At 44.5% G+C, this 288358-nt stretch overlaps 5 protein-coding genes and 1 long non-coding RNA gene across 7 annotated transcripts; 4 read left to right on the top strand and 2 right to left on the bottom strand.

Annotated features, from left to right (window-relative positions):
* Positions 1 to 33190: 33190 nt before the first annotated feature.
* On the bottom strand, positions 33191 to 43903 carry LOC120989298 (olfactory receptor 11L1-like). The gene is made up of 2 exons (XM_040417303.1): positions 43895 to 43903; positions 33191 to 34126 (listed from the first exon to the last, which is right to left on the bottom strand). Exons 1-2 carry the CDS (start codon positions 43901 to 43903, stop codon positions 33191 to 33193), a joined length of 945 nt encoding a protein of 314 aa, XP_040273237.1.
* A 26872-nt stretch (positions 43904 to 70775) lies between these two features.
* LOC120986637 (olfactory receptor 11L1-like) lies at positions 70776 to 71892 on the top strand. Its single transcript, XM_040415303.1, has one exon. It carries the CDS (start codon positions 70884 to 70886, stop codon positions 71826 to 71828), a length of 945 nt encoding a protein of 314 aa, XP_040271237.1. The 5' UTR covers positions 70776 to 70883; the 3' UTR covers positions 71829 to 71892.
* Positions 71893 to 75927: 4035 nt separating this feature from the next.
* LOC120986636 (NXPE family member 3-like) lies at positions 75928 to 173769 on the bottom strand. Of its 2 annotated transcripts, XM_040415301.1 has the most exons (6): positions 173450 to 173769; positions 103304 to 103795; positions 100612 to 100832; positions 96220 to 96293; positions 85396 to 85599; positions 75928 to 76918 (listed from the first exon to the last, which is right to left on the bottom strand). In XM_040415301.1, exons 1-6 carry the CDS (start codon positions 173516 to 173518, stop codon positions 76386 to 76388), a joined length of 1593 nt encoding a protein of 530 aa, XP_040271235.1. In that variant the 5' UTR covers positions 173519 to 173769; the 3' UTR covers positions 75928 to 76385. The 2 variants fall into 2 exon arrangements, with proteins under 2 accessions (XP_040271235.1, XP_040271236.1); XM_040415302.1 differs by lacking the exon at positions 85396 to 85599.
* Positions 173770 to 185404: 11635 nt separating this feature from the next.
* Positions 185405 to 213422, top strand: LOC120986635. The gene is made up of 3 exons (XR_005775714.1): positions 185405 to 185416; positions 202464 to 202577; positions 213413 to 213422. It is a non-coding gene; the product is annotated as an uncharacterized LOC120986635 (long non-coding RNA).
* A 36293-nt stretch (positions 213423 to 249715) lies between these two features.
* LOC120989289 (olfactory receptor 11A1-like) lies at positions 249716 to 250657 on the top strand. Its single transcript, XM_040417293.1, has one exon. It carries the CDS (start codon positions 249725 to 249727, stop codon positions 250655 to 250657), a length of 933 nt encoding a protein of 310 aa, XP_040273227.1. The 5' UTR covers positions 249716 to 249724.
* A 10723-nt stretch (positions 250658 to 261380) lies between these two features.
* LOC120989280 (olfactory receptor 1009-like) lies at positions 261381 to 262322 on the top strand. The gene has a single exon (XM_040417281.1). The coding sequence runs from the start codon at positions 261390 to 261392 to the stop codon at positions 262320 to 262322; it is 933 nt and encodes a 310-aa protein (XP_040273215.1). The 5' UTR covers positions 261381 to 261389.
* The last annotated feature ends 26036 nt before the right edge of the window (positions 262323 to 288358 follow it).

Below are 288358 nucleotides of genomic sequence, written 5' to 3'. Positions count from 1 at the left end.
CCAATGTTGGAGGGAGCTCACAGGTAAGAGAAACCTCTGCCGTCTGTCGGAACTTTTACTCCCGATTTTCTTGTTGCGGTCAGGTGAAACCCGTAGTTAGTGGTATGGATCACCTGTTAGCAGTTGGATTTTCTGCACGAGGTCCCGCTTGTTTGGATCTGGATGAGATGTCCCAGCTTTTCGGGTAAAAGTTTCAGACCGGCTATATTTCGTAAGGCGGCTCAGAGTTGTTCCTTGATAGTCAATGCGGTGCACTCGCATAGAGTATATACTTGGGGGGTCAGACCAGACGCGTTTCGGGGTTAGAGTATCCCCTTCCTCAGTGGCTTATCCGACCTCCCCAAAAGACCCTTCTTTTATGCTCAGCAAAGGAGCAAAAACCCGGTTCGGATTCTGGTTCCGGAAGTCCTGTGAAAGTCGTTATCCAATCAAGAAATATTTCCATTATGACTATGATATAGCGGATTTTCTTATTCTATTTCTTTGAAGTTGGTGTGTGTCCACATATATAAACTCATAATATCTTGTGGGATTGTTATGCTAAGTAAATAATAACTTTATATGTCATTGCGATTCCCCTGCGCTTTATAAAACGCCCGAACAATAGCATATTAACTGTTATATAGCATATAAACCCATATTTATAAAAAGCCAAAAATTTCAAATTCTGCATTTAAACCATCAGGTATCATAGTCTCCATCTCAAAGATTCTCTGTGTTTCTAATCTTGACATTTTGCTGATGTGATTCCCTTTTCTCCAGCTTTTTGGTACTTTATCTATGGCTGCAAATTTTAAATTAGATGGGTCACTATTATGGGCAATTTTAAAATGTTTAGAGAGTGAGTGAGTTTCTACGCCCTTTTTAATATTTGATATGTGTTCAGAAAGGCGTTTTTTAAGGGTTCTTTTAGTCCTGCCTATATATTGGCGTTTACATGGACATTCTATCATATAAATAACATTTTCTGTACTACAGGTTAAAAATTCCTTTATAGTATGTTTATGTCCATTTGTGGTTGCAATTACTTCTTTGGTTTGTTTTGTAAATGATGTTGATTTGCAATTGCCACATTGGCCACACCTGAAAAAACCCTTAAGATCCATCCATTTTTGTATTGATGGGGTATTTTTTTGTTGTTCATCCTCCTTGACTGTTGGCAGGTGGCAACTGTTAAATAAAATATAACTATTTTGCGTTGAGGGCTTAATGAATGTACACGTTTTGAGTACATTTTCGTCTACATAAATTTTCAAATCTAAAAATTCTAAAATTTCTTTACTATTAATTCCCGAAAATTTAAGATTGAGATCATTATGGTTAATATCATCTAAAAACTGATTAAGTGATTCGGGGCCTGATTGCCAGATAAAAAACACATCATCGATGTATCTCTGCCAGAGCACCAGGTCCGTCCCCAGTCTAGGGGCCACAACTTGTTCTTCCCAATCAGCCATAAATAAATTGGCATAACTGGGGGCGAACCTGGTGCCCATGGCAGTACCCCGAATCTGCAAATAAAAAGATCCATTGAAATAAAAATAGTTGTGTTTTAAAATAAAATCAATACCCTCAATTAAGAAATCTATCTGTTTCTCTGTTAATCTACCTTCCGTTATAAGTTGTTTTTTTATTGCTTTTTTGCCTTGTTCGTGGTCTATGACCGTATACAAGGATTGGACATCTAGAGAACCCATTATCCAGTGTTTTTCAAATTGCATATTTTCTATTTTATGTATAATTTGTGTTGTATCTTTGACATATGAAGGTGTATTTTTCACTCTAGTTTGAAGTAAAATGTCAATATACATTGAAAGATTTGCTGTTAGTGATTCAATCCCTGAAATAATGGGGCGTCCTGGTGGATTTGATTTGTCCTTATGTATTTTCGGAATGCAATAAAACGCCGGTATTCGTGAGTATTTGTTTAAGATGAAGTCATGTTCTTCATTATTTAAAATTCCACTATCCATCCCTTTCCTACAAAACTTCCCTAAATTTATATAAAATTGATCAGTTGGGTCATTTTTTAAAAGTTGATATGTACCAGTATCCGCCAATTGGCGTAAGCATTCCGCATTATATTTTTCAATGTCTTGAATCACTATGGAACCTCCTTTGTCCGCTGGCCGGACAATGATGTTATTCTCCTTTTGTAAATGTTTGAGTGCAATAATTTCTTTTTGTGTCAGATTATTGCGTTTGTATTTTGAATTACTTTTTATCTTTTTTACATCGTTCATCACACATTCTTTAAATGTAATTAGTTCTTGACTAAGCTCATTTCGTGGATACTTTTTTGATTTATTTTTCAAAGAAGTGTGTATAATTGAATCATTATTTATAGAGGGAGTAATTTCTCGATTCATTGGTTTTTTTAGGAAATATTTTTTTAAACATAATTTCCTTATGAATTTTTCCACTCCAATAAAAGTTTCAAATTTGTTGAGTGGTTTTGTTGGAGCGAATTTTAGACCTTTGTTGAGAAGCTGTTTCTGTGTATCTGATAGGGTTACTGAGCTTAAGTTAATGATGGCATCGTTTGTGATTATGGGTGATGTCTGTAGTGATGGTGTCTTTTTTCTCCTTGTTCCTCTTCGTGTCTTCCCCTTTCTGTGTCGTAATGTCTCACCCTGTGTGTGTGATTGTGATTGTGATATTCGTCCTGTGAATTGTGTCTCCTCGTGTTTGGGGTCTTGTGTGTCTGTGACGTGTTCTGGGTTTTGTTTCTCAAATTGCATTGGTGATCTATATGCGTGTTTTTCTGTGAAATTTGTGCACTCGGTGGAGGTGATCTTTGTCTTATACGTGAACGGTGATGTGGGGGAGTGCGATCTAAAAAATGATTTGTTTCTTCTAACATTTCAAATCTATTATACGTGGGTATATTAAAGTGTTCATTTCTTATTGATTCTTGTTCAATCGTGTCTGTTTCTTTTACAGTGTTACTAGTTGCTCTTGTCATTAATATGTGCTCATCATAACCTTCCCTATTAGCCGCCTTACGAAATATAGCCGGTCTGAAACTTTTACCCGAAAAGCTGGGACTTCTCATCCAGATCCAAACAAGCGGGACCTCGTGCAGAAAATCCAACTGCTAACAGGTGATCCATACTACTAACTACGGGTTTCACCTGACCGCAACAAGAAAATCGGGAGTAAAAGTTCCGACAGACGGCAGAGGTTTCTCTTACCTGTGAGATCCCTCCAACATTGGTAAGAGTGTTCCTTTACTAACTATTGCCTATTGCTGGATTCCTTTTTTGACTGAAAGCGGGACGCCGCTGAGTCAGTGACGGAGCAAAGTACCATTGCATTTGACTACTGCAAATTTACTGTACAGCATCACTTTTCTACTCCAAATTGGCTACTAATATTAGTGGGACTTGACTATATCTGGACTTCTTTAGGACAATTTTTATATCATCTGGTGTTCATATATTTTATACTTTATATTTTATTTGTCACCCAACAAGCACTATTAACACTGCGTTTTATTGCTAATTTATCGCTATATTTCCGTATATATTTATATCTTATCCATTCAGAATTTCTGTCTATATTGGGTCTGAGATGAGGCTGTTGGGTCACAATACCAATATTGAGTGACCAATTCAGCAGCACCTCGGCCACAGAATACACAGAATATTTGCCTTGAATATTGCTTTGTCTAGAGGTAACGTTTTTAATCATTAAATTATATGTTGTACATCCCCCTATTGGATTCATATTTTATATTTCAGTACCAATAAACATTAGCTACTAAATATCTTAGGTGTGCCCAGTCATCTTTTCTATATTTCTGTCCTCTTTAGCAGCGGGGTGACGCTGCAAGACTGTGAGCACCCTGGTTGGTGTATCAACCATCCTGTGCATCCAACTAATATATTACAATTGAATTCTATTTTTGTCACCCTAGTGGATAGCACGGTTGGCTGATCCACCATGGATATTTGGGATCATATGGAGACCAAGAGACAAAAAGTGGACAATTTCCTTTTTGATAGTGTCAATACAGATACTGTCAACTCTGAAATATGTATCACTAATACCTTTAGAGAATTAGAAACATTATTAATCCGCCAGTTAAAACAACGGTGGGAAATTAAGACATTAAGAAGATGCATTGAAATTGATAAAATCCCTAAAGGATTATTGATCTCTAAAAACCCTGCACAAGATTTGCGTAGTGTTGAATTTGACAAAGAATGGGAGGATTTACTCCATGAACAGTCGGTCGCATGTACAAAGTTAATTATTAAAAGACGTACAGAGATACTAGAGGACACTACTAAACGTATCTCTGACCTAAAACTAATAATAGACAAATTTACTAGGAATGAGGAAATTAGTTTAATTCAGACTAACATATGTAAAAATTTAGACAGAATAGAACAGGAAATAATAGAGAAAAAAGTAAAAAAATTGAACTTTAAGAGAAGAGGGAGAATCGATAGGGAAATTACTAATAGGGAAGGTTATGATGAGCACATATTAATGACAAGAGCAACTAGTAACACTGTAAAAGAAACAGACACGATTGAACAAGAATCAATAAGAAATGAACACTTTAATATACCCACGTATAATAGATTTGAAATGTTAGAAGAAACAAATCATTTTTTAGATCGCACTCCCCACATCACCGTTCACGTATAAGACAAATATCACCACCACCGAGGGCACAAATTACACAGAAAAACACGCATATAGATCACCAATACAATTTGAGAAACAAAACCCAGAACACGTCACAGACACACAAGACCCCAAACACGAGGAGACACAATTCACAGGACGAATATCACAATCACAATCACACACACAGGGTGAGACATTACGACACAGAAAGGGGAAGACACGAAGAGGAACAAGGAGAAAAAAGACACCATCACTACAGACATCACCCATAATCACAAACGATGCCATCATTAACTTAAGCTCAGTAACCCTATCAGATACACAGAAACAGCTTTTCAACAAAGGTCTAAAATTCGCTCAAACAAAACCACTCAACAAATTTGAAACTTTTATTGGAGTGGAAAAATTCATAAGGAAATTATGTTTAAAAAAATATTTCCTAAAAAACCCAATGAATCGAGAAATTACTCCCTCTATAAATAATGATTCAATTATACACACTTCTTTGAAAAATAAATCAAAAAAGTATCCACGAAATGAGCTTAGTCAAGAACTAATTACATTTAAAGAATGTGTGATGAACGATGTAAAAAAGATAAAAAGTAATTCAAAATACAAACGCAATAATCTGACACAAAAAGAAATTATTGCACTCAAACATTTACAAAAGGAGAATAACATCATTGTCCGGCCAGCGGACAAAGGAGGTTCCATAGTGATTCAAGACATTGAAAAATATAATGCGGAATGCTTACGCCAATTGGCGGATACTGGTACATATCAACTTTTAAAAAATGACCCAACTGATCAATTTTATATAAATTTAGGGAAGTTTTGTAGGAAAGGGATAGATAGTGGAATTTTAAATAATGAAGAACATGACTTCATCTTAAACAAATACCCACGAATACCAGCGTTTTATTGCATTCCGAAAATACATAAGGACAAATCAAATCCACCAGGACGCCCCATTATTTCAGGGATTGAATCACTAACAGCAAATCTTTCAATGTATATTGACATTTTACTTCAAACTAGAGTGAAAAATACACCTTCATATGTCAAAGATACAACACAAATTATACATAAAATAGAAAATATGCAATTTGAAAAACACTGGATAATGGGTTCTCTAGATGTCCAATCCTTGTATACGGTCATAGACCACGAACAAGGCAAAAAAGCAATAAAAAAACAACTTATAACGGAAGGTAGATTAACAGAGAAACAGATAGATTTCTTAATTGAGGGTATTGATTTTATTTTAAAACACAACTATTTTTATTTCAATGGATCTTTTTATTTGCAGATTCGGGGTACTGCCATGGGCACCAGGTTCGCCCCCAGTTATGCCAATTTATTCATGGCTGATTGGGAAGAACAAGTTGTGGCCCCTAGACTGGGGACGGACCTGGTGCTCTGGCAGAGATACATCGATGATGTGTTTTTTATCTGGCAATCAGGCCCCGAATCACTTAATCAGTTTTTAGATGATATTAACCATAATGATCTCAATCTTAAATTTTCGGGAATTAATAGTAAAGAAATTTTAGAATTTTTAGATTTGAAAATTTATGTAGACGAAAATGTACTCAAAACGTGTACATTCATTAAGCCCTCAACGCGAAATAGTTATATTTTATTTAACAGTTGCCACCTGCCAACAGTCAAGGAGGATGAACAACAAAAAAATACCCCATCAATACAAAAATGGATGGATCTTAAGGGTTTTTTCAGGTGTGGCCAATGTGGCAATTGCAAATCAACATCATTTACAAAACAAACCAAAGAAGTAATTGCAACCACAAATGGACATAAACATACTATAAAGGAATTTTTAACCTGTAGTACAGAAAATGTTATTTATATGATAGAATGTCCATGTAAACGCCAATATATAGGCAGGACAAAAAGAACCCTTAAAAAACGCCTTTCTGAACACATATCAAATATTAAAAAGGGCGTAGAAACTCACTCACTCTCTAAACATTTTAAAATTGCCCATAATAGTGACCCATCTAATTTAAAATTTGCAGCCATAGATAAAGTACCAAAAAGCTGGAGAAAAGGGAATCACATCAGCAAAATGTCAAAATTAGAAACACAGAGAATCTTTGAGATGGAGACTATGATACCTGATGGTTTAAATGCAGAATATGAAATTTTTGGCTTTTTGACCGCAACAAGAAAATCGGGAGTAAAAGTTCCGACAGACGGCAGAGGTTTCTCTTACCTGTGAGATCCCTCCAACATTGGTAAGAGTATTCATTTACTAACTATTGCCTATTGCAGGATTCCTTTTCTGACTGAAAGCGGGACGCCGCTGAGTCAGTGACGGAGCAAAGTACCATTGCATTTGACTACCGCAAATTTACTGTACAGCATCACTTTTCTACTCCAAATTGGCTACTAATATTAGTGGGACTTGACTATATCTGGATTTCTTTAGGACAATTTTTATATCATCTGGTGTTCATATATTTTATACTTTATATTTTATTTGTCACCCAACAAGCACTATTAACACTGCGTTTTATTGCTAATTTATCGCTATATTTCCGTATATATTTATATCTTATCCATTCAGAATTTCTGTCTATATTGGGTCTGAGATGAGGCTGTTGGGTCACAATACCAATATTGAGTGACCAATTCAGCAGCACCTCGGCCACAGAATACACAGAATATTTGCCTTGAATATTGCTTTGTCTAGAGGTAACATTTTTAATCATTAAATTATATGTTGTACATCCCCCTATTGGATTCATATTTTATATTTCAGTACCAATAAACATTAGCTACTAAATATCTTAGGTGTGCCCAGTCATCTTTTCTATATTTGGGTCATAAAAGGCCAAGATGGTAAATGTATCACAGACCTGCACACCAAAGATACAGATCGTAACAGTTTACTTAGATATGAGAGTAATCATCCACCAGCTACCAAAAGGTACTTACCCTACTCACAGTTCCAAAGGGTGAACAGAATTGTCAGTAACCCCTCCACCCGTAGAACCCGTCTTGAAGAGATGACTAATAAATTCAGGCAAAGAGGATATCCAGAATTGTTACTACAACAACAAAGAAATAAACGTGAGACAACATCAGTACATAATGCAAAAATACCACAAAAAAGACTCCCCCTAGTTTTACAATATCATCCCTGGATTAACCGTGTAAGGGCCATTATCAATAAACATTGGAATGTAATGACCAGGTCCTATCCGCAGATCCCAGAGTTTCAAAGCCCCCCAATGCTATGCTATAAACGGGCTGGCAACTTAAGAGATAAAATCATTAGAGCGGATATAGGTATCAACTGAAAGGGCCCCTGACAAATGGTATTGTCAACAGTCAGGAAAGGCACCTTTTCTTGCTTAAGCTGCATCCATTGTTCCAGCATAATAAAAGGCCCCTACATCTAACATCCACTCACTGGGGAACAAATCCCAATAAAGGGGCATTTCACCTGCAATAGTACTTTCATTGTACTGTATATTTGTTGAAGTGTCCATGCGGCCACTGCTACATAGGTGAGACTACGATGCACATGAAAGACTGCTTCGCAAAGCACAAATCAACAATTCGCAATGAAAACTTGCTATTGCCATTCCACTACACACAATGTGTCTCAACTTCGCTTTCAAATCATTGAAGAAGTATTGCCACCTAGAAGGGGAGGTAATAGAGTTGAGCTGTTACTTAAACGTGAGGCTTACTGGATCCACCGTTTACAAACGATAACACCCAAAGGGTTAAATCGAGAATATGCGGTTACCAGCTTTTTGTAATGTCTCATATTTAATACAAGAGTATTATTGTTCCATATATTTATCTTCGTTGCCTGATTTATGTAACTTATATTCTGCAATATGTTTCCGCAGTGTAATTGATTTACTTACCGCGATCATCGAGGAAGCGGGGGGATCGCACCTACTAATTGTATCTTTGCATGAGATTAGCCATGGTGTTTGTAAACCATTTCAGTTACCTTGCCAACATGATGTCATAGTCACATGACTTGAATGCTTTTATCATGTGATCGAGGGCGGGCCCTTTAAATACATGCCCATGTACATTTTCATGTATCTTGCTGCTCAATTGTGTTTGACAAAGGCACTTGCATGTGCCGAAACGCGCGTCCACTTTTTCATGAGTGGCGAATAAAGAAATTACTATTGCATCGCAAGGAGTGCCGGTCCTGTTTCTTATTGAAGTACCTGGGGTGACGCCCACTGACCGTGCACCCGTACCTTCACGCAGTGCCGCCTGATTATCTACAACAAGACACTGGGTGGTAAGGTGACATAGTGTGGAGGTGACAGCAGTATCAGGAGAACACAGAGTGGCAAGGTGACATAGTGTGGAGGTGGCATCAGCATCAGGAGACCACAGAGTGAAGCGGTGACAGAGTGGGGAGGTGGCAGCAGCATCAGGAGACCACAGAGTTGCAAGGGGACATAGTGAGGAGGTTGCAGCAGTATCAGGAGACCACAGAGTGACCCGGTGACAGAGTGGGGAAGTGGGTGGCAATACGAGTACCAGCTGAAGATGGTGGGCGAAAAAAAAGGAGCACTTGGCATCAGAGTTGTGACATCAGGCGGGTGGCAGCCTCACAATAGTAGCTGAGGCAGGTAGCCAGAAGAAACCGGTCAATTTTGTCAAAGTGTTGGTGTGGAACCATGGATGATCTAGTCTGAAGCATCAGGCATTAGTGAGTAGAAATCCTGGCTGATCCACGCCTGATTCATCTTGACAAAGTTCAGTCTCTGCACATTTTGGGTGGACAGACAAGTTCTTCTTGGGGTAACTATGGCCCCTGCCACACTAAACACCTGCTCTGATGCCACACTACTGCCCGAGCAGGACCACTTTTCCAGGGAGAACTCTGCTAGTTGCGGCCACAAATCCAGTTTAGTGTCCCAGTAGTCTAGCGGATCTTCAATGTGGGGTGGCATTGTACTGTCCAAGTATGCCACGACCTGCTGGTTCAGGTCCTGCTTCAGGTCTAGCTTCTGCTGCTGGTGAGTAGTTTCATAACTCGGCGGGTGAAGAAAGCTTGTCATCAGCCACTCTAGACTCAAGTTGCTGTTGATGGAGCTGGAAGTGCTCCTACCTCCCCACCCTGCTACAGCAGCCATGGCAGAGGAATGTGAACGCAGAGGGCCCCACCGGTCATACCTGCAATAGGATGGACGATGGCGCAGATAGGCAGCGGTCAACTTACTTCATAGGATTTCTCTACAGTAGTTCAGTTTGTCCTCCCATTCAGCGGGTGTAAAAAAGGCCCCCCATTTTGGACCGGTAGCGAGAGTCCAACAAGGTGGAGAGCCAGAAGCATCCCTCTGCCGAATGGTGACAAAATGTTTGTCACTACGCAAGCAAGTGAGCATGCATCGGGCCATTTGTGCAAGTGACTCGGAGGGACTCCCTGCCTCTATTTCCACTGCATACTGCCACGGTGTGTCTGGGTCCTCTGCCTCGTCTTCCTCATCGCCCTGCCTCTGGCTGCTCCTCCTCTCCTGTCATCTGTGTAAAAAAAACACCCATTTTGCTACAAATTGCTTGTGCTCCAATTTCCTCCTCCTCCAGTTCAGCCCCCACAGGGATCATGTGGCCATAAGATGTAGGCGCCATGTCTCCAGTCCCCTGACCAGCCAGATTTACCAGCATCTGTTCCAGGACATGAAGCAGTGGAATGACATTGTTCATCCCTTAGTCTTGGCGACTGACAAATGACGTGGCCTCCTCAAAGGGCCTGAGCAAACGGCAGGTGTTACGCATGAGCTGCCACTGGCTGACATCTAAGTTACACAGGGGAGTACTCCTGTCCGCTTGGATCATAAAGACATTTTTTATGGACTTTCTCTGTTTGTACAGTCGGTCCAACATATGGAGGGTGGAATTACAACGTGTAGAAACGTTGCATATCAGCCTATGTTGGGGGCTTCTGTTCTGCCACTGCAGCTCAAGGAGGGTGTGCTTTGCGCTGTACGAGTGGCTGGAGTGCATGCAAAGTTTCCTGGCCATTTTTAGGATGTCTTGCAGATGGGTGGAAGACTTCAGGGACCGCTTGACAATCAGATTGAACATGTGTGCCATGTAAGGCGTATAGCTCAGCCCTCCTTGAAGCAGCGCTGACATCATGTTATTCCCATTGTTGGTCACCATGGTTTCAATTTTCAGTTGTCGAGGAGAAAGCCAGGATTCGATTTCTTGATGAAGAACAGTTCCTCCCCTGTGTGACTCCTTTCAACCCAGGCAAACGAGGTGCAGAACAACGTGACACCGCCGTGCCCTGCAAATGTGGTATGCTGGAGGAGCACTGTGAATTGTCCCTGCTGTGGAGGCTGAGGACACGGTGGAGGATGAGGAGGCAGAGGCGGACATTGTGCAGGACTAATGGCGTGAGAACGTGGATGCGGAAGTGGCGTCACCTGGCCAAGTTGCTGGTGTGGCTGGGCTGTAAAGGACATGTATTGTCCCTGACCGTAGTTACAGCTCCACACGTCGGCGCTGCCGTGCACTTTGGCGGACACCGACAGGCTTAAAGATTGGCCCTTCTGTTCTACATGTGTGTGCAGGGCTGGTACTGCCTTTTTGGCAAAGAAATAATGGCTTGGGACTCTCCACCTCGGCTCGGCACAAGCCATTAGTTCTCTGAAAGGTGCAGAGTCCACCACTTGGAAAGGGAGGGACTGCAGCACCAGCACATTCATCTTCTGTGCCATTGGATAAGTGCACGCATTTTGTTGTCCCTTGGCAATCCCTTCAGTGATCGATTGCTGACAGAATGACTGACGAGGAGTAGGGGGAGGAGGATCAGGAGCATCAGGACCAGAAGATGATGGAAAGGACAGAGCTTCCTTTCGGCTGAGGTGGTGGAGCCTTGACTGCATGAAATTGAGTGTGTGCTACTGGGTAATGCAGTGGTGGCTGCGGCAGGCTGGAATACCACATCGGAGCCACAGTTCTCCCAGGCCACTTTATGGTGACACTGCATGTGTTGACGCAGGGCTGTGGTGCCAACATTGGCATCCTGGCCACGCTTCACCTTCTGCCCACAAATTCAGCAAATAGCCATGTTCACCTCCTTCGGCGGCCTAACAAAAATTTTCTACACCGTCGAATATGGCATTTTCCTTCTAAAACTCTGCACTGACAACCTGCTACCGCTGCCTCCGTGAACCCCTGCACCGCTAGTTTCTGGGTAGGTAGGCTCCTGCAAAGCGGGTGGTCTTACCCCGGGCACATTTGGCTCCCGACCTCCCACTGCTGCCACCCTGCTGACTCACAGCCACGCTACCACCCTGCTGGCTCAGCGACTGCCTGACACGCAAGCTGCCACCCTCTTATCCTGATGAAGATAATGAAGCTCTTCTTCACCCGGCTCCCAAGTGTGATCGGCTACATCATCATAATCCACTACTGTCTGCACATCACTGATGTCCCCCTCAACAGTCTCAGGGCCAGGAGCCTGACCGCTCACAACACCTGCTCCCACGCGACTCATCATCACTACTTGCCTGCCTACAGGAGAAAGCGGCGAATGTCTCCTCCAGATCTTGGCTGGGCAGTAGCTGCTGACTGTACTCTAGTTGCTCGTCCTCGCTGAAAAGTGGAGCTGATTCTACAGCATATAAAGCTTCTCACGCTGAGGGAACTGAAAATGACAGAGGAAGGCTGAACGCTAGATGACACCAGGAGCTCAGGCCTCTCGCTGCGACTTCTGCTGCTACCCCCCTTCCCCCTTCTTCTGCTGCCTGCGACAGAAACATTTTTCCCACTGCCCGTTCCCTTAAAAGGGCCTGTCACCTCTCTGTACTGTATATTAAAATAATTAAATTAAAATAATACCCCCCAAAAAAAGCTGTAGTACAATATAACTTCACTGCAAAATGGCAATTAAGATGTATTCTTTTTCCTATTACTACACGCCAAAAAAAGAAATATAACAATCACAATTCACCGCAGAACGGCTAATAGGATGTACGTATATTTCCTTTTAATACACCACGTTAATGGCTGTAGTATAATATAACTTCACCGCTGAACGGCAATTTACCGGTAGATATATATTTCTTTCTTAGTTTTTTTCCTATTAATACACCCCCCAAAAAAGTAAAACAATGTAAAATCAACGCAGAACGGCAAATGGGATGTACATATCTTTTCTATTAATACATCCCGTAAATGGCTGTAGTACAATGGAATTTCACCACTGAATGGCAATTATGACATATATTTTTTTCCTTTTTTTTTCTCCCATTAATACACCCCCCAAAAAAAGTATAAAAATATAAAACCAATGCAGAACAGCTAATAGGACCTACCTATCTTTCCTATTAATACACCCCGTAAATGGCTATAGTACAATGTAATTTCACCACTGAACGGCAATTATGAAATATATTTTTTCCTTTTTTTCCTATTAATACACCCCCCAAAAAAAAGTAAACCAATATAAAATCAATGCAGAAAGGCTAATAGGACGTACGTATCTTTCCTATTAATACACCCCGTAAGTGGTTGTATGACACAGAACTTGGATCCCCAATTAGTGCAGCAAGGTGTTATAGTAATCGCTCCTATTACCCCGGCTGTACACTCTTCTATTGCACCCTGTACTCCTTTTATAGTGTAGGTGATGCCTCCCTATCCTTTCCTTACAGCTTGAATAATCTTTGCCTGAACTTGTAAATCAATGTTTCAGCACAATAAAGTATTTCCTAGCACTGTCCCTAGCACCTGCTGATGTCTCTCCCTGCACTAAGCAAATTGGAAAATTGCAGAATCCAAGATGGCTGAAGCTATTTATAGGGCTGTGACATCACAGGGGCTGGCTGGCTGCTGATTGGCTGCATGCATGACATTGTGGGTGATACCTCATTCCCAGAGTTCTTTGCTCCATGTCCTCACACGTGCAGCAGCCATTTTAGGAAAAAATGTGATTCGTTACCATGAAGCGTGAGGAAATTCGACTTTGGTGCGAATCACATTTTTCCTGAAATTCGGATCGAATTCCACTTCGTCAACTTTGATTCGCTCATATCTACCCAGTGTCATCTAGCGGTCGTGTCTTGACCAGCAACCCAGCAGTGCCTGAATGGTTGACTCAGTCTTTTTCTTTGTCGCAAGTGACATTAGACACCCCCAGCCAAGAGTCGGTGGGTTCCTCTGACTCAACGCTTAGCTGGCATGGCCCGGAAGCAGGCCTGTGCCCCCACCTGTCCTGAACCTGCCTCTGTCATTTTCAGTTCTCTCAGCCTGAGAAGCTTTATATGCTGTAGGCTCAGCTCTACTTTTCAGCGAGGACAAGCAGTCAGCAGCTACTGCCCAGCCAAGATCTGGAGGAGAGATTTACCGCTTCGTCCGGTAGGTGGACAAGTAGTGATGATGAGAGTCACAAGGGAGCTGGTGTTGAGAGTGGTCAGGTTCCTGGTCCTCAGACCGTTGAGGGGGATATAAGTGACGTGCAGTCAGTAGCAGATGATGATGTAGCCGATCGCACTTGGGAGCCTGGTAAAGAAGGGGTTTCCTCATCATCAGGAGAAGAGGATGGCAGCTTGCGCTTAAGGCAGCAGCTGAGAAAGCAGGGTGGTAGCGTGGCCGTGAGTCAGCAGTGCGAGGTCGGAAGCCAAACGTGCCCGGCATCTGCTTCGCAGGAGCCTACCTGCCCAGAAAGTAGCAGTGCAGGGGTTCACGGAGGAAGCGGTAGAAGGCAGTCAGAGTGTTGGGGGGAAAATGCCATAATCGGCAGTGTGGCAGTTTTTCATCAGGCTGCCGGAGGAGGTGAACATGGCCATTTATGGAATCTGTGGGCAGAAGGTGAAGCATGGGCAGGGTGCCAATGTTGGCACCACAGTCCTGCGCCAACACATGCAGCGTCACCATAAAGTGGCCTGGGAGAACTGTGGCTCCGTTTTGGAATTCCAGCCTGCCGCAGCAACCACTGCATCACCCAGTAGCACGCACCCAATTTCATGCAGTCAAGGCTCCACCACCTCAGCCGAAAGGAAGCTGTCTGTCCTTCCCATTATCTACAGGTCCGGATGTTCTTGCTCATCCTCCTCCTATTCCCTGTCAGTCATTTTGTCAGCAATTTATTATCGAAGAGTTTGCAAAAAGACAGCAGTATGTGTGAACTCATCCAACAGCGCAGAAGCTTAATGTGCTCCTGGCCAAGTTGCTGGTACTGCAGTCCCTTCCTTTCCAAGCGGTGGACTCTGCACCTTTCAGAGAACTGATGGCTTCTGCCGAGCCAAGTTGGAGAGTCCCAAGCCGTCATTTCTTTGCAAAAAAGGCAGTAGCAGCCCTTCACAAGTATCTTGAACAGAAAGTGGCCCAGTCCTTGAGCCTGTCGATGTCTGCTAAAGTTTATGTCAGTGCGGATGTGTGGAGCTGTAACTACAGTCAAGGACAATATATGTCCTTTATGGCCCACTGGGTAAATGTGTTTCCTGCTCAGCCAAACCAGCAACTTGGCTAGGTGATGCCACTGCAGCCTCTACTTTCTCAAGCTGTGGAACCTGCAACAATGTCCGCCTCTGCCTCCTCATCCTCTATCGTGTCCTCAGCCTCCACTGCAGGGACAATTCAGAGTGCTCCTCCAGCATACCACATTACCACATGTGCAGGGCACCGCAGAGTCACACTGTTATGCACATAGTTTGCCTGGGCGAACGGAATCACACAGGGGATGAACTGCTCCACGTCTTACAACAAGAAATCGAATCCTGGCTTTCTCCTTGACAACTCAAAATTGGAACCATGGTCAACGGCAATGGGAAGAACATAGTGTCAGCACTGCGTCAAGGAGGGCTGAGCCATGCGACTTGCATGGCGCACGTGTTTAATCTGATTCTAAAGAGGTTCCTGAAGAATTCTACCCATCTGCAAGACATCCTGAAAATGGCCAGGAAACTGTGCATGCACTTCAGTCACTCTTACACTGCAAAGCACACCCTCCTTGAGCTGCAACGGCAGAATGGCATCCCCCAACATAGGCTGATATGCTACGTTTCCACCTGTTGGAACCCCACCCTCCGTATGTTAGACCGACTATGTGAACAGAGAAATGCCATAAACGATTTCTTGATGATAAACGTGGACAGAGGTACTCCCTTGTATGTTATCCAGTTGCAGCTCATGCGTGACACCTGCCGTTTGCTCGGGCCCTCTGAGGAGGCCACTGATAGAGATGTGGACTACATTCTTTGAATTCAGCTAAGAAAGCTCCCACATACTTTAGCTCTCAGACAACACTTATCTTCTCCAGAGCACAAAAGTTCCATCCTACCGAAGAGAATCCTTTCTACGTCATATATGCTTTTCTGTTGTTAGTACAGACTCCATTACAAGATGGCCGCTATAGCTAGATATTTACATACCAGAGTTAGTAAAACAATGCACAATGCCAAGTCTTTTCTCTTTTCTTATTTTCATATTTCAGCCAATGTAACAATGCCACATGCCTCAGGTGGGATGCCTCTCTGATGTCTATTTAAACTGCAGTACTTCCTGTAATAAACAAGAATTTGCTTTGACCCCAGTGTGTGTGTCATAGTTATTTTCTTCCATGCACGTAAAACCCTTGGGTTACTATTAATTTGGAGCAGTAGAGAAAATTTTATCAGCCCTGATTGAGGGCATCTTTATCACCACTTTATTTGTCAGTCGTCAGGACTACGGGATGAACAGCGTCATTGTACTGCTTCATGTCCTGGAACAAATGCTCCTAAATCTGGCTGGCCACTGGACAGGAGACGTGGCGGCTACATCTCACGGCCACATGAGCCCTGTGGGGGCTGAACTGGAGGAGGAGGACATTCGCACGCAAGCAATGTCTAGAGAAATGGGTGTTTTTTCTGCACAGGTGACAGGAGCGGAGGAGCAGGAGCAGCTGGAGGAGCTACAGGGTGATGAGAAAGATGAGGCAGATGACCCAGACACACCGTGGCAGTATGCAGTGGAGATGGAGGCAGGGAGTCCCTCCGAGTCACTTTCACAAATTGCACGATGCATGCCCAGTTGCTTGCGTAGTAACAGCCGAATTGTCTGCATTCAGCTTTGGGATGACTACGGGCTCTCCACCATGTTAGACCCTCACTACCGGTCCAAAATGGGGGCCTTTTTTCAACCCACTGAGAGGGAGAACAAACTGAACTACTATCTAAACATCCTATGTAGTCAGTTGGCCGCTGCCTATGTGCGCCATCTCCCATCCTCAGGTCTGACCGGGGGGGATTCTGCGCTCTCGTTCCACGGCCATGGCTGCTGGGGAAGGGGGGGACAGGAGCAGTATGAGCTCCATCAGCAGCAACTTAGGTCTAGAGTCTCTGATGAGCAGTTTTCTTCACCCACCTAGTAAGGAAGCTACTTACCAGCAGCAGCAACTGGACATGGAGTAGAACCTGAACCAGCAGGTGGTGGCATTTTTGGACTGCACCCTGCAACCCCACATCAAAGATCCGCTGGACTACTAGGCAGCCAAACTTGATTTGTGGCTGCAACTGGCCGAGTTTGCCCTGGACAAGCTTTCCTGTCTGGCCATTAGTGTGGCATCAGAGCGGGTGCTTAGGAACACTTGCCTTTCCACCCAAAATGTGGAGAAACTGACCTTTGTGAATATGAATCAGGCATGGATCAGCAAGGATTTCCACACACCAGTGCCTGATGCATCAGACTAGATCATCCATGGTTCCACACCTAAACTTTGTCAAAAGATACCTGTTTCTTCTGACTACCTGCTTCAGCTACTATTCTGATGCTGCCACCCACCTGATGCCAAACATCTGCTGCCAGGTGATCCTGCTGCCAGGTTATCCTACTGCCACCCAACATCTTGTCCTGGTACTGGCTAGGCTTTTGCCCCCCACCTCCCCACTCTTGTCACTGGGCCACTGTGGTCTCCTCATGCTGCTGCCACCTCACCACTCTGTGATCTCCTCATGCCGCTGCCACCTCAACACTCTGTCACTGGGCCACTTTGTGGTCTCCTCTTACTGGTGCCAATTTTACCACTCTGTCACTGGGCCACTTCGTGGTCTCCCCATGCTGCTACTACCTCAACACTCTGTGGTCTCCTTATGCTGCTGCCACCTCACCATTCTGTGGTCTTCTCATGCTTCTGCCACATCACCACTCTGTCTCTGGGCCACTCTGTTGATTTTTCATGATGTTACCACCCTCCCCACTCTATGTCGGGGCTGCAATTTTCCCTTTTTGCCTTGTTAACATCACCATTTACTTTACCCTTTTTCAGATCTGTCAGAAGGATGGAAAAATGAGACACACAACTGATCCTATCGTTGGAGCAGCCGTAAGGCCTGTCCCTATTTTGCATCAGGATATGTTCATGATTTGGTAGCCAAAAGCAGGAGTGGGCACAAAATGTAGAAGACATGAACTAAATTGAAAGCAGCGAACTTCCCAGCCTGGGATCCCTTCCTCTGGCTGAGATCAGGGAACTTGTTTCTTTCTATTTAGAGGCCTGAGCCAGTACAAGGGTTTCAGGCCAATTACTAGTATATTCCAAATACTGCCCTGCAGGTGGCAGCACTGCATTGGAATATAATGAATTCTATATTTAATAATAGATAGATATCCATTACAGAATATAAATGGTAATCTTTTTTTTTTTACATCAGAGCTTTTTTTAGTTTACTTTTTTTTATAAATAAATAATAAATAATAAACTAAGATAATAAATACAAACCGGATTCCCAAAAAGTTGGGACACTAAACAAATTGTGAATAAAAACTGAATGCAATGATGTGGAGATGGCAAATGTCAATATTTTATTTGTAATAGAACGCAGATGACAGATTAAACGTTTAATCCGAGTAAATGTATCATTTTAAAGGAAAAATACGTTGATTCCAATTTTCACGGTGTCAACAAATCCCCAAAAAGTTGGGACAAGTAGCAATAAGAGGCTGGAAAAAGTAAATTTGAGCATAACGAAGAGCTGGAAGACCAATTAACACTAATTAGGTCAATTGGCAACATGATTGTATATAAAAAGAGCTTCTGAGAGTGGCAGTGTCTCTCAGAAGCCAAGATGGGTAGAGGATCACCAATTCCCACAATGTTGCGCAGAAAGATAGTGGAGCAATATCAGAAAGGTGTTACCCAGCAAAAAATTGCAAAGACTTTTGCATCTATCATCATCAACTGTGCATAACATCATCCGAAGATTCAGAGAATCTGGAACAATCTCTGTGTGTAAGGGTCAAGGCCGTAAAACCATACTGGATGCCCGTGATCTCCGGGCCCTTAAACGACACTGCACCACAAACAGGAATGCTACTGTAAAAGAAATCACAGAATGGGCTCAGGAATACTTCCAGAAACCATTGTCAGTGAACACAATCCACCGTGCCATCCGCCGTTGCCAGCTGAAACTCTACAGTGCAAAGAAGAAGCCATTTCTAAGCAAGATCCACAAGCTCAGGCGTTTTCACTGGGCCAGGGATCATATAAAATGGAGTGTGGCAAAATGGAAGACTGTTCTGTGGTCAGACAACTTGACACCATGAAATTCTGATTCAACATATTTTTCCCTTAAAATGGTACATTTTCTCAGTTTAAACTTTTGCTCCGTGATTTATGTTCTATTCTGAATAAAATATTAGAAGTTGGCACCTCCACATCATTGCATTCAGTTTTTATTCACGATTTGTAGTGTCCCAACTTTTTTGGAATCCGGTTTGTAAATAATACACTAAGATTGTGTGCTTTCGATCCATAATATTCTATCGATGTCTGCCATTGATCAAGATATCTTTTTTGTGTCCCCCCTTCGATTAGTGTTGAGCGAACCCAAACTCTACGATTTTGGGCACCCGGACCCAAACCCGAACTTTGCCAGAAAAGTTTGGGTTCGAGTTCGGTGTTTGGGCATTTATTAAAACTTGTTAAAAGACTGCAGGGCAGCCAATCAACAATCTTTTTTTATTTATTTATTTATTTATTTTATTTTTTTATTGATTTTTCAATAAAGAACATAGGGTAACAGGGTACCAAGGTAGAGGCACGCAGGCCATGTCATTTTACAGTTGGATACATCGTGAAAACCATTCAAATGTATACAGTATACGCTGAACAAATTGAGGATGGGTAGACATAAGGTAAGATAATTTTGAAAAGCATCCGGGACTACAGGTGATAAAGGAATGAGGTGTGGTGACAGTAGATAATCATTTCGCTGCTGGTCTAGCTGAGTAGTAGGAAAGGATACTAGTAGACGCGAGAGTAAGGAGCACACCTTTATTCAATATGGAAATAATGACCCATGGGGGCCGGTATGTAAGACCTTAGCGGAATAGTGGGGCTGGACTGTTGTTATCCACTAACTGACTCATAGGACCTGGGGGTTGAGGATGTCATTACTTTGGGGGGTTCTATAGCTTGATTTTTTGATGAATGTGATGTGTGTGCGATTTTCCCATGAGGATAGTTCCTCGAACCTATGTATTTGATTAACTTTTTGTAGCCATTGCTCTATAGAAGGGGTTTGAGTTTGCCTCCAATATCTGGGAAGTACGAGGCGAGCGGCTATCAGCAGCTGCAGGAAGATGAAGGGTGTGTGTGTATGTTCCTTATCCTGATTGAGGCATAGTAGAGCCAGTTGAGGAGATGGCTGAAAAGAAGTGTGACATATTTTGTTTGCCAGAGAGAAGATCTCAGACCACCATTTGTTTATAAGGGGGCATGTCCACCATATGTGGAGAAAGGTCCCTTTCTCCCGCAGGCACCTCCAGCATGTGTCCAAAGCAGTTTGAGAGAAAAGTGCATATTTATCTGGCGTGTTGTACCATCTGGTAAGAATTTTGTATCCATTCTCCTGGATTCGGACACAGCGGGAGGCCCTGTGAGGGTGTTCTAGGAGCTTATGAAGAGATGTAAAGGGGATGGTGATGTGCAGGTCTAATTCCCATTGTTTTATAAAAGCAGGTCTAGCTAGCATGGGTGGTGAGTGAAGCCTGCTATAGATTTGAGATATCCTCGGGGTTGTGGAAAGGGAAATCACAGATTCGAACCACACTAGGGGACGCTGGAGGTCACCCCCTTGGATGTGTTGGTTTATACAGGGAGTGCAGAATTATTAGGCAAGTTGTATTTTTGAGGATTAATTTTATTATTGAACAACAACCATGTTCTCAATGAACCCAAAAAACTCATTAATATCAAAGCTGAATATTTTTGGAAGTAGTTTTTAGTTTGTTTTTAGTTTTAGCTATTTTAGGGGGATATCTGTGTGTGCAGGTGACTATTACTGTGCATAATTATTAGGCAACTTAACAAAAAACAAATATATACCCATTTCAATTATTTATTTTTACCAGTGAAACCAATATAACATCTCAACATTCACAAATATACATTTCTGACATTCAAAAACAAAACAAAAACAAATCAGTGACCAATATAGCCACCTTTCTTTGCAAGGACACTCAAAAGCCTGCCATCCATGGATTCTGGAAGTGTTTTGATCTGTTCACCATCAACATTGCGTGCAGCAGCAACCACAGCCTCCCAGACACTGTTCAGAGAGGTGTACTGTTTTCCCTCCTTGTAAATCTCACATTTGATGATGGACCACAGGTTCTCAATGGGGTTCAGATCAGGTGAACAAGGAGGCCATGTCATTAGATTTTCTTCTTTTATACCCTTTCTTGCCAGCCACGCTGTGGAGTACTTGGACGCGTGTGATGGAGCATTGTCCTGCATGAAAATCATGTTTTTCTTGAAGGATGCAGACTTCTTCCTGTACCACTGCTTGAAGAAGGTGTCTTCCAGAAACTGGCAGAAGGACTGGGAGTTGAGCTTGACTCCATCCTCAACCCGAAAAGGCCCCACAAGCTCATCTTTGATGATACCAGCCCAAACCAGTACTCCACCTCCACCTTGCTGGCGTCTGAGTCGGACTGGAGCTCTCTGCCCTTTAAAAATCCAGCCACGGGCCGATCCATCTGGCCCATCAAGACTCACTCTCATTTCATCAGTCCATAAAACCTTAGAAAAATCAGTCTTGAGATATTTCTTGGCCCAGTCTTGACGTTTCAGCTTGTGTGTCTTGTTCAGTGGTGGTCATCTTTCAGCCTTTCTTACCTTGGCCATGTCTCTGAGTATTGCACACCTTGGGCTTTTGGGCACTCCAGTGATGTTGCAGCTCTGAAATATGGCCAAACTGGTGGCAAGTGGCATCTTGGCAGCTGCACGCTTGACTTTTCTCAGTTCATGGGCAGTTATTTTGCGCCTTGGTTTTTCCACACGCTTCTTGCGACCCTGTTGACTATTTTGAATGAAATGCTTGATTGTTCGATGATCACGCTTCAGAAGCTTTGCAATTTTAAGAGTGCTGCTTCCCTCTGCAAGATATCTCACTATTTTTGACTTTTCTGAGCCTGTCAAGTCCTTCTTTTGACCCATTTTGCCAAAGGAAAGGAAGTTGCCTAATAATTATGCACACCTGATATAGGGTGTTGATGTCATTAGACCACACCCCTTCTCATTACAGAGATGCACATCACCTAATATGCTTAATTGGTAGTAGGCTTTCGAGCCTATACAGCTTGGAGTACGACAACATGCATAAAGAGGATGATGTGGTCAAAATACTCATTTGCCTAATAATTCTGTACAGGGTGTATAAGCTCTGAGGTATAAGACTGTGTATAGATCACATGGGCGAAGGCCCAATAAGGCGTTTATGGTGTCAAGATCTAGTACGTTTCCAGTGTGGTTCGTCAGTGATAATATCCCTAATGATGAGGAATTTAGGTCTTGCGAAGTAGCCGTTCTCAGGGCCAGGGGGGCCGTGTCGATAACGTCTTTTACCGATAGGAGTGGGGAGGGAAAAGGGATGGCACAGTGAGAGGTAGACAGCCATTTCTATGCTCCTAGAGTTGCTTTGATAATTGGATAGTGAGATAATGGTTCAGTTAGAACGTTTTGGCGCCCTAGAAGGAGTGCTCTAACTGGTTTATTTAGTATGTCAAGTTCCATTTCTACTGCAGTAGAGTGTGAAGCGGGGCATAACCAGGCTACTGCTCGGGAGAGGAGAATGGCCTTACCATAAAGTTCTGGATTTGGGAGGCCTATACCCCCGTCTTGCCTAGGTTTGGTAAGAAGGGAGAGTGCAAGTCTGGCTTTTTTCCCATTCCATATAAAGGACCAAATTTTTTTTTTAATTGAGGCATAGTAATGTTTGGGTATGGGAATCGGCAACACCTGTTGTAGGTAAGTAAGACGTGGGATGATTAGGGAAGAGAGCAGGTTTTTCCGGCCAAACCATGACATTGTGGGGTTGGAAAGGGTAAGGTTATCTATAGTTTTGAAAATGGAAGATTTGAGTGGAATGTAGTTAAGGGAAAAAAGGTCTTTTATTTTGGGGCTAATTTTAACACCCAGGTAGGTAATGGTGGGAGAGGACCAATTAAAAAGCGAGTTCTCCATTAGACGTCGTTTAGTGATGAGGGGGATGCCTGAACACAAGACCAGAGATTTATTAGCATTAATCTTGAAGTCTGAGACAGAACTGTAAAGGTTGAGATGGGATTGGATGCAGGGTAGGGAGACTGACGGGTTTATTGTCATCAATGGGACATCATCTGCAAATGCTGCAATTTTCTGCTCATTGCCTCCCAAATATAGACCCTCAATTTTCCTGTCCGATCTTATAATGGATAAGAGCGGTTCTAGTGCTAGAGTGAATAAAAGTGGGGACAGGGGGCAGCCCTGTCTCGTCCCATTCTGTATAGAAAATGGGGAGGATAGGATCCCATTGACCCTAACCATAGCTGTCGCCTGATCACACATGGCAAAAGTAGCTTGTACAAAGGGACCAAGGAGGCCAAATCTGAGCAGGACATTTTTCAGATACATCCAATTGACTGTATCGAATGCTTTCTCAGCATCAGTGTTGAGGAGAAGCAAAGGGGTCGAGGAGTGACTAGCGTGACAAAGCGCATTAATCACTCTAGAAGTGTTATCTTTGCCCTCCCTATTGCAGACAAAACCCACCTGGTCCCTGTGCACAAGATGATGAAGGAGAATAGCTAGTCTGTTAGCTAACATTTTAGCTAGGATTTTGAGGTCTATTTTTAGGAGGGATATGGGCCTATAATTGAAGCACTGTTTTGGGTCTTTCCCTTCTTTAGGGATGAGTGTAATGTGGGCCGCTGTCATGTCTCTGGACAGAGGCACACCTTTAAGTGCTAGGTTGCAGACCTCAAGGAGGTGGGGTAGGAGGATTTTATGGAAAGTTTTGTAGTATGAGACTGGGAGGCCGTCCGGCCCTAGACTTTTCCCTTTCGGCATTTGGCTCAAGGCTTTATCGAGTTTGGTTAAAGTGAAGGGAGATTCTAGTTTAAGTTTTTGGTCCGGGGAGATGGAGGGAATATTAGAAGAGTCGAGAAAAGTTGAGATAATGGAAGCCCGATGGTCTGGAGATATGTTGGAAGGGAGGTTATAAAGATTTTCGTAAAAGGAGCGGAACTGAGCAGCGATCTGGGGAGCAGAAAAGACCGACTTGCCTACAGGTGATGTAAGTTGATTAATATGATTTGCGGCTCTTCTTCCTTTTATCCTACTCATGAGGAATTTGGTGGCTTTATCTCCATGGGCAAAGTATTTGTGTTGGGAATTCATGTAATATTTAGCCGCTTTAGCCTGTAGGAGGATTTTAAGTTCTGCTCTATGTCTCGACAACTCTTGTAGATGGAGATCTGTGTGGCTCTTTTTATGATGTGATTCTAGCCTTTGAATATTTTTGAGGGCTTCGTCTATTGCTTTTTCCCTAAGTTTTTTCTGATATGAGCCAATGTTGATAAATTGGCCCCTGATGAAGGGTTTGTGTGCATCCCATAGGGTGTTTGCGGAGAGGTCAGGGCATTTATTTAAGGAGAAGTATTCTTTAATGTGTTTGGAAATCAACAAGCTTTTAAGCTGTAGGCACTTAGAAACCATCACAGCCATGCCTACTAATGGCATGGCTGTGATTGGCCAGTGCATCATGTGACCCATCCTCTATAAAAGCTGGATCACGTGTTGCACCACCCATCAGCTCTGAGTATTGCAGGGACAGGAAGCAGGCAGCTGAAGTGAGGGAGAGTGTTGGGAATCTGGCCATTTGTTTTGTGGGTGACCTACAGTATAATGATTTTTTGAGGGGGCAATACACCAGCTTTGCACCCCTTACACAGAAATATAATAATTAATCTGGCTGTTAATTCTGTGGGTGGCCTATAGTGATTGTTTTGTGGGTGCATTCCACTATCTTTGTACCCCTGACACAAAAATATAATAGTTAATCTGTCTGTTAGTTCAGAGGGTGACATATTCCCATTATTGTTTTGAGGTACACCTGCACTGCATACCTGACAGGGAAATAAATACAGTTAATCTGTCTGTTAGTTCGGTGGGTGAACTAAAAGAATGAGGAGAGCATAAAATAAGGGATGTGGCCCTGGTCGTGGTGCTGCTGGTGTTGGTGGAGCTCCTGTTTCAGAGAGAGGACGTGGTCGATCTGTGCCAGCTACACGCCCAAATGAAACACCTTCCTCAGGTGCATGTAGGCGACAGAGAGTTCAGCGTTAATTTTGTAGGCCTGAATACCGGTGTAGGAATGGTGAGGTCAGAACAAATAGAGGCGGTAGTAGTTTGGGTTGCTGACAGTGCCTCCAGTTCCTTCACATTGTCTCTCACCCAGTCTCCTGCTGAAAGCGCAGAGTTAGCACCTGCAGCTGATGTCCATCAGTCTTTCACCTCACCCCCTTGTAAATCAGCCAAGCAGTCTGAGCCCCAAGTCATGCAGCAGTCTCTTATGCTTTTTGATGATTCTGCTGGCAGGGTTTCCATGGGCCGTCCACATAGCACTGCCCCAAAAGTGGAAGAGATTGAGTGCACCGATGCCCAACCACTTATGTTTCAGGATAAGTACATGGTAGGACCACCGCAGCACGTCTCTGATGATGATAACGAAACACAGGTGCCAACTTCTGCAGCTTTGTGCAGTGTGCAGACGGGCAAGAAGGGCAGGGGTGAGGAGTGGATAGAAGATGATGTAGAGGATGATGAGGTCCTAGACCCCACATGAAATCAAGGTCATGCGAGTGACGTGTTCAGTTCGGAGGAAGAGGTGGTGGTCACACAGCACCAGCCGCACAGCAAAAAAGGGAGAAGGGTGCAAAAACAGAGTGGCCGTCCCCTAGCCAGTATGCCTTCTACTGCCCACTGAACCCAGGGACTGAGCACACCAAAGCCAGCTCCAAGGAGTTCCCTGGCGTGGCAGTTCTTCAGACAATGTGCTGACGACAAGACACAAGTGGTTTGCATGCTGTGCAATCAGATCCTGAAGCGAGGCATAAATGTTCTAAACCTGAGCACCACCTGCATAACCAGGCATCTAAGTGCAAAGCACGAGCTCCAGTGGAGTAGACACCTCAAAAACCACGAAAGATCTCAGGCTCCTCCTGTTCCCTCTTCTGCTACAGTCTCGGTCTCTTCCTCCCCTTGTGGAGTGACAGTGGCACCTGCCTCCCCGGAAACAGAGGATGTGGCAGCAATAACACCACCTCCATCGCCATAACCAAGCATCTCCACACTGTCCCATGGAAGCGTTCAGCTGTCTTTCTCACAAACACTGGAGAGAAAGAAGAAGTACCCCCCTACCCACCCGCGATTGCTGGCCCTGAATGTCAGCATTTCAAAAGTCCAGACCTTTGAAATGCTGTCATTCCATCTGGTGGAGACAAAGGGCCAGATTTATCATTAGCTCAGGTCAGAATAATGGAGTGAAAAAGTCCCAAAAAAGTCCCAAACGCTAAAACTGCGCACAAATTTGCGACTTTTTTCTGCTCTACACTATGCTCGCCAGTTTTCTGAAAGTGGGCGTGTTTTCTTATGTAAATGAATCTCTAGACAGATTTACTATTGGGACTATTTAAAAAAGTCGCAAAAAAGTCGCAAAAAAGTCCCAATTTCACTCCAGTGAGGACCATGCTTATCTTATGAGACTTTTTAATAGAACATGCGACTTTTTCATAAAAACGTGCGACTTTTTCGTAAAGATGTGCGACTTTTGTAAAGCTGCTTACTGACGGATAAACTGCTACCGTCAAACCACATTTATTACAGTCTTAAAGGGCCGATCATAAATCTGACTTGGCTAAAACTGACTTTAGCCATATGTGAAAGTGGAGTGAGCTGGCAGAGTAATGATAAATCTGGCCCATAGACTTTTAAAAACCTTATGGCGGTGGCTGTCCCACAGTATGTAGTTCCCAGCCGCCACTACTTTTGCAGGCGAGCCATTCCTGCCCTGCACAACCAAGTGGCGGACAAAATTAAGTGTGCACTGTGCAACGCCATCTGTGGTAAGGTCCACATAACCACCGATACGTGGACCAGTAAGCACGGACAGGGACGTTATATCTCCCTAACTGCACACTGGGTAAATACAATGGCGGCTGGGCCTGAGGCAGATAGCAGTTTGACGCATGTCCTTCCGCCATTGAGGATTGCAGGACGTTTCTCTTTGCCTACCATTGTCTCCTCCTCCTACTCCGCTTCCTCCTCTACCACCTCCTAATCCGGTCAGCGTAACACCTTCACCACCAACTTCAGCACAGTCAGGGGGAAACAACAGCAGGCTGTTTTGAAACTTATCTGTTTGGGGGGAAAAAAACACACCGTGCAGGAGCTGTGGACGGGCATGGAACAACAGACCGAGGAGTGGTTGGTGCCACTGAGCCTCAAGCCCCGCCTGGTAGTGTGCAATAACGGGCAAAATCTTGTAGCAGCTCTGGGACTAGCCAGTTTGACGCACATCCCTTGCTTGGCGCATGTGCTGAATTTTGTGGTGCAGAGGTTCCTTAAAAATTATCCCGATATGTCAGAGCTGCTGCAGAAAGTTCAGGCCATCTGTGCGCGCTTTTGGCCTGCTGCTGCTCGCCTGTCTCCACTGCAGCATAACTTCGGCCTTTCCGCTCACCACCTTCGTATGCGTCCTGCTCACAAGGTGGAATTCCACCTTGCAGATGCTGGAGAGACTGTTGGAGCAGCAGCAGGCGAGAGTGGAGTTTCAGCTGCAGCACGCACGGGTGAGTCGCTCTGCGGAACAGCACCACTTCACCACCAACGAGTGGTGCCTCCATGCATAAAAATGTGTTTTTCTAACTTGACTAAACTCGAGATTCTTTTCATGAAGGCACAGAGAGTAGGGGCCTCCGGGTCTTTCCACAGAGATGCTATTAGTTTTCTAACGTGGTATAACTACTTTGCTATTGTCATTTTATCACCATCCTGCAGCGGTAGGTTGTCCACATATCCCAACACACATGTTAAGGGATTCTGTGGTTTAGAGACCTGGTAAACTTTTCATTCATCAATGCGGACTAAAAGACCAACGGCTTTGGACAGCTCCAAAAAAACTTGTAGTAAATCTGCCTGGGTTCCCACACATCTTGCACATTGAGGCATGTCACGTACCCCAATTTTGTGTAAAAAATATGGGGTACGGTACACTCTATGGAGTAAAAACTGTTGAGATACACGGTGTGCAGGACTGATGGTCAGATATTTAGTTTGTTGTAACACCCATTCCCAAACATCGAGAGATATCTCCCCAACATCCTTTATCCATGAGTTCCTGACTTCCTGTAGACACGAGACTTGTTTCTTCATTAAATGTCTGAACACCGCAGAGATCAGTTTTCAATAAGTCATATACTGTATAACACATTTAGTTGGGAGAATAGATCTAAGTTTATTCTGGGCCTGCAAGACATGCCTAACCTGAAGGTAGTAATAAAATGTGGTGCGGGGTATCTGTAACTCCTCCTGTAACTGGGTGAATCATTTAAGAACCCCATCCCTACATGGCTACCCAGTACAATGCCATGTGAGTGCCAAGTATCAAGTTGTGATAGTTTATACACCTCTGGCATCCTGGCGCACAATATATAATGCCCTCTATTCCCAGCTCCTGTTTGCCCCTATCCCAAACTCATCAACTGAACATCAACTGAAAAATTGGCCTCCCTATTCCCGCCTGTTGAAATGCATCTGTCTCAACTGTTAGAAAAATGGGACCGTAGCCTACCACCTTCTGGATAATATTGGCATTAGAATCTACAGAATTGGATAAGCCCCACCCAGCAAAATGTTGCATATGGGAGGCTAGAAAATATAGCCACATATTAGGCAGTGCTAGACCTCCCTCCCCGATTGATAGTTGCAGTTTTTCTAGCTTAATTCTAGGTGGGCCAGCCTTCCATATTAATGATTGAAACAATCTATTTATCTTTTGGTAGATGTGACCTGGGACCCAAACTGGGGAGTTATATAAAAAATATAACATTTGTAGCATAAGTATCATTTTAATAAGGTTAGTCCTAACCATGATTGACAGTGGAAGTTTATTCCATGCAGTGATTTTAGCTTGCCATCTGTCAAGGAGAGGTTGTATATTTAAAGGGACATATTCTTTAGGCTTCATGGATACCACTACTCCTAAATACTTAGGGGGTATGGGTAGAATGAAAACATTGCCCCATCCAAGCCCTATTAATCAGATGAATGGTAGCAGATGTAAGATGTGTTTCTTGTAAAGCGATTATAGTCATCCAGCTATATAAGTGGCAATCTAATAATTGCATTTTATAGTTACCTGAGGTGACTTAAAATGTTTTTAAAAATACAAGAAAAATAAAAATAAATTATAAAAATTTAAATCACCCTCATTTTGCTAGATTAAAAAATTAATAAAAAATGAAACATCATGGGCATTGCCATGTTTGAAAATGCCTGCACCAATAAAATATAGATATTTATCCAACATGGTAAATGGAGCGGGGGAAAAATTAAAATGGCCGATCCATCATTTTTTCATCACTTCACCTCCCCAAAAATTGAATAAAAGGTTATTAAAAAGTCATACACAATAAAGATTCACTTTTCTTTATTCATTTAATGTTAAAGTTAACAAAGATTTAAGAAGGCACGTTTGTGTATATGTTTATTTTATTTTACTGCAATTTATTCTAATACATGCATCATCAATTATATTTGAAATGTAGATTGTGTTCCCACCTCATGTGATATGAAGTAATATTACGTGTGAAACATTCAATTTTCTGTATTTTATATTGAAATTTCTTTAAAAATTCTAATAAAAAATTATTTTGTTCTAAAAAGTCCAAAATGATATTATTAAAAATTTAAGATCGTCCTACAAAAAAAATGAGCCATCATATAGCTATAGCTATAAAGCCTGTATCATATGGGGCCTATTTTGATATGCTCATGATTTTGTGGCCAAAAGTGGGTACAAAACACAGAAGACATGCAAATATTCCATTCACGTGTCATCTCTGTTTTGGATCCACTCCTGTTTTTTTTTTTTTTGGGGGGGGGCCTTAACAATACTGATTAATTATTTACTTAATGCTGACCGAGTGAAGGCGGATGCTCAAAAGACAGGATCCGTTTTTTGGAGGTTGACGGATCAGAAGAAGGGCAAAATAATCTGTGACGTCAACACAAACTTACTGCTGACACCCACTCCCCTCTGTGGAAGGGGCTCAACTTGTTTCAATGTTCAACAGAACAGGTTCTGTAGACATCTACATATGTGGAATCAACTGACAGTGTAAAATCTTGCATGGTTCTTCATACCTGGCACTAACATTGACCTGTAAGGCTAAGTTCACACTTCAGTCATTTGGTCAGTTTTGGCCCCATGACTGCCCAAATAAGTGAAGTGTGAAGTGATTCTAAGAGCGACGCCTGTCATCTGCATGTCATACGGACTCACAGTATTGTTTTACTACCATAGCAGACTCCCTATACATGTTACTGCAAGGCACAGTGTTCTACACCCCTATACAGGGTCTCTGCAGCCAGGAAATAGCTGTTTTTTTAACTCGATTTGTCACAAATAAATTTGGATCAAATCTTTTTGGGAAATTTGGCGAACCAACCGAATCAAATTTTTGAGAAATTCGCTCATCTCTAGTGAAGTGTTTGAATCAGCAGCATGTATGGAATTGAAATCCTCAATAGCTCAGGAAATACCCAAAGAACTTAAAGGATCAGTATCCCGAAGCATTTTAATTCTACTGCCAGGTGAACTCTCTAGGGAAGCACATGAAAATGTTAGAGTGCCGGTATTTTGTCAGACCTCATTTGAGATCTCATTTGTGCTATAGGGGAATAATCTAATAAAAGAGTGATGCAAATATGAAATCTTTCCTACATTAGGAGTTATGAAGAAAGAAATAAAATAATTTTGTTTTGTTGTGGAGAGCTCATCAAAGATCCATTAGATAGAGCCCGTGTAAATAACTGTACATCACAAGTTGCCAAGTGGGAGAGAAATGTTCTACCTAAGGAACCGTCCATATACGGATCCTTCATGGATGCAAATGAATATGATCAGTACACAAACTCCTCCAGCCTTGTCAGATAGTTTATTTTTAAGTAGGGCTTCCCCTGGTTAAGCAAGTAAACATTAGTCAAGAAATATTGACAATCTAAAAAGAACACATGAAGGAACAAAAACCCCTACTAGAATAGAGAAGTAACAATCAGTAGGCTAAATGATTTAAGAAAGAATATACCCCCCTTAGAGTAACCTAGTCAAACACTTGTGGGTGCCTAGAACAGAAGTATTCTAGTACCCCCTCACCATCCACCCACACAGACCTAAAAGGTAAACCAGGGTGAGCCATAAATCCTCAAGAAAATAAGTAAAAACACATGCATTATAAAATAATCACTTAGCTTTAAAGGCAGCACACCCACATATATACACTATTGAACCCTTTCTGAAGTCGAGTCTTTACAGATGGTGCCCACTCGCAAATTCATAGGGCGGCCTAACTGCCTGTTTCTGCCGTTTTAAACCGTATAGCTCTGGGGGTAATATCTGAGATCAGCGATAATGTCGATTGCAGACATTTAACCCCTCATGTAAATGTGAACACCGCATCTGAGAGAGCTAAAATTGAAAGCAGCAAACTTCCCTGCCCGGGACGCCTTCCTCTGGCTGAAATCAGGGAAAGCATTTCTTAATATTTATAGGCCTGAGCCAGTACAAGTGTCCCAGGCCAATTACTAGTATATTCCAGTGCTGCCCTGCAGGTGGCAGCACCACATTAGAACATACTGAATCCTATATTTTGTAATGGATAGATATCCATTACAGACTATAAGAGGCAATCTAAGTCACCTAGGGTGACTTAAAACGTTTTAAAAAATATAAGAAAAATGTAAAAAAAAAATCAAAAATTTGATATCACCCTCCTTTCCCTGGATTAAAAATAAATAAACAATAAAAATGGGCATTGCCATTTCTGAAAATGCCTGCACCAATAAAATATAGAAATATTTATCCAACATGGCGAACGGAAGAGAAAAAAATTTAGATGGGAGCGTGCAATTGGCATGCTGAGTGCAGGAATGTCTACCAGAGCTGTTGCCCGTGCAATGAATGTTATTTTTTCTCTACCATAAGCCGTCTCTAAAGGCGTTTCAGAGAATTTGGCAGTACATCTAACCGGCCTCACAACCGCAGACCATGTGTAACCACACCAGCCCAGGACCTCCACATCCAGCATGTTCACCTCCATGATCATCTGAGACCAGCCACCCGGACAGCTGCAGCAACAATCGGTATGCATAACCAAAGAATTTCTGCACAAACTGTCAGAAACTGTCTCAGGGAAGCTCATCTGTATGCTCGTCATCCTCATCGCCGTCTGGACCTGACTGCAGTTCGTCGTCGTAACCAACTTGAGTGGGCAAGTGCTCACATTGGATGGCCTCTGGCACGTTGGAGAGGCGTTCTGTTCACAGATGAGTCCCAGTTTTTACTGTTCAGGACAGATGGCAGACAGCGTTTGCTGATGTCATTGTTGTGGATGGATTGGCCCATGGTGGCGGTGGGGTTATGGTATGGGCAGGCGTATATTATGGATAACAAACACAGGTGCATTTAATTGATAACATTTTGAATGCACAGAGATACCGTGACGAGGTCCTGAGGCCCATTGTTGTGCCATTCATCCACGACCATCACCTCATGTTGCAGCATGATAATGCACGGCCCCATATTGCAAGGATCTGTACACAATTCCTGGATGCTGAAAACATCTCAGTTCTTGTATGGCCAGCATACTCACCGGACATGCCACCCATTGAGCATGTTTGGGATGCTCTGGATTTGCGTATACGACAGCGTGTTCCAGTTCCTGCCAATATTCTGAAACTTCGCACAGAATATGGTGATGAAAAGATGGTAAAGGAGATCATGAGGATCATCTAGATGGAGAGAAGGAGCGGCTTAATTAGGGAGTGCCATCAAGGGGAGATCAAAGGTTCAAAAAAACTGGCAAGTCCTCTCACTTTTTAAAGTGACAGATTTTCCATCTTTGCGAGCATGCAGCTGAAATGGGTTACTCCATATGGAATGTTCTTTGCGTATGTTATTTTATGGAATCTCATATATTGAGATATGGTAAATATATAAAGTTATATAAGTCACCGGTGATTTTTATATAGGTCATTAACTACTTTTTCAACTACATTCTGTAAATCTTTGTTTCGAAAACTATATACAATAGGATTCATTAATGGCGTCACCACAGTGTACAGCAAGGACAGGAATTTTGTAACTTTCCAAGACTGATTTCTGTTTGGAACCAAGTAAACACAAAGAAGCGTCCCATAGTACATGGACACCACAACCAGGTGGGAGCTACAGGTGGAGAAGGCCTTCTGCCTCCCAGTGATTGATGGGATCTGCAAAATGGTGAAAATAATATAGACATATGAAATAATGATGATGAAGAAAGGGATGACTACCAACAGAGCACTCAAGATTGTAACTTCTATCTCAACCACAGTGATATCCGAGCATGACAGCTCAAGTATGGGATCAAGATCGCAGAAAAAGTGATCAATTCGATTCGGCCCACAAAAGTTGAGCCTGGTTATTGTTAGAGTGTGGATTAATACTACAAAAGCACTCAGCATCCAAGTCACAACAACCATTCTCAGACAGAATCGGTGATTTACGATATATACGTAGTGCAGAGGTTGGCAGATGGCCATATATCTATCGTAAGACATGACAGTCAGAAGGAGACAATCGGTGGTCTCCGAGACGTCAAAGAAGTAGAATTGAACGATGCAGTCCATAAAAGATATCACATTATCCTTAACCACAACCGCATGGAGAATGTTAGGAAGGATATCAGTCGCCAGGATGATGTCTGATAATGAGAGCTGTGTGAGGAAGAAGTACATGGGAGTGTGGAGGTTCCTGCTGTAAGACACCAGCACAATGATCAAAAGGTTCCCAAATACTGTCACACAATACACCACGAAGAAAAGGAAGAAGACTATGAATGTTACTCTATGGGTGTCCTGAAACCCCAAGATATGGATCATTGTTATGGTGGTCAGATTCATCTTCTGCGGAATAAGAAACAAAAAAGATAAGTTGATATGGTGCAATGTGTCTCTTTCAGAGTCCTTAAAGGAGGTTGTGCAAGAATGAGGGGTGGGGTTGGTAAATCCCCCACTTGGCCAGGCCTGTAAAGGGAAGCTTAGTTACCTGCTTGCTGGCACTGGCTCCCCAGATTCCCTTATGTCAGGACAAATGGTCACATGATGCAAGAGGATCTGTTCTCTGCTAGAGCCAGTGATTGGTTTTGGCAATTTCAGACCAGATGTTTTCAGTGAGGGAATCCAGTGGATTATTGCAGGCCTGGAGGAGAAGGAGGGGGCAATCAGCCTCGGAAAGCAGGTAAGTTTCCCTTTACAAGTCTGGCCAAATGAGGAGTTTGCCACTTTAAAGTACCATGATAATGGCTCATGCAAACAGCAGTATATATATATCCTTCTGCCTTCTACAGAACCATAATAGGGGTCCCATGACTTGAACTGTACCTCTGCATGCTTTCAATCTGATGGTGACATGATCCATTGGACTCTGTATGTACATACAGTACAGACCAAAAGTTTGGACACACCTTCTCATTCACACAAGAGTTTTCTTTATTTTCATGACTATGAAAATTGTAGATTTACACTGAAGGCATCAAAACTATGAATTAACACATGTGGAATTATATACATAACAAACAAGTGTGAAACAACTGAAAATATGTCATATTCTAGGTTCTTCAAAGTAGCCACCTTTTGCTTTGATTACTGCTTTGCACACTCTTGGCATTCTCTTGATAAGCTTCAAAAGGTAGTCCCCTGAAATGGTTTTCACTTCACAGGTGTGCCCTGTCAGGTTTAATAAGTGGGATTTCTTGCCTTATAAATGGGGTTGGGACCATCAGTTGCGTTGAGGAGAAGTCAGGTGGATACACAGCTGATAGTCCTACTGAATAGACTGTTAGAATTTGTATTATGGCAAGAAAAAAGCAGCTAAGTAAAGAAAAACGAGTGGCCATCATTACTTTAAGAAATGAAGGTCAGTCAGTCAGCCGAAAAATTGGTAAAACTTTGAAAGTAAGGGTTATTTGACCATGAAGGAGAGTGATGGGGTGCTGCGCCAGTTGACCTGGCCTCCACAGTCACCGGACCTGAACCCAATCGAGATGGTTTGGGGTGGGCTGGACCACAGTGTGAAGGCAAAAGGGCCAACAAGTTCTAAGCATCTCTGGGAACTCCTTCAAGACTGTTGGAAGACAATTTCAGGGGACTACCTCTTGAAGCTCATCAAGAGAATGCCAAGAGTGTGCAAAGCAGTAATCAAAGAAAAAGGTGGCTACTTTGAAGAACCTAGAATATGACATTTTCAGTTGTTTCACACTTGTTTGTTATGTATATAATTCCACATGTGTTAATTCATAGTTTTGATGCCTTCATAGTCATGAAAATAAAGAAAACTCTTTGAATGAGAAGGTGTGTCCAAACTTTTGGTCTGTACTGTAGGTAGAAGGAATCATTGCATCTAGGAGAAATATTAGATGCCTTCGTTCTTCATACTAGGTGAGCTGTATGGACTCCATGAATCATACAGGCTCAGTGTTGGTGTGCATAAGGCTTTATGTAGAGTTGTAAGCTACTTGTGTAAGGTCTCATGCACACAGCACCAGGGCCATAGCTGTAGGGAATGCAGAGATACTAGTCACATCTACAGTAAGTCAGAGAGGACAAAAAGACCAACATAAAAGAACACCAGGGTATATGGCAAATGGTTCATGGTAAATAGGGGTCTACTTTATATGTTTTTCACTGGGCTACAAGTTAGAGTATGTTCACATTATATTGTATGTATATTAATGTATACATTAGGAAATCTCCTAGAGTATATGAGTAACATACTCATAAGCCTCATTCATCCGACACAATTTACGCATCAGGTAAAAGGTTGCCCATTTGGCTTTCGGTAGAGTGTAATATATTTGCATACTTTCCTTTTTTTTCTGCTGGATTATTGACTAGCTTATTCCATGCAGTGGTATCCTGCAAGAAAATATGTACACTTTTTTTAACAGGGCTAGCCTATGGCAACTGATGCCAGGGTTAGGAATCCTCCCAAAATGTACTTCTGATGCACACCCTTAAACCTCTGCACTGCACAACTTTACTAAAGTTGCCTTAGCCAGTCTCTGTACCACTGTGCAATGCCTAGGAAGGCTCCATGGAGGTATCTCCATAACGTGACGTCCAATGGACTAGCATGCCCAAATCTTCATTTCAAAAAGTTCTCCCTTATACCCTACCTTCAACTATCTATAACCATGAAGAAAAGGTGGACGTATCCCGCCCCTCTCCTAAAGTCACTATTTCTACCACAAGTGAAATATACTGGAAATGTACCTGATTTTTAAAATATGAAGAACTTGATACTAATGCGGCCTGAAACAAATTCCTTACTGCATCTTTCTGAGATTTTTGATGATTGCATTCTCTGAATCCCGAATATCCCATGGAGGAATAAACTCAATGGAAAAAAAATAAAACGCAAATAAAAACCATTCCTCACCTTTATGTGATGAGAACAGTGAGCTTGTTAGAAATGAAATTGTTTTGTAAATAAATCATTTTTATGAAGAATTTCCGGCCTGGCTGATATTCTATGAGACGCTGCACAATGCAGCTCCCTATTTATACATCCAGGGAACACCTGGGGATTTGTATGGAGCAATGGGAAGCTCACGGGGGAATGCTATATGGTTGATGAATAAAACATTAAAAACATGATATGAAGTAATGCGAAAAACATGATTGTATGAAAAATGAAAGCATATCAAATCACAGAAGAAACCAATGTGTAAATCTATCAATAAATCACTGGGTCCACAGTCCTAGAATGGAAGAGTGCTGCCCCATGTTCGGGGTTTTTTATGCAGTTTTTAAGCCACAACCAGGAGTGGATTAAAAAAAAAAAATTAAGTATTTTTCTCTCCTCTTATAAATCACAGATGATATTGGCTTCTAAAACTGCATAAAAAAAACCTGAATGTGTGGCCATACCTGCAAGGCATGAAATTAATAATAATAATTAGGATTAATCGAATTGAGCTTCGGATCATAGATTCATTGATCCGTTAAAAAAAAATATTTGGAGGTCATTTATCAAGCTTAAATATGCCTAAATTAGGAGCAGATTACAGCACATTTGTTGCTCACAATCTGAGACTTCTCCCCGCTCACGCCAGGTCTAAATAAGTGGGCATGATCGAGAAGGGGACATGCCGGCAGGCCCGTCTAATTCACTATTTTCTATGCCTGTTTGAGGTGTAGAAAAAGTACTAAATGTAAGACTGCTAGGAAGGCCGGCGCCTTTTCATAACTTCGGTGATCCACCGCCAGCTATAGGGCTTTATTAAGACCGGCAACTAAAACGCCAGTTATAATAAATGACCCTCTTTTTTTTGTAATACTGTTTCCATACAGCATTAGAAAGCAGGTGCTGTGTGTAGGAAAATGTTGTCTCAGCCGAAGTTGCACGAGACTTCGGTAAATTAATTCGGTATTCCTATATGTGTATTTAAAAAGCCCACTCCGGTGTTAGCAAGTTCATCGGTACCGAAGCCGACTTTGGATTTCGATTTCAAAATGTTTTTAAATACACATCTAGGAATTTACTGAAGTCAAGGCAAAGTTTTCCTACACATAGCACATATATTTTAATGCTGTACACGGAAACAGTATTAGAAGTGATCTGATCGATTTGCTTAATAATAATAATATTATTAATTTATCCCCAGGACTGTGACGAGGGGACATCCTCTGCGTCTGGAGGAAAGAAGGTTTGTACACAAACATAGAAGAGGATTCTTTACGGTAAGAGCAGTGAGACTATGGAACTCTCTGCCTGAGGAGGTGGTGATGGTGAGTGCAATAAATGAATTCAAGAGGGGCCTGGATGTATTTCTGGAGTGTAATAATATTACAGGCTATAGCTACTAGAGAGGGGTCGTTGATCCAGGGAGTTATTCTCATTGCCTGATTGAGGAAGAAATTATTTTGTTTCCCCTAAAGTGGGGAAAATTGGCTTCTACCTCACAGTTTTTTATTTTATTTGCATGATAACCCTGAGTGTGTGGTGGTATCTCTCTTAGTATTGTTTATCTGGATTACATCCACTCACTGATGCAACCCAACCAATTTATTTTTTACGTTACCCCACTGGGTTCTTGCACCACCTTTGATGTGCACCAATACCTTCTCATATGACGCAAATGTGGCTTCAACCATTTTGTCACAAGTGACGACACCAAGAGAATTCCTACATATCCCATCACAGGAGCTAAAGCTTGGCGAATATGAAAAGACTTCTAAAAAATGATTTGCACATGAGCTACATAGTGCAACCTTAGCTGAATATCACAAACTAAACCGCTGTCTCAGAAGCAACCTCGGACCCACTCTATTTCATGATGATCCTGATTATTGCAACAAGTTCCAGAACATATTGAACAAATGTTCTCTTGATCTGTATTTGAAAACCTTATATTTCTCAAATTTTGGATCTATCCCAAAATGGCTGTTTTTTTTAAATAATAGAATAGAACACCAGTATCTAACGTGTGTATCTCACACTGACAGATGCAGCAAAGGCTGCAATTTTTTTTTTTTGCCCAAAATGGGTGTTTTTTTAACCACCTCAGCCCCCAGTGCTTAAACACCCTGAAAGACCAGGCCACTTTTTACACTTCTGACCTACACTACTTTCACCGTTTATTGCTCGGTCATGCAACTTACCACCCAAATGAATTTTACCTCCTTTTCTTCTCACTAATAGAGCTTTCATTTGGTGGTATTTCATTGCTGCTGACATTTTTACTTTTTTTGTTATTAATCGAAATTTAACGATTTTTTTGCAAAAAAATGACATTTTTCACTTTCAGTTGTAAAATTTTGCAAAAAAAACGAGATCCATATAGAAATTTTGCTCTAAATTTATAGTTCTACATGTCTTTGATAAAAAAAAAATGTTTGGGTAAAAAAAAAATGGTTTGGGTAAAAGTTATAGCGTTTACAAACTATGGTACAAAAATGTGAATTTCCGCTTTTTGAAGCAGCTCTGACTTTCTGAGCACCTGTCATGTTTCCTGAGGTTCTGCAATGCCCAGACAGTACAAACACCCCACAAATGACCCCATTTCGGAAAGTACACACCCTAAGGTATTCGCTGATGGGCATAGTGAGTTCATAGAACTTTTTATTTTTTGTCACAAGTTAGCGGAAAATGATGATTTTTTTTTTTTTTTTTTTTTTCTTACAAAGTCTCATATTCCACTAACTTGTGACAAAAAATAAAAACTTCTATGAACTCACTATGCCCATAACGAAATACCTTGGGGTCTCTTCTTTCCAAAATGGGGTCACTTGTGGGGTAGTTATACTGCCCTGGCATTCTAGGGGCCCAAATGTGTGGTAAGGAGTTTGAAATCAAATTCTGAAAAAAATGACTTGTCAAATCCGAAAGGTGCTCTTTGGAATATGGGCCCCTTTGCCCACCTAGGCTGCAAAAAAGTGTCACACATCTGGTATCTCCGTACTCAGGAGAAGGTGGGGAATGTGTTTTGGGGTGTCATTTTATATATACCCATGCTGGGTGAGAGAAATATCTTGGCAAAAGACAACTTTTCCCATTTTTTTATACAAAGTTGGCATTTCACCAAGATATTTATCTCACCCAGCATGGGTATATATAAAATGACACCCCAAAACACATTCCCCACCTTCTCCTGAGTACGGAGATACCAGATGTGTGACACTTTTTTGCAGCCTAGGTGGGCAAAGGGGCCCATATTCCAAAGAGCACCTTTCGGATTTGACAGGTCATTTTTTTCAGAATTTGATTTCAAACTCCTTACCACACATTTGGGCCCCTAGAATGACAGGGCAGTATAACTACCCCACAAGTGACCCCATTTTGGAAAGAAGACACCCCAAGGTATTCCGTGAGGGGCATGGCGAGTTCCTAGAATTTTTTATTTTTTGTCACAAGTTAGTGGAAAATTATGATTTTTTTTTTTTTTTTTTTTTTCATACAAAGTCTCATATTCCACTAACTTGTGACAAAAAATAAAAACTTCCATGAACTCACTATGCCCATCAGCGAATACCTTGGGGTCTCTTCTTTCCAAAATGGGGTCACTTGTGGGGTAGTTATACTGCCCTGGCATTCTAGGGGCCCAAATGTGTGGTAAGGAGTTTGAAATCAAATTCAGTAAAAAATGACCTATGAAATCCAAAAGGTGCTCTTTGGAATGTGGGCCCCTTTGCCCACCTAGGCTGCAAAAAAGTGTCACACATCTGGTATCCCCGTACTCAGGAGAAGTTGAGGAATGTGTTTTGGGGTGTCTTTTTACATATACCCATGCTGGGTGAGATAAATATCTTGGTCAAATGCCAACTTTGTATAAAAAAATGGGAAAAGTTGTCTTTTGCCAAGATATTTCTCTCACCCAGCATGGGTATATGTAAAATGACACCCCAAAACACATTCCCCACCTTCTCCTGAGTACGGAGATACCAGATGTGTGACACTTTTTTGCAGCCTAGGTGGGCAAAGGGGCCCATATTCCAAAGAGCACCTTTCGGATTTGACAGGTCATTTTTTTCAGAATTTGATTTCAAACTCCTTACCACACATTTGGGCCCCTAGAATGCCAGGGCAGTATAACTACCCCACAAGTGACCCCATTTTGGAAAGAAGACACCCCAAGGTATTCGCTGATGGGCATAGTGAGTTCATGGAAATTTTTATTTTTTGTCACAAGTTAGTGGAATATGAGACTTTGTATGAAAAAAAAAAAAAAAAAAAAAATCATCATTTTCCACTAACTTGTGACAAAAAATAAAAAATTCTAGGAACTTGCCATGCCCCTCACGGAATACCTTGGGGTGTCTTCTTTCCAAAATGGGGTCACTTGTGGGGTAGTTATACTGCCCTGGCATTCTAGGGGCCCAAATGTGTGGTAAGGAGTTTGAAATCAAATTCTGAAAAAAATGACCTGTCAAATCCGAAAGGTGCTCTTTGGAATATGGGCCCCTTTGCCCACCTAGGCTGCAAAAAAGTGTCACACATCTGGTATCTCCGTACTCAGGAGAAGGTGGGGAATGTGTTTTGGGGTGTCATTTTACATATACCCATGCTGGGTGAGAGAAATATCTTGGCAAAAGACAACTTTTCCCATTTTTTTATACAAAGTTGGCATTTGACCAAGATATTTATCTCACCCAGCATGGGTATATGTAAAAAGACACCCCAAAACACATTCCTCAACTTCTCCTGAGTACGGGGATACCAGATGTGTGACACTTTTTTGCAGCCTAGGTGGGCAAAGGGGCCCACATTCCAAAGAGCACCTTTTGGATTTCATAGGTCATTTTTTACTGAATTTGATTTCAAACTCCTTACCACACATTTGGGCCCCTAGAATGCCAGGGCAGTATAACTACCCCACAAGTGACCCCATTTTGGAAAGAAGAGACCCCAAGGTATTCGCTGATAGGCATAGTGAGTTCATGGAAATTTTTATTTTTTTGTCACAAGTTAGTGGAATATGAGACTTTGTATGAAAAAAAAAAAAAAAAAAAAAAATCATCATTTTCCACTAACTTGTGACAAAAAATAAAAAATTCTAGGAACTTGCCATGCCCCTCACGGAATACCTTGGGGTGTCTTCTTTCCAAAATGGGGTCACTTGTGGGGTAGTTATACTGCCCTGGCATTTTCCAGGGGCCCTAATGTCTGGTAAGTAGGTAAATGACCTGTGAAATCCGAAAGGTGCTCTTTGGAATGTGGGCCCCTTTGCCCACCTAGGCTGCAAAAAAGTGTCACACATCTGGTATCTCCGTACTCAGGAGAAGGTGGGGAATGTGTTTTGGGGTGTCTTTTTACATATACCCATGCTGGGTGAGAGAAATATCTTGGCAAAAGACAACTTTTCCCATTTTTTTTATACAAAGTTGGCATTTGACCAAGATATTTATCTCACCCAGCATGGGTATATGTAAAATGACACCCCAAAACATATTCCCCAACTTCTGCTGAATACGGAGATACCACATGTGTGACACTTTTTTGCAGCCTAGGTGGGCAAAGGTGCCCAAATTCCTTTTAGGAGGGCATTTTTAGACATTTGGATACCAGACTTCTTCTCACGCTTTGGGGCCCCTAAAATGCCAGGGCAGTATAAATACCCCACATGTGACCCCATTTTGGAAAGAAGACACCCCAAGGTATTCAATGAGGGGCATGGCGAGTTCATTGAAAAAAAAAAAATTTGGCACAAGTTAGCGGAAATTGATTTTTTTGATTTTGTTCTCACAAAGTCTCCCTTTCCGCTAACTTGGGACAAAAATTTCAATCTTTCATGGACTCAATATGCCCCTCAGCGAATACCTTGGGGTGTCTTCTTTCCAAAATGGTGTTATTTGTGGGGTGTTTGTACTGCCCTGGCATTTGAGGGTCTCCGCAATCATTACATGTATGCCCAGCATTAGGAGTTTCTGCTATTCTCCTTATATTGAGCATACGGGTAATGAGATTTTTTTTTTCCGTTCAGCCTCTGGGCTGAAAGAAAAAAATGAATGGCACAGATTTCTTCATTCGCATCGATCAATGTGGATGAAAAAATCTCTGCCAAAAAAAGAAAAAGGAGGGGAAAGGCGTCTGCCAGGACATAGGAGCTCCGCCCAACATCCATACCCACTTCAGCTCGTATGCCCTGGCAAACCAGATTTCTCCATTCACATCAATCGATGTGGATGAATAAATCATTGCCGGGATTTTTTTTTTTATATATACAAAGTGTTTGCCAAAGTATATGAACACCGCCACCTCCTCAGCTCATATGCCTCGGCAAACGTATCTTTTACTGCAGAGGAGAAATCTCGTCTTGCAGCGCCGCATACACCGACTTGCGTGTAATCTGACAGCAGCGCAATGCTTCTGTCCGAATGCACATCAGTGCTGCAGCTAGTCGATCGGTTGGTCCACCTGAAAGGTAAAAAAAACAAAACAAAAAAGAAAAAACCAGGCCGCAAAGCAATAACTTTATTAACTGTTGAACAGAACATAGAAACTTTTTTTAAACTTTTTTAACTGAACATTTAACTTTTTTACTTACCGGTATTTTTTTTTTTGTTTAGTTTTTTTTACCTTTTATAGAACAAACCTCTCCTTCCCCATGGGACAATGTGCAAAGCGCAAATCGCCCAAAGATGTGGCGAAGTACATTATGCACTTTATCCCAGGTGAAAGGAGAGGTTTGCAGCAGCTGTGAGTGAATGGGCCCTAATAGCCCTGTGTGCCTGTCCTGTGAGATGCAATCCCTATGCTAAGTGTACCTGTGTGTGGTACTTCCGGAAACACTCTCCATAGCATAGGGCAGGGTGGTCAGCACAGTCAGGACAGAAATAGCGGGTGTCACGCCTTATTCCACTCCTGCTACAGACACGACATCTTTTTCGGGGTGACGGTTGGGTTGAGGTACCAGAAACGACACTGGGGAAATGTCGCTCGTGTAGACGGCTAACTACACTGGTGGATGGGGCCACGGAACCTCCTGGGTAAAGGAGGTTCTCGATGATCTCTTCCTGGAATTTGAGGAAGGATCCTGTTCTCCCAGCCTTACTGTAGAGAACAAAACTATTGTAGAGCGCCAATTGAATTAAATATACAGACACCTTCTTATACCAGCGTCTGGTTCTGCGGGAAACTAAATACGGAGACAACATCTGGTCATTGAAGTCCACCCCTCCCATGAGCGCATTATAGTCGTGGACACAGAGGGGCTTTTCAATGACACGGGTTGCTCGCTCAATTTGGATTGTCGTGTCTGCGTGAATGGAGGAGAGCATGTAAACGTCACGCTTGTCTCTCCATTTCACCGCGAGCAGTTCTTCGTTACACAAGGCAGCCCTCTGCCCCCTTGCAAGACGGGTGGTTACAAGCCGTTGGGGGAAGCCCACGCGACTAGTTCGCATGGTGCCACAGGCGCAAATCCGTTCTAGAAACAAATGCCTAAAGAGGGCCACACTTGTGTAGAAATTGTCCACATAAAGATGGTACCCCTTGCCGAATAAGGGTGACACCAAGTCCCAGACTGTCTTCCCACTGCTCCCCAGGTAGTCAGGGCAACCGACCGGCTCCAGGGTCTGATCTTTTCCCTCATAGATCCGAAATTTGTGGGTATAGCCTGTGGCCCTTTCACAGAGCTTATACAATTTGACCCCATACCGGGCACGCTTGCTTGGGATGTATTGTTTGAAGCCAAGGCGCCCGGTAAAATGTATTAGGGACTCGTCTACGCAGATGTTTTGCTCAGGGGTATACAAATCTGCAAATTTCAGGTTGAAATGGTCTATGAGGGGCCGAATTTTGTGGAGCCGGTCAAAAGCAGGGTGGCCTCTGGGACGGGAGGTGGTATTGTCGCTAAAATGCAGAAAACGTAGGATGGTCTCAAATCGTGTCCTGGACATAGCAGCAGAGAACATGGGCATGTGATGAATTGGGTGCGTTGACCAATATGACCGCAATTCATGCTTTTTTGTCAGGCCCATGTTGAGGAGAAGGCCCAAAAAAATTTTAAGCTCGGAAACTTGGACTGGTTTCCACCGGAAAGGCTGGGCATAATAGCTTCCCGGGTTAGCGGTTATAAATTGTGTGGCATACTGGTTGGTCTCTGCCACGACTAAGTCCAAGAGCTCCGCAGTCAAGAACAGCTCAAAAAATCCCAGGGCCGAACCGATTTGAGCCGTCTCAACCCGAACTCCAGACTGGGCGGTGAAAGGGGGAACTACTGGTGCGGCTGAAGTTGGTGACTGCCAATCAGGATTTGCCAGCACCTCAGGGACTCTAGGGGCTCTACGGGCCCGTCTTTGCGGTGGCTGCGACGGGGTAACTATTGCACGTGCCACCGTACCAGCTTCAACTGCCCTTCTGGTGCTCGCTACTTCACCAGGTTGTACGGCAGTGCTGGTACTAGGTCCAGGAAGGGCTGCGCTGCTGGTGTATGCCTCACCACGTGATCCGGCAGCGACAGCCCCACTCTGCTGCTCTTGAAGCGGATCCTGCGTAACCTGTGGTCTAGCGACATGGGGCCGGGTACGCCTGGTGCTGCCAGGGACCTCCACCTCCTCGTCCGAACTTTGGGTCAGAGAGCCACTGCTTTCCACAGGTTCATATTCTGACCCGCTAGATTCGTCAGATGAGGGTTCCCACTCCTCATCCGACTGGGTCAGAATCCTGTAGGCCTCTTCAGAAGAATACCCCCTGTTTGACATTTTGGACTACTAAATTTAGGGGTATTCCCTGAGACTACCCAAGAAAAAAAGCAAACCTGTCTTACAAAGGGGAGGCTAGCGAAGTACCGGAGGCTGCTGCGGTTGATAAAAAATATCAAAACTGATTTTTTTATCGCCGCAGTGCGTGTAAAATGAATGTGCAGTGATCAAAAAATAATAATTTTTTGTCACTGCGGTGGGGCGGGCGTGGGTGAACGCACGTGTGGGCGACCGATCAGGCCTGATCGGGCAAACACTGCGTTTTGGGTGGAGGGCGAGCTAAGGTGACACTAATACTATTATAGATCTGACCGTGATCAGTTTTGATCACTTACAGATACTATAAAAGTACAAATGCTGATTAGCGATACGCTAAACAGCGAATAAAAGTGACTGCGGTGCGGTGGGGTGGGCGCTAACTGACGCTAACTACCTAACCAAGGGGCCTAAACTATCCCTAAAACCTAACAGCCAATACCAGTGAAAAAAAAAAAGTGACAGTTTACACTGATCACTTTTTTTCCTTTCACTAGTGATTGACAGGGGCGATCAAAGGGGTGATCAAAGGGTTAATTGGGGTGCAGGTGGGTGATCTGGGGCTAAGGTGTAGTGTTTGGTGTACTCACAGTTCAGTCTGCTCCTGTGCTGGATCCAACCGACGAAAAGGACCAGCACAGGAGCAGACAAGCCATATAACAGATCATATTTACTAATATGATCTGTTATATGACTTTGGATTGGATTTTTTGAAAATCGCCAGCCTGCCAGCCAATGATCGTTGCTGGCAGGCTGGTGACGAACTTGTTCTTTGAATTTTGCCGGCCCGCGATGCGCATGCGCGGGCCGGCTTGGAGCGAAATCTCGCGTCTCGCGAGATGACGCGTATATGCGTGACTCTGCGCAGCGCTGCCACCTCCGGAACGCAATCCTGCGTTAGGCGGTCCGGAGGTGGTTAATAACAGAAAAGCACATCAGTATCTAACGCGTGTATCTCACACTGACAGATGCAGCAAAGGCTGCAAAATTAAGTACTTTGCCCAAAATGGGTGTTTTTTTGATAACAGAATAGAACAGCCGTATCTAACACGTGTATCTCACACTGACAGATGCAACAAAGGCTGCAATATTAAGTACTTTGCCCAAAATGGGTGTTTTTTTTTAATAACAGAATAGAACAACAGTATCTAATGCGTGTATCTCACACTGACAAATGAAGCATAGGCCCCTGATATAGGGTATTGCCAAAAATGGGTGTTTTATTAAACCCAGAATATTATTGCAGTATTTCAAGCTTGTATGTCACACTGACAGATTCTGCGAAGGCTCTGAAATTAAGTATTTTTTCCAAAATGGGTGTTTTTTTTAATAACAGAATAGAACAACAGTATCTAATGCATGTATCTCACACTGACAGATGAAGCAGAGGCCCCTGATTTAGGTTATTGCCCAAAATGGGTGTTTTATTAAACCCAGAATATTATTGTAGTATTTCAAGCTTGTATGTCACACTAACAAATGCAGCATAGGCCCCAGATGTAGGGGATTGCCAAAAATGAGTGTTTTTTTAAACCCAGAATATTATTGCAGTATTTCAAGCTTGTATCTCACACTGACAGATGCTGCATAGGATGCAAAATTAAGTATTTTGTACAAAATGGGTGCTTTTAATAATAGAATAGAACAACAGTATCTAACGTGTGTATCTCACACTGACAGATGCAGCAAAGGCTGCAAATTTAGTTTTTTGTCCATAATTGATGTATTTTTAAACCCATAAAATTATTGAAGCATTTCAAGCTTGTCTTTCAACAAATGCTGCAAAGGCACCAGATGTAGGATATTGCCAAAAATGGGTGTTTTTTTAATAACAGAATAGAACGCCAGAATCTAACGCGTGTATCTCACACTGACAGATGCAGCATAGGCTGCAAAATTAAGTTTTTTGCCCAAAAAGGGTGTTTTTTTTAAACCAAGAATATTAGTATTTCAAGCTTGTCTTACACACTGACAAACGCTGCAAAGGCCCCAGATGTAGGGTATTGCCAAAAATGGGTGTTTTTTTAAACCCAGATTATTATTGCAGTATTTCAAGTATTTATGTCACAAATGCACATGTGCTATGCTGGTGTACTAAGCTTGCATAAAATGGCCACGGCCGCCCACCTAACTAACAGACGGATAAAAGTTATTTTTCTGTGTCACTTTACTTTTTCGGGTTCGCTCAACCCTACTGGTGTGGTTACACATGATCTGCGGTTGTGAGGCTGGTTGGATGTACTGCCAAATTCTCTGAAACGCCTTTGGAGACGGCTTATGGTAGAGAAATGAACATTTATTGCACAGGTAACAGCTCTGGTAGACATTCCTGCAGTCAGCATGCCAATTGCACGCTCCCTCAAACGTTGCGACATCTGTGGCATTGTGCTGTGTGATCAAACTTCAAATTTCAAAGTGGCCTTTTATTGTGGGAAGTCTAAGGTACACCTGTGCAATATTCATGCGGTCTATTCTTGATATGCCACACCTGTGAGGTGGGATGGATTATCTCGGCAAAGGAGAAGTGCTCACTAACACAGATTTAGACAGATTTGTGAACAATATTTGAGAGTAATGGGTCTTTTGTGTATGTAAAAAAAAATCAGATCTTTGAGTTCAGCTCATGCAAAATGGGAGCAAAACAGAAAGTGTTGCGTTTAAATTTTTGTTCAGTATATACACTGCTCAAAAAAATAAAGGGAACACTTAAACAACACAATGTAACTCCAAGTCAATCACACTTCTGTGAAATCAAACTGTCCACTTAGGAAGCAACACTGAGTGACAATCAATTTCACATGCTGTTGTGCAAATGGGATACACAACAGGTGGAAATTATAGGCAATTAGCAAGACACCCCCAATAAAGGAGTGGTTCTGCAGGTGGTGACCACAGACCACTTCTCAGTTCCTATGCTTCCTGGCTGATGTTTTGGTCACTTTTGAATGCTTTTGAATGCTTTCACTCTAGTGGGAGCTTGAGACGGAGTCTACAACTCACACAAGTGGCTCAGGTAGTGCAGCTTATCCAGGATGGCACATCAATTCGAGCTGTGGCAAGAAGGTTTGCTGTGTCTGTCAGCGTAGTGTCCAGAGCATGGAGGCGCTACCAGGAGACAGGCCAGTACATCAGGAGATGTGGAGGAGGCCGTAGGAGGGCAACAACCCAGCAGCAGGACTGCTACCTCCGCCTTTGTGCAAGGAGGAACAGGAGGAGCACTGCCAGAGCCCTGCAAAATGACCTCCAGTAGGCCACAAATGTGCATGTGTCTGCTCAAACGGTCAGAAACAGACTCCATGAGGGTGATATGAGGGCCCGACGTCCACAGGTGGGGGTTGTGCTTACAGCCCAACACCGTGCAGGACGTTTGGCATTTGCCAGAGAACACCAAGATTGGCAAATTCGCCACTGGCACCCTGTGCTCTTCACAGATGAAAGCAGGTTCACACTGAGCACATGTGACAGACGTGACAGAGTCTTGAGACGCCGTGGAGAACGTTCTGCTGCCTGCAACATCCTCCAGCATGACCGGTTTGGCATTGGGTCAGTAATGGTGTGGGGTGGCATTTCTTTAGAGGGCCGCACAGCCCTCCAAGTGCTCGCCAGAGGTAGCCTGACTGCCATTAGGTACCGAGATGAGATCCTGAGACCCCTTGTGAGACCATATGCTGGTGCGGTTGGCCCTGGGTTCCTCCTAATGCAAGACAATGCTAGACCTCATGTGGCTGGTGTGTGTCAGCAGTTCCTGCAAGACGAAGGCATTGATGCTATGGATTGGCCCACCCGTTCCCCAGACCTGAATCCAATGGAGCACATCTAGGACATCATGTCTCTCTCTATCCACCAACGTCACGTTGCACCACAGACTGTCCAGGAGTTGGCAGATGCTTTAGTCCAGGTCTGGGAGGAGATCCCTCAGGAGACCGTCCGACACCTCATCAGGAGCATGCACAGGCGTTGTAGGGAGTTATACAGGCACGTGGAGGCCACACACACTACTGAGCCTCATATTGACTTGTTTTAAGGACATTACATCAAAGTTGGATCAGCCTGTAGTGTGTTTTTCCACTTTCATTGTGAGTGTGACTCCAAATCCAGACCTCCATGGGTTGAAAAATTTGATTTCCATTTTTTTATTTTTGTGTGATTTTGTTGTCAGCACATTCAACTATGTAAAGAACAAAGTATTTCAGAAGAATATTTAATTAACTCAGATCTAGGATGTGTTATTTTTGTGTTCCCTTTATTTTTTTGAGCAGTGTATATATATATATATATATATATATATTTTATATATATATATATATATATATATATAAATGAATGTGTGATTACTGTAGCAACACCCCTGGTCTACCAGTGTGAATTAAGGTGAGATTTAGCATCAAGCCTTAATCGTCTATTTACATATATTCAGTTATCACACAGTTGGAATTTTTTTTTTAGGATAGTTACATTTAATTAAACCAGGATACATGTGATTTCTATAAGAAACAAGGTGTAGCAGCAATCTACTTGTGTGTTGATCAACAAGCGCCATACTACTTGCCCCAAAAGGCCATCACAGCCATGCCTACTATTGGCATGGCTGTGATTGGCCAACTGCAGCATGTGACCCAGCCTCTATTTAAGCTGGAGTCATGTAGCGCCGCCCGTCACTCTGCTCGGATTAGTGTAGGGAGAGGCTGCAGCTGCTGTGAGGGAGAGATCAGGGAGAAATCTTATCAAGAACTGGTTTATGTACTCAGCGATCTACAGCAAATGTGTTTTGTGGGTGCAGTGCACAATTTTTTTAAGCCTGCCCTGAGCCAACTACTGCTGAAAACGAACTTTTTTTCCTTCAGTTAGTCAATATCAATACATAATCGGCAGCCATTTTATGCAACGATTGTGCACCAGCACAGGCTATCTGCATGTCTGCAAGTCCAGAAATACAGCTTTTTGCTTACTGGGGTGAAAAAAATACATCTGTTTCATATAGTGCACATCTGGGATTAGACGTGCATAAGTGACTGTGAAATTTGGGCCACAAATACGGCTGTTTGCTTACTGGGGCTAAAAACAAACTCTGACATAGTGCACATCTGGGATTAGACATGCATAAGTGAGTGTCACATTTAGGCCACAAATACGGCTTTGTGCTTACTGGGGTGAAAAAAATACATCTGTTTCATATAGTGCACATCTGGGATTAGACGTGCATAAGTGAGTGTCACATTTAGGCCAGAAATACGGCTTTTTAGTTACTGGGGTGAAAAAACCCTCTGATATACTGCACATCTGGGATTAGACATGCATAAGTGACTGTCACATTTAGGCCACAAATACGGCTTTTTGCTTACTGGGGTTAAAAAAAACCTCTGATATACTGCACATCTGGGTTTAGACATGCATAAATGACTGTCACATTTAGGCCAGAAATACGGCTTTTTAGTTACTAGGGTGAAAAAACCCTCTGATATACTGCACATCTGGGATTAGACGTGCATAAGTTATTGTCACATTTAGGCCAGAAATACGGCTTTTTGGTTACTACTTCTCCAGAAGAGCCGTGCCTGCCCTGCACAACCAAGTATCGGATAAAATCAAGTGTGCACTGCGCAACACCATCTGTGGCAAGGTCCACCTAACCACAGATACGTGGACCAGTAAGCACGGCCAGGGACGCTATATCTCCCTAACTGCACACTGGGTAAATGTAGTGGCGGCTGGGCCCCAGGCTGAGAGCTGTTTGGCACACGTCCTTCCGCCGCCAAGGATCGCAGGGCATCATTCTTTGCCTCCTGTTGCCTCCTCTTCCTACTCGGCTTCCCCCTCCTCTTCTTCCACCTCCTCATCCGGTCAGCGACAGACCTTCACCACCAACTTCAGCACAGCCAGGGGTAAAGGTCAGCAGGCCGTTCTGAAACTGATGTGTTTGGGGGACAGGCCCCACACCGCACAGGAGTTGTGGCCGGGTATAGAACAAGAGACCGACGAGTGGTTGCTGCCGGTGAGCCTCAAGCCCGGCCTGGTGGTTGCAATAATGGGCGAAATCTCATTGCAGCTCTGGGACTAGCCGGTTTGACGCACATCCCTTGCCTGGCGCATGTGCTGAATTTGTTGGTGCAGAAATTCATTCACAACTACCCCGACATGTCAGAGCTGCTGCATAAAGTGCGGGCCGTCTGTTCGCGCTTCCGGCGTTCACACCCTGCCGCTGCTCGCCTGTCTGCGCTACAGCGTAACTTCGGCCTTCCCGCTCACCGCCTCATATGCGACGTGCCCACCAGGTGGAACTCCACCTTGCACATGCTGGACAGACTGTGCGAGCAGCAGCAGGCCATAGTGGAGTTTCAGCTGCAGCACGCACGGGTCAGTCGCACTGCGGATCAGACACACTTCACCACCAATGACTGGGCCTCCATGCGAGACCTGTGTGCCCTGTTGCGCTGTTTCGAGTACTCCACCAACATTGACAGTGGCGATGACGCCGTTATCAGCATTACAATACCACTTCTATGTCTCCTTGAGAAAACACTTAGGGCGATGATGGAAGAGGATGTGGCCCAGGATGAGGAGGAGGAAGAGGGGTCATCTCTAACACTTTCAGGCCAGTCTTTTATAAATGGCTCAGAAAGAGGATTTTTGCAACAGCAGAGGCCAGGTGCAAATTTGGCCAACCAGGGCCCACTACTAGAGGACGAGGAGGATGATGAGGAGAAGGAGGATGGGGATAAAGCATGTTCACAGCGGGGTGGCACCCAACGCAGCTTGGGCCCATCACTGGTGCGTGGCTGGGGGCATACAGAGGACGCAGACGATACGCCTCCCACAGAGGACAGCTTGTCCTTACCTCTGGGCAGCATGGCACACATAAGCGACTACATGCTGCAGTGCCTGCACAACGACAGCAGAGTTGCCCACATTTTAACGTGTGCGGACTACTGGGTGGCCACCCTGCTGGATCCCCGTTACAAAGACAATGTGCCGTCCTTAATCCCCTCACTGGAGCGGGATTGGAAGATGCGCGACTACAGGCGCACGCTGGTAAACGCGCTCCTGAGAGCATTCCCTACTGACGCCGGGGGATAAGTGGAAGCACAAGGCGAAGGCAGGGGAGGAGGAAGAGGTCGCCAACGCAGCTGGGGCATCACCAGCACCTGAGAAGGCAGGGTTAGCATGGCCGACATGTGGAAAAGCTTTGTCACCTCGCCACAACAAGCGTGGAGCGTGTTAGCAGGAGGCAGCATTTGAACAACATGGTGCAACAGTACCTGTGCACAACCCTACACGTACTGACTGATGGTTCTGCCCCATTCAACTTCTGGGTCTCAAAATTGTCCACATGGCCAGAGCTTGCCCTGTATGCCTTGGAGGTGCTGGCCTGCCCTGCAGCCAGTGTACTCTCTGAACGTGTATTTAGCACGGCAGGAGGCGTCATTACAGACAGACGCAGCCGCCTGTCTACAGCCAACGTGGACAAGCTCACGGTCATTAAAATGAACCAGGCATGGATCCCACAAGACTTGTCTGTACCTTGTGCAGAATAGACAGTTCTAACAGCCTCAACCATCCATCCTTGTACTCAAGTGCACTTATTCCTTTTTTTTTATATATGTCCCATAATTTGGGGGATACCCCTATGTAAAAATGCAAAATAACACACATCTGTGTTGGCTACTTATTCCTCCTTTGCCGCCGGTTCCACCTAGACCGCCACGTGAGCTTACATGGCCACATCCACCCATTCACCGCCTCCTCAACCTCTTCCTCCTACATTATTCCTAATTTTTATTTTTTTATGTTTTTTAATTAATTTCTCTATCCACATTTGTTTGCAGAGCATTTGCCATGCTCTTAAGCACATTTTGCTGCCTTTTGCAGCCCTCTAGCTGTTTCCATGACAATTTTACAGCCATTTTAGTGCTCAAAAGTTCGGGTCTCCATTGACTTCAATGGGGTTCGGGTTCGGGGTCAAGTTCAGGTCACGTTCGGGTCCCGAACCCGAATTATTTTTTTCAAGTTCGGCCGAACCTGCCGAACACGAACATCCAGGTGTCCGCTCAACTCTACTCACGTTTCGATAACGAATCACATTTATTCAAAAATGGCTGCTGTACATGTTAGAACATGGAGCTAAGAACTCTGGGAATGAGGCATCACCCACAATGCCATGCATGCAGCCAATCAGCAGCCAGCCAGCCCTGTGATGTCACAGCTCTATAAATAGCCTCAGCCATCTTGGTTGCTGTCATTTTCCAGTCTACTTAGTGCAGGGAGAGACAAGACAGGTGCTAGGAACAGTGTTAGGAAAGACTTTGTTCAGCAAAAAATTATAGTATAGTATATTATTTATAGTAAATACAAGTATGTTTTATTAGCCGTTCTGTGGTGAACTTACATTGTTAAACAGCCATTTTTGGGGTTTATTTATAGTAAATACAAGTACGTCTTATTAGCCGTTCTGTGGTGAACTTACATTGTTTATACAGCCATTTTTGGAGTGTATTTATAGGAAATATAAGTACGTCTTATTAGCCGTTCTGCAATGAATTTACATTGTGACTCAGCCTTTTTTGGGGTGTATTTATAGGAAATGCAAGTACGTCTTATTAACTGTTCAACAGTAAATTTTGATTGTGATACAGACATTTTTGGGGTGTATTAATAAGAAATATAATTATGGCTTATTAGCCGTTCTGCAGTGATCTTACATTGTTATACAGCCATTTTTTGGGGTGTATTAATTAATTTTACATTTTATTTAATTATTTTATTTTACTGTATGTAAGACAGGCCCTTCAAAGGGAACGGGCCTTAGCCAAAATGTTTCTGGCACAGGTAGAAGTAGCAGCAGAAGAAGGGGGGTGGCAGAAGGAGTTGCAGCGACAGGCCTGAGCTCCCGGTGCCATCTAGCGGTCGTGTCTTAAATAGCAACCCAGCGGTGCTTGAATGGTTCTCTCGGACTTCTACTTCATCGCAAGTGACATCAGAAACCCAGAGCCAAGAGTAGATGGTTCCTTTGACACGACGCTTAGTTGGCATGTCCCGGGAGCAGGCCCTGGGGCCCCACCTGTCCTGAACCTGTCTCTGTCATTTTCTGTTCCCTCAGCTTGAGAATTATTATATGCTGTAGGCTCGGCTCAACTTTTCAGTGAGAACGAGCTTCTAGATGACAGTCAGCAGCTACTGCCCAGCCAAGATCTGGAGAATAGATCGGCCTCTTCCTCCGGTAGGTGGGCAAGTAGTGATGATTAAAGTTGCGTGGGAGCTGGTGTTGTAAGCAGTCAGGCTCCTGGCCCTGAGACCATTGAGGGGGACATCAGTAATGTGCAGACAGCAAGGTGGTAGCGTGGTTATGAGTCAGCATGCTGGAAGCAGTGGGAGGCTGGGAGCCAAATGTGCCCTGGGTAGGCCGTCTGCTTCGCAGTAGCCTACCTGCCCTGAAAGTAGAGGTGCAGGGGTTCACAGAGGCAGCAGAAGCAGGCAGTCAGCGCTGAGTGTTGGGGGGAAAATGTCATACTCGGCAGTGTGGCATTTTTTTGTCAAGTCGCAAGAGGAGGCCATTTTCAGAATCTGTGGGCAGAAAAAAAAGCGTGTCCATGGTGCCAATGTTGGCACCATAGCCCTGCGTCAACATATGCAGTGTCACCTTAAAGTGAGTGGCCTGGGAGAACCGTGCCTCTGATGTAGTCATGCAGCCTGCTGCAGCAACCACTGCATCACCCAGTGTCCCTAACCCCTTATGCTGCAGTCAAGGCTCCACCACCTCAACCAAAGGAAGCTGTCTTTCCTTCCCATCATCTACTGGTCCTGATGCTCCTGCTCCTCTTTCTCATACTATTCGTCATGCATTTAGTCAGCAATTGAACACCGAAGCGATTGCCAAGAGACAACAGTACGCGTGCACTAATCCAATGCTGTAGAAGCTGAATGTGCTTCTGGCCAAGTTGCTGGTACTGCAGTCTCTCTCTTTTCAAGTGGTGGACTTAGCACTTTTCAGAGAACTGATGGCTTCTGCCGAGCCGAGGTGGAGAGTCCCAAGCCATAATGTATTTGCAAAAAAGGCAGTAGCAGCCCTGCACACGTATGTTGAACAGAGAGTGGGCCAGTCATTGAGCTAAAGTGCATGGCAGCACTGACGTGTTGTAGCTGTAACTACGGTCAAAGATAATATATGTCCTTTACTGCCCACTGGGTAAATGTGGTCCCTGCCCAGCCACACCAGCAACTTAGCTAGGTGATGCAGCTTTTGCCTCCAAGTTCTCACGCCGTTGTTCCTGCGAAAATGTCTCTGCCTCCTCATCCTCCAACGTGTCCTCAGCCTCCACTTCAGGGACAATTCACAGTGCTCCTTCAGCATACCACATGTGCAGGGAACGGCGGTGTCACACTGTTCTGCACCTAGTTTGCCTGGGCGAACTGAGTTACACAGGAGAGGAACTGCTCAGCGTCCTCCATCAAGAAATCGAATCCTGACTTTCTCCTCGACAACTCAAAATCAGAAACCATGGTCAGTGCCAAACAGAAGAACATGGTGTCGGTGCTGCGTCAAGGAGGGCTAAGCCATGCACCCTGCATGGCGCAAGTGTTTAATCTGATTGTAAAGAGGTTCCTGAAGTCTTCCACCCATCTGCAAGACATCCTGAAAATGGCCAGAAAACTGTGCATGCACTTTAGCCACTCTTACACTGCAAAGCACTCCCTCCTTGAGCTGCAAAGGCAGAATGGCTTTCCCCAACATCGGTCCCCTCTAGTGGTCTCATGTTGCTGCCACCTCAACACTCTGTCACTGGGCCACTCTGTGTTTTCCTAATGCTGCTGCCAACTCAACAGTCTGTAGTCTCCTCATGCTGCTGCCACCTAACCACTCCATGGTCAACTCATACTGCTGCCAACTCAACACTCTGTGGTCCTCTTATGCTGCTGCCACCTCACCACTCTGTCACTGGGCCAATCTGCGGTCTCCTCATGCTGCTACCACCTCTAAACTCTGTCAATGGGCCACTCTGTGGTCTTCTCATGCTGCTGCCCACTCACCTGTCACAGACGTTCCCGTGACAGGTACCAGGAGATTGGAGAGACTGGCAACTCGTGGGTTAAATTGACAAGTTCACTGTGGATCTTATTATCTCTGTGTTTTGGTGAATGCCACACCTTTTGCTTCAGGTTTTGCTTGTTGGTAATTTAGTTTTCCCATAAGTAGCTGCTTCTCACTCTTGGAGGTGCAGTTAATAGATTTTCTTCCTGCCTTATAACTAGCTGGTCGGTTGTACTCTGTGGTGCTTCTGGAGTTGCCAGTTTTCTACTTTCAGATAAGTCTTGTCTTTTCTTATTGTTTTGTGTTTGTTATATTCACTGTTGTTTGTATCTGGGCCTGAGACAGAGACTTCCATTCGTCCATCTGGGGAGGAATGGGTTGTCTCTGGTCCTAACCTCATTCCAGAGCCTTTTAGGAATATAAGGGCCTAGGTATTCAGCATATGAATATTCCTACCTTCAAGGTCTATTCATATTGATAGGTAGTTAGGGCCCGAATTAGGGTTGCTTAGGAGGTGACCTGTTCCTTCCCTAGTTTCCCAGTTACTGTTCCCCTTCCCTCCTGTGTTTAGTGTGGAGTTTTTCCCCCACACTGATCGTGACATCACCACTCTATCACTCAGCAACTCTGTGGTCTTCTCATGCTGCTGCCACCTCAGCACTCTGTCCCTGGGCCACTCTGTGGTGTCCTTATGCTGCTGCCAACTAAACACTCTGTCCCTGGGCCACTCTATGGTCTTCTCATACTGCTGACACCTCAACACTCTGTCCCTGGGACACTCTGTGGTTTACTCATGCTGCTGCCACCTCACTACTCTGTGGTTTACTGATGCTGCTGCCACCTCACTACTCTGTGGTTTACTCATGCTGCTGCCACCTCAACCCTCTGTGGTCTCTTAATGCTGTTGCCACCTCAACACTCTGTCACTGGGACACTTTAGTCTCCTCATGCTGCTGCCAACTCCACACTCTGTCCCTGGGCCACTCTGTGGTCTCATTATGCTGCTTCCCACTCACCACTCTTTTACTGCGCTACTCTGTGGACTTCTCATGCTGTTTCTACCCTCATTCTATGACTGGGCAGCCATATTTCCTCTTTGGCCTTGTTGATATCACCATTTATTTTACCCTTCTTCTGCTCGGATTCTGTGGAGCAGCCATAAATCCTGTATCACATGGTGCCTATTTTCCATCAGGATATGCTAGTGATGTGGTAGCCAAAAGCAAGAGGTGGGTACAAAACACAGAAGACATGCAAATATTCTATTCACGTGTCATCTTTGTTTTGGATCCACTCATGATTTTTTTATTTGGGCTTTAGCAATACTGATGAATTACTGACCAAAGGCTGACCGAGTGAAGGCGGGTGCTCAACAGACAAGATACGTTTTTTGGTGGTTGTTCTTCTGACAGATCAGAGGAAGGGCAAAATAATCAGTGATGTCAACACATACTGCTGACACCCTCTCCCTTCTGTCAGGGGGCTCTACTTGAATAAGCGTTTAATAGAATCAGCTGATGACGGTGTAAAAGGAGTGCGATTCTTCTTGATGCTAACATTGACCTGTAAGGCTGAGTTCATACTTGAATTATTTGGTCAGTTTTGGCCCGTAACTGCCCAAATGAGTGAAGTGTGAAGTGATTTTAAGAGTGATACCTGTCATTTGCGTGTCAAAATGACTCACAGTATTGTTTCACTACCACAGCAGACTTCCTATGCATGTTTCTGCATTGCATAGTGTTCTACATAACTATACAGGCTCTCTGCAGCCGGGAAATAGCTGTTTTTTAACGCAATTCGTCACAAATATATTCAGAACGAATCAAATTTTGGGGGAAAATTTGATGAACCAACTGAATCAAATTTTTGAGAAATTCGCTCATCCCTCAGCAGTAAGTTTGTGTTGACGTCACTGTTTATTTTGCCCTTCTTCTCATCCGTCATAAGAACAAACCCCAAAAAACAGATCCTGTCTTTTGAGCTTAGGCCTTCACATGGTCAGCGTTTTGTCAGTAATCCATCAGTATTGCTAAGGCCCCCCCAAAAAAGTGAACCCAAAACAGAGATGACACGTGAATGGGATATTTGCATGTCTTCTGTGTTTTGTTCCCATCCCTGTTTTTGGCTTCCAAATCATGAGCAAGTCCTGATGCAAAATAGGGTCTGTGAGATAGAGGCCTTACGGCTGCACCAAAGACCAGATCTGTTGTGTTTTTCATTTTTCGGTCATTCTGACAGATCAGAAGAAGGGTAAAATAAATGGTGATGTCAACAGGCCAAACAGGGACAATATCGGCCTCATCATAGAGTGGGGAGGGTGGCAACTGCATGAGGATTCAACATAACAGTCAGAGAGTGCTGCCGGCACTGGTCGTTAACACCGCCAAACATACATTTACCCATAGTTCTGAATTTCAGTGCCACTCAGAAATCATTTATTATTGCTGTCATTGCGCTTGAGAGCTTCAGGAGGGGGAACATTCATAAAAAATAAATGGCAGACAGACAAAGCCATACAAACGTATGTAGGTAGATGGGTAGGTAGGTAGATAGATAATATTATTTCTTTTCTCGACAATAGTTTGCCTAATTTACAATTGTTCTTACTCCCTCTCCCAGAAGGCCTCTTTACATGGATGAAATCAACTCATTAAATTGTCTGGAGACCTTTTTCTTTCCTCTGAGAAATCTCCTGTATGCTATAAAAGAAAGAATTAAGGAATAGTACGACGCACATGGAAAATTCTACCGGCAGGTAAGGGAGGATATTTATTTATTTTTATTTTTTTTCTCCACAAGGTGAGTTTCCTGTAATCATTCTATTTGGCTGATTGACAGCATTCTTTTACAGCTGTATTCGTTGGGTTAGGATTTTTCATCCTGTGAGGCTCCTTGTATCTGCGATAAAAATCTCTGCCTGAGCTTCCACTAATCCCAGGATACCTGTCTTCGTACCTGATCTCAGTAGGAGACATTACAGCCAGTGTCGGACTGCGGTACCTAGGGCCCACCAGTGTAACTTATTCTGGGGGCCCACCTTAGGGCTCCTGCGCACAAACTTTTTTTTCTTTCGTGTCCATACCCATTCACTTCAACGGGGCAGCAAAAAACGGAAATGACTCTATGTGAATTCCATGTCTGTATGTCCGCATGGCCGTTACGCCAAATGATAGAACATGTACTATTATTGTTGGCATTACAGAAAAGGATAGGACTGTTCTATTAGAGGCCGGCTGTTCTGTTCCGCATAATGTGGAATGCACACGGCCGGTATCCAGTTGGATGTTTTGCGGATCTGCAATTTGCGAACTGCAAAACATCCAACGGTCGTGTTCATGAGCCCTTACAGTGATAACAGAAATATTAAAGATGAAGTATGATGGTAGACATTCACAGCAAAATGCACAAACATAAGCAGCGTCCCACATATGTGTTAAAGGGACACTCTGTCTTTATATAATGTACTGAATGTATGGTATTTCCTATTTATCAGGCTGGCAATGTCCTTACACCTATTCGCCTCTAGGTGGTGCTGGCATCACTTAGCCAGGAAAGACAGGAAGTAATTAGTCAGTGTATGTGAGAGAGTTAGAGGGTGAGAAAGCAAGTTCATGGAGGAGATAAACAGGCCCAAACCAACATGTAGCTGTTTTCCTTTCCTCTGGGCCCTGATCAAGCCTGGAGAAGACAAACACAGGAACCAAGATGTGTCAGAATATGCAGTAAGCCTAGTGAAGGTGAAAGATGAACTCAGCCTATGGACTTTACTAGCACCAGTGCCTGAGAGCAACTCTAAGAGTGCCGGGACACATATGGATAATTAGTGCGCAGAATTGTCCTTATCCACTACACAAGCCTTCCAGGACATAGAGGAAAACCTAAACCTCTTTAAGAGAGCATCCTGCAAATAATGAAGCAGAGAGTTTGCCTGCCACGAGGGGAACACCCTTATAGGATAGCTCAAAATAAGCAGAAACCAGCATATTTAGTATAGTGCTAGAGATTAAACTTAGAACTATTACAAGAAGTCTTGCCTGTAAAGTGTCAATCTTAAAGAGAACCCTTCAACTGACAAATGCCTAAACCTGATATAAGGATTACCTCTGTATTAATTTCTGAGTCATCATATATACCATACAGATGCACTTTATTGATGAACTTAACCAGCTGTACTGAGACAATTGATTTAGTAAAGTTCAGCTTGTTTTATAACAACCGACTCCGCATCCTTTTACTACTACTACACTCAACATTTGCACCTTATGGTGTCGGCGTTAAGAATCAGGGGCCCAGCCGCAAAAGCCTCTTAAATACCTATACCATCAAGGGCACCTCAACTTCCATCTGGCTGGTGTTCCCTGCAATAGAGGGTGCCCCGAAGAATGTAGTGCTGTCTTCCCTTTCACTGCACTTCCGACCCAGGGAGGCTCTGCTAACCGTGAGTACAATTCAACTACTACCCCCATCGGCCCACCGTCACCTCACATGTTTCCCCTGCGGATTTGGCACGCTGCACATACATGTGGCAGAATTTAGGCTACTTTCTGATGGGGGGACAGACTGCCGCTAGCCCACCATGCCGCCCGAAGTCCGCTGTAGTATTTGTCTGGCCGCGGCTCTGTGGGCTAGCGTAAGCATGGATCTGGCAGGCTGTTCCCCAACTGGAATAGCCTGCCTGACCCTGCTACCGCAAGTGTGAAAGTAGCCTTACACATATATAGATATCCTGCTCTTAAGTCAGTCAGAATCAAGACACATGCAGTTCTTATCACACATAGGAAACATGCAATGCACGCACCAACACATAGAAACATAGAATGTGTTGGCAGATAAGAACCATTTGGCCCATCTAGTCTGCCTAACCCTATTAAGTGTAGCACAATTAAAGGGGCTGCCTCACTTCAACAAATGGCATTTATTATGTAGAGAAAGTTAATACAAGGCACTTACTAATGTATTCTGATTCTTCATATTGGCTCTTTTCCATCAAATTAAACACTACTGGTATCCATGGTTTTGGCCACTCTGCAATCCATCAGCGGTGGCCGTGCTTGCACACTATAGGTAAAGGTGTTGGCCTATGCACACTTCCAGCCTTTCCCTATAGTGTGTAAGCACGGTCACCGCTGCTGGATTGCAGGGTGGTCCTAACCAAGGATACGTGCTGTGTATAATGTGATGGAAAGGAGGCAATATGGAGAATCCCAATATATTAAATGCCTTGTATTAACTTTCTCTACATGATAAATGCCATTTACAAACCCTTTAACCCCTTTAAGCATAAATGTCTGGCATGAAATTTATCGAATCTTAACCGCCTCAGATTGCACATTATCTACAGCATATTTAAAAGGGTTGTCCTACCATAATGACCTATCGCCTATCTACAGGATAGGTGATAAATATCAGATTGCTGGGGTCTGACTGCTGGAACACCCACTGATCATAAAAAAAGGTGTCCTGAGACATTCAATTACATTATCGCCAATCTATGTTCCCAAGGGTCTTAACCACTTCACATCTGGGCCATTTACCCCCTTCCTGACCAGGTCTAATTTTGCAAATCTGACATGTGTCCCTTTATGTGGTAATAGCTTTGGAATGCTTTTACTTATCCAAGCCATTCTGAGATTGTTTTCTCATGACACATTGTACTTCATGATTTGAATCAATATATTTCACCTTTATTTAGAAAAAAAATCCCAAATTTACCAAAATTTTTTAAAAAAAATTTAAGACGTTAGAAGGCTTATTTAGAATTATAGAAGCAATCTTAAAATTTTTAAGAAAATTTCCAAAACCCACTTTTTAAGGACCAGTTCAGGTCTGGAGTCACTTTGTGGGGCTTACATAGTGAACCCCCCCCCCCCCATAAATGACCCTATTATAGAATCTACACCCCTCAAGTTACTCAAAACTGATTTTACAAACTTTGTTAACCCTTTAGGTGTTCCACAAGAATTAAAGGAAAATGGAGATCAAATTTCTAAATTTCACCTTTTTGGCAGATTTTCCATTTGAATCCATTATTTTCTTTAACACATCGAGGGTTAACAGCCAATCATAATTCAATATTTATTACCCTGTTTCTGCGGTTTACACAAACACCCTACATGTGGCCGTAAACTGATGTAAGGGCACACGGCAGGGCGCAGAAGGAAAGGAACGCCATATGGTTTTTGGAAGGTAGATTTTGCTGAACTGGTTTTTAGATGCCATGTCCCATTCGAAGCCCCCCGATGCACCCTTACAGTAGAAACTCCCAATAAGTGACCCCATTTTGGAAACTAGGGGTTAAGGTGAAGTTTTATTGGTACTATTTTAGGGTACATTTGATTTTTAATTGCTCTATATTATGTTTTTTTGGGAGGCAAGGTAATCAAAAAATAGCTGTTTTGGCACAGTTTTATTTTTATTTTTTACAACATTCATCTGACAGAGTAGATCATGTGCTATTTTTATAGAGCAGGTTGTTACAGACACGATGATATCAAATATGTCTACTTTGTTTGTTTCAGTTTTACAAAATAAAGCATTTTTGAAAAAAAAAAATGTTTTTGTGTCTCCATTTTCTGAACGCCATATTATTTTTATTTTACTGCCGATCATCTTCTGCAGGGGCTCGTTTTTAGCAGGAAGAGTTGACATTTTTATTGGTACCATTTTTTGGTACATATGATTTTTTGGATCATTCATTATTACACTTTATGGGGCAAGGTGACCAAAAAATTTGTTGTTTTAGCACAGTTTTTATTTAATTATTTATTTTTACAGAGTGTATCTGAGGGGTTAGGTCATGTGAAAGTTTTATAGAGCAGATCGTTACGGACGTGGCGATACCTAATATGTATACTTTTTTTAATTTATTTAAGTTTTACACAAAAATTGAATTTTTGAAACCAAAAAATTATGTTTTAGTGTCTCCATAGTCTGAGAGACATAGCTTTTATTTTTTGACCGATTGCCTTAGCTAGGGTCTAGTTTTTTGCGGGATTAGGTGACAGTTTTATTGGTACTATTTTGGGGGGCATGCGCCTTTTGATCGCTTGGTGTTGCACTTTATGTGTTGTTAGGTGACAAAAAATTGCTTTCTTGGCGCAGTTTTTTTTTTTTTTTTATGGTGTTCACCTGAGGGGTTAGGTCATGTGATATTTTTATAGACCTGGTTGTTACGGATGCGTCAATACCTAACATGTTTACTTTTTTTATTTATTTCACTTTAACACAATAATAGCATTTTTGAAACAAAAAATGATATTTTAATGTCTCCATGTTCTGAGAGCTATATTTTTTTTTATTTTTTTAGCTATTTTATTTTGTGGGGGCTTATCTTTTGCGGGATGAGAAGACGGTTTTATTGGTACGGTTTTGTGGGACATACGCCTTTTTGATCACTTGGTGTTGCACTTTATGTGACTTTTTTTGACACAGTTTCTATTTAAATTTTTTGGTGTTAATCGGACTGGGTGGATCATGTGATATATTTATAGAGCTGACCGTCACTGACGCGGCAATACCAAATATGTCTATTTTATTTATGTGAAACCTTTTTTTTTATTTTTATAAAATACTTTTTGTATTTTTTTTATTTTTTATTTTACACTTTGCGTCCCCCATAAGGTCATACAAGACCTCTGGAGGGACATTTAACTTAATTTTTTTTTTTTCCACTATTAATTTCTCCTGTAACTGGGGCTGACATAGTAGCCCCAGTTACAGGGGAAATACACCCCCCTAGAGAGGCTGTACAGCCTCAGTGCAGGGCTAAGCGAGGTCTGTGGTAGACTCGACAGCTCCTGCACCCTCCCGGCCCCAACGGTCACATAACCACTGGGCCGGGACAGGAAGCGCTTAGCACTTCCTGATCTGTATACACTGTGGTCATTGAGTGCTGTGTATACAGCAATCTAGAACGCAGGGACACCTGGGAACTGTCCCTGCCTTCTCTCTGGGGTGCCCTGCTGTCACTGACGATTAGCGTGCAGCTGCCATCTCTGAATGGACATTCAGAAACGTCGATTCAGAGATAGAGATCTACCCATAGGACGTTTATAGTCAACGGGCAGAACGGGCAACGGGTTCATAGTCAACGGGCAGGTGGTTAAAGGAGTTGTCTCACTTCAGTAGGTGGAATTTATCATGTAGAGAAAGTTTATATGAGCAACTTACTAATATACTGTTATTCTCCATATTGCTTCCTTTGCTGGCTGGATTCATTTATCCATCACATTATACACTGCTCGTTTCCATTGTTACAGACCACCCTACAATCTAGCAGTGGTGGTCGTGCTTGCACACTATAGGCAAAAGCGTCAGCCTCTCTGGTGGCCGGGATCATGGGAGCGCACATAGGCTTGTGCTTTATCCTAAAGTGTGCAAGCATGACCACCACTGATGGATTGCAGGGTGGTCGTAACCATGTAAACGAACGCAGGAAGCAATATGGCTAACAACAATATATTAGTAAGTGGCTTGTATTAACTTTCTCTACATGATAAATCTGACTTACTGAAGTGAGACAACCCCTTTAATGTTACCTTGATCATGGGGGTCCCACCAATCAGACACTTATCACCTGTCGAGTCATATCTGTTTCGCCTTTTCACATTCCCTATCCTTAAAGGTTTTCTTTGGGTGTAAAAAAACAAATTATTTTTTTTTAAATCTGGCCCAAAATATATGTCAAACTAAAATACCTGTTAAAGGGCCGGTGTCCACTTTTCTAGTTATCCTCTATCCACAGGATCGGGGATAACTAAGTGATCCGTGGGGGTCTGAATGCTGGAGCCCTCACTGGTCCCCCTTCTTGACTGAGTGGCCAGTGGAGCATATGCCCTGCCCGTCCATCCATTATCTATGGGGATTTTGGAGATGGCGGAGTACAGCGCTGGCTATTTCCAGTGGTCCCAAAGAGAATGAATGGAGCAGCAGGGTGTATGTGTGGCCTGCCACACCATCAAAAAATGGAAACAGGACCCGTTCCTGGGATCAGTGGGGGTCGCAGAATCGGACCCCACTATTCATATAGTTATGCCCTATGGTGTGGAAAGGATAACTTGAAAACCTGCACAACCCCTTTAAATCCTCCACCACCAGTATCTCTTTATATGGCAGCAGTGATGCCTTTAAATACGGAATATCATCACTGCCGCCATGTAAACATACGTGTAAATACTGGAGATTGTGACGCACTGTGCAGAAATTTTCGGGCATAAGTCCGAACCTCTTTTCAGGTCATAACCTTTAACAAAGCCAAAGCAAAGGTGCTAGAGGAGCAACGTGAGCAAAGGGCACAAACGGGGAGTCATAACTGAGGCAGGGTAATCGTGGGGATACTGGAGCAGGGGAGAAAAGTCCAGCTCAATTAAAATGTTACCTTTATTTTTCAGTGCAGATTAAAAGCCAGTTACACTCCAGTTACATGTTTCGGATCAAGGACAATAGCGATCCTTCCTCATGACATACACATACTGAGGAGGAGGTTGAATATATAGCGCCTCCACCCTAGAAGCAGGTGGACGCACTAACTACAAGCTCCTCCTTTAAATGGAATTGACAACACATGCTGAAAGGCAGGGTGAATTAAAACAAAACACACATAACTTATGGATCAAAAAATTCAGTAATGTAACATCAAATTGTGTTTCCGATTAAGTCCACTCGGTATGGTGGATCCCATTTTGAAGATCCAAAACGACTCACGATTCAAAAGCTTCTTTTTGTAATTACCACCCCTGGATGGTGGAGTAACCCTCTCCAGACCTTGCACAGTTAAACCCTCTGTGTCACCGCCATGCACCACTGAAAAATGCAGGCTGACCGCAGACACATTTCTGGCATGTGAATGAGGGATGTCTGAGATGTGCCTGCGTAGTCTGACCTGGAGGCCATTGGTGGTGCAGCCAATGTACTGGAGGGAACAGAGGGTACATGAGATACAATACACCACATGAGTGCTGTTACAGTTGATGTATTGTTTGATGGAAAAACATTGATTCATGGCATAGGAAAAAACTTCCTTGCCAGGTCGCATATAGGAGCAACACGTACAGATCTTATGCCCGCATTTATAGCTACCAAGAAACCGCAACCAAACTGGAGAGGCTCGTGCCCCCTCAGTAAATAGAGAGGGGCAGAGTCTGTTACCCAGCGTGGGCGCTCTACGGGCTGAGCACAAGATGCCACCTTTCAAGATGCTACACCATTGGCCATCCGTTGACAATATAGGTAAGTGCTTTCTTACTATGTTGCAAATCTGCGAATATTGTGTACTATAGGCAGTGACAAAAACAGGCAAACGAGAATGCCGTGACTGGTGAGTATTCTCAGAGCGACGTGTGCGATTATGGTGAGTAAATAATAATGTCTGTCTGGGTATGGACAGGGCCTGCTTCTGGGCGTGCTCCAAACCATGCTGGGAACATTGTCTGATAGAGAGGCGAGAGGCCGCAGAGCGCATCTCCATGCGGCATGTTGCGTCCTGAGTGCAGTTTCGTCTAATGCGAATAAACTCACCCTTGGGAATATTTTTGGCAACATGAGGAGGATGGCAAGATGCCGCATGGAGAATTGTATTGCCCACAGTTTCTTTGCGAAAGGTGGGCGTGTAAATTGAATTTGTGCGCGCATCACCCTCAAGAGACAAATCCAGAAAAGAAATACAAGTGGCATGAGAATGCAGAGTGAATTTCAAATTGCATGTGTTGCAATTTAAAAACTCCCCAAGACTGGTATGGCCGCCACATCACCCGACCATATGAATAGCAGGTCGTCGATGTAACGGCCATACCACTCCAGAGAGGATGCCCAGGAATTGGTCGGGTAGAACAAAAATGCCTGTTCCCACCAGGCCATATACACATTGGCCAGGGAAGGGGAGAATTTGGCTCCCATAGAAACTCCCGATAATTGCAGGAAAAACCTGTCATTGAACATAAAAAAATTGTGTTTTAATTCACATGCCAGAAATGTGTCTGCGGTCAGCCTGTATTTTTCAGTGGTGCATGGTGGTGACACAGAGGGTTTAACTGTGCAAGGTCTGGAGAGGGTTACTCCACCATCCAGGGGTGGTAATTACAAAAAGAAGCTTTTGAATCGTGAGTCGTTTTGGATCTTCAAAATGGGATCCACCATACCGAGTGGACTTAATCGGAAACACAATTTGATGTTACATTACTGAATTTTTTGATCCATAAGTTATGTGTGTTTTGTTTTAATTCACCCTGCCTTTCAGCATGTGTTGTCAATTTCATTTAAAGGAGGAGCTTGTAGTTAGTGCGTCCACCTGTTTCTAGGGTGGAGGCGCTATATATTCAACCTCCTCCTCAGTATGTGTATGTCATGAGGAAGGATCGCTATTGTCCTTGATCCGAAACATGTAGACTGGAGTGTAACTGGCTTTAATCTGCACTGAAAAATAAAGGTAACATTTTAATCGAGCTGGACTTTTCTCTCTCCTTTACTTAAGTTACGCTGTGGTTCCCGGCCTGGTCCGTGCTCGGTGCAACAGGGTTTGAGCACGCCTATATATTTTTTCTTTTTTTTACTAGAGAAGAGGCAATATTAGTGGTGCATTTAGAGGTGGGATATCTGGATCTGGGGTACTTATGCAGAGACATTAGGGTCAACTGAGGCAGGGTAATAGTGGAGATCCTGGAGCAGAGGTATTAGGGGGGCTACTGGAGAAGATTCAATATTAGGGGTTCTTTTAGAGGGGGCATCTGGAGCTGGGGCACTTATGGGGGTGCACCTAAAGCAGAGGCATTGGAGGACCTATGGCAGAGTCCCCCCAATGCCACCCTGAACTCTACAGGGAGCAGCACACATTCATAGATCTGAGTCTACTATAAACAAATACCCTATATTCCCCTTACAGTATCCTACAGCTCACTAATGTCACACACCTGAGAAATCAGCCCAGCACCGCAGAGGAGTCTTTCTCTCCAGCAACCACAGTTTTATAACAGCAGGGAGGGCATGAGGGTGGCCAGACATCTTCTCTCCTCCTTCACTGCCAGCAGCCCCAGAGGTCTAGAAGATACTGCGGGGCCTCCTGTACAATGTACACCAGTAGGAGGCTGCATCACTGTGCGATACTGATACCTAGTGGTTACAATAATTATCTCTCCTGAGAAAGGAGAAATAATTTCTCCTCCATCGGGGACCTTTCATTGCAGTGTGCCAATGGCCACAAATTTTCTAAAGGCCTCGGAGTCCACCAGCTTATATGGCAGTAGTTGGCAGGCTAGCAGTTACGACAAGCCAGCGGTCAGCCATTGGGCAAGAGGATTATCCGGTGTACATCAAACATTTGAGCCACGTAAGCCTGCCTTCTGCCAGATGAACGTGACGATGGCACGGTGGAAGGTGGAGAGGAGAAGAAGAGGCAGGACGTGGAGCGCCGGGAGTGTGGCTTTGTGGGTTCTGAAGGCATTTCTCCCACTGTGCTCGGTTATGGGAGGCCAGGTGCCTTCTTAAGGCAGTCGTCCCTAGGTGAGTGTTGGGCTTACCGCAACTTATGCGTTCACAGCACAGGCTGCAGATGGCAACACTATTGTCAGCAGATGACACGTTAAAAAAAGCCCACACTGCGGAGCCATGTGCCGGCGTCCTGGGAGCGCAAGATGTGACTGTGCAGGGTGGATGGCTCGATCCAGATACATTTGCAGTCTGCTTTTTGCCTCCTGTGCACTGCGAGTTCTGCCTGCTTCTCCTCCTTCTACCCCCTATCTGCTGCTCCATCTCTCCCTCTGAACTCCCCTCCTCTTCCTCTCTTGTGGGCACCCACGTGACATCCATCGACACGTCATCATCGTCAACTTCACCACCACTGACATTAGAGATCTCAGAATAGGGAGCAACAGCGGGGACCACCCTCCTTGGGCTGATCTGGCTACTGTCATCAGACCGCTGAGTGGTGGCCGTTGCTGCCTCCTCTTCCTCATCCGATGCCAAGAATGGCTGTGCATCGGTAAGGTCTGGGAATGGATTGGAAAAATAATTCCTCTGACTTGAGTTGAGAGACTATGGTGGTGGTGGTGTCTTTGGGGGTGTACACAGCAGAGAGTGAGGAGGGTGCAGATACAGAGGATGAGGAGGTAGCAGAAGGGGAAGGCTGAGTGAGCCACTCAACCAACTGTGGTGCGTCCTTTGACGTAATCGCACGCACCTTCTCCAACTTACCACTTAGGCTCCGGCCTGGTGCACCTGCCCGACTGCTACAAACCCTGCGGAATGCCCTGTCTCTTCCTCTGTCTGTCATTTTCAAAATGACTCTGTGCCAAAGTTCCTAGAGAAGAGCAGTATTTGTTGAAACCGGTGTATCACAGGCTTTAATCAATATTTGGTGTAAGCAGGTATATAGCACCCCAAAATCAGTGTTTTGTAATAGCAGGTATATTGCACCCCTCAATAGGTATTTAGTGGAATCAGGTATTTAGAACCCCTGAATCAATATTTGGTGTAAGCAGGTATATTGCACCCCTAAATCAGTATTTTGTGGAAGAAGGTATATAGAACCCCTGAATCAATATTTGGTGGAAGTAGGTATATCGCACCCCTAAATCTTTATTTTGTTGAAGCCGGTGTAATGCTTGTCCTTATACATACCTGGAGTTTCGCAGCAGAACCGCACACAACTGCTGCACAATACAAATGCACTATAATATACTTTCTATGTTAGAAAGTATATTAAAAGTATATCACACCCCTCTGTATAGCATACCTATACCAGTCCTTAAAAGGACTTTTGTGGGTCTATTAGCTAGCATTTGGAGTCCCTAACAGCCTGTCCTTGCTCCAAAATGCAACCTCTCCCTATATTGGCAAAACACAGAATGTAAAATGGCTGCCAGATCGGGTTCTTTTGTAGGGTGGGGGTATGTCCATGTGCTGAAACATCTCAATTGGCTGTCCTGTCCCACCTGATGGTTGTGTCATGGATCAAAGTTTGGCGCAATGCAAAAGAATATGGTGGATACGAATAATGCCATATGTTCTCATGTTCGGCGAATCGCGAACGGGCAAAGTTCGCAGCGAAACGACAGCCGGGCGAACCACAAGGCCATCTCTAATGTCTGGAATAAAGATGAGAGAATCAATTCTGAAATTTGAATACAATTTTTACAAACACTTGCATGCAGGATTTTTTTTTCCATCTAACATAAGGGATCTCAGACAGAAATGATGCCAATGATGCATAACTGAGAAGAATGAATGCCTAAAATACAGGATCCTCTCATTTCTTTTATTTATTTTTATCTTCTGACAAATTAGAACAATGGAAAAATAAACAGTGATATGAACCCTGCCTTATTGGTGTAGATACACCCATTGTTCCTCTGGGCCCTTCTGAATTTTAATGCTGAGATATTTCTGTTTGTTATTATCATCATCCAGGCAATGCAAGAGAATAATGTCACCCTCATCTCAGATGTCATCCTTCTGGGTTTTCAAAATCTCCAAAACTTCAAATCCCTATTTTTTTCTATATTTTTCTTGATTTACTTTGCAACCATAAGTGGAAATGTCTTGATCATCCTCCTGGTGTCTTCTAGCAAGAACCTCCATTCTCCCATGTATTTCTTCCTTACACATCTCTCCTTAGCTGACATCCTGCTGAGCACAGACATTGCCCCACAAATGCTCTCCACAGTTCTAAGGGGGCCAATCACAATTTCTTTTACAAGTTGCATCTCACAGTTTTACTTTTTTGCAGTTTCTGAATGTTCAGAGTGTCTGCTCCTCAGCGTGATGTCCTATGACCGATTTTCAGCTATTTGCAACCCCTTGCATTATAACAGTGTTATGAACAGTGCATTTTGTGTCAAGTTGGCGACCATGTCTTGGCTGTTGAGTTTCTTGATTATACTGATTGACACAACGACGATTGCTCTTCTACAGTTTTGTGGGCCCAACGTCATTGACCATTTCTTTTGTGATTATCCCCTCATATTGGAGCTTTCTTGCTCAGATGTCTTTGTAGTTCAGCTAGAAGTCATTTTTCTGAGTTTCCCGGTGCTTTTTGTTCCATTTGCAATTATTTTGGTGTCTTATATTTGTATTCTACGAGTAATTTTTAAAATCTCATCGATCACTGGGAAACATAAAGCCTTCTCCACCTGTAGCTCTCACCTCACTACTGTATCAGTCTTTTATATAACTTTGTTTTGTATTTATGTCCTTTCAACTGGACAGTTATTGTCCACAAGTAAACTCTTATCTTTGTTTTACACAGTGGGGACCCCATTGATAAACCCAATTATATACAGTTTGAGGAACAAAGACATAAAAGAATCCTTTAGAAAACTTATGAATCGGGCATGGCCTTTATACAAGACAGGATAGCTCCACATCTGAGGCAATATATCAGCAGAAATGCTCACTTAGTAGCCACAGATATGTCTAAGGCCTCTTGCACACAAACGTTTTTCTTTTTCCATTTACGTTCCGTTTTTTGCTTTCCGTATACATAACCATTCATTTCAATGGGCCCGCAAAATAAACGTTATGTACTCTGTATGCATTCCATTTCCGTATTTTCGTTTTTCCATCCCGTTTAGGGACAAAACGGACAAGAATAGGACATGACTCATAATTTTTGCGGGCCCACGGAACGGAGCAATGGATGCAGACAGCACTCGGAGTGCTGTCCGTATCTTTTTGGCCCAAGTGAATGGGTCCGCATCCGAGCCACAAAAAATTGCGGCTCGGTTGCGGAACAAAACCACGGTCGTGTGAGCAAGCCCTTAAAGATAGAACATGTCCTATTATTGCCCGCAAATCACGTTCCGTGGCTCCATTCAAGTCAATGGGGCTGTAAAAAAAATGGAACGGATACGGAATGCATCCGTATGTCTTCCATATCCGTTCCGTTTTTGCGGAACCATCTATTGAAAATGTTATGCCCAGCCCAATTTTTCTATCTGATTACTGTATACTGTATATGCCATGCTTCAGTTTCCGATCCACAAAAAACGGAAACCAAACGTAAGAACGGAATATCAAAACGGAACTGAAACGAAAACACTACTGAAAAAAAAGCGGATCCGTTAAAAATGGACCGCAAAACACTTAAAAAGCCATATGGTCGTGTGCAAGAGGCCTAAGGGTCATTGTAGATGGACCAATGTGTCAAGAAATTATCGGGAACAAACCGAACGTTCCCAATAATTACCCGATCGTTATCAGAGGTGACTTATGATGATTTACATGCACCAATCACCTCCGCTGTATGGGGACATATGGTTACTACGACTGATTGTCTCTGTAGAAAATCATTGTTCCTTGGCAGCAGATCCCTGTTTAGAAAGCACAGGAACAATGATGTTTGGTACCTGTAGAACAGGATCACAAGATGAACAAATGTCTGCTCATCCATTGGGTTCTCACCAAAAGTGATGGCCAGTTCGCATTGTTCGCCCATGAACATATGAGGGCTGCCATCTTTTTTCACAAGTCCGGCGAGGCCCAGGTAAGCCCTTACCTGTGCCTGTGCGCGAGCTGGTCTGAAAACAAGTGCGGTCAATGGGAGCAGGCAGTTCCGAGAACAGCCACCGGGGGCCATCATCGGGCTGTTCTCAGAACTGCCTGCTCCCGGTGACATAGTAACATAGTACATAAGGCCGAAAAAATACATTTGTACGTTCAGTTCGGCCTGTTATCCTGCAAGTTGATCCAGAGAAGGGCAAAAAAAAAAAAATGTTTTCAGACCGGCTCGCGGGTGAACAATGCGAACTGGCCATCACTGCTCACCAACACCTTTTACACAGGCCAATTATTGGGAACAAGCATTTATACAAGTGTGCCTCATCCACAGTAATCGGCCTAATTGTTGGCCCATGAAAAAGGACCTTAGGAAACACAGATTGAGGCCTCTTTCACACTACCGTATGGCTATTTTAGTGTTTTGCGGTCCGTTTTTCACGGATCCGTTGTTCCGTTATTTTGTTTCCGTTGTGTTTCCGTTTCGGTTCGGTTTTTCCGTTCCGTTTTTCCATATGGCATATACAGTATACAGTAATTACATAGAACAAATTTTGCTGGGCATAACATTTTCAATAGATGGTTGCGCAAAAAACGGAAAGGATACGGAAGACATACGGATGCATTTCCGTATGCATTCCGTTTTTTTTGCGGACCCATTGACTTTAAAGGGCTTCTGTCACCCCACTAAAGTAATTTTTTTTTTGGGGGTTTTAAATTACTTATCCTGCGATATATGAAAATATAATGGTGTTACTTACTTTGATCCAGCAGTTTCTTGTAAAAACGAAGTTTTATAATATGTAAATTAGGTCTCTACCAGCAAGTAGGGCGGCTACTTGATGGTAGCTGCTGCAGAAAACCGCCCCCTCGTCGTGTTGATTGACAGGGCCAGCCGCGATCTCCTCCTCCGGCCAGCCCTGTCGGCATTTCAAAAATCGCGCGCCTGTGTTGATTCGGCGCAGGCACTCTGAGATGAGGAGGCTCGTCTCCTCAGCACTCCCTCAGTGCGCCTGCGCTGATGACGTCTTCTATTTCGGTGATGTCATCGGCGCAGGCGCACTGAGGGAGTGCTGAGGAGACGATCCTCCTCATCTCAGAGCGCCTGCGCCGAATCAACACAGGCACGCGATTTTTGAAATGCCGACAGGGCTGGCCGGAGGAGGAGATCCCGGCTGGCCCTGTCAATCAACACGACGAGGGGGCGGTTTTCTGCAGCAGCTACCAGCAAGTAGCCGCCCTACTTGCTGGTAGAGACCTAATTTACATATTATAAAAGTTTGTTTTTACAAGAAACTGCTGGATCAAAGTAAGTAAGACCATTATATTTTCATATATCGCAGGATAAGTAATTTAACTACCCCAAAAAAAAAAATATGACTTTAGTGGGGTGACAGAAGCCCTTTAATGGAGCGGCCAAATATAGGACATGTTCTATCTTTGCACGGAACGGAGATACGGAAACACGGAAACGGAATGCATACGGAGTACATTCCGTTTTTTTTGCGGACCCATTGAAATGAATAGTTCCGTATACGGACCGTATACGGACCGCAAAAAACGGGCCGCAAAACGAAAAAAAAAACGGTAGTGTGAAAGAGGCCTAAGGGCTCGTTCACACGACCGTGCCGCAAATAGCGGATCTGCAAAAAACAGATGGCGCCCGTGTGCCTTCCACAATTTGTGGAACGAAACAGGAGGCCTATTATAGAAATGCCTATTCTTGCCTATTCAGATCATTTTTAAGGGGCCATGGAACAGAGCAACGGATGCGGACAACACACAGAGTGCTGTCCGCATCTTTTACGGACCCATTGAAATGAATGAAATGAATGGTTCCGTATGCGGAACGTAGAAAACGGCCCGTATACGGAATGCAAAATATGTTCGTGTGAACGAGCCCTAAGCTAGCACAAACCATCCCGATTACTTTAAGCTTACTTTTGAACATTGTAGAGCGTACCTACCATAGATTCAGACTTCATATGAAATTGAAAACTAAAGTTGTGACTGGTTCATTGCCAAAGGGGCTTCAATTATGCCCTGAGTAAAGGGGTTGAATACTTATGTCAAAGCAAGATTTTAGCTTTTAGTTTTCAATTAATTAGCAAACATTTTGAACTTCCTGGTTTTACTTTCTCATTATGGGGGATTAAGTGAAGAATGAAGTTAGAAAACTGTTTTTTTTTTATTTTAGAACAAGTCCGCGGCATGACAAAATGTGATAAAAAGTGAAAGGATCTGAAGACTTTCCGAATGCATTGCATATCATTATTTCATTCACACACAGAAAGTGTCATTCTCTTCCAACAACTTCTTCTTGGAACGTTATTCTTTTGGTCAACGAGTGTATATAGAGTGCTGTGCAAAAGTGTTAATAGTTAAAATGTATTCTGCTGTAGGAAAATGACCCCAAATATTCAGCCAATGTCATTAACAACTATCTTCACCATAAAGAAGAACAAGGAGTCCTGGAGTCCAACATCACCTAGTCTGTCTGGGAATACATGAAGAGAAAGAAGGATCTGAGCAAGCCTACATCCACAGAAGATCTATGGTCACTCAGTTCTCGAAGATGCTTGAAACTGCCTCCCAGCCGCGCTCATGCACAAACGGTGGTCAGGTGTACCTCGAAGAACTAATGCTGAATTTAGATTTCTCTTTTGTTCATTCACTTTGCAATTTGCTAACTAACAAAAATATTATTAACATTTCTGTTTTTAGAAGCATTCTTACTTTGTAGCATTTTTCCCGACACCTGTCTAAAACTTTTGCACAGTACATGTCTCTGCAGTCTCTTCATACATGCACAGTACTTGGAGTCGAACCCTTGCTGATCTGATATCAGTAACCTATCTTGATGTTCGGTTATCAATACAGGAAACCAGAAAGTCCCTTTTAATGCATATCTTGGGTAACAGAGTAGAGACGAGTGAATTTGTTTTGTGTTTGATTTGGAAAAAATTTCTAACTTTTTTTGGGTCTGAATCAATTCTACCTAATTAAAAAATGCTCCAATTGCCCTGGAAATTGGTAAATAACGGCTCTCTAGTCTCATATTTCTGAAGAGATAAGATAAAGAGATAGATGGAAGAAAGAGAGAGATAGATAAATAGTACCTAGCAGACAACACATATTTTTCCCAGAAACCCCAAGTAGCATACTAGTCTCTCTCTCTCAACAAATCACCCAAAAAATTGGGTTTGTTAAAATCCAAATATTTTGGCAAAATTGGGAAGCACGAAACCTTGTATAGTCTGAACTTGCAGCTTCTTGAAGGCATAACGTTTAGGAATTAGTAAGGGGCATTTAGATGACTGTATGACTGGAGAATCCGACTTCACAGGGTTTACATGTAGTCTGTAACCATGGAGATACATGAGTCTGGATAAAAGGTGTGGTATACTGAAAATGGTGCAATTACTGAGGACATATAAATGACAACATCAGGTCCACCTCATTTTTGATTATGATCTCCTGCGGATGAAGGTTTTCTGGCAATCTGTGGCAAGAGGTCATTTGCCAGACATCCAGTATGGTCACTGGCAGTGTGGAAAACATGGCTCTCATCACTGTGTCCAGCTGGTAGGACAACCAGTCACTGCCATGGTCGAACTTATATCCGGTGTTGGCTGATTTAATGAGAATCTTTGTATCAGGGCTACGTTCCAAGAGCTGTATTACTGCCTCTCGAATGTGCTTCAGGCGCCGTACATAAAATGCTAAGGGATAGGTAAGAAAGTGACTCCAGCAAGTCAACACGATGACCATTCCTTTCCGGGCTCCCAGTCCATCCAGCTCTGTAGCAACGTAGTGTAGCTCTTGAACTCCTGTCCGCTCCATGCGCAGAGGCTTCTGGTGCACTCTCCACTGCACTATATAGTTATGCTCTGAGTCTGTTGCTAACAATGGACCAGGATTATGAGTCACGTGAAGGTCGATTTGCTTGAGAGCTGTATAAAAAAAAAAGAAATAAAAAGAATCAATAATAATAACACTCAGCAAACCAACAAAGTCTCGTGGTCCTCAGACTAAGGCCTCTTTCACACTACCGTTTTTTTTTTTTTCGTTTTGCGGGCCGCTTTTTGCGTTCCGTACACGGTCCGTACACGGAGCCATTTATTTCAGTGGTTCCGCAAAAAAAAAAAACGGAATGCATTCCGTTTCCGTATTTCCGTTTTTACGTTCCGTTGAAGGATAGAACATGTCCTATTATTGCCCGCAAATCACGTTCCGTGGTTCCATTCAAGTCAATGGGTCCGCAAAAAAAAAAACGGAACACATGCGAAAATGCATGCTTATGTCTTCCTTATCCGTTCTGTTTTTGCGGAACCATCTATTGAAAATGTTATGCCCAGCCCAATTTTTTTCCATGTAATTACTGAATACTGTATATGCCATATGGAAAAATGGAACGGAAACACAAAAAAACCCGGAATAACGGATCCGTGAAAAACGGACCGCAAAACACTGAAATAGCCATATAGTAGTGTGAAAAAGGCCTAAGGCAGTTGAACACAGCTGTAAGGCCCCTTTCACAAGGGTGAGTTTTCCGCGCGGGTACAATGCGTGAGTTGAACGCATTGCACCCGCACTGAATCAGGACCCATTCATTTCTATGAGGCTGTTCACATGAGCGGTGATTTTCACGCATCACTTGTGCGTTGAGTGAAAATCGCAGCAAGCACTATTTTGTGCGTTTTTCACGCAACGCAGGCCCCATAGAAGTGAATGGGGCTGCGTGAAAATCGCAAGCATCCGCAAACAAGTGCGGATGCGGTGCGATTTTCACGCACGGTTGCTAGGTGACGATCGGGATGGAGGCCCGATCATTATTATTTTCCCTTATAACATGGTTATAAGGGAAAATAATAGCATTCTGAATACAGAATGCATAGTACAATAGCGCTGGAGGGGTTAAAAAAAAATAAAAAAAAATTTAACTCACCTTAATCCACTTGCTCGCGCAGCCGGCATCTCTTCTGTCTTCTTCTTTGCTATGTACATGAAAAGGACCTGTGGTGACGTCACTCCGGTCATCACATGGTCCATCACATGATCCATCACCATGGTAAGAGATCATGTGATGGACCATGTGATGACCGATGTGACGTCACCACAGGTTCTTGCGCGAGCAAGTGGTTTAAGGGGAGTTTAATTTTTTAATTTTTTTTTTAACCCCTTCTAGCCCTATTATACTATGCATTCTGTATTCAGAATGCTATTATTTTCCTTTATAACCATGTTATAAGGGAAAATAATACAATCTACAGAACACCGATCCCAAGCCCGAACTTCTGTGAAGAAGTTCTGGTTTGGTACCAAACATGCGCGATTTTTCTCACGCGAGTGCAAAACGCATTACAATGTTTTGCACTCGCGCAGAAAAATTGCGCATGTTCCTGCAACGCACCCGCACCTTATCCCGCAACGCCCGTGTGAAAGAGGCCTAAGTGTTTTGCGGTCAGCAAATTGCCGCCTCCCACAAACCACCAACCCCCGTTCACAAAACAGACAAGAATAGGACATGTTGAATTTTTTTTGGTCACAGAATTTACTTAAGGATGCTGTCTGGATTTTTTGCTGCCCCATTGAGATGAATGGGTCTGCATCTGATCCACAAAAAACACAGATCGAATGAGAAGCCAAACTACGGCTATGTGCATAAGGCCAGGGCAGGCCTTAGGTGTTCAGGCGCCCTGTGCGAGCTAACCTTGTGGTGCACCCCCCCCCCCCCCCCCCAAAATAAAAACACTGCTTGTTGCTGGCATCATGGCATAGGCTGGCTGACTATCCAACCAAGTAGTTACCAGCCCACACACCCCAAAGGCCGGTGTAATGTTATACTTCCCTACTTCGTGAGATTTCCCTACCCTCGTCACTTCCGGTCGCACCGGACATGATGTGAGGAGGTGTGCAGCGCCGCGCAGGCGCACAACGACAGGTTAGGGAAATTTCACAGCAGAGTGCGCATGCGCCATGAGCCTCGCCGGCGGTTAGGGTAGGGAAAAACTATGGGCCAATGCGCAGTGATCGGATGGATGTTCTCAGCTGAACACCAGCCGACACTGCGCATGCACCGGGAGCCTCACCAGCGGTTAGGGAAGGGAAAAATTACGTACGGGCCAGTGCTTTTTCCCTACCCTAACCGCTGGTGAGGCTCCCAGCGCATGCGCAGTGTCGGCTGGTGTTCAGCTGAGAAAATTAGTTTCCAATGTAGTATTAATAACTAAACAATTAAATAATAAACATATTGCATTGTCTACTTACCACCAGGACAATAAGATGATCTGGACTCTGGCTGCAGTCTGGCTCTGGGGACTCCATTGTCACTCTCTTCTCTCCCCCCTCCCTTGTCACTTTCTTCCCCCCCTCTCCCTTGTCACTCTCATTATTCCCCCCTCTCCCTTGTCACTCTCATTATTCCACCCCCCCTCCCTTGTCACTCTCATTATTCCACCCCCCCTCCCTTGTCACTCTCATTATTCCACCCCCATCTCCCTTGTCACTCTCATTATTCCCCCCCTCTCCCTTGTCACTCTCATTATTCCCCCCCTCTCCCTTGTCACTCTCATTATTCCCCCCCTCTCCCTTGTCACTCTCATTATTCCACCCCCCCTCCCTTGTCACTCTCATTATTCCCCCCCTCTCCCTTGTCACTCTCATTATTTCCCCCCCTCCCTCCCCCTTGTCACTCTCATTATTCCCCCCCCTCCCTCCCCCCTTGTCACTCTCATTATTTCCCCCCCTCCCTCCCCCCTTGTCACTCTCATTATCCCCCCCCCCTCCCCCTTGTCACTCTCATTATTCCCCCCCTCCCCCCTTGTCACTCTCATTATTTCCCCCCCTCCCTCCCCCTTGTCACTCTCATTATTCCCCCCCTCCCTCCCCCTTGTCACTCTCATTATTCCCCCCCTCCCTCCTTGTCACTCTCATTATTTCCCCCCCTCCCTCCCCCTTTGTCACTCTCATTATTTCCCCCCCTCCCTCCCCCCTTGTCACTCTCATAATTTCCCCCCCTCCCTCCCCCCTTGTCACTCTCATAATTTCCCCCCCTCCCTCCCCCCTTGTCACTCTCATTATTTCCCCCCCTCCCCCCTTGTCACTCTCATAATTTCCCCCCCTCCCTCCCCCTTTGTCACTCTCATTATTTCACCCCCTCCCTCCCCCTTGTCACTCTCATTATTTCACCCCCCTCCCTCCCCCCTTGTCACTCTCATTATTTCCCCTCCCTCCCCCCTTGTCACTCTCATTATTTCACCCCCCTCCCTCCCCCTTGTCACTCTCATTATTTCACCCCCTCCCTCCCCCCTTGTCACTCTCATTATTTCCCCTCCCTCCCCCCTTGTCACTCTCATTATTTCACCCCCCTCCCTCCCCCCTTGTCACTCTCATTATTTCACCCCCCTCCCTCCCCCCTTGTCACTCTCATTATTTCCCCTCCCTCCCCCCTTTTCACTCTCATTATTTCCTCCCCCCCTCCCCCCTTTTCACTCTCATTCTACTCCCACCTCCACCTCTAGTGTAGCGTGGCCGAGCTGTGTTCAATCCGCGGTACAGGAGCATTTGTTTCCTGTACCCGGCCGGACTGACAGGAAGTGCACACTAAGTGTGCACTTCCTGTCAGTCCGGCCGGGTACAGGAAACAAAAGCTCCTGTACCGCGGATTGAACACAGCTCGGCCACTCTACATTAACAGCACACAGCAGGCGCAGGCAGGATTCTTTAGAGCGGCAAGCGCTCAGCCTCAGCCGCTCAGGCGGCGCACCATGAGGGGCGCCGCCGGCCGCCCAAACTTATATAAGCAACTTTTATTTATTTTTTTAAACTGCAACGGGCGCCGGGCGCCCCCTGCTAAATACAGGGGAGGGGGAGATGGAGGGGGCGGGGGGCCCGCCCCGAGGGAGAACACAAGTGCCGCCTCGCCTGCCGCATATTACATTGCGAGCTGTCGGCCGCCCGGCGCCCCTGTTGCTATGGCGCCCTGTGCGGCCGCACAGCCCGCACACCCCAAAGGCCGGCCCTGCATAAGGCCTTAGGAAAAAAATAATCTGCAAGGAATAAGAATTTTAAAAAAATCTGAAAAAGAGTCAATAAAAAAAAAAAAGAATTTAAAGTTTCTTTCATCATACTGGGGTATCGACCACAGCAATCAATGGGTGAACAGCCAGAATCTGACCACAATCTGTGAAGCAGAAGCCTGTGCTCAGTACTAGTGTTGGGCGCGAATATTCGAATCGCAAATTTTAATCGCGAATATCGCCCTGCTTCTTGCTTTGTCAGAGCTTAGCAACATCCCTAGCAACCAATAGGAAAGTTGCCGACCCCTTACTATATAAGAACCTCCCCGGCAGCCATTTTCTGCAGTTTTTTGCAGTTCTGAGAGAGACAGCAGTGACATTGCTGAGCTCTGTGCTTTCCTGTGTCATTACATTAAGTAGTTAGTTAGTTAGTTAGTTAGTTAGTTAGTTAGTTAGTTAGCTTATATATATATATATATATTACAGATAGTCAGTGTAGGTTATATCCTGATATAGTGTAGCTGAGTGAGGCTCTACCACAGTTCAGAATGAGGTAATGAATCAGTTACTACCCGGTAGCAGCCTAGTCGTCCCTCCTCCTTTCTCTATAGACTTTTATTTGTGAGGCTGGAGACGGGAGCTACTGGAAATAAGAAGCTTAGTGAAGAGAAAAAGGAGGAAAGCACCCTGAGAAGCCCAGGAGGAAGCATTATTCTTTAATAAGATATATTACGTAGTTGAGTCACATTATTCTGACCACTTCCTACTTTGGATGTCGGCAGTGTGTAGCTCATGAAAAACGTGAGGTGATCTGGCTTGGTGGGTATATAAGGCTCCCCCATCTGCAGACGCTCGCAGCTCAGCAGACTCTCGGCCCTTTCCATTACTGCCTCCTCCAGTTGGGCCCCTTGGAGCCCACATTCAACCCCGCATCTCAGCCGGACTCTCCACATCTCCTGGAGGCTCCGCAGCACCTCAAACTTTATCCTGGGCCTCCGACCACTGTCCCTGGGAAAAGATAGAGACCCCATCCCAGAGCAACTCATCGGGGAACTGCAGGGTAAGGAAGTGGACCAGCCCCAGGCTGAGGAGCAGAAGAGGGGCCTGAATGCTGGGGAGCTTCTGGGGAAGCAGGAGGGACAGGCCCCGCCAAATATGACATCCCAGGCAGAGGAGGAGGAGAGGGAGGGAGGGGGCAGGTAGGTCGGCCAACAAGGACGAGGGGAAAACACAGAGCCCAAATATGCCATACAGAGGGGGGAGCAGCAATGTAACAGAGGACTGGGGGTGGGTCAGGCTGCAGTATACAATGTAACAATCTACAGGTAAGAGGAGGCTGCAGGACACTGTTATGGGGGGGAATCTGTGGATGACACATATATACAGTATATTAAGATGCTATATATGTGTTATCCACAGATCCCCCCCATAACAGTGCGACATCCACAGTTTCCCCATAACAGTGCATCATCCACAGATACCCCCATAACAGTGCGTCATCCACATATCCCCATAACAGTGTGTCATCCACAGATCCCCCATAACAGTGTCATCCACAGATCCCCATAACAGTGTGTCATCCACAGTTGCCCCTATAACAGTGCATCATCCACAGTTGCCCCTATAACAGTGCGTCATCCACAGATCCCCCATAACAGTCTGCCATCCACAGATGCCCCCATAACAGTGTTATCCACAGATTCCCATAACAGTGTCATCCACAGATCCCCCCATAACAGTGCGTCATCCACAGATCCCCATAACAGTGTGTCATCCACAGATCCCCCCATAACAGTGTCATCCACAGATCCCCCCATAACAGTGTCATCCACAGATCCCCATAACAGTGTGTCATCCACAGTTGCCCCTATAACAGTGCGTCATCTGCAGATCCCCCATAACAGTCTGCCATCCACAGATGCCCCCATAACAGTGTCATCCACAGATACCCCCATAACAGTGTGTTATCCACAGATCCCCCATCAGGGCCGTCTTTAATGTGGAGCAAAAGGGGCAGCTGCCTCTTGAGCCCCGCTGGCCACTGCCCACAAATTCAATGACATCGTCGTAAAATATCTTGAGACCCGATTATTTTGACCTAACGACGCCCCTGGCGAGTGGCATGGTGAACGACTTACTTGCTTGCTCCTCCTCTCGACCTCCCCTGCCCTGTGCGTAAGCTGCACTCCGTGACGTCACGCGGAGGCACTGCAACGCTAGCACTCTCCCTTCAGTGTGAGCGCACCGTGCTCAGGAGCACGGCAATTCACCCATGATCGTAACACAGTATTAACACCATTCTGGCCTCACCACGCCACCAATGACAATACTTCTGTAATTAAAATGTAATCTAAATCTGATTATCAGACCAGCACACATCTTCTGGGGACCCATCCCCATAAACCACTCCCCCATATCCCCGCCCACTTTTCATTTTGGCAATTTTTATTTTTTTATGTATTTATGTGCTGTGTGTATGTGTAGTCTATATGCAGTGTTCTGTACCTGATGAATGGGAGTTACTCCCCGAAACGCGTTGTACTTCTGCAATAAAGTATCATTTTCATTCACACGACCATTTTTCGGGTCCGCATCCGAGCTGCTGTTTTTGTGGCTCGGGTGCGGACCCATTCACTTCAATGGAGCCGCAAAAGATGCGGACAGCACTCCGCGTGCTGTCCGCATCCTTTGCTCCGTTCCGTGGCCCCGCAAAAAAAATATAGCATGTCCTATTCTTGTCCGTTTTGCGGACAAGAATAGGCATTTCGCAAATTGCAGAAGGCACACGGGCGGCTTCCATTTTTTTGCGGACCGCAAAAAAACGGAACGGTCGTGTGCATGAGGCCTTATTATTACTATCTGGACTGGATTTTTGTGCCATGGGATATTTTATCTATTTGCCTCTGGAATTAAACCATTTAAATGTCTTGATCACTATTGATTGCTGCATCTGAGCGGTTAAATGTCCATAATCAAAATTGTCTCAAGTCTCAGTCATTGCAAAAGTATGTGAGCTGCAATATCCATAGGATCATGTGCCCACGCCATATATTTATGACCCTGTGCAGGAAGTACATCCTGCCAGCAGCATAATTATATAGCATGTTGAGTGAGGAGCTTGAAGACCCAAGGGGCTTGATCAGCACTGTCTGGAAAGCTGAAGGGCTGTGAAGGGCTAGGTCCCGCCTCTTGGTGCTTTGAAACCCTCATTTGCATAATGCCGCAACCTATTTTCGCAAGACAGCCATCATTTTAATCTGAAGGATCAACCCTACTGGACCGTTTGTCTGGTTTAATAAGGTTGATACTGCAGATAGATGCTCTTTAACCGGGTTTTCTGAGATTCTAGTGACCTATCCTCAGCATAGGTCATCAATATCAGATCAGCAGGGATCTGACACAGGACTTCCACAGATCAGCTGTTTGAAGAAGCCGTGGTGCTCCCATGAGCGCTGCAGCCTCCTTGTAGCTTACCAAATGCAGTGCCATACATTGTATAGTGGTTCTGCTTGGTATTGCTGCTCAGCACCGTTCATTCACATGGATGAGACTAGAAGCCGCAGCACTCACCGGAGCACCACAGCCTCTTCAAACAGCTGATCTATGGTGGTGCCTGGATAACCTATCCTGATTATAGGTCATTAAAGGGGTTGTACTAAATTGATGACCTATGCTCAGAATAGGTCGTAAATATCTGATTAGCGGGGATCCGACACCCAGGAACCCCAACGTATAGTTGTTTAAAGAGGGGGCGGTACCGCTTCCTGTTCATTACACTGCACTTCACCTCTTGTCTCTTACACTACGTCACCGCTCCACTGGAGACGAGACGTAGTGTAATGATAAGGAAGCGGTGCTGGCATGGAGCCTCGTCTCATATCTGATCGGTGAGGGTGCTGGGTGCCGGACCCCCACCGCTCAGATATTGATGACCTATTCTGAAGACAATATTACAAGCCTAACTTCTATATTTTTCCATTAAAGGGTTTGTGTGACAAAAATGGGTCAAAATGTTGTAAAAAACAAACAAAAAAAAAACAATGCTTCACCACTAACCTGCTACTGCTGGTCTCTTCTTTCTGGTCTTTCTCATCATTGGAAATGTGACCTAATTACATCAGCCAGGATTGGATGAGTGGTCACATATCTGTGTCGAGAGTGACCAGGAAGTAGACACTGTCAGGACCCACCCAGAAATGTCAGAATGGGAGTGGTGAGGGACCAGAAAACATCTTCAGCCCGATGTTGTGAGGGCTTTTTTTTGCTAAATGAGTTTAATTTTCCAGTTTTCTGTATTATTTGCAGGTGTCTAATGAATGCACCTTCTCCTATTCAGAATTTGAACATACCACCTGTGAAACTCCCCTGGCACCACCCTAAAACCTGGGTTGGTTATTCAGGCCACCTACTTGAAACAAACTTCACTAGATATTCCCACCACTGGCGGAGTGTGGAGTCTCCGAACATGTAGACCATTTTTCCAGCGAGACAATTCGCAACTTTGTTGGACGTATTGAACTCTTGATTGGAGCAGACAAGGGAAGTCCATGTGTCCTGATAATAAAATCCTGAGGGATTTGGATTCTTCAGCCCGGATACACAAGAGTTGTTTACTGAAAAAAATCAAGATTTGTAGATGCAATTATTGTTAAAAACTAAGGTGGTCATTTATTATTTGATATGCGCCAATTTTTGGCATATATCTATCGCAGATACGGTCACAAAAGAGGTTTCCAGCTGAATCTGCAACTTTTCCCCCGCTCACGCCAGGTCAAAAAAAATGGTGAGGAAAGGGGCTGGCTGGCCCATCTTATTTATCATTTTCTGCGCCTGTTTTAGGTGTAGAAATTCATCTACGTCTACGCCAACAAGGGAGCTAGTGTAGATTTAGACCAGCGCTGGATGCGTCTAAGTTATGTAGAGCCCGGCGTCTCTACATAAATTGGACGCATCTTGCACCAGCGTAAGGGGTATTAAAACTGGCATCTAAAATGCTGGCCTCAATAAATGACCCCATAAATGTTTTGTGTGAAATTCTAGACAATTGCATGTTCACACAATCATTTTGTATGGCAATAGTTACAGTTAACCTACTCATGAAGTTTAGAAGGGGAATCGTGGAATTTTTGCTATTGTCAGATTTGTCCACTGAGAAAGTCAAGGTACTGTGGTGATGTGTACAGTATAAGTGCGGGGAGGGGTGCATATTCCACCCAGATACCTCAGCTGGGTGAGATAACTGAAATCTAGAAAGCTGCAGTGGTTTCAGCAAAATGTAGTTTGCTGAGACAGTTTTGTCTAGATGTTGTTCTGGGCTGAATTTAATGTGGACTGGGTGATAGGTTTGGTGGTGGGATCTGCCAGTCCACACCCTTCCACTACATGTATTGTCTTTTACCGGAGGTGATCGCAGGTGAGGCCTTCTGCTGTAATCAAGGAGGGATAAAACAACCCTCTGTGTTTGACTTAGGGCTCATGCACACAAATGTATTTTATTTCCGTGTCCGTTCCGTGTTTTTTGAAGACCATATGGGAAACTATTCAATTCAATGGGTCCGCAAAAAAAAAGTTACTCGGTGTGCATTCGGTTTCTGCATGTCCCTATTTCCTTTCCGCAAAAAAATAGAATATGCCCTATTATTGTCCGCATTATGGACAAGGATAGTACTGTTCTATGAAGGGCCAGCTGTTCCGTTCCGCAAAAATACAGAATGCACATAGATGTCATCCATATTTTTTGCGGATCCGTTTTTTGCGGACCACAAAATACATGCGGTCATGTGCATGAGACCTTAGAGGGAGAAAGGCTGAGGAAGCCTGAGAGAGAGGGGAGCCTGAGAGGCTCTGTGTGGTCTCAGCCAGGAGGGCTGAGGGGCCACGAGGCTTTGTAAAGCCTTAAAGCCTTACGGAAAGAGGGTTGCACGGGCAGAGTCAGGAGGACTTCTGGACTATCTCCCCCCAAGACTGCTGGTGTGGTCACAGCCTGGAGGCTGCTGGACCATATATGACTGAGGAAGCCGGATCTAATCCCGTGTGTGAATGGCACTCTATAGGTGAGGTAGAGACAACACGTGTATTAGGGAGAGCCCAGACGGGCAGGTGTTTATTTTCGATGTCTATGTGTGTGATGGTGCTGAAGTGCCAAAATAAAGCACCTTTTGGACTTGAACCCCGTTGTCAGAGTAGAAATCTGTGATTGTGACCCCCTGAGAGAGAGCGATCCCTTACAATTGGTGTAGGATGGGTTCAATGTCCATGCAAAAAGGGCAACAGCAGGTTGCTAAAGGCATGTGTCCATGCTAAAAGGGCACAATGTTGTTGCTAGGGGCAATAGAAAGTTAAAAGGCATAGTGTCGCTAGGGGCAACAGAATGACAAAAGAGCATGTGCTGCTGAAAGTTGTATTGGAGAAATTTAAAAGGCCAGAAGCCCAATGTCTGGATAAAGCTGCTGTTGCAAATCTGGACACTTTTGATGTTTTGCAAGAAAATCTTGCGGTGATTTAAAGGGGCCGGAAGCTCAAGTGAAGAGACTAACCTGTGGGAAAAAAAATGTTTTTGGGGTCACTATGAAATCCTATGTGGAAGTTGCTGCGGCTTGGTGGAGCCCATCAGGTGCAACAATGTATTGCTGGGAGTGTTGCCAGCTGGGGGACTGTGCAATGGAGGATCGTTTGATAAGGAGATTTGACCAAACATGTGAGAGATCCTGCGAGTTGGTGATTGGGGGAATCCTGCTGCGGGTCATTCTAGATTCCCGCCAACAAGTGTCTCGGGTCATGCCCGATGTTTTGGACTTTCTGAAGAGGGGGCCAGAGACAGATACCACTGTGTCTCTGACATTTGTAACGGACTATGGCTCTGTACAGTGGGAACTCTTGAAATGTGAGACCCTGGAGGTGAAATTAATACTGGGCAGAGACTTCCCGTTGTTTTGGCAGCTATGGAGCGGAGAAAGTGCTTCAAATTGTGCGGTTGGAGAATCTAAGGAAAAGTCTTCAGCAGAGGGTGGGACTGAGGATTGAGAAGGAAGACTGGATTCAAGGCCAAGGTGTTTCCCATGGCAACGGCTGCACTGAGGAGCCTGTATGTGATCATGTGACCAGGAACCAAGGGCTGGAGGTTCGTAACATCCAGGAGAAGGATGATGACCGCTGTGGAGATATGTGTATAGAACTTGGGAGCGCCGAACCTGTGACGTCTGTGGGTAAGAGCATTCCTGTTAGGCCTCCTGCACACTAACGTATGTATTCCGTTTCCGTATTGTGGACCGCATATGCGGATCTGCAATAAACGGACACTGTTTTGTGTGCAGAACGGAATGGTGCAGAACGGAAGCACGGAACGGAACCCTACGGAAGCACTACCGAGTGCTTCTGTGGGGCTCCATTATGTACTTTTGTTCCGCAAAAATATAGAACTTGCTCTATCTTTTTGCAGAACGGGCGGATCACGAACCGATTCAAGTTGAATGGGTCTGGGTCTGTCCCGGAGGACGCACAAATGTCCTCCGTGCATTAGGAAAATGTGATAGTGAGCAAGGCTCTGGAGGTCGGGCATGTTGCTGACCAGTGCCCTACTACCTCAGAAGCCGTGAACTGTGGTGTGAGCCGGCGGCAGTCACTATGTGCTGAGCAGGTAGGTGTTAAGACACCGGGACATTGTGGTAAATGGCAGTCCCGGTCCAAGTGTTGTTGGATGCAGGGAGCCAGGTGAGCCTGGTACTTGCCAGCTTGGTAGCTGGAGACTATGTGTTGGACAAACAAGTAAGTGTGATGGACATACATGGGGATAGCAAAGTGCATCCTGTGGCTCTCGCTGAATGTGAGACTCCAGTGGGAACTGGGACCTATGAACTTGGTGTTGCAAAAAGGGTCATGCAGGATGTAATGTTGGGCCATGTTTTCCCCTTGTTCTGGGAGTTGTGGGGAAAAGGCGACACTTCTGCAGCAAGTGACAAAACTCCTGCAGAACCTGTACCAGTCCCTTTAAATGATAGTGTAAGGGAAATGACCATTGAAAACAATGCAGATGAGGTGCAGAATGAATATGTGAAGTTAATTGAAATGCATAATGAAAATGTGGAGATATGTGAAATATATGATGATGATGATGACACCCCTTTTTCTTTGCAGGCTGTGATCGGGGAAGAAGCTCCCCCTGCTGGTAAAAATGTATGCAATTTGACAATGCTGATTAATAATGTTGGTAGCACACTTCTGAGGGAACCCACTGTGGTAAATGTGCACGAAAGTGTGGCAGTTCTAGAAGGTGTACCACACGAACCAGATGCAGAGAAGCAGTTTTCAAATTGTTCTATAAATTGTGAGCTCATGTGCAGTGTTGACGAACGTAATGTGACATACGAGGTGATCCAGGCCGATGAAGGAGTGCCTGGGTGGGTTCTTGACGTGAACCAAATTGAGTACCGGAAGGACCGGGAATCATTGGTGGCCACTAGTGTTGATCGAGCACCAAAGTGTAGTTTGCTGAGACAGTTTTGTCTAGATGTTGTTCTGGGCTGGATTTCATGTGGACTGGGGGATAGGTTTGGTAGTGGGATCTGCCAGTCCACACCCTTCCACTACATGTATTTGCAACAGAGGAGTTGTCCGCACTAGGGTCCCTTTAACCGCCTCCGGACCGCCGAACGCAGCGACGCGTCCTGGAGGCGGTCGATTCATTCCTCCTGGACGCATATACGCGTCCTCTCGCGAGACGCGAGATTTCGGTCAGAGCCGGCCCGCGCATGCTCATCGCGGGCCGGCAATAGTTCGAGGAGTATTTAGTCAGAAACCTGCCAGCCAATGATCGTCGCTGGCAGGTTGCTGATTTTTAAAAAATCACAAGCCATCTAACACCTTATATTTGTAAATATAAGGTGTTAAATGGCTTCTCTGCTCCTCTGCTGGTCCTTTTGGTCGGTTGGTTCCAGCAGAGGAGCACACATCACCGTGAGTACCCACCAACACTACACTTAGCCCCAGATCACCCTCCATCACCCCCATCACCCCAATTAACCCCTTGATCGCCCCTGTCAATCACCTAGTGAAAGGGAAAAAAGTGATCAGTGTAAACTGTCACTTTTTTTCCCCCACTGGTATTGACTGTTAGGTTTAGGTTAGTTTAGGTCCCTTGGTTAGGTAGTTAGCGTCAGTTAGCGCCCAGCCCACCGCACCGCAGTCACTTATTCGCTGATTAGCTAATCAGCATTTGTACTTTTATAGTATCTGTAAGTGATCAAAACTGATCACAGTCAGATCTATAATTGTATTAGTGTCACCTTAGCTCGCCCTCCACCCAAAACGCAGTGTTTGCCCGATCAGGCCTGATCGGTCGCCCACACGTGCGTTCACCCACGCCCGCCCCACCGCAGTGACAAAAAATTATTATTTTTTGATCACTGCACATTCATTTTACACGCACTGCGGCGATAAAAAAATCAGTTTTGATATTTTTTATCAATCACAGCGGCCTCCGGTACTTCGCTAGCCTCCCATTTGTAAGACAGGCTTGCTTTTTTTCTTGGGTAGTCTCAGGGAATACCCCTAAATTTAGTAGTCCAAATGTCAAACAGGGGGTATTCTTCTGAAGAGGCCTACAGGATTCTGACCCAGTCGGATGAGGAATGGGAACCCTCATCTGATGAATCTGGCGGGTCAGAATATGAACCTGTAGAGAGCAGTGGCAGTCTGACCCAAAGTTCGGACGAGAAGGTTGAGGTCCCTGATAGCACCAGGCGTACCCGGCCCCGTGTCGCTAGACCACAGGTTGTGCAGGATCCGTTTCAAGGGCAGCAGAGTGGTGCTGGCGCTGTCGGATTACGTGGTGAGGCATACACCAGCAGCGCAGCCCATCCTGGACCTAGTACCAGCACTGCCGTACAACCTGGTGAAGTGGCGAACACCAGAAGGGCAGTTGAAGCTGGTACGGTGGCACGTGCAATAGTTACCCCGTCGCAGCCACCGCAAAGACAGGCCCGTAGAGCCCCTAGAGTCCCTGAGGTGCTGGCAAATCCTGATTGGCAGTCACCAACTTCAGCCGCACCTGTAGTTCCCCCTTTCACCGCCCAGTCTGGAGTTCGGGTTGAGACAGCTCAGATCGGTTCGGCCCTGGGATTTTTTGAGCTGTTCTTGACTGCGGAGCTCTTGGACTTAGTTGTGGCAGAAACAAATCGGTATGCCACACAATTTATATCCGCCAACCCGGGAAGCTATTATGCCCAGCCTTTCCGGTGGAAACCAGTCCAAGTTTCCGAAATTAAAATTTTTCTGGGCCTTCTCCTGAACATGGGTCTTGCCAAAAAGCATGAATTGCGGTCATATTGCTCCACGAACCCGATTCATCACATGCCCATGTTCTCTGCTGCTATGTCCAGGACACGTTTTGAGACCATCCTGCGTTTCCTGCACTTTAGCGACAACAGCACCTCCCGTCCCAGATGCCACCCAGCTTTTGACATGCTCCACAAAATTTGGCCCCTCATAGACGACTTCAACCAGAAATTTGCAGATTTGTATACCCCTGAGCAAAACATCTGCGTAGACGAGTCCCTAATACATTTTACCGGGCGCCTTGGCTTCAAACAATACATCCCAAGCAAGCGCGCCCGGTATGGGGTCAAATTGTATAAGCTCTGTGAAAGGGCCACAGGCTATACCCACAAATTTCGGATCTATGAGGGAAAAGATCAGACCCTGGAGCCGATCGGTTGCCCTGACTACCTGGGGAGCAGTGGGAAGACAGTCTGGGACTTGGTGTCACCCTTATTTGGCAAGGGGTACCATCTTTATGTGGACAATTTCTACACAAGTGTGCCCCTCTTCAGGCATTTGTTCCTAGAACAGATTGGCTGCTGTGGCACCGTGCGACCTAGTAGCCGGGGCTTCCCCCAATGGCTCGTTACCACCCGTCTTGCAAGGGGGGAGAGGTCTGCCTTGTGTAACGAAGAACTGCTCGTGGTGAAATGGAGAGACAAGCGTGACGTTTACATGCTCTCCTCCATTCACGCAGACACGACAATACAAATTGAAAGGGCAACCCGTGTCATTGAAAAGCCCCTCTCAGTCCACGACTATAATGCGCTCATGGGAGGGGTGGACTTCAATGACCAGATGTTGGCTCCCTATTTAGTTTCCCGACGCACCAGACGCTGGTATAAGAAGGTGTCTGTATATTTGATTCAATTGGCTGCATATAATAGTTTTGTTCTCTTCAGTAAGGCTGGGAGAACAGGATCCTTCCTCAAATTTCAGGAAGAGATCATCGAGAACCTCCTGTATCCAGGAGGTTCCATGGCCCCAACCACCAGTGTAGTGAGCCGTCTACATGAGCGACATTTCCCCAATGTTGTTGCTGGTACCTCAACCCAACCGTCACCCCGAAAAAAATGTTGTGTCTGTTGCAGGAGTGGAATAAGGCGTGACACCCGCTATTTCTGTCCTGACTGTCAAATGCCAACTTTGTATAAAAAAATGGGAAAAGTTGTCCTTTGCCAAGATATTTCTCTCACCCAGCATGGGTATATGTAAAATGACACCCCAAAACACATTGCCCAACTTCTCCTGAGTACGGCAATACCACATGTGTGACACATTTTTGCAGCCTAGGTGGGCAAAGGGGCCCACATTCCAAAGAGCACCTTTCGGATTTCACCGGCCATTTTTTACAGATTTTGATTTCAAACTACTTACCACACATTAGGGCCCCTAGAATGCCAGGGCAGTATAACTACCCCACAAGTGACCCCATTTTGGAAAGAAGACACCCCAAGGTATTTTGTGATGGGCATAGTGAGTTCATGGAAGTTTTTATTTTTTGTCACAAGTTAGTGGAAAATAAAAAATCATCATTTTCCGCTAACTTGTGACAAAAAATAAAAAGTTCTATGAACTCAATATGCCCATCAGCAAATACATTAGGGTGTCTACTTTCTGAAATGGGGTCATTTGTGGGGTGTTTGTACTGTCTGGCCATTGTAGAACCTCAGGAAACATGACAGGTGCTCAGAAACTCAGAGCTGCTTCAAAAAGCGGAAATTCACATTTTTGTACCATAGTTTGTAAACGCTATAACTTTTACCCAAACCATTTTTTTTTTACCCAAACATTTTTTTTCTATCAAAGACATGTAGAACAATAAATTTTGAGAAAAATGTATATATGGATGTCGTTTTTTTTTTTTTGCAAAATTTTACAACTGAAAGTGAAAAATGTCATTTTTTTGCAAAAAAATCGTTAAATTTCGATTACGGTAATAACAAAAAAAGTTAAAATGTCAGCAGCAATGAAATACCACCAAATGAAAGCTTTATTAGTGAGAAGAAAAGGAGGTAAAATTAATTTGGGTGGTAAGTTGCATGAGCGAGCAATAAACGGTGAAAGTAGTGTAGTGCAGAAGTGTAAAAAGTGGTCTGGTCATTAAGGGTGTTTAAGCTAAGGGGGCTTAAGTGGTTAAGACGAGATAAGTGTTTGTTTTTGCGACGCCAGTTGCAGTGAAGCAACAAGGGCACATAGCCCCTTTAAGTGATACTGTGGATGGTACCCAGGTGTAGGAATGCCAGAGTGGTGTAGGGTAGCCTATATTGTCCCTTTAAGTGTACTTGTGCACGTGTCATGGTGCTCCTGGATGCGCTGGAACCCCAGGCTCTGAAGTAGACAAAGGGGGTAGTTGATAAAGTGATGAAGTTGATAACAGCTTTACTTTGGTAAACATTCATCAGAAACAATTTTCCAACTTTGTCTTGGTTACCAGCAGGCTTTAGCATTAACTGTAGCAGGCAAACTCTTCTCTGCTATGTCTGTCACTCTCTGGCTCTGCTGTGCTGACAGGCTGGCTGTATTACTTAGCTTTCGCTGCAAGCTGCAACGTCTCTCTTTAGTATGACTCTAGATTTGTCCAGGGAGAACTTTACTCCTGGCCTCTGATGCTTCCAGCTGTTGCCTCTATGTCCAGCAGAGCTGAAGGTGCTCTATCTGGCTGGGGCATAGCACGTCCAACAGGGACATGCACCTGCTTCCCTCCTCTAGCAGAGGGTAAGCTAGACTCCTCTCTCACTAACTAGAACTCCACCCTCCCTGCAGCAAGTGGGACACGCCCACCACACCACAAAGGGGGAATGGTTAGAATGGAATAGAAAGCTCCATTATCTGTAAGATAGCTCTGCCAGGTTTGCTGCCATCTGCTGGTGAACCAGGCATAAAACACGTGAACATAAACAGTTACATGGAAATAGATATGCACATTATACAGGACCTGGAAATAAATAAAAATAATGTCATTAGGCTAGCCATAGGAGATAGTAGTGGGGTGCAAAGCTGGTAATGCACCTTTGGGGAGTTACATATTGTCTTTTGCCGGAGGTGATCTCAGGTGAGGCCTGCTGCTGTAATCAAGGAGGGATAAAACAACCCTCTGTGTATGACTTGGAGGGGAGGGGGTGAGGGGTTGCACGGACAGAGTCGGGAGGACTTCTGGACCATCTCCCCCCAAGGGTGCTGGTGTGGTCACAGCCTGGAGGCTGCTGGACCATATATGGCTGAGGAAACCGGATCTAACCGAATCTAATCCCGTGTGAACGGTGCTGTATAGGTGAGGTAGAGACAACACGTGTATTAGGGAGAGCCCATACGGGCAGGTGTTTATTTTCGATGTTTATGTGTGTGATGCTGCTGAAGTGCCAAAATAAAGCACCTTTTGGACTTGAACCCCGTTGTCAGAGGAGAAGTCTGTAATTGTGACCCCCTGAGAGAGAGCGGACACCTGGATGTTCGAATTCGGCAGGTTCGGCCGAGCTTGAAAAAAAAAATCGGGTTCGGGACCCGAACTTCACCCAGAACCCGAACCCCATTGAAGTCAATAGGGACCCGAACTTTTGGGCACTAAAATGGCTCTAAAATAGTCCTGGAAAGGGCTAGAGGGCTCAAAAGGGCAGGCTTAAAAAAATTGTGCACTGCACTCACAAAACACTTTTTCTGTAGATCGCTGAGTACATAAACCAGTTCTTGATAAGATTTCTCCCTGATCTCTCCCTCACAGCAGCTGCAGTCTATCCCTACACTAATCCGAGCAGAGTGACGGGCGGCGCTAAGTGACTCCAGCTTAAATAGAGGCTGGGTCACATGCTGCAGTTGGCCAATCACAGCCATGCCAATAGTAGGCATGGCTGTGATGGCCTTTTGGGGCAAGTAGTATGACGCTTGTTGATTGGCTGCTGTGCAGCCTTTCAAAAAGCGCCATCAAAATCGATGAACACCGAACCCAAACTTTTACGTAAATGTTCGGGTCCGGGTGCTGAAAAACCTAAAGTTCGGTACGAACCCGAACGAACTCTAGTCATGATTTTGTATACTTATTTTTATATATAACTATATATTTTTTTCATTATTTTTGCTGCTTGGCACCAAAATCTATATGAATTGTAGGCTGCTAAATAACCGAATGGCAGACTACACCTAAAATGTACAGAGTTGTAATCTCAAGTACAAGGTGATTGTATGGAGGGGTGAAGTTGGGATTTAGAGCCACCACCCTTTAATCTTGACCTTTTAACCTTCGTGGTGCTGTGCTCATTGCATCATCACAAGGTAAAAAGGTTTCTTTACTAGCTGACCTTCAGAGATAATAGAGATAGATCTGCCAGTTAAAACCAGATAGCAGCACATATCCTTCTTCTCTAATGATCTGTCCTCCTTATGTGTGACAGGAGCATACAGACATAGCTGAGCTACAACCGACTCTGGTAACTCTGATAACACAGGTCACATTGAAATACATTGAAAGAGTTAGCTAAGCTTTTTGTGCCATTTTTTACTTAAAGGGGTTATCCAAGGTTTATAATGCCCCCGCATATGCCCGGGCCCCTCACACAGATTGTACTTACCCTACTCCCGGTGTCACTTCTGATGCGGGCACGGCTGCTGCTGTATCTCCCTGTCACACATATGAAAACATCCAGAGATGAGGGGGGGGGGGGGGGGAGAAACCAATAGCAGGCCGTGGCCAAGACAAGCCTCCCTAGCATCACCGGTGACATTAGGGAGGCTCGTTCCTAGAGCAGGCAGGATCTGAGGAGGGGCCCTAAATAAGAAGGGTAGGTAACAAAAATGCCCCAACTCACCCCATCCCTACCCCCCAAAAAAACCAAAAAGCAAAGAACATGTCTTTATCTCTACAGCCCATTATTCCACTGTAGATAGATAGATAGATAGATAGATAGATAGATAGATAAACATACCTTTGATGTCATCTTTTTGAGGAAGAACATTAAAGGATTTGACTTTTGATGAAATTTCTTGTTCAATCAATGACCTTGTAGAAAAAAGAAATTCGTTTTTTTTATGGGTTCTACTATTATGTGTTTTCTTGTCCTTGATGGGTTACATACTTGATGCTTGATAAAACCAAGACTGACATTTAATATACATAGATTGATCTGACTAGAAGAAAGAAAGACAACAGGGGCTGAATAAAGATTTGTAGCGGAGCCAAAAAGTTTGCTATGGACTCCACCTTACTGTAGCCACATAGGGAGAGATTTATCAAACTGGTGTAAAGTAGAACTGGCTTAGTGGCCCATAGCAACCAATCAGAGTCCACCTTTCATTGTCTAAAGGAGCTGTGAGTAATGAAAGGTAGAATCTGATTGGTATCTAAGGTCAACTAAGTCAGTTCTACTTTACATAGGTTTGATAAATCTCCCTCATAGTCTATAGTAGCAACATATAAAATACAAAGCTGTCCATGCATGGAGTTATCTCCACAGAGGTTGACGGGAATTATGGAGAGTTGATTCAGTGACTTCCCATCTCAACTGGGTGACCAGGTCGTGGAGAAGCTAGTGCTGTATGAACATATGGCATAACCAGGTTTAAAGCTTAACACAAAACTGGAAACCATGATAACTAAGAAAACACAGAAGGAAAATAATGAATTGAGATGGCTTTAATTCAATAACAATAGACATAATATTGTGTACGTGTTGTACAGGATATGTGTTACTGAGCTGGGTGCAGTGGTGGCTCCTCTAAGACAGAGTTCCTCAAATCCAGTCCTCTGGGCGCACCTGTCGGTCAATATTTGAGTTTATCCCAAAACATGAATTCCTGTGGTAAGTTCTGATGCACTGACACTCATTATATCACTTGTTCAATACTAAGGAAATCCTGAAAACATGACCGGTAGGTAGGCCCTGAGGACTGGAGTTGAGGAACACTGCTCTAATCCATAATCTGACCAATGCAGACTAAACCAAGGCATGTCATCAAAGGAATTATTTCCCATATACAGTTGCAAGAAAAAGTATGTGAACCCTTTGGAATGATATGGATTTCTGCAATCACAGTCTGCTTAAACTAATAACACACAAAGAATTAAATGTTACCATGTTTTTATTGAACACACCATGTAAACATTCACAGTGCAGGTGGAAAAAGTATGTGAACCCCTAGACTAATGACATCTCCAAGAGCTAATTGGAGTGAGGTGTCAGCCAACTGGAGTCCAATCAATGAGATGAGATTGGAGGTGTTGGTTACAACTGCCCTGCCCTAGAAAAAACACACACCAGTTCTGGGTTTGCTTTTCACAAGAAGCATTGCCTGATGTGAATGATGCCTCGCACAAAAGAGCTCTCAGAAGACCTATGATTAAGAATTGTTGACTTGCATAAAGCTGGAAAGGGTTATAAAAGTATCTCCAAAAGCCTTGCTGTTCATCAGTCCACGGTAAGACAAATTGTCTATAAATAAAGTTCAGCACTGCTGCTACTCTCCCTAGGAGTGGTCGTCTTGTAAAGATGACTGCAAGAGCACAGCGCAGACTGCTCAATGAGGTGAAGAAGAATCCTAGAGTGTCAGCTAAAGACTTACAAAAGTCTCTGGCATATGCTAACATTCCTGTTAGCGAATCTACGATACATAAAACACTACACAAGAATAGATTTCATGGGAGGATACCACAGAGGAAGCCACTGCTGCACGTTTACAGTTTGCACAAGAGCACCTGGATGTTCCACAGCAGTACTGGCAAAATATTCTGTGGACAGATGAAACCAAAGTTGAGTTGTTTGGAAGAAACACACAAACCTATGTGTGGAGAAAAAGAGGCACAGCACACCAACATCAAAACCTCATCCCAACTGTGAAGTATGGTGGTGGGGGCATCATGGTTTGGGGCTGCTTTGCTGCGTCAGGGCCTGGACGGATTGCTATCATCGAAGGAAAAATGAAGTTTAGCAAGACAATTTGCAGGAGAACTTAAGGCCATCTGTCCACCAGCTGAAGCTCAACAGGAGATGGATGTTGCAACTGGACAACGACCCAAAGCATAGAGGTAAATCAACAACAGAATGGCTTAAACAGAAGAAAATACGCCTTCTGGAGTGGCCCACTCAGAGTCCTGACCTCAACCCGATTGAGATGCTGTGGCATGACCTCAAGAAAGCGATTCACACCAGACATTCCAAGAATATTGCTGAACTGAAACAGTTCTGTAAAGAGGAATGGTCGAGAATTACTCCTGACAGTTGTGCACGTCTGATCTGCAACTACAGGAAACGTTTGGTTGAAGTTATTGCTGCCAAAGGAGGTTCAACCAATTATTAAATCCAAGGGTTCACATACTTTTTCCACCTGCACTGTGAATATTTACATGGTGTGTTCAATAAAAACATGGTAACATTTAATTCTTTGTGTGTTATTAGTTTAAGCAGACTGTGATTGTCTATTGTTGTGACTTAGATGAAAATCTGATCACATTTTATGACCAATTTGTGCAGAAATCCATATCATTCCAAAGGGTTCACATACTTTTTCTTGCAACTGTAAGCCCCAGAAAGAGGTACACATTTTCCCACTGTGAATACTTGGATAATGCTCACTCACTGTTTTCTCTTGATATCTGATCTGATATCTGACTGAACATGATATCAGGAGCGAAGGTATAATTATCAATAATAATTTTCAGATAACCTGCTAAACAAGCAGTAAAAAAATCTTACTGTACATGGTGCTGTTGATATTATGGAACAGAGGTAAGGAAGAATACAGGGGAACCATCCGGGACCACCACCTGCAAATTCAATTCTATCATCCTTCACCACTTTGTTAGTAGATCTAAGACTACTCCTAGGATGTCACAACATCCCACAGCACAATAGGTTGGAATTGGCTGCTAGGGACTCAGGTTACAGCTGCAGTAAGGCAGAAGAAAAAAAAAAGGTGCAAGTTCACAGGTAGCAGTCCTAAAATGCCATGGAGTAGCAGGAGAAAAGTACTAATCAGTGCACAAAAGGTTAATAAAAAAAAAGCCATACAGTCTAAGAAGGTGAATTAGTAGCACCCTAATCAGTAGGTAAAAGGAAAATCCAGAAACAAGCCTAGGTCAGTACACAGGAAGGTCTGAAAGAAATGCAAAGACACACAGACCTCAAAACAAGAGCCACAAAGTGAAAATCACAGGCAAAGACAGTCAGTTCCAGACTTAAAGGGGTTGTTCACCCCTGAGAGTTCTTTGGTTGAACCCTGGAGTGGTAGGACCCGCCATGCATACTTACCTGCTCCCTGCCATTAGGTTTAGGCTCCTTCACGCTTCCCTGCCTTGTTAACAACTGGTTTATTTACACAGGTCACATGGATGCCGCAGTAGCGAATGACTCTCGGTGTTGTGTCCTCCATGCATTGTCCTCCAGTGACGTGTCCTCCAGTCATTGCCACGGCCACAGGACCATTGTGAAACCAAATGTTGACATGGCAAGAGCGGGAGAAATGGGACTGTGAAGGAGCAGGAATCCAGAAGTGGATATGCTTTCCTCCGCAGGTCTGCCCACAAGGATGCAGGGTGAAAAACCTCTTTAAATCCCAATCCTGACTCTGAGATTAGACACTGATTGGCTTGGGATACAGGCTCACAGATAGAGTAACCAGCCAGGAATTTGGCTGGTCAGCTTTGCAACCCTCCTAAAACAGCTGTGCACTGGATCATGGCTGGGTAATCTCCTGGCATTTGAAATGAATACTCTCAGAAGGTTCTGGTTCTGTCCTTGATGGCCAAGATTGCGGGGGTATGCATAGGCTATCACTTTTTCCTATAGTGTGCAAGCACTACCACCGCTACTGGATTACAGGGTGGTCGTAGCTCTTGGATGATGTGATGGAAAAATAATCAATCCAGCAAAGGAGTCAATATGGACAATCACAATACACTAGGAAGTGCCTTGTAGTAACTTTCTCTACATTATAAATACCTTTTGCTGAAGTGAGACAATCTCTTTAAAGTCAGCTTGACAGGATAACCACATCCCCTCTAAAAATAGTGATTTAAAAATGCTAATTTCTTGTACAGATATGCTCAAAAAGTTGCATAGCCATATTTTAAAACTTTTTGAAGTAAGAAATCTGAAGTACAGGGTGTGAGAAATTCTTTTTCATGTGTTTTGTTCTGTTAACAGGCAACACCCTTCATGAACAACAATGGCAATGCCTGGTTTTCTATATGGCACATTTGGCTATACCCTTTAAATCGCAGTCTATCCAAAGGCTCACAAAGCATTGCTTGGCAAAACCATAGATGTCGCCGTGTGGAACTGTGTCGCCAAAATTAGGTAACATAGAATAAAATTGTGAATTACATTGAGAAGAACTTTTTTTCTTCTATGCTTAGGATATGACGGTTGCCTCCAGATGAGTGGTCTCGAAGAGCTTCACATGGTAGTGTTTTCGGCCTCTTACACACCCATTTTTCTTCATTCCGCGAGTCATAATATTCACAAACGTCTTGTCCAGGAAGGTTAAAGTTACATTCCACCACTTCTTCTGTCCCATTTTTAAAAAAATAACCTTTGAAGAAAACCTGGCCGAAGATAATGACAAGTAGAGCATAACATGGTTAAACTTTAGTCAGCATTCTGGGTGCACTCATACCCCTCATTTATGGAAAGTAGCATAGACAAAAAGTGGGTGCGTTACCCAAAGCTACCAATCAGGTTGGAAAATAGGGAAGAGATTTGCAGTATCGCTGCCCACACATTTCCGAGGTCAACTGATTTTTGTTAATTGCATGAACAGTCAGCACAGGGAAATAATCCAGATGAATGAATATGGGGACCCTGCAGCTACTTCAAGTAAGTGGGTCCTTGGGAAAAGAGAATACTAGCTGGCATGCTGTTGTGCCTAGAAGTCTTCTCAGTCACCCGATGCACCAAAAATAATAAGCTGGGTAGTCTCTACCTAGTTTTCATATGGATGCCTAGGCTGGGTGAGATTCTGCAAGCTCCCTATTTGTATCTAGTTCAGTCAATCTACTGTGCCATGTGTCATTTGTGCAAGGTGTGGGGGACTGGGGGCCCACCCTTGCTCAGACACCCACTGGGGGATTAACCTGTTCTCCTATAGGCAAGTACGAACCTGGTTAGAGAGGTACTCTACATTGACCATCCCTACTTGTCAAAAGGGTTCCTAGACAGTAAATTGAGCACAAAGTTTCCTGGATGACATTAAAGTTATCAGCTGTAATCTGTGAGAAAACCTGGCAGCAGGGGTTTTCCAGAATTTTCATATTAATGGTCTATCCTCAGTATAGGTCATCAATATTACATAGCAGATCAGTTGTTTGAGGAAGGTGTCGTGCTCCTTGGAGCTCCAGTGATTGACACAGATTCCTCAAAGTGACATCCAATTGATAATGGCTGTGCTTGGTTTTACAGCTCAGCCCTATACACTTGAGCTGCTCCTAGGTCATGTGACTGATGAATGCTGCGTCACATGACCTAGGAAGAGGCCTAAGCATTCCAATAGTGTTGAGGCCTCTGCGGCTCATTAGCGGGGTGTCGATCTCATATTAATGACCTATACTGAGAGTAGTCCTTCAATATGAAAACCTCTTTAGCCTTTACCATAAGGGAATCAACTATTAACTCCACTTCTACATTTCCCACTGTTGGACGAAGTGTTAACCCTTCAAATACTCTAGATAATTTAGAAAGCCAATCTTAGCTCAGCTACTGCCCTAGAATGACTTCATACTGACTATCCCTCTGCACCGATGTATATACACAGTTGAGTCACATTATTAGGAGCACTTCATATTTTCGATCTCAGCAGCGCACAGGTCATGAAGGAAGTCACATGTAGTGAGCTGGCTTAGTTGGTATATAAGGTTGTCTGTACACATATCCCTTATTGATGTCATGTGTAAAAGGGGAGATTTATCAGAGTTGCAAAAAGGGTTGATTATTGACTTTTGGGCCATGTGTGGCAGTATTTCTGAAACTGCACAACTTGTGAACGGTTCTCATGGTGCTCTGGTGAAAGTGTATTATGAGTGGACAAATGGCACCATTGTAATAAAGCAACATGGAAACTGTAGAACATCATGTGCCATTGATATGGGAGGTGAACGCTGGCTACAAAAGTGCATTAGAGGGGACCAACATGCTACAATGGAGCAGTTGGCAGCCAGAATGAACCAAAGGGCTACCAGAAGTGTCTAAAACAAAAGGTCAGCAAACCGTACAAAGTTGTATCAACAGAAAAGGCTTCAATTTTCGTGGAAGAATCAGAATTGGCAAAGGTTTGCCTTCTCTAAAGAGTCACGTTTTCTGCTTCGTAGAAAGGTTGAACATTGACGTGCCAGGTGAGAAATATCAGGAAAAAAAAATTGCCTGCAACCATTGCTGGAAGAACACAACTGGTGGTCTGGGAAATTCTCTGGGCCATCGAAAGCACTCTCAACCAAGTTGGGTATGAATCTATTGTAGCAGATCACATACACCCATACATTCTGCTTGTCTTCCCTGGGGTGAATGGGATCTTCTAGCAAGACAATGCAAGATGTCACATGGCTAGAAATGTCCAACATTGGTTGGAAGATCATGACCGGGACGTTCAAGTGCTACTCTGGCCCCTAATTCCCCGGACTTGAACCCAACCGATCATCTGTGCAACCTCATTGATCGTCCTGTTAACTCTATGGATCCTCCTCAGCTCACCCTTTAGAAGCCGTGAAATGTACATGACTCTGTGACAAGCTACCAGGACCTTATTGAGTCATTACCAGTCCACTCGACTGTGTATACAGATGTAGCAGGGTTAACATACAAACTCTTAACTCAAATTTCTTAACTCATTGTGTTATCTTGAAAAAAAAGCCAATGAAAGGAAATTGAACGTGTTTGCTTTAGTTTAGATAACACGTCTCATAAAGCATGTCTATTAACTCTACTACATCCGTATGTACCTATTTGGAGTCTATGCATGTATTACAATACATTGAAATGCTTCAACACCAGAGAACAGGTTCATTAGTTATCTGTATTTCATTACCTTATCTGGGCGTGTGGATCTTTTTTCATGCAAAATTGCAATGGCTTCACTGGAATGCATGAGTTTTATGGAGACCATGGTCTCACCTGGCCACTGAAGAATGAAGGAAGCTGTGTAGGTACCATTGTAGTTGTCAGAAACAGAACCACTGACACCAGCTTTCAGGCTTGGGGAATGAAGCTTAGCATGGAAATAGTCTCCACCATAGCTCTTAGTTCGACCTTTATGGTCTTTTGCTATGATGAGAACCTCCAACTTTTCTCCCACGACATAGGTAGAGCGAGGATGAAGCAAAAAATATATTGAAGTTCTTGGATAGGTAGAAAACTCTAAACTTGTGTTGAGCAGGGGTAGTGGCCATTCAGTCAACTTTAAAAGGGTGTGTAACTCTTTGTCCTGATGGGTCGTCTTTGGCCAAGTTGTCATGATCATTGTTGCTGTTTTACTGTTCTGCTTTAGGGAAAGTCCTCTCATATTTATTCTGTAGATGATCTGAAGATTGATGTTATTCAGACATTAAATAGGTAACAATTGTGGGTATATTCAAATATACAAATCACAGAGGTCTAAGACAAGGCCTAATGCATTTACCTTTGCAGTATAGGCTCCATCCTATGGGATATCGGCCTACATTTGGCATCCAATTGAACATGTACAGAATTAGACAGAAAAAAACTCTCCAAGACATTGAAATCAGAGAACATTTGTCCAAGCTCATAGTGGAGGATTGGGCCTATTCTGAGTTTTTCTCTGTGGCCCTATGATTTTTTTGTACACATCTAGAATAAGCTGTTCTGACTATGTTTAATTGTCACAGGTATGCTGCTTATTTCAGCCTCTGATACAATTAAATGGTTATTCCCAATATAAAGCAGATATTTGTAGCATATCCACTGGATATGCCAGAAATATGGAATTCATCAAGACAGAACTGCCCTACACTTTGTGAATGGTACTGTGACAAGCCCATACTACTTGGATAATATTATTAATCCAGTCATTATGCCTCTGCATGAAGAACACAGACCTAAATTCAACTTCATAGATGACAATGCGCCAGCTCATCAATATCGCATCATTAGGGAATGGCTGGGGTACCTCAAATGGAGTGGCCTGCTCTTTCTCCAGTCCTGAATCCCATTGAAAGCATATGGGATCAGCTGATTCGCTGTGTAGAGGCTTTTAATTCTGTACCCCAGAACCTCAATGACCTGAGGCCCGCCCTTCAAGAAAAGTGGGATGCCATGCCTCAGCAAACAATAAGTCGACTTGTGAACAGCATGAGACATTGTTGTCAAGCTGTAATTGATGCTCAAGGCCACATGACAAGTTATTGAGACAGTGACATTTTTGTGAGGGTAAACCCACCACTGGTGTTGGCTTTTGTTTCAATAAATTTGAGATGAGGAAATCACCATTGCATCCTTCTATGTAAATTCCCTACTGTCATGATATATCACTGTAGCCTGAACATTTTAGGTTTTCCATAAATTTCATCTGAAAGCCAAATATTGCTAACTTTTTGTGAGTACTGTATATACAGTGACTTTAATAAGTTTTCAATCTCCTTGAACTTTCCAGCATTTTGTCATGTGCTCTGCCCTGGATGGGAGGATGTACTTTAAGGTGGACATGGATAAGGTGTCAAAAGGATCTGGCTTTGTTGATGTAATGCAGCATTACAGCTGCCACACAAAACGCTGACCCAGTGGGTTGTGAAAGACATATAAAGTCCCTGGCCATAATTGCTGGTGTTAGTGATGGTTTGCACCTTGCCACACAGGAGCACTACCAAAGAGCAGCCCATGTTCCAATGTGAAAGTACAATGGAGGGACGTCTTTTTTTTTAATAATAGTGACTAGGTATATTCTATCAAGGCTTTGCACATGCCATCAGTTCCCTAAAGGCCAGGGGCGTACATAAAAATCATTGGGCCCCATAGCAAGAATCTGAATTGGGCCCCTAACCCCGCCCACTACCCACCCCTGGCCCATCCCACCTCCTGCCCTGGCTCCTCCCCTGCCACACCCCTATTTGCCAATTCCGGTATCCTAAGGGTTAAATGGGACTATCTAACCCCTATTATGCCCCCCAAAATGCCCAGGCACCACATACAGATAATACTTATGCCCAATGGGGGGGGGGGGAGGTGCAGACAATAGCAGGCTGCGTCGGAAATGAGCCTCCCTAGAGTCACCCACGATGCTAGGGAGGCTCGTTCCCATCGTGGCCTGCTATTGACTGCCCCACCATGTCGCTGGATGTTTTCATCTGCGTGACGGGAGGCAGTGGCGACACTGCGGGCATCAGGAGCAATGCGGGTGCCGGGGAATGAGGTAAGTAAGGTGCCTGGCCCCGGGCATTTTGGGGGGCATTATATATAGCCCCTTTCACTGCTGCTGATGCTGAGTGTGCACATACATAGCCACCAATCATATCCCGCCCGCAAGGTGACTGATGTGCTGGGGGGCCCTGTAGGCTCATAGAGGACTCAGGAGTACAGTGAGTAGGAGGAAAGCACATTGTCCTCCTGAGTCCTCTATGAGCCCACAGGCCCATCCCCAAAAAAAATCCCAATGCTTGCTGCTGCCTTCCCCCATCAATGTACACCAATATATGACTCACTGAAGTGAGTACTCGTGCCAAGCCTGCACGTAGGATGAAACACCAAAGAAAAAAGGCCAGCACAGAAATGAATATATGATTAATCTTTATTATGGTCTCAAACCAGGACCAGAAGTAAAAATACAGATAAAATACAATACATTACAATGTATTGTATTTTATCTGTATTTTTACTTCTGGTCCTGGTTTGAGACCATAATAAAGATTAATCATATATTCATTTCTGTGCTGGCCTTTTTTCTTTGGTGTTTCTTCCCCCATCAAAAATACCCATCCTGATACACATATATGAACTTTTTATTGTCAGACCTCTTACTGTATGTGGCACACAAGTCTGTTTATTCCATCCCCCGGGTTCTATGTCCACTGACCGGAGCGGTCCTTCCTTCATTATGGGCCGGGGTGGGGGGCTGCACTCACTGGCACACAGATGATTTTTCTTGAGGGCGGCAGTCAGATGGCGGGCACTCCGTGCTTGAGCCTGCGCTGTTCCTGCTGTGCCAGCTTTACACTGGCCAATCAGCAGCAGGATCTTTGCGCTGCTAAAAGCTGATTGGCCAGTGTGAAATGCAGATGAGCGCAGGCTCAGCCTGGAGGAGGGAGGGAGCCCGCAGCCCGGAGGTCAGACAGGGAGGGGTGGCGTGTCAAGGGGGGGCCCGGGGTAGGAGCCGGAGGGAGAAAAAAAACAAGTGGGTGGTCCACGGCAGTCGGGACGCCTCCTATGAATAAACTGTCAGTCACTATCTTATGCAGAGTAGGGGGCGGGGCCTTCCATGCGCTCCGGGCCCCCCTGTGCCGCGGGCCCCATAGCAACGGCGTGGTCTGCCTATATTGGCGGTACACCACTGCTAAAGGCAGTGGCATCCACTAAGTGGTATGGCAGCAACTCTGTGGCAGATGAGAGAAATGTTAGTTCAGAAATAGCATTGCTGCAGCAAGAAACTTCCTCTGCCAGTCAGGGGAACGCCAGCTCCAGCAAGGAACTGGTAGTGAGAGATTTAATCATTAGAGGTACAGATAGGGAGATTTGTCACAATGATTGTCGAACAGTCTATTGTACTCTTGGCACTCGAGTTTAACATATCACAGATGAGGTTGATTGATTACTAGGTGAAGACTCAGCAATCATGGTGTACATTGCCATAAATGAAAAAGTTAGAGGTACAAGCTCTACCATAGGGATGGGCTGTATCTCAATGAGAGGCCCTGTCCAAGGGAGAGGGAAAGATGGTGACTCCTAACTCACCTTGAGGCTGGCACCTGACTGCCCTGACGTCCCTAGACGGATTTCTCACCCGTACGCCGATCACGTGCCTAAACCCTGGCTTTCCCTAAGATGAGCCCTACGTAGTGAATAGGGCGGTGGGAACACTAGTCCGCACCACTAACACTAAAGGGAAACACTAGGGAGAGGACAGACAATACTGACAAAACATATAGTCCCAGGTGGGCGACAACAAACAACCAACAGGGATCCGGAGGGTAATGCTCTGGTACGACAACCAGGGATAACAGCAACTCAGCTCTAGTGGGTCAGTATAGAAGTCCAGGCAGGAAGCTCTATATCTGGCAACCAGAGAAGTGGGAGAGGGGAATATAAGGAGGTTGGGAGTGCCGGACAAGAAACAGCTGAGGAGAAGAAGCTACGGATCCCTGAGTGAGACAGAAAGGATTGCAAGGCAAACACAGAAAGCTACCATTAAGAAACAGCGCTTTCTTTAGACATAGAGCACGCAGCCACCCGCTGCGACTTCCTGACCCCGGGTATAACGGAGTCAGACGTGGCTCTTGACACCCTCATGACAGTACCCCCCTTTCCACGATGGGCCTCCGGACACTCAGCACCAGATCTCTCAGTACGAGAGGCATGAAAATGCCATTTTGGCGGCGTCAGACCATATAGAAAAATCAGTCCCCTTCCTAGTCATGTCAGTAAGGGGTTTGACAATCACAGAATAGTTTTTAATGAATTTTCTATAGAAATTTGCGAAACCCAAAAACCGTTGCAGTGCTTTAAGGTTCTCAGGAAGATCCCAATCTAGAATTGCCTGGACTTTCCTAGGATCCATACGGAAACCTGAAGCAGATAATAGATATCCCAGGAACTGTATTTCCTGAACGGCGAAAACACACTTCTCAATTTTCACATATAATTTATTTGTCTGTAGAACCTGCAGTACCTGTCTGACATGTACCTGGTGTGTCTTAGATCAGACGAGTAAATTAAAATATCATCTAGGTATATCACCACAAACCTGCCTATAAGATGACTAAAAATATCTTTAACAAAATGTTGGAAGACAGCGGGAGCATTGGTCAGACTGAAAAGCATGACTAGATTTTCATAATGACCTCCGGGGTGTTAAAGGCTGTCTTCCACTCATCCCCTTCCTTGATACGAATCAGATTGTAGGCCCCCCTAAGATCAAGTTTGGAGAACCACTTAGCACCTGCAATCTGATTAAACAGGTCAGGAATGAGAGGAAGAGGGTATGGGTCTCGGATGGTTATGCGGTTTAGTTCACGGAAATCTAGGCAAGGACGCAGGCCCCCATCTTTCTTTTTAACAAAGAAAAACCCTGCAGCCACGGGTGAAGAAGAGGGTCTGATGTGTCCCTTAGCCAAGCTCTCGGAGATATAATCTTTCATGGCTTGTCTCTCGGGACCCGAAAGATTATATAACCTGGTCTTGGGTAATTTCGCACCGGGAATCAGGTTAACCGGGCAATCATAAGGACGGTGAGGTGGTAACTTCTGACACCCTTTTTCAGAGAAAACATCCTCAAAGTCCAAAACAAAAGAGTAGCTTTGGAGGCGAATAAGCAATTGCTATTTAAGCAATTTTCTCTGCAATGCTCACTCCACTCCAATATCTCCCTGGCCTGACAATCCACCACTGGATTGTGCGCTACCAACCAGGGAAGACCCAATACCACAGGAGTGGGAAGGCCCTCCAGAACATAACATGAAAGACACTCGTTAAGGTGGTCCCCTACCCGAAGGTGTAAGTTATGGACAATATGAGTAAGGTTTCTCTGAGACAGAGGAGCAGAATCAATAGCGAATATGGGTAGCGTACAGAGAGACAAACCCATAGTCTGGGCAAACTGGGCATCTATTAAATTTACTCCTGCTCCACTGTCTAGGAAGAAAGAAATAGTCTCCGTCTTAACACCAAAAACAACAACCGCTGGCAACACAAATTGCGATGTTCGTATGGAGGAAACGTATACCCCCCGGCTGACATCCTCCACACAGCCTGGGGTTAGTAGTTTTCCGACGGTCTTTTGTTTTTGAGTATGGAAGGACAGACATTAATGAAATGACCCTTCCCCCCACAGAAAAAACAAACCCCACGCCTACAGCGAGCCTCAGGAGGACGGACCTGACGAGTAGTTCATCCTAGCTGCATAGGCTCGTCTAGGTCTGTACAGACTAACTGCTGCTTGGGAGGGGTTACTAATTGCTCAGGATATTTCAATCTGTCCCTAAGATGTCTATCTATTCTGACAGAAAGGGACATAACAGCATCAAGGGAAAAGGGGGTCTCATACAGCGCAAGCGCATCCTTAACCCTTTTGGATAACCCAGAGCAGAACTGACTCCTGAGAGCCGGGTCGTTCCACTGGGTATCCGTAGCCCACCTACGGAACTCTGAGCAATACTCCTCTGCTGGCCGCTCCCCCTGTAGCAGTCTCCATAATTTCGACTCAGCCAGGGCGACTTGGTCAGGGTCATCATATATGAGACCCAAAGCCCCAAGAAATTCCTCCATAATCCCCACCCGCTGTTCTTCATTACCAGAGGAGTAGGGGCGCAGCCTAAAATATAACTTACAGGCCTCACGGAATGTCACAAATTTGTCCCTTCCCCCAGAAAATCTGTCAGGAAGAACAACCTTGTATTCTGGAGCAACCTGGTTACCCATAGCAACTGCAGGACTTGCGGTCTGCTGCAATTGCTGCTGTTGCTGGAGGACCGACGCCTTCAATCCTGCCACCTCCAAAGACAGGCCTTGAAGTTGCTTTGTCAAAGCGGCAATAGGATCCATGCTGGATTTTAAATAGGCAGAAGAGAAAAAAAAATAATAGGGGCCAGATATAATATCACGACCGGCGTGCCGATCACATACGTGACGCAAAGGGAGGGAAAAGGAAGGCCCTGTCCAAGGGAGAGGGAAAGATGGTGACCCCTAACTCACCTTGCGGCTGGCACCTGACTGCCCTGACGTCCCTAGACGGGTTTCTCACCCGTACGCCGATCACGTGCCTAAACCCTGACTTTCCCTAAGATGAGCCCTACATAGTGAATAGGGCGGTGGGAACATTAGTCCGCACCACTAACACTAAAGGGAAACACTAGGGAGAGGACAGACAATACAGACAAAACATATAATCCCAGGTGGGCGACAACAAACAACCAACAGGGATCCGGAGGGTAATGCTCTGGTACGACAACCAGGAATCACAGATACACAGCTCTAGTGGGTCAGTATAGAAGTCCAGGCAGGAAGCTCTATATCTGGCAACCAGAGAAGTGGGAGAGGGGAATATAAGGAGGTTGGGATTGCTGGACAAGAAACAGCTGAGGAGAAGAAGCTACGGATCCCTGAGTGAGACAGAAAGGATTGCAAGGCAAACACAGAAAGCTACCATTAAGTAACAGCACTATCTTTAGACATAGAGCGCACAGCCACCCGCTGCGACTTCCTGACCCCGGGTATAACGGGGTCAGACGTTGCTCTTGACACCCTCGTGACAGGGAGAAGATGGCTAGAAGGTTGGAGGAGTGTTTAAACTTGGGACTGGGGGAGGGTAATTACATTATAGGAGGGAAGGAGAAGTGCAGATTGAGACCTGTGGCAAGGTAAAGGAAATGGGGGAGGAATGGAAGGATGGCCTAGAACAGTTTATAAGGAAAGGTGTAGGGTGAAAAATATACAAAAAACTCTGAATTGTATGTACACTAACGCCAGAAGCCTGACTAATAAAACTGGGGAAATGGAAGTAGGATTATGATGCAGGATTAGGATTATGATGCAGTGGGAATAACTGAGACATGGCTGGATGATAGCTATGACTGGGTGGTTAACGTACAGGGTTACAATCTATTTAGAAAGGATCTAGGGATGAGCGAATCAACTTCGGATGAAGTTGCAGGAGCTCCGTACAGTTTTAGAATGTATTGGCTCAGATGAGAAGAAGTTTTTACTTTGCAAATAACTTTGCATAATAACTTCAGAAATTGATTTATACTGTAAAAAAAACATTTCCCGAACTCGGGTTCGGTTCTAAGGTACCACTTGGAACCGAACCCGAGTTCAGGAAATGATTTTTTACAGTACAAATAAATTTATTAATTTATTGCACAAAGTCTCGTGAGACTTCACAAAGCAATATCTTCGGCTCATCAGAGCCAATACATTCTCTAATACTGTACAGAGCTCCTGCTCCGTACAGTATTAGAACAAAGTTTTATGCAAAGTCGATTTGCTCATCGCTTAAAGGATCATAAAAACCGGAGAGGGAAAGGGGTTCTCCTTTACTTAAAGTCCTGTCTAAAGTCCTGAAGATATAAGTCAGGGACATGTGGAGTCACTGTGGGTTGAAAAACATGGAGGCAAAAACAATGATAAGATACTAATAGGTGTTTTAATAGGTTGAAAGGAAGGAAATCCGGCACTCAAAATTGATGAAGTCGTAGGTTCCTTTATTTGGTCATGTGATGTATCAGGTACAGAGGTACAGAATGATTAATAACCAGTGATGCCCTTGTCAGTCTACGCGTTTCAAACGACAACGTTCTTATTCATGACTGAGGAGTGTTCTAGAGTTGCCACTTATGTAAAAAAAAAATAATGAAAAGGAGAAACCTCCCACCTCCTCCTTTGGTCACTCCCCTGGGAGTGGGTCAGCAGGTGCGGGGGTGATTTCAAATCATTACTTGTGGTTGCAGACAAAAAAAAAAAAGGTCCTAATTTTAACCCCATACATCACAAAATTTATTTTTTATATGGATAAAAAACAATGAGAAAAATTTATTTATTTGACTGTTATAGTAAAAATCCAGATAAAAAAATAATTTGCTTATGTATGCAATTAAAAAATGTATATATGGACTAGCAAGCAGAATCCTAGCCGTTCCGTACATATATCCTTCTGTTTATCTGGGCATCATAAGAAAAGACCTCTAAATGCCCAATAAAATAATGAAGAAATTCCAAAAAGAGAAACAAAAGGAACCATATGCACAACTTGAAGCTGTTATGCAAACTGTTGTAATTCCTACACCGTTCACCTGATTTGGATGTAAATACCCTCAAATTAAGAGTCCATTCACACGTCCGTTGTTTCTTTCCTGATCTGTTCCGTTTTTTGCGGAACAGATCTGGACCAGTTCTGTACCCATTCAGTTTCAATGGGTCCTGAAAAAAAATCAGACATTGAGCTGTCTGATTTTTTTCAGGACCCATTGAAAATGAATGGGTACAGAACTGGTCCAGATCTGTTCCGCAAAAAACGGAACAGATCAGGAAAGAAACAACGGACGTGTGAATGGACCCTTAAGCTGACAGTCTGCAGGTAAAGCACATCTGATTCGTTTCAATTCCATTGTGGTGGTGTATAGAGCCAAAAATGCTAGAATTGTGTCGATGTCCTAATATTTATGGACTTGACTGTATATAGATATATACAGTACAGACCAAAAGTTTGGACACACCTTCTCATTCAAAGAGTTTTTTTTTTATTTTCATGACTATGAAGGCATCAAAACTATGAATTAACACATGTGGAATTATATACATAACAAACAAGTGTGAAACAACTGAAAATATGTCATATTCTAGGTTCTTGATGAGAACTCTTGATGAGCTTCAAGAGGTAGTCTCCTGAAATGGTCTTCCAACAGTCTTGAAGGAGTTCCCAGAGATGCTTAGCACTTGTTGGCCCTTTTGCCTTCACTCTGCGGTCCAGCTCACCCCAAACCATCTCGATTGGGTTCAGGTCCGGTGACTGTGGAGGCCAGGTCATCTGGCGCAGCACCCCATCACTCTCCTTCATGGTCAAATAGCCCTTACTTTCAAAGTTTTCCCAATTCTTCGGCTGACTGACTGACCTTCATTTCTTAAAGTAATGTTGGCCACTCGTTTTTCTTTACTTAGCTGCTTTTTTCTTGCCATAATACAAATTCGAACAGTGTATTCAGTAGGACTATCAGCTGTGTATCCACCTGACTTCTCCTCAACGCAACTGATGGTCCCAACCCCATTAATAAGGCAAGAAATCCCACTTATTAAACCTGACAGGGCACACCTGTGAAGTGAAAACCATTTCAGGGGACTACCTCTTGAAGCTCATCAAGAGAATGCCAAGAGTGTGCAAAGCAGTAATCAAAGCAAAAGGTGGCTACTTTGAAGAACCTAGAATATGACATATTTTCAGTTGTTTCACACTTGTTTGTTATGTATATAATTCCACATGTGTTAATTCATAGTTTTGATGCCTTCAGTGTGAATCTACAATTTTCATAGTCATGAAAATAAAGAAAACTCTTTGAATGAGAAGGTGTGTCCAAACTTTTGGTCTGTACTGTATATCAGGAGTCAGTACAGAGATCTCTCCCATCATCTATTTCTCCCCAGGACTGTGACTGTGACGAGAGGACATCCACTGCGTCTGGAGGAAAAAAGGTTTCTACACAAACATAGAAGAGGATTCCGGACAGCCATTCACTGTAATGCCAGTAACCAACATGTGAGTGCCAGTACCTCCGCACAAGTTTATTGGCTGCGTAGCAGCTAACAAACGTGCGGGGAGGAGACTCGAGCATCGCACTCGAGCACACGCGGTGTTCGGCCGAGGGATGCTCAAATAAAATTAGTGTTCAGCAGAGCATGCTCGCCCAACACTACCAATAAGCCCTTTTTTCCCAGTAATACGAGCCAAAAAATGCTATAGAACATATAACTGCACCGCACAAGGGCAAATAAGATGTAGAAATATTTACTTCTAATAAACCCTGTTAATGGCTGTATCAAACAGCACTTGCACCCTAATAACAAAGGTTTGCTGGAATTTCAGAGCTGTATAATAGCAATTTGGATCCCCAGTCAGTGCAGCAAGGTGTAATAGGATTGTTCCTATTATCCAGGCTGTAACCTCTCCCACCTAACCTTTTTCAACATAAACGCTGTGGATTAATTCCTCCCTATCTTTTCCCTATGCCTTGAATAATCTTTATGCACATGGGAAGAAATAATGCAAGTCACCCGTACATACTAAATGGTAAATCACTCGGTAACACTGACATGCAAAAGTGTAACATCCCATACTAAACTCTTTCTCCCCGCTACATCATGTCAGGTGCATACAGTGGGGGAAATAACTATTTGACCCCTCACTGATTTTGTAAGTTTGTCCAATGACAAAGAAATGAAAAGTCTCAGAACAGTATCATTTCAATGGTAGGTTTATTGTAACAGTGGCAGATAGCACATCAAAAGGAAAATCGAAAAAATAACTTTAAATAAAAGATAGCAACTGATTTGCATTTCATTGAGTGAAATAAGTATTTGAACCCCTACCAACCATTAAGAGTTCTGGCTCCCACAGAGTGGTTAGACACTTCTACTCAATTAGTCACCCTCATTAAGGACACCTGTCTTAACTAGTCACCTGTATAAAAGACACCTGTCCACAGAATCAATCAATCAAGCAGACTCCAAACTCTCCAACATGGGAAAGACCAAAGAGCTGTCCAAGGATGTCAGAGACAAAATTGTAGACCTGCACAAGGCTGGAATGGGCTACAAAACCATTAGCAAGAAGCTGGGAGAGAAGGTGACAACTGTTGGTGCGATTGTTCGAAAATGGAAGGAGCACAAAATGACCATCAATCGACCTCGCTCTGGGGCTCCACGCAAGATCTCACCTCGTGGGGTGTCAATGGTTCTGAGAAAGGTGAAAAAGCATCCTAGAACTACACGGGAGGAGTTAGTTAATGACCTCAAATTAGCAGGGACCACAGTCACCAAGAAAACCATTGGAAACACATTACACCGCAATGGATTAAAATCCTGCAGGGCTCGCAAGGTCCCCCTGCTCAGGAAGGCACATGTGCAGGCCCGTCTGAAGTTTGCCAATGAACACCTGAATGATTCAGAGAGTGACTGGGAGAAGGTGCTGTGGTCTGATGAGACCAAAATAGAGCTCTTTGGCATTAACTCAACTCGCTGTGTTTGGAGGAAGAAAAATGCTGCCTATGACCCCCAAAACACCGTCCCCACCGTCAAGCATGGGGGTGGAAACATTTTGCTTTGGGGGTGTTTTTCTGCTAAGGGCACAGGACAACTTATTCGCATAAACGGGAAAATGGACGGAGCCATGTATCGTGAAATCCTGAGCGTCAACCTCCTTCCCTCTGCCTGGAAACTGAAAATGGGTCGTGGATGGGTGTTCCAGCACGACAATGACCCAAAACATACAGCAAAGGCAACAAAGGAGTGGCTCAAGAAGAAGCACATTAAGGTCATGGAGTGGCCTAGTCAGTCTCCGGACCTTAATCCAATCGAAAACCTATGGAGGGAGCTCAAGCTCAGAGTTGCACAGAGACAGCCTCGAAACCTTAGGGATTTAGAGATGATCTGCAAAGAGGAGTGGACCAACATTCCTCCTAAAATGTGCGCAAACTTGGTCATCAATTACAAGAAACGTTTGACCTCTGTGCTTGCAAACAAGGGTTTTTCCACCAAGTATTAAGTCTTTTTTTGTTAGAGGGTTCAAATACTTATTTCACTCAATGAAATGCAAATCAGTTGCTATCTTTTATTTAAAGTTATTTTTTCGATTTTCCTTTTGATGTGCTATCTGCCACTGTTACAATAAACCTACCATTGAAATGATACTGTTCTGAGACTTTTCATTTCTTTGTCATTGGACAAACTTACAAAATCAGTGATGGGTCAAATAATTATTTCCCCCACTGTATGTATTGTCATCTTGTGTAGTCTAACAATGCATTGTCCATTATATGTATTTTCCAGGCCTGTATAATGTATTTGCTGTAATTTCCATGTACACCAGCAGGTGGCAGCAATATGTTCAGCAGACTTTAGCCAGTTTAGTATATCTAGACTAAATTAGTTCTTTCCAGCCTAGCTGCCCCCTCTTGGAGGAGGAGTGGAATGTTCCCTCATCCTACCTCATGGGGAGGAGAGGAAGTTAGGTCAGTGTGTACCAGCCCCCCTGCTTGGGGTAGGCTGTGTTGGTAGGAGCTCCCAGAAACAGGGATCCCAACCAAGGATCCAGCCTCGGCTGAGGCCAAGGATCACTCTTCCCAGCCTGAGTCATCTTCCTCAGCTGGTGACAAGCAAGCAGCACCTCCAGAACTACAGATCTCCAAGAAGCCATTCCCTGCGAGCAGTCCTGAGAGTACAGATCCAAAAACCAGGAGAAATCAACTACCTCCTCAGCTAGTCAGGCCCACACCAAGCAGAAGATAGACAGAGCAGAAGATAGATACCTGCCAGATCTACTAGGCATATGAATAGAACCAGAATACATATTGATTCCTGCCACATATTGCCAATACCTGCTGGGACCCAAGACTATTGCTGTACCCATATGGATTCAAGCTGCCAATCATTAAGTAAAGACAAGTTGGATTATATTTCCTGTCTGGATCTCATTCATTCCTCAATTACTCCTACTAACCGCACTCACTTTATTGCATGTGAGCCAGGATCCAGGAGTCCAGCCGTATCAAGGTAGGAAACACTGTTGACATATACAGAGACATTATCCCCCTCTGGCATTCCTTACCTTGTACGTGAGCTATTACATCTTAAAGGGCCCTGTTACAGTACCTGCGCAAGCTGCAATTGGCATCACAAACTAAAAACTATTAATTTTGCGCCAGTGTGCAATTGCCCCAATCTGGCTTACTGCAAAAGGATCTAGGAATTTTAGTGAACAGCAAACTAAGCCGTAAAACCAGTGTCAGGCAGCTGCTGCCAAGGCTAATAAGATAATGGGTTGCATCAGAAGGGGCATAGATGCCCGTGATAAGAACATAGTCCTACCACTTTACAAATCACTGGTCAGACCACACATGGAGTACTGTGTACAGTTCTGGGCTCCTGTAAACAAGGCAGACATAGCAGAGCTGGAGAGGGTCCAGAGGAGGGCAACTAAAGTAATAACTGGAATGGGGCAACTACAGTACCCTGAAAGATTATCAACATTAGGGTTATTCACGTTAGAAAAAAGACGACTGAGGGGAGATCTAATTACTATGTATAAATATATCAGGGGTCAGTACAGAGATCTCTCCCATCATCTATTTATCCCCAGGGCTGTGACTATGACGAGGGGACATCCTCTGCGTCTGGAGGAAAGAAGGTTTGTACACAAACATAGAAGAGGATTCAGTATGGAAAGGGTTACAGCCAGCTCACCTCAGCGTCCTGCATAGCGGTGCACGGAGCGGACTCAAGCCAGTCCCAGTTGCAGATAAGAAAAATAGAAGAAATGCTCCAGCACCACGGTGGATGATGTGATAATCCTGGTCTTTATTGTCACCAACATTCGAACATTCGCGTTTCGAACTGTCGTGTTCTTAGTCATGACTAAGAATACGACAGTTCGAAACGCGTAGATCCGGGGAACCGGTGGGCACCAGTGTTATTCTTTTGACTGCTGTATTTACCTGAATGTTGGTGACAATAAAGACCGGGATTATCACATCATCCACCGTGGTGCTGGAGCATTTCTTCTATTTTTCTTACATAGAAGAGGATTCTTTACGGTAACAGCAGTGAGACTATGGAGCTCTCTGCCTGAGGAGATGGTGATGGTGAATTCGCAAAAAAAGTTCAAGAGGGGCCTGGATATAATTCTGGAGTGTAATAATTAGTGTTTAGCGAAGTGAGCTTCGAATGCTTCATCTGAAGTCGCTTCATTAAAAACTTCGAAATAATACCGTACGGAGATTCGTCTCCATACAGTATTAGAATGCATAGGCTCTGATGAGCAGAAGTTAGTTATTGGAGAAGTCGCAGGTGACTTTGTTGAATAACTTCGGTAATTGATTTTTAAAGTGGAAAACCACTTTAAAACTAGAAAGTGAACTAAGCCGAGTCCAGTCCAACACACAATCATCATCACAGTCATCACCCTCCCTGCCACTTTTTTCAGCCTGTAATATGTTGACATGGGCTCCTTGGCAACCCTCTTGATTCCCTAATGTCACTGTCACCTCATCTACCAGTGCCAGTACAGTATCATGGCTACAAGTGCCATTACTACTACACCAACCTCACACCTATGCATTTTAGTCATCAGGACCCCTATCTCCACCTGAACCTCCTCTGTAAAACAGTCCAAACGCTTTAGTTCTCTCACAAACCAGCAAAAAGAAGACTATCGTGAACATCTATCATACAACATGGGGTGCTGTTGCCTCTTAGGGAAAAAAGAAGGAGCCCACTAGGATGGGGCAATTAAAACAGAGATGATGCAAATGGATGGATTATCTGGTACCATAAAGGAGGAGGAGCAGGAGGAATCTGCTGAATTTTGCCTCAAAGGCGGTGTTATACTCAGAGGAAACATTAACATCATCTTGCTGTGACTGATAGGATCAGTAAGTTATCCAGTATTTTGCCTCTCAGTAGGGCACTCTCGGTGTTCCAGACAGGATACGTGTACCAAGTAGTGCTTACTTTGATGGCACAGAGGGCTGCTGGGGTGAACAGACTACTTCCTGTCCATTCAAAGTTTGCTGACCCAGGCAGATCTATATAACCCTGGTGCATGACATCAAGGGGACCCATAAAAGAATGGTCAGAGGGCAAGTTGAGGTCAGGACAAGCAGAGTTTGCTCAATATGGTAAACAAGCAATAGGTCAAGTCAGGTAGCAAAGAGTCACAGCAGTGATCCCGTTGTAGATAGTGACACACACTGTGTTTCATTTGCATATATTTTCAGACGCCCCTATAGATAGTGCCACGTGTTCTGTGACACCGGTATATAGTGCCTCATGCTCTGTACCTTTGTATTTATTGCCAGGTTCTGTGTCTCACGCAGGTGGTGTACACACACCCTGCTTAATCCCATGATGTAATCCTGTTATGCACGTCTGGCTTCTTCTGAGATCAATGTGCCTTAGGCATCACAAAGAAGTGTTGAAATAGTTCAATTGAATGCAGGGGGGCCTGGGAATAGGTGAAGCAACCTGGTGACTTGTTGCCCGAGGAGGGAGCACAAACCCTGGGTGACTTCTGAAAAAAAAACGGACAGTTGACAAGTCTGTGGAAGTGGAAAAATATATATGGTGTCTTCCCAGGATATTTGACTGCAGGGGCAGTTCACCTGGGTACCGCTCAGGAAGGTAAGGTATATGCAGAGAAGGGGAGCAGTAACAATTTAAAACTTAGCTTTTAATATGTCTATTCTCCCAAAATAGGGAGTAAAAGACCCCTTACAAACAAAAAAACACACAAAGAGACAGACAAGACCCCTGGAGGGTTGCGCCGCGTATGTAGCGCTGCACACCAACACAGGTGTCGTCCTCCCTAGGCCTATGGTGATTAACACAAGGGCCTATGGTGGAAGGACCGTATATCCCTAGTATCTGGAACCTTAAAGGTAGTATAAGGATCAAATGGATAAGAAATGGAAATGTCTTACCAGTTCTTAAGAGGGCCTCACTTAATGACCGCGTGTTATGGGTTAGTACAGGAGGTGGTCACAAGCAGTAGGTAGGTACTTCATCAGATGTCCATAGGGGGGGGGGGGGGGACATCCAAAGTGTCCATACGGCCTGGTATTAGAGTAGCCTCAGAAAAGAAACTCACCCTAGTACCTCCCTACTTGACCTATCCGGCCCTAGTGACCTAACACGGGGTCCGTGCCCCGCCCGGAACCTTGCCCTGATGCGGAATCCCTAGGTAACCATATCACAGGGTGACTCAGGGCAGAGTCCTGTATATCAAGGCAGGTAGAGATATAAATTATATAAGTTGCATATATCTCAAAAATCAATAAAGTGAAGAAAATAATAAGCACAATTAGGGTGCGTGTCTAATGATATGTAAGCGTGTCCCAACGCGTTTCATTAGTATGACATATCCTAAGTCCACTTTCTTAAGACTAAGGCCCCATAAATCGTCAGGGGACACGGGGCTTAGTATTGTGGCTCCTGTCAGTCTAACTATTGCCACTGTATTAGGTATTCCAGTGTAGCAAGTATATGGGGGTATTTACTCAAGGAAATTACTCCACATCAAAGTAGACCATTGACAGAGTGAGGCATGTGGGATGGTGTACATAACTACTGGAGCGGTGTCACACGATGTCCAGAAGTGGCGGCATGGAGGTTCACCATGTCGTCCATCACAAGCTAAGTTTTAAATTGTTACGGCTCCCCTTCTCTGCATATATCTGTGGAAGTGGCCTATAATCACTTGTGTTCCTCTCCTCACCAGGTCTAAGCAATCACCTAACCAGCATAGTCAGTAGTCCAAGTCCACAAGTTCGCGGCTGGCCCCATTCACTATAATGGCAGGTGAACCTAAAAAACCTTCAGGTCATATTTGCAGCCACCAAATACTTACTAGAAGTGCACAAATAGTCCCACAACATTGACAGTGACATACTAGAGGGGGATCAATGACATAAATTACCACAAAAAATATGTATTTTAATCATGGGCCATTTTTATGCATCTTAAAGGGAAACTCTCAAAAATTTGCCCTGCTGGAGCCTAGAAAAAAATTAGGCTTTCACCTGACATAAAATAACTTGCGATTATGTGGCTCGAGGTACATTATGCGGTCACTAAATAACAATTTTACTGTAGCCCACTGGAGTACAGGCCCCAAACATTAGGCATTCACCATACAGAAAAGATCAAGTGATTATGTGGTTCTAAGTACACTAAATGGTCATTGGATATCAATTTTACTGCATGCCAGTACAAATACATGTCAAATACATATGTTTAAAAGAACTAAAAATATAAAATAGGATTAAAAACATGGCTAACGAAATCCCCCTTCTTGAAAAAACCCCAAATGATAATAGGTGGAATTCGATAACCCGTGGTCGTCACAGAAAATATCAAAGTGATTATGTTGCTGGAGGTACAGTCAGGTCCATAAGTATTGGGACATCGACACAATGCTAACATTTTTGACTATATGCACCACCACAATGAATTTGAAATGAAACAAATAAGATGTGCTTTACCTGCAGACTGTCAGCTTTAATTTGAGGGTATTTACATCCTTATCAGGTAAACGGTGTAGGAATTACAACAGTTTGCATATGTGCCTCCTACTTGTTAAGGAACCAAAAGTATTGGGACAATTGGCTTCTCAGCTGTTCCATGGCCAGGTGTGTGTTATTCCTTCATTATCCCAATTACAATGAGCAGATAAAAGGTCCAAAGTTAATTTCAAGTCTGCTATTTGCATTTAGAATCTGTTGCTGTCAACTCTCAAGATGAGATCCAAAGAGCTGTCACTATCAGTGAAGCAAGCCATCATAAGGGTGAACAAAAAAAAAAAAACATCTTAGAGATAGCAAAAACATTAGGCGTGGCCAAAACAACAGTTTGTAACGCACCGGTGAGCTAAGCAACACCAAAAGACCCGGAAGACCACGGAAAACAACTGTGGTGGATGACCGAAGAATTCTTTCCCGGGTGAAGAACCCACCCTTCACAACAGTTGGCCAGATCAAGAACACTCTCCAGGAGGTAGGTGTATGTGTGTCAAAGTCAACAATCAAGAGAAGACTTCACCAGAGTGAATACAGAGGGTTCACCACAAGATGTAAACCATTGGTGAGCTTCAAAAACAAGAAGGCCAGATTAGAGTTTGCTAAACGACATCTAAAAAAGCCTTCACAGTTCTGGAACAACATCCTATGGACAGATGAGACCAAGATCAACTTGTACCAGAGTGATGGGAAGAGAAGAGTATGGAGAAAGAAAGGAACTGCTCATAATCCTAAGCATACCACCTCATCAGTAAGCATGGTGGTAGTAGTGTCATGGCGAGGGCATGTATGGCTGCCAATGGAACTGGTTCTCTTGTATTTATTGATGATGTGGCTGCTGACAAAAGCAGCAGGATGAATTCTGAAGTGCTTCAGGCAATATTATCTGCTCATATTCAGCCAAATGCTTCAGAACTCATTGGACGGTGCTTCACAGTGCAGATGGACAATGACCCAAAGCATACTGCAAAAGCAACCAAAGAGTTTTTTAAGGGAGAGAAGTGGAATGTTATGCAATGGCCAAGTCAATCACCTGACCTGAATCCGATTGAGCATGCATTTCACTTGCTGAAGACAAAACTGAAGGGAAAATGCCCCAAGAACAAGCAGGAACTGAAGACAGTTGGAGTAGAGGCCTGGCAGAGCATCACCAGGGATGAGACCCAGCATCTGCTGATGTCTATACGTTCCAGACTTCAGGCTGTAATTGACTGCAAAGGATTTGCAACCAAGTATTAAAAAGTGAAAGTTTGACTTATGATTATTATTCTGTCCCATTACTTTTGGTCCCTTAACAAGTAGGAGGCACATATGCAAACTGTTGTAATTCCTACACCGTTCACCTGATTTGGATGTAAATACCCTCAAATTAAAGCTGACAGTCTGCAGTTAAAGCACATCTTGTTCTTTTCATTTCAAATCTATTGTGGTGGTGTATAGAGCCAAAATTTTTAGAATTGTGTCCATGTCCCAATATTTATGGACCTGACTGTATATTAGACGGTCATTGGATACCAATTTTACTGCAGGCCAGTGGATTACAGGTCCCAAACATTAGTCATTCAAAGAACAGAAAAGGCCTTTCATGCCGCTGTATTTACATAAGACAGGGACCATTCTTTGTTCTGGGTTGTGGTAGATATGTGTGGGCTGACATGAGGAAATTCAATTAAACATGGTCATCACAGGTGTTGAATTCCTCCGAGATCCATGCCTAATTTATTTTTAGAAATGTGAGGTAGTCCACACTGTCACGACCCCCCCTGCTGCGATGAACGTCCTTTCAGACAGGACACTCAATGAGGGGAAAGTGAAGAGTACCATGGCAAATTGTGCCAGCTTTGGCCTCAGCTCAAACTTGCACACCCAGTAGTCCAGGGGTTCCTCGCTTCTCATAGCGTCCAGTACTGGTCCTTGCCCTTTATGCTTTTTATACGGGCCCCCTCTTCAAACACTGGAGCATGGAGGCCCCATTTGCACTAAACTGGAAGTGATGGAGTGGCCTGGTACGTGCTCATCACCCAGGAGAGTGTCGTCCTCGGTCTCCTCTAGAGATATCCCAAACTATTCGCCGGGAACTGTTCGCGAGCTTGTTCGCGGGGAACTGTTCGCCGAGCTTGTTCGCGTTAGCCGCGGTGGACGAACATATGCGATGTTCGATCCGCCCCCTATACGTCATCATTGAATAAACTTTGACCCTGTACCTAACAGTCAGCAGACACATTCCAGCCAATTAGCATACCCTCCCAGACCCTCCCACCTTCTATCAAAAAGCAAGGACAGCATCCATCTTAGATTCATTCTGAAGCTGCAGTGTTGGTAAGAGCAGGGACAGTGCTGCTGCTGCTGAATTAATAGGGAAATCGTTAGCTAGGCCAGTGTTCTGTGTCCACTCCAGTCCTCAAACACTCATCTGCTGTAAAGACAGCGTCCTGACAGCACTCCAAAAAGCCCTTTTTAGGGCTGGTACATCAGTCTGCTTTTCTAATTTTTTTTATACATATACACTCACCTAAAGAATTAATAGGAACACCTGTTCTATTTCTCATTAATGCAATTATCTAGTCAACCAATCACATGGCAGTTGCTTCAATGCATTTAGGGGGGTGCTCCTGGTCAAGACAATCTCCTGAACTCCAAACTGAATGTCAGAATGGGAAAGAAAGGTGATTTAAGCAATTTTGAGCCTGGCATGGTTGTTGGTGCCAGACGGGCCTATCTGAGTATTTCACAATCTGCTCAGTTACTGGGATTTTCACGCACAACCATTTCTAGGGTTTACAAAGAATGGTGTGAAAAGGGAAAAACATCCAGTATGCGGCAGTCCTGTGGGCAAAAATGCCTTGTGGATGCTAGAGGTCAGAGGAGAATGGGCCGACTGATTCAAGCTGATAGCAGAGCAACGTTGACTGAAATAACCACTCGCTATAACCGAGGTATGCAGCAAAGCATTTGTGAAGCCACAACACGCACAACCTTGAGGCGGATGGGCTACAACAGCAGAAGACCCCGCCGGGTACCATTCATCTCCACTACAAATAGGAAAAAGAGGCTACAATTTGCACGAGCTCACCAAAATTGGACTGTTGAAGACTGGAAAAATGTTGCCTGGTCTGATGAGTCTCGATTTCTCTTGAGACATTCAAATGGTAGAGTCCGAATTTGGCGTAAGCAGAATGAGAACATGTATCCATCCTCTGATGGCTACTTCCAGCAGGATAATGCACCATGTCACAAAGCTCGTATCATTTCAAATTGGTTTCTTGAACATGACAATGAGTTCACTGTACTAAAATGGCCCCCACAGTCACCAGATCTCAACCCAATAGAGCATCTTTGGGATGTGGTGGAACGGGAGCTTCGTGCCCTGGATGTGCATCCCTCAAATCTCCATCAACTGCAAGATGCTATCCTATCAATATGGGCCAATATTTCTAAAGAATGCTATCAGCACCTTGTTGAATCAATGCCACGTAGAATTAAGGCAGTTCTGAAGGCAAAAGGGGGTCCAACACCGTATTAGTATGGTGTTCCTTATAATTCTTTAGGTGAGTGTATATTGCAGTTGCCTGCCCGTGTGTGAAAGGCCACAGGCCCACAGACTGTACTGTGTGCACACCACTCATATAGGGTGGCACAGTAGCTTGCAGATAAAAAAGTCATCTAATTTTTACCCTTTAATATATTTGCAGTTGCCTGCCAGTGAGTGTTAGGCCCACAGACTGTACTGTGCCCACTGCCCACCACTCATATAGTGTGGCACAGCACCTTGCAGATAAAAATTCATTACATTTTTCCTCTGTAATATAATTGCAGTTGCATGCCAGTGAGTGTCAGGCCCACAGACTGTACTGTGTGCACACCACTCATATAGGGTGGCACAGCACCTTGAGGATAAAAAAGTCATTTAATTTTTTCTCTGTAATACAATTGCAGTTGCCTGCCAGTGTGTGTCAGGCCCACAGACTGTACTGTGCCCACTGCCCACCACTCATATAGGGTGGCACAGCACCTTGCAGATAAAAAATTCATTTAATTTTTCCTCTGTAATATAATTGCAGTTGCCTGCCAGTGAGTGTCAGGCCCACGGACTGTACTGTGACCACTGCCCACCACTCATATAAGGTGGCACAGCACCTTGCAGATAAAAAAGTCATTGAATTTTTTCTCTGTAATATAATTGCAGTTGCATGCCAGTGTGTGTCAGGCCCACAGATGGTACTGTGCCCACTGCCCACCACTCATATAGGGTGGCACAGTACCTTGCAGATAAAAAAGTCATTTAATTTTGTCTCTGTAATATAATTGCAGTTGCCTGCCAGTGAGTGTCAGGCCCACATACTGTACTGGGCCCACTGCCCACCACTCATATAGGGTGGCACAGTACCTTGCAGATAAAAAATGCATTTCATTTTTCCTCTGTAATATAATTGCAGTTGCCTGCTAGTGAGTGTCAGGCCCACAGACTGTACTGTGCCCACTGCCCACCACTCATATAGGGTGGCACAGAACATTGTACAGTGCACGCGCAGTGCCCCAAATTGGAAGTAAGAGGACCGACCAACCATCTTTTTCCATCTCCCGGTTCCTAAAATCGATTCCATACACCGGCCCCTGATAGGGGACAAAACAGAGATTAAACTGGTAAGAGCAGATTTTTTTAATAAAAAAAAAAAGAGGACAGCCTCTGCGGAGCTGGGTATTTTTTGGCCGCGTTACTGAACGCTCATGCACAATGGCTGTAGGTTCATGCGTCCTTTTGCGGAGGTGACAAACCTGGTCAGTCATACCCAAGGCAACATCATCGACCTCATCCCATATGCGTTTTTTCTGGAGCATGCCCTGCGAAGAGTGCTGGATCAGGCCGTAGATGAGCATGAAGAGGAAGAGTTGTGGTCACCATCACCACCAGAAGCAGCCTTTTCGTCGTCGATTGCTGGACCTGCGGCAACGCTGGAAGAGGAGTTTGAAGAAGAGGAGTCAGAGGAGTAAGGTGGCTTTGAGGAGGTGGAAGACCAACCACAGCAGGCGTCCCAGGGGGCTTGCTGTCACCTTTTGGGGACCCTTGGTGTTGTACGTGGCTGGGTGGAGGAAGAGACCTTCAATGACGTCAGTGAGGACAAGGAACTGGACATGGCTAGCTTGGTATCCAACCTTGTGCAAATGGGGAGTTTACGGTTGTGCAAATGGACTGTTTGCGGTTGTTTGCGGTGCGTTAAACGGGGAGTTTGGTCTGTCAGAGTTTGGTCTGTCACTGTGAAGCAGGCGTAACCCTTACACTAACTGATCAAAGCAACATCATACCTAATCGTATACACACACTGGATGTTTTAAAGCACGCTATTCCAAACAATTTAGGAATGTTAGGTGATTTATGCCCTTTATGGATTAAAACCCGACTCTGCGTCAACTACGTAATTTTCCATGGGAGTTTTGCCATGGATCCCCCTCCGGCATGCCACAGTCCAGGTGTTAGTCCCCTTGAAACAACTTTTCCATCACTATTGTGGCCAGAAAGAGTCCCTGTGGGTTTTAAAATTTGCCTGCCTATTGAAGTCTATGGCAGTTCGCCCAGTTCGCCTGTTCGCGAACATTTGTGGAAGTTCGCATTCGCCGTTCGCGAACAAAAATTTTTATGTTCGTGACATCTCTAGTCTCCTCCGCCCAGCCACGGACAACACCAGGGATCCCCGAAAAGTTTAAAGCCTGCTCTTCTTGCTCCTCCTCCTCCCCCAGGCGCGATCCTCCTCTGACTCCTCTTCAGACTTCAGCTGACTTGTCTCAGATGAAGTAGCCCCCCCTGTGAATTCATTCAGCATTGTGACTTCTTCATCTTCCAGCTCCTGCTCCTCAACGGCTTGATCAATGACAGGACGCAATGAACGCCCCAGAAAGAAGGCGTAAGGCACCATGTCACTGATGGCACCCTGGCTGCGACTGACCAGTTTGGTTATCTCATCAAATGGCTGCAGAAGACGGCATGCATCTTGAAAACAAACCAAGCTCCCCAGAACCTCTGCTGCAGTGTTCGTACAGGTAGTCTTTCATGGCACGTTGCTGCTGGAGCAGCCAATCAAGCATATACAAGGTGGAGTTCCAGCATGTAGGGCTGCCACAAATCAGACGTCTGACAGGCAGGTGGTGTCAGCGCTGAAAGTCAGCAAGGCGATCCATGGCCGTTTAAGATCTTCTAAAATGGCCAGAAATTTTCCTGGCCTGCCGCAAGACGTCCTGGACCCCTGAGTATTTGGCAACGACTAAGTTCAGGACGTGTGCCATGCACGGCACGTGTGTCATTTTGTCCTGCATCAGTGCGTTCAGCAGATTGGCACCATTGTCGCACACCACTTTACCAACTGTCTAATTGAGCGGGATTAGCCACTAATCGGCCTGTGACCACAGAGCTGAAGGGAGTGCAGGACCAGTGTGGCTCTTGGCTTCCAGGCACAACAACAGCAGCATAGCATAGCAGCGTCTCACCTGGCATGGCGAATAAGTTCTAGGGAGCTTGGGGGGTGCAGCGGATGAGGCGGTAGCAGTGGAAAAGGAGGAGTCAGTCGAGGAGGAGACGGAGGATGGAGTAGGAGGAGGAGGAGAAGAGGCAGGCCTGCATGCAATCCATGGCGGTAACACCAAATCCACACGGGTGCCACGGGTTGCATGCTTGACAGCTGGTTCACACAGTGGGCAGTAAAAGTTATGTACCTTCCCAGCCCGTGTTTGCTAGATCACGTGAGCAGTGAAGCGTATATTCTCTAAAAAGCACAACGCATGATATATATATCTAAAGATCCGCCCAGCGAACCCCTTATTGTCAGTGTACAAATTGAGCACAAACAAATACACAGAGCTTTAAAAACATTATTAAGCAGATAAACAACGTACAGAAAAGCGGCAATGTTACAACACATATATAAATTCAAAAATACATTTAGCAGGGTTACACTATACAATACATTAATAGTATACACATAATCAGTATAACTGTGTCATAACGGTATTAGAACACGAAAGGTAGTGTGGTAAATTCGTCTTGCAGACGCCTCTTTGTGTATACACACCTCTGTGTTTTGCGCAATGGTCTTGATTCAATCTGCCACATCTTCTTATTTCTAACAAAACCTGGTTGCTCCACAGATATACATTTCTGACATTCAAGATCATGGTTTAGGATGTAATCCAGAACTAAATCCTTTAGGCTGTCAAAATTAATATCCCTAGCATTAGTAACATTTAGTGTGATCCCCTTAACCTTTAAAACCGTCTTACCGGTATTTAGTTTGTAACCGTAGGATTTTGGACCCCGTAGATACAAATTCTGTGATGTATGTGCAATGAGCAGGACACTGGGTCATTGGGGCTGCTATGCAGTGGGTCAAATTTAGCTGTAACTAAGTTCGTGACGCCAGTTGCAGCTTGCGCAGGTACTGTAGAAGAGCCCTTTAAGATGGTATGAGCTCATGTACTAGGTTAGGAATGACAAAGGGGGATATTGTCTCTGTATTGTGTCAAAGGTGTCTCCTACCTTAGTACGGCTGGACTCCTGTATCCTGGCTCACATGCAACAAATTGAGTGTTGTAAATAGGAGTAATGGAGGAATGATGGAATTCCACACAGAGAATAGGGTCCAACTTGTCTTTACTTGAGGTTATCTTATGCAGCTCTAGATCCATACAATGTTACAGCAATAGTCTAGGGTCCCAGCAGGTATTGGCAATATGTGGCAGGAATTATATATATCTTCTGCATCTAGTACATACACCTTTAAGAATCTGGCAGGTATCTGTCTTCTGCTCTGTCTGAGGTTCTGCTTAGTATGGGCCTGACTAGCTATGGAGGTACTTATCTTCTCCTTGTTCTGGAATCTGTACTTACAGGACTGCTCGCAGGGAATGGTGGTTTCTTCCTGGAGATCTAGTAGTTCTGAAGTTGCTGCTTTCTTTGTCATCCAGCTGAGGTAAGGAACTCAGGCTGGGAAGATTGCTTTGGGCCTAGCAAAGGCCTGAATCCTTGGTTGGGATCCCTGTTTCTGGGAGCTCCTATTCACACAGCCTACCCCAACAGGGGGTGGCTGGTACACTGCCTAGAACTTTCTATCCTCCCTCTGAAGTAGGATGTGGGAACATTCCACTCCTCCTCAGATGGGGGAAGCTAGCCTGGAATGGTCTATTCCAGTCTAGATATATTAACTGGCTTGGTTCTGCTACATACTGCTGCCACCTGCTGGTGTACATGAATATTACAGCATAAATACAATGCAACAGACCTGGAAAATACACATTGTAGAGGAAATTATGCAAACTTTTACCAGATGACACTATGCATATACCTAACATTATGAAGCAGGGGAACAGAAGTTTAGTGACATACTTCAGGATGTTACATATGTGTTATCTGGTATTTTGCTGGTTTATTCACCCAAATAATCGCCTAAAGGGGGTAGCCAGTAACCTTCACGATGAACAAAAATGACAGAATCCGTGTCGCTATAAAGACACTTTTCCTGCAGTCTGTCCAGAAGGGAGTAGAGTTCTAGTCTGGAGTAGGCTGTTGTAAAACATGCTATAAAATGTTTGTGTTTCTGTTGATCGTGTGGTGTCCTTTTGCGTATTTCCAATTGATCGATGCAATTTCATCATTGATAAAATTTTGCTCAGAAACCTCGTAATATGGAAGAAAGACAACAAAAGCTCATCAGGGTTATTCACGATGCTGGTACAGGGTAAATTAGATCTCTGCGCAAACTTTCCACATAATGAATTTAAGAAAAGTTTAGAGATCTGTCTTTTTGCCGGGTTCACAGTGATATTTGCGGGGTCTAATTGTACACCTTCTTTTTCAAGAAAGGCGTTGGTGTATTCTTTTTGCTTATCAGAATCCGTACACCAACTCGGATAGCCCGATGCCTCCTGCTTGTCCCTAAGATGAAGTTCGATGTAAGGAGCAAACAGCTCGACCGTCGTGTCGGGAAAATGCCACACCTCATAGACCTCTGCGATCCTGTACCACTTTTCCAAAGCTACCTCTAATTATATTGTACACCAAGTACCTGTCAGAGAACGTTGTTCATCGCTATGCGTGCAGACATCCGTCAAGGAGTTTGCGGCGCAGGTGTTGCAAAGGGGGAACATTAATTTATTGTTAATTTTCACCGGCAGGACCGGTAAAAAAAAAGTCTCTCGTGGATAAACCGTAACCCTGGCAATGCCAAAGTAATTTTTTATGTAACCAAAATTGTCATTAATGATGTTGGGATGCCCTACCGGATATGTTTTTGTTTTGTTGATAAAGTGATACAGACTCGTGAAATAGTAGTAATGTATAGTTTCCCCTTCAGCCTGTTTGTGATAGAGCTTTATGGCGTTAGTCCTTCCGCCATAAAGCGCATCACGAGGATCTAGCGGAGTTGGGAACCGCATGTTAAGGAGGTATGCTTGAAGGCTAGAATCTTTCTCTACCATCTTATGCCACTCGTGTTCCCAAAGCACATGCACCACGTAGCCACAGCTCTGTAGAAAATGTTTTTTAATGATGAATATGTGGTACAACTGACCGCAACTGGTGTTTGTAATAGTATTGGTGTTATTTTTGTTATAGCAGACGTGGCACCCGTGGTAAAAGCACCCCTGCAATTCATACGCTATGTACACGCCATTAACTGGCATATCCATCTAGAAAATATCTGCCTACTTGTTTTTCACCTCCTCTCAAAGCGTGCTGAATGTCAAGGTTTTCAGTGTGCGCTACATACATGACCCACTGAATAGCCGGTGATGAGTAACGCTTTTCAGTTTTGTGGTAGTTGTCGGCTGGTAAAATGGCTATGGTATTTTTGGGGAGAAAGTTAAACCTGTTCATAGCCATACATACAGATGCCAGAGTGATGAGCTGAAAAGGATTGATGCTTTGGGTAGTTACAACATTTCTCTTTTGTCGCTTACAGTATTTTGTCATCTTTTTTTTTAGTCCTCTCCATCACGCACTCTCTGTAAGGCTCACAGGCCTGTCTCAAAACATGGATGTCCTGCGTACAGTACGATTTTAACTCGCCCTCAAATCAAAAGTAGTGCGTTTCTGCATCCTTTAGCACTCCAAGAAATCCTTTTTGTCACTAGGCGGCATATATTCAAGCCCGTAATACTCAACAGATGGTAAGGGCTCCACATACACTGCGTGCAGAATTATTAGGCAAATGAGTATTTTGACCACATCATCCTCTTTATGCATGTTGTCTTACTCCAAGCTGTATAGGCTCGAAAGCCTACTACCAATTAAGCATATTAGGTGATGTGCATCTCTGTAATGAGAAGGGGTGTGGTCTAATGACATCAACACCCTATATCAGGTGTGCATAATTATTAGGCAACTTCCTTTCCTTTGGCAAAATGGGTCAAAAGAAGGACTTGACAGGCTCAAAAAAGTCAAAAATAGTGAGATATCTTGTAGAGGGATGCAGCACTCTTAAAATTGCAAAGCTTCTGAAGCGTGATCATCGAACAATCAAGCGTTTCATTCAAAATAGTCAACAGGGTCGCAAGAAGCTTGTGGAAAAACCAAGGCGCAAAATAACTGCCCATGAACTGAGAAAAGTCAAGCGTGCAGCTGCCAAGATGCCACTTGCCACCAGTTTGGCCATATTTCAGAGCTGCAACATCACTGGAGTGCCCAAAAGCACAAGGTGTGCAATACTCAGAGACATGGCCAAGGTAAGAAAGGCTGAAAGATGACCACCACTGAACAAGACACACAAGCTGAAACGTCAAGACTGGGCCAAGAAATATCTCAAGACTGATTTTGCTAAGGTTTTATGGACTGATGAAATGAGAGTGAGTCTTGATGGGCCAGATGGATGGGCCCGTGGCTGGATTGGTAAAGGGCAGAGAGCTCCAGTCCGACTCAGACGCCAGCAAGGTGGAGGTGGAGTACTGGTTTGGGCTGGTATCATCAAAGATGAGCTTGTGGGGCCTTTTCGGGTTGAGGATGGAGTCAAGCTCATCTCCCAGTCCTACTGCCAGTTTCTGGAAGACACCTTCTTCAAGCAGTGGTACAGGAAGAAGTCTGCATCCTTCAAGAAAAACATGATTTTCATGCAGGACAATGCTCCATCACACACGTCCAAGTACTCCACAGCGTGGCTGGCAAGAAAGGGTAAAAAAGAAGAAAATCTAATGACATGGCCTCCTTGTTCACCTGATCTGAACCCCATTGAGAACCTGTGGTCCATCATCAAATGTGAGATTTACAAGGAGGGAAAACAGTACACCTCTCTGAACAGTGTCTGGGAGGCTGTGGTTGCTGCTGCACGCAATGTTGATGGTGAACAGATCAAAACACTGACAGAATCCATGGATGGCAGGCTTTTGAGTGTCCTTGCAAAGAAAGGTGGCTATATTGGTCACTGATTTGTTTTTGTTTTGTTTTTGAATGTCAGAAATGTATATTTGTGAATGTTGAGATGTTATATTGGTTTCACTGGTAAAAATAAATAATTGAAATGGGTATATATTTGTTTTTTGTTAAGTTGCCTAATAATTATGCACAGTAATAGTCACCTGCACACACAGATATCCCCCTAAAATAGCTAAAACTAAAAACAAACTAAAAACTACTTCCAAAAATATTCAGCTTTGATATTAATGAGTTTTTTGGGTTCATTGAGAACATGGTTGTTGTTCAATAATAAAATTAATCCTCAAAAATACAACTTGCCTAATAATTCTGCACTCCCTGTAGTTTTGATTTTCCTTGGTGTTGAAGAAATGGGGAAAATGACCCTTTGAACCCGAGAACCCTAACACTTCTGGTAACTGGTTTAATCTCATCGGCAGGAAGTTAAGGGAATCTATGAACCTTAATTTCAAGTCAGACAGCGTCACACACAAGAGTTTCCCCCCCATTGAGTAATCATTTTTACGCGCAGCTTTTCATTAATCAACTCCTTAACAATAAAGTATCCGTCGTACCTACCGGCATTATGAGCTATCAAAGTGTATCCGGCAAATGTACCACTGGTAAAGAAGCTAACAAACTCCTGTGTACAGGTTTTGCCCACAAACTCCCAGGAATTAGCGCCGTACAATGACATGGCATAAATGTAATTGGGTACGTGCGTCCCCGTCTCCTGCATGCATTCAAAGTCATAGAAAACATGTAGATCCGTCTCTTTCTTTTGAATATAGCAAAGATGATCATCAAATTTATACATGAGGGCACCACAAACGCTGCAACGCAAACCATTACACGTGTGCTTTTCCTCTCTATTGTACACAAAACGACAACAGCGATCACAAAACTTTTTAAGCCTACAAACCTCAAGCTTATCTCTAGCCAACAGATAACACCAATAGAAGAGCACTGGCCCTAGAGTATTAGCTGTGAGGTAGCTATAAAGCAGATAACCCCTAACAATACACTACACATTAATTGATAATAGAACATTTTTATTGTACAATTACCAAATATAATAAAATACATATATTTGTGGCTTATACAGACACAGGACAAAACACGGACTACATATACTTTGTCAATAAATAGTTGCAGATAATCCCAAACACTCCCAAACAGCAAGAAAATATCTCACTAGACAAATATATAAAGTGCAAAGTGAATAGAGGATAGAGTAACGCGCGGCATCGGGCTTGGACTACATTGGTCTGTATACAATTGGCAGTTGATTCTCCCTTGGTTACTCTCTCCTCTATGCACTTTATATATTTGTCTAGTGAGTTTTTTTTTTTTTTCTTGCTGTTAGTTTGGGAGTGTTTGGGAGTGTCTGCAACTATTTATTGACAAAGTATATGTAGTTCATGTTTTGTCCTCTGTCTGTATAAGCCACCTATACATGTATTTTATTATATTTGGTAATTGTACAATAAACGTTTTTCTATTATCAATTGCTGTGTAGTGTATTTTTAGGGGTTATCTCTAGCCAACAAGTTGTGGTGATCTAAACACACATTCCAAAGACAAAAGGCACGACAAGTGGGGCTTCGCGGCTGTTGGCCAACACTCTCAACACAATCGTCTCTATGACAAGCCCTACAGAAATATTGACACAAGTGGTTGTCTTTGTGGGGAAACACTGAACAACACTTTTCACAGAAGTACGCCTCACCGATAAATCCCTTAACATTTTTGATACCATAGTAATGGCCGTCATGATGCAGAATATACAGTTTTTTTGCGTAGACTTTTTGACTTTTTCCCAGTATCAAAATAGCGCCAATCACCATGACTGTGGTACAAGACCTTAATGACAATGTCAAGGTGCACAATAGAAAGAGTAAAAGTCCAGCTCACCAGTAATCCACAGTGCACGGACAAGCCAAGGCTGGCTCAGTATGAAACAAAAGAAACGTCCAGCACGTAGTATGTTAAAGTGCTGCATCATCTTTATTCCATCGTGGATACAGTCAATGTACAAAGCAGTGGAAGAACCGTTTGATTTGAAACATGTCGGTCTGACGGGAGGTCATGGGAGGTGATGACCACTGCTTTGTACATTGACTGTATCCACGATGGAATAAAGATGATGCAGCGCTTTAACATACTACGTGCTGGACGTTGTTTCAAGTGTTCATACAGAGTCAGTCTTGGCTTTTCCGTGCACTGTGTATTACTGGTGAGCTGGACTTTTACTCTTACTATTGTGCATTTATCAAGGTTGCCCGTGTCTCACCTACCACATTATTCATTTAAGCTGCAAACTACATCGTTCAGTCACAGCAGTATTGGAGTATTCCTCTCTCCTCCCCTACTCTTGTAGCACTTCCAACCTGACACATAATGGCATCCACAGCAGCTGCAGACCGCAGATTCGAAGCCGATAAAGTGTTTTCCATGCAGGATCACCAAGTCTGATCAGTTTGAGATACAACACAAATTGCAAGACCAGGAGAAATTATTATTACAAGAAGTTAGAACCTGGTGGGATCATACCACTTTGGTCAAATATGTTGAAAGATCTATGATACCCAGAGGTCTTAAAATAAAAAAGATACCTACTACTGTTTTCTCAGATGATTTCGTGGTGAAATGGAATTTTTTTTTATCACACTGTTCCTTGAAACTCATGACACTGATCATAGACCATGAACAAACCAAACTTACGCAGATCCAGAAAGCTCTTGATGAAAATAAAAATTTTCTTGCAAAGTATGATAATATGCCAGAATACAAAATGTTGGAGGAGAATATGTTAACAACAATAATGACCATAGAAGAGAATATCATGGACTCTAAACACAGAAAGTTGCAGCGAGATTTGTTTGACTATTCCAATAATCAGGTCTATGAGTGGGGCAGGTGGGAGAATCCTCGCCGCACGCCGAAATCCATTCTCAAAAATCGCACAGGTGGATCACGGAGTAGATATTCCAAATCGAGAGCCACACGAAGGGTTAGTTTTACTTCCACTGATTTGGATGACTCGCGAATGACTAGTGACTCCCAGGAATGGGCGGATGAATTACCTGTTGATTCCCAGGAGATTTCACATACTAATCTGTCGTATTTCAGAAAACCAAAAAATAAAAATACCAATAAGACCAAAAAAAAGGATAATGATGCTTCAAAAAACGACCAAGACGAACTGGACACAAACTAAGAAAAAAACACCATCCTATGACTACCAGAGTTCACAAGAACTGAATGCTTCCACTTTGCCTGACAAAACTCTAGATGTGATTAATCTGACAGATGAAGAGTTAGAGATTTTGTCACTTGGTTTGAATTTTGCTCCCACCAATAATTTTGTTTTGTTTGGTATTATTTTGAATGTGAATAAGTTTGTCAGGAATCTCACCCTGAAAAGACATTTTTCTGCTACAATTTCTGCGCATGACAGTGCATATACAGAGCCTTCCAGTGTAGTGAATGAATTCGCTGTCCTTACTTTCCGGGAACAGGTTTCCCATGTGAGTTTATTAGATCTTCTTCAGTCACCTGATCCGAACTCAGATTGCACTGTTCATGCGCATGAATTCAAATTTAGAAATTCCAATTATTATCCTGTGCATTCGCGCACCCGCAGTATGGATGTGTTCAAAGAAACTTTCGAGAAGGAGCTCACCAACATCCATGATAGTATTAAAAGGGGAACTGGTTCAGTTAAACATGTACATTCCAATCTTAGTCATAGACAACACAACGCTCTGATACAGCTTAACCACAGATCCGACCTTGTCATTAAAATGTCTGACAAGGGGGGTTCTGTGGTTGTTATGAGCAAGGACTTGTATTGTGAGCAAATTAATTCTATGCTGTCTGATGACCCACATACCGAAAACTCCCAGAAAACCCTTTGTCTCAATTTAAACAGGAGTACATGTCCATTATTAATAAGGGTAGAGATTCTGGCTTTTTCAATGCAAGGGAAAATTATTTTTTGTGTGTGGAGTCTCCCATTACCCCTACTATACATGCGCTCCCCAAAACACACAAAAACCTAAACCCACCTCCATTACGTCCGATAGTTACCGGCATTGGTTCTCTTACTGAACGTCTGGGGGAGAGGCTTGATTCGCTCTTCCAGCCTTTGGTTAGGAGACTACCGGGTTTTTATTAAAGATACTGCGGACGTATTGCGAGCTTTCTACAACATGGTATTGTGCAATGGCCATTCGTGGCTCACACTTGACGTGGTCTCGTTATATCCCTCTATCCCCCATAGGGTGGCAATATGGGCCTTGGAGTACCACCTCCATAGATACACCGGGTATACAACAGAATATGTTGATTACGTTTCTGAAGTTACCACTTTTCTTATGAATCATAATTATTTTTTGTTTAACAGGAAATTCTACCTGCAGATAAGAGGTGTATCAATGGGGGCTAAATACTCCCCCTCTCTAGCGAACCTTGTCATGGCTTATTGGGAGGAGCGTTTTATTTTTTCCTCTGATAATCCATTTTTGGAGTGCGTGTTTTGGTATGGCAGATACATCGATGACCTGCTACTTGTAGAGTCTGCCGTGGTGTCTGCCATACCAGACTTCGTAAACTATGTCAATGACAACCCTTATAATTTAAGGTTCACTTACCATACTGATCCACACACCATTACCTTTCTAGACCTCAACCTAACAGGTATTCCAGGTTTAGCTATAAATACTAAAACTTCCCGCAAACCTATGTCAGGTAATACAATTCTCAATGCTTCTAGTCACCACCCTCCCCATACTATCAGCGGGCAATCCCCGTTGGCGAATTTATTCATGCCCGTTGCAATTGCAGTACTCCTGCGGCTTTTGCTTCAGAGTGCGATACCATCAGGGACCGCCTGGGTAGTAGGGGTTATCCCAAGTGAATTTTGCATAGGGCCTATAATATTGCTGTCACCAAAAATAGGGAGGATTTACTTTTCAAAAAAGACAGAAAATATCCAAGTCGATTGGCCAATACCATTAATGCCAGCAAAAGTAAAAGCAAAAATGTTAGGTGTATAGCAACTGAGACTAACAAGAAAGATATACCCACCTTGGGACTTACGTTTAGTCGCAAATTTCCCGAATTACAGCAAGCAATTAGAAAATGTTTTCCTATACTCTATGACGATAAAATTCTCTTTGATTATCTTAAGAACGGATGTAGCATTGTATCTAGGAGGCCCAGAATTTTAGCTGACATTTTATCACCATCTTTCTTTTCCCACACCCCCACAACATCTAGTGATACATGGCTCAAATTTGTTGGGTTCACTAAATGTGGGGGTCACCCCTGTAAGACCTGTGGATTTACCCGTAAAACTACGGAGTTTGATAACTCCTCACATACTGATACATTTTCTATTAAAGATTATATTAATTGTAATACCTCAGGTGTTGTCTACATTATCAAGTGCACTACAGGTCCTTCTCAAAAAATTTGCATATTGTGATAAAGTTCATTTCTTTCTGTAATGTACTGATAAACATTAGACTTTCATATATTTTAGATTCATTACACACAACTGAAGTAGTTCAAGCCTTTTCTTGTTTTAATATTGATGATTTTGGCATACAGCTCATGAAAACCCCAAATTCCTATCTCAAAAAATTAGCATATCATGAAAAGGTTCTCTAAACAAGCTATTAACCTAATCATCTGAATCAACTAATTAACTCTAAACACCTGCAAAAGATTCCTGAGGCTTTTAAAAACTCCCAGCCTGGTTCATTACTCAAAACCGCAATCATGGGTAAGACTGCCGACCTGACTGCTGTCCAGAAGGCCATCATTGACACCCTCAAGCAAGAGGGTAAGACACAGAAAGAAATTTCTGAACGAATAGGCTGTTCCCAGAGTGCTGTATTAAGGCACCTCAGTGGGAAGTCTGTGGGAAGGAAAAAGTGTGGCAGAAAACGCTGCACAATGAGAAGAGGTGACCGGACCCTGAGGAAGATTGTGGAGAAGGACCGATTCCAGACCTTGGGGGACCTGCGGAAGCAGTGGACTGAGTCTGGAGTAGAAACATCCAGAGCCACCGTGTACAGGCGTGTGCAGGAAATGGGCTACAGGTGCCGCATTCCCCAGGTCAAGCCACTTTTGAACCAGAAACAGCAGCAGAAGCGCCTGACCTGGGCTACAGAGAAGCAGCACTGGACTGTTGCTCAGTGGTCCAAAGTACTTTTTTCGGATGAAAGCAAATTTTGCATGTCATTCGGAAATCAAGGTGCCAGAGTTTGGAGGAAGACTGGGGAGAAGGAAATGCCAAAATGCCTGAAGTCCAGTGTCAAGTACCCACAGTCAGTGATGGTCTGGGGTGCCTTGTCAGCTGCTGGTGTTGGTCCACTGTGTTTTATCAAGGGCAGGGTCAATGCAGCTAGCTATCAGGAGATTTTGGAGCACTTCATGCTTCCATCTGCTGAAAAGCTTTATGGAGATGAATATTTCATTACCAGTGCCAAAACCACTGGTAAATGGTTTACTGACCATGCTATTACTGTGCTCAATTGGCCTGCCAACTCTCCTGACCTGAACCCCATAGAAAATCTGTGGGATATTGGGAAGAGAAAGTTGAGAGACGCAAGACCCAACACTCTGGATGAGCTTAAGGCCGCTATCAAAGCATCCTGGGCCTCCATAACACCTCAGCAGTGCCACAGGCTGATTGCCTCCATGCCACGCCGCATTGAAGCAGTCATTTCTGCAAAAGGATTCCCGACCAAGTATTGAGTGCATAACTGAACTTAATTATTTGAAGGTTGACTTTTTTTGTATTAAAAACACTTTTCTTTTATTGGTCGGATGAAATATGCTAATTTTTTGAGATAGGAATTTTGGGTTTTCATGAGCTGTATGCCAAAATCATCAATATTAAAACAAGAAAAGGCCTGAACTACTTCAGTTGTGTGTAATGAATCTAAAATATATGAAAGTCTAATGTTTATCAGTACATTACAGAAAATAATGAACTTTATCACAATATGCTAATTTTTTGAGAAGGACCTGTATATGTGACCTGTTGTATATGGGAAGTACTAGTCGCCAATTTAAAATAAGATTTAGAGAACATCTCAATTACATCTCAAATCCCCAGGCTGTTAACATATCTAATGTAGCCCAACACTTTATTAGATCCCATAATCTGAATATTGACGGTCTGTGTACCTACAGTATAGAAAAGGTAAAATCTCCGGTGAGAGGGGGTGATATCAAAAAGAAAATTTTATTATGGGAAGCGTACTGGATTTTTCGACCCCAAACTAGAGTTCCACATGGTCTCAACCGTAAAAAGGAAATTATGCATTTTTATTAATTTTTCTCTTCTAACATGAGTGTTTTTGTTCATAATATTTGCCTGTGTCTAACGCCACCAACGTTTTCTCATTTACTCCCATTTTCCAGGTGCACCACCCCCCCTTTTTTATATATTCTAGTTTTCATATATTTATATATATATTTAAACATGTTTGGGTGGGATTTTATTATGTGCGGGGAAAAAGGATTGTCCGGGCTTGTACTACCTTGTTCCATTCCTCCAATCGGCTGTGGTTGCATTTTTATTTTTTTTCCTTTCTCTCTTTCCCCTCTTTCCCCCTCCCTCCCCCTACCCCCCTCCCTGCATCTGATTGGAGGATGTGTTTTACAAGTTCGTCAGAGTTCCGGCCATCCACAGATCGTGATTAAGAACCGTTTGGTTTGAAACATGTCGGTCTGACGGGAGGTGATGGGAGGTGATGACCACTGCTTTGTACATTGACTGTATCCACGATGGAATAAAGATGATGCAGCGCTTTAACATACTACGTGCTGGACGTTTCTTTTGTTTCAAATGTCAAGGTGCATCTCAAAAGCATCTATACCGCTGAAACTGACCAACTCATTATCAGGAATACCCAAATCAGCGTGTATCTGTCTAGCCCATGACAATAAACTAGCCTCGTCGTCAGCACCATCACCAATCAGAGCGCATAAGCTGGCGGCAAGAGACAAATTAGAGTCGGCATTATTAAAGTCATACAACCACCGCACAAGAGTAATGGTTTGCGTTGCAGAGTTTGTGGTGCCCTCATGTATACATTTGATGATCATCTTTGCTATATGCAACCTGACAAAGTAAAAAAAAGAGACGGATCTATATGTTTTCTATGACTTTGAATGCATGCAGGAGACGGGGACATCAACAACTTTCTTGAAAAAAAATGTGTACAATTAGACCCCGCAAATATCACTGTGAACCCGAAAAGACAGATCTCTAAACTTTTCTTGAATTCATTATGGGGAAAGTTTGCACAGAGATCTAATTTACCCTGTAGCAGCATCGTGAATAACCCTGATGAGCTCTTTCGCTATGTATTTCTCCCATACTACGAGGTTTCTGAGCTAAATTTTATCGATGATGAAACTGCATCGATCAATTGGAAATACGCAAAAGGCCACCACCACAATCAACACAAACATTTTTATACCATGTTTTATAGCTCCCTACGCCAGATTAGTGTTGATCACGAATATTCAAATTTCGAATTTTTATCGCGAATATAGTTATATATATTCGAAATTTCGAATATTCGAATTTTTTCCAATAATTTTTTTCGATTTTTTTTCTTTTTTTTTTATCAGTATACATGATCCCTCACTGCTTCTAGCTTGTGGGCCAATAAGAAGGCTGCAATATACATGACTTTAGGAGTAGTAGTGTTTGCAAATTTTGCTCTATATTCGTTTTTTTTGAATATTCGCTATATTGCAATATATTCTTGTTTTAGAATATTACGAATATTCGAAAAAAACGAAGTTATAGCAATATAGAGAATATTCAAAAAAAATCGAATAGAGCAATTTAGCTAATATAGTGATATAATCTTCTTTGTCTAATAGTTGTAAGTTGAAAAATTCGCAATAAAAAATTCGAATACGAAATTTCTAATTCTGAAAATTCGCATATTACACAATCATTACCTTTCCGATTTTTGGAGTAAAAAAAAACGCGAATTTTCGAATTTGCGAATTTTCGACGAATATTCTACAAAATATTCGCGAAATATCGCGAATTCGAATATGACCCCTGCCGCTCATCACTACGCCAGATTAGAACTCTACTCCCTTCTGGACAGACTGCAGGAAAGGTGTCTATCATGACACGGATTCTGTAATTTTTGTTCATCGTGAAGGTGACCTTTAGGCGATTATTTGGGCGAATTAACCAGCAAAATACCAGATAACACATATATCGCAGAATTTGTATCTACGGGGTACAAAATCCTACAGTTACAAACTGATTACCGGTAAGACGGTTTTAAAGGGGATCACACTAAATGTTGCTAATGCTAGGGATATTAATTTTGACAGCCTAAAGGATTTAGTGCTGGATTACATCCTAAACCATGATCTTGAATGCCAGAAATTTATATCTGTGGAGCAACTGGGTTTTGTTAGGAATAAGAAGTTGTGGCAGATTGAAACAAGACCATTGCGCAAAACACAGAGGTGTGTGTATACACAAAGAGGCGTCTGCAAGAGGATTTTACCACTCTACCTTTCGGGTTCTAATACCGTTATGACACAGGTACACCATTCTTTTTTCAGGTGAATTAGTTGCTCTTTTAAGAAGGTCCTGGATCCTGTTTTTGAAAGGCAGCCATCACGCGATTTTACAACGAGGTCGTTCGGATTTTGATGCCATGGACACTCACCTGCAACACCCTTTTTCATGCATTTTAGCAGGACCGTCCAACTCTGGAAAGAGTTATTTTGTAAGAAAACTGTTAGAAAATACTGACACGCATTTATCACACAAACCCGATAATATTGTTTGGTTTTATGCTGGTTGGCAAAAACTTTATGACGAACTTTCTCTATGCTTTCCACACATCAGGTTTATTGAAGGCCTGCAGCATACGTTTGTAGATGATGAGTTATTCCCACCCATCAAGGTAAATTTGACTATTGTTGATGATCTTATGGATTCCGCTAGTGAAAACAGCGAGCTTGAAAAGGCATTCACCAAGTACAGATGTAGCAACGTTAGCGATCGCTTTTGTCGCATAACAAAAGCAACGAATCGCTATACTAACCTGCAATTCATAACAAAGCCAGTAGATGGCAGCATTAACCAATTCTAATTAAAACCACAGTAACTGTTTTAACTAAATTATATCTATCTCTTTATGACACATTGAGTTACTGTATATCTTAATGGATTTCTTAAGCTTAATTTTTAAATATTATATAATTTTAATTATTTCAAAACATTATTTATAACACACAGGCTACATGCCAAAAGCTAGGTATAATGCAAGCCAGCACCTATTCATAAAACAGGTAACCAGGATACCTTACAATGGCAGCCTGGCGCACTATGAAACATTTAAAACCATCTCTCATCTAACTGTGAGTCCATAAGTTTCAATGTTGCCTGAGAGTTCTAGGATAGCTTGGGGGACCATGCACCTAAATCTTTATCATTAGGGTGACAAAATTATATATATATATATATTTTTTTTATTATTCTTTTTTTTATTGCTAGCTAATTCTTCTCTAACTGCTTAGGAAGGCTGCATAAAAATTTACGGCTTTCTAATTGTTTTAATGTATATGTAATAACCCATCTATACTGTTTTGTTATGTAAACTAATTTGCATAAATATGAAAGACATAGCACATGTGATTAGCCTACTTTCCATCATGAACAGCTCCATCTATTGGATTCATAGTCTTATGTCCTACAGTCTGCAGACTATTATCATTTTCCTCATGAACAGCGCCATCTATTGGATACATAGTCTTATGTCCTACAGTCTGCAGACTATTATCATTTTCCTCATGAACAGCGCCATCTATTGGATACATAGTCTTATGTCCTACAGTCTGCAGACTATTATCATTTTCCTCATGAACAGCTCCATCTATTGGATACATAGTCTTATGTCCTACAGTCTGCAGACTATTATCATTTTCCTCATGAACAGCGCCATCTATTGGATACATAGTCTTATGTCCTACAGTCTGCAGACTATTATCATTTTCCTCATGAACAGCGCCATCTATTGGATACATAGTCTTATGTCCTACAGTCTGCAGACTATTATCATTTTCCTCATGAACAGCGCCATCTATTGGATACATAGTCTTATGTCCTACAGTCTGCAGACTATTATCATTTTCCTCATGAACAGCGCCATCTATTGGATACATAGTCTTATGTCCTACAGTCTGCAGACTATTATCATTTTCCTCATGTACAGCGCCATTTATTGGATACATAGTCTTATGTCCTACAGTCTGCAGACTATTATCATTTTCGTCATGAACAGCGCCATCTATTGGATACATAGTCTTATGTCCTACAGTCTGCAGACTATTATCATTTTCCTCATGAACAGCGCCATCTATTGGATACATAGTCTTATGTCCTACAGTCTGCAGACTATTATCATTTTCCTCATGAACAGCGCCATCTATTGGATACATAGTCTTATGTCCTACAGTCTGCAGACTATTATCATTTTCCTCATGAACAGCGCCATCTATTGGATACATAGTCTTATGTCCTACAGTCTGCAGACTATTATCATTTTCCTCATGGACAGCGCCATCTATTGGATACATAGTCTAATGTCCTACAGTCTGCAGACTATTATCATTTTCCTCATGGACAGCTCCCTCTATTGGATACATAGTCTTATGTCCTACAGTCTGCAGACTATTATCATTTTCCTCATGGACAGCGCCATCTATTGGATACATAGTCTTATGTCCTACAGTCTGCAGACTATTATCATTTTCCTCATGGACAGCGCCATCTATTGGATACATAGTCTTATGTCCTACAGTCTGCAGACTATTATCATTTTCCTCATGGACAGCGCCATCTATTGGATGCATAGTCTAATGTCCTACAGTCTGCAGACTATTATCATTTTCCTCATGGACAGCGCCATCTATTGGATACATAGTCTTATGTCCTACAGTCTGCAGACTATTATCATTTTCCTCATGAACAGCGCCATCTATTGGATACATAGTCTTATGTCCTACAGTCTGCAGACTATTATCATTTTCCTCATGAACAGCGCCATCTATTGGATACATAGTCTTATGTCCTACAGTCTGCAGACTATTATCATTTTCCTCATGAACAGCGCCATCTATTGGATACATAGTCTTATGTCCTACAGTCTGCAGACTATTATCATTTTCCTCATGAACAGCGCCATCTATTGGATACATAGTCTTATGTCCTACAGTCTGCAGACTATTATCATTTTCCTCATGGACAGCGCCATCTATTGGATACATAGTCTTATGTCCTACAGTCTGCAGACTATTATCATTTTCCTCATGAACAGCGCCATCTATTGGATACATAGTCTTATGTCCTACAGTCTGCAGACTATTATCATTTTCCTCATGAACAGCGCCATCTATTGGATACATAGTCTTATGTCCTACAGTCTGCAGACTATTATCATTTTCCTCATGAACAGCGCCATCTATTGGATACATAGTCTTATGTCCTACAGTCTGCAGACTATTATCATTTTCCTCATGGACAGCGCCATCTATTGGATACATAGTCTTATGTCCTACAGTCTGCAGACTATTATCATTTTCCTCATGGACAGCGCCATCTATTGGATACATAGTCTAATGTCCTACAGTCTGCAGACTATTATCATTTTCCTCATGGACAGCGCCATCTATTGGATACATAGTCTTATGTCCTACAGTCTGCAGAGTATTATCATTTTCCTCATGAACAGCGCCATCTATTGGATACATAGTCTTATGTCCTACAGTCTGCAGACTATTATCATTTTCCTCATGGACAGCGCCATCTATTGGACAGCTGAAACACTGTTTGCAATATCTTGGCCATATTTATGTAAATGAGTTTACTTGACAAAACATTATAGAAAGGTTATTTGAATTGACTTGTAGTTCGGACAATTAGAAAACAGAACATTTTTATGCAGCCTCTTAAGCAGTGAAAGAGGAGTTATCTAGCGTAAAAATAAATAAAAAAATTACAATTGTTTTCACCCTAATGGTAACGACAGGTGCACAGGACTCCCTAGAAATCCAAAATAAACCAATATTGAGACTTACTGGCCCTCTCCTTTTGGATAGAGAGCTTGTGTAATATGTCTCAGACTGCCCCTGTGAGGTCTGCTGATGGTACCTGTCCCACAGGTAGGACATTGGCTTGCAGATCCCTTGCTTATGGCATATAGCCTTCAGTTAAATAAAGAACTGTTTTATGTTGTCTATTGTTATTTTGGTAATAAGAAGATATTAATATTAGGTAGAGGCAGAAAAAAACTATTTATTTGTGTTTGTTTGTCTGTTATTTATACACAATTGCAGGTGTGTCTCTGTGTCAGTAATGTAACCAACAGAAATGTATCTCACACCAGCTGTGATTAACACCAACCCCCAACATTGTCCATCTATTGTTCTCAAGCTGTGATGGAAGAAAGGAGATGCACTACGCCCTTTGTTTTATTTTTTTTACCTTTGAGAACAATACAGTAGATGGAGAATGTTTGGGGGGGAGGGTTTAGTCACAGCTGGTGACTATGGCAATTCTCTGTGTTTTATGATAATTTTTTTTATTCTGTGTTGATACATCGCGATACCAAATTTATATACTTTAATGTTTTACTACGCTTACATCATAAAATCCGTTTTGTGCTGAACAAATTTATATTTTGAATCGCCATGGACTAAATTCCACAACATTTGTATTCTTTTTGCCAATGTCGGCTTTCATACTCTCGTTTCGCGGAACAGATGACATCCTGATGCAAACTGAGCGGATTTCTTTCCATTCAGAATACATTGGGATATGCCTGATCAGTTATTTTCCAGCATAGAGCCCTTGTCACATGGACTCTGATGTCACCCGGACATTCATCCCCGCATTTTGGCCTATGTCACATGGACTCTGATGTCACCCGGACATTCATCCCCGCATTTTGGCCTATGTCACATGGACTCTGATGTCACCCGGACATGCATCCCCGCGTTTTGGCCTATGTCACATGGACTCTGGTGTAACGCGGACATGCATCCCCGCGTTTTGGCCTACGTCACATGGACTCTGGTGTCACGCGGACATGCATCCCCGCGTTTTGGCCTATGTCACATGGACTCTGGTGTAACGCGGACATGCATCCCCGCGTTTTGGCCTATGTCACATGGACTCTGGTGTAACGCGGACATGCATCCCCGCGTTTTGGCCTACGTCACATGGACTCTGGTGTCACGCGGACATGCATCCCCTCGTTTTGGCCTATGTCACACAGACATACATCTCGTTGTTCTGGCCAATGTCACAAGGACATGGAGTCCATGTGACTTTGCTGAAAACGCCGGGGATGCATGTCTGCGTGACACCAGAGTCCATGTGACATAGGCCAAAATGCGGGGATGAATGTCCGGGTGACATCAGAGTCCATGTGACAAGGGCTCTATGCTGGAAAATAACTGATCAGGCATATCCCAATGTATTCTGAATGGAAAGAAATCCGCTCAGTTTGCATCAGGATGTCATCTGTTCCGCGAAACGAGAGTATGAAAGCCGACATTGGCAAAAAGAATACAAATGTTGTGGAATTTAGTCCATGGCGATTCAAAATATAAATTTGTTCAGCACAAAACAGATTTTATGATGTAAGCGTAGTAAAACATTAAAGTATATAAATTTGGTATCGCGATGTATCAACACAGAATAAAAAAAATTATCATAAAACACAGAGAATTGCCATAGTCACCAGCTGTGACTAAACCCTCCCCCCACCTAAACATTCTCCATCTACTGTATTGTTCTCAAAGGTAAAAATATATATAAAATAACAAAGGGCGTAGTGCATCTCCTTTCTTCCATCACAGCTTGAGAACAATAGATGGACAATGTTGGGGGTTGGTGTTAGTCACAACTGGTGTGAGATACATTTCTGTTGGTTACATTACTGACACAGAGACACACCTACAATTGTGTATAAATAACAGACAAACAAACACATAGTTTTTTTTGTCTTTACCTATTAGTAATAACCACTTATTATATAGTTCCCTTCCTACCATTTATATCTTCTTATTACCAAAATGGCAGGAGACAACATAAAACAGTTCTTTTTTTAAACTGAAGGCTATATGCCATAAGCAAGGAATCTGCAAGCCAATGTCCTACCTGTGGGACAGGTACCATCAGCAGACCTCACAGGGGCAGTCTGAGACATGAGAGAGCCAGTAAATCTCAATATTGGTTTATTTCATTAATCTAGGGAGTCCTGTGCACCTGTCGTTACCATAAGGGTGAAAACAATTGTAATTATTATTTTTTTTTACGCTAGATAACTCCTCTTTCACTGCTTAAGAGGCTGCATAAAAATGTTCTGTTTTCTAATTGTCCGAACTACAAGTCAATTCAAATAACCTTTCTATAATGTTTTGTCAAGTAAGCTCATTTGCATAAATATGGCCAAGATATTGCAAACAGTGTTTCAGCTGTCCAATAGATGGCGCTGTCCATGAGGAAAATGATAATAGTCTGCAGACTGTAGGACATAAGACTATGTATCCAATAGATGGCGCTGTCCATGAGGAAAATGATAATAGTCTGCAGACTGTAGGACATTAGACTATGTATCCAATAGATGGCGCTGTCCATGAGGAAAATGATAATAGTCTGCAGACTGTAGGACATAAGACTATGTATCCAATAGATGGCGCTGTTCATGATGGAAAGTAGGCTAATCACATGTACCGAATTTTGGGGTGTCCGTGACACGGACCCGAACCCGAACATTTTCGTAAAAGTCCGGGTTCGGGTTCGGTGTTCGGCGCTTTCTTGGCGCTTTTTGAAAGGCTGCAAAGCAGCCAATCAACAAGCGTCATATTACTTGCCCCAAGAGGCCATCACAGCCATGCCTACTATTGGCATGGCTGTGATTGGCCAGTGCAGCATGTGACCCAGCCTCTGTTTAAGCTGGAGTCACGTAGCGCCGCACGTCACTCTGCTCTGATCAGTGTAGGGATAGGATGCTGCTGCTGCTGTTAGGGCGAGATTAGGCAGTGATTTATTTACTGAAGTGATCGATATACAGCCGTGTATCATTCAACCTCTGCTATTCAATTGCTCACTGTTTTAAGGCTGCCCAGAGAGTTTTTCAGTCACTTTTTTCTGGGGTGATCGGCTGCCATTTTGTGTCTTGTGGTGCGCCAGCACAAGCTGCCACCAAGTCCATTTTTAACCATCAATAGTGTTTTTTTTTTTTTGCTATATCCTACATCAGGGGCTTGGCTGTGCTTGCTATTTTATTGAGGGGTAAAATACAATTGCCAAAATAGCAGTACCCTAAATCTGGTGTTTCAGCTGTGGCTAGCCAATTGTAATACTGTCTGCTGTCTGCCGAAGCACAGTTTTTGTTCTGGGTTGAATACAATTCCCAACTTAGCAATTCCCTAAATTAGTGGTTTCTGCTCTATCAGGCCAAGGTTAAATCTATCCATAAAAGGGTATATTAGATTGAAGGTGCGGATAGGGTTATCCTCAATAACTTCACACGCTACCGTGCATTTCCAAGTCTAATTCTGTCCGTAAAAGGGATACCTGTCATCCAGTGCCTAAATACTAGGCCTACAATTTATATTCAGCTAAATCTGTCGTTACTGCTGTGCCTGTATTAGTGTAATACGGTACCTAAATAAATAGCCAGATAGTGTTAGGTGCCTGTAAAAAAAAGCTTGAATTTGAATTCAATACATTGGGCCAAATAAATTTTTTCTTATTGTGGTGAACGGTAACAACGAGGAAAACATCTAGTAAGGGACGCGGACATGGTCGTGGTGGTGTTAGTGGACCCTCTGGTGCTGGGAGAGGACGTGGCCGTTCTGCCACAGTCACACGTCCTAGTGAACCAACTACCTAAGGTCGCAGTAGCCACCAGAATTTACAGCAATATTTGGTGGTGCCCAATGCCGTTCTAAGGATGGTTAGGCCTGAGCAGGTACAGGCATTAGTCAATTGGGTGGCCGACAGTGGATCCAGCACGTTCACATTATCTCTCACCCAGTCTTCTGCAGAAAGCGCACAGATGGCGCCTGAAAACCAAGCCCATCAGTCTGTCACATCACCCCCATGCATATCAGGGGAACTGTCTAAGCCTCAAGTTATGCAGCAGTCTCTTATGCTGTTTGAAGACTCTGCTGGCAGGGTTTCCCAAGGGCATCCACCTAGCCCTTCCCCAGGGGTGGAAGAGATAGAATGCACTAACGCACAAACACTTATGTTTCCTGATGAGGACATGGGAATAGAGTTGAGCGAACACCTGGATGTTCGGGTTCGAGAATTTCGGCCGAATCCGACCCGAACTTCGTCCTGAACCCGAACTCCATTGAAGTCAATGGGGACCCGAACTTTTCGGCACTAAAAAGGCTGTAAAACAGCCCAGGAAAGGGCTAGAGGGCTGCAAAAGGCAGCAAAATGTAGTTAAATCCCCTGCAAACAAATGTGGATAGGGAAATGAATTAAAATAAAAATAAAATAAATAAAAATTAACCAATATGAATTGGAGAGAGGTCCCATAGCAGAGAATCAGGCTTCATGTCAGCAGAGAATCAGTCTTCATGTCATAGCAGAGAATCAGGCTTCACGTCACCCAAAACATGAACAGTCCATTGTCAGATATTTAGGCCCCGTCACCCAGACAGAGGAGAGAGGTCCCATAGCAGAGAATCTTGCTTCATGTCAGCAGAGAATCAGTCTTCATGTCATAGCAGAGAATCAGGCTTCATGTCAACCACCAATGGAACAGGCCACTGTCAGATATTTTTAGGCCCCGGCACCCAGACAGAGGAGAGAGGTCCCATAACAGAGATTTAGGCTTCATGTCAGCAGAGAATCAGTCTTCATGTCATAGCAGAGAATCAGGCGTCATGTCACCCACCACTGGAACAGGCCACTGTCAGATATTTTTAGGCCCCGGCACCCAGACAGAGGAGAGAGGTCCCATAACAGAGATTCAGGCTTCATGTCTGCAGAAAATCAGTCTTCATGTCATAGCAGAGAATCAGGCTTCACGTCACCCACCACTGGAACAGTCCATTGTCACATATTTAGGCCCAGGCACCCAGGCAGAGGAGAGAGGTCCCATAGCAGAGAATCTGGCTTCATGTCAGCAGAGAATCAGTCTTCATGTCATAGCAGAGAATCAGGCTTCATGTCACCCACCACTGGAACAGGCCACTGTCAGATATTTTTAGGCCCCGACACCCAGACAGAGGAGAGAGGTCCCATAACAGAGATTTAGGCTTCATGTCAGCAGAGAATCAGTCTTCATGTCATAGCAGAGAATCAGGCTTCATGTCACCCACCACTGGAACAGGCCACTGTCAGATATTTTTAGGCCCCGGCACCCAGACAGAGGAGAGAGGTCCCATAACAGAGATTCAGGCTTCATGTCAGCAGAGAATCAGTCTTCATGTCATAGCAGAGAATCAGGCTTCACGTCACCCACCACTGGAACAGTCCATTGTCACATATTTAGGCCCAGGCACCCAGGCAGAGGAGAGAGGTCCCATAGCAGAGAATCTGGCTTCATGTCAGCAGAGAATCAGTCTTCATGTCATAGCAGAGAATCAGGCTTCATGTCACCCACCACTGGAACAGGCCACTGTCAGATATTTTTAGGCCCCGACACCCAGACAGAGGAGAGGTTCATTCAACTTTGGGTTGCCCCGCAATATAATGGTAAAATGAAAATAAAAATAGGATTGAATGAGGAAGTGCCCTGGAGTACAATAATATATGGTTAAGGGGAGGTAGTTATAAATGTCTAATCTGCACAAGGGATGGACAGGTCCTGTGGGATCCATGCCTGGTTCATTTTTATGAACGTCAGCTTGTCCACATTGGCTGTAGACAGGCGGCTGCGTTTGTCTGTAATGACGCCCCCTGCCGTGCTGAATACACGTTCAGACAAAACGCTGGCCGCCGGGCAGGTGTCACGGCCATGCCCATGACCGTGACTCCTTTACCGCATGCGGTTGTCTGCGGTTTTGTATGGGCATTCAACCACGGGTGAGGGCCGCTTGTCTGTGGCCTCACTTGTGGTTGCCGCGGACAACCAGTGTTGTTTTTAGCAGCAGAGCAGCCTGAGCGTCGCTAGGTAGCTTGCTGCCCTGGCATGCGGTCACACCTAGCAACCCTTTGTTAGGTGTGTGTGTTGTGTGCACTGTGTTGTATGTCATTGTGTGCACTTTCCCTTATGTAAGTGGTGTTTTCCCTTCCCTGGTGTTGGAAGGGTTAATCTCCTTCCTAGTGTGTGTGCACTGGGTGTGTCCGTTTGTGGGTGTGGCTGCCTGGGCTATATAGCCTCAGTTGAGACAGACTTCTGAGGGGTACTCCAGCCTTGTAAGCTGGAGGAACTCTCCTGGTCTTTTCCATCTGCCAGTGTGGGCCACCCTTGTGATCATAAATTGTCATACATTATGTTATGTTATGATCAGTTGATTTGTTCCTGTGTATATTTGTGCAGCTATGGATCTGGGTTCCTGTGTGTGGTTGTGTGTTTGCTGGGTTCATTGAATCTTGTCTGGACTTCAGCTCGCCTGCACAGGGATCCAGTCAGCAAGGCTGTGGCAGGTAGGTGGATCTTGTTCACATTACCTGCCATATCCATAGGACTGTTTGTGTTCCCCCATTTTCCCAACAGCTTGGCCGTTGAGACTCCGGCTCCTCCGTGCCTAGGAGGAGTGGGGCGTCTTACTCTGACTCCTAGCGCAGGGACCGGACGGAGGGTGAGTTAGGGATCCGAGGTTCCTGCGCATGGGCCCTCCTACCTTTAAGGTCGGCCCATGCAGTTAGGAGTTAGGGTCAGGGTAGGGACGCTCTTAGGAGGTGACCTGCTCCCTATCCTGTTCTCCTGGCCGAGTAGGCCATAACATGACCTGGCGCTACACGGCTGAGGATTTCCCTCATCCTCAGCCGTGACAGCAGGCCAGCACCTCCAAGGCATAAAAGGCTAGCTCTGGCCACGTGGACAATTTGGAGACCCAGAAGTTGAATTAAGCCGAACCATCAGTCAGTACGTGGAGGGGTGTGCACAGGTACTGTTCCACCATGTTAGTGAAATGTTGCCTCCTGCTAACACGTTCCGTATCAGGTGGTGGTGCAGTTAGCTGGGGCGTGGTGACAAAGCTTTTCCACATCTCTGCCATGCTAACCCTGCCCTCAGAGGAGCTGGCCGTGACACAGCTGCGTTGGCGACCTCTTGCTCCTCCTCTGCCTTCACCTTGGGCTTCCACTTGTTCCCCTGTGACATTTGGGAATGCTCTCAGTAGCGCGTCTACCAACGTGCGCTTGTACTCGCGCATCTTCCTATCACGCTCCAGTGCAGGAAGTAAGGTGGGCACATTGTCTTTGTACTGGGGATCCAGCAGGGTGGCAACCCAGTAGTCCGCACACGTTAAAATGTGGGCAACTCTGCTGTCGTTGCGCAGGCACTGCAGCATGTAGTCGCTCATGTGTGCCAGGCTGCCCAGAGGTAAGGACAAGCTGTCCTCTGTGGGAGGCGTATCGTCATCGTCCTGCGTTTTCCCCCAGCCACGCACCAGTGATGGGCCCGAGCTGCGTTGGGTGCCAGCCCGCTATGAACCTGCTTCATCCTCATCCTCCTCCACCTCCTCCTCATCCTCGTCCTCCTCGTCCTCCAGTAGTGGGCCCTGTCTGGCCACATTTGTACCTGGCCTCTGCTGTTGCAAAAAACCTCCCTCTGAGTCACTTCGAAGAGACTGGCCTGAAAGTGCTAAAAATGACCCCTCTTCCTCCTCTTCCTCCTGGGCCACCTCCTCTTCCATCATCGCCCTAAGTGTTTTCTCAAGGAGACATAGAAGTGGTATTGTAACGCTGATAACGGCGTCATCGCCACTGGCCATGTTGGTGGAGTACTCGAAACAGCGCAACAGGGCACACAGGTCTCGCATGGAGGCCCAGTCATTGGTGGTGAAGTGGTGCTGTTCCGCAGTGCGACTGAGCCGTGCGTGGTGCAGCTGAAACTCCACTATGGCCTGCTGCTGCTCGCACAGTCTGTCCAGCATGTGCAAGGTGGAGTTCCACCTGGTGGGCACGTCGCATATGAGGCGGTGAGCGGGAAGGCCGAAGTTATGCTGTAGCGCAGACAGGCGAGCAGCGGCAGGATGTGAACGCCGGAAGCGCGAACAGACGGCCCGCACTTTATGCAGCAGCTCTGACATGTCGGGGAAGTTGCGAATGAACTTCTGCACCACCAAATTCAGCACATGCTCCAGGCAAGGGATGTGCGTCAAATCGGCTAGTCCCAGAGCTGCAACGAGATTTCGCCCATTATCGCACACCACCAGGCAGGGCTTGAGGCTCACCGGCAGCAACCACTCGTCGGTCTGTTGCTCTATACCCCGCCACAACTTCTGTGCGGTGTGGGGACTGTCCCCCAAACATATGAGTTTCAGAACGGCCTGCTGACGTTTTCCCCGGGCTGTGCTGAAGTTGGTGGTGAAGGTGTGTGGCTGACTGGATGAGCAGGTGGAAGAAGAGGAGGAGGAAGCTGAGTAGGAGGAGGAGGAGACAGGAGGCAAAGAATGTTGCCCTGCGATCCTTGGCTGCGGAAGGACGTGCGCCAAACAGCTCTCACTACCTCTTCTGCTGCTGCCGCCGCCTCGGCCTCTTCCTCTGCCTCTGGAGGAACGTTGGCACCTGCCGCCCAGCAAACAGAGGATGTACCACCAACACCACCACCTCCGTCACCAAGCATCTTAACCATGTCACACGGCAGCGTTCAGCTCTCCATCTCACAAACATTTGAGAGAAAGCGTAAATTCTAACCTAGCCACCCTCGATCCCTGGCCCTGAATGCCTGCATTTCTAAACTACTGGCCTATGAAATGCTGTCATTCAGGCTGGTGGACACACACAGCTTCAAACAGCTCATGGCGCTTGCTGTCCCACAGTATGTTGTTCCCAGCCGGCACTACTTCTCCAAGAGAGCCGTGCCTTCCCTGCACAACCAAGTATCCGATAAAATCAAGTGTGCACTGTGCAACGCCATCTGTGGCAAGGTCCAGATACGTGGACCAGTAAGCAACGGCCAGGGACGCTATATCTCCCTAACTGCACACTGGGTAAATGTAGTGGCGGCTGGGCCACAGGCGAAGAGCTGTTTGGCGCACGTTCTTCCGCCGCCAAGGATCGCAGGGCAACATTCTTTGCCTCCTGTTGCCTCCTCCTCCTACTCGGCTTCCTCCTCCTCTTCTTCCACCTGCTCATCCAGTCAGCCACACACCTTCACCACCAACTTCAGCACAGCCCGGGGTAAACGTCAGCAGGCCGTTCTGAAACTCATATGTTTGGGGGACAGGCCCCACACAGCACAGGAGTTGTGGCGGGGTATAGAACAACAGACCGACGAGTGGTTGCTGCCGGTGAGCCTCAAGCCCGGCCTGGTGGTGTGCGATAATGGGCAAAATCTCGTTGCAGCTCTGGGACTAGCCGGTTTGACGCACATCCCTTGCCTGGCGCATGTGCTGAATTTGGTGGTGCAGAAGTTCATTCACAACTACCCCGACATGTCAGAGCTGCTGCATAAAGTGCGGGCCGTCTGTTTGCGCTTCCGGCGTTCACACCCTGCCGCTGCTCGCCTGTCTGTGCTACAGCGTAACTTCGGCCTTCCCGCTCACCGCCTCATATGCGACGTGCCCACCAGGTGGAACTCCACCTTGCACATGCTGGACAGACTGTGCGAGCAGCAGCAGGCCATAGTGGAGTTTCAGCTGCAGCACGCACTGGTCAGTCGCACTGCGGATCAGACACACTTCACCACCAATGACTGGACCTCCATGCGAGACCTGTGTGCCCTGTTGCGCTGTTTCGAGTACTCCACCAACATGGCCAGTGGCAATGAAGCCGTTATCAGCATTACAATACCACTTCTATGTCTCCTTGAGAAAACACTTAGGGCGATGATGGAAGAGGAGGTGGCCCAGGAGGAAAAGGAGGAAGAGGGGTCATTTTTAGCACTTTCAGGCCAGTCTCTTAGAAGTGATTCAGAGGGATGTTTTTTGCAACAGCAGAGGCCAGGTACAAATGTGGCCAGACAGGGCCCACTACTGGAGGACGAGGAGGACGAGGATGAGGAGGAGGTGGAGGAGGATGAGGATGAAGCATGTTGTCCTTACCTCTGGACAGCCTGGCACACATGAGCGACTACATGCTGCAGTGCCTGCACAACGACAGCAGAGTTGCCCACATTTTAACGTGTGCGGACTACTGGGTTGCCACCCTGCTGGATCCCCAGTACAAAGACAATGTGCCCACCTTACTTCCTGCACTGGAGCGTGATAGGAAGATGCGCGAGTACAAGCGCACGTTGGTAGACGCGCTACTGAGAGCATTCCCAAATGTCACAGGGGAACAAGTGGAAGCCCAAGGCGAAGGCAGAGGAGGAGCAAGAGGTCGCCAACGCAGCTGTGTCACGGCCAGCTCTTCATGAAGCCTGATTCTCTGCTATGGGACCTCTCTCCTCTGTCTGGGTGCCGGGGCCTAAAAATATCTGACAGTGGCCTGTTCCAGTGTTGGGTGACATGAAGCATGATTCTCTGCTATGACATGAAGCCTGATTCTCTGCTATGGGACCTCTCTCCTCTGTCTGGGTGCCGGGGCCTAAAAATATCTGACAGTGGCCTGTTCCAGTGGTGGGTGACGTGAAGCCTGATTCTCTGCTATGACATGAAGCCTGATTCTCTGCTATGACATGAAGCCTGATTCTCTGCTATGACATGAAGCCTGATTCTCTGCTATGGGACCTCTCTCCTCTGTCTGGGTGCCGGGGCCTAAATATCTGACAATGGCCTGTTTCAGTGGTGGGTGACGTGAAGCCTGATTCTCTGCTATCACATGAAGCCAGATTCTCTGCTATGGGACCTCTCTCCAATTGATATTGGTTAATTTTAATTTATTTTATTTTTATTTTAATTCATTTCCCTATCCACATTTGTTTGCAGGGGATTTACCTACATGTTGCTGCCTTTTGCAGCCCTCTAGCCCTTTCCTGGGCTGTTTTACAGCCTTTTTAGTGCCAAAAAGTTTGGGTCCCCATTGACTTCAATGGGGTTCGGGTTCGGGGCGAAGTTCGGGTCGAGTTCGGATCCCGAACCCGAACATTTCCAGGAAGTTCGGCCGAACTTCTCGAACCCGAACATTCAGGTGTTAGCTCAACTCTATTTATTTTGTAAGAAAACTGTTAGAAAATACTGACACACATTTATCACACAAACCCGATAATATTGTTTGGTTTTATGCTGGTTGGCAAAAACTTTATGACGAACTTTCTCTATGCTTTCCAAACATCAGGTTTATTGAAGGCCTGCCGCATACGTTTGTAGATGATGAGTTATTCCCACCCATCAAGGTTAATTTGACTTTTGTTGATGATCTTATGGATTCCGCTAGTGAAAACAGCGAGCTTGAAAAGGTATTCACCAAGTACGTGCATCATAGAAATCTAAGTATATTATATCTGGTGCAGGGTAAAAAGAGTAGAACGATAAATGTAACCACCAAGTACGTGGTTCTCTTTAATAATCCGTGTGATAAATTGCAAATTCTATCATTAGCGAGACAAATGTATCCTGGGAAAACACACTTCTTCTTGGAGGCTTTTGAGGACGCGGGAACCTTCTGGCCACCTGCTAGTAGATTTAAGGGCTACTACACCTGAGCAACTTTGTTTAAGGTCGGGGTTCTTACCACCAGCATTGCCGGCTGTGTATATTCAGAAGATAAATAGTTTAAAAAAGTGAGATTTAGATGGTTACGCGCATTCTAGGACGCTTACACAGCAGCGACAAAATGTCGGAGAGATTATGCCGTAATTGGGCTCTCTTAAAAACGCTTGTAAAAGCGACACTCTCTTTCAGAAAATCTATTTTGCGCCCTGCGAGTGATGATTTAATAGCAGCCATAGGTGAGATTGCCTTAAATATCCTTAAAGGTCGAATTCCGCTAAAGGAACGGCAGAAAAAGATACTGAAGAAGTGGCGTAAAGCTTTAAGGAGGATGTGTGATAAAACAATCCCCATAAAGAATAGGAAGGCAGATTCATAGGACCGCTATTGGGGTTTGCAATTCCGTTAATAACGAGTTGGCTTTTTAACAAATAATGGATCATGTGGAGAAAATGTACTTGGTTCCAAAACACGAGCTCAAGAGGATGAGTCAGATCTTCACACCACCGGGCGGTGTAAGGCAGAGCGTGATACAACGCATGGATGATGAAATTAACGGAATTTTACACAGCTCTGACTTGCCGGATGATGTGAAAATTAAAAGATACACCGATATAATGCTAACATACTTGGTTCTAGCCAAACAGGAGACTAAAGAGCTAGCGACTTTAAACCTTGTTAACCAATCTGATCCTGGTCATCAACAACTGCCAAATACACCCCCGCTAATAAATACGTAACACATGTCAACCCCCGTTTTAAGAAAAATGCTGAACTTTTGTTAAGCAGGATGAAGCAGAATACCAGTGTTACATCGTGGAATGATAAAGGTGAATTTATTTATAAGGGTGATAACATGATGGACCTTGTGCGCAATGCGACGCAAAGCCACAGACAGCCGAAAAAAACAAAAACCCGCCAGGCTGGGTTGCATTTATGCATGCCATGGCGGACATCAATATGCCGTCTACTGTTGTGGGTAATTCATCTACTAGAGAGATTCTGGACGGTTTAAAGATGGACCTGAATGAGTCTGTGTAAGTGTCGCACCTAATCGCACTCTCCTGACCGACCCCTCCACACATAAGACAGGGGAGTCTGTTACCTAAAAGAAGGACATCGCCAATGTTACAATCTTCTTGGTTAAGCTGGCAAATACGGATTATGAGTATACTATTAATGTATTGTATAGTGTAACCCTGCTAAATGTATTTTTGAATTTATATATGTGTTGTAACATTGCCGCTTTTCTGTACGTTGTTTATCTGCTCAATAAAGTTTTTAAAACTCTGCGTTTTTTGTTTGTGCTCAGTTTGTACACTGACAATAATGGGGTCGCTGGGCGGGCCTCTACACATGTCCAGGCGCGCACCTACAATAATAATATAACGGGATCTCTACACATGTCCAGGCGCGCACCTACAATAATAATATAACGGGATCTCTACACATGTCCAGGCGCGCACCTACAATAATAATATAACGGGATCTCTACACATGTCCAGGCGCGCACCTACAATAATAATATAACGGGATCTCTACACATGTCCAGGCGCGCACCTACAATAATAATATAACGGGATCTCTACACATGTCCAGGCGCGCACCTACAATAATAATATAACGGGATCTTCAGACATGTCCAGGCGCGCACCTACAATAATAATATAACGGGATCTCTACACATGTCCAGGCGCGCACCTACAATAATAATATAACGGGATCTCCAGACATGTCCAGGCGCGCACCTACAATAATAATATAACGTGATCTCCAGACATGTCCAGGCGCGCACCTACAATAATAATATAACGCGATCTCTACACATGTCCAGGCGCGCACCTACAATAATAATATAACGGGATCTCCAGACATGTCCAGGCGCGCACCTACAATAATAATATAACGGGATCTCCAGACATGTCCAGGCGCGCACCTACAATAATAATATAACGGGATCTCCAGACATGTCCAGGCGCGCACCTACAATAATAATATAACGGGATCTCCAGACATGTCCAGGCGCGCACCTACAATAATAATATAACGGGATCTCCAGACATGTCCAGGCGCGCACCTACAATAATAATATAACGTGATCTCCAGACATGTCCAGGCGCGCACCTACAATAATAATATAACGGGATCTCCAGACATGTCCAGGCGCGCACCTACAATAATAATATAACGGGATCTCCAGACATGTCCAGGCGCGCACCTACAATAATAATATAACGCGATCTCTACACATGTCCAGGCGCGCACCTACAATAATAATATAACGGGATCTCTACACATGTCCAGGCGCGCACCTACAATAATAATATAACGGGATCTCTACACATGTCCAGGCGCGCACCTACAATAATAATATAACGGGATCTCTACACATGTCCAGGCGCGCATCTACAATAATAATATAACGGGATCTCCAGACATGTCCAGGCGCGCACCTACAATAATAATATAACGGGATCTCCAGACATGTCCAGGCGCGCACCTACAATAATAATATAACGTGATCCCCACACATGTCCAGGCGCGCACCTACAATAATAATATAACGGGATCTCCAGACATGTCCAGGCGCGCACCTACAATAATAATATAACGGGATCTCTACACATGTCCAGGCGCGCACCTACAATAATAATATAACGGGATCTCCAGACATGTCCAGGCGCGCACCTACAATAATAATATAACGTGATCTCCAGACATGTCCAGGCGCGCACCTACAATAATAATATAACGGGATCTCCAGACATGTCCAGGCACGCACCTACAATAATAATATAACGGGATCTCTACACATGTCCAGGCGCGCACCTACAATAATAATATAACGTGATCTCCAGACATGTCCAGGCGCGCACCTACAATAATAATATAACGGGATCTCTACACATGTCCAGGCGCGCACCTACAATAATAATATAACGGGATCTCCAGACATGTCCAGGCGCGCACCTACAATAATAATATAACGTGATCCCCACACATGTCCAGGCGCGCACCTACAATAATAATATAACGGGATCTCCAGACATGTCCAGGCGCGCACCTACAATAATAATATAACGTGATCTCCAGACATGTCCAGGCGCGCACCTACAATAATAATATAACGGGATCTCCAGACATGTCCAGGCGCGCACCTACAATAATAATATAACGGGATCTCCAGACATGTCCAGGCGCGCACCTACAATAATAATATAACGGGATCTCTACACATGTCCAGGCACGCATCTATCATGCGTTGTGCTTTTTAGAGAATTTTAGACGTGCCCTATATCGCTGTATGGCACGCTGTACGTCGCATGAGAGGTGTGTCATACACTCGTTCCTATATGCATACAGCATGCGATTCATTATTACTGAGAAAGCGACAGCAGCTGTAATTAAATGAATAAAAGAGATTATTATATTTTGTAGAATATTCGTCATATATTCGCGAATTCGAGATTATTTTATTGAATGCGAAAAATCGGCAATGTAAAGATCACATAATGCGAATTCGTAACGCAAAATTTCAAGCCGCTAGAAGTTTCATGAGTTTCTCCTGAGACTGGAGAAAATGGTCGGCACGGGAGAACATTACAATGGCTTTATATGCAGATAGAGTCAAGTGCTCCAATATATTCGCGATTGCGCTAATCGGCAGTGATTAGAATATTTTTTTGATTTTAGCAGGTCTGACTACAGATTACTGATCGGTGCACAAGTATTGTTGTGAACTTGACATTGCTTCCTTCTCATTGGCCTACAAGCAAGAAGCAGAGAGGAATCATGTGTCCAGATGGAAAAAAATGCAGAATATTCGATATAACGAATGTATAGCGCTATATTCTAAATATTTGTGAATTCTCGTAGTGGCGATATTCGCGATTAAAATTTGAATATTCGCACTCAACACTAGTCGCACCTATCGATAGCACACCTATACCAGTCCTTAAAAGGACTTTTGTGGCCCTATTAGCTAGCGTTTGGTGTCCCTAACAGTCTGTCCCTGCTCCACACAGCAACCTCTCCCTACACTGGCAAAACACTGAATGCAAAATGGCGGCCAGATCGGGTTTATTTATAAGGTAGGGGGTGTGTCCATGTGCTGAAACGTCTCAATTGGCTGTCCTGTACCACCTGATGGATGTGTCATGGGTCAAAGCTTGGCGAGTATTTGGGGCACCGCAGCAGGAAATGAGCCTCATCCTCCACGGCCTCCTGGTCGCACTGCTGGCACAGTCTGCTCTCCCTGGGCATGTACCTCTGTTGGTGACGCCCGGATTCAATGAGCCGGCTGTGGGCGCTCAGTCTGTACCGGCTCAGGATCTGTCAGTCTTTTGGATTGGGGAGTTTCTCCAGATATGGGGCAGTTTGTACTCCCTCTGCAGGCTCTGGTATACTGTCAGCTTCTGGGATGTTCTTATGTCGTTCCTCCAGACGCTAATATACTCCTCTTTGTACTTGTGCATCGTCCTCTGGATTTTGCCCTTTTTTGGCCTTTGATATCTATCATCTTTCTATCTATCCATCTATCTCATATCTATTATCTATCTATCTATCATCTATTATCTATCTATCTATCTATCTATCTATCTATCTATCTATTATCTATCTATCTATCTATCTATCTTCTATATATCTATCTATCTATCTATCTATCTATCTATCTATCTATCTATCATCTATCTCATATCTATCTCTGTATCTAAAAGAAGAAAATCAGGCAGCACTCTCACCTTAAAAATAGAGTGAGCAAGTGAGCTTGCATTTTGTCATTTGTGCAAGTGACCCGGAGGGACTCCCTGCCTCCATCTCCACTGCATGCTGCCACGGTGTGTCTGGGTCCTCTGCCTCGTCTTCCTCATCACCCTGTAGATCCTCTGGCTGCTCCTGCTCCTCCTCTCCTGTCCCCTGAGTAGAAAATCCACCCATTTCGCTACACATTTCCTGTGCTCCAATGTCCTCCTCCCCCTCCTCCTCCTCTTCCAGTTCAGCTCACACAGGGCTCATGTGGCCGTGAGATCTAGGCGCCACGTATCCAGTCCCCTGACCAGCCATTGTTACCACCATCTGTTCCAGGACATGAAGCAGTGGAATGACATTGTTTATCCCGTACTCCTGGCAACTGACAAATATTGTGGCCTCCTCAAAGTGCCTGAGCAAACAGCAGGTGTCACACATGAGCTGCCACTGGCTGACATCGAAGTTACACAGAGGAGTACATCAAGAAATCGTTGATAGCCTTTCTTTGCTCGTATAGTCGGTCCAACATATGGAGGTTGTCACGGTCCCTCAGGTAACTGATGTCAGGAAATCAAGGAGATTGGCTGAGCATGGAGGAATCTAACAGACGTCTTGATTTCTCTTGCTTTAGTGTTGATAGGGTTAATGGCCACTTCCCTTTTCTCAGCTGTTGCTCAGTGGTCATCACCTCTACCCTTTATAGTCTGACCCCACCCTTCTGACTATGTTGTAGATTTTCATTTGGGTTTGGCTGAGCTGGTGTGAGTTTGTCTCTGGTGTTTCTGTCTCTACAGAAGTTAAGTGTCTCGTTTGTTTTTGTTTGTTATACTCCCTGTTGTTTCTATCTGGGCCTGAGACAGAGACTTCCATTCGTCCATCTGGGGAGGAATGGGTTGTCTCTGGTCCTAACCTTTTCAAGGGCCTTATAGGGATATAAAGGCCTAGGTATGCTGCATATAAATATTCCTACCTTCAAGGTCTATTCATATTAATAGATAGTTAGGGCCCGGAATAGTGTTGTCTAGGAGATGACCTGTTTCTTCCCTAGTTTCCAGGCCCAGTTACTGTTCCCCTTCCATCCTGTGTTCAGTGTGGAGTTTCCCCACACACACTAATCGCGACAGAGGGTGGAATTCCAACGGGTGGAAACGTCGCATATCAGCCCATGTTGGGGGATTCCGTTCTGCCGCAGCAGCTCAAGGAGGGTGTGCTTTGCAGTGTATGAGTGTCTGAAGTGCATGCAAAGTTTCCTGGCCATTTTTAGGATGTCTTGCAGATGGGTGGAAGACTTCAGGAACAGCTTGACAACCAGATTGAACGCGTGTGCCATGCAGGGTGCAAGGCTCAGCTCCGACAGCATGTTCTTCCCATTGTCGGTCACCATGGTTAAGATTTTCACTTGTCGGGGAGAAAGCCAGGATTCGATTTCTTGATGAATCGCGCAGAGAAGTTCCTCCCCTGTGTGACTCCGATCGCCCAGGCAAACCAGGTGCAGAACAGCGTGACACCGTCGTGCCCTGCACATGTGATATACTGGAGGGGCACTGTGACTTGTCCCTGCATTGGAGTCTGAGGATACGGTGGAGGATGAGGAGGCAGAGGCGGATATTGTTTCAGGACCAAAAGTGTGACAGCGTGGAGGCGGAAGCTGCATGACCAGGCCAAATTGCTGTTGTGGCTGTGCAGAAACCACATTCACCCAGTAGGCCGTATAGGACATGTATTGTCCCTGACTGCAGTTACAGCTCCACACGTTGGCACTGCCAAGCACCTGGGCAGACACCATCAGGTTCAAGGTCTGGCCTACCTTCTGTTCTACATGTGTGTGCAGGGCTGCTACTGCCTTTTTGGCAAAGAAATGAAGGCTTGGGACTCTCCACCTCGGTTCGGCACAAGCCCTCAGTTTTCTGAAAGGTGCAGAGTCCACCACTTGGAAAGGGATGGACTGCAGCACCAGCAACTTGGACAGGAGCACATTCAGCTTCTGCGCCGTTGGATAAGTGCACGCATTCAGATGTCTCTTGGCAATTGCTTCAGTGATCGATTGCTGCTGGAATGACTGATGAGGAGTAGGAGAAGCAGGAGCATCTGGACCAGTAGATGATGGAAATGACAGTTTACTTTTGCTGAGGTGGTGGAGCCTTGACTAGCTGAAATCGGGAACGGAGTGCCACTGGGTGATGCATCGGTTGCTGCGGCAGTCTGGACCACCTTGGAGCCACGTTTCTCCCAGGCCACTTTATGGTGACGCTGCATATGTGTATGTTGCCGCCGGGCCATGGAGCCAACATTGGCACCCTGGCTACGCTTAACCTTTTGCACACATAATCTACATATGGCCATGTTGACCTCCTCCGGCGGCTTGCCAAAAATCTGCCACACCTCTGAGTAGGTGAATTTCCCCCCAACAGTCCGCACTGACTGACTGTTACTGCCTCCGTGAACCCCTGCACCACTACCACCCAGGCAGGTAGGCTGCTGCTAAGCAGGTGGTCTACCCCGGGCACATTTGGCTCCAGACTTCCCACTGCTGCCACCCTGCTGACTCCCAACCATGCTACCACCTTGCTGGCTCAGCCGCTGTCTCACGGGCAAGCTGCCACCCTCTTCTCCTGATGATGATGAAGCCCCTGATGGACCTGGCTCCCAAGTGCGATCGACTTCATCATCATCAAGTAGTGTCTGCACGTCACTGATGTCCTCCTCAACGGTGTCTGTGTCAGGAGCCTGACCGCTCGCAACACCACCTCCCACGCCACTCTCCTCATCACTACTTGCCCACCTAGTGGAGGCTTGTGAAAGCGCTCATCCCCATAGTCATCTGTATTACCGTCCTCAGGACAGTGATACAGATGGATGCTGTGGGGCAGGGGAGGGGAGGGAAAGGTATCTCCCTTCCCCGTTCCTCTGATAGGCTGCAGGCCTAGTGCCTGCAGCCTATCAGAGCCCGGTGCAGGCATCATCGCACCGCCTGAGCTGTACAGCGCCGGACACAGGCCGGAAGAGGCCTGCATCGCATCACTGCCATGGAGGTAAGTATAAGTGTTTATTTTTTTATATGGTACAATACTGGCTACTGGCCCATGATTGGGGGGGCCATCTATGGGGGGCACTTGTTACTGGAACAAGATTGGTGGCACTTGTTACTGGCACATGATTTGGGGGCCATCTATGGGGGCACTTGTTACAGGCACATGATTGGGGGGCCATCTATGGGAGGCACGTCTCACTGTCACATGATTGGGGGGCCAACTATGGGAGGCACTTCTCACTGTCACATGATTGGGGGGCATCTATGGGGGGCACTTATTACTGGCACATTATTGTGGGGCATCTATGGGGGCACATCTTACTGGCACATTATTGAGGGCACTGTGGGGCCATCTATGGGGGCAAATCTTACTGGCACATTATTGGGGGGCATCTATGGGGGCACTTCTTACTGGCAAATTATTGGGGGCACTTTTTACTGGCACATTATTGGGTGGCACTATGGGGGCACTTCTTATTGGCACATTATTGGGGGCATCTACTGAGGCCACAAATAAGGAGTATTTTATATGTGGGGCTCTGTATGGGGGAATTTTATACTGGGGCGCATTATGGTGGGTACTACGGGGAAGGGGAGAAAGGAGTACTATGGGGTCATCTACGGGGGCACTAAGAAGGGGTATTTTATACTTGCAAATTATGGGGGAAACTGAGGGCATCTACTGGGGCACTATATATAGGGCATTTTATACTGGTACATTATGGGGGGTACAAGGAGGAAGGGGGAGAGGAGCACTATGGGGGTATTTTATACTGGCACATTATGGGGGCACTATGGGGACATTAGCTCAACTGGGGGGCATTAAAAGGGGTTATTTTTTGGACTGTCACATTATAAGGAGAATTATTACTACTGGGGGGCATTATTATGGGCTTTATTACTACTGGGGGTCTAAGGGGAACATGATTACTAGTATGGGCACTATGGGAGCATTATTACTTCTGGGGCACAGTGGGGACATGCTGGGTGCACTGTAGGAGCACTATTACTACCATGTGTGCTCTAGCAGAGAATTATTCCTATTGGTGGGACTTTTGGGAGCATTATTGCTGTGGGGGCACCTTGGCACAGTATCAGCCTACCACAATTATTTTTGGGGGACGTTATGTTTACACTATTAGTGTCAGGGGCACTATTTGCTGGGCGCAGTTATTTTAGGGCACTGTGTGCCAATAATTATTAAAGGGCACTATCTGGATTGTACTACTATTATCATGGGGTTTATCTGTTTCTGCAGTATAGTATTGAGGAGCACAGCGGCACAGTATTGGGCGTGGTAGGATGATTTGTCCAGAAGATGGAAAAGGATGATGGAAAAGTAGTAAACTAAGATTTTTATTGTCAAACTGCAGAGGCGAGAAATGGCTGAAAAATGGTGTCTGGTCTGAAGGTCAGAAGGTCTGAAAGGAGAAGATGAGGAAAGAGAACATCTCTATCAAAGAAGACGTCACTGGATATAAGAGGTATGAGGCGCTGTATTACCCTGTATGTTCTGTAGTGATGGGAGGGTGGATATAGAATTTGGCCCACACTGTAGCAGACTTCAGGTCACACTGTGTCTGAATTTTGGGAGCTCACACCCATCTTCTACATTACCTGTACACAGAAAGTTATCACCGTGTTACCTGTGGTGTTACATAGGACTGCAAGTGATATCTACTACATTATCTGTAAAAAAGGGCGTGGCCACAGGTTGGGGGGGTGCAATACTTGGCTTGCCCTGGTGCTGGCAACCCACGCTATGCCACTGGTCTGAAGAACCCACCGACTGTTGGCTGGGGGTGTCTGATGTCACTTGGGATGAAGTGGATGACCGAGTTAACCAATCAAAAACCTCTGGGTTGCTCGTCAAGACATGACCGCTAGATGACACCGGGAGCTCAGGCCTCTCGCTGTGACCCCTGCTGCCACGCCACCTACTCTGCTGTGACCTCTGCCTGCGCCAGAATCATTTATGCCTCTGCCACTCATCTGTGCAGGGCCTGGCACTTCTCTGCCTGACATACTTTTAGCTGCACTACCAAATTAAAAGCAAATTAAAACACGAAAAATATATATATTTATTTTTGAACTGAAAATGGACACTTTACGCTTTTAGCGCAAATAGCCACAAAAGTGAACAGCGTCTACATTTCTCTTGCAGTACTGAAAAACGACACTAAAGGCTTTCAACAAAAATAAAAGCAGAAGTGAACTGCGTATATATTTCTCTTTCTGCACAGAAATAGACCAGTCTAATTTTTCTCTTTTTCTATAGAAATATGGCAACAAACGCTTTTAGAGCAAATAACCCCAAATGTGAACGGTGTCCATTTTTCTATTATTGTAGCGAAATATGACAAGAAACGCTTTTAGGGCAAATAACAGCAAATAACATCTCTGCCCTGCCCAACTAAGTGGCGGACAAAATCAGGTGTGCACTGCGCAACGCCGTCTGGGGCAAGGTCCACCTGACTACAGATACGTGGACCAGTAAGCACGGTGAGGGACGCTATATCTCCATAACAGCACACTGGGTAAATGCAGTGGCGGCTGGGCCTGAGGCGGATAGCAGTTTGGCGCATGTCCTTCCACCACCGAGGATTGCAGGGCGCTTCAGTTTGCCTCCTGTTGCTTCCTCCTCCTACTTCGCTTTCTCATCCTCTACAGGCTCCTCATCCGGTCAGCGTAACACCTTCACCACCATCTTCAGCACAGCCAGGGGGAAACGACAGCAGGCTGTTTTGAAATGCATTTGTTTGGGGGGAAAAAAATCAACACCGTGCAGGAGCTGTGGACGGGCCTGGAACAACAGACAGATGAGTGGTTGGTGCCACTGAGCCTCAATCCTAGCCTGGTGGTGTGCGATAACGGATAAATCTCATATCAGCTCTGTGGCTAGCCGGTTTGACACACATCCCTTGCCTGTGCTGAATTTGGTTCTGCAGAGGTTCCTGAAATTACCCCGATATGTCAGAGCTGCTGTATAAAGTGCGGGCCGTCTGTGCGCGCTGTCGGCGTTCTCACCCTCGCCTGTCAGCGCTGCAGCGTAACTTCGGCCTTCCAGCTCACCGCCTCATATGCGACGTGCCCACAAGGTGGAACTCCACCTTGCACATGCTGGCCAGACTGTGCGAGCAGCAGCAGGTGATAGTGGAGTTTCAGCTGCAGCACGCACGGGTGAGTCGCTCTGCGAAACAGCACCACTTCACTACCAACGAGTAGGCCCCCAAGCGGGACGTGTGTGCCGTGTTGTGCTGTTTCGAATACTCCACCAACATGGCCAGTTCTGATGATGCAGTCCTCAGCGTTACTATCCCACTTCTATGCCTCCTTGAAAAAACACTTTGAGCGAATATGGAAGAGGATGTGGCACAGGAGGAAGAGGAGGAAGAGGGATCATTTCCACGGTTATCAGGCCAGTCATTCACAAGTGGCTCGGAGGGTGGGTTCCTGCACCAACAGAGGCCAGGTACACAACTGTCCAGCCATGGTACAGTTCTGCAGAAGGATGAGGATGAGGAGAAATCGTGTTCACAGCAGGGTGGCACCCAAAGCAGCTAATAGGCATCACTGGTGCGTGGCTGGGGGGATACAGAGGACACAGACGATACACCTCCCACAGAGGACAGCTTGTCATTGCCTCTGGGCAGCCTGGCACACATGAGCGACTACATGCTGCAGTGCCTGCACAACGACAGCAGAGTTGGCCACATTCTTACTTGTGCTGATTACTGGGTGGCCACGCTGCTGGATACGTCCTTAATTCTGTCTCTAGAGCGTGATCAGAAGATGTGCGAGTACAAGCACACAATGGTAGACGCGCTGCTGATGGCATTCACACCTGACAGCGGGGGCACAGTGGAAGCACAAGGCGAAGGCAGAGGACGAGGAAGAGGTCGCCAATGCAGTGGGGGCACCGCCAGCACCTCAGAAGGCAGGGTTAGTATGGCCGAAATGTGGAAAAGCTTTGTCAGCACGCCACAACAACCAGCACCACCAGCTGATATGGAACGTCTTAGCAGGGGGCAGCACTTCACCAACATGGTGGAGCAGTATGTGTGCACACGCCTACACATACTGAATGACGGGTCTGCCCCCTTCAACTTTTGGGTCTCCAAATTGCCCTTTACGCCTTGGAGGTGCTGGCCTGCCCTGCAGCAAGTATATTGTCCAAGCGTGTGTTAGGCACGGCAGGAAGCGTCATCACAGACAAGCGCAGCCGCCTGTCCACAGGCAACGTGGAGAAGCTCACGTTCATTATAATGAACCAGGCATGGATCCCACAGGACTTGTCCGTACCTTGTGCTGAGTAGACAAGCATACCGTCCGCACCCAGCCATTGTTAGACTTCAGCGCACTTTCTCTTTGCATACTATTTTCTATTTTCCCAATGTTTTGGGGTCTTCCCAAATTTATAAAAAAAAATTAAATTTTTTTTTAAAAATACAAAAACAATGTTGGCTATGACATCATTCATTTAAGCCTTAAAGACTAGGGTCCGCTCATCCCTAGTCCTTAAAGCTGAAATTAATGATGTTACCAAGGAGTTAAAAATGCAATAGTGTCCCCTGAGTTGTGTGCCAACAAGATTTACTGCAGACACATATTAAAAATATAAAATAAAAAAGTGAAATTTTTGGGAGGGTTTTTCCAATTTTAACGTGACTGTTAGGCCTCTTTCACACGGGCGTCGCGTGTGAGGGCCGGATAGGATACGGGTGCGTCGCGGGAAAATCGTGCGATTTTGCCTGCAAGTGGGGTGAGTTTTGTATGCGATTGCGTTGCGTTATTCAGTTTTTTCCGTGTGAGTGCAATGCATTTTGCACACGCATGAGATAAAACTGGATGTGGTACCCAGACCCAAACCCGGACTTCTTCACAGAGGTTCGGGTTTGGGTTAGGTATTCTGTAGATTTTAATATTTTCCCTTATAACATGGTTATAAGGGAAAATAATAGCAGTAAATTAGGGATGGAGGGGGCAAAAAACACTAAAATGACCTCATCCTCTTGTTCACGCAGCCCGGCTTGTCTTCTTTCTTCTTCTTTGAGGAACTGGGAGAAAAGGACCTTTGGTGACGTCACTGCGCTCATCACATGGTCCATCACCAAAGGTCCTTTTCCTCCCAGGTCCTCAAAGAAGAAGAAAGAAGACAAGCCGAGCTGCGTGAACAAGTGGATGAGGTGAGTTTAATGCTTTTTTTGTTTTTTTTAACCCCTCCATCCCTAATTTACTTAGCATTCTGCATTAAGAATGCTATTATTTTCCCTTATAACCATGTTATAAGGGAAAATAATAATGATCGGGTCCCCATCCCGATCGCCACCTAGAAACCATGAGTGAAAATCATACCGCATCTGCACTTGCTTGCGGATGCTTGCATTTTTCACGCAGCCCCATTCACCTCTATGGGGCCTGCGTTGCGTGAAAAATGCAGGATATAGAGCTTGCTGCGATTTCCACGCAACGCACAAGTGATGCGTGAAAATCACCGCTCGTGTGCACAGCCCCATAGAAATGAATGGGTCCGGATTCAGTGCGGGTGCAATGCGTTCACCTCACGCATTGCACCCGCGGGGAAAACTCGCCCGTGTGTAAGGGGCCTTAGGAGGTTAAAACATTACTTTTATTAGAGAATTAATTAAGAAAATATTATCAAGGAAAAACTGAAAAAATGTGAAGAAAAAGGGAATCTACAAGAGGGGAGACTGCTCCCGCGCACTTTTAAACTTCTGGAGCATCTGATAGGGCATCTCTGTCTCTATATTGTTGTCTGTATTACTGAGGCCTCTTTCACACTTCCGTTGTCCGGATCCGGCGTGTACTCCACTTGCCGGAATTACTCTCCGGATCCGGAAAAACGCAAGTGTACTGAAAGCATTTGAAGACGGAACCGTCTTCCAAATGCTTTCAGTGTTACTATGGCACCCAGGACGCTATTAAAGTCCTGGTTGCCATAGTAGGAGCGGGGAGCGGTATACTTACAGTCCGTGCGGCTCCCGGGGCGCTCCAGAATGACGTCAGAGCGCCCCATGCGCATGGATGACATGATCCATGTGATCACATGATCCATGCGCTTGGGGTGCCCTGACGTCACTCTGGAGCGCCCGGGGAGCCGCACGGACGGTAAGTATGCTGCTCCCCCGCTCCCCGCTACACTTTACCATGGCTGCCAGGACTTTAGCGTCCCGGCAGCCATGGTAACCACTCTGAAAAAGCTAAATGTCGGCTCCGGCAATGCGCCGAAACGACGTTTAGCTTAAGGCCGGATCCGGATCAATGCCTTTCAATGGGCATTAATCCCGGATCCGGCCTTGCGGCAAGTCTTCAGGATTTTTGGCCGGAGCAAAAAGCGCAGCATGCTGCAGTATTTTCTCAGGCCAAAATACGTTCCGTTCCGGAACTGGACATCCTGATGCATCCTGAACGGATTTCTCTCCATTCAGAATGCATTAGGATAATCCTGATCAGGATTCTTCCGGCATAGAGCCCCGACGACGGAACTCTATGCCGGAAGACAAAAACGCAGGTGTGAAAGAGCCCTTAGATAGTGGATTTGTTAAGGTCCCGCTAGACGGGACAATACTGCAGGATATTGTCAGGGAGGGAAGAGTTCCTTCCCGACAGTCGCCTGCTCGTCAGTGCAGTGATCTCCTCCACAGTATGGGGAGGAGCAATCACTAATGCCATCACTCGTGCCCACACTGACTCAAGCATCAGATGGTGATCACACAGCTAGATCTGATGATTTATGTGCCTACACTAACAATTGAGGAACTAGAGTTTTGCTTATTTAATGAGTAATCACCGCAACCTTTACACTGCCAGATTATCACTAATGAGCATTCCTATGAATGCTGATTAGCGATTATCTGGCAGATTCTCGACCCATGTGAAGAGCCCTTTGGATATTTATCACCAAACAGACAAGGTGCTATATCTCCCACCCAAAAGAGATATAAAGGAATCACCTCTGATAACGATTAGCCCTTCCCAACCAGGGATTTATGTTATTTGAAGTTACCAATATATATAATCTCCAATTGTAGTATAATATATTGTAGCTATATAGTGCCAGGATATCTAATATATGCTTACCCCCAACGAGAACAATAGCTACTCAACGGAAGCCTTGGAGTGCTGAGGTGGTGGCTCTACCTATCAATCACCCTTTAAAGGTAGTATGCAAAGGTAGATTTAATTTTAATGTTCCTTAATACCATACAGGTATGTATCTCAGGAATTTAATCAAAAAGATTACTTCGAAAAAAGAAAAAAGTCAAAAATACTCTTTGTATACTACCTTGAGAGTGTGTGGTTTTATTCATATTGACTATATTTGGGTCTCACCCTTATACCACTGCACCTCTCCCCAAAGGAGTGCATCTTCCATCTTTTCTAAAGCTTATCAATCACCCTTTGTCAGAGTATGTCCTGCTTGAGTGACAATGTTTTGTTACCCCCCATACAAAATATCTGGATGTGTTTGCAAAGTGTGGACTTACATTGACCTTATGGAGCTGCATAAGTATCACGGCAAACAGTGAGGGTAACACTGGAACTGTAATGTAGAGAGGGGGCTGCTTGTCTGTAGTGGACCCTTAAAGGGGTTTCCCGAGATGTTAATACTGATGACCTATCTCAGGATAGGTCATCAGTGTCTGATCGGTGAGGATCCAACACCCAAGACTCCTGCCAATCAGCTGTCTAAAACTCCAGTCTTAATAAATGAAATATGTCACAAACTCTTGAAAACTGGACTTCCATGTCTATCCAAAGGGTTGTCAATAACACGAACCAGCCAAACCGGATGAAATTAAAGGGTTAGAAGAAGACAAAATATAACGGGTCTACCAACTGGCCTTATCAATTTGCAAATGACGAGGGAGAATTCGTCCCTGTGGAGGTCGCTTTCCCCCTCGTTTGCAAATAGAACCGTTCATTAAGGTGAAAAACTTATGTTGGAGTAAAAAATGGGTAGACATTCATAAGAACGCCTTGATCTCCCGACTGTAGGTATTGTGCTGGCCCAAACATTGTTTCAAACCCAGTAAACCCAAATCATTCAGTAATATGTCATGGGTAAAGACTTGTGTATCAAAAATGTGTAAGCTATGCAATTGTCAGGTGATTAAAAAGTTTGATCTGAAGTCACCAGAATGTTGGTTCATGTGGATTCACAGTCGATCTCTGGGCATGTCCTACTCCAGCATATTAGTGGACGATCCAATATAAATACATATATTTGCTATATACAGGACTTACCCCTGTGAGGAAAGAAAGTGTGCAGAATGTTGCAATGGAGAACAGCAGCTTCTTCATTGTCTTCGACATCGAGTACTGGCTGCTTCAGTCACAAGTCACTCCAGTCACTCCAGTCACTCCAGTCACTCCAGTTACTCCAGTCACTTCTTCCTTATCATAATTGTACAGAATTATCACAGGACGCATCCAGAGGAATGTCATCAGAGGAGGAGAAACCTGTAGCTTATGTTGTGGCAGACCAAGGGTCAGTGACGTGAGGATCGAGCCAAGTGTTCCAGGTGAATGACGTACACGGAGGAAAATGACAGAAGTCAGCAGACAGTTAAAATTCTGCAAGGAACTGAAATTGGGAGTGTCCTAGGCTCTTTATTTATCCCTATTCAAAGGGTGTAACCTCTTAAAGTATTGACATCATTGGTTTATAAATAAGACTTCTAATTGGTCAGAACTAAATCCATCCATTGATTGGTTATTATTCTATGAGCTTTCTCTTTTCTACTGATGGGTTAACTGCTGAGACTATAGTTTTCTTTTAGCAAGAAATGCACACTGGTTATTTAGCAGATACATAGCGTATCTTATCTTACCACACACTTGCTAACTTCTATAGTTTTTAGCTTATGTCACCGTCTTCTTCTTCTAATAGTCACACAGAAATTTTAACAAAAGTCCTTTATTAAAATGGAAGTCACAGGGAACTTCTTTAACATTTCCCTCCTCTTGTGACACCTTAGACAGCTCGTATATCCCAGAGTATACAGATAAGCTGCATAAACCATGCGATGCATGCATCAATCCGGTCTGTCTAGTAGTTGTATGTTTCCAAACAATCATGCATTTTATTTGAATCACACAAGGAACACAAGCACGCACTATCTAAGTGGATGTAGGTGCAGCATTGTTGTCCCATGCATCGTTGTCCATAGTTCTGGATACACCTTCTTCTGCTCCTGTGTTGGAATCACTAGGATCCAGTAGGTCAGCCATACCGCTTGGAGCATCAGCAGTAAGCCTAAAAGTTTCTGCGTAGCTGTGGTCCTCGGCTGTGGAATCAGGAAAGTGGGCATCATCTCGAGCGTTGCTGTCCCTTGGTTGGACAGTGTTGTCATTCAACATGGCGTATCCCTTGACCAGTATGGTGCTGCCTGGAAGTGTAGCCACCTGGAGTAGGCCTGAAATCGCCCTGAAGGTCCACTTATTTCCTCCTCTGGTCACCACCACGAACACTTCAGTGATGGGAGGCCTGGGACGGACACTGCCTTCCTGCCAAAGAATCTCCTCCATCTGAACTTCCACTTAGATCCCGGAGCTACTTAAAACAGAAAATGATAAACGCAGTACCAGTTCCACCTGGGTGATTCCATCTGGGACCACCAACTACAGTTGAAAGTGTGCAGAGCTTGTGTGATCCCTAGGGTCTTCAGTATGTGTCCTATTATCTCCCCTAGTGAAATGAGTACCTCTGTCTGACTCTATGACCTCTAGAATCCCATATCTGTAGACTACCTCTGACAATATTTTCTTAGCAGTGTTTTTGGCCATAGACATAGTTACTGGCCAGCCTGAGAATACATCAATGGCTACAAGGACATAATCATATGTGCTCACCTTGGGTAGCTGTATGTTATCCACCTGAACTCTTTTAAACTAATACAAAGGTTTGAGAGTGTGTTTCTTGGGGCTCTTTACGAACCTCCCAGGGTTATGTCTGGCACATGTAAGACAACCCTGAACAAACTTTTCAAAGAGGGTCTGAATTCCAGGGGCAAACCAATGTTCTAACACTAGTGCGCTCATAGCTCTTTTCGACAAATGAGTAGGCCCATGTGCAAAATTGGCCATCATTGGATACAAACTCAGAGGCAAACATGTTTTGCCATTCACCTGCCAGAGCTCTCCTGCCTTTGTGGCCCCCGCCTCCATCCATACCCATTTGTCTTGAGGCGTTATCTGAGCCTGTAGTTCTGAGCGATAAGTCTGGCGCAGTTGGCAAAGACATTGTCAGGAGTGGCAGACCAGCTTCTTGTTTGGCTGCTTGAGCATTTCCTATGACTTGCGGATCATCTTTCTTCACGTGGGCTGGTACTTTAATAATGGGTACCTCTGTGGGCAGCTCTAAGGCCTCTATGAGGCTCTGTACTGCTTCTGAATACTTGATTGGTGTTATCTGGAAAACTAGGGGATTTCTGACTTCATCGGGCAAACCAAAGTCATGTGCTACCCCGAAAACATACCTAGAATCTGTGTAACAATAAATTCTCAGTCCCAATGTACATGTATCAGTGAGTGCCTTCAATTCCGCCTCCCATGCAGAAGCACAGGAGGGGAGTGGTTTTTATATAATTACCTTACCATCTTTAAATACCTAGTGACAAAGTGTCCTTGTTCATCATTCTACCATCTGGAGCCATCTACAAAATACATCATGGTTAGTTAATGGTGTTTCAGTAACATTTGGTAATTTGGGTTGAGCGAACCCGAACTGTGCAATCAGAGCCTAAAGCGAGGCATAAACTTTCTCCACCTGAGCACAACATGCATGAACAGGTATCTAAGTGTAAAGCAAGAGCTGCAGTGGAGTAGACATCTCAAAAACAAAGAAAGTTCTCTGGCTCCTCCTGCTTCCTCTTCTGCTGCAGTCTCGGCCTCTTGATCCACCTGTGGAGTAACAGTGTCTCCTGCCACCCCGCAAACAGAGGATCTGACAGCAACACCACCACCTGGGTCACCAAGTATCTCCACAATGTCCCACGGATGCGTTCAGCTCTCTATCTCCCAAACACTGGAGCGGAAGAGGAAGTACCCCCCTACCCACACGCGATCCCTGGCCCTGAATGCCAGCATTTCAAAATGACTGTCCTTTGAAATGCTGTCATTCCGTCTGGTGGAGACGGAGAGTTTTAAAAGCCTTATGGTGGTGGCTATCCCACAGTATGTCATGCCCAGCCGTCACTACTTGTTCAGGCGAGCCATCCCTTCCCTGCACAACCAAGTGGGGGACAAAATCAGGTGTGCACTGCGCAACGCCATCTGTGGCAAGGTCCACCTAACTACGAATACGTGGACCAGTAAGCACGGTCAGGGACATTATATCTCTCTAACAGCACACTGGGTAAAAGCAGTGGCGGCTGGGCCTGGGGCGGATAGCAGTTTGGTGCATGTTCTTTCACCACCGAAGATTGCAGGGTGCTTCAGATTGCCTTCTGTTGCTTCCTCCTCCTACTCTGCTTCCTTATCCTCTACCGTCTCTTCATCCGGTCAGCGTAACACCTTCACCACCAACTTCAGCACAGCCAGGGGTAAACGACAGCAGGCAGTTTTAAAACTTCTGTTTGGGGGACAAACCCCACACCGCGCAGGAGCTGTGGACGGGCCCTGAACAACAGACCGATGAGTGGTTGGTGCCAGTGAGCCTCAAGCACGGCCTGGTGGTGTGCGATAATGGGCGAAATCTCGTAGCAGCTCTGGGACTAGCCGGTTTGATGCACATACCTTGCCTGGTGCATGTGCTGAATTTGGTAGTGCAGAGGTTCCTTAAAAATTACCCCGATATGTCAGAGCTGCTGCATAAAGTGCGGGCCGTCTGTGCGCGCTTTCGGCGTTCTCACCCTGCTGCTGCTCGCCTGTCAGCGCTGCAGCGTAACTTCGGCCTTCCAGCTCACCGCCTCATATGCGACGTGCCCACCAGGTGGAACTCCACCTTGCACATGCTGGCCAGACTGTGCGAGCAGCAGCAGGCGATAGTGGAGTTTCAGCTGCAGCATGCATAGGTGAGTCGCTCGGCGGAACAGCACCACTTCACCACCAATGAGTGGGCCTCCATGCGAGATCTGTGTTCCTTGTTGCACTGTTTTGAGTACTCCACCAACATGACCAGAGCCGATAACGCCATTCTAAGCGTTAATTTCCAACTTCTATGCCTCCTTGAAAAAAACGCTTCTGGATGGAAGAGGATGTGGCACAGGAGGAGGAGGAAGAGGGATCATTTCATAGGGTTTCCGGCCAGTCATTCCCAAGTGGCTCTAAGGGTGGGTTCCTGCACCCACAAATGCCAGGTACACAATTGTCCAGCCAAGGCACAGTTCTGGAGGATGACGAGATGGAGGATGAGGACTCACCCCCGTAGTTGATTTACCCGGTACAGCATTTCTTGTTGAACCACAAAACGGGGAAACATAGATTCAGCCCCCGGTTGTTGCGGCTCACCCTCTGTCACGAGGGTATCGAGAACCACGCCTAACTCCGTTATACCCGGGTTTAGGAAGTCGCAGCGGTTGGCTGCACGCTCTATTTAAGATAGGGCTGTTTTCCTTATGGTAGCTTTCTGGGTTTGCTTTGCAAACCCTTTTGGCTCACTCAGGGATCCGTAGCTCCTTCCCCTCAGCTGTTCCTTGTCCAGCACTCCCAGACCTCTTTATATTCCTCTCTCACACTTCTCTGGTTGCCAGAGATAGAGCTTCCTGCCTGGACATCTATTCTGACCTTCTGGAGCTGTGTTGCTGCGTTCTCTGGTAGTTGGTCCAGAACGCTACCCTCCGGATGAGGAACCCGTCTAGGAAAGTCAGGGCAGTCAGGTGCCAGCCGCAAGGTGAGTTAGGGGGTCACCATCTTTCCCTCTCCCTTGGGCAGGGCTTTCCCTGTTTTCCTCCCTGTGCGTGACGTCTGTCATTACACCCTCACCTTACATCACACAAAGTGTAATTGCAAACAATCAAAAAGTCATATGCACCCCAAAATAGTGCCAATCAAACCGTCACCTCATCCCGCAAAAATAAAACCCTACCAAAGACAATCGCCCAAAAACTGAAAAAACTAGGGCTCTGAGAATATGAAGACACTTTTTTGTTTAAAATATGATATTATTGTGTAAAACTTACATAAATAAAAAAAGTTGACATATTAGGTATCTCCGCGTCTGTAAGATCCTTCCATATAAAAATATCACATGACCTAACCCCTCAGGAAAACACTGTAAAAAAATTAAAATAAAAACCGTGTCAAAAAAGCAATTTTTTGTCACCTTACATCACAAAAATGTAACGGTCACATACACACACACACAGGGGGGAGGATAGTGACCACTGCGCTCCACCCTCACCCCTGGCCCTGCCTACTTGCCTCACGAGTCCTGATGACAGGGGACAACTGGACGGCAGTCCCTAACTTAGGATACGTGCGGGAAGGACAGACAAGACAAATAACGGATAGTGAACGGACCGGGTCAAAACCAAGAGGACAACGCAGTACAGAGGGAAAAGCAAAGAAATACCAGGAGAGTCAAGAAGTACCAAAGGAGTCCGCAAAGAATAGTCAGGTGGAAGCCAAGGTCAAAATACCAGGAGGGATGTGCAGTACAGGAGGAGCAGGCTAAGGATCGTCAGGGAACAGGATCAGGTAAGTACACAGGTATCCAACAACTGCCAGGAACCTAAACTAACAGGCAACCTGTGGCCAGCAGGCTGCCTGTATTTATAGTGAGGAGTGAGGGTCATGTGACGTGGCCAGCGTCACATGACCGACAGACCAACCAGTCGAGCACCGAGTGATCAGCTCGGCGCTCAAGGCAGACCTAGGAGCAGGGAGCCTGCCAGCTAACAAAGCCGCCCTGGGAACGAGGTCAAACACAGGTCTGCGGCTGATGGGAGACCGAGTGCGCCTTCGGCACCCCGTTACAAAAAAGTGTAATAGCAAGCGATCAAAAAGTTATATATGCCCTAAAATAGTACCAATCATATCGTCATCCCATCATGAAAAGAAATGAGCCCCTACACAAGACAGTCGGCCAAGAAATAAAAAATAAAAACTACGGCTTTCAGAATGTTTTTAAAATGTTTATTATGTAAAACTGAAACATACAACAACAAAAAATTTGTCATATTTGGTATTATCACATCCGTCACAACCTGCTCTATTAAAATACCACATGATCTAAGCTGTCAGATGAATCTTGTAAATAACAGAAAATAAAAACAGTACCAAAACAGCTATTTCTTGTTACCTTGCCTCACAAAAAGTGTAATATAGAGCAACCAAAAATCATATGTACCCTAAAATAGTACCAGCAAAACTGCCACCTTATCCCGTAGTTTCCAAAATGGGGTCAGTTTTTGGGAGTTTCCACTCTAGGGGTGCATCAGGGGGCTTCAAATGGGACATGGTGTCAAAAAACCAGTGCAGCAAAATCTGCCTCCCAAAAACCATATGATGTTCCTTTGCTTCTGCGCCCTGCCTTGTGCCCATACTGCAGTTTACGACCACATATGGGGTGTTTCTGTAAACTACAGAATCGGGGCCATAAATATTGAGTTTTGTTTGGCTGTTAACCCTTGCTTTGTAACTAGAAAAAATGGATTAAAATGAAACATCTGCCAAAAATGTAAAATTTTGAAATATTATCTCTATTTTTCATTAATTCTTGTGGAACACCTTTTCTTTTCAAAATCTTTTTATTGATTTCAAAGTATGAAACTTTTTAAAGGTATGTAAAAAAAATTTAACATACGGCATACAATGCGAAATGGATGACATATCCGGTAAGTGCACAAACATCGTGACATATCGACATTGACAGGAGATCCTGAAAGCACATCATATTGATCCGCCCCCATCTGCAAGTACATGACCCACAGAGGTCCTAGAGTATAAATGATTGTATCAGGGCGATCATAACAGCTATGTTATATACATTAGCATAGTGAAACTAAGAATGGCTTGACGTGGATCTGATTGTTCCAGATGATTCCAGGTCTAATGTAGTAAAACTATGCCATAAAAAATAAAGCAGTGCCTTGTAAAAGGGGAAGGTACTGACAGGTACAAACAACCTAAGACAAAGGGAAAGAAAACAGGAGGGGAAGGGGGGGAGGGTAAGGATAATGGAATGGGTATTGTAGTCTGATTTGTGCAAGATCATGCCCTAACCAGGGCTATAAACGGATACAGAGGTATGTCAGCCAGCTATGATGACGTGCGACTACTAAGGGTCACCAGTGGAAAATATAAAAGTGTGGGGTTATAAGAAACTGAACAATTAAACATCCGTTGTGCCCATTCCCAATCTGTTCCTCCAGAGTCTCCAGCTAGACCAGATGCAAACGTATTTATCATGAGATCTCAGTTCCCAGTGGGATAATTCCTCTAACCTAGCAAGAGACTCCACTCTGTCAACCCAGTCTGTCAATTTGGGGGACACACTGGATTTCCAATTTGAGGCGATCAGGATCCTAGCCACAGATATTAGTTGTCTAATTAAATGTTTCTGTGGTTGGGGAATAGTGGCTGGGAGTAAATTTAAGAGAGCTATTTTGGGGCAGAGAGATAGAGTACGTCGCTTATCATTAAGAATAGTATTAAAAGTGTCTATTATTTCTGTCCAGAAGCCACTTATTCTGGAACACGACCACTATATATGTAGGTATGTGCCTCTATCAGTGTGGCATCTCCAACAGAGATCAGAAGCGGAACCGTACATTCTACTTAGGCCTCATGCACACGACCGTTGTGTGCATCCGTGGCCGTTGTGCCATTTTCCGTTTTTTTTCGCGGACCCATTGACTTTCAATGGGTCCGTGGAAAAATCGGAAAATGCACCGTTTTGCAGCCGCATCCGTCAAAAAAAAATAACCTGTCCTATTTTTTGGACGGACAACGGTTCACGGACCCATTCAAGTCAATGGGTCCGTGAAAGAACACGGATGCACACAAGATTGGCATCCGCGTCCGTGATCCGTGGCCGTAGGTTACTTTCATACAGACGGATTCGAAGAACCGTCTGCATAAAAGCTTTTTCAGAGATGAGTTTTCACTTCGTGAAAACTCATATCCGACAGTATATTCTAACACAGAGGCGTTCCCATAGTGATGGGGACGCTTCTAGTTAGAATATACTGAGAAATGTGTACATGACTGCCCCCTGCTGCCTGGCAGCACCCGATCTCTTACAGGGGGCTGTGATCCGCACAATTAACCCCTTCAGGTGCGGCACCTGAAGGGGTTAATTGTGCTGATCATAGCCCCCTGTAAGAAATCAGGGGCTGCCAGGCATCTGGGGGCAGACCCCCCTCCCTCCCCATTTTGAATATCATTGGTGGCCAGTGGGCGGCCTCCGTCGGCCCCCCTCCCCCCCTCTATTGTAATTTCATTGGTGGCCAGTGTGCGGCCTCCGTCGGCCCCCCTCCCCCACTCTATTGTAATTTCATTGGTGGCCAGTGTGCAGCCTCCGTCGTCCCCCCTCCCCCCTCTATTGTAATTTCATTGGTGGCCAGTGTGCGGCCTCCGTCGGCCCCCCTCCCCCCCTCTATTGTGATTTCATTGGTGGCCAGTGTGCGGCCTCCCCCCCCCCTTCCCTGCCCGATCATTGGTGGCAGCGGAGATTCCTATCGGAGTCCCAGTTTAATCGCTCTGGGGCTCCGATCGGTAACCATGGAAACCAGGACGCTACTGCAGGCCTGGTTGCCATGGTTACTTAGCAATATTACAATATTAGAAGCATCATACTTACCTACTGGCTGCTGCGCTGTCTGTGTCCGGCCGGGAGCTCCTCCTACTGGTAAGTGTCAGATCATTAAGCAATGCGCCGCACAGACCTGTCACTTACCAGTAGGAGGAGCTCCCGGCCGGACACAGACACAGGTGCGGCACCTGAAGGGTTAATTGTGCTGATCACAGCCCCCTGTAAAAGATTGGGTGCTGCCAGGCAGCAGGGGGCAGTCATGTACACAGTTCGTCGTATATTCTAACTAGAAGCGTCCCCATCACTATGGGAACGCCTCTGTGTTAGAATATACTGTCGGTTCTGAGTTTCACGATGTAACTCAAATCCGATGGTATATTCTAACATAGAGGCGTTCCCATGGTGATGGGGACACTTCAAGTTAAAATATACCATCGGATTGGAGAAATCTCCGATCCTATGGTATATTAACTCCTGACTTTACATTGAAAGACAATGGGGGACGGATCAGTTTGAAATTGCACCATATTGTGTCAACGTCAAACGGATCCGTCCCCATTGACTTGCATTGTAATTCAGGACGGATCCGTTTGGCTCCGCACGGCCAGGCGGACACCAAAATGACTTTTTTTTCATGTCCGTTGATCCTCCAAAAATCAAGGAAGACCCACGGACGAAAAAACGGTCACGGGTCACGGACCAACGGAACCCCGTTTTGCGGACCGTGAAAAAATACGGTCATGTGCATGAGGCCTTAGTCTGACAGGGGTTAGGTACCATCTAGCTATTACTTTGTATGTGTTTTCTTGTATAGTTATACACCTAGAGGTTGTTTTTGGAGAGGTTAGTATGGTATTCATGTCCGCTTTGGTGAACTTAGTCTTAAGATCCCTTTCCCATTCTCTCAGAAAATACAGCGAGGGGGGGGGGGGATTTTAAAGTAAGTAAGTTCTTCCAAACAACAGACACCAGTTTTGAAGGCTGTTTGGTTTGTATAAGGATATCTTCAAACCATGTGTTTTTGCTAGACCAATTTTCATTTGAATATAATTTTTTTAGCGATGTACTTAAGTATATATATTGGAGGTCTTTAAGTGCTGGGAGTTTAAATGTGTCCCTAATAGTATATAAGTCTAGGATAGCTCCATCAGAATCTAATAACTCTATAGGTGCCATCTGGGAATTCCGAAGTTGAGGTGGTAGAGACCGAAAACCTTCTTCTGACGTTCTAAGACAGTCTCCAATAGTTAACAGTGGATATGGATATTTCGAGCAAAGGTCTCTTATTTCAGGGAGTTTCCAGATACCGTAAGTAGCTGTGGTAAGGTTATTATCTCTAGGAAAAGGGATGTGTGTTGATTGGTCTGAAAAAATCAGCTTCCTCAGAGGAAGTTCCATTAGACTCTCTTCCAAAGCTATCCAATGTTTATGAGCCGGTTTTCGGATCCAGTCCACTATACGGCTAAGGTGGACCGCTTTGTACAACCTTTCTAAAGAAGGGAGTCCAATTCCACCTCTATCTGCAGGAAGTAGTAGGATTTTGTGAGCGAGTCTAGGTTTTGTCGAACCCCATACACAGGATGAGCAGATCTTTCGAAAGGAGGTAAAAAAGCTACGTGGGGGTTTTAGTGGAAGGGCTTGCATAAGATATGTGACTTTCGGGACTATTAGTGAGTTAAATATATTCCTGCGTCCTAGCCAGGATATAAAGGTAGGTGACCATTAACTGAGGATCCCTGGGATGTCTCTTAGAAATGGTCGGTAGTTAAGCTCATTATAATCCCTAAAAATTTTATAGCTGAGGAGGTCCATTCAAAAGAGGAGATGGTTCTTAATGTTCGGATCTCTTTAGCTGGGATGTTTACGCCTAGTGCTTGCGATTTTGAAATGTTAATTTTGAAGTTAGAGATATAACCGAAATCTTGTAACAGATTAACAATCGCTGGGAAAGCTCTTATGGGATTAGTGATCATTAAGAGCAGATCATCTGCGTAGGCAGCTTGCTTGAATTCTTGCTTGAGTTTTAAAGCCTCTAACATTGTATGAAGCTATCCGTGTCTCAGCCATAAAACAGGTGCACAAGTGAGAACAAAGGACGCATGCCCCTAAATAGGTAGGTTGTGGTTGACTGACGGCTGTGGAACTTAGATATCTTTGGACACACACGGCAGAGAGGGGGGGAGGAAGAGCTGAAACAACTAAGACATAACAAAGATACATCAGAACATTAGCAAAAACATAAAGACAGTTGGTCCTCTTGTTTGCTAAAACTGCAAGAGGAACCATTAGTCCTAAATGGGACTTTGAAAATTTTGGCCTTCTGAGAATTATCAGATGCAAGCAGTTCACTAAGATTTTAGAGAGCTGCATAGTAGTTGTAGCAAACCATGAAGAGGCAAATTTGTTAATGATTTAAACTAAGTCATAAAAACATAATAAGAAGTAAACATAGGTGAAGGAGTGTTCACGTAAAAAAATGTGACCCAGGGATCCCTTTACAAGCTCATAACAACTCTCCAGATAGGGATCTAACTGTGAGCTGATTAATGAGCAAGACATATGAGGGAAAAACCTGTGGGAACCTATACACATGAACAAGACCATATGAGGTCTAAAATGTGTTGATTGGAATGCCTGCTTATTTGCAGGTTTATAAAGACACAACTGGAAGTATCTGTCATCCTCTTCCATGATACGGCTCTTGTTCTTCAGAGCTTTTCCCATAGGTACCATCTCCCGCGGAGTAGCAGGGGGGATTTCCTCTGGCATAATGCCATCATTTGAGGTGGTCCAATCAGAAATGTCCACATCTTCAATGCACATGGCGGAAAGTACCTCAGGTAGATCCCTCGGGGTTCTAATGATGGACTTTTTATCACGCCAAGTTATTAGCAGGCCAAATGGGAACAACCAGCGATAAGGGATGCGTTTATGTCTCAGATAGTCCGTCAGGGGTTTGAGAGCGCGTCTCTTATTAAGAGTGGCTGATGCAAGATCTTGGAACAGTAGTATTGTTGAGCCTTCATATTCAACTTGTGTACCTTCTCTTGATTTCTTCATAACTTGTTTTCTTTTTGAGAAAAATTAAGGAGTTTACATATGACGTCCCTAGGTGGTTCATTAATTTTTGGTTTAGGTCTCAAAGCCCTATGTGCTCTTTCAATAATTATAGGGTCAGAGTAGTCTTCTAAATCACAGAAAAAATGCACCAAACGGATATGCCACTGACTATACTGGCTAGTCATAAATGCAGATATTAAAAGCTGAGACTTTTGCCAATATATTCCTGTCAGGAAAAGATTGGAGCCCATCATGCACCACGTCACGGTCACTCAGTATGGCAAGAGGTCCTACCACTACGCTAACTATGGTGTGAACAAGGTCTGAAGGTGATGTAATCCAGCTCACAGCCGACATCCTCCACGTATGCATCTTTTTGCTGGGGATAGTCGTTTGCTGCAGTCCACATGCGGTGGGGCTGCTCCCCCAATGAAAAACACGCTACAGTGTTAGGGGTTGAGCAGCTCCCCCAGATTTGCCACTACATTTCTGTGTTTGTGTCTTGTTTTATATGTAGTGTATGTGCCTTTACCTGGCATTCAAACACTCTCTTTTGCACCTAGTAACCTCCATCACACGGTCTGATATGGGTGAGGCTTACAGTCTGGCTTTATTCACATTGCACTAGTTTGTCCTGCTAGGCGTTTGTGTGGAAGCCTGGCTGTGAGCCGGATTACATTACCTTCAGACCGTGTTCACACCACAGTTAGCGTAGTGGTAGGACCCTTTGCCATGCTGAGTGACCGTGACGTGGTGCATGATGGGCTCCGATATTTTCCTGACAGGAATATATTGGCGAAAGTCTCAGCTTTTAATATCTGCATTTATGACCAGCCAGTATAGTCAGTGGCATATCCGTGTGGTGCATTTTTTCTGTGATTTATATGATTGTATTTACATCCGCACAATGCTCCGTTTTGTGTAGGATGCCTTTGTGGTGCATGTGGACCGCGCCGACATCCTCCATTGTACGCATTTTTTTGCTGGGGATAGTCGTTTGCTGCGGTCCACATGCGGTGGGGCTGCTCCCCCAATGAAAAACACGCTACAGTGTTAGGGGTTGAGCAGCTCCTCCAGAATTGCCACTATATTTCTGTGTTTGTGTCAGAGTAGTCTTCGCCTAACAGAGATAAGCATATTTCTGACACAGCTTTTGGTATTGCGTCTGTCGCTACTGATTCTGGGATTCCTCTTAGGCCTCATGCACACGACCGTTGTGTGCATCCGTGGCCATTGTGCCGTTTTCCGTTTTTTTCGCGGACCCATTGACTTTCAAAAATCTGAAAATGCACCGTTTTGCAGCCGCATCCGTGATCCGTGTTTCCTGTCCGTCAAAAAAATATGACCTGTCCTATTTTTTTGACGGACAACGGTTCACGGACCCATTCAAGTCAATGGGTCCGTGAAAGAACACGGATGCACACAAGATTGGCATCCGCGTCCGTGATCCGTGGCCATAGGTTACTTTCATACAGACGGATTCGAAGATCCGTCTGCATAAAAGCTTTTTCAGAGATGAGTTTTCACTTCGTGAAAACTCAAATCCGACAGTATATTCTAACACAGAGGCGTTCCCATAGTGATGGGGACGCTTCTAGTTAGAATATACTGAGAACTGTGTACATGACTGCCCCCTGCTGCCTGGCAGCACCCGATCTCTTACAGGGGGCTGTGATCCGCACAATTAACCCTTTAGGTGCTGCACCTGAGGGGTTAATTGTGCATATCATAGCCCCCTATAAGAGATCAGGGGCTGCCAGGCAGCAGGGGGCAGACCCCCTCCCTCCCCAGTTTGAATATCATTGGTGGCCAGTGTGCGGCCTCCCCCGCCCCCCCCCCTCCCTCTATTGTAATATCATTGGTGGCCAATGTCCGGCCCCCCCCTATTGTAATATCACCCCTCCCCCCCTCTATTGTAATTTCATTGGTGGCCAGTGTGCGGCCTCCGTCGGCCCCCCTCTCCCACTCTATTGTAATTTCATTGGTGGCCAGTGTGCGGCCTCCCCTCTCTCCCCCCCGATCATTGGTGGCAGCGATCGGTAACCATGGCAACCAGGACGCTACTGCAGGCCTGGTTGCCATGGTTACTTAGCAATATTACAATATTAGAAGCATCATACTTACCTGCTGGCTGCTGCGCTGTCTGTGTCCGGCCGGGAGCTCCTCCTACTGGTAAGTGACAGGTCTGTGCGGCGCATTGCTTAATGATCTGTCACTTATCAGTAGGAGGAGCTCCCGGCCGGACACAGACAGCGCAGCAGCCAGCAGGTAAGTATGATGCTTCTAATATTGTAATATTGCTAAGTAACCATGGCAACCTGGCCTGCAGTAGCGTCCTGGTTGCCATGGTTACCGATCGGAGCCCCAGAGCAATTAAACTGGGACTCCGATCGGAATCTCCGCTGCACCAATGATCGGGCAGGGGGGGGGGAGAGGGGAGGCCGCACACTGGCCATCAATGAAATTACAATAGAGGGGGGGAGGGGGGCCAACGGAGGCCGCACACTGGCCACCAATGAAATTACAATAGAGGGGGGGAGGGGGGCCGACGGACGCCGCACACTGGCCACCAATAAAATTACAATAGAGGGGGGCCGACGGAGGCCGCACACTGGCCACCAATGAAATTACAATAGAGGGGGGGAGGGGGACCGACGGAGGCCGCACACTGGCCACCAATGATATTACAATAGAGGGGGGGCGGGGGGGGGCGCACACTGGCCACCAATGATATTCAAACTGGGGAGGGAGGGGGGTCTACCCCCTGCTGCCTGGCAGCCCCTGATCTCTTACAGGGGGCTATGATACGCACAATTAACCCCTTCAGGTGCGGCACCTGAAGGGTTAATTGTGCTGATCACAGCCCCCTGTAAAAGATCGGGTGCTGCCAGGCGGCAGGGGGCAGTCATGTACACAGTTCGTAGTATATTCTAACTTGAAGCGTCCCCATCACTATGGGAACGCCTCTGTGTTAGAATATACTGTCGGATCTGAGTTTCACGATGTAACTCAAATCCGATGGTATATTCTAACATAGAGGCGTTCCCATGGTGATGGGGACGCTTCAAGTTAAAATATACCATCGGATTGGAGAAAACTCCGATCCTATGGTATATTAACTCCTGACTTTACATTGAAAGTCAATGGGGGACGGATCCGTTTGAAATTGCACCATATTGTGTCAACGTCAAACGGATCCGTCCCCATTGACTTGCATTGTAATTCAGGACGGATCCGTTTGGCTCCGCACGGCCAGGCGGACACCAAAACGACTTTTTTTTCATGTCCGTGGATCCTCCAAAAATCAAGGAAGACCCACGGACGAAAAAACGGTCACGGATCACGGACCAACGGAACCCCATTTTGCGGACCGTGAAAAAATACGGTCGTGTGCATGAGGCCTTAAACGGATATTATTCTGTCTACCTCTGTTGTCTTGATCTTCAATGTAGTCATATAACTGGTCTATATGTAGCTTGTAGGCAGCTAGAGCTTCTGAGTTTTGTTTTGTATAATTTGTTAAAGTAGACTGTGTGGCTTCTAAGGCTTCTACTCTGTGGCCATTCTGTCTCATTTCACTTTTGATCACACTAAGTTCTTCCATCACTGGATTTAAGGCCTTTGACAAAGCTTGAGAGATGAAGGACCTGGAGATAGGTAGGTCTGATTGAGACTCTGCTTGATCTTCATCATCGCTATCTCTTCCAAGATGTTCATTTTCTAAGTGAGACAGATTGCCTTTTACTGCGGCTGGGTGCACCGAAGTTGGTGGTTGAGATTTTTTCATGACGTATTTGTCTAGATCAGATTGGGCTAAAGCCGAGTTTTTGTAGGGCTTTTGAGACTCTCGAGTGTGACTCTTGTATTTGCCTTTTTTTTACCATAAGTGCACGTGTGAGGACTCTTTTTAGCTTCTGAATGCCTCTTCTGGTGTGTAGAATTAATACATTGACATGTATGAGATGATTCTCTGGGATGAGAAAAGGAACCTCCTTTTGTTGTTGTGGAAGGTCCTGGGAAAAATTAGGGCTATGGCCCTTTAAGTAAAATGCTTATGCAAAGTTTCCTGCCTAATGCTAGTAGTGATAGGCTTCACCCAGACAGGGGGGCAATGTCCCTTTAAATATTGTTGCAGTGTAGATCTCCTTTAATGAGTGTGGAGGTCTAGAAAAATTAAGGCAAGGCCTTCAGTGGGGGAAGATGGAGCGCAACTTGAGGAATAGAGAGGTTGAAATACCCACTTCTGACTTATGTGGATGTTTCAGGCTGAGTTTCCAACCCAGGGTAGTATAAATAAAAGAAGTGTGACCAGTCTCTGGCTTGTCGCACTATCTTCACCCAGATCCTCTAGCCAGCACTTCCTTAGGTGAAAACCCTATAATACACAGGGATGAAAGTCCTACCGGTTAACCGGTTAATATGTATATGAGGGCTGCGAGGTAAGTGCCTTATGCTGGGGGATTCTTGTGGAACACCTAAAGGGTTAACAAAGTTTGTAAAATCAGTTTTGAATACCTTGAAGGGTGTAGTTTTTAAAATGGGGTCACTTTTTGGGAGTTTCCACTCTAGGGGTGCATCAGGGGGTCTTCAAATGTGACATGGCAGCTTAAAATTATCCCAGTGAAATCTGCTTTTCAAAAACCACATGGCGTTCCTTTACTTCTGCGCAATGCCGTGTGCCCGTACAGCAGTTTATGATCACAAATGAGGTGTTTCTGTAAACTACAGAATCAGGGCCATAAATATCGAGCTTTGTTTGGTGTTAACCCTTGCTTTGTTAGTGTAAAATTAAAGTGAGATTAAAGTAAGATTAAAGTAAGATTAAAATGGAAAATCTGCCAAAAAAATTTGAAATTCAGAAATTTCATCTCCATTTTCCATTAATTCTTGTGGAACACCTAACAAAGTTACTAAAAATAAGTTTTGAATAGCTTGAGGGGTGTAGTTTCTAAAATGGGGTCATTTTTGGGTGGTTTCTATTATGTAAACCTCACAAAGTGACTTCAGACCTGAACTGGTCCTTAAAAAGTGTCTTTTGGAAATTTTCTGAAAAATTTCAAGATTTGCTTCTAAACTTCTAAGCCTTCTAACGTCCCCAAAAAAATAAAATGGCATTCAGAAAATGATCCAAACATGAAGTAGACATATGGGGAATGTAAAGTAATAACTATTTTTGAAGGTATCACTATCTATTATAAAAGTAGAGAAATTCAAATTTGGAAATTTGCTAATTTTTCAATTTTTTGGGTAAATTTGGCATTTTTTTTATAAATAAAAATGAATTTTTTGGACTCAATTTTAGCACTGTCATGAAGTACAATATGTGACGAGAAAACAATCTCAGAATGGCCAGGATAAGTAAAAGCGTTTTAAAGTTATCACCACATAAAGTGACAGATTTGCAAAAAATGGCCTGGTCCTTAAGGTGAAAAATGTAGTTCAAGAAGAACATATAAATGAATCATAATAGAAAACGAAGTGGGAGCTTATAATAAACTAACACATTAAGGCTTAGTTCACATCAGCGTTCAGCCTCTCCGTTCTCCTGCTCCGTTATAGGAGCAGGAGAACGTAAAGAACGGATTCGGCACATAACTGAGCCGAACGGAGCCTACAGACCCCATAGACTATAATGGGGTCCGTTAGGTTTCCGCTCAGAAGATGATTTTGGAGCGGAGACAAAAGTAGTGCATGCAGGACTTTTGTCTCCGCTCCAAAATCATCTTCTGAGCGGAAACCTAACGGACCCCATTATAGTCTATGGGGTCTGTAGGCTCCGTTCGGCTCAGTTATGAGCCGAATCCGTCCTTTCCATTCTCCTGCTCCTATAACGGAGCAGGAGAACGGAAAGGCTGAACGCTGATGTGAACTCGGCCTTACCTTGGTTTAACCCGCTATTGTGTTTACTGACAAAAACAAAGTGTAATAGATATTGTGGCGAAACCAACCTTGCCACTGGGCTTTGGAGAGGACTGGCTGCTGGCCTCTTGCCCCAGGATTATGGGCCCTATCATCAGCCCATGCAAAACTTAAGCTCCATGGCAATTGAACTGTATGTGTGTGGTCTGAGCGCCATTCAATAATATGCGCTCAGACCTAAGCTATCTGGGGATATGTTGCATGTCTTTATTTTATGTAGTAAATGTAACCTTGTGTATTTTATTGTATTTTATGTCTTTTTGCAACCATGTGCTCAATGGAGTCTGCCTCTATCCCTGGATATAATTTGATTATTTTCCCATTGTCTCCAGGAAAGAGGGCTCTGTAAAACTGGTTTGAGCCAGATAGCCATGTGCCAGCCAGGGCCCAAAAGATATTTTACTAACTTTTCATCCCCTGGTCTGATTCAGGCCATTTTTTAATATGTTGTTCCCCTGAATGGATTGATTGCGAATATGTAATTTTTATGTGAATGTGATGTATGGTTTTAGAGTTATGAAAGTTGGGTAGAAAGTATGTTTAACTGTATGTATAATTGAGTCTCCTCTCAGGATAAGGGGAGGGAATATGCTGGGTGTGTTTCTATTGTCCCATTGTGTGTTTAAAATGGTGATGTCTGTTCTGTTGTCCTCACATGTGTATTGGCGATCTCCTTTTGTCCTCAGAGATAATTGGATTGCTCTTCAGGTTGTCTGGACAGAGAGGAGGAAACCATGATGCATTGTGGGGATATGTTGTCCTATGTTACAGTCTTCATTCTGGTCCTCTGGGGGCGTGAACGATTGGTTGCTGTAGTTACATTGTATGTCTTGTAATATATTGATTGGTTGTATTTCAAACCCCTGTGGGCAGTACTATGTTTGTTTTTTGTGAATAAAAGAGGCTGTACTTCAAGTACAGTCAGACCACTGCTTGACCCTCAAAACGGAGCCTTGTCTCGTTATTGGGGGGATTCACTGTATGCTGTTAGAAGACCGATTGCCAGGATTGTATGCTTTTCCTGTTCGTCTGCTAGCAGCTATTCGTGAGGTTCCAGTTGAGTGCTACTTTGTATCCAGTTCGGGAGTTGGTGTTCTGCAGTAGCTGTGCCTGTCTCTCAGAAAGGGGCATATCGCCTAAACGGATTTTAACCCCTTGTCTGCTGAAACGGTCCGTTACATTGGTGGCAAGCAGCGGGATCGTTCCTACAGCCAGAAGGACAGCTACAGGAGACACCATTTCTGTGGATTCTACAATTTAAGGACAACGCATGTCCCAGTACAGCGTCCCTGACAGCAGCAGGATGGAACCAGCAGTGTTATACGAGGAGGAGGACCTGGATGGCCGGGATGCATTAAGGAAAGGCATCTGGTACCAGGCCCTGGATAATCTACAATACCAGCGGGGTGAGAGTCTCCCCAGTGAAGAGCAGTGGTTGCAGAAGCAAGTGGCCCTGCGGATGCCCTTCCTGGGAGAGCAGCCCCTGGAGGAATGGGTGAAGGAACTAGAGCACCGGGTATGGCAGGAGCTATGGCTGGAGGATGCCTACCAGGCGCTTTGGTGGTATATGGCACAGTATATACCCTGGACAGCCGAACATGACAAGCCAGAGGGAGAGGAGTTTTATGGTCCTGGCTTGTTATGGGAGTCCTTTGCAGAGCCTGACTTCGGGAGCCCTGCACAGTCCAGACTTCAGGACATTTTCTATGAGAGGGAGGCTAGGCATGAGTGGGATGACCCCCATGAGGTAGAGCAAGACCTGGCTCACCTAGCAACCCTGGAGTGGGAACTGGAGCAGGACTACCGAGATCTCTTCCACTCCATTGAGAAGGCTCAGCAGGACGGTAAGGTGACAGACCCAGATCCAGACCCATTCAGCTGGGCAGATATTGTAGAATGTTACTGGGAAGGACCCCAGGTGGCCTGTAGAGATGGGACCGAGGTCTCTCCGCCGGTCCTGCAGGGAATTGGGAGCCCAGTCTCCATTCCCCAGCGGCAGTGTGAAGTGCATGGAGAGGAGAGCAGCGTCCTCCCTCCCCAGCGTCAGGCGGAGTTACAGGGGGCAGAGGTAGTTGTTCCTGCCCCCCAGCAGCAGCATGATTTTTTGGGAATTGGGAGCCCAGTCTCCTTTCCCCAGCAGCAGGCGGAGTTACAGGGGGCAGAGACAGTCGGTCCTGTCCCCCAGCGGCAGAGGGTCCAGCAGGGAATAGAGAGCCCAGTCTCCTTTCCCCAGCAGCAGGACACTGTATTGGGAGCGGAGACGGTCGGTCGCCCTCCCCAGCGGCTAGAAGTATGTATGGGAGAGGAGCTCGTTACCCCCCTCTCCCCAGCGGCAGCTTAACGCACCAGGGGGAGACAGTAAGCCCCACAACAGTACAGATGGGACCGTTGTCTCTGCACTTACAGCACAGGGGGTAGAGACAGTCGGTCTCCCCCTCCAACAACCAGGCTCCAACCAGGCTTCTTCCGTGGTAGCGCTGGCACCAGGGCAGAGTACCGCTGATACCTGCCCACAAAGCAACCCCCACTCTAAGCCAGGGAGCAACACAGAGACCAGGAGTACCAGCTTCCAACATAACCTTGGTGGACTCACTGGACAGAGACAGGCTACCAAATGCAACAGGTCCAGTATTGGGTTGAGGGTGGGCTGCCAGACTAACTCAGGTACCGACCGGCGTGAGGTCAGGTACCTGGTTAGTCTTCCCTGGGGGGGGGAGATGTGTGGCGAAACCAACCTTGCCACTGGGCTTTGGAGAGGACTGGCTGCTGGCCTCTTGCCCCAGGATTATGGGCCCTATCATCAGCCCATGCAAAACTTAAGCTCCATGGCAATTGAACTGTATGTGTGTGGTCTGAGCGCCATTCAATAATATGCGCTCAGACCTAAGCTATCTGGGGATATGTTGCATGTCTTTATTTTATGTAGTAAATGTAACCTTGTGTATTTTATTGTATTTTATGTCTTTTTGCAACCATGTGCTCAATGGAGTCTGCCTCTATCCCTGGATATAATTTGATTATTTTCCCATTGTCTCCAGGAAAGAGGGCTCTGTAAAACTGGTTTGAGCCAGATAGCCATGTGCCAGCCAGGGCCCAAAAGATATTTTACTAACTTTTGATCCCCTGGTCTGATTCAGGCCATTTTTTAATATGTTGTTCTCCTGAATGGATTGATTGCGAATATGTAATTTTTATGTGAATGTGATGTATGGTTTTAGAGTTATGAAAGTTGGGTAGAAAGTATGTTTAACTGTATGTATAATTGAGTCTCCTCTCAGGATAAGGGGAGGGAATATGCTGGGTGTGTTTCTATTGTCCCATTGTGTGTTTAAAATGGTGATGTCTGTTCTGTTGTCCTCACATGTGTATTGGCGATCTCCTTTTGTCCTCAGAGATAATTGGATTGCTCTTCAGGTTGTCTGGACAGAGAGGAGGAAACCATGATGCATTGTGGGGATATGTTGTCCTATGTTACAGTCTTCATTCTGGTCCTCTGGGGGCGTGAACGATTGGTTGCTGTAGTTACATTGTATGTCTTGTAATATATTGATTGGTTGTATTTCAAACCCCTGTGGGCAGTACTATGTTTGTTTTTTGTGAATAAAAGAGGCTGTACTTCAAGTACAGTCAGACCACTGCTTGACCCTCAAAACGGAGCCTTGTCTCGTTATTGGGGGGATTCACTGTATGCTGTTAGAAGACCGATTGCCAGGATTGTATGCTTTTCCTGTTCGTCTGCTAGCAGCTATTCGTGAGGTTCCAGTTGAGTGCTACTTTGTATCCAGTTCGGGAGTTGGTGTTCTGCAGTAGCTGTGCCTGTCTCTCAGAAAGGGGCATATCGCCTAAACGGATTTTAACCCCTTGTCTGCTGAAACGGTCCGTTACATTGGTGGCAAGCAGCGGGATCGTTCCTACAGCCAGAAGGACAGCTACAGGAGACACCATTTCTGTGGATTCTACAATTTAAGGACAACACATGTCCCAGTACAGCGTCCCTGACAGCAGCAGGATGGAACCAGCAGTGTTATACGAGGAGGAGGACCTGGATGGCCGAGATGCATTAAGGAAAGGCATCTGGTACCAGGCCCTGGATAATCTACAATACCAGCGGGGTGAGAGTCTCCCCAGTGAAGAGCAGCGGTTGCAGAAGCAAGTGGCCCTGCGGATGCCCTTCCTGGGAGAGCAGCCCCTGGAGAAATGGGTGAAGGAACTAGAGCACCGGGTATGGCAGGAGCTATGGCTGGAGGATGCCTACCAGGCGCTTTGGTGGTATATGGCACAGTATATACCCTGGACAGCCGAACATGACAAGCCAGAGGGAGAGGAGTTTTATGGTCCTGGCTTGTTATGGGAGTCCTTTGCAGAGCCTGACTTCGGGAGCCCTGCACAGTCCAGACTTCAGGACATTTTCTATGAGAGGGAGGCTAGGCATGAGTGGGATGACCCCCATGAGGTAGAGCAAGACCTGGCTCACCTAGCAACCCTGGAGTGGGAACTGGAGCAGGACTACCGAGATCTCTTCCACTCCATTGAGAAGGCTCAGCAGGACGGTAAGGTGACAGACCCAGATCCAGACCCATTCAGCTGGGCAGATATTGTAGAATGTTACTGGGAAGGACCCCAGGTGGCCTGTAGAGATGGGACCGAGGTCTCTCCGCCGGTCCTGCAGGGAATTGGGAGCCCAGTCTCCATTCCCCAGCGGCAGTGTGAAGTGCATGGAGAGGAGAGCAGCGTCCTCCCTCCCCAGCGTCAGGCGGAGTTACAGGGGGCAGAGGTAGTTGTTCCTGCCCCCCAGCAGCAGCATGATTTTTTGGGAATTGGGAGCCCAGTCTCCTTTCCCCAGCAGCAGGCGGAGTTACAGGGGGCAGAGACAGTCGGTCCTGTCCCCCAGCGGCAGAGGGTCCAGCAGGGAATAGAGAGCCCAGTCTCCTTTCCCCAGCAGCAGGACACTGTATTGGGAGCGGAGACGGTCGGTCGCCCTCCCCAGCGGCTAGAAGTATGTATGGGAGAGGAGCTCGTTACCCCCTCTCCCCAGCGGCAGCTTAACGCACCAGGGGGAGACAGGAAGCCCCACAACAGTACAGATGGGACCGTTGTCTCTGCACTTACAGCACAGGGGGTAGAGACAGTCGGTCTCCCCCTCCAACAACCAGGCTCCAACCAGGCTTCTTCCGTGGTAGCGCTGGCACCAGGGCAGAGTACCGCTGATACCTGCCCACAAAGCAACCCCCACTCTAAGCCAGGGAGCAACACAGAGACCAGGAGTACCAGCTTCCAACATAACCTTGGTAGACTCACTGGACAGAGACAGGCTACCAAATGCAACAGGTCCAGTATTGGGTTGAGGGTGGGCTGCCAGACTAACTCAGGTACCGACCGGCGTGAGGTCAGGTACCTGGTTAGTCTTCCCTGGGGGGGGGAGATGTGTGGCGAAACCAACCTTGCCACTGGGCTTTGGAGAGGACTGGCTGCTGGCCTCTTGCCCCAGGATTATGGGCCCTATCATCAGCCCATGCAAAACTTAAGCTCCATGGCAATTGAACTGTATGTGTGTGGTCTGAGCGCCATTCAATAATATGCGCTCAGACCTAAGCTATCTGGGGATATGTTGCATGTCTTTATTGTATGTAGTAAATGTAACCTTGTGTATTTTATTGTATTTTATGTCTTTTTGCAACCATGTGCTCAATGGAGTCTGCCTCTATCCCTGGATATAATTTGATTATTTTCCCATTGTCTCCAGGAAAGAGGGCTCTGTAAAACTGGTTTGAGCCAGATAGCCATGTGCCAGCCAGGGCCCAAAAGATATTTTACTAACTTTTGAACCCCTGGTCTGATTCAGGCCATTTTTTAATATGTTGTTCCCCTGAATGGATTGATTGCGAATATGTAATTTTTATGTGAATGTGATGTATGGTTTTAGAGTTATGAAAGTTGGGTAGAAAGTATGTTTAACTGTATGTATAATTGAGTCTCCTCTCAGGATAAGGGGAGGGAATATGCTGGGTGTGTTTCTATTGTCCCATTGTGTGTTTAAAATGGTGATGTCTGTTCTGTTGTCCTCACATGTGTATTGGCGATCTCCTTTTGTCCTCAGAGATAATTGGATTGCTCTTCAGGTTGTCTGGACAGAGAGGAGGAAACCATGATGCATTGTGGGGATATGTTGTCCTATGTTACAGTCTTCATTCTGGTCCTCTGGGGGCGTGAACGATTGGTTGCTGTAGTTACATTGTATGTCTTGTAATATATTGATTGGTTGTATTTCAAACCCCTGTGGGCAGTACTATGTTTGTTTTTTGTGAATAAAAGAGGCTGTACTTCAAGTACAGTCAGACCACTGCTTGACCCTCAAAACGGAGCCTTGTCTCGTTATTGGGGGGATTCACTGTATGCTGTTAGAAGACCGATTGCCAGGATTGTATGCTTTTCCTGTTCGTCTGCTAGCAGCTATTCGTGAGGTTCCAGTTGAGTGCTACTTTGTATCCAGTTCGGGAGTTGGTGTTCTGCAGTAGCTGTGCCTGTCTCTCAGAAAGGGGCATATCGCCTAAACGGATTTTAACCCCTTGTCTGCTGAAACGGTCCGTTGCAGATATGATTAGTGAACTTACTTTGTTATAATCAATAGCTCTTCTGTAACGCATGGTTTGTGAAATCATACATAAATGACAACGCCAATTGTGGCCTAAACCTATACTGACCCAGGTATAACGTATTTGCTAAAACGTCACTTTTAATTGTTCATAATAATAAAACGGCTGTGAGCCATAACAAACAGTTAAAACACTTTGTTTCCACTCCAAATGCACTGAACTTAGTTGCTAACGGGGTAAAAGGGATGTGCACTATCTCCTATTCCCCCCAACTACATCTGTAGAGCTAGTTGAAAACCAGTGAGAAGGACAGGCTTCAATGCAGCCGACAGATGTGGCCGGACTCGGTGTGAGAAGCTGCCTCGCTTAGAGACAGGCATAAGCAATATTTTGCCAACGCCTCTTTAACCTAGGGGGGCAATGTGCGAGTTGCCTAGTGTGAGAAAACTACCAATGGTTAGATATGAAGACTAATTAAATGAAGTCGGTTACTGTGCTAGAGTACACACACGGTCACAGCCGAGCACTCTTGTATGACACTGTGTCAAACGCTGTCAAGACGCATTCACACATCGCACACACACTGCAAACACTCCTATGACTGATAGCTGAAAGGACCGACTGGGCTGAAAATAACAACTAGCTAAACTCCACTGCTATGATTGGATAAAGTGTCCTACGTAAGGACTGCTAGACGAGTAGCTGCATTAGGGTGGACAACAATTGTTTAAAACATGCATCTGCCCCCAAACATGTTTCACCAGAACACTGGCTTCTTCAGGGGTTTGGGCAGAGTAGACCCCTGAAGAAGCCAGTGTTATGGTGAAACATGTTGAGGGGTGTGACGGACTGAACCGTCGCTGGAGCTGCTGGAGAAGACTGAGGGCCAGCCTCCTTCCTAAAGACTATGGATCCAGAACTATGGAGACCCCCTCAGACCTTTGGGGGTTACAAGGAACTAGGAACCCTGATTTATGTGTGGAGTTTATATGCCACATATTTCCTATTGACCACCAAAGGTGCAGGGTGTGAATCCAGCACCACAAAAAGGGTTAACTCTGCACTGAGACTCCAACTGATTGTGTTAGTGATGGGATTAAGATAGCTGACTCTAGGAGTAGCCGACTCCAGTGTAGATGAGTAGATCACCCTATGATACACTCAGGAGATAATCCCATCACATGTGTCTCCTCACTCCCTATTCATTTATTAGGGAGGGGGTGAAGATGTCTGTTTGATTGTTGTTCATGGTTGATTGATTTATGTTGTTAGACTTCTTGAACTGTATATATACTGAGTTGGTCTTTAATAAAGTGAGTTCCTGTTTTACCTTCAACATAGAGCCTGGTCTCATGCGTGTGGGGATTGCTATACGCTGTATACTCCCCTGACTATAACCCCTAGCTTGTGTAAGAGCTGTTCCTGTTCCTTGTTCCTGCATTGCTCTCTGAAGGAAGAGAGGCTCACCCACTGGAGCCTGGAGCCTCGTCATAGGTCCAGGGTTGGTGGAAGACGGCGAGAACCCCCCCAAGCTGCGGCGGTTCGTGAGGTCTTTAGTGCTTACGGTGTCAAGTGGAGATCCGTTACAGGAGATCCGTTACAGGGGGCAGATGCATGTTTTAAACAATTGTTGTCCACCCTAATGCAGCTACTTGTCTAGAAGTCCTTACGTGGGACACTTTATCCAATCATAGCAGTGGAGTTTAGTTAGTTGTTATTTTCAGGCCAGTCGGTCCTTTCAGCTATCAGTCATAGGAGTGCTTGCAGTGTGTGTGCGATGTGCGAATGCGTCTTGACAGCTATTGACACAGTGTCAGACAAGCGTGCTGGGCTGTGAGCGTTGTGTACACTAGCACAGTAACCGACTTCATTTAAATAGTCTTCGGGCTGTTTCACACGAGCGAGTCCATTGCGGGAATCACGTTCCGTGTGTGAGTGTGATCCTCCGCTCTGGACTTGCAGGAGCGCAGGGCATTACCCTGATTTTTTATGTTTTTTCTACAGAACAAGAAAAATGGAGTAGGACAGCACCACTTACTTAAAATTCAATATTTGGCGGCGGTGCTCGTGGCGTCAGGTCCCGGCCTCAGGGACCCCCCCAAACGTAGAAAAAGCTTTAGAAAAGTCACGGCACTCTCGAACTTCAATCCAAATTTAGTGTTTAATCACACCGAAAAATACAGCAACGTTTCGACACACAGGTCTTTCTCGAGCTCGAGAGTGCCGTGACTTTTCTAAAGCTTTTTCTTCTTTTTTCTACAGAATCATACTGACAGCTTTATGTCACTATGATTCTGTGGAAATAAGGCCAAGCAGAGACACACAGCATTATAAATCATGATAATGCCGTCCAGAGCGGAGGATCACACGCACACACGGAGCGTGATTCCCACAATGGACTCGCTCGTGTGAAACAGCCCTAAAGCTTCTATTCCGATAGACAGCGCTTACTAATACTGTATTCCAAGGCTGGATACCTTGTGGCATTACAGCGCTATCCAAACTACAAATACCTACAGCATGGACTGGTGGGACGTATCACTAGAATATTGGCTGGAGGACCCCATGTTGTCTATCCTATGGTGCCCCTTTGTGACATTTTAGTGATATTTTTACATACGCACGATATCTGTATAACGAATGTCACAGATCAATATCAGACCGGATGACACGAGAAGGGCAGTGGCACATTGCTGTCAGTTTTCGTGATTATCGGGTTTCACGGTAAGGGCTCTTTCATTGCCAGGACTTGGGTGGCTAGGCGTCTCTGCCTGATCGTATTTTGACAGGAGAAGACAACTTTACTAGATTATGAATCAATTCCACAAAGGTCACGCATAGTGTTGAGCCAACTTGTGTTTTAATTTCGGCGTCTAAAGTTCGGGTTATCGAAGAATCGCGTTATAGATTCTAAATTCCGTTATGGTCCGCGGTAGCAGAATCCATAACACAATTCTTCGATAACCCGAACTTTAGACGCCGATAACCCAAACCCAAACTTTAGACGCCGATAACCTGTACCCGAACTTTAGACGCCGATAACCTGAACCCGAACTTTAGACGCCGATAACCCGAACCCGAACTTTAGACACCGATAACCCGAACCCGAACTTTAGACACCGATAACCCGAACCCGAACTTTAGATACCGATAACCCGAACCCGAAACTTTAGACGCCGATAACCTGAACTTTAGACGCCGATAACCCGAACTTTAGACGCCGAACTTAAAACACAAGTTCGCTCAACACTACTCATGCAGAAGGACACAGCGTTATCAATGAGGAGAATACTGGCCGCCTCCTAACTATGGCGCAGCGTTATTACTGCAGGGGACGCAGTCCGGTGACAGATCCCTAATACTGTCACATGTCAGTCATTTACCGCACTAACAGTTTGTATTACAACTGATGCTCCATGTTTGTTCCACCAGTTTTAGAACACAAGAAGGACGCTCTGCTCTCCAACCATCAGGAGACTACTTCTTCTTCTTTCACCTTGAGAGAAGACGCGGAGACGTCCAATGTCCGGGAATCGAGCTTTGAAGCTGCCTGAATTATCTAAATGACTTTGATTTCCTGATGTAAAACCTGTCGCTGTTTGAGACGTTCCTGGTGCAGGGGACGGTCACTGACGGCTGTACTGTCAGACATCACCAGTTCTCCTGATGGAAGGAAGTACCACACACTCTAATATCAGCAGTCGGACTGGCTGGAAATACAACTTTTAGGAATGTCAGCCACCGCCCCTCCCCCACAAGGCCTGTGGATGTCACTACTGCATGTGTGTCTTCCCCTCCCCCACCAGCTCTGTGGCTGAATCATCTCATATACAGCTCTGCTACATCTGTCTATTCCCCTCCCCCACCAGCACTGTGGCCCTCTGCCTACAGCTGCATGTCATAGACAGAAACACATAAACACTCACAATCAAGTTAGGTGCTACATCGCACACCCAGCTCTGCTGTACGAACACGCAGCAGTACTGTGTATGTCATGTAGCACCTTATTTTACTAGTCAGGCTCCTTTCACAGCTGCGTTCGGAGCGGATCTGTCTGGTATCTGCACAGACGGATCCGCACCTATAATGCAAACGCTTGTATCTGTTCAGAACGGATCCGTTTCCATTATGAAGAGACGGATCCGTCTTGAGCACCATTGAAAGTCAATGGAGGACGGATCCGTATTCAATTGCACCATATTGAGTCAGTGAAAAACGGATCTGTTTGGCTCAGTTTCGTCAAGCGGACGCGGCCTCCAGAGCGGAATGGAGACGGATCGGAGGCAAACGGAGGCGTTCTGAGCGGATCCTTTTCTATTCAGAATGTATTAGGGCGAAGCTGATCCGTTTTGGACGGCTGAGCCCTGAACGGATCTCACAAACGGAAACCAAAACACCCGTGTGAAAGTAGCCTAAGTAGGTTTCTGTCTATGACATACAGCAGGGCAGGATGTGCAGCTATAGCTAGACGGCCGCAGTGCTGGTGGGGGAGGGGGATATACAGATGTAGCAGAGCTGTATATATATATATAGATAGCAGTTCAGGGAAGACAGATGTAGCAGAGCTGTGTGTGTGTGTATATATATATATAGCAGTTCAGGGAAGACAGATGTAGCAGAGCTGTATATGAGATGGTTCAGCCGCAGTGCTGGTGGGGGAGGGGAATAGACAGATGTAGCAGAGCTGTATATATATATATAGCAGTTCAGGGAAGACAGATGTAGCAGAGCTGTATATTTAGCGGTCCAGGGAAGACAGATGTAGCAGAGCTGTATATATAGCAATTCAGGGAACACAGATATAGCAGAGCTGAATATATAGCGGTCCAGGGAAGACAGATGTAGCAGAGCTGTGTATATAGAAGTTCGGGGAAGACAGATGTAGCAGTGCTGTATATATAGCGGTCCAGGGAAGACAGATGTAGCAGAGCTGTATATATAGAAGTTCGGAGAAGATAGATGTAGCAGAGCTGTGTATATAGCGGTTCAGGGAAGACAGATGTAGCAGAGCTCTGTATATAGCGGTTCAGGGAAGACTGGTGTAGCAGAGCTGTATATATAGTGGTTCAAGGAAGACAGATGTAGCAGAGCTGTATATTTAGCGGTCCAGGGAAGATAGATGTTGCAGAGCTGTGTATATAGCGGTTCAGGGAACACAGATATAGCAGAGCTGTATATATAGCGGTCCAGGGAAGACAGATGTAGCAGAGCTGTGTATATAGAAGTTCGGGGAAGACAGATGTAGCAGAGCTGTATATATAGTGGTCCAGGGAAGACAGATGTAGCAGTGCTGTATATATATATCAGTTCAGGGAAGACTGGTGTAGCAGAGCTGTGTATATAGCGGTCCAGGGAAGACAGATGTAGCAGTGCTGTATATATAGCGGTTCAGGGAAGACTGGTGTAGCATAGCTGTATATATAGTGGTTCAGGGAAGACAGATGTAGTAGAGCTGTGTATATAGCGGTTCAGGGAACACAGATATAGCAGAGCTGTATATATATAGCGGTCCAGGGAAGACAGATGTAGCAGAGCTGTATATATATAGCGGTTCAGGGAAAATAGATGTAGCAGAGCTGTGTATTTAGTGGTTCAGGGAAGACTGGTGTAGCAGGGCTGTATATGAGGAAGTTCAGCCACAGTGCAGGTGCGAGAGAGAAATAGACAGATGTAGCAGAGCTGTATATAAAGTGATTCAAACACAGTGCTGATAGTGGAGAGCAAGACAGATGTAGCAGAGCTGGGTATGAAGCTGTTCAGCCACAATGCTAGAGGGGGAGGGGAAGACAGATGTAGCAGACCTGTATATGCATCTATACAGATACATGGTCTAAGGTTTATACACAACTGTAGTAGAGCTGTAATGGAAACAAATCAGTGCTGGTGGGTGGGGGATGGTCGTGTTTTATGGGAGTCAGAAGCACAGCTGACATGCTTTAGGCCGATGTCTAGTAGTGAGTTATTGTTTTGCTGCACAGAATGGGTTTGTAAAAGATAAAGACAGGTTTTGTGTGTATCAGACTGCAGGACACCGACATGTCACTGTCTCCTGAGCTCTCTGAGTGATGACACTGCAGGCTGCCAGACTGATGACTCACACTATCCACCAAGGACTCAGTTCTCAGTGTGATGTCATAAGGAGCAGTGGCGTACACAAAATCCATGGGGCCCCTGTGCAAAACTGATCCATGGGGCCCCCTCCCTGTCGCCCCCCCCCCCCCCAACCCGTCGCAAGAATTTACTTGGGCCCCCTGGATTGGGATTAATAATGCTCCGTGCCTCTCTGTGACCTTTTTACTACAAAATCACAGTGAGATAAAGTTGTCACTGTGATTTTGTAGCAAATAGATCACAAAGAGACAAAGAGCATCATCCGTCATGTTACTGCTCCGTGTCTCCGCTGTCCAGTACGGGGCTTGGCTCTTTCACACAGCGGATTACCCGCACAGGATCCGCTCATGTAATAGAGCCCTACGCTCACCCAGTCCTAACTAATAAAACCTGGTCCTACCTCATCCAGGGTGTCGCTGGCGTCGGCGTGATGTCCGCTGGATCCAGAACAAGGTCCCTGTGGTGATAGAGAAAAAAAGAATAATCACATAAGGAAGGGATGGTGACTGCCCCTGTCAAATCACCAGCAGGGGGCGCTGTGCTGGCCTGTAACACTGAGCCATGCCAATGTATAGCATACATTTCCCCTAAGTGCTACTACACAGTACTAATGCCCACCTTGTGGCCCCTCACAGTAATTAAGCCCACCTTGTGGTCCCTTCAAAATAGTTATGTCCTCCTTGTGGCCCCTCACAGTAGTTATTGCCAGATATATGCCCCCCTCACAGTAGTTATGGCCAGATGTGTCCCCCTCACAGTAGTTATGCCCAGATCGGTGTCCCCCTAGGACAGCGGGCAAAATGGAATATATATACAGTACAGACCAAAAGTTTGGACACACCTTCTCATTCAAAGAGTTTTCTTAATTTTCATGACTATGAAGGCATCAAAACTATGAATTAACACATGTGGAATTATATACATAAACAAGTGTGAAACAACTGAAAATATGTCATATTCTAGGTTCTTCAAAGTAGCCACCTTTTGCTTTGATTACTGCTTTGCACACTCTTGGCATTCTCTTGATGAGCTTCAAGAGGTAGTCCCCTGAAATGGTCTTCCAACAGTCTTGAAGGAGTTCCCAGAGATGCTTAGCACTTGTTGGCCCTTTTGCCTTCACTCTGCGGTCCAGCTCTCCCCAAACCATCTCGATTGGGTTCAGGTCCGGTGACTTTGGAGGCCAGGTCATCTGGCGCAGCACCCCATCACTCTCCTTCATGGTCAAATAGCCCTTACTTTCAAAGTTTTCCCAATTTTTCGGCTGACTGACTGACCTTCATTTCTTAAAGTAATGATGGCCACTCATTTTTCTTTACTTAGCAGCTTTTTTCTTGCCATAATACAAATTCTAACTGTCTATTCAGTAGGACTATCAGCTGTGTATCCACCTGACTTCTCCTCAACGCCACTGATGGTCCCAACCCCATTTATAAGGCAAGAAATCCCACTTATTAAACCTGACAGGGCACACCTGTGAAGTGAAAACCATTTCAGGGGACTACCTCTTGGAGCTCATCAAGAGAATGCCAAGAGTGTGCAAAGCAGTAATCAAAGCAAAAGGTGGCTACTTTGAAGAACCTAGAATATGACATATTTTCTGTTGTTTCACACTTGTTTGTTATGTATATAATCCCACATGTGTTAATTCATAGTTTTGATGCCTTCAGTGTGAATCTACAATTTTCATAGTCATGAAAATAAAGAAAACTCTTTGAATGAGAAGGTGTGTCCAAACTTTTGGTCTGTACTGTACAGCGGAGGCAAAAAATGGAATACATACACAGGGGACAAATGGAATATATACAAAGGGGGTAACATGGATATATATACAGGGGCCCTGTATAATAAATATATATATATATATATATATATATATATATATAGCAAAAAAAAAAAAAAAAAAACACTGGCAGCACCACCCTGAATAGTATGGAAAAATAGACGGGTGCAATGTCCAAGTATGGTAAAAAGGTGCTTACCCATGATGTGGGCGCCATCACTCCTCCAGGTAGCAATTCATTAGTCTTCCTTATTTGCACATGTGCACTATTACAGTTGATGCATGAATGATGTATTGATGAGTTACAGATGTAACTAATTATATGCCCTATGGTGTTTTTATATGTAATTTACTGTATCTTGGAGATTTACTGTATGGAATGCACTAGTCACTTTAACAATCATGACCATTATACGGTTTTTGCACATATTTGTACATTGTATACATGTATTATTTTTAAAGTACCAATTATGTTGTTTGATTATATGTATTGGCACACCTTTATATACTGGCTATTCACTGTTCACCAATGCTTGAGAAAGGCTCATGCTTGAGCCGAAACGTCGCTTTGCCACCTTATGGGTGAATAAAAACTAACTTCTTTGAAGAAATGCTTGGAGTGCAGTCCGATTTTTTGTCTTATATATATATATATATTATACAGGGCCCCTGTATATATATCCATGTTGCCCCCTTTGTATATATTCCATTTGTCCCCTGTGTATGTATTCCATATTTTACCCCTCTGTATATATAAAATTTTTGTCATTTTTGGTATTTTGCCAAATATTTCATTAAATTTGACCCCGGGGTCGGGCCCCTATGAAGGATTTGCCGCACTGCCAGATGCTCCCTGTGTTCCCTGTGAACCGGCAAATACAAAAAAAACAAAAAACGTACCTACTCTGAACCTGCTCTGCTCCCGCCGTCTTGTTCATAATCCCATCTTCTGGCGTGCGTCGGCCGCTACATCCCGTCAACCAGCGTGATCCCGCGAGACCTGGCGCTAGGGTCACGGGTCTGGAGCAAGGGTGGAGGAGGGGCCGCCGCGTAAGGTACTACTACTAACTGCGAGTGCTCAGTGCTACACCACCGGCCAGACACAGAGGCCGGAGCCTGACTGGCCATATACTATTAAAACTCTTAAAATCATTTGTGGTGGGGCTGCGGGCCCCAGCTGTCTTGGGTACAGCACTACTGCAGGGGTCCACAGGCAGCCTGGCCCCCTGGAGTGCCGGGCCCGGTCGCAACTGCGACCACTGCGACCCCTGTATGTACGCGCCTGATAAGGAGGCGTGGCCGGGACTTCACTCACACTGCCTAAGCCCGCCCAGCCTCAGAAGCAGGAAACCAGGAAGTGAATAGTAGTGTTGATCGCAAATATTCGAATTGCGAATATAGCACTTCGAGAATTTGAGAATATTTAGAATATAGTTCTATATATTTGTAATTTTGAATATTCTAGATTTTTATTCATCAGTACTGTCACGCCTTGCCCTGTGAATGTGAATAGATCTGCCAGGCGGGCTGCACATGTTTGACTCGTCTCTTTGTTTTGGTTTGAGTTGAGCTGGATCCACCTTCCCTCAGGTGTACTGGGTTGATTGTTAGTGAGGCTATTTATTCCTCCTTCTCCCAGTGGCCTGTGTGGGTTATAGTTCATTCCTGAGGGCTTTGGATGTGTTGTGGATCGTCTGCTCCAGCTCAGCTCAGGATAAGTCCTCTGTTTCTTTCCTTGTTGTCTTTTGTCTAAGCCTCTAGGGCAGTGGTTCTTAACCTTGTTGGAGGTACTGAACCCCACCAGTTTCATATGCGCATTCACCAAACCCTTCTTAATTGGAAAAATTAAATATGATTTTTTCAAATTCAAAACATAGGTATATATTTATACATAGGTGCACAAAGTGAATAAAACCATTAAAGAACAAAACCATTAAGAACAAAGAACAAAACCATTAAAACATGATTTTCACACAAAAATAAAAACATAATAATGAATATTTACTGCAAATCAGTGTGACTTCTGCTGTTGTCTTTCAGAGACCAGGTCAGAAATGCGCGGCTTTACCTTGGAAATTGCCACTCTCATGTCATTTTCGCAACAAAGTCTGTTCCTTTTCTTCGTTTTTATGTCCAGCATCCTTGAAAAGGATTGTTCGCAAAGATATGTTGTAACAAACGGTATGAAAAACTCCAGAGCTTTCTCAGCAATAACAGGGTACGTTACCATTTGTTGACACCAAAACGTTGAGAGCGTTGTTGTTCTGAAGAGTTGCTGTTGAACCTGGCTCTGCTGAAGTTCAATGATTTCATCGAGGTATTCATCATTGACATCTGTTGTCTCTTTTCTTTTTAATATCTTTTTATTATTTTCAAAGATAAACATATAGGGGATTACAAACAGTCTCTAAATCGAGCTATCAATGGTCTTCCTCCTTAATACATTGAATCATTACAGATGCATTATGAATAGTAACAGAGGTACTGTGCATACATGAATCATATCAGGAGTCATATCAATCAATAAACCTTAGTCGTCTAGAATAGATATATGGGACTTTTACGCCCGCAATGTGTAGTTAAACAATGGTAATTAGTCTATTGACTTATATCAGGAGACAATATATGTGATATATGTATTGACCGATATGAGGCAATGACACCAACAGCAAGATACATTGATAAGAACAAAAAGGAACTTAACAGGTAGAAGATAGGGAAGAGGAGGGGGAGGGGGGGGTACCCTTAATATAGCAAGAGCAAGATACACATGTGTCTGATGGAAGGGAAGTAGTCAACTACCTCCTACATTCCGAGGGAAATATCCTTTTAACTAGAGTCAGAGTATGTGGTCTGTCAGGCCTGGGCCGTAAATGGGGGTTAAGGTAAAGGTAAAGAGGATCTCCAGTTGTGCCAAGGAGACCAGATTTTTTTGTATTTATGATGTGATCTCAATTCCCAGTGTGACAGTTCTTCAAGTCTGGAAATTGAGGCAACTTTGAGAAACCAGAGTGTCTCGGGTATAGGGCCATGTGATTTCCAATTGGTAGCTATGATAATTCTGGCTGCTGCAATAAGTGGCCTTAGAAGACCCTTCTCTAAAAGGGAGAGTGAGCATGGCATAATGTTCAACAAGGCGGTCCTAGGGCAACTGACGATCCTCTTTGAGTCTTTTCTGTCTAAAATGCAATTAATGTGACTAAACACCCCATTCCAGAAAGTCTGAACATGTGGACAGGACCACCATATGTGCAAAAAGGTGCCTCTCTCTGATTGACATCTCCAGCACATGTCCGAGGTAGTGCTATACATCTGGCTCAGTCTGACGGGTGTGAGATACCATCTGGATATCACCTTGTACGTGTTTTCCTGAATGTTAGCACATCTTGAGGAAAGCTTGGATGAGAGTAAAATTTCTTTAATCTCCTCCTTTGTGAATGAGGTATTCAGGTCTCTTTCCCATTCCCTTAAGAAATAGAGAGGTTTTGGCGTGGTGCATAGAAGCAAGTTTTTGCTTATCGTGTGTGTGAGTTTTTTTGGAGTCTGAGTTTGAGAAACCAGTTTCTCAAACCAGGAGGGTTCTCTGGTTGGGTTATCTTGAGATAGAAATATTTTCAGTGCGTTTAGAATGATATTATGTTGAAGGTAGCTCAGTTTAGGAGTATCAAAGTGCTCTCTCATTGCTTGTAAGTTCAATACCGCTCCGTCCGAGTCTAGGAGATCAGCTGGAGCCATATTGCTATTACGTATTGGAGCTGGAAACGCTGCAATTCCATCACCAGTTGCAATAAGGAGGTCACTAAGATTACTTAAGTGAGAGGGAAATTTAGAGCAAATGTCTCTTATATACTTAATTTTCCAGACAGATAGTGTGGCCTGAACTAGTATATTGTCTTTACACACAACCGGGGTCTTCTGTGGGTCCGAGAGCACTAAACCTTTTAAGGGGAATTTGGTTAGTTCGTTCTCTAATGGGATCCAGGTTTTATGCTCAGGATGTCTCATCCAATCAATGATTCTGCCCAAATGAACAGCGGTGATATATTTATCCAATGAAGGGGCGCCAATCCCTCCCTTGGTTATGGGTAGTTTTAGAATATCATGTGAGATCCTTGGTCTTATATTACCCCAAATGTATTTCGAGCAGATTTTCCTGAAGGAAGTCAAGAAGTGTTTTGGGATTTTAATTGGGAGTATTTGTATTAGATATGTGAGTTTAGGCAGAATTAGGGTATTAAACATATTTTTCCGTCCTAGCCAAGATATAAAGGCAGGTTTCCAAGAGTTCAAAATGTTAGGGATGGATTTTATAAGTGGAGTGTAGTTTAAGGTAAATAAATTATTAAGGTCAGGAGGGATATTAACCCCTAAGAATTTCAGGGAGTTTCGAGTCCACTGGAAAGGTGAGTCTTTTTCTAGACGTTTAAGGGAATTGTGGGAGTATAGAATGCCCATTGCTTGCGACTTGGCGATATTAATTTTGAAGTTGGATATTTCCCCAAATCTATCTAGTGTCTCAAGTATAAGAGGGAAAGCTTGTTTCGGGTTTGAAATAACCAGCAGTAGATCATCGGCATATGCTGCTTGTTTTATTTCCAGGGCACCACATCTTAAGCCTTTTATGTCAGGATTCTGTCTTATAGCTTGTAACAGAGGTTCTATTGACAAAATAAATAATAAGGGAGATAAAGGGCATCCCTGTCTGGTTCCGTTACTAATAGTGTTGAGCGAACAGTTCGAGCATAGTTCGGGTCCGTACCGAATTTTGGGGTGTTCGTGACACGGACCCGAACCCGAACTTTTTCGTAAAAGTTCGAGTTCGGGTTCGTCGTTCGGCATGTATTTTGGCGCATTTTGAAAGGCTGCAAAGCAGCCAATCAACATGCATCATACTACTTGCCCTAAGATGCCATCGCAGCCATGCCTACTATTGGCAAGGCTGTGATTGGCCAAGTGCAGCATGTGACTCAGCCTCTTATAAGCTTGTGCGCACGTCGGGACGTGCTCACTCCCGATGTGAATAGAACAGGGATAGACGCAGCTGATGCTAGGGCGAGAATAGGCAGGGATAATTGAATAACTGGAAGCAAATTTCTCTCCTCCACCTGTGATTCATCTGAACAACTGCAGCTGAGCTGCTTTTTTGATAGGGATTGGCTATTTTTAGAGTGGCCAGAGTGATTTTTCCATCCACATGTACCCGGGCTGACCGCCGGCCGCCATTTTGCGACTTGTAGTGCTGCAGCAGAAGCTGCCACAGTGTGCATTCCAAAGCTCCAAACAAGTCAGACATCTACACCTGGGATTCAGACCAATAGCGATTTAGCAGCACAGTCCAAGGCTATTTTTTTTAAAGGTTGTGCAGACCATTTTGTGGCACATGTTACTGGGCTGATAGGCGGCGGCCATCTTGGGACTAGTGCTGCAGCACAATCTCTCCCAACGTCCATTAATCACTTGTAATAGTGGTCTGTGCCATAGAAATCCTACATCAGGGACTTGGGTGTGCTTGTGTCACCCCTACTAATACCAGTCCACCTGTAATCCATACAGTGAAAAGCCATAAAGTATTCCAGTGAGGGAATTTTTTTTTTATTTAAAAAAGGCCAAGTTAGTTTATCTGGCGTTCAATATACTAGATACAGTTAGGCCTGCGTTTCATACATCTGGAATTAGCAAACTAATGTGCTGGGGTTGGGAAAACATATATGTACCCATACTAGAATCTGTCAAAGAAAGCGGTACTCACATATAACAGTCATTCCACCTGTAATCCATACAGTCAAAAGACTGAAAGTATTCCAGTGAGGGAATTTTTTTTATTTAAAAAAGGCCAAGTTAGTTTATCTGGCGTTCAATATACTAGATACAGTTAGGCCTGCGTTTCATACATCTGGAATTAGCAAACTAATGTGCTGGGGTTGGGAAAACATATATGTACCCATACTAGAATCTGTCAAAGAAAGCGGTACTCACATATAACAGTCATTCCATCTGTAATCCATACAGTCAAAAGACTGAAAGTATTCCAGTGAGGGGATTTTGCTTATAAAAAATAATATATTTCATTGTGGTGCGAGTTGAATCGCAACAATGAAGAAAAATACTATTAAGGGACGAGGACGCGGTCGTGGTGGTGTCCGTGGAGCCTCTGTTGCTGGTAGAGGACGTGGCCGTTCGGCCCCAGGCGCACACAGTAGGGAACGAACTCCCTCAACTAGCCGGCAGAATGTACCGCAATATCTCGTGGGGCACAATGCCGCTCTTAGGATGGTAAGGCCTGAGCAGGTACAGGCATTAATCGATTGGGTGGCCGACAGTGCTTCCAGCACGTTCACCACATGGTCTTCCACCCAGTCTTCTGCGGAAAGCGCACAGGTGGCACCTGAAAACCAAGCCCATCAGTCTGTCACATCACCCCCAAGCATATCAGGGAAACGGTCTGAGCCACAAGTTATGCAGCAGTCTCTTCTTCTGTTTGAAGACTCTGCTTCCAGGGTTTCCCAGGGGCGTCCACCTAGCCCTTCCCCAGTGGAGGAAGACATACCATGCACTGACGCACAACCACTTATGTCTCCAGATGAAGAGGACATGGGAATACCACCACAGCAGAGTCACCGACTCTCTGATGATGACGAAACACAGGTGCCCACTGCCGCGTCTTTTTGCAGTGTGCAGACTGAACAGGAGGAGGTCAGGGAGGGAGACTGGGTGGAAGACGATGCAGAGGACGATGAGGTCTTAGACCCCACATGGACTGAAGGTCGTGGCGATGACTTTCACAGTTCAGAGGAAGAGGTAGTGGTGAGACCGAGACAACAGCGAAGCCAAAGAGGGAGCAGGGGGCCAAAGCAGACGAGCCGCCGCCCCCAGAGTTCGCCTGCTACTGGACATCGCCAACAGGGACCCAGCCCCACAAAGGCAGCTTCAAAGAGTTCCCTGGCATGGCACTTCTTTAAACAATGTCCTACCGACAAGACCCGAGTGACTTGCACGCTCTGCCATCAGAGCCTGAGGCGAGGCATTAACGTTCTGAACCTCAGCACAACCTGCATGACCAGGCATCTACATGCAAAGCATGAACTGCAGTGGGGTACACACCTTAAAAACCAGGCACTCGCTGAGGCTCCCCCTGCTCCCTCTACCGCTGCTGCCTCGGCTTCCGCCTCGAGAGGAATGTTGCCACCTGCCGAGCAGCAAACAGAGGATGTGCCACCGACACCACCACCACCGCCACCGTCAACTAGCGTCTCCACTATATCACACAGCAGCGTTCAGCTCTCAATATCTCAAACCTTAGAGAGGAAGCGCAAATTCCCCCCGAGTCACCCTCGAGCCCTTGGCTTGAACGCCAGCATTTCTAAACTGCTGGCCTTTGAAATGCTGTCATTCCGGCTGGTGGACACAGACAGCTTCAAAAAGCTGATGGCCATGGCTGTCCCGCAGTATGTGGTTCCCAGCCGCCACTACTTCTCCAAGACAGCCGTGCCTTCCCTGCACATGCAAGTGTCCGATAAAATCAAGTGTGCACTGCGCAACGCCATTTGTGGCAAGGTCCACCTAACCACAGATACGTGGACCAGTAAGCACGGCCAGGGACGCTATATCTCACTAACTGCACACTGGATGAATGTAGTGGCGGCTGGGCCCCCGGCGGACAGTTCCTTGGCGCACGTCCTTCCGCCCCCTAGGATCGCAGGGCATCATTCTCTGCCTCCTGTAGCCTCCTCCTCCTACTCGGCTTCCTCCTCCACTGCTTCCACCAGCTCATCCGGTCAGCCACACACCTTCACCACCAACTTCAGCACAGCCCGGGGTAAACGTCAGCAGGCCATTCTGAAACTCATATGTTTGGGGGACAGGCCCCACACCGCACAGGAGTTGTGGCGGGGTATTGAACAACAGACCGACGAGTGGTTTCTGCCGGTGGGCCTCAAGCCAGGCCTGGTGGTATGCGATAATGGGCGAAATCTCGTGGCAGCTCTGGGACTAGCCGGTTTGACGCACATCCCTTGCCTGGCGCATGTGCTGAACTTGGTGGTGCAGAGGTTCATTCACCACTACCCCAACATGTCAGAGCTGCTGCATAAAGTGCGGGCCGTCTGTGCGCGCTTCCGCCGTTCACATCCTGCCGCTGCTCGCCTGTCTGCGCTACAGCGGAACTTCGGCCTTCCCGCTCACCGCCTCATATGCGACGTGCCCACCCGGTGGAACTCCACCTTGCACATGCTGGAGAGACTGTGCGAGCAGCAGCAGGCCATAGTGGAGTTTCAGCTGCAGCACGCTCGCGTCAGTCGTACTGCCGAACAGCACCACTTCACCACCAATGATTGGGCCTCCATGCGAGACCTGTGTGCCCTGCTGCGCTGTTTCGAGTACTCCACCAACATGGCCAGTGGCGATGACACTGTTATCAGCGTTACAATACCACTTCTATGTCTCCTTGAGAAAACACTTAGGGCAATGATGTTAGAGGAGGTGGCCCAGGTGGAGGAGGATGAGGGCTCGTTTCTAACACTTTCGGGCCAGTCTGTTCGAAGTGGCTCAGAGGGAGGTTTGTTTAAGCAGCAGAGGACAGGTTCACAAGTCGCCAGCCAAGGCACTGTACTGGAGGACGAGGAGGATGAGGAGGAGGAGGTGGAGGGGGACGAGGATGACGCAAGTTCACAGCGGGGTGGCAGCCCAGGCCCATCACTGGTGCGTGGCTGGGGGGATACGGTGGACGATGACGATACGCCTCCCACAGAGGACAGCTTGTCCTTACCCATGGGTAGCCTGGCCCACATGAGCGAATATATGCTCCAATGCCTGCGCAACGACAGCAGAGTTGCCCACGTTTTAACGTGTGCAGACTACTGGGTGGCCACCCTGCTGGATCCCCGGTATAAAGACAATGTGCCCACTTTAATTCCTGAACTGGAGCGCGACCGTAAGATGCGCGAGTACAAGCGCACGCTGATAGAGGCGCTCTTGAGAGCATTCCCACATGTCACAGGGGAACAGGTGGAAGGTGAAGGCAGAGGAGTGGCAAGAGGTCGCCAACGCAGCTGTGTCACGGCCAGCTCATCTGAGGGCAGGGTTAGCATGGCAGAAATGTGGAAAAGTTTTGTCTCCACGCCACAGCTATCTGCACCGACACCTGATACGGAACGTGTTAGCAGGAGGCAGCATTTCACTAACATGGTTGAACAGTATGTCTGCACACCCCTCCACATCCTGACGGATGGTTCGGCCCCATTCAACTACTGGGTTTCGAAATTGTCCACGTGGCCAGAGTTAGCATGTTATGCCTTGGAGGTGCTTTCCTGCCCGGCGGCCAGCGTTTTATCTGAACGCGTATTCAGCACGGCAGGGGGCGTCATTACTGACAAGCGCAGCCGCCTGTCCACAGCCAACGTGGACAAGCTGACCTTCATAAAGATGAACCAGGCATGGATCCCACAGGACCTGTCCCTCCCTTGTGCAGAGTAGTCCTTATTAACTGCCTAAAACATGTCTTGTTGTGCTACGGGCCACTTCTTTATTTGATACAAATTTTATGAAACCCACAGTTGAATGAAACTCTTCTCTGTCTGGGCGCCGGGGCCTAACCAGATGAAAGTGGCCGGTTAAACTAACGGGTGACATGAAGCCATAACCTCTGCCATGCTACCTCTGTCTTCTGTCTGGGTGCTGAGGCCTAAGTCAAATAAAGCGGTCTTCTGCTGTGCTGGGGGATATGAAGCTAATCTCTGACCTCTCTCCTCTGTCTGGGTCCAAAGGCCTAAATCACTGAAAGAGGCCTTCTCCTGTGGTGTGTGATATGATGCCAGAATATGTGCTGTGGGGCCTCTCTCCTCTTCCTGGGTGCAGGGGTCAAATAAACTAAATTGTGGCCTACTCCTGTGGTGGTTGATATGATGCCTGATTCTCTGATGTGGAACCTCTCTCCTCTGTTTGGGTGAAGGGGTCAAAGTAACTAAATGGTGGCTTCTCCTGTTATGGCTGATATGATGCCAGAATATGTGCTGTGGGGCCTCTCTCCTCTTCCTGTGTGCAGGGGTCAAAGTAACTCAATCGTGGCTTCTCCTGTGGTGGCTGATATGATGCCAGAATATGTGCTGTGGGGCCTCTCTCCTCTTCCTGGGTGCAGGGGTCAAAGTAACTCAATCGTGGCTTCTCCTGTGGTGGCTGATATGATGCCAGAATATGTGCTGTGGTGCCTCTCTCCTCTTCCTGGGTGCGGGGGTCAAAGTAACTAAATGGTGGCTTCTCCTGTGGTGGCTGATATGATGCCAGAATATGTGCTGTGGTGCCTCTCTCCTCTTCCTGGGTGCAGGGGTCAAAGTAACTAAATGGTGGCTTCTCCTGTGGTGGCTGATATGATGCCAGAATATGTGCTGTGGGGCCTCTCTCCTCTTCCTGGGTGCAGGGGTCAAAGTAACTCAATGGTGGCTTCTCCTGTGGTGGTTAGTATGATGCCAGAATATGTGCTGTGGGGCCTCTCTCCTCTTCCTGGGTGCAGGGGTCAAAGTAACTCAATCGTGGCTTCTCCTGTGGTGGCTGATATGATGCCAGAATATGTGCTGTGGTGCCTCTCTCCTCTTCCTGGGTGCAGGGGTCAAAGTAACTAAATGGTGGCTTCTCCTGTGGTGGCTGATATGATGCCAGAATATGTGCTGTGGTGCCTCTCTCCTCTTCCTGGGTGCAGGGGTCAAAGTAACTAAATGGTGGCTTCTCCTGTGGTGGCTGATATGATGCCAGAATATGTGCTGTGGTGCCTCTCTCCTCTTCCTGGGTGCGGGGGTCAAAGTAACTCAATGGTGGCTTCTCCTGTGGTGGCTGATATGATGCCAGAATATGTGCTGTGGGGCCTCTCTCCTCTTCCTGGGTGCAGGGGTCAAAGTAACTCAATGGTGGCTTCTCCTGTGCTGATTGATATAAAGCTGATGGTTGTGCCATCTGACATGGTTGCCAGGGTCTGATTCAATGGGGGCCTACTCCTGTGGTGGGTGATCTAAATGCCTGATTCTCTGCTGTGAAACCTCTCTCCTCCGTCTGGGTGTAGGGGTCAAAGTCTTTCAAAGTCGCCTTCTCCTGTGCTGATTGATATGAAGCTGATGGTTGTGCCATCTGACATGGTTGCCGGGGTCCCATTAAATTGTGGCCTACTCCTGTGGTGGCTGATATGATGCCAGAATATGTGCTGTGGGGCCTCTCTCCTCTTCCTGGGTGCAGGGGTCAAATAAACTAAATTGTGGCCTACTCCTGTGGTGGTTGATATGATGCCTGATTCTCTGATGTGGAACCTCTCTCCTCTGTTTGGGTGAAGGGGTCAAAGTAACTAAATGGTGGCTTCTCCTGTGGTGGCTGATATGATGCCAGAATATGTGCTGTGGTGCCTCTCTCCTCTTCCTGGGTGCGGGGGTCAAAGTAACTCAATGGTGGCTTCTCCTGTGGTGGCTGATATGATGCCAGAATATGTGCTGTGGTGCCTCTCTCCTCTTCCTGGGTGCGGGGGTCAAAGTAACTCAATGGTGGCTTCTCCTGTGGTGGCTGATATGATGCCAGAATATGTGCTGTGGTGCCTCTCTCCTCTTCCTGGGTGCAGGGGTCAAAGTAACTAAATGGTGGCTTCTCCTGTGGTGGTTGATATGATGCCTGATTCTCTGCTGTGAAACCTCTCTCCTCCATCTGGGTGTAGGGGTCAAAGTCTTTCAAAGTCGCCTTCTCCTGTGCAGATTGATATAAAGCTGATGGTTGTGCCATCTGACATGGTTGCCAGGGTCTGATTCAATGGGGGCCTACTCCTGTGGTGGGTGATCTAAATGCCTGATTCTCTGCTGTGAAACCTCTCTCCTCCGTCTGGGTGTAGGGGTCAAAGTCTTTCAAAGTCGCCTTCTCCTGTGCTGATTGATATGAAGCTGATGGTTGTGCCATCTGACATGGTTGCCGGGGTCCCATTAAATTGGGGCCTACTCCTGTGGTGGGTGATCTAAATGCCTGATTCTCTGCTTTGAAACCTCTCTCCTCCGTCCGGGTGTAGGGGTCAAAGTCTGTCAAAGTCGCCTTCTCCTGTGCTGATTGATATAAAGCTTATGCTTGTGCCATCTGACATGGTTGCCGGGGTCTGATTCAATGGTGGCCTACTCCTGTGGTGGGTGATCTAAATGCCTGATTCTCTGCTGTGTAACCTCTCTCCTCCGTCTGGGTGTAGGGGTCAAAGTAACTAAATGGTGGCCTACTCCTGTGGTGGGTGATATGATGCCTGGTTCTCTGCTGTGGGACCTCTCTCCTTTGTCTGGGTGCTGTGGTCAAAATAATAGTAAGTGACCTTCTCCATTGGTGGGTGACTTGAAGACTGATTCTGTGCTATGGGACCTCACTCCAATTAATATTGTTTAATTTTTATTTATTTTATGTTAACTCATCATTTCCCTATCTACATTTGTTTGCAGGGGATTTAACTACATTTTGCTGCCTTTTGCAGCCCTCTAGCCCTTTCCGGGTGTGTTTTACAGCCTTTTTAGTGCCCAAAAGTTCGGGTCCCCATTGACTTCTATGGGGTTCGGGTTCGGGATGAAGTTCGGGTCGAGTTCGGATCCCGAACCCGAACATTTTTCGAAAGTTCGGCCGAACTCGTCGAACCCGAACATCCAGGTGTTCGCTCAACTCTAGTTACTAATATGTACCGCCCGGGACAGAGTGTCATTTACTTTTATGTACGCACGAGGGGATGCATACATAGAGAAAATGGCTTTGATAAACGTAATAGGGAATCCAAATTTCTCCAGAGTGCTGTTGATAAAGGGCCAGGCCACCCTATCAAAGGCCTTTTCGGCATCCGTCCCGAGCAGTACAATAGGGGTTTTATTCTTTTTTGCTAGGGAGATAGTATTGATGATCTTGTACATACCGTCTTTGCCCTCTCTGCCCATCACAAAGCCAGTCTGGTCAGGATTAATCAGATCTTGAAGAATAGGCTTTATTCTACCTGCTAAGATTCTAGCGTATATTTTCAGATCTAAATTTAATAGGGAGATGGGTCTGTAGCTTGAACAGATGGTATGATCTTTTTGGGGCTTAGGTATTAGAGTGATATGTGCGCTTAAGGTTTGTGGAGTGAAGGGTGAACCCATTAGAGCCGCATTGTAAAACTGTGCCATCCAGGGGACCAGTATATCCTTGAACGTTACATAATATAAGGCTGGAAGGCCATCAGGTCCTGGGGATTTGCCTTTAGCAATTGATTTTAGAACCTCCATGATCTCTCCTTCAGAAATAGGGGCAGACAATCTTACCCTCTGGTCTTCACTGATTTTGGGAAGGTTAAGTCTACCCAGAAAGTCTGAGGTAAGTTTATTTTTGTCTTGTTTAGTTCTTTCAGTGTCTGCTGTATTAATATTGTATAATTCAGAGTAAAAGTCATGGAAGGCCTGTGCAATTGCAGAGTCATCTTTATGTAACGTTTTGTCGCATGTTCTAATACTGGCAATCCTGGATTTACGTTTCCGTTGGCGTAACATAGCAATCATAAATTTAGAAGATCTGTTACCATGTGCAAAGAATTTCTGTTTTAAGGCTAAATATAATTTTGCCGATTGAGCATTCAGATGGATTTTCAGCTCTTCTCTGGCTTTGTTTAGTTTATCGAGGGTATCATTTTCCTTAAGGCGTTTATGGTGACACTCTAGATCAGATATTTTAGAGAGTAGTTCCCTTGTCTTTTTCTGTCTAGTTTTGTTTAGGTTTGAAGCTAGAGAAATGAACTCCCCCCTAATTACAGCTTTGTGAGCTTCCCATACAAATTGTGTGGACGTCTCACCGACAATATTGTCTGTGAAGTAATCCTTTAATCTGTTGTTTATAGCATCATGTACAGCAGTAGAGCTAAGTAAGGTTTCATTTAGACGCCAGTTGAAATATTTAGGTGAAGAGTTTGGTATCTTAAAGGTGAGGAAAACTGGTGCGTGATCTGAATGTATAATAGAGCCTATTTTGGTTTCTGTACAGAACTGGAGTATGTTAGGTGGTATAAAAATGTAATCGATCCTTTGATAGGATTTGTGTGGAGCCGAGAAATGAGTGAAATCTCTTTCTTTTGGGTTAAGAGTTCTCCAGACATCAACCAAGGAGTTTTTGTGTAAGGATCTTTTAATGAGTCTCAGGGATCTGTTTGAAAGAGCTGATTTACCCGTTGAAGAGTCAATGTGAGGATTAATCGTCAGATTAAAATCTCCGGCTATTACAGTCAGGCCTTCACGGAAAGCCTCAAGTTCGGGCCAAAAATTTGTGTAACCATTTTCTTTGGGCAGTGTTAGGGGCGTATATGTTGACCAGAGTGAATAATTGGGAGTTAATCTCTCCTTTGATCATCAAATACCTCCCTTCTTCGTCCGACTTGGTAGATTTGTGTAAGAAATCTGTATTTCTGTGTATTCCTATGCTAGTTCCAGATTTGTTGGAGGTTGATGACGTGTTGTGAAACCAAAGATTGTATTTAGTTTTGGATAGTTCAGGTATTTTGTTGTGCTTATAGTGTGTCTCTTGTAGAAAAATTATATTGGCCTTTTCCCTATGTAGATGATTAATGATTTGACTTCTCTTCACAGGAGATTTAAAGCCTCTAACATTGTAGGTAGCCACTCTAAGTTCTGCCATGGGGAGAAGTGAATGTGTTGTTTTGTGCATATAGTTTACTCACTGATGCGGTACTCCAATCACCTTTTGCTGGACGTTCAAATCTTCCAAGGACATTCATCAGTACTATGGGTACATGCGGGGAGGAGGGTAGGTATAAGGGAAAGAATAAAGCCTGTCTAAGGACATAAAAATTGTAGATAAAATAAAGGTTAAACATAAACAAACAATTAGAAAATTTTCCCGAAATTATATTCCGGAAAGGAAAATAAGTTAGAACGCAAAGAAAATAGGTCTTAAAAAGACCTAAGAAGTGGTAGTATGACATGTTTAGAAAAAAAGAACAGATTCTCAAATGAAACGTATCATGTACGGCATAGGTGGTGATACGTAGTAATCTAACTATTAATAAATCTGGTATCAACAACTTATACAGAGTTATTAAGGTAATATGTGCAATTAAGGTAACATATGTAATGGAGAATATTCGCTGAGCGGCTCCAGGACCTGAACCCAATCTGCAGCACGCGGTGCCACTCTAAGTGAGGAAGGGAAGAGTGTAGATACATTCATGTGCTGCACAGTGGGGTCAAGAAAGGAAAGAAAAGAAAAAGATACGGAGATACTTTCCCCGTAAATGAACCTTAGAAAGGATTAGTAGAGCCCAGTCAGAACCTCCATCTAGGTGAACAATACAGAATAACTAACTATCATATCTTCAATCTTCATCTGCCATAAGACGTCTGGGGGTCATCTTCCCTTGTCTTCGTTTATTCTTCAGGGCTTTACTGGAGAGAACGGTTTCCCATGAAGATGGAGGTGGAACTTCAGATGGTATAAGGGTGTCCGTCGTGATCGACCAGTCAGGAATATCAATGTCCGTGATTTCTAACGCAGCTAAGACATCTGGTAGATCTTTGGGTGTTCTTATGGTATATCTCCTCTCTCTCCATGTGATTAAAATCCCGAAAGGAAATAGCCATCTGAAAGCGATCCTTTTATTGCGTAGATAGTCTGTTAGCGGCTTTAACATACGTCTCTTGTTCAGTGTTACTGGTGCAATATCTTGGAATAATTGAATTGAGGCTTCTTCATACTCAATGCTTTCCATCTCCCTAGCTTTTTTCATGATAGCCTCTTTTTGGGCAAAGTTCAGTAATTTGCAAATAATGTCTCTGGGAGGGTCTCCCGGTTTTGGTTTGGGGCGCAAGGCCCTATGAGCTCTTTCTATGACCACGGGGTTGGGAGGGTCTTCTGCTAACAGGGATTTGCATATTTCTTCCACTGCCTTAGGGATTGCTTCATTTGCCACTGATTCAGGAATCCCCCTAAAGCGGATGTTATTCCTCCTCCCTCTGTTGTCTTGATCTTCAATGTAATCATGGAGATGGTTGATATGTTGTTGATACTTAAAAAAGGTTTCTGAGGCTTGTTTAGTGTAGTTAGTGATAGCGGTCTGTGTGGTCTCAAGTGTTTCAACTCTATTGCCAATCTGCCTCATTTCTCTTTTTATTTCGGATAATTCTTCAAGTACTGGGTTTAAGGCATCAGATAGCGCTTTAGATATGAAGGATCTGGATAAAGGTAATTCAGTGCCAGGATCTAAGACTTCTTCATCTTCACTATCTCCTTCTGTAGGTCGTATTATGAGTTTTTGTGTGGCTCCTTTAGGAGTAGAGATTTGTGCCCCAGGGGCGGTCAGTGATTTTTTCATCATATATTTGTCTAGACCTGCTTGGGAAAGGTGTGGAGGTTTTGATGGGACGCGCGAATCTTGGCTGGTGCCTCTGAATCTTCCCACCTTTACCATATGGGCTGTTTATTGAAACCACTTGTGAGAGTAATCACCTATGCCTGTATCAGAAAGGCTATTCGGTTAATACATCCTCTAACCTTTGTTGTAGGTTGCTGAAAGAAAAGTCTCTGGGCGAGGATGCTGATGTGATAGTAGCTTATGTATGGGTAGCAGTGTTATATAGACTGTGGGAGGTACAGTTTGCAGTTTAAGGTGAAGTCCTATTGATCTGTTAAAACGTCAATGCGTTATCACTGTTGGTAATGTTCTACCATTAAAGAGGTTACTGCGCCTTTAAATATCAGTTAAGGCAGATCTTCTTGTTTTCCCTATAACTGCCAGTAATTCAGCAACAGGGGGGGCAAAGAAAGGAAAGATCGCTGGTTTTGTGTAGACTGGGATTAATCAGTTGCAGTGCAATATACAGTCCTAATACTTTGCGGTGGCGTGCGCAGGGTATATGAATGGAAACGCTATGCTCCAGACTCCGCTGTGTCACAGCGATTCTCCTATGTGGGCCCGGATCCTTCCCCTCACTGCAGGTAAGGTTCTTGTTCAAATTCGCGCCGATCGGCTATAGTGGTACAATGCCGGCCGAGTGCTGCAATATGGCGGGATTTTAACCCCAGGGCCCGGGGATTGTGTTGCGCTTGTATCGGAGCGATTTACCAAACTCCTCTTACCGGCAGATGTTCACCGTGCGCTGCTCACGGGCCCTGTTATCGGGTAGGCTGCAGTGTTGATAGCTAAGTCCGTCGTGCTGTAAATATAGATCCGAGTCCCGGCGTTGTGACTAGGCCGCAAGCGGCAACTGGTCGTTCTCGGTCCTGTTCTCTCAGGAGAGGGCTTAAAATAATCCGTCTGAAGTCTGTTGTCCAGCAGGATGGATCTTGAGGAGATTCTAGCTGGTAAATCCACTGGATGTTTCTAGATAGAGATTTAAGTTCAGGAGCTCTGTGAAGACGCTTCCTCCCTGTTCGGCAGTTGGCCACGCCCCCTGACATCTGTTGTCTCAACACTAAATGTGAACTGCTGTCTCACCCATGCTGGATATGACTCTCTTGTAGGGAAGTATCCATCAAGAGACGTTGCAAGCTCATCTAAGTGCGTGGCAATTGCTTGCTTCAGTTCCGTGGGTACAGAAATGTCTCCGATTCCAGATACATCTTCGATCTTACTTACACAGTCGTCTAGCAGGGGAAAGTTTGCGAAGTTATCGTTCTCTATTCGTTGTTTCCATAACGGTAGCTTTTTTTGAAAAGCCTTCAGGTTTTCTTCCGCTTCGATGATGTTGACTCCACCGCCCTGCATCTGTTGATTGAGATGATTTAGAGCTGCAAAGATATCAGTCATGTACGCTAAAATGAGAATGAACTCAGAATCTTTGAAGCAATCTGCATGACAATGTTGGTGCTCTCGCAAAAACAGGGCTAATTCCACACGCACGGCAAAAACACGATTCAACACCTGTCCCCGGGATAACCACCGAACGTTGGAATGGTACAGAAGTACCTCAAATTCAGATCCCATTTCTTTACACAGCTCCCTGAAGATGCGGTGCCTCAGAGCACTATTTCGCACATAGTTCACACATTCCACTACAATTTTTAATACTTCTGCCAGTTTTGGAGGCAAGGTTTTTGTTGCCAATGCAGTTCTGGAGTACTGTGTACAGTTCTGGGCTCCAGTGAACAAGGCAGACATAGCAGAGCTGGAGAGGGTTCAGAGGAGGGCAACTAAAGTAATAACTGGAATGGGGCAACTACAGTACCCTGAAAGATTATCAAAATTAGGGTTATTCACTTTAGAAAAAAGACGACTGAGGGGAAATCTAATTACTATGTATAAATATATCAGGGGTCAGTACAGAGATCTCTCCCATCATCTATTTATCCCCAGGACTGTGACTGTGACGAGGGGACATCCTCTGCGTCTGGAGGAAAGAAGGTTTGTACACAAACATAGAAAAGGATTCTTTACGGTAAGAGCAGTGAGACTATGGAGCTCTCTGCCTGAGGAGGTGGTGATGGTGAGTACAATAAAGGAATTCAAGAGGGGCCTGGACGTATTTCTGGAGTGTAATAATATTACAGGCTATAGCTACTAGAGAGGGGTCGTTGATCCAGGGAGTTATTCTGATTGCCTGATTGGAGTCGGGAAGGAATTTTTTATTCCCCTAAAGTGGGGAAAATTGGCTTCTACCTCACAGGGTTTTTGGCCTTCCTCTGGATCAACTTGCAGGATAACAGGCCGAACTGGATGGACAAATGTCTTTTTTCGGCCTTATGTACTATGTTACTATGTTACTATGTTACTATGCATGCCTATGCAGAATACAATGCGTAATAATGATGTGTGGTGCATCGGCTTTCACTAGCGCACCAAAACCAGACTTTCTTCCCAGCATGGCTGGAGCTCCATCCGAACAAACTGCAGAAACCATATCCCACGAAAGATTGTTGTCTTTGAAGAAGTCATCCACAAGTTTCTTCACATCGGCTGCCTTAGTTGTTGTTGTAAGAGGCTTACAAAATAAAAACTCTTCCTTTATCACGCCGTCTTTCACATAGCGCACGAATACTGCAAGCTGGCTTAGATTGGAGACGTCTGTGGTCTCGTCGAGTTGAAGGCTGAATGTTGCCGGGCTTGAAATCAGATCTGCAACTATTTGAGCCAAGATGTCTTTGCTCATGTCCTCTATTCTGTCGCTGATGGTGTCATTTGAAAGAGGAATTTGGGATAACTTAACTTCAGCCGCTTTTCCCAGCATGATATTCGCCATCTTCAACACAGCTGGTTTTATGAGTGTTTCACCAATGGTGTGGGGTTTGCCCTGCTTTGCGATCAGGTAAGCAACTTCGTACGATGCTATGAGGATCGGTTTGTTGATGGGTACAAAGCCGAGAACAGGCAGACTAGCCTTTTCATCGAATCTGGCTCTCCTCACCTTGAATTCAGCGAGCGTTGTGTTCTTGTATTTTCCATCTCCATGCAGCTTAAGGAAGTGTTCTCTTAGTTTTGCCGGTGCTAGACTAGAATTGCTCAACTTGGCATTGCAAATCATACAGTTAGGACGCTGACTCCCATCACGTTCCGTTATACATGTGAATCCATATTGTACATATTCGTCCGACCACTTTCTTTTTTTGCTCGACATAGTTAGTATAAAGGGATAGGCCAAGCGATGTTGCGTGATCACCTGCAGCCAATGATGGACAAGCGGGGCGAGTCGGGTGTGTGTCTTGACCTCCAGGGCCGGACTGGGGATACAAAGCAGCCCTGGAAAAAAAATCTATGTCAGCCCAATAAGTCACTGCGCCTAATATACTACTGCCCCCCCCTCTCCACTATCTAATACACTGCTGCCCCCTCCCCACCACCCCCAATACACTGCTGAACACCCTCCCACCCCCCTAATACACTGCTTATCCCCTCCCACCCCCTAATAAACTGCTGACCCCCCTACCAACTTCCTAATACACTACTGACCCCCAGCCTCCCAGCCACCCCAATACACTGCTGACCCCCCAGTCCCTCAATACACTGCTGACCCCCTCCCAAAACAATCCCAGCCCCCCTAATACAATGATGACCCCCTTCCCAGCCCCCCTAATTCACTGCTGACCCCCCTCCTAGCCACCCCAATACACTGCTGACCCCCATCCTTGCCACCCCAATACACTGCTGACCCCCACCCTCCCAGCCCCCCCAATACACTGCTGGCCCCTCCAATACAATGCTGACCCCTTAAATACAATATACAATAGGTCCTCCAAGCCCCTTTACTCTTACCTGTAGTACAACAGGTCAGCTTAGCTCAGTGATGCCGGTGTCTGTGTGCAGGAGGGACAGGATGCCGCCGCCGCCACCATGCTGTGCAGTCACTAGATCCGCCGCCGCGCAGCCGTCGGATATGACGTCATGTCGTCATATGCCACTCACATCCGGCGGCTGGCTGAAGCAAAATCATTGCGCTCGCTCGGCTCTTCTGATCATGAGCCGCAGCGGGCGCAAAAGGAGTCTGAGTAACAGAAAATAAATATTTTCCTGTCTTGTGGCAGCCACCTATCAAAGTGGCCCCCCAGGGCCGGCGGCCGAACCCGCGAGACTGACTCACCGAACCCCTGGGGTTCGATCGAACCCAGGTTAAGAACCACTGCTCTAGGGAGATGCTTGCTTCCTCCTGCTTGAGGAAGCAGGTCACCTCTTCCCCTTTCCCTAATGCTCAGGGTTTTCCCAGGGTATATAGACGTAGGCACGAGGGCATGTGCATATCCACCATAAGGGTATGCACATGGGCACAACAGTATAGGGAAAGCTTCAGGGATCGCTAGGAGGTGACCCTTTCTCCCTAGCTTTTGGGCCTAGTCTATTGTTCTGTTTGGTTATTTCCCTGCTGATATACCTTCTGTGACAAGTAACCTCCCTTCTTGCTTGTGGGCCAAACAGAAGGCTGCAGTATCTTTGTCTGAGCTTAGCAACATGCCTAGCAACCAATAGGAAAGTTGCCTACCCGTTACTATATAAGAACCTCCCCAGCAGCCATTTTCTAAAGTTTTTTTTACAGTTCTGAGAGAGAGAGAGCAGTGTCATTGTTGTGCTCTGTGCTTTTTGTTTTTACATTAGACAGTTAGTTAGTTAGTTAGTTAGTTAGTTAGCTTAAATATATATAATACAGATAATCAGTGTAGGTTAGATAGGGATATAGTGTAGCTGATAGGTTCCAGTGCCGGGTGTTAGGTAGTGTGATAGGAATTACTGTTTCTCTGCTGTCCATAAATACATGCTACAGACACAGTGCTGTGATGTCACAACAATACTTAGTGCACCAATCAGTAATATGTAGTCAGACCTGATAAAATGTGAAGATTCGCGTATTGCGCCAAAATATTTGCACCATTAGTGGCGATTTCGCAATCGCAAATGTATTGGAGCACTCTATCTGCATATAAAGCTATTGTAGTGTTCTGCCGTGCCAACCAATTTCTCCAGTCTCAGGAAACTAGCAGCTTGAACAATGTAGCAAAAGTGACTCAGGCCTGTATTGTGTGCGCATTACGCAAATATTACATTCCCTATTTTTCTCGAACAAGAAAATAATCTCGAATTTGCGTATGCATGACAAATATTCACCCAAATATGCGTGAAATATTGCGAATTCGAATATAGCCCCTGCCGGTCATCACTAGTGAACAGCAGAACCGGCTGCAGGTGAGGAGAAATTAGCAAGATGGGAAAACCCCTTTAAGTACCTCCCCTCCTTTTTGTCTCTAGAAGGCTCTCCGAATCCGCCCAAGTGGCTTTATATGCGGTCTGGATACTTTCCAATTTACGAAGGAAAGTAGTGGGGAGAGTACGGGGGTCTGGCAAAGTGATACACATGGCCAACAACTCACTAGGGGTCCATGGCTGATAAACATTATAATCATGTGTTTCCACTTGCCCAGCTCTGACTGTGGGGAGGGTCTTATTGACACAGAGTTGTGTCTTGGGCCCCCCACAGGCTGAGCATCTCTCTCTCTCGAGTCTGGGTTTTGTTGTCCACACTTAGGACATGTCCAGCCCTCCGGATCATTATATGGAGGTGGTGCTGTTGGAGAGAGATTTTTGTGGGTTATGGGGACTAATAGACCGTAGTTCATGAGGGATGGTTCATTCTTTGGCAATTTTTTAACACATTCCATATTTCATACACGGTCCCTTTGTCAGTGTATTTTGCCTTATGGGCAGTCATAGTCATTCCCTGGGCTACATAATACCACATCGTGGTCTGGTCATATTTATTATGATCCTCCAACCACCTCTTAAAATTTGTAAGAAATTTCTGCCATACTGGTTCATCCAATGTTCCATTCACACATGCTCCCAATTTCTTTAACATTTGTCTACAGTCTTTGGTTGCTTCCGTGCCCTTTGCGCATTGCATAATATACACTCACCTAAAGAATTATTAGGAACACCTGTTCTATTTCTCATTAATGCAATTATCTAGTCAACCAATCACATGGCAGTTGCTTCAATGCATTTAGGGGTGTGGTCCTGGTCAAGACAATCTCCTGAACTCCAAACTGAATGTCAGAATGGGAAAGAAAGGTGATTTAAGCGATTTTGAGCGTGGCATGGTTGTTGGTGCCAGACGGGCCGGTCTGAGTATTTCACAATTTGCTCAGTTACTGGGATTTTCACGCACAACCATTTCTAGGGTTTACAAAGAATGGTGTGAAAAGGGAAAAACATCCAGTATGCGGCAGTCCTGTGGGCAAAAATGCCTTGTGGATGCTAGAGGTCAGAGGAGAATGGGCCGACTGATTCAAGCTGATAGAAGAGCAACGTTGACTGAAATAACCACTCGTTACAACCGAGGTATGCAGCAAAGCATTTGTGAAGCCACAACACGCACAACCTTGAGGCAGGTGGGCTACAACAGCAGAAGACCCCACTGGGTACCACTCATCTCCACTACAAATAGGAAAAAGAGGCTACAATTTGCACAAGCTCACCAAAATTGGACTGTTGAAGACTGGAAAAATGTTGCCTGGTCTGATGAGTCTCGATTTCTGTTGAGACATTCAAATGGTAGAGTCCGAATTTGGCGTAAACAGAATGAGAACATGTATCCATCCTCTGATGGCTACTTCCAGCAGGATAATGCACCATGTCACAAAGCTCGAATCATTTCAAATTGGTTTCTTGAACATGACAATGAGTTCACTGTACTAAAATGGCCCCCACAGTCACCAGATCTCAACCCAATAGAGCATCTTTGGGATGTGGTGGAACGGGAGCTTCATGCCCTGGATGTGCATCCCTCAAATCTCCATCAACTGCAAGATGCTATTCTATCAATATGGGCCAACATTTCTAAAGAATGCTATCAGCCCCTTGTTGAATCAATGCCACGTAGAATTAAAGCAGTTCTGAAGGCAAAAGGGGGTCCAACACCGTATTAGTATGGTGTTCCTAATAATTCTTTGGTGAGTGTATATTGCAGAGACCTGAAAGGGTTCTGCTTCTGTATGCACCCTGATTCCTCCTTTATCCCCAATGACAGTCGCCTGGAGAGCTATCTCAATGACACACACACAGTATGGTCCTAGAAACAGCTCTGATTTTTTTTTTTTTTAATACAGCCTCTTATACATACATCCATACAGGAATCAGATGTGGTTCACATATACAATGGTGCTGAGTAGAAACAATTCCTTATATGGAAATAAGGCTAATGTAAATACATTCACCCTCTAGTTGTCACAGATGGTGTTGCAGAAAGCTGGAACTTATAAATAAACATCTGACAGGCTTGATCACAAACTAAGGAGCATATGGGTGAGCCCTGTAAAACCCCTAGAGCTCTCCCTGACTGCTATGCCCATGCAAAGGTCTTTATGTTAGACGATTGCATGCCCACGTACCTTATACTGTGTGACACCTGAAAACCCTATAATAGTGAGGGGACACGACCACCGGCTCCCTGCACTTAATACGGACAGAGTCAGGGTCACCTAGAATCAAGCCAGCAAGGAAACACAAATAAAGGAAAATGACTTATCTGAGGAATCAGCAGTAGCAGCCTCCAGCAGTGAACAACTCATCCAGGAAGAAGTATAAACCGCAAAGTGAGGCATTATGGGAGGGAATATAAAGGGAGATAATTAGTGTAAATAGGTGACAGCTGGGAGAAGGAAAGGAGATGACAAAGTGAAACCAAAACAAAGAACCTCATGCAAGAGGTAGAGAAGAACGTCTAACAGACCTTCTCACAGAACTGGCGGTGACACTAGTATGATGTCACCCAACATCCTGTCATTCCTACAGATCATATAGCTTATTATATTTAACCCTTCAAGACCCATTTCTCTGCTTCCTTCTCAGAGGAATGCTTACTCTGTGCAGCCCCCATCCCGTAGGTGGCTCCTTGTAATTCACTATCCGGGTACTCACACACCTGGTGAATTACACCAGTGCTGTGGACACACTTCTGAGGCAGCACTATCAGTGGTGCTGTGGACACACTTCTGAGGCAGCACTCAGTGGTGCTATGGACACACTTCTGAGGCAGCACTATCAGTGGTACTGTGGACACACTTCTGAGGCAGCACTATCAGTGGTGCTGTGGACACACTTCTGAGGCAGCACTATCAGTGGTGCTGTGGACACACTTCTGAGGCAGCACTATCAGTGGTGCTGTGGACACACTTCTGAGGCAGCACTATCAGTGGTGCCGTTGACACACTTCTGAGATGGCACCACTTTTCTCTACTACCAGTGGTGCTGTGGACACACTTCCAAGGCAGCACTACCAGTGGTGCTGTGGACACACTTCCGATGCGGCACTACCAGTGGTGCTGTGGACACACTTTCAAAGCAGCACTACCAGTGGTGCTGTGGACACACTTCCGAGGCAGCACTATCAGTAGTGGCAACACTACAGTATAGTCTTGCCCATACACAGAGTAACTCACACGTCCCCTCTGGGGTTACACGCTGGAAACCCCTTAAACCCCTCTACGTTCTTTCTATGGCACAGGAAGCACACAAACACTGCAATGGAATAACTGCAACCAGCCAATTCAAACTGGTATCATAATGCCCACGCATGTATACAATATGCAGCACAGGATTTAGCAGTAATGCAGTAATTCTTCCTCGTACAATATCAGCAGGCACCTAGTACATGTGGAATCACACACCATGACATAACATTGGAACAACCCCTGGCCTCTGGCGCCTTTCCAGGTACCAAAAAGGAACTGCAGGGTCCCTATCCAATCTTACTGGACAGCTTTATGCACTGCCAGTTCTTACAGCCTCCTCCAGGATAGGTCCGTCTACTTTTTTTCCACCAGAACCAGAGGCCGACAGGGACTGGACAAGCCAGTCCGCGAGCTCCAGACTTTCAGCTTGGCTCAGGGGGAGCAGGGTCAGACCCTTCCTAGATTCAGTTTATCTCAGCCACTCACACATTTGTTCATTCATGCATTCATGCTCCTAGAGACAGTTTTCACATATAGGGGAATTAATCAAACATTCACCAAGAACACGATGCAGGCACCACGTTCACACACTGTAGAACAGCGATCAGAGCTCAGGAGACAGGCAGTAACACAATGGGTTACTTACCACGGTCCTCCTGGGTCCTGGTGTCCATATCGGGGTCTGCAGCTAGGAGCGTTGCTGTGATGCTCGCATTCTCCACCAGAAAATGTTGTGGCAGACCAAGGGTCAGTCACGTGAGGATCGAGCCACGTGTTCCAGGATAATGACGTCGACGGAGGAAAATGACAGAAGTCAGCACACAGTTAAAATTCTGCCAGGAACCCAAATTGGGAGTGTCCTAGGCTCTTTATTTATACCCATTCCAAGGGTGTAACCTCTTAAAGTATTGACATAATTGGTTTATAAATAAGACTTCTAATTGGTCAGAACTGAATCCATCTATTGATTGGTTAGTATTCTATGAGCTTTCTCTTTTCTACTAACGGGTTAACTGTTGAGATTATTGTTTTTTATTTAGCAAGAAATGCAGACTGGTTATTTAGTACTACATAGCGTATCTTATCTTAACTCACACTTGCTAACTTCTACAGTTTTTAGCTTATTTCCCCGTCTTCATCTTCTAATAGTCACACAGAAATTGAAACAAAAGTCCTTTATACTGTACAGTCCTGATCAAAAGTTTAAGACCACTTGAAAAATAAAAAATAAATCATATTTAGCATGGCTGGATCTTAACAAGGTTCCAAGTAGAGCTTCGCCATGCAACAAGAAGAAATGGGAGTGAGACAAAACATTTTTTGAGCATTCAATTTAATGAAAACAACGAATAAACTGAAACTGGCTGTTTTTTAGCTGATCAAAAGTTTAGGACCACACCTCCAAAAAAAAACTAAACTCCCCCAAAAACAGAAGTCCAACTTCCAAACATGAACTCAGTAATGAGTAGCTCCGCCGTTATTGTTTATCACTTCCAAAATTCGTTTCGGCATGCTTGATGCAAGCGTTTCCATGAGGTGAGTGGGAACATTTTTACAAGTGGTGAAGACGGCCGCACGAAGGCCACCTACTGTCTGGAACTGTTGTCCATTTTTGTAAACTTCCCTTACCATCCATCCCCAAAGGTTCTCAATTGGATTTTGATCAGGGGAACATGCAGGATGGGCCAAAAGAGTGATGTTATTCTCCTGGAAGAAGTCCCTTGTCCTGCGGGCATTGTGTACTGCAGCGTTGTCCTGTTGAAAAACCCAGTCGTTACCACACAGACGAGGGCCCTCAGTCCTGTGGCGTTCAAGGAGACGAGGTCTTTGAAGACGTTTTTTGTTATTGAAGCCCTTCAGTCTCAGATGTCGTCTGATGGTTATGGGGCTGCAGTCAGCACCAGTAAGGGCCTTAATTTGGGTCGAGGATCGTCCAGTGTCTTGACGGACAGCCAATTGGATCCTCCGGCTCAGTGCTGATTACATTTTTTTGGGTCTTCCACTTGACTTTTTTGTTCCATAACCCTCAGGATCATTTAAGAAATTCCAAATGACTGTCTTACTGCGTCCCACCTCAGCAGCGATGGGCGCTGTGAGAGACCCTGCTTAAGCAGTTCAACAACCCAACCACGTTCAAAAAGGGAGTTTTTTTGCCTTTGCCATCACAACGTGTGACTACTTTTGATCAGCTGAAAAACAGCCTGTTTCAGTTTATTCGTTGTTTTCATTAAATTGAATGCTCAAAAAATGTTTTGTCTCACTCTCATTTCTTCTTGTTGCATGTTGAAGCTCTACTTGGAACCTTGTTAAGATCCAGCCATGCTAAATATGATTTTTTTTGCCATTTTTCAAGTGGTCTTAAACTTTTGATCAGGTCTGTACAATGGAAGTCACAGGAAAGCTGGGTACTTCTTTAACACTTACAACAAGACATTGTAAGAGTACAACACGTGAGAGTGAATCTGGACCGCACAATCTCAATACTATGCTTTTGATATGACAACTGTTTTTCAGCATAATAAAACATGGCTTCTCAGCGCAATATTAATAAATATAACCTTATGCTATGCACTAGAAGGAGGCATTGGTATACAGTTTGATCAAAGAGCATAGGCCCACTTACCGCGACAAGGTTGCCTCTTCAAGTGGGGACTTACTCTAACTTTAGCGCGGCACTGCGCAGCGACCACCGGCAACCTCCGCAATGCGCCAGCAGGCGACGTGACCCAGGGCCAAGGTGGCTTTGCCGCACAGTGAGGGCGCTGTGTGGCTACTGGGTCCCGTCGCCTGCTGGCGCAGTGCAGAGGTTGCCGGTGGTCGCTGTGCAGTTCCGCGCTATAGTTAGAGTAGTTCCCCATTTGAAGAGGCAACCATGTCGCAGTAAGTGCTCCTATGCTCTTTGATCAAACTGTATACCAATGCCTCCTTCTAGTGCATAGCATAAGGTTATATTTATTAATATTGCGCTGAGAAGCCATGTTTTATTATGCTGAATAACAGGCTTTATATCAAAAGCATAGTATTGAGGATATGAGGTCCAGATTCACTCTCACTTGTTATTCATTGTAAGAGTACGACCACACAGTCAAGGTTTTAGAAGCCAAAATCAAGAATTGATCATAAAAGGAGAGAAAGTATAAAGACTTCTATTTTTTAAGTTCACTCCTGGTTTTGGCTTCCAAAACTTCATCAGGAAACCTGACCATGTGGCCGTACCCTGAGGATGTAAAGTTTAGGGGACATACAGAACTGCAATCTGCTGTCAGATGTTTCCATCTAGTTCTAGCCAAGAGCCCTTCTATACAGGATGACATTACAGGAAATAATGTTCATATGAACTCTCATTCCCAATAATTGCCCTGCGAAAAAATGCCACCAATCACCCAACAAACAAGCAAAAGTTTTTTCCCTGGGTGAAAACATCTTTTATGCAGCACATAAAATTATTGTTTGCCGGCAGCAGGATGATTTGCGATGTAAATGAGACTGACTATGGAACTGTGAGATGAGGAAACAGCTCTCATTTACTGACATTCTGCTGTTTGGTCACAAGGGGCCGCTGTTTCCTAAACACAGCTAACAGACTGCAATTATATATTCATGAGATGTTAAACTCTCAGGGGTGATGTTACAAAGCCTGGAGAGGGAGTGATACAGCAACCATCTTAGAGTTAGCCTGGAAGAATACAGGAGCTGTGTGAGGAGAATCCCTTGACATCCAAGCGTGAGAGCATCCTTCAGGGGCCAGACCTGCAGCCAAGTGGAGCTGTTCGCATCCATGACCCTGATCTTGTCCAGCGGAAAGGGAATTGCTGCCAGAAACATAGATAAGAGCTGACGAGTAAAGCCACAGACACTGTGGTACCGCATGCTTGTTGGAGAAACTGTGATTCCATCCACAGTCACCAGCTTATACAGAGCAGACCCGGGTCGTTAAGACTAATCGTGCATGTACTTCATCACAGTTTTGGCGCTGTCATGCCACGCTCTGACGATGTGCGGAGGTCGGCCAGGATAGCAGCACGAGTTTAGTATTTGTTTTGGAGCCGTGCTGGATCCTCCTCTCATCAGGTGCACTGGGTGGGGTCATTAGTTTAAATAGCATACCAGCCCAGTGCTCTGAGCGGATTATAGGAATCATTGTGGTCTTGGAAGCTAGGAAGGAAGGTTGTCTGTTCCAGCTCAGAAAGAAAAGTGTGATTTCTAGTTTGGTTGTTTTGTGTCATCTCTCCCATCCAAGTTCTGTGCGAGCAGGCTGCTCCTATTTCCCCTCTTCACCATCTCAGGGAATTTAGGGTGAATTCAGCCCAGGCACAGGGACACATCATACCTACCATTAAGGTCTGCATGTGGGCTGAGCAGTGCAGGGAAAGAGGTCAGGGATTAGCTAGGAGGTGACCCTTCCCCTGTCTCTCGCCCAGAGCCTGGTTGGTGGGTTATCTGTGAGTCTGAGTGCACGCCCGCTGTGACATTATAATCCGCCATACTGTGACTGCCATTACTCAGCGGTTTTTGATGGCGTCAATTGAAGCACTGGTTGACCGCTTGCAGGGGTTATCCCTAGAGGTTGTGGAGCTACGTGGTTCGGTCACACGGTGTCAGAAAGTTCTGGCAGCTGGTGCAGGTCAAATTTGTGTGGAGCCTAAAGTGGCCCTTACTGATCGATTTTCAGGCGGTACGGATGACTTTATCCGTTTTAGAGAATCCTGCAAATTGTACTTTCGGCTGCGTCCATCGTCGTCAGGTGACGCACAATCCTGGGCCTTTTCTCTGCCACCTGGTTCTCGGGCCCTCCAGTCGGTGGAGGAATCTTTTAAGGCTCTGGGATTAATCTACAATGACCCAGATCGGGTCTCGATGGCAGAGTCAAGATTACGTAATTTGTTTCAGGGGGAACATACTGCAGAGGCTTACTGTGTTGAGTTTAGGAGGTGGGCTACTGAATCGGAGTGGAATAATCCCGCGTTACGTAGTCAGTTTTGTCAGGGGTTATCTGAAAGATTGAAGGATGCCCTTGCTTTTCACGAATACCCAGACTCTTTGGAGAATGCCATGTCTTTAGCAGTACGGCTAGATAGACGTATCAGAGAGAGGTATATGGCTCCCTCCGCGAACTGTATCCCTTCTGTGAGTGGTTTCGTCTCTACTCCCATCCTGGGTGATGTTACAGGTAACTCTGCGGTAGCGGTTAAGCCCATGCAGTTGGGTCAGGATTCTTGCAATTCTGATAGTAGAGACTTTAGGAAAGTGCACAAACTATGTTACTATTGTGGAAAGAGGGGTCATTATCTTTGCTTGTCCTTATGTTAAACCACAGGTGGAAGAGAAAAAGAAAAAAGAAAAAAAAACTTCCCTGACACTAGTAGTATGAATGGTGTGGTGGAGCAGGCAGGTATGCAAGCTCCCTGCAGTTCCCATTTTCTCCTTCCAGCTATGGTGGCGCTAGAGTTAAAAAATGTTTTTGTTGATGTATTCCTTGATTGTGGTGCTGGGGTAAACCTAATTGACTTTCTTTTCCTTCAAAACCTAGGACTAAGTACTCAAAGGAGCCTTACTCACATCATTCATGGTATTCACTTAAGGGTGGGTGATTCACATGTTGAAATTATTTCTTGTTTTGTCATGAGGGATTTGCCAGCTCCTATAGTTTTGGGGTTGCCATGGTTGAATAGACATAACCCAATTATAGACTGGCAAGCAAGACAAATCATTGGTTGGAGTGAGTTTTGTTCGGATAATTGTCTTGGCACATCTATCTCTGGTGTGTCCATTACGGCTTTACCTCAGTATCTCTCGGATTTTGCGGATGTCTTTTCAGAGGGTAGGGCTCAGGAATTGCCTGCTCATCGAGACTATGATTGTCCAGTTAATCTCATTCCGGGGGCTAAGTTGCCAAAGTCTCGGCTTTACAACCTCTCTCAACCCGAAAGAGAGGTCATGCGAAAGTATGTCGCCGAGAGTTTGGCAAAGGGTCATATTAGACCATCTAAGTCTCCAGTGGCAGTTGGTTTGTTCTTTGAAGAAAAAGGATGGATCACTGAGACCGTGTTTGGATTTCCGGGAATTGAACCGTATTACAGTCCGGGATCCATATCCCCTGCCTTTGATCTCTGATCTTTTTGATCAGATTGTTGGAGCCAAGGTGTTCTCCAAGTTGGATTTGAGAGGGGCCTACAATCTGATCAGAATCAAGTAGGGGGATGAGTGGAAAACGGCCTTCAATACGCATGAGTGTCATTTTGAGAAACTGGTTATGCCTTTTGGGTTGACGAACGCGCCAGCAGTATTTCAGCGATTCGTCAATGACATTTTTCATCACTTGGTGGGGAGGTTAGTAGTAGTTTACCTGGATGAAATTTTAATTTATTCTCCTGATCTGAGGACCCATCAGGATCATGAGAGACAGGTTTTGACGATCCTTCGGGAGAATAAATTATACGCCAAATTGGAGAAATGTTTGTTTGCGGTGCAAGAGCTTCCGTTCTTGGGATACATGCTTTCTGATTCTGGTTTTCGTATGGACCCCGAAAAGGTCCGGGCTGTTCTGGAGTGGGACCGACCAGAGAATCAGAAAGCTTTGATGCGGTTCTTGGGGTTTACGAATTATTATAGAAAATTTATTTCGAACTATTCTACCATAGTAAAACCTCTCACTGATATGACCAAGAAGGGCGCCGACGTTTCTGTCTGTTCGGATGAGGCATTGCAGGCCTTTTTGGCTATTAAGGAGCGTTTTGCGTCTGCTCCCATTCTGGTGCAGCCGGATGTGTCTCAGCCATTCGTAGTGGAGGTTGATGCATCAGAGGTGGGGGTTGGAGCGGTGCTGTCACAGGGTTCATCCCCTGGCAAGTGGGTCCCGTATGCCTTTTTCTCCAAGAAGCTCTCGGTCGCCGAGAGGAATTATGATGTTGGAGATAGAGAGTTGTTGGCTATCAAGTTGGCCTTTGAGGAATGGCGTCAATGGTTAGAGGGGGCGTCTCACCCCGTTACGGTGTATACAGACCATAAGAATTTGGCTTACCTGCAATCTGCCAAGCGTCTGAACCCTAGGCAGGCCAGATGGTCCCTGTTTTTTACCAGGTTCAATTTTGTGGTTACCTTTCGCCCAGGGGTCAAGAACGTCAAGGCAGATGCCTTGTCTCGCAGCTTTCCTGGGGGAGGTGATTCAGAGGATCCTGCGCCGATTTTGGCGGATGGGGTGGTGGTCTCCGCTCTGTACCCTGAATTGGAGATGGAGGTGTTGGGAGCCCAGGAGGGGGCTCCTGGTTCTTGTCCCCCAGGGAGGTTGTTTGTTCCTGAGGGCCTGCGACACAAGGTGTTCAAGGAACATCACGATACTGTCCTCGCTGGACATCCTGTTGGTAAGTCCACCTGTGATCTAGTATCCCGGAGGTTCTGGTGGCCAGGTTTACGTAAGAGCATTGAGAATTACGTGACAGCTTGTGAAACCTGCGCTCGGTCAAAAGTTGCTCATACTCGACCGGCTGGTTCACTTCTTCCATTGTCTATTCCGTCTCGTCCTTGGACGCATTTGTCGATGGACTTTATTACGGATCTGCCGAGTTCCTCCGGGAGAACAGTGATTTTGGTGGTAGTTGACCGTTTCAGTGCTTTGTGGCTGAGAATCAGGAGGACTGGTCCTCATTCTTGTCCTTAGCAGAATTTGCGTTGAATAACCGTAGGTAGGAGTCCACGGGTAAGTCGCCATTTTTTGGCGCATACGGTTTCCATCCTCAGTTTGGTACCTTTTCTGGGACTGGTTCCTCTGGGATGCCAGAGGAGGAGAGATTCTCTTCTGCCTTATCCTCCATCTGGCGGAGGATTCAAGGGAATTTGGAGAAGATGGGTGAGAGGTATAAACGAATGGCTGACAAGAGATGTGTGACTGGTCCGGACCTGTGTGTGGGTGATCTGGTGTGGTTGTCCACTAAGAATATCAAGTTGAGAGTGCCATCTTTGAAACTGGGTCCTAGATTTATTGGTCCGTATAAAATTTCTGCGGTGATCAATCCTGTTGTGTTTCAGCTGGATCTTCCGCAGACTTGGAGGATCCATGATGTGTTCCACAGGTCTTTACTAAAAAAATACGTGAGACCGGTATTGCCTCCTCCTCCTCCTGTTCTAGTCGAGGGAAACTTGGAGTTCGAGATCTCCATGATTCTCGACTCTAGAGTTCTTCGAGGTTCCCTTCAGTACCTGGTGCACTGGAGGGGATACGGCCCTGAGGAGAGGATGTGGGTTCCGGCGTTGGATGTCAATGCCAGCCAACTGGTGAGGGCTTTTCATAGGTCCCATCCGGATAAGGTTGGTCCGGGGTGTCCGGAGGTCACCCGTAGAAGGGGGGGTACTGTCATGCCACGCTCTGACGATGTGCGGAGGTCGGCCAGGATAGCAGCACGAGTTTAGTATTTGTTTTGGAGCCGTGCTGGATCCGCCTCTCATCAGGTGCACTGGGTGGGGTCATTAGTTTAAATAGCATACCAGCCCAGTGCTCTGAGCGGATTATAGGAATCATTGTGGTCTTGGAAGCTAGGAAGGAAGGTTGTCTGTTCCAGCTCAGAAAGATAAGTGTGATTTCTAGTTTGGTTGTTTTGTGTCATCTCTCCCATCCAAGTTCTGTGCGAGCAGGCTGCTCCTATTTCCCCTCTTCACCATCTCAGGGAATTTAGGGTGAATTCAGCCCAGGTACGGGGACACATCATACCTACCATTAAGGTCTGCATGTGGGCTGAGCAGTGCAGGGAAAGAGGTCAGGGATTAGCTAGGAGGTGACCCTTCCCCTGTCTCTAGCCCAGAGCCTGGTTGGTGGGTTATCTGTGAGTCTGAATGCACGCCCGCCGTGACAGGCGCCTAGAGACTGAGACCCGGCCTGTAGTTAGGCTACTTTCACACTAGCATTTTTACTGGATGCGGCAGGGTTCAGCAAAAACACTTCCGTTAATGATAATACAGCCATCTGCATCCGTTATGAACGGATCAGGTTGTATTATCTTTAACATACCTAAGACGGGTCCGTCATGAACTCCATTGAAAGTCAATGAGAGATGGATTTGTTTTAAATTGTGTCAGATAGTGTGAGAGAAAACGGATCCATCTTGCTCCGCATCCCATGACGGAAAGAAAACTGCAGCATGCTGCGGTTTGCTCTCCAGTATGAGAGCGAAGCCAAAGGGAATGGAATACATTTTGGAGCATTCCGTTCTGTTCTGTTACGTTTTGTCCCCATTGAGAATGAATGGGGACAAAACAGAAGCGTATTTTTTCCGATATTGAGACCCTATGATGGATCTCAATACCGGAAAATAGAAACGCCAGTGTGAAAGTAGCCTTAGTTAGTTAGGTTTGCTATTTTTGTCAGGCAACAAGTATTGTTAACTGCTGTTAGCTAGTGTTGATCGCAAATATTCTAATTGCAGATTTTTATCGCAAATATTGGTACTTCGAGAATTCGCGAATATCTAGAATATACTGCTATATCTTCGTTATCGCAAATATTCTAGATTTTTTTTTCATCAGTACCCATGATCCCTCACTGCTTCTTGCTTGTGGGCCAATGAGACGGCTGCAATATCTTTGACTTTAGGAGTAGTGTTGGTCGCAAATTTTCATATTGCAAATTTTATTGCCGATTTTTGCAATCAAGAAAATAATGACCGGAGATCATGAACTCTCTAATTCGCGAATATATGACGAATAGTCACCCAAATTTTTGCGAAATATCGCAAATTTTAATATTGCCCCTGCCGCTCATCACTGATGTTAACAAGGACTTCACGTTCAAAGTGTCAGTTCACACCGGAGTGCTCTAAATTTTAGACTCAGAAGTCACCTCCATGCCATCTTGCTGTGACAGGGAGGCAGAATGAGCCATCTAATCCAAAATCTCATCCTCTTTCTCCTCCGAGTCAAAGATTTTCAACTAGTACAGTATTTCCACTATTTTCACTAAGAGGATTTAACCCCTTCTACCCCGGGCCAGTTTTTGCAAATCTGACATGTGTCACTTTATGTGGTAATAACTTTGGAACACTTTTATTTATCCAAGCCATTCTGAGTTTGTTTTCTCATGACACATTGTACTTCGTCATAAATTTGAGTCAATATATTTCCTCTTTATTTATGAAAAAATCCCAAATTTACCAAAAAGTTTAAGTTTGCTCTGCTTTGAAAACAAAAAGTGATACTTAGTAAAATATTTATTACTTGACATTCCCCATATGTCTACTTTATGTTGGCATAATTTTGTAAATGTCATTTTATTTTTTGGGGACGTTAGAAGGCTTAGAATTTTAGAAACAATTTAAAAAAAATTTAAGAAAATTTACAAAAAACCACTTTTTAAGGACCAGTTCAGGTCTGAAGTCACTTTGTGGGGCTTACATAGTCGAAACCCCCCATTGTAGAAACTACACCCCTCAAGTTATTAAAAACTGATTTTACAAACTTTGTTAACCCTCTAGGTGTTCCACAAGAATTAAAGGAAAATGGAGATGAAATTTCAAAATGTCACTTTTATGGCAGATTTCCCATTTTAATACATTTTTTTCTTTAACACATCGAGGGTTAACAGCCAAACAAAACTCAACGTTTATTACCCTGATTCTGAGGTTTACAGAAACACCCCACATGTTGTCAGAAACTGATGTAAGGGCACATGGCAGGGCGCAGAAGGAAAGGACTGCAGCATTGTTTTTGGAAGGCAGATTTTGCTAGACTGGTTTTTAGACACCATGTCCAATTTGAAGCCACCCTGATTCACCCCTACAGTAGAAACTCCCAAAAGTGACCCCATTTTGGAAACTAGGGGATAAGGTGACAGTTTTATTGGTACTATTTCGGGGTACATATGATTTTTAATCGCTCTATATTATGTTTTTTGTGAGGCAAGGTAACCAAAAAATGGCTGTTTTGTCACTGTATTTATTATTTATTTTTTACAGGTTAGATCATGCGCTATTTTTATAGAGCAGGTTGTTACGGACGCTGTGATATCACATATGTCTACTTTGTTTGTTTGTTTCAGTTTTACATAATAAAGCATTTAAAAAAAAAAATGTTTTTGTGTCATTATCTGAACGCCATATTTTTTATTTATTTTTCTGCCAATCTTCTTGTGCAGGGGCTCATTTTTTGAAAGAAGAGTTGACGTTTTCATTAGTACCATTTTTGGGTACATATGATTTTTTGATCATTCATTACCGGTATTACACTTTATGAGGCAAGGTGACCAAAAAAAATGGTTGTTTTGGAACAGTATTTATTTATTTTTACAGCATTCAACTGAGGGGTTAGGTCACGTGATATTTTTATAGAGCAGATCGTTACGGACGTGTCAAATACTTAATATGCATAATTTTTCTTGTTTATTTTTAAACAAAAAAATATGATGTTTTAGTGTCTCCATAGTCTGAGAGCCATAGTTTTTTTTTATTTTTTTACCGATTGTCTTAGGTAGGGGCTCATTTTTTGCTGGATGAGGTGACAGATTGATTGGTACTATTTTTGGGGACATACGCCTTTTTGATCGCTTGGTGTTGAAATTTTTGTGATGTAAGGTGACAAAAAATTGCTTTTTTGGCACTGTTTGTATTTTATTTTTTACTGTGTTCCCCTGAGGGGTTAAGTCATGTGATATTTTTTATAGAGCTGGTTGTTACAGACGCGGTGATACCTAATATGTATGCTTTTTAATTTATTTCACTTTAACACAATAATTGCATTTTTGAAACCAAAAAATGATGTTTTAGTGTCTCCATGTTCTCAGAGTTATATTTTTTTTTATTTTTTGGGAGATTGTTTTATGTAGGGGCTCTTTTTTTGTGGGATGAGGTTATGGTTTTATTGGTACCATTTTGGGGGGCATACACCTTTTTGATCGCTTGGTGTTGCCCTTTTTGTGATGTAAGGTGACAAAAATGGCTTTTTTTGTACAGTTTTTATTAGATTTTTTTTTTACTGTGTTTATCGGACAGGGTGGATCATGTTTTATATTTATAGAGCCGGTTGTTACAGAGGTAGTGATACCTAATATGTGTGTAAATCAGGGGTAAGGGGCTTTTTTTCATTTTTTACTTGAAACGTTATTTTTTTATTAAATATTATTTTTGACTTTTTAAAAAAACTTTATTTCTGTCCCGCTCTGGGACTTTACTTTTGGGGGTCTGTTCCCCTCTGCAATGCATTACAATACATCTGCCTGTTAGTGTATTACACAGAGTAATACATTAACAGGTTGCCTAGGAGACGGGCCTGGGGCTGGATCTCCTGGGCACTCGTAGAAGGCAGGTCCCGATGCTGTGCAAGGCATTGGGCAGGCTCTGCATGGCATCGGGCTGCCTTCTAATGTATCTTGTCCTTGCCACAGCAGCACAGGGACCCAATGGACTCCCTCACCCGCCGCATATCCCTCCTATGCCATGGTCAGCGCTGATCGTGGCATAGAAAGGGATAATCCGCCAGCTTGTACAGCGATGCCAGTGGATACAGCAGGGGCCCGGCTACCAGGGACTGCTGGGCCCCTGTGCGGTATGCCAGACCTAACAGAGGAATTATACGTGAGGTAACGGTGTGAGCAATAGGTGGGCCAAGGTAAATACAGTTCTGGTTACTCACGGTTATGTCGTCCCTGGGCAGACTCGCATAAGTGAAAAGGAGAACGGCACAGGAATTCTCTGGGGCACACTCTGGTGTAAGGGACACAGGCCAGATGGTGGTTCGAGGTGCCCTTGATGGTCTGTATTAATGTGTCTATGGCAAGGTCCCTTGTAGTCGTAATGCCTGTACCTTTTATGGAGGTACAACCATTTACTGTAGTGTTAACTGAGGAACTTGAGCCTAAGACAAGAAGGATGAAATCCAGGGTGGAACTTTGCTGAAGATGACTTCTGATAACAGTACATCCAAAGTATTAAACAGTCTCTTCATACAGTCCGACATTAAGCACAATCTCCCATACATATGGGGAAAGGGAAATGCAAGTCCTCAGTGAAAAACAGGCTATTGTAATGAATAAGAAAGCTACTGCTTCAGACTAGGCTTGTAAAATCTGAAAGTCTTACACTGGTCAAAACTCCGGCCTTATTCTAATCCTGATTAAAGGGGCTTTTCTAAATCCTGGAACTTTTATTCCAATGTTGTTCCGACAGTTGGCCTAACTGCCCTCAGGGTTTAAACTGGCGGTGTGGATGCCTGAAGCTGTGTCCTACACCTGGTACAAAGGTGCTTAGTAAGCCTTCAGGTAATGACTATCTTGCTAATCCTTTGTCTTGAATAAAACGCGATAATTCCTTAGATACTTGGCTGCATGCAGTTTGGACATTGGTCACCCCGGAGGAGCGACCTATAGGAGTGGATTGCTCACCTCTAGGTAGAATAGTTGCAGGCTTTAACCCTGGACTGTGCAGCCAACAGGGACAGAGTAGAGAGGCTGTGAATAGGCCTCCCTTCAGGTATACAGCTACATTGCTGCTGCTTTTTGACTAACCTCATGAGTGAACTGAACTTCACTGAACTCTCAACTGGATTGACCTGAGCTCAACTGATCTCATCTCAACTCAACTGATCTGCCTAAACTAGGTCTGAGCTAAGCTATTTATACACTGACACTACCCCATCTTGTGGAGAAACAAGTGTAGTGAACCCTGACTAGGCCTGTGTAAAGGAGCTTACATGTAGAATCACATTATGACATGGGAGAATATAACAGGAGATAAAATACAAAATGCAGGCATATTACATGACATTAAAACATGATAAAAACATGTTTGCGGTGCCCACGGTCACGAAGTGGGACACTGCATACCCCCGTTGTATAAGATGTGTCACCCCCATCACACATCCAGTAGTAGGAAGACGATCACCTGTAATGCATGATGAAATCCAGGGTGGAACTTTACTGAATATAACTCCTGATAACAGTATATCCAAAGTATTAAACAGTCTCTTGATACAGCCCGGCATTAAGCACAATCTCCCATACATATGGGGAAAGGGAAATGCAAGTCCTAAGTGAAATACAGGCTCTTGTAATACATAAGAAAGCTACTGCTCAGACTAGGCTTATAAAATATGAAAGTCTTACACAGGTCAAAACTCCGTCCATATTCCAACCTTGGTTGTAGGTGCTTTTCTAAATCCTTGAACTTCTATTCCAATGTTGTTCTGACAGTTGGCCTAACTGTCCTTAGAGTTTGAACTGGTGATGTGGATGCCTTAAGAGGCACAGGGGGCTGATAAAGAGGCACGGGGGCTGATAAAGAGGCATGGGGGGCTGATAAAGAGGCACGTGGGGCTGATAAAGAGGCACGGGGGGCTGATAAAGAGGCATGGGGGGCTGATAAAGAGGCACAGGGGGCTGATAAAAAGAGGCACTGGGGGCCTATAAAAAGAGGCACTGGGGGCTGATATGAGACTGGGGCTAGCCAAAAGAGAAGTGGGCTAATATGAGACTGGGGGATGATCAAATGAGGCATGGGGGGCTGATTTGAGACTGGGGGGCTGATCTGAGGTCTGAATGGGGACTTATTTATATTGGGGCTCATATCTGAGGTCTGATTGGGGGTTATTCACTTTTAGGTGTGAGATGAGGTCTGATTGTGGGTCTGATCTGAGATCCTATTGTGGTCATATTAACATTGAGGAGCTGATTGGAGCTGTGATCTGAGGTCTGATTAACATTGTGGGTCTGATTGCTGGTCTGACCTGAGGTCTAATGAAAAATATTTTTTCTTATTTTCCTTCTCTAAAAACTAGGGACATCTTATGGGCCGGTACGTCTTATAGGGCGAAAAATATGGTAATTGTCAGAAGGAAAAGTGGCTTGTTGAGAATGAACCTTGAAAACTTCTCCCTTTAAATTGGGAGCAGCAGCAGTACAGTATGGATGTGGAAAGGGTAGGGTAATAGAGGCACGTGACCATAATAGTAGTAGCAAAATAATGGAAAAGGCAAGACAGTAGATGTGTTGTTGTAGTAGTAGACACTAATGTTGGGCGAGCATGCTCGGCCGAACACCAGTTCATCTCGAGCATCGATATGCTCGAGCGCGATGCTCGAGTAAGTGTATTTAAATATAATCTAGCCTCGATTTCTGAAAAGTTTGAGGCAGGATTCAAACTTACAACCTTCTACATTACAGCCAAGAAGGTTAACCACTATACTATAGAGCTACATGGCCAGTTGCTTTAAAAAAAATAAAAAAATAAAAAAATTATACTTCTGCTGTAAAGGCATACTTATTAGTAGTAAGTGTTCCTATACAGCAGAAATCTCACATATTTTTTTTGTAATTACTAATATATATATATAGATATACATATAGATAGATAGATAGATAGATAGATAGATAGATAAAATCATACTTCTGATATATTTGAATGCATAATATATGGGAAACTACTACTGATGTTTTAGCCATATTATATTTACAAATATTGCCTTATTTGAGATCCCACCAACCACCAAGCCACCAGGCCCCAGTAAATATTCTTGTGCAAGTTCTGTCTGTGTCTGATGGAATTGCCTCCAGAATTCTAGAGTGTGGAGCCATGCATACCACTCAAGAGACAAAAATATAGTTAATGAGCATGAGAGACATAAAATTACCCATACTTTACAATAAAAAAAAGCAAATAGGAGATGTCACCAGTGAGTAGAACTGAAGATAGTTTTACTCTGGTTAGTTACAGGTAATTTAGATAATGAATTATGCTTGTGTCTAGTTTAAACACTTCTAGGAGTTAATTAGTATAATGAGCCTGAGGGGAATTCCTTACAAGATATTTATTACACTCCCAGGACTGCTGTATACTCTCCCATGCAGTAGATGATGACAGCTGGAAGGAATCACGCTCTATGATACTGCTTTAGTCTTCACATGAAACATTGAGAATGTAACAAAGGTAAATTTCCAAGATAACCTCAAACTCAGCTCTAAAATGCTATCATATGCTATTCAGGTAGTAGATACAATGAGTTACTAGAAGTTCCTGGTGGCAGAGCTGATGGTTTCATAATGTACTAAACAAATGGGTGATTTTGGGGCATAGCTGTAGGAAGTGCTTGCAGTAACCCAAATGTTTCTCAGCCATATAAGAAGATGCCAGTATTATAAATGACACATGGGAGGTGGAGATCCTGTGACAATTTTTCCATTGGGCCCCAGGAATTTTAAGTTATGCCTCCTACTGTATTCCCTGAACAGCCAACAAAACTCCATCTACTATCCTGCTTCATGGCACTTAGACTGGCCATGACTTTGTCTCCATCAATCAGCCAAGACTTTTATTAGTATAATAAACCATAGTTAAGAAATCACCGTTTCATACATCTATTAGTGAAGTCTGAGTAGACAAGAGCAAATTTCTTAAAATAGGTTACGGGTCCGAGGTTCAATTCTGGTATGAATCAATTATATCTGAATCAAAAGTATTTTAAACACTGGGAAAAGTCTTTCTCTGTCTCAAATCAAGAGATTCTAATTCCAACGAATCAGGATTTAAAGAAAAAATCTGGATAAAATTTGGATGTTTAAGAATTGATTCCCTCATTTCCAATTCTGGAGTTAAGAGATGGTGAGCAGAGAGCAGTTATAAAGAGTGTCTCTCTCCCTGGAGGACCTGTCCTGTCCTGTATTACATAAATAGCCATTGTGTGTCCATATATGGAGTCAGTGTTATGAACATGAAAGGTGTATTCCCAAGCATGGTCATTATGCTTGGGGACACCCTGTTCATATAAGTATAATTTAGACTCTTTTAAAAAAAATGTTTCTGTGGGGATTCAAAATCACAACCTTCTACATTAAAGGCAAGAACTTTAACCACTGGGCTATAGAGCTCAATGCTAAGTGATTGGTGATTAGTGTTTTGTGGTTGCTGAAAAACCTCATAGAAGTTTCTCTTGTATAATACAAGAGAAACCTCCATGAGGTTTTTAACACAAGATAAACTTCTATGAGGTTTTTCAGCAATGACTGAGTATTCAGCTCTATAGCCAAGAGGTTAAGGTGCTTGCCATTAATGTAGAAAGTTGTGAGTTCGAAACCTCACAGAAACATTTTAAAATAGAGGCAAAATAAAACTTGAATACATAGGGTGTCCTCAACAGTGAAAAGCTTGATTTTATTGAGGAAAGATATGGATCAAAAAGTAAAATATGATCAAATAACACCCGTATTAACCCACACCAACCTTTTTAACTTGTGTAACCAGTATTTTTTGTTGGGAAAGGTGGCAACCCTAAAAGCACCCCCGCTCAGGACGTCTATAAGGCCCGCTCACTGCAGCAAGCTAAGCCTCATCAGGACTCACTTCGTAAAAAAATATTTTTTTCTGTTCATCGCGATATTCTGACCCTCATAACTTTTTTATAATCATGTCTATGGATATGTGTGGGGGCTCTTTTTTTGCGTTACGATCGGTCGTTTTTGACAATACCATTTTGGGTTGTGTATGACTTGATCACTTTTTATTCAATTATCTTGAGAGATAAAGTGATAAAAAAACACGGATCAGCCTTTTAATCTTTTTCTGTCATGCCATTCACCATATGGGCTAACTTTTTAAAATATTTTAATAGTATGGGCATTTTCGCATGCGGTAATGCCCAAAATGCAATTTTTTTGCTTCTTTTTATTTTGTGGAATTTGGGTGATTTTTTATTTTGCTGTTTTTTTTATATTTTCAAAACTTTTTTTTATTTTTTACTTTTTGTTTAGAGATGAGCGAATTTCCGCTTATGAAATTTGTTCACACTTGGTTTGGTGGTAAAAGGTGAATTGCGCTATGGATTCTGTTACCACGGACCATAACGCAATTCTATGACGGAATGCATAACGGAATGCCTTTAGACGCATTCCGTTATTCATTCCGTCATAATAGAAGTCCATGGGCTGCAAAACGGATCCGTCCCGTTTCCGCTATGCAGGAGAGGACTCCCCTGCATAACGGAAATGGGACGGATCCGTTTTGCAGCCCATAGACTTCTATTATGACGGAATGAATAATGGAATGCGTCTAAAGGCGTTCCGTTATGCATTCCGTCATAGAATTGCGTTATGATCCGTGGTAACAGAATCCATAGCGCAATTCACCTTTTACCACAAAAGTGTGAACGAATTTAATAAGCGGAAATTCGCTCATCTCTAAACAAAAAGAATTGCGTTATGGTCCATAGTAACGGAATCCATAATGCAATTCACCTTTTACCGCCAAACGAAGTGTGGACGTATTTCAAAATATGAAATTCGCTCATCTCTATTTTTGTTAAGTCCCCCAAATGGACCACAACTTACAATCATCAGATGTAAATTGATCCCTTAGTCTGTATAGAAATCACTAGATCACAGTTCAGTGCTGCCATCTAGTGGCCTGAACTGGCATACACTAACAATGAGCCTGGAAGCCTAGTACAGGCTGTGACTTATTTATAGAACAGGGTCCTTTCCCCGATCTCCGCTGGGGGAAAGCGCGCCTGAAGAGGAATCCTGCGCTTCCAGTTTTTAATACTCTCAGAAGCTGTGAGTGAGGGGAACTCATTGCTGGGGGCATGTGGCGTATTCTGGGGCCATGACGGTGAAGAACTGTGTGAGCAGCTTTATGGGGTGTAAATCTGTTAGTACATTATTACAAGTTTTGGGGCCCCAATTTTAATTTTTCCCAGGGCCATATTTTGTATAAAACCGGCCCTGTTCATATGGGTAAAATTTTGAGAGAGAGAGAAGTTTTCCAGCCATTTAAAGTACTTTTTATTTGGGTAGAATCAATTTGTGTCATTAAAATATTTGGTCGATTTGGTTGAATTAGACCGAAACAAATTTTAGGAAATTTGCTTTTATCTTAATCTGGAGCTTTGTTTCTCAACCAGTTGCTATAGTAACCTACCAGTTTCCCTGACAACCTATCAGAATGACCATGCCTTTAATATGATAGCATGCTCCACTGAATATTGTACGTGTAGTATGGAAGAATAATGGGGCATTGTTTCTAGGGAAGCAAGTGTGTACATGAGCTGTAAGAGCTAAAGTATATGGGTTTTAGCAGGACTGAACTTTTTATACGGACACACTAAAACTGGCTGTAAACTTTGTAAATGCAGGTCTGTGTTGTACAGGACAAGTTCCCCAGGAAAAGATATGCTGTTTGAAATGGCTCTCCAGTGAAGTCAAGAGATGAGGACCCTGAATAATGAAAGTCTCCTTCCCTATAACCCCAAATTCCCTAAAAAGGTATAATAAAAGAGATTCTGTACAATTCAAGGCCCCTTTAAGACCTTTAAATGTTTGTGTGTTTCTCCTTCTAACCTTTCTAATTAGTTACATGTAGTTCCCTTTTTTCTTTGACAGACATTTCCTGTTTCTCGTACACATCGTGCAAGTAGTAGACAGTGGAATTTCCCTTTTTAGCAGTAAACATTATATTTTTTTCAAAATCCCATTCACCATTCCATTTTACGTGGTTCTACCCAGATGTACAATGAATCAAACATCTATAACAGAAATAGTCCTCAGAGGGTTTGGAAACCTACACGATTTCAAGTTCTTCTTTATCTGTTTGTGTCTTCTCATGTACATGGTAACAGTGATGGGAAACCTTACCATTATCTTGTCGGTGTCAACCAGTTATCGCCTCCGATCTCCAATGTTCTTCTTTCTTGGTCACCTCTCTTTCTCGGATATATTGGTTACTTCCAATGTTGTCCCAGTCATGGTGAATGTTACTTTGGCAGATGGTGGTAGTTTGTTCCTCACAGGCTGTATTGCACAGTTTTTCTTTTTTGGGTCTTTGGCAACTACCCAGTGTCTTCTACTGACAGCAATGTCCTATGACCGATATCTGGCTATATGTAATCCACTGTACTACTCCGTTATTATGGACCACAAACTGTACATATATCTGGATGTTGGGTGCTGGTCCCTTGGGTTTGTGTTAACCCTTATTCCAATATTTTTAATAAAGACATTATGGTTCTGTGGTCCCAATGTCATTGACCACTTCTTTTGTGACTTTGGACCTCTTCTAGAGCTGTCTTGCTCAGATGTCTCCATTGTAAAATATGAGGTGCTGTCACTCTCTGGGATTGTTACCATTGTCCCCTTTTTATTTATTGTGGTCACATATGTTTATATCTTTGTAACTATCATGAAGATCACCTCCGTCACAGGGAGGCAGAAGACATTTTCTACCTGTAGTTCTCACCTGGCTGTAGTATGTACCTATTATGGGGCACTTTTTGTAATATATGTAGTGCCTCGCAGAGGGTATTCCACAACTGTCAACAAGGTATTATCTCTCATGTACACTGTGATTACTCCATTATTCAACCCCATTATATATGGCTTAAGAAATCAAGAAATCAAAACGGCCATGCAGAACTATTTATGTGCTCAAAACATGTGGTGGAAATAAATGGACAACAGCATTAATATTGATTATTTATTTTGTATGACATGTAGGCTTGTATTATATGTATTATTAAATAATTTGTACACGTTTAAAGCTTAGAATTTAAGGGGGTTATCCAGCAAAATATATTTATGACTTATCCTCATGATAGGTCATCAGTATCAGATCTACTAGGGTGCGACACCTGGGACCCCTGCCGATCAACTGTTAGAAGAGGCATTCCTAGGTCAGTGACATCACTGTACATCTTCACACGACCTAGTTGCAGCTCAGACACATTCAAGTCAATGGGGCTGAGCTGCAATAACAAGCACTGCCACTATACAATTTATGGTGCTGTGCTTGAAAAGCTGTCGGGACCCTGGATGGTTCACCAGAGCTCTGGTGAGTGCAGCAGCTCCCTGGACAAGCGCTGATGTGATAATGATGACTAGGGGTGAGCGAGTCACTCTTCGGATCCAAGACCTGAAGTCAATTCGCTCTCTAACTTCGTTTTAATGCTGTACGGAGACCTTTCTCCATACAGCATTAAAATGTTTAGGCTGCGCAGAAGTCGTTAAGTCCAGCCTTTGACTTTACAACGTTAACATTTTAAAACAGGAATCTGAAATTGGCTTCAGTACCGGCTGGTACCTCAATTCTGAAGCCTACTTCGGATTCCTGTTCTAAAATGTTTCTAAAGTTGTAGAATTGAAGGCCAAAGTTCTTCAATGTCTTGCGAGACTTTGGACAAATCTTGCCTCCTCGCAGCCCATACATTTTAATGCGGTACGGAGACAAAATGCTAAGATACCGTATTATGGTGTAGCTAAAATAAATAAATAAATCTTGCAGACCCCCGTAAATCTCACAGGTCCGCAATCACCACAAATGCAGTCACCACAAAACGCTGCTCGATATTGGGATAATGCGGTATATTTGTTCCAAAGCTACCGTAAAATATTTGCATAGGCACTTGATGTAGTTATGTGCCCGCTATGTCCCACAAGTGATATGGTGGACAGAATCCGGATTAATGAAAACAGGTAATCATGGTTCTGATGAACTACGGAAGATCAAGGTGTTGCATTTGTAATTCAAGTAAAAAAAGGAACCTACTGTACATTGTAACCATTTGAAAAGAACCTATTAATAACACCACGCAACAAAAAAAAACTTTTTGTCTGCTACTCGGCAAGAACTATTTGTTCTATACTAAATTGAGTGTGCGGATTACAAATCCGAAGTCAGAATTGTTGTAACACGTCACAAAACTTTACTATGCAGAAGTATACCTAAATGAACTAAGCACTTGGAAAGCATTGAATAATTTTGAAAAGAACGAGTTTTACTCCAACAATTACCCCATCTACTTCAAAGTAGTGATAGACAAACATCGGCCGGGACGGTTCGCGAACGCGCAAACGCGATCAAATGTTTGCGAACCGCAAGTTCGCGGCGGGCCACATTCACTTTAATTGCAGGTGAACCTGAAAAACCTTCAACTCATATTTGCAGCCACCAAATACTTAGTAGAAGTGCACAAATAGTCCCACAACATGGACAGTGACATACTAGAGGGGGATCAATGACAACAATTCCAACAAAAAATGTGTATCAGGGGACATTTTTATCCATCTTAAAGGGAAATTCTCTGAAATGTGCCCTGTTGGAGTCTAGAAAATTTTTATTTTAGGCCACGGGAGTACGGGCCTTAAAAATTAAGCATTCACCTGACATAAAAGAAATTCTGATTATGTGGCTCGAGGTACATTATGCGGTCAGTGAATAAAAATTTTACTGTAGGCCACTGGACTATAGGCCCCAAACATTATGCACTCACCGGACAGCAAAGATCAAGTGATTATGTGGCCGAAGGTATATTACACAGTTAATGGATATCAATTTTACTGCAGGCCAGTACAAATACAGGTCAAATACATATGTTTAAAAGAACTAAAAATATAAAATTGGAATAAAAACATAGCTAACGAAATCCTCCCTTTTGAAAAAAGTCCTAAAGATAATACTTGAAATTCGATAACATGTGGTTGTCACTGGTGTTGAATTACTCCAAGGCCCAAAACATTAGGCATTCACCGGACAGAAAAGGGCTTTTATGCCGGTGTAGTTACCTAAGACAGGGACCATTATTTGTTCTGTCTGGTGGCGGATATTTGTGGGCTAGCATGAGGAAATTCAATTAAACGTTGTCGTCACATATGTTGTAATTCCTCCAAGATCCATGCTTCTTTCATTTTTAGAAAAGTGAGGTATTCCACACTGTCGTGAGCTAGGCGAGTGCGCTTATCGGTCACGATCCCCCCTGCTGCACTGAACATCCTTTTGGACAGGACACTGGACGAGGGGCAAGCCAAGAGTTCCATGGCAAATTGTGCCAGCTCTGGCCACAGGTCAAGCCTGCACACCCAGTGGTCCAGGGGTTCCTAGCTAGTGATGAGCGGCAGGGGTCATATTCGAATTCGCAATATTTCTCGAATATTTTGTAGAATATTCGTTGAATATTCGCAAATTAGAATATTTGTTATATTCTAAAATTTTTTACTTGAAAAATTTACAAGGTAATGATCGCGTAATATGCGAATTTTCGTAATACGAAATTTCGTAATGCAAATTTTTATCGCAAATTTTTCAATTGCCGAGTAAAAACATGATTCTTGCTTGTGGGCCAAGTCATAGCACTATATAGAATATATTAGTTTTTTCAAATAATCGTAATATTCTAAAACAAGAATATATAGCAATATAGCGAATATTCTAAAAAAAAAAGAATATAGAGCAATTTAGCTAATATAGTTCTATATAAGAACAATGTAGCAATAATATACAACATTACAGTCACATATATTGTGGTAGATATGATCGATACTATATTCGATAAAAATATATTCGATAGAAATATTCGATAAATTGAATGGTAGAAAATGCAATGTTGAAATATTCGATAGAATATTCGATACCACTCAATAGTGTCGATAAATTCAATAATATATATCACACCAAAAAACTTCAAGTATATGCTGTTGTTTGGGAAAGAGGGGGTATTATCTTCTAGAGCTCTATCCCAATTTGGAAAACTGAATGTCACTGAAAATGCTGTAGGTGTATTCACTGGGAGCGCAATATGTTCATAAAGTGTCCACAGGAATCCTGATAATGTGAAAAGTCTCTTATAGTATATCCTTTTAAGGTCGATATGAGCTTTGAATCAAAGAAAACTTTAAATCGATGTTTGGCTTACCGTCTAGCGTCTGCTGTCTCCCTATTGCTTCAATGGAGCTTTAAATATTTGCCGGCTTATTCAGTCGCTCCATACAGCAAGCTGGTTTAAATTTCACGGGAGTTCCAATGATCGCAGGAGTTGCCACTCTGTTCCGCAATTTCCTTCTGTGCAGTTTTCGACGATAAGAATAGTTAATCCTTTACTGTAGAAATTTTCTTCTGTATGGCCATACAGTATTATCGGAGGCTTTTCAATGCAGGTACATCACTTGTTTCACCATACGCGTATCGGGTAGATTCACTCTCCCTTCCTCAGTGGTCGAGTGTCTGCCTGCTCTGCCTCCATTTTTATCCATTCCTTTAATTGCTTCCCAAATCTCGGACACCTGTTGTTCATACTACTCCCAGTTGGCCAGGGAATCCTCCCACATAATCAGGGGATAATTCTATACAGCATTTATTTTTTATTTTTTTTCTCTTGCAGTTTCCATGCGTTTTTTTGGGGACACATGCGTTTTTTGGCCCAGATGTCCCAATTGGTGTGATATATCATTGTGTGAAATATAAACTTGATATCTGATTGCTAACACTTATAAAATGACTTTTTATAATAAAATATTATTAACCACCTCCGGACCGCAGATTCGCGTTCCGGAGGTGGCAGCCCTGCGCAGAGTCATGCATATATGCGTCATCTCGCGATGGCCGAGATTTCCTGTGAACGCGCGCACACAGGCGCGCGCGCTCACAGGAACGGAAGGTAAGAGAGTTGATCTCCAGCCTGCCAGCGGCGATCGTTCGCTGGCAGGCTTCAGATGTGATTTTTTTTAACCCCTAACAGGTATATTAGACGCTGTTTTGATAACAGCGTCTAATATACCTGCTACCTGGTCCTCTGGTGGTCCCCTTTGTTTGGATCGACCACCAGAGGACACAGGCAGCTCAGTAATATGTTGCACCAAGCACCTCTACACTACCCCCCCCCCCCCTGTCACTTATTAACCCCTTATTCACCATTGATCACCCTTGATCACCCCATATAGACTCCCTGATCACCCCCCTGTCATTGATTACCCCCCTGTCATTGATCACCCCCCTGTCAAGCTCCATTCAGATGTCCGCATGATTTTTACGGATCCACTGATAGATGGATCGGATCCGCAAAACGCATACGGACGTCTGAATGGAGCCTTACAGGGGCGTGATCAATGACTGTGGTGATCACCCCATATAGACTCCCTGATCACCCCCTGTCATTGATTACCCCCCTGTCATTGATCACCCCCCTGTAAAGCTCCATTCAGATGTCCGCATGATTTTTACGGATCCACTGATAGATGGATCGGATCCGCAAAACGCATACGGATGTCTGAATGGAGCCTTACAGGGGCGTGATCAATAACTGTGGTGATCACCCCATATAGACTCCCTGATCACCCCCCCTCTAGGTAGAATAGTTGCAGGCTTTAACCCTGGACTGTGGAGCCAACAAGGACAGAGTAGAGAGGCTGTGAATAGGCCTCCCTCCAGGTATACAGCTACATTGCTGCTGCTTTCTGACTAACCTCATGAGTGAACTGAACTTCACTGAACTCTCAACTGGATTGACCTGAGCACAACTGATCTCATATCAACTCAACTGATCTGCCTAAACTAGGTCTGAGCTAAGCTATTTATACACTGACACTGCCCCATCTTGTGGAGAAACAAGTGTAGTGAACCCTGACTAGGCCTGTGTAAAGGAGCTTACATGTAGAATCACATTATGACATGGGAGAATATAACAGGAGATGAAATACAAAATGCAGGCATTCTACATGACATTAAAACATGATAAAAACATGTTTGCGGTGCCCACGGTCACGAAGTGGGACACTGCATACCCCCGTTGTATAAGATGTGTCACCCCCATCACACATCCAGTAGTAGGAAGACGATCACCTGTAATGCATGATGAAATCCAGGGTGGAACTTTACTGAATATAACTCCTGATAACAGTATATCCAAAGTTTTAAACAGTCTCTTGATACAGCCCGGCATTAAGCACAATCTCCCATACATATGGGGAAAGGGAAATGCAAGTCCTAAGTGAAATACAGGCTCTTGTAATACATAAGAAAGCTACTGCTCAGACTAGGCTTATAAAATATGAAAGTCTTACACAGGTCAAAACTCCGTCCATATTCCAACCTTGGTTGTAGGTGCTTTTCTAAATCCTTGAACTTCTATTCCAATGTTGTTCTGACAGTTGGCCTAACTGTCCTCAGAGTTTGAACTGGTGGTGTGGATGCCTTAAGAGGCACAGGGGGCTGATAAAGAGGCACGGGGGCTGATAAAGAGGCATGGGGGGCTGATAAAGAGGCACGTGGGGCTGATAAAGAGGCATGGGGGGCTGATAAAAAGAGGCACTGGGGGCTTATAAAAAGAGGCACTGGGGGCTGATATGAGACTGGGGCTAGCCAAAAGAGACGTGGGCTAATATGAGACTGGGGAATGATCAAATGAGGCATGGGGGGCTGATTTGAGACTGGGGGTCTGATCTGAGGTCTGAATGGGGACTTCGTTATATTGGGGCTCATATCTGAGGTCTGATTGGGGGTCATTCACTTTTAGGTGTGAGATGAGGTCTGATTGTGGGTCTGATCTGAGATCCTATTGTGGTCATATTAACATTGAGGAGCTGATTGGAGCTGTGATCTGAGGTCTGATTAACATTGTGGGTCTGATTACTGGTCTGACCTGAGGTCTAATGAAAAATATTTTTTCTTATTTTCCTTCTCTAAAAACTAGGGACATCTTATGGGCCGGTGCGTCTTATAGGGCCAAAAATATGGTAATTGTCAGAAGGAAAAGTGGCTTGTTGAGAATGAACCTTGAAAACTTCTCCCTTTAAATTGGGAGCAGCAGCAGTACAGTATGGATGTGGAAAGGGTAGGGTAATAGAGGCACGTGACCATAATAGTAGTAGCAAAATAATGGAAAAGGCAAGACAGTAGATGTGTTGTTGTAGTAGTAGACACTAATGTTGGGCGAGCATGCTCGGCCGAACACCAGTTCATCTCGAGCATCGATATGCTCGAGCGCGATGCTCGAGTAAGTGTATTTAAATATAATCTAGCCTTGATTTCTGAAAAGTTTCAGGCAGGATTCAAACTTACAACCTTCTACATTACAGCCAAGAAGGTTAACCACTATACGATAGAGCTACATGGCCAGTTGCTTTAAAAAAAAAAAAAAATTATACTTCTGCTGTAAAGGCATACTTATTAGTAGTAAGTGTTCCTATACAGCAGAAATCTCACATATTTTTTTTGTAATTACTAATATATATATATATATATATATATATAGATAGATAGATAGATAGATAGATAGATAGATAGATAGATAAAATCATACTTCTGATATATTTGAATGCATAATATGTGGGAAACTACTACTGATGTTTTAGCCATATTATATTTACAAATATTGCCTTATTTGAGATCCCACCAACCACCAAGCCACCAGGCCCCAGTAAATATTCTTGTGCAAGTTCTGTCTGTGTCTGATGGAATTGCCTCCAGAATTCTAGAGTGTGGAGCCATGCATACCACTCAAGAGACAAAAATATAGTTAATGAGCATGAGAGACATAAAATTACCCATACTTTACAATAAAAAAAAGCAAATAGGAGATGTCACCAGTGAGTAGAACTGAAGATAGTTTTGCTCTGGTTAGTTACAGGTAATTTAGATAATGAATTATGTTTGTGTCTAGTTTAAACACTTCTAGGAGTTAATTAGTATAATGAGCCTGAGGGGAATTCCTTACAAGATATTTATTACACTCCCAGGACTGCTGTATACTCTCCCATGCAGTAGATGATGACAGCTGGAAGGAATCACGCTCTATGATACTGCTTTAGTCTTCACATGAAACATTGAGAATGTAACAAAGGTAAATTTCCAAGATAACCTCAAACTCAGCTCTAAAATGCTATCATATGCTATTCAGGTAGTAGATACAATGAGTTACTAGAAGTTCCTGGTGGCAGAGCTGATGGTTTCATAATGTACTAAACAAATGGGTGATTTTGGGGCATAGCTGTAGGAAGTGCTTGCAGTAACCCAAATGTTTCTCAGCCATATAAGAAGATGCCAGTATTATAAATGACACATGGGAGGTGGAGATCCTGTGACAATTTTTCCATTGGGCCGGAGGAATTTTAAGTTATGCCTCCTACTGTATTCCCTGAACAGCCAACAAAACTCCATCTACTATCCTGCTTCATGGCACTTAGACTGGCCATGACTTTGTCTCCATCAATCAGCCAAGACTTTTATTAGTATAATAAACCATAGTTAAGAAATCACCGTTTCATACATCTATTAGTGAATTCTGAGTAGACAAGAGCAAATTTCTTAAAATAGGTTTCGGGTCTGAGGTTCAATTCTGGTATGAATCAATTATATCTGAATCAAAAGTATTTTAAACACTGGGAAAAGTCTTTCTCTCTCTCAAATCAAGAGATTCTAATTCCAACGAATCAGGATTTAAAGAAAAAATCTGGATAAAATTTGGATGTTTAAGAATTGATTCCCTCATTTCCAATTCTGGAGTTAAGAGATGGTGAGCAGAGAGCAGTTATAAAGAGTGTCTCTCTCCCTGGAGGACCTGTCCTGTCCCGTATTACATAAATAGCCATTGTGTGTCCATATATGGAGTCAGTGTTATGAACATGAAAGGTGTATTCCCAAGCATGGTCATTATGCTTAGGGACACCCTGTTCATATAAGTATAATTTAGACTCTTTTAAAAAAAATGTTTCTGTGGGGATTCAAAATCACAACCTTCTACATTAAAGGCAAGAACTTTAACCACTGGGCTATAGAGCTAAATGCTAAGTGATTGGTGATTGGTGTTTTGTGGTTGCTGAAAAACCTCATAGAAGTTTCTCTTGTATAATACAAGAGAAACCTCCATGAGGTTTTTAACACAAGATAAACTTCTATGAGGTTTTTCAGCAATGACTGAGTATTCAGCTCTATAGCCAAGAGGTTAAGGTGCTTGCCATTAATGTAGAAAGTTGTGAGTTCGAAACCTCACAGAAACATTTTAAAAAAGAGGCAAAATAAAACTTGAATACATAGGGTGTCCTCAACAGTGAAAAGCTTGATTTTATTGAGGAAAAATATGGATCAAAAAGTAAAATATGATCAAATAACACCCGTATTAACCCACACCAACCTTTTTAACTTGTGTAACCAGTATTTTTTGTTGGGAAAGGTGGCAACCCTAAAAGCACCCCCGCTCAGGACGTCTATAAGGCCCGCTCACTGTAGCAAGCTAAGCCTCATCAGGACTCACTTCGTAAAAAAATATTTTTTTCTGTTCATCGCGATATTCTGACCCTCATAACTTTTTTATAATCATGTCTATGGATATGTGTGGGGGCTCTTTTTTTGCGTTACGATCGGTCGTTTTTGACAATACCATTTTGGGTTGTGTATGACTTGATCACTTTTTATTCAATTATCTTGAGAGATAAAGTGATAAAAAAACACGGATCAGCCTTTTAATCTTTTTCTGTCATGCCATTCACCATATGGGCTAACTTTTTAAAATATTTTAATAGTATGGGCATTTTCGCATGTGGTAATGCCCAAAATGCAATTTTTTTGCTTCTTTTTATTTTGTGGAATGTGGGTGATTTTTTATTTTGCTGTTTTTTTTTATATTTTCAAAACTTTTTTTTATTTTTTACTTTTTGTTTAGAGATGAGCGAATTTCCGCTTATGAAATTTGTTCACACTTCGTTTGGTGGTAAAAGGTGAATTGCGCTATGGATTCTGTTACCACGGACCATAACGCAATTCTATGACGGAATGCATAACGGAATGCCTTTAGACGCATTCCGTTATTCATTCCGTCATAATAGAAGTCCATGGGCTGCAAAACGGATCCGTCCCGTTTCCGCTATGCAGGAGAGGACTCCCCTGCATAACGGAAATGGGACGGATCCGTTTTGCAGCCCATAGACTTCTATTATGACGGAATGAATAATGGAATGCGTCTAAAGGCGTTCCGTTATGCATTCCGTCATAGAATTGCGTTATAATCCGTGGTAACAGAATCCATAGCGCAATTCACCTTTTACCACAAAAGTGTGAACGAATTTAATAAGCGGAAATTCGCTCATCTCTAAACAAAAAGAATTGCGTTATGGTCCATGGTAACGGAATCCATAATGCAATTCACCTTTTACCGCCAAACGTAGTGTGAACGTATTTCAAAATATGAAATTTGCTCATCTCTATTTTTGTTAAGTCCCCCAAATGGACCACAACTTACAATCATCAGATGTAAATTGATCCCTTAGTCTGTATAGAAATCACTAGATCACAGTTCAGTGCTGCCATCTAGTGGCCTGAACTGGCATACACTAACAATGAGCCTGGAAGCCTAGTACAGGCTGTGCCTTATTTATAGAACAGGGTCCTTTCCCCGATCTCCGCTGGGGGAAAGCGCGCCTGAAGAGGAATCCTGCGCTTCCAGTTTTTAATACTCTCAGAAGCTGTGAGTGAGGGGAACTCATTGCTGGGGGCATGTGGCGTATTCTGGGGCCATAACGGTGAAGAACTGTGTGAGCAGCTTTATGGGGTGTAAATCTGTTAGTACATTATTACAAGTTTTGGGGCCCCAATTTTAATTTTTCCCAGGGCCATATTTTGTATAAAACCGGCCCTGTTCATATGGGTAAAATTTTGAGAGAGAGAGAAGTTTTCCAGCCATTTAAAGTACTTTTTATTTGGGTAGAATCAATTTGTGTCATTAAAATATTTGGTCGATTTGGTTGAATTAGACCGAAACAAATTTTAGGAAATTTGCTTTTATCTTAATCTGGAGCTTTGTTTCTCAACCAGTTGCTATAGTAACCTACCAGTTTCCCTGACAACCTATCAGAATGACCATGCCTCTAATATGATAGCATGCTCCACTGAATATTGTACGTGTAGTATGGAAGAATAATGGAGCATTGTTTCTAGGGAAGCAAGTGTGTACATGAGCTGTAAGAGCTAAAGTATATGGGTTTTAGCAGGACTGAACGTTTTATACGGACACACTAAAACTGGCTGTAAACTTTGTAAATGCAGGTCTGTGTTGTACAGGACAAGTTCCCCAGGAAAAGATATGCTGTTTGAAATGGCTCTCCAGTGAAGTCAAGAGATGAGGACCCTGAATAACGAAAGTCTCCTTCCCTATAATCCAAATTCCCTAAAAAGGTATAATAAAAGAGATTCTGTACAATTCAAGGCCCCTTTAAGACCTTTAAATGTTTGTGTGTTTCTCCTTCTAACCTTTCTAATTAGTTACATGTAGTTCCCTTTTTTCTTTGACAGACATTTCCTGTTTCTCGTACACATCGTGCAAGTAGTAGACAGTGGAATTTCCCTTTTTAGCAGTAAACATTATATTTTTTTCAAAATCCCATTCACCATTCCATTTTACGTGGTTCTACCCAGATGTACAATGAATCAAACATCTATAACAGAAATAGTCCTCAGAGGGTTTGGAAACCTACACGATTTCAAGTTCTTCTTCATCTGTATGTGTCTTCTCATGTACATGGTAACAGTGATGGGAAACCTTACCATTATCTTGTCGGTGTCAACCAGTTATCGCCTCCGATCTCCAATGTTCTTCTTTCTTGGTCACCTCTCTTTCTCGGATATATTGGTTACTTCCAATGTTGTCCCAGTCATGGTGAATGTTACTTTGGCAGATGGTGGTAGTTTGTTCCTCACAGGCTGTATTGCACAGTTTTTCTTTTTTGGGTCTTTGGCAACTACCCAGTGTCTTCTACTGACAGCAATGTCCTATGACCGATATCTGGCTATATGTAATCCACTGTACTACTCCGTTATTATGGACCACAAACTGTGCATATATCTGGTTGTTGGGTGCTGGTCCCTTGGGTTTGTGTTAACCCTTATTCCAATATTTTTAATAAAGACATTATGGTTCTGTGGTCCCAATGTCATTGACCACTTCTTTTGTGACTTTGGACCTCTTCTAGAGCTGTCTTGCTCAGATGTCTCCATTGTAAAATATGAGGTGCTGTCACTCTCTGGGATTGTTACCATTGTCCCCTTTTTATTTATTGTGGTCACATATGTTTATATCTTTGTAACTATCATGAAGATCACCTCCGTCACAGGGAGGCAGAAGACATTTTCTACCTGTAGTTCTCACCTGGCTGTAGTATGTACCTATTATGGGGCACTTTTTGTAATATATGTAGTGCCTCGCAGAGGGTATTCCACAACTGTCAACAAGGTATTATCTCTCATGTACACTGTGATTACTCCATTATTCAACCCCATTATATATGGCTTAAGAAATCAAGAAATCAAAACGGCCATGCAGAACTATTTATGTGCTCAAAACATGTGGTGGAAATAAATGGACAACAGCATTAATATTGATTATTTATTTTGTATGACATGTAGGCTTGTATTATATGTATTATTAAATAATTTGTACACGTTTAAAGCTTAGAATTTAAGGGGGTTATCCAGCAAAATATATTTATGACTTATCCTCATGATAGGTCATCAGTATCAGATCTACTAGGGTGCGACACCTGGGACCCCTGCCGATCAACTGTTAGAAGAGGCATTCCTAGGTCAGTGACATCACTGTACATCTTCACACGACCTAGTTGCAGCTCAGACACATTCAAGTCAATGGGGCTGAGCTGCAATAACAAGCACTGCCACTATACAATTTATGGTGCTGTGCTTGAAAAGCTGTCGGGACCCTGGATGGTTCACCAGAGCTCTGGTGAGTGCAGCAGCTCCCTGGACAAGCGCTGATGTGATAATGATGACTAGGGGTGAGCGAGTCACTCTTCGGATCCAAGACCTGAAGTCAATTCGCTCTCTAACTTCGTTTTAATGCTGTACGGAGACCTTTCTCCATACAGCATTAAAATGTTTAGGCTGCGCAGAAGTCGTTAAGTCCAGCCTTTGACTTTACAACGTTAACATTTTAAAACAGGAATCTGAAATTGGCTTCAGTACCGGCTGGTACCTCAATTCTGAAGCCTACTTCGGATTCCTGTTTTAAAATGTTTCTAAAGTTGTAGAATTGAAGGCCAAAGTTCTTCAATGTCTTGCGAGACTTTGGACAAATCTTGCCTCCTCGCAGCCCATACATTTTAATGCGGTACGGAGACAAAATGCTAAGATACCGTATTATGGTGTAGCTAAAATAAATATATAAATCTTGCAGACCCCCGTAAATCTCACAGGTCCGCAATCACCACAAATGCAGTCACCACAAAACGCTGCTCGATATTGGGATAATGCGGTATATTTGTTCCAAAGCTACCGTAAAATATTTGCATAGGCACTTGATGTAGTTATGTGCCCGCTATGTCCCACAAGTGATATGGTGGACAGAATCCGGATTAATGAAAACAGGTAATCATGGTTCTGATGAACTACGGAAGATCAAGGTGTTGCATTTGTAATTCAAGTAAAAAAAGGAACCTACTGTACATTGTAACCATTTGAAAAGAACCTATTAATAACACCACGCAACAAAAAAAAACTTTTTGTCTGCTACTCGGCAAGAACTATTTGTTCTATACTAAATTGAGTGTGCGGATTACAAATCCGAAGTCAGAATTGTTGTAACACGTCACAAAACTTTACTATGCAGAAGTATACCTAAATGAACTAAGCACTTGGAAAGCATTGAATAATTTTGAAAAGAACGAGTTTTACTCCAACAATTACCCCATCTACTTCAAAGTAGTGATGGACAAACATCTGCCGGGACGGTTCGCGAACGCGCAAACGCGATCAAATGTTTGCGAACCGCAAGCTCGCGGCGGGCCACATTCACTTTAATGGCAGGTGAACCTGAAAAACATTCAACTCATATTTGCAGCCACCAAATACTTAGTAGAAGTGCACAAATAGTCCCACAACATGGACAGTGACATACTAGAGGGGGATCAATGACAAAAATTCCAACAAAAAATGTGTATCAGGGGACATTTTTATCCATCTTAAAGGGAAATTCTCTGAAATGTGCCCTGTTGGAGTCTAGAAAATTTTTATTTTAGGCCACGGGAGTACGGGCCTTAAAAATTAAGCATTCACCTGACATAAAAGAAATTCTGATTATGTGGCTCGAGGTACATTATGCGGTCAGTGAATAAAAATTTTACTGTAGGCCACTGGACTATAGGCCCCAAACATTATGCACTCACCGGACAGCAAAGATCAAGTGATTATGTGGCCGAAGGTATATTACACAGTTAATGGATATCAATTTTACTGCAGGCCAGTACAAATACAGGTCAAATACATATGTTTAAAAGAACTAAAAATATAAAATTGGAATAAAAACATGGCTAACGAAATCCCCCCTTTTGAAAAAAGCCCTAAAGATAATACTTGAAATTCGATAACATGCGGTTGTCATTGGTGTTGAATTACTCCGAGGCCCCAAAAATTATGCATTCAGCGTACAGAAAATAACAAGTAAATATGTGGCTGGAGGTAGATTACACGGTCCTTGGATATCAATTTTACAGCAGGCCAGTGGACTACAGGCCCCAAAATTTATGCATTCACCGTACAGAAAAGATTAAGTGATTATGTTGCTGGAGGTCAATTAGACGGTCAATGGATAGCAATTTTACTTAAGGCCAGTACAAATACAGGTCAAATACATATGTTTAAAATAACTAAAAATATAAAATTGGATTAAAAACATGGCTAACGAAATCCCCCCTCTTAAAAAAAAGAAAATCATGATAATAGTTGAAACACGTGGTCGTCAAAGGAGTTGAATTCCTCCAAGGCCCAAAACATTAGGCATTCACCGGACAGAAAAGGGCTTTTATGCAGGTGTAGTTACCTAAGACAGGGACCATTATTTGTTCTGTGTGGTGGCAGATATTTGTGGGCTAGCATGAGGAAATTCAATTAAACGTTGTCGTCACATATGTTGTAATTCCTCCAAGATCCATGCTTCTTTCATTTTTAGAAAAGTGAGGTATTCCACACTGTCGTGAGCTAGGCGAGTGCGCTTATCGGTCACGATCCCCCCTGCTGCACTGAACATCCTTTTGGACAGGACACTGGACGAGGGGCAAGCCAAGAGTTCCATGGCAAATTGTGCCAGCTCTGGCCACAGGTCAAGCCTGCACACCCAGTGGTCCAGGGGTTCCTCGCTAGTGATGAGCGGCAGGGGTCATATTCGAATTCGCAATATTTCTCGAATATTTTGTAGAATATTCGTTGAATATTCGCAATTTAGAATATTTGTTATATTCTACAATTTTTTACTTGAAAAATTGACAAGGTAATGATCACGTAATATGCAAATTTTCGTAATACGAAATTTCGTAATGCAAATTTTTATCGCAAATTTTTCAATTGCCGAGTAAAAACATGATTCTTGCTTGTGGGCCAAGTCATAGCACTATATAGAATATATTAGTTTTTTCAAATAATCGTAATATTCTAAAACAAGAATATATAGCAATATAGCGAATATTCTAAAAAAAAAGAATATAGAGCAATTTAGCTAATATAGTTCTATATAAGAACAATGTAGCAATAATATACAACATTACAGTCACATATATTGTGGTAGATATGATCGACACTATATTCATATGACTCAATAGTGTCGATAAATTCAATAATATATATCACACCAAAAAACTTCAAGTATATGCTGTTATTTGGGAAGAGGGGGTATTATCTTCTAGAGCTCTATCCCAATTTGGAAAACTGAATGTCACTGAAAATGTTGTAGGTGTATTCACTAAGAGCGCAATATGTTCATAAAGTGTCCACAGGAATCCTGATAATGTGAGAAGTCTCTTATAGCATATCCTTTTAAGGTCGATATGAGCTTTGAATCAAAGAAAACTTTAAATCGATGTTTGGCTTACCGTCTAGCGTCTGCTGTCTCCCTATTGCTTCAATGGAGCTTTAAATATTTGCCGGCTTATTCAGTCGCTCCATACAGCAAGCTGGTTTAAATTTCGCGGGAGTTCCAAAGATCGCGGGAGTTACCACACTGTTCCGCAATTTCCTTCTGTGCAGCTTTCGACGATAAGAATAGTTAATCCTTTATTGTAGAAATTTTCTTCTGTATGGCCATACAGTATTATCGGAGGCTTTTCAATGCAGGTACATCACTTGTTTCACCATACGCGTATCGGGTAGATTCACTCTCCCTTCCTCAGTGGTCGAGTGTCTGCCTGCTCTGCCTCCATTTTTATCCATTCCTTTAATTGCTTCCCAAATCTCGGACACCTGTTGTTCATACTACTCCCAGTTGGCCAGGGAATCCTCCCACATAATCAGGGGATAATTCTATACAGCCTTTATTTTTATTTTTTTTTCTCGTGCAGTTTCCATGCGTTTTTTTGGGGACACATACGTTTTTTGGCCCAGATGTCCCAATTGGTGTGATATATCATTGTGTGAAATATAAACTTGATATCTGATTGCTAACACTTATAAAATGACTTTTTATAATAAAATATTATTAACCACCTCCGGACCGCCTAACGCAGATTCGCGTTCCGGAGGTGGCAGCCCTGCGCAGAGTCACGCATATATGCGTCATCTCGCGATGGCCGAGATTTCCTGTGAACGCGCGCACACAGGCGCGCGCGCTCACAGGAACGGAAGGTAAGAGAGTTGATCTCTAGCCTGCCAGCGGCGATCGTTCGCTGGCAGGCTGGAGATGTGATTTTTTTAACCCCTAACAGATATATTAGACGCTGTTTTGATAACAGCGTCTAATATACCTGCTACCTGGTCCTCTGGTGGTCCCCTTTGTTTGGATCGACCACCAGAGGACACAGGTAGCTCAGTAATATGTTGCACCAAGCACCTCTACACTACACCCCCCCCGTCACTTATTAACCCCTTATTCACCCTTGATCACCCTTGATCACCCCATATAGACTCCCTGATCACCCCCCTGTTATTGATTACCCCCCTGTCATTGATCACCCCCCTGTAAAGCTCCATTCAGATGTCCGCATGATTTTTACGGATCCACTGATAGATGGATCGGATCCGCAAAACGCATACGGACGTCTGAATGGAGCCTTACAGGGGCGTGATCAATGACTGTGGTGATCACCCCATATAGACTCCCTGATCACCCCCCTGTCATTGATTACCCCCCTGTCATTGATCACCCCCCTGTAAAGCTCCATTCAGATATCCGCATGATTTTTACGGATCCACTGATAGATGGATCGGATCCGCAAAACGCATACGGACGTCTGAATGGAGCCTTACAGGGGCGTGATCAATGACTGTGGTGATCACCCCATATAGACTCCCTGATCACCCCCCTGTCATTGATTACCCCCTGTCATTGATCACCCCCCTCTAAAGCTCCATTCAGATGTCCGCATGATTTTTACGGATCCACTGATAGATGGATCGGATTCGCAAAACGCATACGGCCGTCTGAATGGAGCCTTACAGGGGCGTGATCAATGACTGTGGTGATCACCCCATATAGACTCCCTGATCACCCCCCTGTCATTGATCACCCCCCTGTAAAGCTCCATTCAGATGAACGCATGATTTTTATGGATCCACTGATAGATGGATCGGATCCGCAAAACGCATACGGACGTCTGAATGGAGCCTTACAGGGGAGTGATCAATGACTGTGGTGATCACCCCATATAGACTCCCTGATCACCCCCCTGTCATTGATCACCCCCCTGTAAAGCTCCATTCAGATGTCCGCATGATTTTTACGGATCCACTGATAGATGGATCGGATCCGCAAAACGCATACGGACGTCTGAATGGAGCCTTACAGGGGCGTGATCAATGACTGTGGTGATCACCCCATATAGACTCCCTGATCACCCCCCTGTCATTGATCACCCCCCTGTCATTGATCACCCCCCTGTAAAGCTCCATTCAGATGTCCGCATGATTTTTATGGATCCACTGATAGATGGATCGGATCCGCAAAACGCATACGGACGTCTGAATGGAGCCTTACAGGGGCGTGATCAATGACTGTGGTGATCACCCCATATAGACTCCCTGATCACCCCCCTGTCATTGATTACCCCCCTGTCATTGATCACCCCCCTGTAAAGCTCCATTCAGATGTCCGCATGATTTTTACGGATCCACTGATAGATGGATCGGATCCGCAAAACGCATACGGACGTCTGAATGGAGCCTTACAGGGGCGTGATCAATGACTGTGGTGATCACCCCATATAGACTCCCTGATCACCCCCTGTCATTGATTACCCCCCTGTCATTGATCACCCCCCTCTAAAGCTCCATTCAGATGTCCGCATGATTTTTACGGATCCACTGATAGATGGATCGGATCCGCAAAACGCATACGGCCGTCTGAATGGAGCCTTACAGGGGCGTGATCAATGACTGTGGTGATCACCCCATATAGACTCCCTGATCACCCCCCTGTCATTGATCACCCCCCTGTAAAGCTCCATTGAGATGAACGCATGATTTTTACGGATCCACTGATAGATGGATCGGATCCGCAAAACGCATACGGACGTCTGAATGGAGCCTTACAGGGGCGTGATCAATGACTGTGGTGATCACCCCATATAGACTCCCTGATCACCCCCCTGTCATTGATCACCCCCTGTAAAGCTCCATTCAGATGTCCGCATGATTTTTACGGATCCACTGATAGATGGATCGGATCCGCAAAACGCATACGGACGTCTGAATGGAGCCTTACAGGGGCGTGATCAATGACTGTGGTGATCACCCCATATAGACTCCCTGATCACCCCCCTGTCATTGATTACCCCCCTGTCATTGATCACCCCCCTGTAAAGCTCCATTCAGATGTCCGCATGATTTTTTACGGATCCACTGATAGATGGATCGGATCCGCAAAACGCATACGGACGTCTGAATGGAGCCTTACAGGGGCGTGATCAATGACTGTGGTGATCACCCCATATAGACTCCCTGATCACCCCCCTGTCATTGATTATCCCCCTGTCATTGATCACAACCCTGTAAAGCTCCATTCAGATGTCAGCATGATTTTTACGGATCCACTGATAGATGGATCGGATCCGCAAAACACATACAGGCGTCTTCCTGGAGCCTTCCAGGGGGGGTGATCACCCCATATAGACTCCCTGATCACCCCCCTGTCATTGATCACCCCCCTGTCATTGATCACCCCTCTGTAAGGTTCCATTCAGACATTTTTTTTGGCCCAAGTTAGCAGAAATAATTTTTTTTTTCTTACAAAGTCTCATATTCCACTAACTTGTGTCAAAAAATTAAATCTCACATGAACTCACCATACCCCTCACGGAATCCAAATGCGTAAAATTTTTTAGACATTTATATTCCAGACTTCTTCTCACGCTTTAGAGCCCCTAGAATGCCAGGGCAGTATAAATACCCCACATGTGACCCCATTTCGGAAAGAAGACACCCCCAGGTATTCCGTGAGGGGCATATTGAGTCCATGAAAGATTGAAATTTTTGTCCCAAGTTAGCGGAAAGGGAGACTTTGTGAGAAAAAAATAAAATAAAATCAATTTCCGCTAACTTGTGCAAAAAAAAAAAAAATTCGATGAACTCACCATGCCCCTCATTGAATATCTTGGGGTGTCTTCTTTCCAAAATGGGGTCACATGTGGGGTATTTATACTGCCCTGGCATTTTAGGGGCCCTAAAGCGTGAGAAGAAGTCTGGGATCCAAATGTCTAAAAATGCCCTCATAAAAGGAATGTGGGCCCCTTTTCGCATCTAGGCTGCAAAAAAGTGTCACACATCTGGTATTGCTGTACTCAGGAGAAGTTGGGCAATGTGTTTTGGGGTGTCATTTTACATATACCCATGCTGGGTGAGATAAATATCTTGGTCAAATGCCAACTTTGTATAAAAAAATGGGAAAAGTTGTCTTTTGCCGAGATATTTCTCTCACCCAGCATGAGTAAATGTAAAAAGACACCCCGAAACACATTGCCCAACTTCTCCTGAATACGGCGATACCACATGTGTGACACTTTTTTGCAGCCTAGGTGGGCAAAGGGGCCCACATTCCAAAGAGCACCTTTAGGATTTCACAGGTCATTTACCTACTTACCACACATTAGGGCCCCTGGAAAATGCCAGGGCAGTATAACTACCCCACAAGTGACCCCATTTTGGAAAGAAGACACCCCAAGGTATTCCATGAGGGGCATGACGAGTTCCTAGAATTTTATATTTTTTGTCACAAGTTAGCGGAAAATGATGATTTATTTTTTATTAATTTTTTTCCTTACAAAGTCTCATATTCCACTAACTTGTGACAAAAAATAAAAACTTCTATGAACTCACTATGCCCATCACGAAATACCTTGGGGTGTCTTCTTTCCAAAATGGGGTCACTTGTGGGGTAGTTATACTGCCCTGGCATTCTAGGGGCCCAAATGTGTGGTAAGAAGTTTGAAATCAAAATGTGTAAAACATGACCTGTGAAATCCGAAAGGTGCTCTTTGGAATATGGGCCCCTTTGCCCACCTAGGCTGCAAAAAAGTGTCACACATGTGGTATCTCCGTACTCAGGAGAAGTTGGGGAATGTGTTTTGGGGTGTCATTTTACATATACCCAAGCTGGATGAGAGACATATCTTGGCAAAAGACAACTTTTCCCATTTTTTTATACAAATTTGGCATTTGACCAAGATATTTCTCTCACCCAGCATGGGTATATGTAAAATGACACCCCAAAACACATTCCCCAACTTCTCCTGAATACGGAGATACCAGATGTGTGACACTTTTTTGCAGCCTAGGTGGGCAAAGGGGCCCACATTCCAAAGAGCACCTTTCGGATTTCACCGGCCATTTTTTACAGAATTTGATTTCAAACTCCTTACCACACATTTGGGCCCCTAGAATGCCAGGGCAGTATAACTACCCCACAAGTGACCCCATTTTGGAAAGAAGACACCCCAAGGTATTCCGTGAGGGGCATGGCGAGTTCCTAGAATTTTTTATTTTTTGTCACAAGTTAGTGGAAAATGATGATTTTTTTTTTTTTTTTTTTTCAAAGTCTCATATTCCACTAACTTGTGACAAAAAATAAAAACTTCCATGAACTCACTATGCCCATCAGCGAATACCTTGGGGTGTCTTCTTTCCAAAATGGGGTCACTTGTGGGGTAGTTATACTGCCCTGGCATTCTAGGGGCCCAAATGTGTGGTAAGGAGTTTGAAATCAAATTCTGTAAAAAATGACCTGTGAAATCCGAATGGTGCTCTTTGGAATATGGGCCCCTTTGCCCACCTAGGCTGCAAAAAAGTGTCACACATCTGGTATCTCCGTATTCAGGAGAAGTTGGGGAATGTGTTTTGGGGTGTCATTTTACATATACCCATGCTGGGTGAGAGAAATATCTTGGCAAAAGACAACTTTTCCCATTTTTTTATACAAAGTTGTCTTTTGCCAAGATATTTCTCTCACCCAGCATGGGTATATGTAAAATTACACCCCAAAACACATTCCCCAACTTCTCCTGAATACGGAGATACCACATGTGTGACACTTTTTTGCAGCCTAGGTGGGCAAAGGGGCCCATATTCCAAAGAGCACCTTTCGGATTTCACCGGCCATTTTTTACAGAATTTGATTTCAAACTCCTTACCACACATTTGGGCCCCTAGAATGCCAGGGCAGTATAACTACCCCACAAGTGACCCCATTTTGGAAAGAAGACACCCCAAGGTATTCGCTGATGGGCATAGTGAGTTCATGGAAGTTTTTATTTTTTGTCACAAGTTAGTGGAATATGAGACTTTGTAAGAAAAAAAAAATATATATAAAAATCATCATTTTCCGCTAACTTGTGACAAAAAATAAAAACTTCTATGAACTCACTATGCCCATCAGCGAATACCTTAGGGTGTCTACTTTCCAAAATGTCATTTGTGGGGTGTTTGTACTGTCTGGCCATTGTAGAACCTCAGGAAACATGACAGGTGCTCAGAAAGTCAGAGCTGCTTCAAAAAGCGGAAATTCACATTTTTGTACCATAGTTTGTAAACGCTATAACTTTTACCCAAACCATTTTTTTTTTTACCCAAACATTTTTTTTTTATCAAAGACATGTAGAACAATAAATTTAGAGCAAAATTTATATATGGATGTCGTTTTTTTTGCAAAATTTTACAACTGAAAGTGAAAAATGTCATTTTTTTGCAAAAAAATCGTTAAATTTCGATTAATAACAAAAAAAAGTAAAAATGTCAGCAGCAATGAAATACCACCAAATGAAAGCTCTATTAGTGAGAAGAAAAGGAGGTAAAATTCATTTGGGTGGTAAGTTGCATGACCGAGCAATAAACGGTGAAAGTAGTGTAGGTCAGAAGTGTAAAAAGTGGCCTGGTCTTTCAAGGTGTTTAAGCACTGGGGGTTGAGGTGGTTAAACAAATTTTCAAGATTAAAATATCAATATAAGAATGGAGCATTTCAGAAGTGTGTAAAGGAAGATATTTGCAAACTAAAGGCTAGATCAAGGGCCACAAACAATCTTACCAGAGGAGAGTTTGAGGCATTAAAACTCCATCACTATACGCCCCGCGGATAAGGGAGGTGCGGTAGTGGTGATGGACACAAATAATTATAATAGTGAATGTCTCCGACAACTCTCAGATGGGGAGACCTATCAAAAATTGGGGGGAGACCCCCTTGAGAGATTTGAGTTGGAGCTCAGGAGATACAGTATGGACGGATTGGATAGTGGTACAATATCACAGCAGGAACTGGATTTCATTTTGGGCACGCAGAGGAGGCTACCATGCTTCTACTGCCTGCCCAAGGTGCGTAAAAATCCGAATGATCCCCCAGGACGCCCCATCGTCTCAGGGATAGGATCTATCACATCCAACCTGTCCAAATATATAGACGTACAGTTACAGCCAATAGTCAAGAAAACCAATTCCTATATTAAAGATACGACCCAAATCATACAGATTCTGGAAAACTTAGATGTCCAGTCTGGATGGATTATGGGCACACTTGATATTCAATCACTTTATACTGTGATTGAACATCAGCAAGGAAATGATGCTGTAAAAATGCAATTAATAAGAGATGGCTCGTATGGAGCAATAAAAAAAGAATTTATAACGAAAGGAATAGAGTATATCCTGAGCCACAACTACTTCCTTTTTGAGGAGGAATTCTTCATGAAGAAGCGGGGTACCGCCATGGGGACCAGATTCGCCCCCAGCTATGCTAATTTGTTCTTGGCTGAGTGGGAGTACAACCTCATTAAGCCGAGGCTGGGGACGGATCTGGCCCTGTGGCGCCGTTATATAGATGATGTGATCTTCATCTGGAAACAGAGTAAAGAAGAATTGGAAAAATTCCTAGAAACAATTAATATTAATAATTTAAATCTGGTCTTTACCTCAAACATACAGGAGAGCACCGAATTCTTGGATTTATTAATCACACAATCTGGTAATAAATATATATGTGAGACATTTTGTAAATCCACTGCTAGAAATAGTTATATTGATTTTTCTAGCTGTCACCTGCCGAAATGGCTGACAAATGTTCCCTCTGGTCAGTTCCGTAGGATTAAGCGGAACTGCACAGAGGGACATACTTTTGAGATGGAAGCCATTGAGATGAAAAGACAATTTATTGAGAAGGAATATCCTGAAAACTTAGTGGAGGAGTCACTCAACCAAATTAGGAAATTAGATAGAAGAGAGTTCTTTAATAAGGAGGACAATAAAGATAAAAATGAGATAGATAATGAGAAAGATAAAACACAAAATAAAGAAGAAGCCATGAGAGTTGTTCTTCCATTTAATGAGAATTATAGGAAGATTCAGAAAATTATTAAAACCCATTGGCACCATGTGTTGAATGACAAAATTGTGGGACACTTACCCCCGACTGTTCCGACGATTACCTTCACTAGGGCACCCAATCTAGGTATCAAGGTGGCCCCTACCGTAAAACCGTGGAAACAGAATAAGCTGAGTTTGAAGGGTTTTTATAAATGTGGAAGGTGTATGGGTTGTAGAATGAATAAAAAACCCCGCCTGACGACTAATGTCCCCTCGACTCAGAACAACTTTAATTGGGAGATGATTGTCTTACATGTGACTCCAGTGGAGTTATCTACCGTCTCCAGTGCCCCTGTAACAGACAATATATAGGACGTACCAAGAGGCCATTCAAAAAAAGAGTGGCCGAATATATTGCCAACATCAGGAAGGGGTACGATAAACATTCCCTATCTAAACATTATAAAGAGATGCATAATCAGGATCCATCGAGCCTGGTGTTTACGGCACTGGAGAAGGTGGAGAAACACTGGAGAGGCGGGGATTTTATCAGACAAATGTCTAGGATAGAATCCAGACGCATTTATGAATTTGGATCTCTACAACCGAAAGGCCTTAATCCGGAGTTGGAAATTTTTGGATTTATGTAGGTTGGGTGTCTCGTGGCCGACGGCACGTCGCATGCTAGGCCGTTTATCGGCGCTGCGACGTGTCCTTGGCTCCGAGATACCCACCCTTCTTTCTCTATCAAATCCGAATAATTGTATCAAACTCTAGGATTCCTATGAAACTTTCAAGATTCTTCACATTTATTATTTATTGTTTTACATTCTTATATTGATATTTTAATCTTGAAAATTTGTTTAATAATATTTTATTATAAAAAGTCATTTTATAAGTGTTATCAATCAGATATCAAGTTTATATTTCACACAATGATATATCACACCAATTGGGACATCTGGGCCAAAAAACGCATGTGTCCCCAAAAAAACGCATGGAAACTGCAAGAGGAAAAAAAACAAAAATCAAGGCTGTATAGAATTATCCCCTGATTATGTGGGAGGATTCCCTGGCCAACTGGGAGTAGTATGAACAACAGGTGTCCGAGATTTGGGAAGCAATTAAAGGAATGGATAAAAATGGAGGCAGAGCAGGCAGACACTCGACCACTGAGGAAGGGAGAGTGAATCTACCCGATACGCGTATGGTGAAACAAGTGATGTACCTGCATTGAAAAGCCTCCGATAATACTGTAAGGCCATACAGAAGAAAATTTCTACAGTAAAGGATTAACTATTCTTATCGTCGAAAGCTGCACAGAAGGAAATTGCGGAACAGAGTGGCAACTCCCGCGATCTTTGGAACTCCCGCGAAATTTAAACCAGCTTGCTGTATGGAGCGACTGAATAAGCCGGCAAATATTTAAAGCTCCATTGAAGCAATAGGGAGACAGCAGACGCTAGACGGTAAGCCAAATATCGATTTAAAGTTTTCTTCGATTCAAAGCTCATATCGACCTTAAAAGGATATGCTATAAGAGACTTTTCACATTATCAGGATTCCTGTGGACACTTTATGAACATATTGCGCTCCCAGTGAATACACCTACAACATTTTCAGTGACATTCAGTTTTCCAAATTGGGATAGAGCTCTAGAAGATAATACCCCCTCTTTCCCAAATAACAGCATATACTTGAAGTTTTTTGGTGTGATATATATTATTGAATTTATCGACACTATTGAGTGGTATCGAATATTCTATCGAATATTTCAACATTGAATTTTCTACCATTCAATTTATCGAATATTTCTATCGAATATATTTTTATCGAATATACACTGCGTGCAGAATTATTAGGCAAATGAGTATTTTGACCACATCATCCTCTTTATGCATGTTGTCTTACTCCAAGCTGTATAGGCTCGAAAGCCTACTACCAATTAAGCATATTAGATGATGTGCATCTCTGTAATGAGAAGGGGTGTGGTCTAATGACATCAACACCCTATATTAGGTGTGCATAATTATTAGGCAACTTCCTTTCCTTTGGCAAAATGGGTCAAAAGAAGGACTTGACAGGCTCAGAAAAGTCAAAAATAGTGAGATATCTTGCAGAGGGATGCAGCACTCTTAAAATTGCAAAGCTTCTGAAGCGTGATCATCGAACAATCAAGCGTTTCATTCAAAATAGTTAACAGGGTCGCAAGAAGCGTGTGGAAAAACCAAGGCGCAAAATAACTGCCCATGAACTGAGAAAAGTCAAGCGTGCAGCTGCCAAGATGCCACTTGCCACGAGTTTGGCCATATTTCAGAGCTGCAACATCACTGGAGTGCCCAAAAGCATAAGGTGTGCAATACTCAGAGACATGGCCAAGGTAAGAAAGGCTGAAAGACGACCACCACTGAACAAGACACACAAGGTGAAACGTCAAGACTGGGCCAAGAAATATCTCAAGACTGATTTTTCTAAGGTTTTATGGACTGATGAAATGAGAGTGAGTCTTGATGGGCCAGATGGATGGGCCCGTGGCTGGATTGGTAAAGGGCAGAGAGCTCCAGTCCGACTCAGACACCAGCAAGGTGGAGGTGGAGTACTGGTTTGGGCTGGTATCATCAAAGATGAGCTTGTGGGGCTTTTTCGGGTTGAGGATGGAGTCAAGCTCAACTCCCAGTCCTACTGCAGTTTCTGGAAGACACCTTCTTCAAGCAGTGGTACAGGAAGAAGTCTGCATCCTTCAAGAAAAACATGATTTTCATGCAGGACAATGCTCCATCACACGTGTCCAAGTACTCCACAGCGTGGCTGGCAAGAAAGGGTATAAAAGAAGAAAATCTAATGACATGGCCTCCTTGTTCACCTGATCTGAACCCCATTGAGAACCTGTGGTCCATCATCAAATGTGAGATTTACAAGGAGGGAAAACAGTACACCTCTCTGAACAGTGTCTGGGAGGCTGTGGTTGCTGCTGCACGCAATGATGATGGTGAACAGATCAAAACACTGACAGAATCCATGGATGGCAGGCTTTTGAGTGTCCTTGCAAAGAAAGGTGGCTATATTGGTCACTGATTTGTTTTTGTTTTGTTTTTGAATGTCAGAAATGTATATTTGTGAATGTTGAGATGTTATATTGGTTTCACTGGTAAAAATAAATAATTGAAATGGGTATATATTTGTTTTTTGTTAAGTTGCCTAATAATTATGCACAGTAATAGTCACCTGCACACACAGATATCCCCCTAAAATAGCTAAAACTAAAAACAAACTAAAAACTACTTCCAAAAATATTCAGCTTTGATATTAATGAGTTTTTTGGGTTCATTGAGAACATGGTTGTTGTTCAATAATAAAATTAATCCTCAAAAATACAACTTGCCTAATAATTCTGCACTCCCTGTAGTATCGATCATATCTGCCACAATATATGTGATTGTAATGTTGTATATTATTCCTACATTGTTCTTATAAATTTTATTACTTGTATTTTATGGGGATTTAATAAATATTTTCTGCACATGTCAATTTGGTTGCCAAGTGTATGAGTGCTCGCTCATTTTCCTATTACTACATTTGCCTTTTAAGAGAGGGTGGGGCGTTTCCCTCTATATGAGCTTGCAGCACCATACCTTAACTACTTGCTAGTGAGCCACCACAACCTACCACTATAGTTCTATATACTTCTTTTTTTTCAATAGTTGAAATTTTTTTCCAATCTGAACTTCAGATGAGAAAAAAATTGCAACTATTAGACAAAGAAGATTATAGCACTATGGCCTCATGCACACAACCATTGTGTGCATCCGTGGCCGCTGTTCCGTTTTCCGCGATTTTCTGCGGACCCATTGACTTTCGATGGGTTCGTTGAAAACTCGGAAAATGCACCGTTGTTCATCCGCGGCTGTGATCCGTGTTTCCTGTCCGTCAAAAAAATATGACCTGTCCTATTTTTTTGAATGACAACGGTTCACGGACCCATTCAAGTCAATGGGTCCGTGAAAAAACACGGATGCACACAGGATTGGCATCCGTGTCTGTGATCCGTGGCCGTTGGCAACTTTCACACAGACGGATCGCAGATCCGTCTGCATCAAAGCTTTTTCAGTGATGGGGACGCTTCAAGTTAGAATATACTGAGAACTGTGTACATGACTGCCCCCTGCTGCCTGGCAGCACCCGATCTTTTACAGGGGGCTGTGATCCGCACAATTAACCCCTCAGGTGCCGCACCTAAAGGGTTAATTGTGCGTATCATAGCCCCCTGTAAGAGATCAGGTGCTGCCAGGCAGGAGGGGAAAGACCCCCTCCCTCCCCAATGTTATATTCATTGGTGGTCAGTGCGGCCTCACATCTCTCCCCCCTTGTTAAAATCACGTTCTGAATACCCTATCATTGGTGGCCAGTGCGGCCTCACCTCTCCCCCCCCCCCCAGTTAAAATCACGTTCCGAATCCCCCATCATTGGTGGCCAGTGCGGCCTCACCTCTCCCCCCCCCCAGTTAAAATCACATTCCGAATCCACCCATCATTGGTGGCCAGTGCGGCCTCACATCTCCCCCCCTAGTTAAAATCACGTTCCGAATCCCCCATCATTGGTGGCCAGTGCGGCCTCACATCTCCCCCCCTAGTTAAAATCACGTTCCCCCATCATTGGTGGCAGTGGAGAGTTCCGATCGGAGTCCCAGTTTAATTGCTGGGGCTCTGATCGGTAACCATGGCAACCAGGACGCTACTGCAGTCCTGGTTGCCATGGTTACTTAGCAATTTTTAGAAGCATTATACTTACCTGCGAGCTGCGATGTCTGTGACCGGCCGGGAGCTCCTCCTACTGGTAAGTGACAGGTCTGTGCTATAAGCAATGCGCCGCAAAGACCTTTCACTTACCAGTAGGAGGAGCGCCCGGCCGGTCACAGACATCGCAGCTCGCAGGTAAGTATAATGCTTCTAAAAATTGCTAAGTAACCATGGCAACCAGGACTGCAGTAGCGTCCTGGTTGCCATGGTTACCGATCGGAGCCCCAGCGATTAAACTGGGACTCCGATCGGAACTCTCCACTGCTACCAATGATGGGGGAACGTGATTTTAACTAGGGGGTGGAGATGTGAGGCCGCACTGGCCACCAATGATGGGGGATTTGGAACGTGATTTTAACTTGGGGGGGGGAGAGGTGAGGCCGCACTGGCCACCAATGATGGGGGATTCGGATCGTGATTTTAACTAAGGGGGGGGGGGAGAGGTGAAGCAGCACTGGCCACCAATGATGGGGGATTCGGAACGTGATTTTAACTAGGGGGGAGAGGTGAGGCCGCACTGGCCACCAATGATGGGGGATTTGGAACGTGATTTTAATTAGGGGGGGGAGAGGGGAGGCCGCACTGGCCACCAATGAATGTAATACAGGGGAGGGAGGGGGGGCACCTGAAGGGTTAATTGTGCGGATCACAGCCCCCTGTAAGAGATCGGGTGCTGCCAGGCAGCAGGGGGCAGTCATGTACACAGTTCGTAGGATATTCTAACTTGAAGCGTCCCCATCACTATGGGAACGCCTCTGTGTTAGAATATACTGTCGGATCTGAGTTTCACGATCTAACTCAAATCCGATGGTATATTCTAACATAGAGGCGTTCCCATGGTGATGGGGACGCTTCAAGTTAAAATATACCATCGGATTGGAGAAAACTCTGATCCGATGGTATAAAAGGGACTCCTGACTTTACATTGAAAGTCAATGGGGGATGGATCCGTTTGCAATTGCACCATATTGTGTCAACGTCAAACGGATTCGTCCCCATTGACTTGCATTGTAAGTCAGGACGGATCCGTTTGGCTCCGCACGGCCAGGCAGACACCAAAATTAAATTTTTTCATGTCCGTGGATCCTCCAAAACTCAAGGAAGACCCACAGACGAAAAAACGGTCACGGATGACGGACCAACGGACCCCATTTTTGCGGACCTTAAAAAAAAACGGTGTGCATGAGGCCTAAATGAGCTAAATTGCTCTATTCGTTTTTTTCGAATATTCGCTATATTGCTATATATTCTTGTTTTAGAATATTACGAATATTCGAAAAAAACAAATATATTCGATATAGTGCTATATATTAGTTTTTTTGACTATTCATAATTTTTCCCATTTAAAGTCATGAGTCTGCCCTGCTTCTTGCTTGTGGGCAAATGAGTGTTTTTACTCGGCAATTGAAAATTTTGCGATAAAAATTCGCATTACGATAACTCAAAATTACGAATATATATCTCTATATTCAAAATATTCTCAAATTTTCGAAGTACCTATATTCGCGATAAAAACACTATTCCTCGCTTCTCAGAGCATCCACATCGGACACCTGTTGGTCTAGGCGTTTCCTGAGGCTGGATCCCGAGGGTGGCTGTCGATGGATTGGCTGCATGATCTCTTGTCCGAAGTGACCAACACATCTTCAAACCGCCTTCTTCTTGCATGCGCTGTTGGATTGGTACGCGCAACTGTTTCTCTGTGAGTGGAAATTCCTCCCCCCAGCACCCACAAAAGCAGAATGCAGCATTTCTCGAAGCAAGGCCTGGAAGTGCTGCATTCTGACAGCCCTCTGTGATGCTGGTAACATGTCTGCCATTTTGTGTTTGTACCGGGGGCCTAAGTACGTTCCCACCCAGTACTGGTCCTTGTCTTTTTATGCTTTTTATACGTGGGTCCCTTTTCAAACACTGGAGCATAAAGGCCCCCATGTGCACTAAACTGGAAACGGTGGATTGTCCTGGCTCCTGCTCATCGTCCAGGATAATGTCTTCCTCGGTCATGCACGGACAACACCACCAGGGATCCCCAAAAAGTTTAAATCCTGCTCTTCTTGCTTCTCCTCCTCCTCCTCCTCCTCCCAGGCACCATTCTCATCTGACTCCTCTTCAGACTCCTGCTGACTTGTCTCAGATGGAGTAGCCCCCCTGGGAATTCATTCAGCATTGCAACTTCCTCATCTTTCTGCTCCTGCTCCTCGACGGCTTAATCAATGACACAATGCAATGCACGCTTCAGAATAAAGGCGTAAGGTATGATGTCACAGATGGAGTCCTGTTTGCGACTGACCAGTTTGGTGATCTCATCAAATGGCCGCAGAATTCTGCATACGTAGCACATGATCAGCCACTGGCGCGGTGAAAAAAAAACAAGCTCCCCAAAACCTGTCCTGCCGCAGAGTTCACACAGGTATTCGTTAACTGCACGTTTCTGCTGGAGCAGCCTATCAAACATATATAATGTGGAGTTCCAGCGCATCGGGCAGTCACAAATCAGACGTCTGAAGGGTAAGTGGTGTCGCCGCTGAACGTCAACAAAGTGAGCCATGGCCGTGTAAGATCTTCTAAAATGGCCAGAGATTTTCCTGGCCTGCCGCGAGACGTCCTGGACCCCGGGGTATTTGTCAACGAATCGCTGCGCGATTAAGTTCAGGACGTGTGCCATGCACGGCACGTGTGTCATTTTGCCCTGTTTCAGCGCGCTCAGCAGATTGGCACCGTTGTTGCACACCACTTTACCAACTGTTAAATTGAGCAGGGTTAGCCACTGATCGGCCTGTAACCACAAAGCTGAAAGTAGTGCAGGACCGGTGTGGCTCTTGGCTTCCAGGCTCAACAGCCAGAGCACAGTATGGCAACGTCTCACCTGGCACGTCGAATAGGTTTTGGGGAGCTTGAGGAGTGCAGCGGTAGAGGCGGTAGCAGTGGAAAAGGCGGAATCAGCCAAAGAGGAGATGGAGGATGGAGTAGGAGGAGGAGAAGAAGAGGCAGGCCTGCATGCAATAGGTGGCGGTAACACCAAATCCACACGGGTGCCACGGGTTGCATGCTTGATGGCCGGCAGAAGGTTTACCCAGTGGGCAGTAAAAGTTGTATACCTTCCTTGCCCATGTTTTCTAGACCACGTGTCTGTGGTCAGATGTATCTTGGCACCGAAACTATGTGCCAGAGATATATTCACTTGCCGCGGAACGTGGCCATATAGCTCCGGGATGCCCTTCTGGGAGAAATATTTAGTTCTGGGGACATTCCATTGCTGTGTGCCAATGGCCACAAATTTTCTAAATGCCTCCGAGTCCACCAATTTATATGGCAGTAGTTGGCGGGCTAGCAGTTCTGACAAGCCAGCGGTCAGCCGGTGGGCAAGAGGGTTATCCGGCGTCATCATCTTTTTAAGCTCGAACATTTGGGCCACGGGAGCCTGCCTTTTGCCAGATGAACGCAACGATGGCACAGTGAAAGGTGGAATGGAGGACAAATGGAAGGAGAAGGAGAAGAGGCAGGACGTGGAGCGTCGGGAGTGTGGCTTTGTGGGTTCTGACGGTGTTGCTCCTACTGGGCTTGGTGATGGGAGGCCATCTTAAGGCGGTCATCCCTAGGTGAGTATTGGGCTTACCGCGACTTATGCGGTGACAGCACAGGCTGCAGATGGCAACACTATTGTCAGCAGTGGACAAAAAGCCCACACTGCGGAGCCATGTGCTGGCGTCCTGGGAGCGCCAGATGTGACCGTGCATGGTGTATGGTAGGGATGAGCGAACCCGAACTGTATAGTTCGGGTTCGTACCGAATTTTGGGGTGTCCGTGACACGGACCCGAACCCGAACATTTTCGTAAAAGTCCGGGTTCGGGTTCGGTGTTCGGCGATTTCTTGGCGCTTTTTGAAAGGCTGCAAAGCAGCCAATCAACAAGCGTCATACTACTTGCCCCAAGAGGCCATCACAGCCATGCCTACTATTGGCATGGCTGTGATTGGCCAGTGCAGCATGTGACCCAGCCTCTATATAAGCTTGGGTCACGTAGCGCTGCACGTCACTCTGCTGATACAAGTGTAGGGAGAGGTTGCAGCTGCGACGTTAGGGCGAGATTAGGCAGATTAACTCCTCCAAAAGACTTCATTCAGTGATCGATATACAGCTGTGGATCATTGAACTGCTGCTATTCAATTGCTCACTGTTTTTAGGCTGCCCAGAGCGTTTTTCAGTCACTTTTTTCTGGGGTGATCGGCGGCCATTTTGTGGCTTGTGGTGCGCCAGCACAAGCTGCCACCAAGTCCATTTAACCATCAATAGTGTGGTTATTTTTTGGCTATATCCTACATCAGGGGCAAGCTGCCACCAAGTCCATTTAACCATCAATAGTGTGGTTATTTTTTGGCTATATCCTACATCAGGGGCAAGCTGCCACCAAGTCCATTTAACCATCAATAGTGTGGTTATTTAAATCTATCCCTAAAAGGGTATATTAGATTCAAGGTGCTGATAGGGTTATTCTCAATAACTTCACACACACGCTACTGTGCAATTCCAAGTCTAATTCTGTGTGTAAACGTATACCTGTCACCCAGAGCCTAAAAAATGGGCCTCAAATTTATATTCATCCAAATCTGTCATTATTGCTGTAGCTGGTCAAGTTATTTAGTGTCCGTCAAAGCACAGTTTTTGTTCTGGGTTGAAATACAATTCCCAATTTTGCAATTCTCTAAATTAGTGGTTTCTGCTGTATCAGGCCTACTTTAAATCTATCCCTAAAAGGGTATATAAGATTCAAGGTGCAGATAGGGTTATTCTCAATAACTTCACACACACGCTACTGTGCAATTCCAAGTCTAATTCTGTGTGTAAATGTATACCTGTCATCCAGCGCCTAAATACTAGGCCTCAAATTTATATTCAGCTAAATCTGTCGTTATTGCTGTGCCTTTATTAGTGTAATACGGTACCTAAATAGATAGCCAGATAGTGTTAGGTGTCTGTAAAAAAAAGGCCTGAATTTTAATTCAATACATTGGCCCGAATATTTTTCTTATTGTGGTGAACGGTAACAATGAGGAAAACATCTAGTAAGGGACGCGGACGCGGACATTGTCATGGTGGTGTTAGTGGACCCTCTGGTGCTGGGAGAGGACGTGGCCGTTCTGCCACAGCCACACGTCCTAGTGTACCAACTACCTCAGGTCCCAGTAGCCGCCATAATTTACAGCGATATTTGGTGGTGCCCAATGCCGTTCTAAGGATGGTAAGGCCTGAGCAGTTACAGGCATTAGTCAATTGGGTGGCCGACAGTGGATCCAGCACGTTCACATTATCTCCCACCCAGTCTTCTGCAGAAAGTGCACAGATGGCGCCTGAAAACCAAGCCCATCAGTCTGTCACATCACCCCCATGCATACCAGGGAAACTGTCTGAGCCTCAAGTTATGCAGCAGTCTCTTATGCTGTTTGAAGTCTCCGCTGGCAGGGTTTCCCAAGGGCTTCCACATAGCCCTTCCCCAGCGGTGGATAGAATGCAGACGCACAACCACTTATGTTTCCTGATGATGAGGACATGGGAATACCACCTCAGCAAGTCTCTGATGATGACGAAACACAGGTGCCAACTGCTGCGTCTTTCTGCAGTGTGCAGACTGAACAGGAGGTCAGGGATCAAGATTGGGTGGAAGACGATGCAGGGGACGATGAGGTCCTAGACCCCACATGGAATGAAGGTCGTGCCACTGACTTTCACAGTTCCGAGGAAGAGGCAGTGGTGAGACCGAGCCAACAGCGTAGCAAAAGAGGGAGCAGTGGGCAAAAGCAGAACACCCGCCGCCAAGAGACTCCGCTTGCTACTGACCGCCGCCATCTGGGACCGAGAACCCCAAAGGCAGCTTCAAGGAGTTCCCTGGCATGGCACTTCTTCAAACAATGTGCTGACGACAAGACCCGAGTGGTTTGCACGCTGTGCCATCAGAGCCTGAAGCGAGGCATTAACGTTCTGAACCTTAGCACAACCTGCATGACCAGGCACCTGCATGCAAAGCATGAACTGCAGTGGAGTAAACACCTTAAAAACAAGGAAGTCACTCAGGCTCCCCCTGCTACCTCTTCTGCTGCTGCCGCCTCGGCCTCTTCTGCTGCCGCCGCCTCGGCCTCTTCCTCCGCCTCTGGAGGAACGTTGGCACCTGCCGCCCAGCAAACATGGGATGTACCACCAACACCACCACCTGCGTCACCAAGCATCTCAACCATGTCACACAGCAGCGTTCAGCTCTCCATCTCACAAACATTTGAGAGAAAGTGTAAATTCCCACCTAGCCACCCTCGATCCCTGGCCCTGAATGCCAGCATTTCTAAACTACTGGCCTATGAAATGCTGTCATTTAGGCTGGTGGACACAGACAGCTTCAAACAGCTCATGTCGCTTGCTGTCCCACAGTATGTTGTTCCCAGCGGGCACTACTTCTCCAAGAGAGCCGTGCCTTCCCTGCACAACCAAGTATCCGATAAAATCAAGTGTGCACTGCGCAACGCCATCTGTGGCAAGGTCCACCTAACCACAGATACGTGGACCAGTAAGCACGGCCAGGGACGCTATATCTCCCTAACTGCACACTGGGTCAATGTAGTGGCGGCTGGGCCCCAGGCGGAAAGCTGTTTGTCGCACGTCCTTCCGCCGCCAAGGATCGCAGGGCAACATTCTTTGCCTCCTGTCTCCTCCTCCTCCTACTCAGCTTCCTCCTCCTCTTCTTCCACCTGCTCATCCAGTCAGCCACACACCTTCACCACCAACTTCAGCACAGCCCGGTGTAAATGTCAGCAGGCCATTCTGAAACTCATATGTTTGGGGGACAGGCCCCACACTGCACAGGAGTTGTGGCGGGGTATAGAACAACAGACCGTCGAGTGGTTGCTGCCGGTGAGCCTCAAGCCCGGCCTGGTGGTGAGCGATAATGGGGGAAATCTCGTTGCAGCTCTGGGAATAGCCGGTTTGACTCACATCCCTTGCCTGGTGCATGTGCTGAATTTGGTGGTGCAGAAGTTCATTCACAACTACCCCGACATGTCAGAGCTGCTGCATAAAGTGCGGGCCGTCTGTGCGCGCTTCCGGCGTTCACATCCTGCCGCTGCTCGCCTGTCTGCGCTACAGCGTAACTTCGGCCTTCCCGCTCACCGCCTCATAAGCGACGTGCCCACCAGGTGGAACTCCACCTTGCACATGCTGGACAGACTGTGCGAGCAGCAGGCCATAGTGTAAAATGGCAGATAGATCGGGTTTATTTATAGGGTAGGGGGTATGTCCATGTGCTGAAACGTCTCAATTGGCTGTCCTGTACCACCTGATGGACGTGTCATGGGTCAAAGTTCTTCACAATGTAAAAGAATATGGCGCCGGCGGACATCGGCAGATGTTCGCCCGTTCGGCGAACCGAGAATAAGCAAAGTTCGCCGCAAAACGAACGCCAGGCGAACCGTTAGGCCATTACTTTTTTTTTTAATATAAATCTTTATTACAATTTTTCCATTCTTACAAAATTTTTCACCAAACATCTTGTTCTTACATAATTACATAAGTTAGTTACATATAAATATTTCCCCACCTCTACACCCGTAGTATGTCGGTTGCCCCTCGGTTTTTATTTTGTTTTTATTTAGCCACCTCCGCCACAGCCTGGCAAATCTATGTTTTTTCTTCAACCCGGTCAAGTTGAATTCCTCACTGGCTAGCGACATCCTTGTGCGGTTCTCCCATTCTTTAACTGTAGGGGCCTCACTCCCCCCCCAGTGCCCAACTATACATTTCCTGGCTTGGAAAAGTAATTTGGTTGCAATTTCCCTATATTGAGACCCTTCCACGCCATCCAGCACTCCTAAGATGCATTCCTCAAAATGTCTAGGCACTATAAACTGGTGGTATTCCTCTATTTTTTCAATTATCTTTGCCCAATAGTTTTGTATTTTTATACATGTCCATAATATATATATATATCGTCCGCCCCTATCTCTCCACACTTTTGGCAAGTGAAGACTTTAGTACTGTAGTACTTCATTTACTTTTTAGGAGAGTAGTAGAGACGATACAATATATTAAATTTAATTATTCTGTAAGAGAAATTCCTTGAAACCCTAGTCTTTGCCTGTATAGCTGAGTCCCAAAAGTCTTCCCGCACAGGTTCCAGAGTACCCTGCCATTTATGGGTCAGGTCATCGACTGCTCTTCTATTATTCTTTTGGTGCGACAACCATTGGTATATTTTTTAAATCAGTTTCTTGCCAGGTCTTAACTCAGTAATTTTCTCCAGAGGCTGTGTTAAAGTGGCTATTTGTGTACCTTTCCCTATCGTCTTATACAGTGCATGTTTTAGTTGTAAGTAATAAAACCTCGACCCTATATTTTTCAATTGGTATTTCCTTTTTAACTCTTCATAATGTATTATATCCCCTGCCTCCCATACCTGTCCCAATTTGTATATTCCATATTTCCACCAGATCTTCTGGTCAATTGTCTCTAGTTCTGTAAGGCCAATATTGTCCCATAATATGGTGTCTACATGTAACCCAACTTGGGACCATAGTTCTTTTACCATCTCCCAGCTTTTGGCCATCAACAGGATCAAAGGTCTATATTTTCCTCCCTGTAGGACAAGACTACCTGTTTCCATTACTTGAAAGATGTTACATTTCTCCAATCTTTTATTTATCCCTGCTATAAAATTTTTATAGTTTTGCGAGTTGCTCCATATTATCATATTTTTTATTATCCCTGCCCTAAAGAAAAGTTCCAGATCTGGTACGGACAGTCCACCCTCCTTCTCCTGAATACTCAGTATCTGTGCCTTTATCCTCGGTTTTTTTCCTCGCCATATCAAATCGGTCAATAAGCTAGCTATTGTTTTAAAGTATCTTTTGGGAATTATCACTGGTGTATTCCACAGAGAGTAATTTAGGGCGGGTAGTACACACATCTTAACCAGTGAAATGCGTCCTGCCATCGACATGTACAATCTTTTCCAGACCTCTATTTTCTTCTTAATTTCCTGGATTTTCAGAATCACGTTTAATCTAACATAGTCATTGGGATCCGGGGTGATCTGAATTCCCAAATATTTTACCAGGTTCATTCATCATCTTAATTTCCAACTGTCCCGGTCTAAAATCGTTCAGAGGGTCAATCTGGATACATGCCGATTTAGACCAGTTTATACTAAGTCCTGCATGTCTACCAAATTGCTCGAATACCTGAAATATCCTATTTAGTGATCCATGTGAACCCACAAATAACATGATATCATCTGCATATAAAGCAATTTTTTCCTCGTGGGTACAGTATCTGAACCCCTCAATTACCGGATCCTGTCTGATCATGTCTGCAAGCGGTTCAATAGCTATAGCAAAGAGCAGAGGGGAAAGATGACATCCCTGTCTAACCCCTCTGCCGATTGGTATGCTACCTGAATTATCTCCATTTACTATCACCCTTGCAGAGATTTCCGTGTACAGTAGTTTTACCCATGAAACAAAACGATCCCCAAATCCCATTTTCTTCATTGTGTTGAACAGGAAGGGCCATTCTGTCGTGTCAAAAGCCTTTGAGAGTTATAATCAACCGTTCTCCGCAATTTGTGGGTTCAAGCTGGGAATTCACAAAATATCTCATAATCTTCTCTGTGGTAGTCCTACCCAGCATGAATCCCGACTGATCCTCGTGCACAAGCACCGAGATCACACTCCTAAGTCTATTTGCCAAAATCCTAGCTAATATTTTATTGTCTGTAGTGATCAGTGAAATAGGACGATACGAGTCCATCAGGGCCGGATCCTTACCTGGCTTTAGGATGAGTGTGA

This window comes from Bufo bufo, chromosome 1, assembly GCF_905171765.1.
Source record: "Bufo bufo chromosome 1, aBufBuf1.1, whole genome shotgun sequence".
NCBI lineage: Eukaryota > Metazoa > Chordata > Amphibia > Anura > Bufonidae > Bufo > Bufo bufo.
The sequence above is the reverse complement of the archived record's forward strand: the minus strand, read 5'-3'. Positions and strand labels throughout refer to the sequence as shown.

Coding starts and splice junctions, on each gene's coding strand:
- LOC120989280 (XM_040417281.1), top strand. CDS start 261,390: ATGAATCAAACATCTATAACAGAAATAGTCCTCAGAGGGTTTGGAAAC.
- LOC120989289 (XM_040417293.1), top strand. CDS start 249,725: ATGAATCAAACATCTATAACAGAAATAGTCCTCAGAGGGTTTGGAAAC.
- LOC120986637 (XM_040415303.1), top strand. CDS start 70,884: ATGCAAGAGAATAATGTCACCCTCATCTCAGATGTCATCCTTCTGGGT.
- LOC120986636 (XM_040415301.1), bottom strand. CDS start 173,518: ATGTCGAAGACAATGAAGAAGCTGCTGTTCTCCATTGCAACATTCTGC. Junction 96,294..100,611: donor GAAAAAAAGTTCTTCTCAAT/GTAATTCACAAT, acceptor TTTTTCTACAAG/GTCATTGATTGAACAAGAAA. Junction 76,919..85,395: donor TCTAGTGAAGTTTGTTTCAA/GTAGGTGGCCTG, acceptor TTTTTTATACAG/CTCTCAAGCAAATCGACCTT.